The sequence below is a fragment of the Harpia harpyja genome, chromosome 13 (assembly GCF_026419915.1).
Source record: "Harpia harpyja isolate bHarHar1 chromosome 13, bHarHar1 primary haplotype, whole genome shotgun sequence".
Lineage (NCBI taxonomy): Eukaryota > Metazoa > Chordata > Aves > Accipitriformes > Accipitridae > Harpia > Harpia harpyja.
This window is the reverse complement of record NC_068952.1, coordinates 21896860-22185217: the sequence shown is the minus strand read 5'-3', so window position 1 is coordinate 22185217 and position 288358 is coordinate 21896860. Positions and strand designations below refer to the sequence as shown.

General features: G+C 40.5%; 1 protein-coding gene across 7 annotated transcripts; it reads right to left on the bottom strand.

Moving 5' to 3' along the window:
- Window positions 1–118015: 118015 nt before the first annotated feature.
- Window positions 118016–282339, bottom strand: LRFN2 (leucine rich repeat and fibronectin type III domain containing 2). Of its 7 annotated transcripts, XM_052805881.1 has the most exons (6): window positions 282189–282339; window positions 281158–281240; window positions 280454–280660; window positions 266029–266108; window positions 158372–159761; window positions 118016–121088 (listed from the first exon to the last, which is right to left on the bottom strand). In XM_052805881.1, exons 5-6 carry the CDS (start codon window positions 159739–159741, stop codon window positions 120170–120172), a joined length of 2289 nt encoding a protein of 762 aa, XP_052661841.1. In that variant the 5' UTR covers window positions 159742–159761; window positions 266029–266108; window positions 280454–280660; window positions 281158–281240; window positions 282189–282339; the 3' UTR covers window positions 118016–120169. The 7 variants fall into 7 exon arrangements, with proteins under 7 accessions (XP_052661841.1, XP_052661839.1, XP_052661842.1 ...); XM_052805879.1 differs by lacking the exon at window positions 266029–266108; XM_052805882.1 differs by lacking the exons at window positions 266029–266108; window positions 281158–281240.
- Window positions 282340–288358: the final 6019 nt, after the last annotated feature.

Sequence of the window (288358 nt, the reverse complement as noted above, 5' to 3'; positions counted from 1 at the left end):
TTTTTTGGAGTTGTATACTCTAGAGTTAGGTACCTAGGCATCTGTAACTGTAGGCAGAGAAGTTTGCACAGAAGATTTGGATTCCATTATAGTTCCCTGCCTTTTGTTCCGCTTTTCCTCTTTTTTCTGCCTTTTGTTCAGTTTTTTTTTCTTTTTCCCAGTATGCTTTTGCAGGCAACTAGCAATATTGCAAAGGCAACATGATCTTAAAAAATCAGTAACTTCTTTCAAAACTTCAAGATACAAGCCAAACAGTGTGTACATAGCTCTAAAGATAGGATTCCATTCTATAAGCACCTGCTTTACATGAGATTTTCCTTTTGCTGATAGACTAATTAGAAGTGTTATCTTTTTCATAGATCTTTGCCAGCTTGATGGTGACTTTGAGCAGGTTCCAGGTGGCAGAAAGCATCTTGCTCACTGCACATAGCCATTGCTGTACAATGCCAAGACCTTGAGGGCAAGGAATGACTACCTCAAGAAATGTTCTATTCTCCTTGTTATAGTATTTTAGAGGCTCAAGTGATCATGGAGGATAAGGTATGAACATGGAGAAATAAAATGGGTAAGGTTACAAGGTTGCAAAGGACATTAAAACCACTTTAAAAATATTTTATTCACCTAATAAGTCTCTCTGTCCCCCATCCTCATGAATGGAATGTTACATTTTGCATTTTCACTTAGTTCTAAAGAGTTTCTGGTTGTCCAGCATGGACCTGGCACTGTGAGAGATGATGCAAACTCATGATTTAGTGAGGATAAGGAATGGGATTTTTACCTGTTTTGAGCCTGATCCCTAGCCCACTGAAGCATGTGAGTGAATTCTTTGTAATGTCTAGGGATGCAGCACCTCATGCCCAGTTCACAGGAATTATTTTCAAGATAAGAGGGAGTTAATGAATAATACAAGGTAAAACATTAAACATCAGAAGTATTTTAGTAGTCTGTAGGTAAGAGCCACATAAGGTATTGATTCAGGATGTCAGAAATAGTTTCTCTAAAGAGCTTTAACGATGCCAAATGCAAGAGAAATTCCCCCTTATCAGTAAGATGACAGCTTGCACATGACACCAGCCAAATATGACTGAATCAGCAGGATAACAGACTTCTGAATGATTCCTCCTTGATGTGTTTTCCTTGAAGGTGTCCTATACAGAGACCAACTTCAGCTCTGTTTAGCTTTAAGAAGGATGTGGCTTGTGTGAAGTGACAGCACTCCAGTTTGGAGTACCGCTCATCTGCCTGTTTTCTACAGGCACATGTTTTAAAAACCTTTTAAGAGAACTGTCATTCCTTTTCACTGGAATTTATCAACAGTCTTTAACGAAACAAGTGTGTGCTAGTAGCTTCTAATGGGTCCCAGAGGAAGCTTTAAAGGAGGAACTTAAACCTAGAAAAAATTATAAAATCCAGCATAATGTTGAGTCGTTGCATGCACTGGGATTGTTTGACTATTCTGCTTAGTCCAGAGGACATACATGGGAGCCTTTTACTATGTCTCTGTGTATTATGTGTAGATGTGAGCTTTATTTTTAGGCAGATGTATATGAATTCTCTTTCTTCATCTCTGCAAAATGTGTCCTGCTAAGGGCACGAGCAAGCCAGATTAATGTGTAGAAAGGAAAAAATGAGAGCGAGAAAAGGGAGCAAAAGCAATTTACTTATTGTGCCATCCACATTTTTCACTGGAGAGGTATTTAGGACATGTGGATTTGAGCATGTGAGTTAGTCAGTATGATACCTGGGCCAGGTACCCAAGGTTCCAGCCAGTATCTGTGTAAAGCTGCAAAAAACTGGTGCCCAAATGATCTTTGTTAGACCAGTATCAGTGCAGGGAGCAGCAGCCTCAGAACTGTGTTGGATCGCAGCCCTGGACATCACAGCGTCCTGTGCCATCCACAACCTGAAAGCAGCCACCTTTGCTTGTTTAAGGAAAAGGTGTCCTTTCCCCTCACTACCTTCCTCTATCTATCATTCCTTCTCAGTCTGCTTCTTACCTTGGACTATGATCAGCTTCGCTCACCATGTCTTTCCTTTTTCTTATATTATGATTCCACCCTTCCCTCTCTCTTTGTCTCCTGCCTTCCTAGTGCCATCCTCCTTTCTTTGCACAGACTTATTCCGGACAGGTCTGGTTGCATGTGAGCCTGGAAAATGTTCTTCAGTTGGTCACAGGCTATTAGACTCCACATATGGCACTACCTGTGATGTACCAGAGGCTTGGATAACTGATCTGATATAGTAATCTTTAAAAGGAATAAGAATGAATGATTATGGAAATATTTTGTTGCATTCCATAATATTGCTTTAGTGAGAGATGGAAATTTTCATGCTTAATGATTGCATGAGTATCACTCTTCCAATACTGGTAAAGGCTGAGGTAGAGAGCAATGAATGTTTAAGAGGAAAAAAAATAGACTCTCACCCATGTTCTCCCTTTTTAAAACAAGCACCTTAGAAAAAAAAGGTGATTAATTTTCAGTTTACCTTCTCTTTAGCGTAACAAACTTCCATTTGATGTTTAATTGGACCTGTTCTAGGGTGCAACAAAAAGTTAGTGGAAGATAACAGGGGAATAGCAGGAAAAAAAAATATTCAAAGTGAATAATTTAAGATCACATCCATAATTAATGGCATTTGGAAAGCTTCCTCTAGTGCTCTAATCATATCTCAAAATGTGCTAATTAGAGCAGTTTGGTATGAAACAGAGTATGCAGGTGTTGAACAGCTTCTTCTGTTCTTTTTTAAGAAATGTCATGGTAACTGGTTCTGCTGGCATTAGTACTCACATTTAATAAATATTTCCCCATTTACCATATATTTGACAGCTGAGGAGTGTGCATATAATTATTACCTTGTTAAAATAGGTTTGATCAAGAATGCAGAACAAAATTAGGTATTTTTAGTACAGAAACTTAAGCTTGTAGTAAACAGTGGGGCATCCTATAATGTCCATTGGGGATATAACTAGTAAAGATTTGAAACTGAAAAAGAGGAAAAAAAAAGAAAAAAATCAGTGTTCCTCACATTGAAACAGCAAAGTATCTACATTCATCTACTTGAAATTAATGTTATCAAAAAGCACTTCTGGTATTTCAGCAAAGCTAATCCTTTGCTTACTGCTTGGACTGTATTTAATTGTTGATTTCCTTTGGCTGGGCAGGATTTTGCTGTTCAATTCCTCATTTATCTTGGAAATCAGTGATAACTGACATCACAGTTCCTTTTCTCTGACCCCTCTCCAAAACTGATCAGTATGATCCAGAAAGAAATGAGCTGTGCATTCAGGTCTTTGTGTGTATACATTTGTGCATGCACTACTACTCTGCCACAATGAAACAGCAAATGCTGAGAAGATGCTTAATGCACAAATGACTTGAAACCCTCCTGACAGCTCTGTATTAGTGAAACAGGAGCTGTTTCTACGGGACCACAGTGTCCAGCAAGCAGGCGTGAGAGTACTGTCAAATAGACAAATAAATAAAACTGAAGACCACAGATTGTATTTAAAATGAATGTATCATGACTCTGCAGGACTTGTTTTATATGATTTTTCTAATACAATGTTTTGTTTTTATTAAGGTTCTACAAAATTTAGCAGAATGAAACAAATAGTTCTGTAACCATGTATTAATAACTGTTATAATTTCCTTTAAGGTTAGCTAACCTGGCTGAGAGCAGAGCTTTCTATTACATGCTGCATATTCATTTTCAGATACTTTATTGGAGAACCTACAGTCTGAAATATTAATCTTTCAAAATCTTACACATGGGCTTAAACCTAAGGTACATCCAACTTGTCAAGAGATTCAGCAGCATCTAGTTCCTTTTTTCCCAAGCAGTCAGTAGACTTACTGCCATCTATGAATTAGCTCTTTTTCTATGCGATGTTCTCCTTATTCCTACCCATTAGCATTCAACTCTTTTCTCTGTCTTCTGCAGCTAGATGAATTATTCCCTGAGAACAATTCATTTGACAGTGAAATTTGCCCTTTTTGCATTTGTTATTTCTCCATGAACACATCACAATTTGCATTAATTAGTTTATTATTTGAAATTGTTTGATGAATAGTTTGTTCCAACCCATTTCACTCATGTAGCTAATATTAATCTGAGTGTTTCATCCCAGTGATTTACCATTCAAACTGTGTCCTATTGCATCACGTGGTGATTGTTTCTGCTCCTGCTCTGGATGACACAACTAGAGTCAATCAAAAAGAGAGAAATATGGTTCATGGAAAGTTTTCAAAGAAAAGTTTAGTTCTATTCTCTTACCGTTTTCCACTTTTTTTTTTTTTTCCTGAGAAAACACTCTGCATCTTCATTTTTGTATTGTGCTCTTCCTTTTTCTCAGTTTCAAAGCTTCAAAATCATGAGAAAAAAAGGATTTTAAAAAGTCTCCTTTTTTTATACTCCTTGTTCAAGGAGATAAGTAAAATTAATTGGGATTTTGTTTTATTCAATAATAAAACATTTTTTCAGTTGGGGACAGTTTTTCGTCAAAACATGTTTCTTGCAGTAAAAATATTTTTGACCAGCCCAAGTTATACATTCTATAAACAGCTTCTGCTTTCCCATGAATTATGATTCCCCAATAAAACCAATATTTTTCCAGTATTATGTAAAATTCTGATGGAATTCAAATGTTCTTCCACTACTTGCATTTGTCTGAGGAAAGAAAATGATACAGTCAGGAAAACTGGAAATATGTGCACAAGAAGGAGTAGAATAAGGTTTCAGAATTCACAAGCATGATCATGAACCCTTCTTTCTGCTCTGTGTGGAGTTCTGGTCTCTTGCTCTAAAGTTCTAGTAAACTTTGGAGTATAATCACATTATTTATTTCTGCTAAATTAGATATTATATCTCTGTACAGATCCAGTCTGAAAAACATCTTCCTGGGTTGGACAAAAAGCTATAGTGTTCCATATATACTCATATATACTATCTCAAAAGAAGCAGAACGCTATAGTCTAATATATTAGAGAAATAGTGAGATCCTTCCTATTCTAATGTTGATCAAAAGGGGTGTTGAGAACCAGCAGTTGAGTAATTCCTTTAAAAAAAGGAAAAGAATGGGTAAAGAACTCCCTTAGGCATGGATTTTTTTAAAACTAATCTTGGAAAAAATGGGAATGTTCCACTATATAATCATATGCATTATAATTTTAATTACTTAAAGAATTAAGCAAATTTGCTTAGGAAACCATAAAGTGACTGCTTATGGCAAAATCATTGAAAGGCAGTGATGGGACAGAAATGGGAAAGCAGAAAGGAATGGCAGTGTAATTAATGCCATCAGCATGCTTTTATAGCAGATAGATCCTGTCAAGCAAACAGTGTCATTTTTGAGATCTCAGATGTGTTCAGTGAAGGTATCTCTGTGATATATTATATCCAAGGCATTTTTGAGACAGGTGATATACTGACACAGTTCTCTGAGAAAAGTACCAGTAAACAAAACTGAAAGAGCCCACAGAAGCAGGGTAGTGACTGAGTGAGAGTAACTGTAAGAGTTCAAGTCATAGCCCCATGGATTGGTTTCTGGGAAGATGCTGCCACTGTTTACTCTTGACCTAGTCTAATCCAGGAAGACCACACCTGTAAATACCACATTTGTAAAATTTTTGATGACACAGAAGTAGTGAATGAGTCCTAATGATAAATTGCATATGGATTACAGAGGCTGCTCTGGATCACTTACAGAAGTAAACAAACAAGCATATACTTCAACACAAATGTTTTTGTGTGGCCGCCTTACAAGGTTATATTTCTAGGCACCCAGAAAGTGTATCAGTCTTAGGAAACTGGGACTTCATCCTTGAAATTGGTAACTGAAAAGCACCAGAGCAGTGAAACAACTGAACACGAGTGGGCAATCTGATGTAGCTAAGGCTCAATACAACTTCTGAAGAATTAATCAGGAAATATCATACATGAGCAAGGGAGTACTATTTTTGCAGTTGTCATGGCATGTAGAGGGACTTGCATGTTTCTAGCTATTTCAATTGCTTAAGTGAGAGTTATAACTGTTGTTATGAGTCATGAACCTCTGGCACTAATGATACACTTTTGTTTTGAGTTCTAATAGTTATCCTTCAAAAAAACTGATGAAGGATTGAAAAAGATTCAGAAAAGAATAATAAGAAAATACTCTTTTTCTAGGGAGGAACCAAGAAAATTTAATCTGTTTAATGCATCAAAGAGGAAATTAAGAGGTGACAGTGGGAAGAGATGGCTTATTGTAGGTGGCATTTCTGTCAGAAAGATGAATCCATGAGAATCAGGAGCTGGAAGCTAGACTAAGGAAAATTCAAAGAGTAATTAATCAGTGGAACAACTTTCCTCCAGTTATGATGGATTCGCTGTCACTGGCAGCTTCTAAATCAAGTCTCGATGTCTTTATAAAAGATATCTTAATGCTCAAAATAATATAAAACTCTCAAGAAGAAATCATTTATGTGAGATTTTTGACCTACTGTGTAAAGGAGAGGAAAAAAGACCTTCACTCTTAAGATCTATCCATGAAGTTTCCTTCATAGTTTACACATGCTATTAATACTTAGGTCTTTCAAATCATTTTGGGACATGTGTACAAAAGACACTGTATGTTTTACCAGACATTAAAAGTGAATCTGAGAGAAAAATAAATATAATTATTATCAAATTGGTAAATAAAAGCAAAACAAGTCTATTGACTCCTAGGTATGCCAATTCTGTTTCTCATGGCTGGGACGAAAACTGTATTTCTGTTTCAAGCAGATACAGATGAAATATATGGAAAGTTTTCTCAGAAAATGATAGATGTGGTCATGTCTCTAAGTGCTTTACCACCAGAGCTTGACATTAAGCAATTAAAAAGCAAGTCTTTCTGGAGCATCAAAAGTCAAAGAACCTGAGTGATGACAGCCACAATCTAAATATTTTTATCAGTATATGCAATATTGTCTGAGAGCTGTGGACCATGTAGAAGTCTCTTCTTGTCAGTGAGGCAGGCAGCATTGTCTTGCTAAATGCAGCCTGTCTTTATGGTGGATATTTCTGTGCTGAAATGCCACAGCGGTGTATTGTCTGTATCAAGAAGAAACTACAGTCACTTCTGATAAATGTAATGGCTCAACACTGCATGCTGCTTTATCATAAAGCCCTTTGGTTTATACATTTTGCTCCTGGTTTGGAGTTCAGCATTTTAGCATCTTTCTGAAACTGCACATTGCATTTTTTGGAAAGGTTGGTAGAAAGCAAGAAGTTCAGTGGCCAAGCAATGGTGTACTTAGAGGTGACTGGAAAATACCCAGGATCATTCCTCTAGATCTCTATTTTGTAACTCAGAGGAGAAATCCATCCATGTTCACAAAAGAAGAATGGGCAAGGCTAGCCGTGCCAGCAGACAGTGGGACTGCTTACTTCATCTCCATTTCTCAGACCTGCCAGAACCAGCTGTGACTATGCTTTTTAAGAAGAAAAAAAAAAAAGGCAGGGGATGCTACCAGGGCTTTCTCGGACATTGTTGTGCATGTTACTGGTGATCTCTAAGTAATGCACCCTGATGGATGGTATGAAATCTAGTTAGGAAATCATTTCAGGCTTGGCCATTAATCTGTGGCATTAGCTTACCTTTTGCTTACATAGAAATGGGCTGGAAACAAGAAGCTGAGTAAGTGAGGTAAAGTGATAGAGTGCAACTTCTTCCCATGGCAAAAAAAATTAAGAAAAACCCTCTGGCTTTACCCAATTTCTGTTGTGACTGCCATGTCTACAGCTATGATACTCTTTCCTCTTCATTGCACCTTTAATTAAAAGAAACATCCCTGCCTCTCTGGGGCACATCCCTGAGGAGAAGTTGGTTTCGGATGCAAAGCATATTCTGCTCTTTCATCCTCTTCAAAACCTATAGTTTGTTTTCCTTCTGTTTGTCAATCAGCATGAAAAAGCTTTTTTTGCTCATAATGCACCAGAAACAAATATGAAGAAAAGAGAGAAAGCTCCATGCAGTTTTAATGTGGGGGAATGCAGTGCTCAATATAAAGCTGCAGCAGATGTATGCCTTAATTAGATGTTAATGAATAGACAGGTGCATATAAGTGAGCAGGTCTAAGGGTGTGGAAGGAAGCAGAAGGATGGGGAGGTAAAAAGACTTTGATGTCACGTGGATAAAGGTATGTTTAAACATTTCTCTGTCTGCTGCTGTTTCTTGTATCTAGCCTGGATTATCCCATCACTGTGTGGCAGTAAATCACTTTGTTTCTTGCCAATGCAGCGAGGGGAACTGAACTGCATGCTCTCCTTCCCTCAGCCATGCTTTGAATTACTTCAATTCTCCAACTCCAGGGGAGAGTTTGCAAACCTGAAGTGGCAGAGATCCATGCAGCAAATTTTTTGGCAAATCTTAGGTGTCAAAATTAAGGAGAAAGTAAAGGGGGCAGCTGGATAAAATAGAAGGTGCTCTAGACTTGAAAGGAACAGTTAAAGAGTACAAGCAGAGATGTGAGGGGAACAAACAAAATGCCAACACAGGAGAAACAAGAAATTATTTCAGGCACTGAGATCACAAATCAACTTTTACCATACAGGTAAATTATTGTGCAGAATGGCTAATCAAAACCAGCATAAACACCCAAGGCAAAATGAGGAGATTGAAGTAGACGGACGCCTGTAAAGTTGAAAGCAGATGACAGATGACCCTTTATTGCTAAAACACACACATACTTATAGTCACATATTCTGCAAAGTCACTGTACACGTGCACAAGCATAAAATATGATTAGTTATATCAACACTGTACATGTACATAAACATAAGATATAATTGGTTATATTAACACTGTACATATGCATAAACATAAGATATAATTGGTTATATCAACTTAAACATGCAAAGCTTGTCTCAGTCTAATTGGTCGAGATAAACTGGGGAATTGAGGGGTTTTTGTGCCAAGTTCCCTTTATTGTGGAATGCGCACCTGTGTTCTTCTAATTGGCATCTTTCTTTTTTTTTGTCTTCTTGTTTATTCTGTTCAAGGTCTTCTAAAGGCATCTGGAATGCTCTTGTGACCGTTAGCTAAATATGTGTCCACAGCAAAACATACCTGTGAAGTAGGGTTAAGGAGGCACGTATAAAAGAAAACCAAATACTACCAGAGAAAAACACCAGAGAGACAAGTAACATGGTAATAAGAGTGATGATGGGTTTAAACACTTGCTGTGCTGCTTGTTAAGAGGAATAGCTATATTATTCAGTGTATATAAATCTCCTTGGATGTATTTTTTGGAGGGTAGTTTAATACCTAAAATCATGACATTTTCATTGTCTGTCCTCAGTGTGGCATTACAAATCTTATTTATGGATTAAAAGGAGCTCTAGGCTCTGCAGTATTCCCAGAAAAAGGCCTATTTTCTCCTGGAGTTTATGCAGCTGATGAAGATCATAGGTCTGGTGTATGGTAGATCTCCAAACCCCTGTAGAAACCATGTCACTTCCCAAGGCCAAGGCAGTGAGAGGCAAGTCTGTGAGGAGAGGTTCAGCTGAGTAGAGATGTGGGTGAGGACACAAAGCTTTTCTTCACAGAGAACTGAGGGTCAGAGGCTCTGTTTTGGGAGGTTCTGTTTTCATTTTTCTCAGATGTGCAATGGGAGGCATTGTGTGCATCCTTCACAGTCTGCAGCAATTGACTTTACTGGTGATGAAGGGATCCAGAGACTAAACTCCAGTCTCAGATGAGGATTGCAAGCAGAGATGGCTGCTGATCCTGCACTTCTAGGGATGCATGCTGATGAAGCAAGAGTATTCTTTGTTTCTTAATTTCTTTGGAAATATATTTGGATTAACTTCTGTGGAACTATATTCTAATGTGGATTCTAAGTACTTGGACTGATAGACAGACAGGCAGGCCAGACTGTCTTTCTATTTGTCTGCCTGCCTTGCCTGCCTGCCTATCTGTCTGTCTGCCTTTTGATCTAGCTATCTGCATTTTTTAGTCTCCTGGTGGTGCAGACATCCTGTCTCTTCTGCTAAATGGGGACTCCCCTTCTTAACAGCCTGTCTGAAGCCAATATAACTTCAGTGTGACAAAGGAATTTTATTCCTCATAATAAAATAACATTTTTGTACTTTATGTGAAGGTCTTGGTGCCCTTTGTGAAGCCTGTTACCTCCAACACACCTTCCTCTGCCCCTTCTGCTGAATTAGCACCTACATGTGGCACTAGTACCACCTTGCTAATGTTGGAGCAAGGACTACCTCTGCATATCCTGAGGCTGACTTTTAGCCTTTCGTGGGACAGAGGGAGTTCCTGGGTCTTGTGCTTGGAAAGGCAGGCAAATGTAGTGCAGGATATTTATACCTAGTATTGGGCTCAAAGAAGCCAGGAGGGCTAGGGAGAATCAAGAACTGGCTGATAAACCAGGGCTACACGCTCTGTTGCCTGACACTGTGGCACTGACACACACCTGGCTTCCTCACCCCTGCCTGGCAGACGGTGCAGAGGCTTGTGTCCTGAATCTCACAAGTACCAGCTTGCTGCAGGACTGGCTTGGTGTGGAAGGTGAAGGGCAGTGTCAGGTGGTGGGAGGGCTAAGGGCACATCAAAGCTACAGACTTGCAGGCATAACCTAGAGCTACAGAAGATTTTGAGGCACACTGGTTTTTTACTGAAGTAAAATATCTAGTAGGATGTATGATCTTGGACATGATAAATATGTCACAGTAAATATATTGCATACAAGAAGAATATAGCTAGTATACTTAGCTAAAATATTTACATAACACTAGTGTTATATATGTTATAATGCCTAACCTTGTTCATATAGAACATCCTAAGAATTATTGAGTCACAAAGTTTACTACAGTTTACGTTGCTGTTACTACGTTCTTCTTTGTAAACACTACTTCCTTTTTGAAAAAGTGTCATTTATTGTGCTTGCTACTTAGTATGTTTGCTACTAGTTTGCTACTTAGTATCAAACTCCGACAGTTCATAGAAGTGATCTGGCAGAAGGGCACAAATTCCAATGTATTAGCTACTGCCAAGCAGGCTGAGTCATCCACATTTATTAATCCTGTAGATTCCATTAGTATCATTCATTTTTCAGCAGAGTGAAGAAAAAAAAAAAATCTAATCTTCTGTATAGATGCACAGTAGGTAACATGTAACAAAAAGCCACTGTTTAAAATAAGACTTTCCCACCTCCTTTCATCCTCAGGTCCTTACCAAATGCGTAGGCAAGAAACCAAGAGATAAGTATCAATCTAACTGATTGCCATATCCTTTCTCCTCCTCCCTTCTCTCCAGAATTTGTACAGCTGATCCACGTCTAATGCCAAGGAGGTACTTGTGTTATTGTCTTGTGGGAGAAGCAGAGTGAGTACTGTAAAACTAATGCATTTTGTCTGTAGGGTAAATTAAATCTATAACAATTTAAAGAACCTGCCAGAGAAAAAGAACAAGCTGGGATCCTTCTAGGAATCTTATCTTCAGCCAGGAGCATTTGTGTTCTATTTAAAAATGCAGAAGGAGCATTGACATCTAGTGCTTGTTCCAGTATTTTACTAAAGAGATTTAATGGTCCACAATTCAATTTGAAGTGAAAGTATCCCCCAAATGACTCTTTATAAAGTCTTTTGGAGACCAAAGTCAATATCTATGGGCCTTTGGAGATGCAGCAATTGATTACCTGTCCAAGTCAATGAGCATTAAACCCCAAAGAGATTCAGAAGTACATTTCACTGTTACAAAACATCACCCCTGATACCACTGATGCACATTGACTGGTCCATGGTGAAGTTCAGTATATAAATAAAACATCTCTTTCTGAGAACTAATTGAAGTTTAACACCCAGAAAACTATAAGTTAACACCTTTTGCTGTAGTGCTTGTATGCCTGAATTTGAAGCTTTAGTGAACATCTCGGTGCATGATGGGCATGAAGTATATCAGATTTTGGAGCCACTTATTCCTTTGTCTGCTAATACTGTTGTCATTTGTCTCCTTGGCTTGTAGAATAATATCACCTTGTCTTCTCAAAGGTCCTTTCAACCTGAAGAGCTCTGCCAGCAGTATACAAGAATCACTTCATCCCCTCTAAAATGAAGTCAATTGAACAATTACTTTGTGACTGTCTGAAAGGCAGGAGCTGTTTAAGAAAGCCAACAGTTTATGACTGAAAAACAGAAAGAACAGTGTGTCGAACTGTAGCTGCATATGACAAATAAGCTGTGAGTGACAGAAACTGGGAGTCAGTAGGGGAAGGAGTTGATTCAATCTTTTGGAAAATAAAAGCACTTCTCTGAGGAAATTGCTAACTTTATGAATTTGGCATCTAGGTTTTACATCTTACCCGAAACACATCATTTATCAACACTAAGTTAGGGGATTGTTACACTAACTGAAATGGAAGTGGGTAATTTCTTGTAAATCCAATGTCATGACTTTAATTTCCTTTTCTGCTGAATATCATGGCTGAGTCCTGGTGATTAAGCAAGATTTCACTGAAGGGGAACTCAACAGGTCTTCTAATTCTGAACCTTAATTCAGGGTCTACTGTACCTAACCTGAATGTACCCACTAACCGTGAGAGGCATTTGACTAACTGTTGTCTATTAAAATCCCTGAGGATGTAGATTCCACAGTTCTGGATGACAATACTTTAAAATAACACTGATGCCCGAGCAACATTTCCCTATCATGATCCCTTCTGGAATTTCATGTATGCAATGTGTATGAACCATATGATGCATGCCAAGGCATGTCATGCCTGCAGAATGTCCCGGCCATAAAGCATGTGAGCTGCACTGTTGCTCAAAGCACACTTTAAAAGTCCAGTGTTTCAGAGAAGTATCAGACTTTCTGCATGCTACTGGCCCATATTCAACTGCTTCTTGTTTCTACTTAACTCTTAGCAATAATAAGCATATAACCAGAAACCACTCTTGTTTTTTGAGAGATCTAGCTAAGTTTTGGTTGTTTCTTTAAGAAGAGTAAGTATATGAGGAAATAAGTTTTGTAATGGCCAGCTTCAATATAAGGACATCAAGTATTTTGTGGTTTTTTTTTGGGGGGGGGGGGGGGGGAGGTAACTTGTAGTGCACCTGCGTGTGAGTTTGGAAATCTTACGAAGTGTGTAGCTGAGATCCTGCCCATCTTTTAAGAAATGTAACAAGGACACTCTGGGCTATGGGCTAGTCAGCCTCCCTTCAGCCTCCTAAAGGTTGTAGACTGTGTCCTGATGGAAGCTGTTTCCAGGCACACAAGGTACTAGAAGGTAATTTGAAGAAGCCAGCATGGATTTGCTAGGGGCAAATTGTGCCTTCTACAATGGAATGACTGATGTTGTGGATGAAGGGAGAGAAGTTTATGTTGTTTGCAAGCATGTGTCATTTAACACAGCTTTCTACACACTGTTCCATGGCATTCTGCTAGCCAAATTGAAGAGAGATTGACTAAGGGGTGGACTACAAGGCAGGTGATGGGATACAATTTGGAAATGCACATGAAAGTATCAAATAAATGTGACATGCAGTCTTTCTCAGAAGTGGTTGCTAACATCTGTGCTTTGCTTCCTGTCTACCATGGCAGAGAAATGTTGTGAATTTAAAGACAGCTAAGGGCTTTGCTTTATTAGAAGAATCACTTGGTTATTAGTATGAAAGACAGTTAGAATATATGTTGATTTTATTCTTCAAATGCATGATATTCCTATGGGGGTTTTTATATTTCTTGCGTTTGTAGAGAACTGTTTATTGCTTTTCTTTTTAGTTACTTTGTGATGAGGTAATCAACAAATGTGTCAGAAGTGGACTTACACTGTGTGTTGGGATATTAAATAGCAGCAGCCATCCAGCTTCAGAAATCCCCTTTTTATGAAGATAAAATCATAGACAAAAAAGGGGTTTTTTAAAATTTAATTAATTAAATACATGAATTTTAAAAATACTGAAAAACAAGGGTAATGAAAAGAAAATGCAGTGTTTCAGAAATATATTTGGAGTATTTTTTTTTTTTCTTCTAGGATTATTGTTCCTTATCTTTCCCAGAATGTCCCAGAAGTGCATGAAGTCTGTTGTATTCCAGAGTGAGTTCTACTTGGAGGCTGCAAGAGCTGAGCCAGCTTTACCCTGCTGATTTCTCCTTTTTTTCCAACCAAGAAAACCTCAACAGTCTTGATCCATTTTCACATAGGTTCTGATTCGGTGAGTAGTTAACTGGTTCAGTTAAATACACATTGAACATTAAACGCAGTCACAATCTCACTGATGCATCTGGATTATTCATATGCCTAAAAGCAATATAAATAAGATTAAATATATTGCTAAATCAGGTGTATACTCTGCCACAAAATTTTAAGCTACTGTTTCAGTTATGAAAACTTTGGGAATTTCAGCATCCCAGAAATACTTAGAATTACTGTAGACATGTAGATCTGTGTCGACCTGCTGCATTTTACTGATTTGACGCTAGTTGCAGACTTCCACTAGTCAAAGGAAGGAGGCCAAACATCTTGAAACTCTTTGGTTGTTCATAACTACTTCTTACAGATCACTAAAAAGCATACTTTTTACTTCAGTTTTGACTGTTAATCTAGCACAGAGAAAATTAGTGATTTTTTTTTTTAATTAGAAATAGTTGCAAAAAATTTTTACTTACTTAGTATTTTGATGTGGAACAGGGAAAGCTCATTATCAAATCAGGCCCTCAGCCTCATGGTCTGATGACATTTTATCTTCTCTAGACACAGTCAGAATTTTAATATGTAACTGTTTGTGCACCATGGGGAAATAACAGGTGGCAGTGAAAATGAAATAAGGTTTACATTGGGAAATGTTTCAAGCCCAGATTCTCCCATCTGAACTGAAGTCTCAAATGGTTTGAGGAACATCTACTGAGAAATAAAAACTTTTATTCATTATCTGACCACCAAGGGAAAGGTGTTTTGTTCTGTTTTGTTTGTCTAGGAAAAGGAATGTTAACTACATGTCATGACATTTATGGCCTATCAGCCAAAATTTTGTCTTTGGGAAGAACCTAGAGAAAGGAAGATTAACTGATTTCCAAGGGCAAAAGAAAAGTATAGATATGAGGTATGACATAGCATTAAAGCTTCCTGGGGATGAGGGTAGCTGATCAGAGAATTTCACAGAATACTCTCTTTCCTGAAACTAAATCAAGAAAGTCAATGAAACTAAAGTTAGTAAATAATTTTTGACCTCTGGAGATGGAAAGGACTCAAGAAATAGTTGTCTTTTCCAGATAGACATTATTGGTCCTCAACCCAGGAAATAAAAAGATTAACTAAATAAGAGGAATGATAGAGCCAAAAGTGGCAACATTCATTGCCAATTTAAACAAGTGAATTATGGGGGCAGAGTTCCACCTGCTTTTTTTTAATCCCAAACTCTAGGAAGTACAATGAAAATGTTTCTCCACAATTACATCCACTGATAGTGAGAGATACTTTTACAGAGTGATCCAGTTCACTCTAAGTCTTGGGCAGAGAATTTATCTGCTTGGTAGAGGACTTGCTCTTTACTGCAAACCCTGTTTGCTACTGTCATAAAGGTGTGACACACAAGATCAGGGTGACAATGAGCTGAATTTCCTCTCCTGGATCTCCTGATAAAAAAAAATATAGATTGGAGGGTTAGTAATCCATATTTGTTAGGGGTACACTTTACTTCTGGGAGAAGAAAGTAAAAAAAAAAAAAAAAAAAAAAAGAAAAAGAGGCAATAAGTGCAAGTCTGGGACAATGATTGGAAAAGCTCTGTGTATCTCCCAGCTGAACTGCGGAGTGACTAGTGGGGAGCTGAGATAAGGTTTGTTTATGCAGTAGCCCAGTCCTCTGAGCATTGGGCTCTTGCTCAAAGCAGCATGCAAACATCCCGCTCCTCATTAAAAGCAAGTGTCCAGGAAGGGAAGGTGACACTTTGTAGCAAAATGCCAAAGCTGGAAAAAAGATAGGGAAAGTCCAGTTAATGCAAACCAAAAACCAAACTCTAACAGTTGTGTGCCACAGGGACACAGCTTCCAATTCAAATCACTGTGGATCATTTTACTTCAACACTGATATGTTAATGTTTAAGTAGGGCAAACTCCCTTCAGTAGAAGATGAAATATCAGATTACATCTTGATATGAAGATTATTGCAGCATTATCAGGACCATTTCTGGTCATGTTTCTACATTGACACATGCTGCATGTGTCAGCATGAAACCAGCATGTTTCTACATTGACACATGCTGCTGGCCAGTGTTTGCACAATAGTCCAAGACTTCTCCCTCACCAGCTTAACAGCTTTAAACCTCTCTCATTCTTAGCCGTCCTCACAATTCCTACTTAAATATATAATGTGTAATTCTGGGAAGCATTTTGAAATAAAAAATTAAACCTAAGTTATGCAAATCAATTAAAAATAAAGACCCCTTTCATTTTGCAAAGCTAACCATTAAGGCTTTTTTTTTGTGTGTGTTTGATTTCCCCACCGTGCCCTGCCCCCCCCCCCCCCCCCCCGTTGAAACTCCATGCAGAAGTTTCAATTAGTGGGAATTCAAGGGCTTTCACGCAAATGGAAATTCTTAGGAAGGAGAACTTAATGGAGTTTTCTTCTCCATCCTCCTGTTGCATCCCAGAAGAGACTGACCCTTTCATGACTGCAGCAGCGTGGGTCTCCACCTGTGCATTCATCAGCTCTGGAATGAAACAAGTGGTGGTGGTGGTGGTGGTGGTGAATGGTCCTGTGTCTACTGCTCTAGAGCCATAGGAGAGGAAGGGTACTGTTCTCTCTGCAGAATGTGGCTACCTTTTACTGACCTGAGTGAGAGAATGAGACCCAGGGAGTTTTATAAAAACCAAAAGTATTTTGCTATGATGACAACTTCTGAAAGAAGAAAAAGTTAAATGTCCTCACAAGTATGTCAGAAACAGGTTGCATGTCTCCAAGCAGTGTTAAGGACTGACTTTTATTGAATTTTCCCTATTCTGCGTATGCTTGTTCTCTCGTGCTCTTTCTCTTTCTGGGGGGATCACTTTTAACAAGGTGAACTTTGAGACAGAAATCACAAAATGGTTTTCTACAGTACTTCAGAAAGGGAAAAGAAATATACTCTAACATGTATGGAGAAATGGCAAGCTGCAGTTGTCTAAAGCCTTAGGGGTTTGATGGTTCAGTCTAGTTTGCATATGAAAATTTTTTACATACATATGTTTAGAGAACCACATATTATTTAAGATGTCAAGAATGTCAGCACACAGTTATCCACATGCCAAGTAAATACTTGGATGCATATCCAGTTTGGGACAAAAGTCAAGCTGTAAATCTTTCTTAACAAAGTTACTGATTCAGAATGGGACCTGACTTACAGGTCTAGTGCCTTTATTCCACCTCTGTTCCCACAATTTGTTGCTTATTTGAAAATCTGGCTATATTCATATGATGTCCTTTTCATGGTGAAGCCTGAGTGTTTCATAGTAGCGTATCAGGCTCTATCAGTCTCAGTTAGTTCATCCTTCTTAATCTCCACTCACATCTGTTGAATTTGCCCTTGGTTATCTTCTTTCTTCTATTCTTTCACAGTCCAGCTAAATACTTTTTTCTCCCTCTGCTTGTCTGCTCCTCTGTTTGGCATTGTTCTGATTTTATTGTGCCTCAGTCCCTGATCCTTTACAGCCATGCACAGAGGGTTTTTTTCATAAAATTTGATTAGTCTTTCTGCCCCCTCCTTCTTCATGAGGCCAGATCTGGGTGTTGACTCATTCACTGTAAATTAGGTCTATTAAAGCTGGGTATTGGTGCTCTGGCAGTTCACCAGCTGCTGCCCAGAAAGGAACTTCTCCTGGACTCCTGATTTTGAAGGCTTTGGGAGGGCCATGGCTTCCTGCAATACATTATATTCTAATACACCTTTTTTTTCCTAGTTCTCTTTTTCTGCCTCTGGTCACTAGATATTTATTTACAAGGAAATGAAATCAGATTCTGGCTCTTCTCTGCTGTCTGCCTCACAAAAACATCTCTGTCAAATTCATTTGGCAATCCAATCTGTCCCCTATGTGGTAATTGTCAGAACTACTCAAACTTGCTTTTAAGCCTGCAAAATGAAAATGTCAGATGTATTTATTACCTCACCTATTTCACATACGTAGAAAACATGTTCTTCTGCTGAAAACTTGTGTACTTAGTGCACTGTGGAATTCCAGTTACATAAGTATACGAGATTTAATTGGAAAATATCAATTACTTGATCAATCTGCAAAATACCCTACTAATATCCAAGTGACCTGGGTTCAACTTTTAGGCTTGGCAATAGATTTTCTTTTGTGTCCTTGGGTGACTTCCTTACTTTACTCTGTCAACATCTACCTCTCTGCAAGAGGCAGTTTTATTGCCAAAGTTTCACTACCTTCCCTGGACATTGTAAGTAAAACACACCACTGAAAATGAGTCTTTGAGATATTTCTGTGAGGAGGAACTATCTAATTAGGCAGATAGATGGAGTTAATAATAATTTGCAGACACAAGCAATGGCATACTGACACTTCTAGCAATCTCATTGCCTGTAAACTACTGTAGCTCACAAAAAAAATTTAAGTCCCACAGTGAGCAACGGAGAGTCTGTGCTGCTTTATCCTGCTAATTTCAGAGGGTCATCCTCCTCATCACTGGTTGATTTAAAAGAAAAATTGACACATATGATGGTTGGTTTGGATAAAGGTATGCTAATCACTGACTGTTTTCAGTTTATAAAGGCTGCTGCATTGTTAGAAATTTCATCCCTAGTATGTCACTTTGGAAGCCAAGATGATTTAACTGCAGGTGGGACACAGAAATGCTAATGAAAGAAAAACACAGCCTTAGGGAGCAAGGAACAAATTATGGAGGATTTTTAATTTTTTTCCAGTGGAAGATGAGGTCATTGTTAACAGCAAGATGGCTCTCAGAGATAGCTGCCTGCAGGAATAGACTGGGGGCTTATCAGGCTGCCAAGCTGCAATGTTGGGGATTTTTGAAGTGAGAAAAATGTGTGAGATGCTTGTCCAAATGCTGAATGAGGAAGCAAGCCCTTGATGAATAAAGCCAGTGCAATTTTTAGTGAAATAAATCTAGCTCTGGTTAGAAGCTGGAACGTCAGTTTTTGCCTCTGAAAACTGTTCTCCTGTCCTGCTCTTTTGATGAGGCCAAGGGCAAGAGCGTCTAAAATAACGGAGCAAGATGAGGGAAAAGGCAGTATGGAACTTCTAGTACATCTTGCTTTTCTGTCTTCTTTAGAACAGGGATGCTTTCTTACACTGTATTAAGCACATTGTCAATACAAATCAAATGCTACTATTTTTATGATTAATGCTATAAAGATCCATTAAGAAACAGGTTAGAGTGACAAATCTTTCTCAGTCTCACATATAAAAATTATTGCATGCAGGTGCTACCATGTGTGTATGTGTACATATAAAAATTATTATCATTCTTGGGCTGATTTGCAGTGTCTATTGCATGGAAAAGCTAACACACAAGTATTATGTATCTCTCCACAGAGATGAGAAAGTTCTTCTCGTCTTGTCCTTGACTGAGGACTGAATCAGCATCACTGGTTTTATGCTGAAATTCCACAGGCCAGTTGGATTCTCAGTAGACAGCAGCCTGACCGGTTCCATCACATCCCCAAAGAGCTGTCCAACTGACAGCTGTTACTGAGTTTCTTAAAAATACAAAAGGTCCTCCTGGAGATTATTGTAAATTATGCTGGCTGCACTTTCTAATCCCTGTCTAATCCCAGATGAGATGTTGCTCTTTCCAGGGCACATCCCTTACCTCACATTGCATCTGGGAGCTGTTCTGCAGTTGATGGTAGGGATGCTCAACTAACACCTCTAAATCCCCACTTTAAAAAGACAGCATCACCCAGTGATTGTACCCTGAGTTCTCTTCCCAGTTTCTCATGCCTGCTGTGGCCTTCTCCATTTAACCTCCATACGCCCTTCTGTTTAGCTGCTTTTCAATGGGTATAAAGATACTGGCTGTATTTATAAAACACATCTAATGCTACAGATGAAAAATGTTGTGATCTAAGTAGTTATTTTGCAATTTTTTGCTTTGTGTTTCATTTTTGGTCTCTAGTAGATGAATATGATTTCTGATTTTATCTTTATATCTTCCTTTTTATTGTGGACGAGCAGTCTTACTTTAATAAATCATTTCCCACCCTTTAAGAAATGGGAACGAATGAGGGTGTTTCTGCACCTAAGACTATGAGTACACATTTGGGTGTGCATGTGTCTGAAAAAAGCTGTGAATGCTTATTGCACCAGCAGACCTGAAACAGCAAGCTTTAAACCTGCTCCATGAGCTAAACCAACTTCAGGGAAAAGAGAGAGGAAAAGATATCTTATTTTAAGATGACAAAGCTTAACATTCTGCATGGGTGCACCTGTGAATACATCTGCACATGGAACTGCTCAGAAGCCAACTTTGTAACTGTACAAGCTGTGCTTACATTGCACTCAGGAAGAGAGGAAATCTTTATTGCTCTTCCAACACTTGAACCTTAATTTATGCTACGATCATCCGTTTGAGTTGGTATCAGTACTGAGGCCTTAATTTTAAAGTAATTTAGAACATTTTTCTAAAATGTGGTGGCTTATGGTTACGTTTACATAACGTTCACAATATCTACATTGCAGGAAAAAAAGACAAATTTTTTCCAAAAAGACAAGCTACTAAATCAGTCACTTCAACAGCTAGGAAATGATAAAGTTTAAATTTCCTCTATGATCTTAATAGCTATCCCTTGAATTGTCTCTGTCCAATGGACTTTAGGCTGTCGTATCTCTGATACTGTATATATTCTACATCAAGCTTCTGGGCTGAAACTCACCTTCTTGCTACTTTTCCCAGGCTTTTTCATCACATGAATGTGAGCTACAACTCTCTGCTGAACCTTCTGTTCCCAGCACTGTGTCCTGCCCTTTTCTCATGGTACTCAGGTCTCTTCTTTCTTGCCAGGCAGTTCTGCGCTTTGCAACACAGCAAAGCTTGCAGGTGCCCCTGAGAGCATGTTACCATGTTCTAGTGAGTCTCTACTGACCTATCTCACACTAGGCTTTCCAAAGGCATATAGTGTATCCAGTGCCAGATGGGTTTCTTGTGGGGTGACAAAAAGCCCATTCTGCAGTACTCTGAATCTGTAGATTCAAAGTATTATTCCAAATCAAAGGGTAGGAATGGAACTTGTTTGAAAGCTCATGAGAAATTCGCAACATATTTCAGCCTGTGTTTTGGAATCATTCTTGGCTGAAATAATTAACCTGTAGACTGTGCTCAAGATAGAAAAGTTCAGACCACAGTCAAAGCAAAAAATTATTGTCCAAAACCTGGAAATTTCTTTCTTGGGAAATTATTAAATTTTGACATTCTTTCTTCTCTCCAACTGCAATTAAGTGCTTCCACTCTAAAGTTCAGATTAAAAGCAAATTCTAAAACATTTTGTTTCAGAAATCTTCAGATGACCTTATTGAGGGCTTCATTTTGATAACATTCAAGTTGTTCATTTCCACTTTATCATTGAGTCTTTTGAGTATTTCTGTGTCTCTTGACACTAGTCCATCTCCCCAAAGGGAAGATATGTTAGCTTTCTTATGCTTACAGCAGTAGCTGATACCTCTTTAGAAGCCCTTATTGTTGCCCTTCATGTCCCTCACCAGATTAAATTCTAGGTGGGTTTTGGTTTTACTGATCTCATCCATCCCTGCATGCTCAGACAGACTCTCTATATTCCTGTCAGGGCATCTGACTCTGCTTCCTTTTCCTGTACCTTTCCCTTTTATATTTCAGTTTAGTCAGGAGCTGCTTGCCCATCCAGGCAGGCCTCCTGCCACCTTTGCTTCATTTCCTGCTCATCAGGATGGATCATTCTTGAGCTTGGAGGAGCTGATCCTTGAAGATCAACCATCTCGCCTGCACATCTCTTCTCTACACAACAGTTACCCATGGTACTCCTCCAAGCAGGACCCTGAATAGGCCAAAGTCTGCATTCCTGAGGAGAACAAGCATATAGTTGGATTTTTGCTATTAACACTGTTCTTGCTTGCAGAATCTTGTCTGGAGTTCATTTTTTTTAATACTTAATTAGAAAATATATGTCCTTATTTAAAAAAAACTTGATTTTTCAATATATTGGGGAAATATTTTGGTTTTGCATATCATTATAATTATAAAGGTAAGTTTGGCAAGCTAAAATTGCATGTGTTAGATTATATGGTTTAGGTAAAAAAAAAGCAGTAGTTTTCCATCAAATATTGATTCAGAAATATTTCTGTTTATCTAGAAGCCCTTTTCAACTTATAAAATATTTCAATTAAATTTTATTGCCTGGATCTGTTAGCTACATCTTTTTCTTGACATAAATACATGTCTTTGGCTTCAGAGAATGGAAGTCCAATGCAACTGTCAGATTGGAGGATTCTTTAACAACCGCCTGAGTTATGGTGGTGCATTCCCCCTCTCCTGGGCCACTCTACAATCTCCGGAATTCCTGTTAGGCCTTAGCATTTGTGTGATGAGTTGGACAGTTAAGTGTCCCTTGACTTTACCAGGAACTCTTGCATGGCTAAGGCAAAGTGGCACTGACCGTACCAAGGATTCCTCTTGCCTGGTGGAGACAGGGAACAGGAGCAGGAATAATTAGTCATCCCCTGACAGCCTTGGAGCATCCCTTATCTGGTTTTAGTTATCCCCTGACAGCTTTGGAGCCTTCCTTATCTGAATCTTAAGTCATTCCCTGACAGCCTTGGAACGTCCCTTACCTGAGTCTAGCTTGTGTGAAATGGTACCAGTGCTACTGGAATTCCAGTAATTTGCTGATGACTAGAGCAAATCATCCTGTGAACCTATAAACAATGGTCCTGAGTGAGGCCCTTTGAGCATTCCTGGACTACAGCAGGCTGTGACCAGCATCTCCCTCTGAGGGGGATGCCTCTCAGAGCTTGCAAACTCCCCAGTTTGTGAAAATTAGAGGACCGTCACCAAAAGCTGACAACGGGACCTGGGCTGATACCCTTCACTCTTTGAGGCTCAACCCTTCACCTGTTGAGAAAATGCTGAAACATTTGACGTGAATATTTCACTGAACTTGAGGGGAACTTTTAACCGGTATACCTTTATATCTATCTATCTATCTTAATGTCTGTGTGCATGCGTGTGTGAATTGACCCAAGTGTCCTATAGCAAGTATAGTATAAATATTGCCCTTTTGAATCTATAACTAAGTCACTGTTCTGATTGTAGTAAATTCTATTGAATCACTTTGTAAATGTTAAAATGATCAAATTCTACTAAATTTTGTGATTCACCTCAAACTGTGAATGAACTTCAGAGTCCTGCTACACACATAATCCCTTTAGACATAAACTCTTGCCCAAGTTTGGGACTCAGATTGGATCCAGCTGCACCTAAGCTCCATCAGGAGTTTAGAAAGCAAGGGGGTCTTTTCTGAACCTCGTGACTGAACAGGAGGGTCTCCCCTGCCTTTTAACATCTCCAATCTCTGTGCAAATCATGAAAAATCAATTCTAACTCAATTTTCCTTTGTATGTTTCTCTCTTACCCTTTTGCATCTTCGGTCTCTGTATAAATAATTCTAGTTTGATTCTACCTTGATTTTTCTTTATACGTTTCATCCATGTATTAAGTAACAGAGTGAACCTTGCCATCGAACTTTGTGAAGTCGCGGTTTTATAAATTTCTATTAAATCAATTTGTTAATACCTTTGACAGTGATTCTTTAAGCAGTCCAAAACACTAATTCGCAACATAAGCCAATTGCTTTTCTTTTTTTTTTTTTGAGTCTTGCCAAACTTGGAACCATGGGGAACAAGTTCAGTGGGGTTTTGGATTAAAAAAAAATTATCATCATGATATGGCTGCCATCTTTCCCTGTGTCACTTGTTTTTTGCAGAGAGATTTTGCCTGACATGGAATTTCCTGCAGAAATCAAACAAAGAGTCAGGCTGCAATGTAAGTGAGAAAAGGTAAGAAAGTTCTAACAAACAAAAGGAAGTAGAGACAGGCATGAAGCCAGTCAAGGAGGAGTATGGAAATACCATGAAACCTGTGTATTCAGGTGGCCAAAGATAGCTAAATAAACTAATTGGAATATACTATCAAAAGGCTATTTTTTTGCTAGAAATGCTGCAGTTATTTTACTTTTTTTCCCCTTTAGGCTGCTGAAGCAATAATTAAATTTCTGATTTTGATGCTGGAGATTCTGAAGGGAAGAAATATGTCAGAAATGAGGACAGGAAGAAAGAAAAGAGAGAGAGATAAATACTCATTATGAAGGGAAAGCTTTGAAAAAAGCAGAGTCAGTAATTCTAGAGACATTAAAAATATGTATATTTGAGGCACTTCTGCTAATACAGTTTTTGTTACATTGCTGTTGTGTCCTCCCCCCTCTTTTTTTAACATAGTGTATTTAACATGATAAAATACAATTTGGGCATGTTTATAAAAACTCTTCTGTCATGGGGTTTTATTCCTCCTTGAAAAATTATAGGAGATCTTGGGCCCAGAAGAAGGGATAATGTTCAGTAGTGGAATTATCTAAATTGTCCTTATTGGGGACTCAGGAAAAACACTGACATACTGCTACTTCACTGGGCCGCCACACAGGATGAATTACTGGGTTTATGGCGTATAACTGCAGTCTTAGCCAGGGATGCTGATGCCTATAGAGACCTCTGTGCACCAGACAGAACTTGGCAGCAATGAACCTTTCACAAAGGTGACAATAAGGAAGAAATTTGGTTTCAGGCTGGGTACTATTCACCTGGATACAAAGAAATGCTGCATTTCAGTCTTCAGCTGTCATCCCATGCCCTAGTCCATTGCTGTTCCCCAGATGCTCCCTCTCTCCCTGCTTCAAACGGTCCAAAATGATCAGTCTGTAAGTTAAGCTGCAAAAGCCTGAGCATTCACTCATGTTTGTCTGAACAAAGAATGTATTCACATGTATGGTATTCATCTGTAGGTCACAGAAATCTTCCCAGTGCCTAAATTTCCCCCTTCAGCCCTTATAGCAATCAAAGAATAATGTGCCTGCTTTATGTGAGACCTTATCTTTACTCAGCTGGGTCTACGGTCATAGATCTAATACTGACATCCCAAACCAGTGCAATCTTTCACCATCACCTCTTTCCTGATAATCTCTGGATGATAATGCAATTGTTTTTGTTTCCAATATCTGTGCTGTTTTATTTACTCCTTTCCATTTTGTGATGTATACCTGGTGTATTGGGTCTGGCTGAAATGGAGTTAATACTCCCCATAGCAGCCCTCATAGCACTGTGCTCTGCATCAGTAGCTAGAAAGGTGTTGATAACACACCAGTGTTTTGGCTATTGCTGAGCAGTGCTGGCACAGCATCAAGGCTGTCTCTCCAACATTTTTGCCCCCCCCCTCAACGGCAGGCTGGGGCAGGGCGAGATCTCGGGAGGGGACATAACCAGGACAGCTGACCTAAACTAACCAAACAGATATTCCATACCATATGACGTCAGCTCAGATATAAAAGCTAAGTAAAGGGAGACGGAGGGGGGGGGCATTTTTGTCTTCTGGAGCAACAACTATGCATTCTGAAGCCCTGCTTCCCAGGAAGTTGCTAGACATCGCCTGCTGATGGGAAGTAGAGAATAATATCATTTGTTTTTCTTTGCTTTCGTGCGCGACCTTGGCTTTCACTTTATTAAACTGTCCTTATCTTGACCCACGAGCCTTTTGTTATATTTTCTCTCCCCTGTCCAGCTGAGAAGGGGGAGTGATAGAGTGGCTTTGGTGGGCACCTGGCATCCAGCCAGGGTCAACCCACTACACCTGGCTAAAGTCAATATCTCTAATCGGGTGATGACTGGGTATTTGTCATTTGTTTGTCTGCAGAATTGTCTCTCCCCTGCTCAATATATTCAGCAGCACATTTCTTATATGACACTATTTCCTACACAGATAGAAAGGTTTATGCATGTGTCTGGGAATTGTCTTTCCCTTTGATTTATTAACTAAACACAAAGGTTTTGTCCTCTTATTGCTATCTTCACACAAGTCTTGGCATGTTTCAGCAATTCAAGCTACAGCTCGTTTAGGTCTGTTTTCTTTTGAGCCTTTTTTGTTTCACCTAATTACTTTTGCAATAACTATTTTTAGGTTTTTGACATTCATTTTTACTGAGGTAGTTTATTCTTCATGTGTTTTTATATCCTGGTTGGTCTCCTAAGTGTAGTTTCTCAGCTGCGTGCATTTAGTTTGTTCTTAAGTAATTACAGGAGACCTTCATGAAAGGAATGAAAATGTAAATATGAGTGGCGTGTGAGTGGCATCTGGATGATGCAAGTGATTAGAATATACCTGTAAGAGTGGTGGGCAACCCAGATGAACATCTGTACGTGGATACCCACTTTCAGATCTTACTTGGTGCTATGAACTCTTGGTCCTGCATCATAACAAGAGATTGGACTACAAGAGATTGGACTAGAGGCTTCCTTGAAACTCATTGTAAGCCTGCTTTTTCTTATTGTTAATGATCTGCCAAAAATGTAAGAGAAACACATTGTTCTAGTCTCAAAAAGATGGTTTCACAGCTTGCTTTCCTAATGAGCATATAAAATGAATTCTTCTATTGGCTCTTAGATCCATCACTGTTACTTTTCAGTTCCCCAAACTTCCCACTTTGTCTCTTGCAAAGAGAATAAAACAACTAAAGTACCAATTAATAATATTCACAGCCAGCCAAAGCCCAGAATTGTTTTCCCACAGCTCCCTTGAAATGCCAGTAATGACACTACACTTAGAGATTGTGTAGGTTTTGTTTGTTAATGTCAATAAAGCACTCCAAGAATCCTGTGCAATGAATGACAGATATGATATCTGAAGGCAGATATAAAGCATTTTGTGCCTTAGCAACATCACTGAGATCTGGATTCTGAGCCCAGCTTACTCCAATAAAATTCAGGGTGTTCATGGCCAGGCATTGATTCAGGCTTGTCTTTCTCATCAAGAGGATACCAGGGAAATAACATTTACTGTGTGCGGGCCTTGCTTCTCCTGTGAGCCCACAGGCACTGCAAACTTTGGTGGCTGAGGAAGGTTAGAGAATCAAAACGGTAATGAACTCTTAGACAATGCTTTTGTGTGCATATATATAAAATTATTATTTTTTGTATATGTATTTTGTATGTACTCAGAGAGAGCAGCAAAATACTGGCTTGAGAACATGAAATTCCAGATAGCCAAGCACACAATGCTTATCAGATCAACTGTTGGTTTGAACCTGCATCCCACTAAACACTATTCATACATTAATCTTACTTTTTTAGCGGAATATTTCTTGTGTATTTGTCTGTAGCTTCTGCTATCTGTTAGACATTTTTCAAATATGAAACCTGTTCCCCCAAAGAACATCCAGTATAAAGGATGAAATTGTCTCTAAGTAGAGCTTGGTGGCTGCTAATAGCCTTAAGTCTTTGAGAGGCAGAATGACTCGGGTGTTGCATTAGAGTGATGCAGAGAGCACCAAACCTGCTGTATGTAAAGAGCACCATTTCAATGTCTGCTTATCAGCTTCCTGGTAAATAGAAATAAAGTGTGTTGCTTTTCTCACCTGAATGTACGTATGAAGTTGGTAACATTTCCAATTAATAAAAAATATTTTCCACAATATTCTAGTGGTAGGCCAGACTGTTAATTGTGCCTAGAGGCCTCTTACACAATGTACCAGGCAAAGAGAACACTGGAATGATCAGAGAAAGAAGCCGCTAGAAAAGGATTTCTACAGGTGATTAACCTAATGAGCACCAGGATTTTCATATAGACTGTCAGCTTCTTCTGGTGTTAGTACTTCAAGCTCATAAGTCTGATTCTTGAAGTTCTGCTCCTGCCTTTCATACATGTGGTTTGGGTTTTTTTTAACGTTAGCACTTTTACTTCTTCTTTTGGCTTGGCTTACTTCTTTTCAAAATGACAGTAGAATTTACTTACCTTAGAGAGTTACTGTGAATCTGAATTAAGCATCCTCTGAGCAGCTTGGAGAGGGTTGGACAAAAGCTGCTGTCGAGGTAACAGCAATTTTCTGGAACTGAACAGTGTCGAGCAGTGTGGGGTATTTCATATCTTACCTCTTACCTGCTGCTGTACAGATGAGATATTAGCCTGGTAGATTAAGACATAGCTAGTAAAACTAGACACATTTTCAAACTTTTTTTTTTTTTGTTAAATAGGAACTTGGCAAAATTCATTTGGAGGCGTTGAAACTACACATGCATTTGGATCTAGCTGCATGATTCAAGCATCAGTAAAAAAAAAAAAAAAAAGAGAAAGAGTCCATTCAAAAAATAGCAAGAACATTTCTCTTAGTCCTTTTCATGATTGACCTATTTTCCCTTGTAAATGCCAACCTGTTTTATTTCAACAATTGAAAAAGGATGCTTTGACTTTTCAGTTTGAAACAATATTTTTCACTTTAACGTTAACATTGTATGCCATGAACATGTGTCAAAACTATCAGTTGTATGTCTGTAAGAACTGTAAATGAATGTCATACCTTTGTGAATTCAGAGCATGACAGCGTCTTCACCCTAAGATCTATATATCCTTTCCAGCAGGTGGAAATAGAGATAACCTCAAAAAGGGCTGTTTGTTAGTACCCTAGATGAACCCAAGATAATCAGCAGTTAGAAGGAAGCTAAAGCAGTGGTTACATGACCATGTTAATCTCCTGCAGCTCCAAAAGCAGCAGGCTCAGCCTCATCCCCGTCCTCATCCCCATCTCCATCACCAGTATTGGATGTTGTTGTCACCTTTTCTCTTCTGCCTCAGTCAGCATTGTGCAGCCCCATGGTGATCAGAGTGGGGAACAGCTCCACTGACCTCTGTTCTTCATTTACAGGTCTGGCTTTTACCTGTATCCATTACTCAGTGTTGTCTTCCATCTGGCTGGCTGAAGATAGGAGGTTGGATCAGGTAGGCAGCAGTCACGTCCTCCTTTTCAGCGAAAGTCTGGACCAGTGGTGGTCTAAAGGGTCAATATAACCATTGTATAAAATACCTCATGATTAAGTTTCACATCAAAGATATTCAGGGACAAAGGAGGGAGTTTCATATGAGTGGAAGCCCACAGTGGATTTGGGATATAAATTGAAACATGTATCTATAAATTTAATCTGTATTTTTTTTTTCTTTTTGCCCAAATGTGACTTGTATTAAGGGTATCTTCAAGGTGACTTATGAAGAGCAAGGTGTCCTCCCCTTTGGGTGTGGTAATTCATAAATAATATGCTATCCCCCTACAAGCTCTGCAAGATAACTCAGGATTTGGTAAGATGGGGTTTCTGCATAGAGGATGCTCTTCCCTAATGCTTAGCACTGACCACAGGTCCTGGTAGCATGTAACACAACAGTGCAAAAGTACACGAATGCTGAGGATCTCCAACAAATGCATAACAGCTATATTAAAAACAGGATCATTAAATTATTATTGATTAATGCATATTTATAATAATTTACTTGTACATAATATCTTTCTAACATTCTGCATTTTTCTTTTAATTAATTAATTTTCTTTTAAAAACAAATAAAGAAATGGATTTTCAAGTGGGCTGGAGAATACAAAAATGGCACATTTTAGCTGAGTGTAGTGTTTCAGTTTTAAACCAAAATGAAATATTTCAGAAATAAGCAGTGCCATGTCAGGCCTTCCAGCTCCATTGCCAAAGTATATGATGTTGAGGATAACAACCAAAATGATAAGGATCCTGAGTAGTCATCCGAAGTTTTTTTGCCTAAGTTATACTCTGCTCAGGACAGACTCTTTTCAGAGTCTTGCAAAGTCACATTAATACTGGAGAAAATAATAAAGAACCTGTGATGGTCTGACAAATTATAGTCAATGTCTCAAACTTTCGTTAAAGAACTTTGCTGGAGAAAACGGCCTCTGTAAAAATGCTGGAGTTTTGTGAACAGGACAATGTGGCTGGAAGAGAGGGCCCCACGGAGGGTGGGACTGCACTTCTCCAAAGCCGCAATTCCTTATCTTAAGTGACCAGGAGAAGGAGCACAGCATATGCGCCCAGAGGAGGAGGCCCCATGGAAGATGGGACCGTGCTTCTATCTTAAGCGGTCATGCCAGCAGAAAAAGAGAGGCAACTCCGCAATGAACCCCCCCCCCCCGCCCCGCAAAGCTCACCGACCGATTCCAGAGAACCCTGGGAATGGGAAATGCGCTTGTCAAGACCATCGACTAACACACTATAAAAGAAGGGAGAATGAGTTCTCAGTGCGCGCCCTCCAGAACTGGATCTCTACGCTGGCTGGACCAACGCTGGACCCAAGACTGGTGAAACCCTTTTCTTCTCTCTTTCTTTCCTTCTCTTTCTCTTTCTCTCTCTCCCTCTTTTCCTTCTCTCTTTTCCACAGTCCCTACACCTCATCCTTTTAAACATAAACCGTTGACCAAGTCTGAGACTAGGAGTGGATCTAGCTGTCCCTAGGCTCCTCTTTGAGAAGGAGTCCAGAAAGCAAGGGGGTCTGCTCTGAACCTCGTGACTCAACGGGAGGGCTCTCCTTCTGATACATTTCATTCTTTTTCATTTTTCCATTTCTTTTTTCCATTTCTTTTTCTACACCTCCCTTCTCTTTTCAAACAGTGGCTTAATGACATGTTGCAAGGTTCATATTGATAAGTTCACTTGTACTTGGGCAAGGTTAGCTAGGTTGAATAAATGTTGATTGTTGTTTGAACTCCCCTGGTGTCGTTTCACCTTAATTCTGACAAAGGAAATCCACAAACCTGAGTCGCTCCAACTTTGGGACATGACAGAACCCCACTTTTTTTCTTGGAAAATTGTAACTGGGAGGATTTAGTGTTATTTAGGATCAGTTGCAAAGCAAAGGAACAAAGTGATTGAATGCTTTGCTTGAAAACAGAGATTTAAATTCATATGTCCTTTATGTTGAGCCTTGCAAAGCTTATTGAGTCACTGAGATTCACTTTTTTTTTTTTTTTTGTTAGCTGCAGGCCTTTTGATCCTGCTGTGACAGAAAAGTTTGTCCTAGAGTGAGAGGCGGAAGTAGAAAGAGGAAAGACAAAATGGAAGCAATATGTCATTCCATAAAATTTAATGGAGATGTCAGGATTAAACAAAAGAAGACAGAAAATATGGAGAAAATTACAGTCACTGTCAAATAGTTAGATAATGAAAAATTGCAAAGCATCTCTTACTAAAGTAAAACACCTTCACTTTTCTGAAAAAGGGAAATTGGGTTCCAAATGCTGAGATCACCAAACACTCCTTTAACTAATTTAGAGGCCAACAAGGAGGAAGAATAACTGTATTGTGAAAAGTCAGTTGAAGCTGTGAAAACTGAATGATTTGAAATGTTTGTAGCTTAAAATCAGAGCTTAACTAAGCCTTCAGTTCACACTGCTTTTAATAAGAGAATGGCATTTTGAAGGAGGCACACATCAGATGTCTTTAGTGGCTATGGGCTATGAGGTGCTCTTTGCATGCGGTCTGCCCTCCATGGTAAGGGGTTGTACACAGAATCACTTCCCATAGGGATGCTGGGAGGCATTGTGTCTTAGAGATGTAATTATGTCTTGTACAGCAAATTATTCTTATTGGGGTTCCTGGTTGCACTGGGGGTGAAACAGGCCACATTTAGCATCATTTGGAGGATGCAGAATATTTTCTTCTCTCCCTCCATATAGGCAGGTGCCCTTTATGTGGAGTAAACCAAACTCTTCTTCTATCTGCTTATCACCCCCAACCCTCCACCACCTACCTGGCTCCTGAGTTGGTATGTTTGCCACACCATCCCACAACTTTCCCAAACACCAGGCAGCAATTCAGATCACCTTTATGTAGCTGCAGCGTGTGAGAGGCAAAAAAAGTGGGAGAGTGTACAATATGATGTCTGAATGCCCTCCTCATCCTTTCTTATTGCCTAAGCAACAATGTGAGAGTAAAGCACAGTGCAGCACCAGTAACTTGGGTAATTCTTTTTATAAGGCTTGAGCACATGAATAAGATTACATTCCTCATGTAATAATACTGAAGTCAGTGAGGCTATCACAGAAAACAAGTTTATTGAGATGCATCTGTTTTGCAAGACTAGCTCCAGAAAGCAAAAATATGGATAGACATGGTGTTGTGGTTTAACCCCAGCCGGCAACTAAGCACTACGCAGCCACTCGCACACTCCCCACCCCCCAGTGTGATGGGGGAGAGAATCGGGGAAAGAAAAAGTAAAACTCCTGGGCTGAGATAAAGACAGTTTAATAGGACAGAAAAGGAAGGGAAAATAATAATAATAATAGAATATACAAAACCAGTGATGCACAATACAATTGTTCACCACCTGCTGACCGATGCCCAGCCAAACCCCGAGCCACGGTGCCCCCCAGCCAACTCCCCCCCAGTTTATATACTGGGCATGATGTCCTATGGTATGGAATACCCCTTTGGCTCATTTGGGTCAGCTGTCCTGGCTGTGTCCTCTCCCAGTTTCTTGTGCACTCCCAGTCTCTGCTGGCAGGGCAACATGAAAAGCCGAAAAGTCTTTGACTTAATATAAACACTGTTTAGCAACAACTGAAACAGCAGGGTGTTATCAATATTATTCTCATCCTAAATCCAAAACACAGCAGTATACCAACTACTAAGAAGAAAATTAACTTTATTCCAGCTGAAACCAGGACACATGGATATTCTCAACCAGAAGGGACCAGAAACTCTGGAGTAATATGAATTAAAATAACTTCTGCCCTAGCAATCAGCTAGCCAGGTTTCACTACTAACACAGAATGGAGAACTCTCATAAAGAAATAATATCTAAGAGAGAAAGAAACTCCAAAACAAAGCTGCTGCATGGTCTTTGCAAAGAAAGATTTTCTGGCAGCTGCATGCTCTCTGGCTTCATTAGGGAGTGTATAATTGATATAATAAGAATAATCTATTTGTTTGCATCTTAGAGAGGTTTAATGAACGGCACTGTGTTGTTAAAGACAAGAAAAGCAAGCTACCAAACCCAAAGCTTCTGCAGGGGATTTCTCCTGCACATCTCCTGGTGGAGCCGCAGCCTGCCAGGAGCAGCAGGACACCTTGGGAAGAGGATTTGATTAGTGAGTATGAAGCCAGGTTTCACATGGCAATATTGCTCTCTTTTCATCCAATTATAGCCAGTAAAATCGTCAGGGCTATGGATGTTTGAAGACAGAGCTGGTATTTCAACTTGTTCAGGGATAAAATTATTCTCAAATTACACTTCCATTCACATCAGGTTGTCTGAGTTATTCTGCACTGGCAGTGATGTAAGGGGGATGGGACTCAGAGCCTCTGAGTGACGTTTCTGGAATATTCCTCCTGTATCAACTTCTGAACAGCCTCATGCTTGTGAGCAGCCTTACTCAAGCTTGCTCCAGCAGTACAGGAAACAAGTATAAATTGACCTCTTTGCCAGTGTAGTACTTTTTGTTTGAGGTTCTTGGAGAGCTTTGCAAAGCTTAGGAAGTTTCACAACTTTAAATATTACCCTTCTTAAGGCCTGAGAAAGCTAGGAGGAAAAAAATGTAAGCAACATACTCAGAAGTATCTACTGGTTTTGATTATAGTATTTTTTTTGTATACCAAATAGACAGAGCTGAGGCTTGGTTACTCTTCCCTGATGCAGGATCACCAGGAGACCTCAGCACATGCCCACTTCTGAATGCTGCGGTCCTTGCGTGCCCAGCCCGTGATGCATACAAGCTGATTCTTCTGAGGTGCTGAGTCCTGAATCATCTCAATGGGATTTAAGAGTGCTCAGGCTGCTACACAAACAGATGAACAAGTCATCTGTAGCCACTTCAAGGTGTAGTTCCTTGCTCTTGCTTTTGTGGTTGTGATTTCTTGAAGGGAAAGGCTGAGAGCTTATTGAGACAACAGAACAAGCTGAAAACACAGAGGTTTAACCTGACTACTGGTAACACATGAAGTAATACAGATCCCTCTAAGTTTTGTTCTGATCAAGCTGCTGGAAAACTGCCAGTGAGACAAAAGCCAATCTCAAGCCCAGGGCATGGGGCCTGCTCAGGGTGGTTTGGTGTGAGTCACTACAATGTCCTGTTAAATGGAAAATGTTTCCAGGGCTGCGGCAACATCTGTGCTTGGTTCAGCAGAGCTATTCATTTCTCCAGTCTACTTGGGCTCTGCCCTGGCTCACCATTCCTAGCCCTGCCTGAAATATTACTTATTCACCAGCTACTCTTGTGAACAGCAGTTTATTTTAGTGATGTAATTTCATTTTCATACTCCCATGACTAAGTTTTGAATCTGTTTTATGAGTAACTAGAATTATCCTCTACCCTCCATATACTGGAAGATCCTAATATTCTGGTAGTTTTTATTGATCCATCAACTTTGGGCACTGTAATCATAATTTTACAGTCCTGGTCACCATACAAGGTTTAAAAAAAAAAAAAATCCTTGGTATAGTTCTTGGTTTGTTTTATTCAAGGACATGTTCTCATTGCAGGACTAATTTGAACAGACTAAGATAAGAATTACACTTTGTTTAAGGAGTCAAGGAAAAATTATTATCTGCAGCTCATGCTTTTCTGATATTTGGATCTCATTGTGCCTATGGATATCATGCACTCCGATACCCACAGATCCTGCTAAGATGTAGAGTCTGAGTATGTGTGCCCAAGTCACTGTATAGATGAGGTTTCATATCGGAATGGATTTAGTTTGGCTGGTGTTTCTCCCCCCCCCCCTTATTTATTTATTTATTTGCTCCTTTGCCTTATCCATAAATGGTCACCATCTTCTGTTATTATTGGTTAATATCAAATGTGAAAACATATTTGAATTTCTTGATGGGAGAAATACAATTGCTATATGTGATTTTGCTTTCACTAAATGGTGCCAAACCGCTGGTATTAGGAAGAGGTTTAGTGAAAGTCAAACTAACTGCTGCAGAACAACATTGCTTTAGGGCAATATTGTTACAGCTAGAATAAATTGGCATCTTCATATGGTCATGATACCCACTGAGACTGAGACTGTTTGCAAGGAGCTAACTGAAAATTTCTTGTTCTGCCTTCAGACTGTGCTGGTATTGCCAGTACTGTTTGCATTCACCTGCCATCTAACTGAATTTATCAAGTTCAGGTAAAAAGACATGCAGTCATTTTTGCTGTGTTATGGCTGCACAATATTTGACTTGTCTAAGACTCTGCTGTCTAAGGCAGGGCACTGAAAGTGAATCAACTGGGTATTTTGTAGATAGAGGATTCATAGGATTTGATGCTAATTGGGTTCTCTCTTTCTTTGCCCATTTGATACATACTGGATTACTTGCTGGGGTATGTGTCTTATCTCAGGTGGTAGCTAGCAGCAATTAGCCTTTTCCTGGCTGAGATCACTGACCTGAGAAACAGAGCAGTAGAATTCAATGAGCAGGTGAAAAATGAGTTTGCTGACAGCCATTTTTGGTTGTGATAACCACAGGCCAGACGGAGATGCCCCGGTCCAATTGCAATGTAATTTGCTTCAGGCCTTATAGCTTGCTAAGTTTTTCAAATGTCAAAGTGAAGAATAAAGCTGTGTTAGACTCCAAAAACATGAAGTTATTGGGTTTGTTAGCATTGCTACTGCCGTATGCTGTTAGTGAGGTAAATACAGATGCACATTTGTGACTTATGCATGTACGTTCATCACAATCAATCTGCATCTCTTACATCATTCCACTCTTAGGAATTTCTGCATGACTGTGGAAGATTAAACCATCTCTTCCTTGATAAATGGTGCTCTGAAGACATGTGCCAGGGAACACTGCTGGTGCAATGCCAAGAGTAAGTGCTTCTCCATGATCAATGCTTCATGAAACAGACCTGTGGTTCTCCTTGCCAAAGGATGTTGCAGGTACAAGGAATTTACATGGGCTTAGTGGAAGATTGGAGATGAACTTGGTGGAGATGTTCATTGGTTGTTGCTAAATAAACAAACCACAAAATGCACACGAAATCCATGGACACGTATTAGAGTAGAAAGCATCATACTTGTTTGTCCTGGTCTCACTTTCCTAGGTTTCCACTAGTGAGCACTGTTGAAGACTGAAGACTGGGCTAAATGTGCTCTGGAGCCAGGATATAGTCTTATGCTCCTTTTAGCTCCCACCATGCCCTGCCCTGCTCAATACCCCAATCTTGCTCCATACAGTCTACATTTTAGGATTCTGCATCTTTTCCAGCATAGGAATTTCCTAAGTCAGCCACTGTATTTGGCTTTTCTGGTAACCTGTAATATTTAATTCCAGCTGTTCCAGACACTATACAAGGAGAGCCTTGAATGTCCATCAGGACAATCCATATTGATATTATATTACATTTTGTTCAGCAGAGGGACCTTTCTTTTCCTTTCTGCTTTTGTTGCAACCATTCTTATCAACATGCTGTCCCGATCCAATGTTGGGGAAGGTTTCAATATGATCCCAAGAGCGAGATTAAGACACAAACGAGGTCAAATGCCGTATACACAAAGAGCTTTTATTATCAAAAGTAGAAAATAGTAGCGATAGGTTAGAATGGAAGAAAAGGCAGAAATCGAGCGAGCAGTCAGGATAGAGTTGCAAGGATAGTCACCACCATGGATCCAGCGGCGTCCTGTTGGTCCTCAGTCTTCAATTCTTCAGTGGTGGGTGCACACCACAGCTTGTCTCCACTGTTTTTTATAGGGCATAGTTCAATGATGCATGCACATACGTACCGTTCATGCACTGTTCACGCGCTGCAGGTTTCATCTATCACATGACCTTCGCGTGATGAACACCAGAAACCAGTATCTTATCTCAAAGACTACAGTTTCCATGAGAATGGTAGCCTCCACATTCCTGCATGCTTCATCAGCTCCAGCCCATTTCCTCCCCTGGATGCCTTATGGACAGAGGAGTGTCCTGCTTAAACAGATTGTCCCAGAGACAAATGGCTCGAGATAAATAGTTCACAGTTCAGTCTCTCACATCAAACAATCCTTGAGATGAATGGCTTGAGATAACAGTTCAGTCTCTCACACATGCCACTCTTCTGGGCTTTATCCATCCATGTAGTGTCTTGTCTTCAGCCATTTTTTCTTGCCTTCTGTTTTGGGAGTTGTCTAAGAACTTGCTGTTGCTACTTCGCAAATTGAACACCAAACACCATTATTTTCCCTATAGTTATGACTTTTGAATTTTATTTTGAATCTGTCGATAACTCATATATTATTTTAAATGCTTTTGAGAAAAAAAATATTTATAGTAAATTATTCTGTCATCAAAATACATTTGATCAGTTTTGGCACTTGTAAATCACTGATCTTCACTCACATTGCAAACACGCTGCTAGAGTTGCAATGGCTAGAAATTAACATTCTAGACAGACTTTGTACAGAAGTGTAGGATTACATATGTTATATGTTAAGATTGAGGCACACCAGCAAGTTACAAGGAACTTAAGGTTGGTATAATCAATGGTCTTAAGAATCTGGTACTGGGTAAACCCACAGAAGTGACTGGGCTGGCTCGATGCTATAGGGATATAGAGTTCTGACAGTTTTATTTATCAGGACAAACATTTTTATTGAATGTGACTATTTTACATCAAAGCAATTCTCAGCATACGTGAGAAGGCAGAATGATGTCTCTGTCCTGGCCTGGAATGTGCAGCCATAACATTGGTGAATATTTGGATCATGCAAGTAATCACATTGATGTCAGTAGCTCTTCAAAATGAATAAGGTTGTACAAATCAGTTCTTAGACTCATAACAGCCTCCTAGTGTACTGCTCACATCCTTTGTACTTAAAACATCACCTTTGCATGCGGCCTGCTGGGTCCATCAAAGTAGTGAGTTGAAGCAACACAGCTGAAGCCAAAGGGCTAGAAGAGAGAAGACTGAGAAGAAAAGCATTGGAAGCCATGGGAGGAGGTTAGTTCTACCTCCTGAAGAGTTCATGCTAAATTCATGAGTCCCACTTCTTTTAAAGGGTTCAAGGTCTAAAGTCCCCTTTGCAGCACACTGTTGTGCATGTTCTGAGAAATCAGTCTGTAGCTGTACAGTACCTCTCCTGTCATCTCCAGATTGGGCCTTCACCCCATCTTATACACATATTCATATCTGCCATCTTTGATTTTTACATGTGCACAACAGTTTTGCTTCCTACACAGTCCTTTATTTATAAAGGCTTGTTGCTGAGCTATGTGTTTGGGTGCAGAGGCTCCTTAAAAATAGCCTGGGTGAAGTGCATGTTCTTGCACCTGGGGGCAGTCTAAGTAAAAGGGAAGTGTGCAGCTGGGATGTTGGGAAAGAAGGATTTGTGGTAGCTTAAGTTGTTAAACTATAAATGTGTATATACCATTTTTATTTCTTATGTATATAATTTATACATAAAGTAATACATTCAGTTTTCCACTTACACAGAAAAAAAGGAAAGGAAAAAAAGAACTATACATGAGATGGCATAAGAAAGAGGGAAAGAAAAAAAATTAAAATAACAAACTACAAATGTGGTTGGGCTTTGTAAAACACTCTGTATTTAGGTTGCTGTTGGAAGGCAGAAATCATCGCCCAGAAGTAATAAATAGCAGGTAGCAAGGATCACATCTGCTTTACATTCTAATTAAAATTTCAAACAAGCAGCTGAGATGCATGTTCTCTGTAACCAACTGGCTATGGTGTTTTGAGACCTCTCTGGTGAGATGAAAATTGTAAGGATCTGAGGGACTTCATCTGAGTTATGCCATCACCAGCCTGTCCTATCAGTAAGTCATTGGTATTACCAATTATTTGTGTGGAGGTACCACATTAAAGCCCTAATTTTAATAGGAGCCCAGTAGGTGTTACTGATTACGAGACAACTTTTGTTCCAAAGAGTTTACAGTTTGAATGGACAGTCAGAAAAAAGATGAGAGAGGAAATGAGCACAAAGAGTTAAAATGAGCTGAGGCAATGATATTTTCCATGCTAGTCAGAAAGATATGAATGGAGTCCAGAATTTTAAATTCATAGTCCCATGCCTTGGGTATAAGCGAATACAACACATGTTGGTGCACAGTGCTTGCTCATGATACTATTAGTCTTATGAAAGTGTTTTCAGAAGCAGTGATTAATTGAAAGACAACAGAGAAAACCCCAAGAATGCTCCCTGGCTGCCCCTGAGAAGTTCCAGATTTGCATCCATCGTGTACATGCATAAACTGTTTTTCTCAGTGATGATTTTTGTTCTTGCCTAGGAAGGTCTAGATTAAAGCAGGAAGATTTACCTGGCTTATGCAATAATGGAGAGAGACAATAAGGCTCATCCTCCACAAGAAAGGCCAGTATTACACAACATGTGTTGAAAAGAAACATTTTAAAATCAAGAGGTTAAGATAATTTCTGCAAGAGTAGTAAGCAAGCTATGGAGTTTTGTAAACAGCTTATGTTAATATCTCATATCTCTTGGAAAAAAAAAATCTAAATTGCTGGAGGGCTGCCATTTATAGAATCTATATGTGTTAAAAAAGAAAAAGGAGATAGACCAGTGAACAGTAGAGCACTTAGGCTGATTCAGTGATGGATAAGTTAATGGAAAAAATTAATTTGGGACTTTATTAATGAAGCATTAGGAAGTAAAAATATAAATAATATCAGGCAACTTAGTTCTGTTGAAATTAGGCCTTGTCAAATAAACCTTTAATTTTTTTTGCAAGATTACAAATCAGTTTAATGAAAACAACTTTGTTGATACAATGGTTTTATTGGATTTCTCCAGGCAATTTGATTTAGTACCACATGGTAGCTTGAGAGAAAAAAATAAATATATGGAATGAACAGGGCACACTTCAAGTGGATTAAAACTCTCTCATTAGCAGAGCTGAAAATGCAATAGTTAATAGAGATTATCAGCCAGCAAAATCTTTACTAGTAAGATAATTTATAGGTGCAACTCTACTCATTTTGGTATATCTTCCTAGTAAAATTCACCAGAGGTATAGAGCTTTCAGAATGACAAAATTCTGAGGATGCTTTTAAATTTCATAACTTCTCTGAATTACTCTGACATGACATAGGAGGTGAGATTCAATTCATTAAAAAAAAAAAAATTAAAAATCAGGTACCATTTTAAGTATCCTAAGGAACTGGATTCAGCTGCCTGGGATGGGTATATATGACACAGGAGAATCCCAAACCTTTTAAAATAGGAGCTGGAGCCTTGTGGGAAGTCTCCTAGCAATCTGAACAGGACTACACACCCATGTTTAGGCAAGCAAATCCTACCACAACTAGTGTCTGTCAAGTGGAGGTTTCTCTCCCCAACCACAGTTCCTACTTACAGCTTCCAATACGGCACTTCCAATCTAACAGGAGGAGGTCACTAGCACCTAGGGATGCCTGAGCTGGACTCTTGAAATTTTCACTGCACCCTGTGTTAAGTTTACTGCTTGCTAGGAAGACAATACCCAGTGTTTGCCAGCCCCTTTGAAATCACTTTTAACTACACAACCGTTACATTTAAAGAAAGCCCCCCAAAATAGGACTGGAAAAACTCTTCCCATGTGAATTTCAAGAAGATTAATCTACTCAGTTTACCAAAGAAAAGATTGAAGGATTACCTGATTATTTTGTTGAGGTCCTTAGACATGGAAAGCTATGATAATGAGAAGATTTGCAGTCTTGGAGACAGAGATATAAGAAATCCAATTTGCTGGAAGTCAGACAAATTCAAGCTTGAAATAAAACACATTTTTGAACACTAAGGTTAATTAAGCATTGGAAGAATTTCCATAGAGGAGGCAATAGATTTGCCATTGTCTACAGTCTTTCAGGCAAAACTTTAGTTTTGGACACCCTTTAGTCCAGTCTCCAGGAAAAAATGACATGGCTTCTGTGTGGAAATTTTCAAACTAGATCATCATAGTGGTCCTTTCTGACTACAAAGCACACAAATTTATAAACAGGAGGAAGAGGGCCCTAATCTTCCAGGAGAGTCTATGCTATTGAAAAATTTGTCCCATCTGAGAAGTGAGAAATATTGGAACTGCTACAATAAAATCCTTCCTTAGAGGAATGTATGACTGTTCTATCAGCACACAGTTATTGAGGTTGTCTCTGTAGACGTTGACATGGCATACTGCTCTTCCTCTTGATACACATAAACTTGGAGAGAAGTAGAGATAATGGCATTTGAAGAACAATCTCAGGCAATGGAGTAAACACCTATGCCCCTGTATTTGATTGCATATGCAAGCATCAGCTTTTACTGACTCCTGATTTCTTCCCTTGTACTTTCTTACCACTGTCAACATCTCTGTTCAGCAAATGCATTTTCCTTTCTTGGACAATTAATCTCCCATAATTATATTCATTCCCAGGTATTCCTGCTGTTTCCAGAAATACAAAAAAATTAACCAAACATTTTGGTGGTCCTTCATTCTCGAACAGCAAAGTCAGACTAAATGTGTTTCGCCCCAGCAATCATGCTGTGAAGAATATCTATGCTGTAAGGGTATGGGTCTGAGGGAGAGACATCAGTTGTAAAGAGCAGGGCTTAGGAGGAAATCCTGAATGGATGCCCCTGAGAAGCATTAGTTACAACTTACAATGAAAAGTGCAGTAGGAGATAATGATAGACATACTAAAGACATGAAGATACAAAAAGAGGAAAGAAGAATTTCTGTGTTGGACCACAATTCTTGTTTATCCTTTTATCCTTATATCAGTTGACTCTTTCTTACTAATTGGCCAGTAAGAAGACAAGAGAGATGCAAGCTACACACCTGTATCTAGATATGAATTTCAGATCCAGGTTTGTATTTCAAGTTCTTTCCAGTGGTATGGACATTCAGCTGTGATGGTACAGTTCACTGTGTTGTATCATGGAGACAATTTATGACAGAAAGCTAGATTTAAATTTGGATGTCATATTACTGCTGCAGAAAATATGAACCATTTCTCATTTTGCATTTTAAATATCTTCCCTCTCATCACATGCATTTAATTGAAAACTTGGTTTTATGAGTATGTGTATATAATTTCTTTAAGTGTGTTGAAGGAAATTGATAGTGGAGGGCTGGAGAACCTGCTAGGTAGAAAATGGACAGTACAACAGATATTGATAAGGAGTAGTTCTGGTAATTACATTGTTTAGTTTTGATCTAAGAACAGTTTGATTCAATTTAAGGGAAATGATTCTTTATTATGTTCGCAGAAGTGTGTTTTTGGAGCAGCATCAAGATTTTACTTCCTGCTTTTAGTTTTAGATACTGCATTTGTGAGTGCTGGCTGCACTGTTTTCCTTTTTGATCCTTCATCAGGATTTGTTAGCTCTATAATGGTCTGGTGATCCTCATGCTCTAAAAGATTGCTTCACTAAAAGAGGCTTCTTTTCCACAACATTTCTGTGTTTGATGTTAGCCAGGTGCCCATCACCAGTACTTTTCTTTGCAACAGTGATTGCCCTTGAATCCTAGCTAGCTGTCTTTAAGCAAAGATTTGTACGCTACTTAGCTGTGTGTCCTATGTCTTAGTTTCCATCCTTTTTCCCATCAACAACTCTTTGCTAGCCCTGTGGCACCTCACTTAGAAAACTAATATTAGGAAAGCTTTCAACATCACTAAGGCTGCCCAATGGAAACAGAGAAGAGAGATCAGCCTGATAATGATTCTCACACTGCACAGTATCAGGGTTTGTATTACTTAGCTCATGCAATCTTAGACCATAGACCTCAGTCAAACTGCCCCAACACTCACAGCTTTCTGTGGTAGTGAATATGAGAGGAAATACTGTCAAAACTTTTAGCATTGGAAGGTACTTTGATTTCTTATGATGGATGACTCCTTATGTGAGTAAATGGGTGAACACAGACAGTAGTTGTGTATGGTATGGATGGATGCATAGATAGCTAACAGGATGATATGAATGGATGGATGGATAGATGGATGTATAATGCTGCATGTACTGAGGAAAAGTGATGACTACAAAACTGTCTTAGGAAAAACTGGGAAGTTTCTCATACAGTGATCTGAAGTTCCGCCCTTTGTGTCAGCTTAACAAAAAAACAAAATACAAAAAGAAGATATCTCAATTAACGGCCACAGCACCTTTAAAGGAAATGTGCTGATTTCAGTAAAAGCAGCTGAAATATGTCCTCATGTGGAGGAGGGTTTTGGCATGAATCCTGCAAGCTGTGGGTAGAGACTAATTGCCAGCAAACTTTGCCCCTCCACAGAAAGATAAAATAGAATGTAGTTTAAGCATTTAAAAAATACATTATTCTTCTTATGTTTTACACTTAAAGAGGGTGCTGACAGGTATGGAGCATTACAGAGAAAAGTCTTACCAGTACAATCAGTGCTAAGTGGTTGTGCTTTTTATTTGTATTTCCTTCATTCTGTTCTTTCTTTTCCTTGTAAAAAACTAAATTGATTACCAACTTTGTTTCGATGAGTTCCATCTTTCCCTAGAAAATCAAGATAGTAGTTCATGCCATGATTTTAAAATAAATTTTTGCTGCAAGTGTGGAGTTATCACTCTTCTTTGGCAAGGTTTTCAATTTTTACTTTAATGACATATGTCTCATTATTTCAGAGGTTAAGAAAAATCAGTCCTAATTGTAGCAGGACTCCTTCATGCCTAACGGTCACTTGGGAAGACAAATGCCATCACTCCAAACATCCCCCACACCTCCTTCTTCTTCCTCCAGGTTTATATGCTGAGCATGACATCATATGGTCTGGAATATCCCTTTGGTCAGTTGGGGTCAGCTGTCCCAGCTGTGTCCCCTCCCACCTCCTTGTGCCCCCCCAGCCTACTTGCTGGTGGGATGGGGTGAGAAGCAGAAAAGACCTTGACTCTGTGTAAGCACTGCTCAGCAGTAATGAAAACATCCTTGTGTTATCAACACTGTTTTCAGCACAAATTCAAAACATAGCCCCATACTAGCTACTACGAAGAAAATTACCTCTACCCCAGCTAAAACCTGCACAGTTATTTACTTAAAAAAAAATTAAATTTGTTTGTCTTCAATAAGCATCATTATTTCTACTACAAGTCTAGAAACCTAAATTCTTTTGAACATAAAAAGATAACTTACTTATAATGTTTTCATCAGGTAATTCAATCCTGGTAAAGGTTTCACAAAAATCACAGAATGTTTGAGGTTGGAAGGGACCTCTGGAGGTAATCTTGTCCAACCCCCCTGCTTAAGCAAGGCCACCTAGAGCGGGTTGCCCAGAACCATGTCCAGTCGGCTTTTGAATATCTCCAAGGATGGAGATCCACCACTTCCCTAGACAACCCTCACAGTGAAAGTGTGTTTCCTAATGTTCAGAGGGAACCTCCTGAGTTTCAATTTGTGCCCATTGCCTGGACACCACTGAGGCTCTATCCTCTTTGCACCTTCCCTACAGATATTTATATACATTGATAAAATCCCCCCATTAGCCTTCTCTTCTCCAGCTGAGCAGCCTCAGCTCTCTTAGCCTCTCCTCATAGGAGAGATGTTCCAGTCCCTTAATCATCTCTGTGACCCTTCACTGGACAGCAGGTTGGACCCCTCAACACTAGACTTGGCTCTTTCTACTGCACATAGTTTTTCAGCATTACCTCAGCAGGCCTTGTACCCCCCCATTTCCCATGCTCCCTCTTATGCCATGTCCCATGTCACATATGATTGACATCATTGTGTAAAAACCCACATTTGGTGCACCATGATGTTTCAGGCACTTTGGATTGATAAATCACATGTGCAAATAATAATTACCCCAAGGGTGCCTATAGAGAACCCAGGAATATATGGGGCTCAGAGTAGGTGATAAAAATATGTTTAGGTTTCTCCAGAAGCTGGCAGCGCTGTGTGGTCTGGATATAAGCTACTCTATGGTACTATGCCTGCCTGCTCAGCATAGCTCCCTGAGACAGATGCCTTTAGTGATGTGGGCATAGCTTGAATGGAAAAAGTAGTCCTCAGGGATGTTAAATCAGAGCACAACCTTTCAGCAGATGGCACATTTTTTATAGCTGAGCTCTCGATCACATAGGAGTAGAAAAACTCAGGTGTTCCTTGTGCTGAGAACTGCTAAAGCTCCATCATCGGGGAGCCCTCCGTGGCAGCATATGTGAAAGTCAGATTTCCGTATTGCGTCAGTTCTGAGACAAGGTCATAGTTATCATAGTTGCATACCTATGCCATTGAATTTTCCATGGCACAGCAGCAATATTTGGAGGTCCTACATAAACACAGTCAATAGAAAGTTGAAAAAAACTTGCAGAAGCTGAAGTGTTGTCTGGTTTTGGCTAGGATAGAGGTAATTTTCTTTGTAGTAGCTAGTATGGGGCTATGTTTTGAATTTGTGCTGAAAACAGTGTTGATAACACAAGGATGTTTTCATTACTGCTGAGCAGTGCTTACACAGAGTCAAGGTCTTTTCTGCTTCTCACCCCATCCCACCAGTGAGTAGGCACAAGGAGGTGGGAGGGGACACAGCTGGGACAGCTGACCCCAACTGACCAAAGGGATATTCCAGACCATATGATGTCATGCTCAGCATATAAACCTGGGGGAAGAAGAAGGAGGTGTGGGGGATGTTTGGAGTGATGGCATTTGTCTTCCCAAGTGACCGTTAGGCATGATGGAGCCCTGCTTTCCTGGAGATGGCTGAACACCTGCCTGCCGATGGGAAGTAGTGAATGAATTCCTTGTTTTGCTTTGCTTGTGTATGCGGCTTTTGTTTTACTTGTTAAACTGTCTTTATCTCAGCCCATGAGTTTGTCTCACTTTTACCCTTCTGATTCTCTCCCCCATCCCACTGTGAGGGAGGTGAGTGAGCAGCTGTGTGGTGCTTAGTTGCCAGCTGGGGTTAAACCACGACAAGTGTATATTAAAATGTAAATAGCAAGAGAGACCAGTTTGTGTAAGATTAGGGTGAAAAATATATATGATGATTATAAAACCTGATGTAATGAAACATGACAGGGTGGGGCCCTAGGGCTGAAATAAACTAGATTCCTCTCTTTAAACTACATTATGCAAGAGTGAAGATATAGAAAATGGGAAAAGTAATGCAGTAATAAAAATGTTTTGGGAAGTGAGACAGGGTGAACTAACAATGTCTTTTACCCAGCATGAATCTCCTGCCAATATCTTTGAATATGAGTTTTATCTTGGCCTTGTTTATTTCAAGCTTATTTAAATTTTGAAAGGATTTGTGGTTTCTTTTTTTTCTTTTAACTGAGTGGAATATGTAAATAACCCCAACAAAGAAGAAATTATCATTAGGTAAAGCACATATGGAGTATTAGTATTACAATGTGATTTGAGTGCTTGTGTTTCCCTCAAGCTCCTTTGCAATCCACCCATGGATAGGCATGCAGCCTCATGCACAGTCATGCAGACAGGATTCTGTTTAGCTGTTTCAGGGATAGACACAGCAGCAATCTGATAGGAAGCAAAGAAATACAGCGGTCTGCCCTCACACAGGACAAGGAGATGTGCCCTACTGACCAGGGCTTACCAACAACAACAACAAGGGTCCATTTCCTCCACCTCACGACTCCTTCTGCTTTGCTCTATAAACTTATGCTTTTGTGATCGCAGATGTGTTGCATTTATGACAGATCTGCTTATAAACATGGCTGTGTTTATTATACAGCCAAGATTTACTGCCATGGAAAGGACTTAAAAGCTGGTCTGGCCTACAGCGCAATAATGAGCTGCATCAATCAGTTTCAATAACACTCTGGAATCAAATACACGGATCTCAGCATGCTGGGCCAGCGTTAGTGTGTTTATATGCCCATGAAAGACGTACAGGCCTTTCCATCTTATTTACTGGGAAACTGAGTCAAAAGACATCAGCAGCCTGGGTCTGTTGCCATGGAAGTCAATAGCAAAAATCACTTTTGCAGGCACAGAAGATGAAAGGTTGAGTGAGAATTGATACATCTCAGTAGAAATGCCAAATCTGTTGGCTCCCAAGCTTTTACGATTAAACCCATCTTTTGTTTCATTCCCTGTTAGGCACCAATGGACTATCATGATCACTACTTTGTTGCACATCTGTGATACTTCAGAAGAAAGTGACTCTTTTATCTGTAATGAGCTGATATAGATTTGAAATCCTGTATACTGGAGGAAAGGAGATAGAAGTGGTCTTCTTTTGTGAACAGAGTTTACCCTGGAGGAAGAATTTGGGTTACCTTAGTATATGCAGACATTATTTGACATGTATTACTGGTGGTAGAAGTATTAAGCTTCTAAAACCCTGTATGGTGTATTGGATATATGTTCAGTTACTAATATTTAGCACAAGAGGTCAGACAGCTCTCTGTGCAAAAAGATGTGCCTTCCCTGGATTAGCAGTACTGTACTTTAATGTCTTGAAATCACACATTATTCATAAATTATAGGTAAAATTAAGGGAGGGAGAAGTCATCAGTCTGCAGTACCTCTCTTCATCAACAAGTTGCCTTCTGAACATAAAAGGATGCTGCTGTGTGTATTGGTTTTGTGTGGCAAGGTTTTGGTAGCGGGGGGGGTTACAGGGGTAGGTTCTGTAAGAAGCTGCTGGAAGCTTCCCCTGTGTTCGAGAGAGCCCATACCAGCCGGCTCTAAGACGGACCCGCCGCCGGCCAAGGCAGAGCCAATCAGCGATAGTGGTAACGCCTCTGTGATAACATTTTTAAGAAGGAAAAAAAAGTTGGGACGGAGGTAATTGGCAGCCGGAGAGAGGAGTGAGAACATGTAGGAGAAACAACCCTGCGGACACCAAGGTCAGTGAAGAAGGAGGGGGAGGAGATGCTCCAGGCGCCAGAGCAGAGATTCCCCTGCAGCCCGTGGTGAAGACCATGGTGAGGCAGGCTGTCCCCCTGCAGTCCATGGAGGTCCATGGTGGAGCAGATATCCACCTGCAGCCCGTGGAGGACCCCATGCCGGAGCAGGTGGGTTCCCGAAGGAGGCTGTGACCCCGTGGGAACCCTGCGCTGGAGCAGGCTCCTGGCAGGACCTGTAGATCTGTGGAGAGAGGAGCCCACGGAGCAGGTTTTCTGGCAGGACTTGTGACCCCGTGGGGGACCCACGCTGGAGCAGTGTGCTCCTGAAGGACTGCAGACCGTGGAAAGGACCCATGCTGGAGCAGTTCGTGAAGAACTGCAGCCCGTGGGAAGGACCCACGTTAGAGAAGTTTGTGGAGGACTGTCTCCCGTGGGTGGGACCCCACGCTGGAGCAGGGGAAGAGTGTGATGAGTCCTCCCCCTGAGGAAGATGAAGTGGCAGAAAATAACATGTGATGAACTGACCATAAACTCCATCCCCGTCCCCCTGTGCCGCTGGGGGGTTGGTAGAGAATCCGGGAGTGAAGTTGTGCCCGGGAAGAAGGGAGGGGTGGAGGGAAGGTGTTCTGAGATTTGGTTTTATTTCTCATTACCCTACTCCAGTTGATTTGTAATAAATTGAGTTAATTTTTCCCCAAACTGAGTCTGTTTTGCCCTTGACGGTAATTGGTGAGTGATCTCTCCTGTCCTTATCTCGACCCACAAGCTCTTTGTTATAGTTTCTCTCCCCTGTCCAGCTGAGAAGGAGGGGGAGTGATAGAACAGCTCTGGTGGGCACCTGGCGTCCAGCCAGGGTTAACCCATCACACTGTGTCAGAGTAGATTAAATGCTTTGCTTTTTCCTCTTTCTTCTGAGTACAGCCTTGGTACCATGCATCCAGCTGTTTGAACAGAGATGATCAACCTTCTCCTGGGGCTAGCTATACAGCCCAGCTGTCTGCTGTCATTGCAGAGCTGCCAAGGAGACCAGCCAGGGACACATGTGGCAGGGACCTGCTGTAATGAGTGTCCATGTTTCAGATGAAGGCTCCTGACAGTTCCCAAGATGTGGATTCGGGTAGCTCAAAGCACCTTCTGTTCTTCTCTCATGGTGATTTCTGGCTGCTGAGGCTCATGCTTGGTTACTCTGCACTGACAGCCTGTATGAGTGAGCCACAGATCCAGATGTGGCAAGGTCAGGTTGTCTTTCACTGGGCTATGTGCATCAGCCTCGTTATGGGTCAAGAGATGTGCACATGAACACTGCTAACTGGGGCTCTACCAAAATCCTGGGCATTGCTGGGGCCCTGGATCTTCAATCTCTGTTCCTAACTTTGGGATCTTGCAGACTGGTGCTTTAATGGGCCCCAAACACCAGCGGTCTGAGCACCAGCTTGTACCTGATGATTATCCCCACCACACTTCCTGTGTCAGTGGTAGAAACGTGTCAATGATAAAGAAAGAGCAATTACAGTCACTGCTGTAATCTCTGTATGTCTGATCAAATTTCACTTGCTCTTCCTGTTTGTGCAAGGCATTAAAATACAGTTATACAGAAAATCAGAAAAAATATTTACTAGACGGCCACTGGTAAAATTGCAAACAAGAAATTTTTAGCAGTTTGTGGAACCATCCCCACCTGACAAATACATGGACAGGAGGTGGACATTTCTGGAGGTTTGCTGCCTGGGGGGAACCTCCCCAACCCATAAAGAGTGTTTGGTTGAAAAACCATGGAGAGGCAGTGAACAATGTTTTCCTTTCTCCCCATCCCTTCAGCTGAGCACACCAGGACCAAGAGTCATAAGTTTTCACAAAAATCAAAGTAGTTTTCATTCTGTTGGCTGCAGATGGACATTTTTAAATCAAACATTTATTATTTGATTTTTCTTTTGAGTGCTGAGGGATGGCGGACAGTGGGGAGAAGGGCAAGGGAAATGGTGCACTGAAAAATGTCTATTTAATTGTGGAAGAAGTCCTTGAAAATTAAAAGGCAGTCTTGAATGTGGTTGATTTTAGGAAAATGACCTTGTTACCTTGGAAATATTTCCTAGCTAAATTTCATATTGTATCAGGATATGATGAAGCATGACTACAATATAAGTTCACAAATAATACCTTGAACTGCAGCCACAGATGTAACAGTGAATGCTAACACATTTTGAAAAGGACTTTAAGCTTTAAGCCTATTTGTAACCATTAGAGAGCAAGCTGAAACATAATAGAAGATTGCTTCCAAATCTGCTTGCAGTGAGCTGCTTCTGTAGCTTCCACAGACTCCTCTGTTAGGTGGAAGATTTGGGTCTCATTTAGTTCTCACCTTCTTAATTATGGCAATGATTGGAAAAATATCTTTAAATAAGAATTTAGAAGTGATCTACATGTTTACATTTGAAGCACAAAGGAGTGTTTTTCCATGTGCACAAGCCTTGCTGACCCAGACCTCATTTTTTTCAGTGCTTTCCCTGTGCATGGTAGTAACAGGTTATTCATGTTTGTTTCTGGCATGTTGGAAAACTGGAAAACTCTGGTTCATGGTGATATAAACGTAATGCAGCTGTCAACTGGGTTTTTGCAGTCATTTCCCTTAACACTGTGAGAAAGAATATGAAATGCCCCACTGAGAATATGGGGATTGTATGTATCAGTGCCCATAAACTATGATTATTTTCCCACTGAAGAAGGGAAGTGCTATTAAAAAAAAAGATTCTTTATACAGAAACTGCATCAGAGGATTTAAAAAGGATCCTGCCTCAGTTTCCTGCAATCATAAATTAAGAATATGGGCACCACGAAATGTTAAATCAATCTATTGACCAAAGGTTGTTGATATGTAGCGCGGGGGTGACTGTTATTTCTTCAGAGCTGAAAGCTGTTATATGTCTAGTGATGAGAGCAGGGTTGTGTAAAAAGAAAAGGCAAAGAGGATAAAAAAAGAAATGAAGGCAAATGAAGACGCAACCAATCTTTTGAAACTGATGGGAATATTGCCTTTCCAATACTTGAATTATGCATTATGAATACTTCATCTGATGCATTTAGCCCACACTCCCATTTTTAATTTGTGAATCATTGGTGAAATAGTTTCAGATTTCACATTATTCACAGATAACTTAAAAACACAGTATTAAAGTTGTGCTACAAGCTCCTAAACTTTTGGATCTTTTCACTGCTGGTCACTCCACTACTGGCATATGCATCCAGAATGAAGAGGAGGATTTTTTTCTTAATGTGCCAGGCATCCAAGCAATTAAATTCACTAAGGGTTATCTCACATGCAACCACTGGCCTGTGGAACATGATTGAGGAAGCACTTTCACAAAAAGCACTTGCCTACAGTTCTGTTAGACTGCGTATGAACTGTGATAGTTAGACAACCACCCGACTTTCTATGGCCTATTTCCTCAACTGTTTCATTACCTATATAAAATTGTGATAACAGAGAAATACTCCCAGCTGTTACAAAAGTGTACTCTGTGGCTTGAAAATGGAATTTGTTGTATGAAAAGCAGGTACATCCTTCTGCCAAGTTCTGGTACAGAAGAAGTAACAAATCATGCCAGTGACACAGATGGGGCTGGACAAATTTAGAACGTGAATGGATGGTGTTTTGTAACTTAGTATGGTTTAATGCCAGTATCATATGAATAGGCACACCGATCAGAATAGATTTATCACATCCCACATTTGTGATGTCTGACTCCACACTTTCATATATCTAGTATAAAATAATGCTGAGTGAAATTTTTATGTGAAGTTCCCAATTACTTGCCTAGAATATGATTGTCATGTTATTGTTTCACTTTCCTCTTCTTAAGGTGCTTTGCTGTACACTGGATGAGTACCAGATACATAACACTTATCTGAAAATGTCACATTTAAAAACAAAAATGGACTAAATGTTCAACATGACCAGATTCTTCCTGTGCAATTTCTGAGTGAACCAAGTATCATGGTAGAATGCTTCTTATAGCAGTTGTGCTGCTTCTGGGCTACAGTAGAAACCAGAAGCTCTCACAGGTGTGTGTGGGGAATAGGACGTTTCCATTCCTCATTGTCACTGAGCATCCTGACAGTGCTGACTTAGTCTATCAGGACATGAGTAGGCAAAGTACCCAGACATACCTGTTAAGTTCCAAAGAAGGCGACAGAATATAAATGTATGCCTTGAGTTTTGTGTGGATTTATGTGCTCTGCTGAGCTGTACATTTGCTGTACAAATGGACTTCCTAACCCTCTTGTGCTTGTGTTGTACTCAGTAGGATTCCAGACAAGTGTCTGTTGGTTATGTTTTAAAATCACCATGATATTATGAAGAGAAAATAATAAGATAGAGTAATAATCATAATTAAAAACCTGATTTTTCCTTGAGGTAGCTCAATTTAAATTCAGTAGAGCTACACAGAGCTCAGTTGGGCCTATTATTTCCTGCTAGATTTTCTGGCAGAGCTAGGATGTCATACAAACACTTAAAAACTGAAAAGAACACAATTACTACATTCCAGTTTCGTGTTCTAGAGACAATTGGGCCAATCTGATTTGAGTCTAACTAAGCACAGTGAAAGCAAAAGAACTGCAATGAAGACCTAGCCATTAATTTACTATGTAGAAGTTAAAAACAGCCAAGCTCATAAGCCTTCCTCAGTGACATGTACTATACTGGAATGAACTGAAAGTGCAAGAATGCTACCGGGTCGATACTACAAAGACTTGCAGAGGGCATGTGTGTTGAACAGATATTTGAGGGTAGACACCAGCAGAAATCCTCTGTATACACACATTTTTTTTATATCATGCATGTGTTTGTTTACAATGAATGAACATATATGTACCTATATACATATATGCAAGTGTTTATATAGGTGCATATTTTGACTTCTTTGTCTTCAAGTATTTTATACCTTACTGATCTACTCCAATGAATTCACAAGCTCTGAGAGCAGAAGCGGGGCAGGAAGAAGCATATTTAATACAATGCCCTCTGATTTCTGTGCAGTTTCTTCTGCCTGTGAATACAGTCAACAGAACAAAAGTCTGCCTGAATTCATGACACACGTTGCTGCTGACTGCAGCAAAAACCAGCCCTTGAGTGACTGCCAGCAAGACTAAGCACAGGATGAGCTTCCTGCCCATACCTACAGGTGACTGGAGAGATGTTAAAAGGTTTTTGTATCAAATGTCTTTATTTAATTAAAACAAGGGGGGAGAGGAAAAGTTCTAACTGATAAAGTATCTGCATTCCCTGTGGTTCCAGCAAGCCCAGCTGCTTGCACAGACAAGCATAAATTCCAAACCAATTTTTCATTAACGAAATTTTCCATTCCAGCTCCACTGATGTAGAGGTTTCCACTTTCAGGCCCCTTGCTGTGTTGCAGAGCTTATTATTAGTTATTATTCATCTGTCCTCAATTCAGTGATCGGATCTGTCTGTTGCTGCTTTAAGAGGCAGAAATTCTAGCCAAGCTTATTGAGGGAAAAATATAAAACAGGCAAACATAACCATTGCATGAAGTGCTTTTCCTGTGGGCTGCCAACCTCACCCTGACAACATGCAGATCAGGAATAATTTTCACTCAACAAAGACAGGGCCATTGCAGATGAAGCCTGAGGCAGACAGAACACAAAGTCACGCTGTCCTCATCCTCAGCTGAGCTGATCCTGAACAGTTCTTAAAGATACAGGTGACTGCAAAGTACCACCTCATCAGAATTCCCACTAACATCCTTCATAATTTTTCCTTTCAGAGTGCAAGCAGCTAAGAAGGTGCGAACAGGAATATTAAGCTCTCAGCAAGGCAGAGGGGAACAGTCCAGCAGCCGCTGCTTCCTGGCATGGAAAAGCTAGCTACTGCTGGTTACACTGAGAAAGAAGAAAAAAAGAGAGAGACATGGATCAGTCTGGCTTCTTCATACGTACTGCTTCCAGCCAAGTGTGGTGCACAGTGAATGAGAAAGCTCATTCCGCATGCAGGTAATCTCTGTACAGCTTTGTAGGGCTTGAACAAGCCTAGGTCCATGTGTCTGCTGCTTCTGCTTCAAGGATTGCCCTTTGTGGTAATAAAAAGGACAATTTGAAAAAGGAGCCATATATAGGACATAAGGTCCTCTTGTAAAGCCTGGCTGATCTGGCAGTGCCCGTGCAGTGTGGAAATGTGCTTCTGCTTGAACTGCCTCTATCTGTACAGTTTGTGATGCAGAAGTGCCGAGATCTGGCATTAATAACAGCAGAATCATACCCTTAGTTTACATCTGGGTAAAAACAGAGGAGATACATAGATGAGTATACTCATGTCACTAGACAAGATGATTAGGTTAATGAAATGCAAAAACAAGTTTTGTGCTTTTGAATACCAAAAAAATGCTTAGTTAAATGTTTGTAAACACTGTGCCCTTTCCAGGTACTTGCCAAGAGCAGAGATTTGGACTAAAGATCAAAGGTAAAATTAATCAGGGGTAACCTGCAGGCCTGAGAGACCAAGTAATGGACATAATTAGTCTGAATTTTTTTGGCTTGCCAAGAGCCACCCAAACCAGACAAGGACATCCATTTGAGGACATTAATAAGTTTTGGCATGTCAGCCACAGATCAGCGATCATAGCCATGCTGTTCTATGTTGGCTCACACATCACCATTAATCTACTTTACTATTTATCTATTGGATTATAAAATAACTTAGAAGCTTAAATCCCTTGTATTCCCACAGCTTGAAAAACTGTTCACTTCTGGTCTTCTCGGACAGAAATGGTATTTAGCAAAGCCAGGAAATGTTCAAGGAAGGACAACAGGAATGACTGAAGGGATGGTATAGCTCTGCTAATGGAAAATACTAGTATTTGAGCCTGGAAATAGTGAGCACAAGCCTCCAGAACAACCCCTTATCATATTTGACAACATGTACCCATGTCTTAGTTCCACTGAAAGCCTTAGCACTTGGCTCAGAATCCTTCATTTTAAATGTATAAAGAAACTTCCAACGAAGTTCAAATGCACGGCCTGAAATGCCTTGTCATGACGAACTGAGCAGAAAAATCCAGGCAAAAGCTCCTGTACGTGGGAGGTAGATATGAAAGTAATTCTCTGCTGTTTTCAGCCAAGGGAGAGCTGGGTACCTGCCACTTTGCAAACCCACAGATTTCTGAGATTATCCTCTGAATGAGGAGACATTTTCTTTAAATAGCATGCTGCAAATTGACAGTTCTCAGAAAACTTCTCTGACAAAGTCCCTGATAAAGTTTCTTTTTAACCCTTAAGCTGCTGACTTAGAGCAATTAATGGAGTGATAGAAAAGGGAGATCCTGATACAATGATTTCCCCTGTGGTTAATAACCTCATGTGGCAATGCAGGAGTTGGAGATCGTGTGCTTGCGATGGGGGAGACAGTAGATAAATTTTGAGCTCAGAGGTATCTGGTTATAGCTATTTTCTCTGCTCCAAGGCAATTTTCAAGATGTTCTACATTTTTTGCTGTCCTGAATTATGATAAATACAGCATATGTCTGTGAAATAAAAATCAGGACAAACTTGGTTTTTTCTCCGTCCTCACAATGAATTTATTTAAATGTTAAAACAAAAAGGAATATTCAGTTATGTAATTTGCAAAATCTCACACAATTTGACAAGTTTGTTCTCATTACCTGTTTTAAAATTTTAAATTCTCCAGAATGGACCTTTTCTGGCAAACAAGAATTAGTATTTCCCTGTGAAAATTGTTTTATTGAAAACTGTCTGACTGATATGCTACAATGGAGGAGAGGCTAAAACTGCATTTTTTGAATGGAAGCATTTCATATTCTTGCAAACCAAAGCACAGTAGTCACTTCCACAATAAGAGGCAAGACCTCTACAGGTAAATCAGTGTAATTCCATATCTTTCAATGACGCAGTGTGAATAATGTTGGCAGCACATCTTGTCCCTGGTGCCTAAAGCAGAATTTCCTGTCAAATAGGTTGGAGCCTGGCTCTGTTAACATATCTTCTGTGCCTCCTTACACTTTTTCTGCATCAGCCATTGCTATACATCTTTGTCCTGAACTGTAATCATGGATTTCATCACAACATAGGTGCTGCTGATTCTTCTCAATGTGTTGCATGATAATATTTACCACTTTCTTTAATCAAAATGCCATTTAGCCTTTAAAAAAATATTCCATGGGCACTTATCCTGTCTGGGGAAGATCTGTGCACCATCCTTTGTAGTGTTGCCACAATGTTTTTCATTTACAAATAAATACAAACTAGGCTAAGCTTTGACCTTTTACTCCTTTTACTTCCTCCCATTTTATCTGTTTGCTCACTTGCATGACTGTGGGCAACAGCGCCATTGTTTTTTAATTTTTCCTCTGCAATCATCTCACGGACCACTTTCCAATGTCCATGTCTCACAGACTGCCACTACTCTATAACCTACAAGGCAAGTCAGTGATGTGTAACACTGCAGTTCTGTTATTCTTAGCCCCTGTGGACTGTATTTTCTGTATTCTCTCTTTCATCAGGTTCTTCTTCATAAAGTAAATTACCTAAGTCCAAAGTCTTTTGCCAGTCTGTTCCACTGAGTTTTGGAGGATTTTACTGGCATAAATAGCAGAACACTGCCCCTAACTGAAAGAGATATGCAAGTCTATCTGTTCTCATAGAAAGGCAAATAGATGAAGAGCTTCCATCAAGTAATGTGTACTGTCCAAAGTCTGAGCTGTGTCAATAAAATCTGTTCTTCCAAAGTGGTTTCCTTGATTATTCTCTCCCATGTTTAAACACATACATTATCAGTAGAAAAATAATGTAAGAATAGCATTTAGTATAAGAAGAAAATACTTTGATGAAGGAATACCTTCTCATAGCACAGTCATAGCACATTGGTAAGAATAGAAGGACCAGACTTTCTAAACGGGCTCTGCAGATGTCTTCAGCAGCTGGATCGTCAGAAGCTCTGAGGGCCTGTTGGGTCTGTGGGCTTCAAGATGTCCCTGGGGAATGTGCAGGTGGTGTAACTACCTCAGGGCTGCAGTCTGTAGAGTTGGAAGAGGGCAGAAGTGAGAGCAGAAGTGAGAACAGTCATTTGCCCAGCTACATTTCAGTCCAGGTACCAAAGGCTATACAAACTATGCTACCCTGCTCCTTGGAAAATCTGTTCCTCAACATAAAAATAGAAACTAAGAACTTCTGAGAGCCTTGGGAATCTGGCTTTTGTTTCAGTACTTACAAGGATGCTGGCTGAATCCAGAGCCGTGGTTTCTCTAAGTGATGAATATGGATCTGGCTCCATTCCTCACAATACTATTGCATCTCAGCTCAGCTCCTGGGCTATTTTGTGCTAGCTTTTGTGTTCTTTAATATATTCTGCTGCAACAATCACTATCTGTTGACATATTTCCACCACATTCCCCGACAGGAAGCTTTCTTCAGGTTATTTCCTGTGCCTTTTAAAAGTAGGAGCCTGGATGGGGAAATTCATTTTGCAATAGGTGTACACTGGGGAGATCTGGGACAGTCATAGCTAGCATCTGAAATAAAAAGAATCTCTGATGGAGAAAAACAGGCAAAAAATGGAAAACAAAAATTCTATACTCACTCTATTTAACATCAGTTGTACTGCAGCTGCAACTATCCTCAAGAGTACATTAAAAAGCTTGGGACATTGAATTACAAATACATAATTCAGGTCATTCTTGTAAGTGGGCCTCACTGTAATATTATGCATATTAATACTCCCAAGTCTCATCACAGCTCCAGTTTATTGAAAATATCTTCTCTCTAGAAGCAGAACTAGATGATATATCTATGTAAATATTTATTCCAAAATGTATGTCTTTTATAGAGAAACAATCAAAGACAGCATTTACTGAATTCACTAATGAAACTAGTAGAAGCAAAGGGTTTGTCTTTTCAACTGAAATCAGAGTCCTGGGAGCAGGACCTTTACTTGGTCTACCTGTCCAATGTCACGGTTGTTAACAGCAAAGTGCACGTTGCTGCCTCCCTCTTCATACTCTAAAAGAATCATTCATTCAACAAAATATACGGAAAATACAAAATATATGGAAAATACACTGCAGATAAATGGTGTTGAAGTACAACTTTTTCAAAAGCTTTTTAAAATATACAACATCAGGTCTTCAAAGACCCAGTACACTGAACTTTGCTACAGTAACTAAAGAAAAACATGGACCCTTGTTTCCAACTCTAGGGAAGAAAGAACATGGGAATGCAAGGTAATGGTGTTCTTGAAGGCAATGACAAGGTGGTGGTCAATTTGGTTTTCAGACCAGGCTTCAGCTGCCCCTTTACACCGTTAAGGCCAGAGCCAATAAGACTCAATCAGTTCCAGCTGTATCCTCCATCAGACTTCTTGTACATTATCTTTCGAAGTAACATAGAGAAAAATTATCATCTATTGTAACACACCTTTGTTTGAATGAAGAGGACTGCAGAAAATTATTTTACCAGGGTACTGAAGATAGAACAGAGAAACTTCAGGTAGTACTAAGTTTTATTTCAATTAATAGCACGAACTCAACTTGGTAATACAAGACACCACCTGAGCTCCTTTCTTTGCTAGTTGACCTTCATCGAGCTCCCAAATGAGCCAGGTTTATAAGAACAGACACCATCTAAGTATTTTTTGCTATAAAGTTATTGTTTTATTTATTGCTTTAATAACTCTGCAAAGTCACACTGTAAAAATTTAGAAGACCTTAGAAGATTTTATTGTGAAGATCTTTTTCTTTGGATGACAGATGAGTGCAAAACTGGTTTACTTTCCTGTCATGTGTGTAATCTCCCATTTTTCTCTTAGGCTTTTACCTATCCAACACAATAGAGCCTGCTTTTGAAGGCTGAATTTTTTATTACAAAAGACTGTACAATAAATTATCTAAAGCACTGTGCATGCAATTGCAAAGCACCATTGCCAGCTATTCTGCAGTAAGCGAAGAAGGTCAAAGATGTTAAAGATTTGTCTCAAGCTCACTTGAAATCTGTATCCTTTGCCTGCAGTAGTTTCAGCTCTTTAGCTCTAATTATGCAGCTTTTTACTTTTAAAATACTTCATTATTTTCTTTGTGTATACCACTTTGTGTTGTATTAAACAGAAAAAAGCTGAGTTATACAGTAAAACTACAGTGATTAGTTTCAGTCTTGAGATACTTACATATTCAATGAGAATAAATTAATAATTTTCATCCTACCTGTAAAGCTCTAGTTGTCTACCTCTCTGTCAATGTATCTGCTTGTCCATCTATCTCAGCTTGGACAAATTTTTAATTCATTTCAAAATGGAATATAGCATTTGTTTAGAAAATTGCAATGTAAGAATTTGGGAAAGTTATCTGTATCTGCATGATTCACTGAAGTCAGGGTGAATGGGCAGATCATTTAGATACATCATAAGCTTCAGTATTTATAAATTAGCATATATATAGCAAGAACACACCTAGTCTAAAAAACAAACAAACAAAATGCACTCAGCTGTAATAACAGGAAAAAACCCCTTTGTATTTAATTCTTTCACTTCCATGGGCAGCCCCCTTGGTAACCTGAAATTCATGCACCCTGTTGCCCCATTACTCCAGTGTAAGATGATATTACAGTCATTTTGACATATCTTTTTCTCAAGTTGGCCACAGAAAACCAATAAAGCAAATGTATCCTTTACATGCTAAGACCACTCCAGCTGAACCAAACACAGAGCAGGCTCCATTCATGAACTGCATCTCTGTGCTTCATTAATTTTAAGTTAACAAATGTGCATCTCGGGGGGGGGGGTGGGGGTGGGGCGGGGAGAGAGACGGAAAGAGAGAGTCAAGCAAAGGGAAAGAGAGAAAAATGTTGCCATAGAATCTTAACACATCAAAGCCTGCAGGAAAAAGTCACCTTGCTTTAGACGCTCTAGGTTTTTTTTCCTTTTCTTGCTCTGAAATTAGACACATCCATTTCAAAGGTGCCATCTGGGCAATCCTAAGGAAAGCAAGAGAGACCAGACCTGACATTCTCTGAAGTTCAGTCAACCTGGGAAAAAAAAAAAGTAATTTATCTTCTTTTTCCTTCTCTTTCTGATTTGAGGAATTAAATAAAGCAAAACGAGACAAGAGAAACTCCTATTGTGAAGCATATTAGAGAATGTCATTGCAGTTTTTCCTTAGATGATTCAAGGAGCTTGTTCTACCAGCATGTATCTGCATTTGTTTTATGACAGAGAGGCAGACAATAGGTTAAATGTTTAATATAAGGCTGTGATTCAGCAGGCTACCTCCATTCAGAAAAAATACTGAAGCTTAAACTCTGCTATGCTATTGGTTTCTCTGTTAGGTGTATATGCTCTCCTGAGCGGGAATCCTAGAGCCCAATAATGACTTTATTTTACAGATCTCCCACACAAGTACAGGAATGACTTAACCATAGCTATCTTAAGGAAAAAGGAACAGTGAGGCAAATTCTCCCAGGTATTTCTGATGTGGACAGATTTTAGTGTATTTTTGTACCGGGGGAATTTTTGTCCTCTTAGAGCAAAAAGCCATGATAATTTTTTCGTATTCACTCTTGCTTCTCCTATTTATGTTAACGAATAATGTTTTGTGATGAGTGCCATTAACTTCAGTGAGTAACTTGTGCAATAAAATAACACTCCAACTGAGTCAAAGAAGGAGAACCAAACCCTCTAGAAAGAGGTAACTAAAGAGTTGAATGGAGGATGACAGGCAGCTAGTGTGGAAAGCAATGTATAGGCTTGATATCAAAGACCATTCATAGCTGAGAGACCTGCTAGACTTCCATAGGCACAGACAGGGCAAGCAGGGAAGTTTTTTGCTAGGATTTTTTATAGCCAATTGGTCAAACTTCTCAAGAACAGAGTTTATGATGCTTGAGGGAGGGAATAAAATCAGAATGCACAGAAAGTACCCCAATCCCTTTTTGCCCACCGAATACTGATGCTCATCAAATGGTAAATTGGTTGGTTTAGCTGGCACTGTGAAATGTAGGATTTGATTACCTTTACTACCTAACTACAAAGGTAGCTAGCTATTTGTTAACAACTTGTCTGGTCCTTATTTAAAACAAATCACATTAACTGCCTTAACTTCAGTGGCATTTCCACAGTTCTTCCCTGCACAGCAAGCTCTGTGCTTGCTTATGTTCATATTTTTCTCCATTTCTCTTTCTTTTGGCGTCTCAGCTGTTCATATTAAGAAGAAAGTATTTTTCATTGAATCCTTCAAAATTTCAAATATTCCCTTTAAGTTTCCCTACAAATATTTCAAGCAGCTCCCTTCCTGCAAAAATAATCTTCATTACCTATGAATCTAGCCAGGTGCCTAATCCCCTCCCTTTACTTTAAGTATCATTCTTGTTCTACATTTCTTGAAGGTGAACAAACAGTTTTGTTGAAATGCTTGACAGACCTGTGTATTATACTGTACAAAACATGTAAAACAAAATGTTCTTGGTTATTCTCTCTCCCTGATTTAAGACACCAAACACCCTGTTTGCACTCAAGCTTACAGGAGACATCTGCCTCATGCTGTGTCTAACCTAAGTAATTTTAACTGTGCTCATCATCTAGCTTCTGAACTGCTTGTGCTGGCTCCTCCATTTCTTTCTCCACTAGGGTAGCTGGCTGCTAGGCTTAGAGACTGTCAGTGACTTTGATTTGTTTATTGTGTCAATGTACAATATTTCCTGCTTATCCAAGATTAATTTAATCTGCCATCATGCTGTCCAGATCTCCAATGACTTTAAGTACAGCTGGGGAATTTCACAATCCTCTGCAGGCTATTATTAGCTGAAATAACTTAACCTTCTATCAGTTTTCAATATCTTGCTGTCTACTTCTTTTGCTGAATTAGTAACACATTAAAAATCACTAGTCCCAATATTGACCTTTAGGACACATCTGTATTGACCATCTTTCAAGCTCAGAAACTTTCATTTTATGGGTTCTTAGAATTTAACATACTACTTAATTTTAACCTTATCTAGCCCTCTTAGTCTATTGATATTATCTTTATTTTAATTCTATACCAGTATTTCTTTTACAGATGATCACCCTAATTGTCTGAAATGTCCTGAGCCAGTTCTATCCATATGTAATTTTTAACCAGTTAATGAAAAAGCAAAATAATAAAACTCATGTTAATGCAAAAATATTATCAGTATTAGAAGGATTACCTTTTTTTGCTATGTTTAGCACTTTGAATTGTAAGATCACAAAATATTTTAAGAAGGAAATAAAATACCAGCCATTCCAATTCCCTGATGTGGAAACTGGTACATGTTGTACCTAAAAACTGCAGTTAGTGGCAGAACTCAGGGCTTCCAAATTCTAGTTGTCTCCCCACTGAGGTGTGCTCAGTCTCCCTGTTACAGAACATTGGCTGATGTGAGGTATAATTACTCATGAATGCATAGAATCACTTTGTGGTAGTGAGTACTGAAAGGCAGTGCAAAGACATGGTGTGATGCACACAAATAAAAGGTAACTGATGTGTTGGCTTAGAAGGCACTCAGCTCCTGTTTATGGTGAGGCTGAGCAAGAGAGAGACACCAGAAATAATAGGAGCTGAAAGAAGTGGATTGGGGGGGGGGGGGGTGTCATTAAAACAAACAAAAAATCACAATGAAGTAATTTTATTTAACTCTGGGTAATAGTTTGATTTGGTATGAGTGTGAAAGAAAGGGAAATTAGCTGGATGGTTAGAATGGATTTGTAAATGAATGAATGACCTTTGGAAGAAAAATTGCAATTCACACAAAAGGAACATTTCCACTTTCTTTTGTTTCAAAATGTTTCTCATGATGATAGAATGTTTTGCAGAGAACAATTACATTCAAGCAAAACTGCATGTCTTCAAGAAAAAAAAGGTGTGTAGAAAATGGGTGAGAGAGAAAAAAAGAAGAGTTTATAGGAATGAAACACATTTAGCTGTAAACAGAGCAACATACATAAGATCCTATTCCAATTTCTAGACCCATCAGATACTCACCAGGGCAACTTAGCATCCCATACACATACTTTTATTACCATGGCTGGAGAAGAAGTGATTGGTACTAACTATAGGCAATGCGGCATACATTTAGGCAGTTCTGGTTCCAGGAGAGCGAAATGGTTTCTGTTTAAAGTGATCAATGGTTTTTCTTAATGATGTATGAGCAGATCCTTCATTTGCTTCTCAGGTTCCCAACTCCTGGTTAATTCTGTAGGATGTTTTTGTTTTGTTTAGTTGTTCCCGCCCCCTTCTGCCAGCTGGGATTGCTGGTTTGGAACTGTGATAGTTTCCCAGGGAGGAGGGTGATGCTTATCATTTTGGGAAGTGGCCAGGATCCATGGTGGCTAAGAGATCGATAGAACGACTCTAATGGCTTTTAAAGCCTAATTGTGGAAATAGGAATCGCAAGATTTCCTGTTTATCTTGCTTTTTATATTTCCATGCAAAATGAGTCACTGCCACCTATACCAGCTAAAACAGAGTGCTAGATGCCCTCTGAAATTCTTGAAGAAAAAGATACTTGTTTTCCCCTGCAAACAATATGGGGGATATATCCGACCAGCAAAAAAATGTTAGTATAAACTTGCTACCATATATGCACTGCTGTGGTCTAGCAAATATGGGTAATAATGTCAGTAAAGATATAGCAATATGGACTTCAATGTGTGTCAACAGGCAGCATATGAACGCTTTGGGGTCTTCTGGTTAAAGTCTGTGTTATAACTTGTATTTGTGACTATTGTTACTAAGGACAGCGAAAGCAATTTTAGACAAGTGTGTTATTATGAGCTATTATAAATCTACCCTCACTGGACTCTGGAGCAAATGCAGTGTGCTGGATTTCTCTATATTTAGACATCTGAAGGATAGATGTCCACCTGTGAGTTAGTTACTCTGAATACGTGGTTAATCTCACCCAATTTAGACAAATAGTTCAGGATGGAGTTCATGACAAGTGTACCAGGCTTCTTCTTGCAAGAAGAGTATACCAGGCTAGCTCATGCATAAACATCTGTGTAGGAAACATCTGCATTTACTCCAATGATTCCCACCCAAGCTGTCTCTTTAAAGAGATTACTTTGTATAACAATGAACAAACTTGGGGTAAGGGTACTGGGGTGGGTAAAGGCCTGGACAAATCTTAACCTGAATTTGAGCACCTGAATTTGAGCACCTGAATTTGAGCACCTGAATTTGAGCAGGTTTTGGCTCAAACCAGATTCCTATCTGTTGCTGGGTTTTTTGATGTTTGTTTTGGGGTTTTTTTAATCCCGATTTCTTAGTCTATCTGAATTTTCAACAAAGTCAACAGAGGCAGATGAAGACAAAAGTACCAGGGAAAACTCAGTCTAGAAGCAGTGCTCTCAGCACTTATCTTCTGTAGCACTAATTGACAATAGAGCTGTCACCCCCATACATGTTAAACCTAATCTAGGTTGAATCTCTATATTGTCTACTGAGGCTTTGAAAATAGGATATAATGAAATTTTGAAAAGGAATTTCCCTTTTATCTGTTCCTGCAGTAACTACAAGCTTTTCCTTCTCCTCTACCCCTTTTCTTTTGCAAAAAACACACAAAAATCTGTTAATAAGTTATTGTTCCTAGAACAGAATATTTTATTTAGGTGTGACTGTGCTGAATGTTGAATTGTAAATATTTACTGGTAGTCATATGTTTGTGAACACTACTCCAGACACATTTCATTACTGCAGATCTGTGCTTGGTACTTATTGGGTTTCCCCGCAGCCACTTGCAATTAAAGGTCAGATACGAAAAGTCCAGATTTCACAGGCAGGGGAACACTGCCTTGACTCTGCAAGGCTCTCCACAACAATAAACTTGATACAGAGATGAACGTGGCTAAGGTGGGGAGAGCGCTGTAAATGGGCTGCTGAAATGAATAAATTAAGGCCTCATGGTGGTAGTAGGACACCATCTGTAGCTGCGTTAAACACAGTGTGTACTAGTACAATCCAGTAGGTATGCAGTTCTGATGGTGTAGCCCAAGAATTTGTGGGCACAGAACATCATACCTTCTGAAATGCTGAGAGGGTAAAATTGCTTGTATATAAGCTACCCCAAACACTGTCTTCTTGCTGCTCCTGTATTCTTTTACTCTTGGCTTTTAAAATGAACAAAGGGCCTTTGCAATATATTTCTTGCCTGCTCAACAGATCTGTGTGGCAAATCACATAAGTATGTGCTCTTGGTCTGACTTCGAACCACTGCACAGCTTCCTATATTTTCATTTTTCACCCTAGCTGAAAGAAAAGGAGTAAGGGGAGGAAGGCAACTGAAGATTGCTAAAATGTAATTGCATAAAACCCCATTATCAGTCTGGGATTCCTTTCTAGGCAAAGGTACTACTCAATTTTATGCCTAACCTTTCCAGCAGATACTTTCTCTTGTACCTGCAAACCACCTGAGAGAGTTTCTTGCTCTCAATCTAAATAATGTGCATGCACCAAGAGAACAGTGGTTGGAGAAAGACATTCCAGTACTGCCCACATTATTAAGAAAAATGTCACCACAAACCACCTAACACATTCCTTGAATTACAAAAGCTAAGTGTACACACCATCTATAATGAATGAACCATTTCCTGTGTAAATACTAGGAAATCCAAGAGAGATTAGCCTGAGTAATGGAGTTAAAATCAAGCTAATTTGTTTGTGAGATTATTGGCAAGTAAAAAATCTCCTTCACAGCTTTGCTAGGCAGAGAGGTGGAGAAAGTCTGTGTGTTAGGCTCAGAGGCAATCAATGTAAATTATTTTTAATCAATATACTTGGCTCTGCTGAGCAAAATGAGCTATATTCCCAGCTGTGTGGCTGAACATGGACAGAGTCCAATGCGACCAAAGGTCTGCAACAAAAAGGTTTGGAGCTGTAGAAGTATAAAATGAGAGAGGGAAAGGACAGCTGTGAACAGCTCTGGAGCTGGATGGAGATACACTTAATAGTGCTGCTTTACTTTGTCTGATGTGTGCTTGAAAACATAGGAAATGGTAATCAGAACTGTCAGAAAATACTGATCCTCATTTTGGATTTTTTAACCATATGCAAAATATTAATGTCTCTACAGCTCCTTTTCTTTTGCTACCCATTCTATGGCCTTTCTTACATCTACTTTCCTTTCATTCTCCCCTCTGTCACAAATGCCCCTTCTTCTTTTGAGCCACACTTTACAACATCTATTTCTTCATGCTCTCTCCACCCACTGCATGCTTCCCATGACCAGTCCCACCTGTCCCCATCTCTACCCTCTGCTATCCTAGCTGTCTTGTTCCCTCCCCTTTCCTTCATGGTGGCTTTGAGTAGAAATCAAAATGGCTGAATTCTTTATCCTACAGAACTGCCTTGTAGCTTTTCTATTGACTTCAGTAGTTGTAAGTGGAAGCAATTTGATGAGATGCTAGACACAGGATTCAGAGAACCTATGATTTTTTCATCCTTCTTACCTACTAAAATGTCCCTTAGTATATGTTCAGCTTCATACATAGGTAATAGGATTTTTCATTTAAAATTTTGAATTGGCTTGGAAAAGAAGTTTATTCTTCAAATGAAAATTCTGAAACAACATGCAGCTTTCCTTTTATTTCAACTGAAAATATCATATTAGTTAAGGTTTTCAGTGTTAAAAAGCTGAAAAGCAGTGGTATGTAATAAAGAATTAGACAACTGAGAGAGGACTTATCTGACCAGTAGTAGGTGTCTCTGCTAGATCTTTGAGATAGCCACTGTAGTCTCATACCATAGTCAGTGGAGAGAGACAGTCATTTTAAGATCATTATTCATCTTAAAGTAGATATTTAAAATAGGTCAGATGAATCACACCTTAAATGTACCTATTTCTCTCCATTGACTATAAAGGAAACCTGGGATGACTAGCTCTGAGGTTGACGCCTACACTATGGATGTCTAAAGTTAGGTAAAATGAATCCCACCCTAGCTGTCACCTTAAACACTCATCGTAACATGTAATTTCTTTTCCTTTTTTTCAAACTGAAATTCCAAAGCAGAACAACATTTTAAGATAAAACAAAAAATATTTCAGCTTGACACTTCCCATAAAAAGATCAATTTTTGTGTTGAATTTTATATTTCCCTTTAAAAAAAGTTTCAGTCTTGACAGAACTACTTTTTTATGAAGAAAGCTTTTTAAATGAAAAATGTAACCTGACTCTCCCTGGCACATAAAAAGCAGAGGTAGTGTTCCACCCCACTCGTCCTTGGGTGCTGGTGCTAATACAGCTTCATTGGGACCAGTTTGTGTCAGAAGTGGTGGTAAATTCATGACCAAGTCATTAGGAGCTGGGCTAAGAACTACCAATCAATTTCAGTTCTATCATCAGGTGGCAATAACTTCTGGTCACTATTGAACTGGACGGGATTTACACCAGTGGCCTAGAAGAGAAAAAAGAAACTTATTACCAGTTCTTTAATCCAGTTCAGCAAAATAGCCTTGTATCAAAATGTATCATTTATTTCCTTACACCTGCCTGGCAGGACTGTAACTGTAACAAACCACCTCAAACAGCAGTAGGATGTAGTAATATAGAGCAATTTAAGCATAATGGAGCTCAGAGCTTTCTAGTACTGTGAGATGACAGATTTTGGAGGGCAAGATATAAGGTGAGGAACAATTGCTTGTCTTATCCCAGCCAGCAGTCACTGTCTATAAACATCCTACCTATTCATGTTTGCTGGATCAGAGAGGATTTTCAGAGCACTTTGAAACCTGCATTAAAACTGTCTTAGACTTTGAAAAGGCCTAAGGTAATTTTCTTCTGCCTGCTGTGACTTTCTTTCCCAAGTCCGAAAACTGCATGACTGATATGTGGGTAATTTCTGAATTTCAACTTACATCTTTCATCTTGGTGAGTAATAAACCTGAAAAGTGTATCCTGGTGTGGGGAGCAATTGTAGCTGTATGCATTAGTTTACATGTTCCTTTTACATTTGTCCATTCAACACCTTTGCCATTTGTCTTCCCCAAGTCAGACCAAATGAGTTGAGAGAAATCAATGTCTCTTTGTAGCCTCGGAATATTTTTTCCCAGTAGAGTACTTCCTTAAAAAGTGGTTAAGTTGAACAGCAGGGAAGTCAAGATTTGTTGTCAGTAAGTCAATAGCAAATTCTCCATTGGATCAGTCATCCACTTTCTGCCACTTCACTGAGTACCAGCCCAGGTGGTTTTGGAAGAAGTTTTTTCATTCATTTATTTCTTATGTTTTTTCTCAACATTTGGTCTCTGATTTAAATTTTGCTTGCTGTCCTTTAAGATTAAATGGTAATCCCAAATGAAGCCTAGTTTTGGTAAATCCTGTATTTTGGTTTAGAAGGGTTCAATCTCTTTAGTGAGCAACAGAAACAAGAAACTTAAACTCTCTTCCTGCCCAGAGACATCAAAAATGCACTCAGGTCCTGTGGGACACCTAAATGTGTGAAATGTGGCAAACAGTGCAACACACTTACCAGGCTGTTTACTCCTGGGGAAGCCAATTCAGCCTTAAGTTTTGGAGAAGGTACTTATGGATACCTAACAAGCATAATTTAACTTCAGAGACTTCTGAGTCACTTTATTTCTATATATTTCAGTTATTCCAGAAGAGCTGACACCAACACAGCATGATTTTCTTTTATGGCTACATTTTGTGTGGACAGTAACATCCAGATACACTCTGGATGTTTCTTCATGCCTTTTGGATGCCCTATTGCAGTTGACTCAGTCAAGTTGTCTGATGCCCTAAATTCAGGGATGTTCTCCAAAACTGAAGGCATATACTTGAGGAGTGAAATGTTGGGTTTAATGTTTCTTGTTTTGGACATTTGAGATGCAGTTCAAAGTAGCCAGAAGACTGCAGTGCGAAAGGCTTCAGAGGGTAACTTTTTCTGTGAGGAGGCAGCCAAGAGTCCCACTCACTGACACTCAGGAGATTAGCAATGTATAGAAGTGTGGACTGCTTTCAGTCCCTTTGAAAAACAGGTTCACTACCCCATGCCATTGTCTCACATCTGGAAGAAGGTTCACAAAGAACCAAAGTGCTTTTTAAGTCCATCTCACAAAAGCATAGTACCCAGATAAGAGCAGCTCAGCTATCTGTTAATCTTTATGAGAAATAGCTTGTTCTTAGATGCTGGATGACCAGGGATGGCTATAGCAACTCATTTCAGGAGGCTCTGCATAGTATCAGTGTTTTCAACAGCACTTTGTTCCCTATCATGTAGAAAGCTCATGAGCCCATCCTCCAAAATTAGCAGGAGTTGCTAGCCCATACCTTGATGCCCTTTGCTGAAAAGCATCACATTTCAGTTACTCATAGTCACAGACATTTTAATTGCTCCTTCCCTTGCTAATTTCCTGTTGTCAACATTTTTCAACCCTTGAGTTCTACCAGGTGGGATGAGCTTCAGAGATTAAGATGATATTGCAGAAATACAGCTGGTCTTGCTGATAGCCACATTGGATTTTCCCCTCTTTCTTCTATGAAAGGTTAGTTGTTCTACTTAGTTCCTTATTTTATTTATTTCCTTAGTTTATTTATTTACTTCTAGCTCTGAGCTGTTCTTGAAATTAGACTCATTGTAACCACATAATGTGCAGAGTGTCTGCTGACTGTGTCAGATCAAGCTTTATAATATTTTATGTGTATTGAAAGACCATACATGCTGCTAGTAATAAGTATTCACTGCCCTTGGGCCCAGCTCCTGCTATGTATTACAAGTCTCAGAAATGTGGTCATTACTTTGTCTTAGCTGTGAAATTACTTTTATTGAATTGCAGTTAAGGTATCCTGTTATTTGCAGTTGGTTTTTTTAAAGAGTTTTTCCACGTTCCTTCCCCTCCCTTTTCTCCTCCATTTGTGGAAACATAATAATGCCATTTGATCCCTGCAATGCTCTGTAGCTGAATTTTCAATCCAGGTTCGCAATCTGTTTGACTCCATACAACCTGTGAAAATGAAGACTAGTACTTGCCCAACTATGTTTTATGATTTTTGGCAGTGTCCGTGTTAATATATCATTCATAAACTAATGTACATTTTTTTCTATCATGTTTGTAATGTGCACCTTTTCATAATTTAATGTGAATGAACCTTTTGTAGCCCACAGGTGGTTTGCAGTGCATGTTATGAACATTTTTTGAATCACATGTTATATTATTGACCACATAGCATATTGTAGTATTGTTTACACTCCATTATTGGCTGTTCCTTTGGGTTTAAATTGAAACTTCCCAGTTCAAAGCTGATTAGTCTCCCAATAAGAAATACTAACTCAAGTCTTTTACAACTTGTGTCTCATATTCATGACAAAAATGTCAAGAGCATGTGGGATCTGAATACTGCTATTTCATGTGGTCATGACTAGTATAAGCAGATGTGATATAAGGGGGAAAACAAAACAAAACAAAAAAACCCTCAATAAACCCTTAGGCAAGAGTTTATGGGAATGTTTTCAAAACTCTTCCCCACACCCAAGTTTTGTCCATGGAGCAGATAGTTGTTTACAGTATAGGAGAAATATAGTATTGAAAGTAGATCTGTAAAGATCCTCTTGTCTATGTATGTCTGGTGAAACTCCCTTTTACACAGAAGATAAGCCCAAACCTGTTTCTCATGCACTGAGATTTAAGTGATGGAAAAGTCTGTACATATAGTTTAAGTATGAATTTCATCTATTGCGCTCGTTTTGGCTGGGATAGAGTTAAGTTAACTTCATAGTAGCTAGTATGGGGCTATGTTTTGGATTTGTGCCGAAACCAGTGTTGATAACACAAGGATGTTTTCATTACTGCTGAGCAGTGCTTACACAGAGTCAAGGCCTTTTCTGCTTCTCACCCCACCTCACCAGCGAGTAGGCTGGGAGGGCACAAGGAGGTGGGAGGGGACACAGCTGGGACAGCTGACCCCAACTGACCAAAGGGATATTCCAGACCATATGATGTCATGCTCAGCATATAAACCTGGGGGAAGAAGAAGGAGGTGTGGGGGATGTTTGGAGTGATGGCATTTGTCTTCCCAAGTGACCGTTAGGCATGATGGAGCCCTGCTTTCCTGGAGATAGCTGAACACCTGCTGTCAATGGGAAGTAGTGAATGAATTCCTTGTTTTGTTTTGCTTGTATGTGCGGCTTTTGTTTTACTTATTAAACTGTCTTTTTCTCAGCCCACGAGTTTTCTCACTCTTACTCTTCCAATTCTCTTCCCCATCCCACCAGGGAGGACTGCGCGAGCAGCTGTGTGGTGCTTAGTTGCTGGCTGGGGTTAAACTATGCCATGTACCCACTTTGGTGATTCATAAGCTCTATGACTAGAAGGCTTTTTTTTAATGTCTTACCTGAATCTCCCTTATTGCAATTGAAACCCCTTTACTTCTTGTCTTAACCTCATGGACAAGGAAGGGAGATAATAGCCTTTGTCTTTAGAGCATCCTCCTGCATATTTGCAAGCTGTTTCCATACTTTCTGTCATTATTGCTTTACTTAGACAAAATTTCTTCTCAACTTTCCTTATAGGTTATTATTTCTAGACCTCTGATGATGCTTGTTGCTTTCTCTGTCTCTCTCCAATATGGTTACATCACTCTTAAAGGGTATCCTCTAACTGTAATCCATTTTGGTTTTAACTTATTTTATGAACTTTTGAAATTGACATTAATGTGTGTGTTAATTACTGGAGCACAAGGGAGCTGCTACTAATAATATATCAAAGATCAAAATTTTTCAGATTACTATAGTAATAAATAATTATTTTCTATGTCTATGGCACTATTGAATTCATGGGTCTTCAGAGAGTTTTCTGGATTATAAACTTGTTGCCTGAAACAAAAGCCAAATAAATCAGAAGAGAGATTTTCACTGATTTAATGAACAGGACTTTGATTATGATATAATTTATGTCAGGTTTAGACTAGCATGACATTAATAACACCATGGAAGTTTTTCAGCAGTATGAAATGATCCTGAACCTCTGTTAATTTTAGCAACATCGCACCTGCTGCGCCACAGCACCCAGCAGTAAAAGATCCTTATGTCAGTCAGCATAACAGGGAGAGCCTATGTGTAATTTAGCCACTGAGTGGGCTGGTGTTGGATTAGCAGCAGAAATTTGTCTTTTTTATGAAGGGAAAAAAGAAATCAAGAAAATTTTTTATACAGGAAAACATACAAGTTCTTTCTATTGTCTGCTGCATTTGAAATCTTCATCTCTAGTTCTCTGCTGGTGGATCTTGGTTTTTTTTTTTTTCTTCTTTCTTATCACCTTGACAGTGGCTTTTGAACAGTCCAGGGTCATAGCCTTGAAATGAAAAGAAGAATAGCTCTACTTTAGGCCCTTTTGCCATTATAAACTGTACATAGTCCTTTTAATGAGGCATAAACAGTATCTGTAGATTATAATGGAGGGCTGCTGTGCTGCTGTACTTCAACCTCTTTTTTTAATTTATACCCATGTGACTATGAATTTCAATTTGTTTGCAATTCTTTTCCCCTTCCCCAGTGTTTATGGGCCCTTGCTTGCTATTAAAAGCAAGAAGGGAGCATAAGAGTCAGCCAGTTAAAAGCCTAGTGCTTTAGTTAAACACTATTTGTATTGTACTCAATAGAATAGATTCCTTGGAGTGAGCCATACTATGGACACTTGACGTAGGTCCTACTTGCCCAGGTTACAATGTAAAGCTCATGGCGTCTTCAGCTGTGGGAGAAATAGAGAGAGACTTCCTGGGAGCATTGTTAATAACACATGTGGAGATCTAGTGAATAAATAGCGTACTGAACACAGTTTATATGGCAAGCCCCATTGTGTCCTACTGCTTACTGGCAACAGACTGCTCTTGGCTAGCTCTGTTCTTTGCTGCATTGTGTTTCCCACAGGCTGCTCCCATCCCAGGTTTCCTCTTGTAAACAAATCAAAATGGTATTAACTGAATCTATTTTGTTCATGTTTCAGGTTGCTGAAAGGGGCTTATTTCTAAAGCATGTGGTGAGTCAAAAAATGGTATCATGCTTTGTCATAACCTTTTCAGTTTAGGCACCATACCTTCATTAGAAATGCACAAGAGGTATTTCTCCACTCTAACGTTTGACTGCTTTTGAAGGCAGGTTGCGTGGACCTAGGTGTGTTATCTTGGGCTATCTGTGATGTTCAATAAGATAAGATACAGTCAGGCCTGCCATCTGTGCCTTGCCTTCAGCTCTGAAGTATTATGGCAAAGTATTATTGCTTCAATTCTGCAGAATTATGACAAATTCTAACATGAAATTGAATGCATTTCTCCAGGAAATAAGAACTGTTGTATGGCTCCCCATGAGGGTAATTCAGTCCTCCAGTTGTGGCGTAAGTGGGGATGTAGTGATCCAAGCGGAGGTGACACAAGCCCCTGCAACAGGAGTTACTCAACAAATGCAGTTTTCTTTTCCTTTCTGATCCACTAACTGCCTGTGGGTAGACCTGGTCATAAAAAGACTATTTTGGATATGTTCTCATTTGCTGAATTTCAAAGAAGCTTTTACCAGCTTCCCCCAATGAGTGCCAACACTGCTTCGGGTAGAGTGGTTGTCATTATGTGGGACCCTGGAGCACACTGGAGGTCAGGGACAGAGCCAGGGGTTTACTCCAAACCTCTTTACTTGTCTAGGTGATAATCACTGCACTGGGGTGTCTCTCAGAGCTATAAAATGCCATGTGCACAATCTCTCACACTCACACCCACTCGCTCTTCCTCCTCCTCCTCCTCCTCCTCCTCCTTCTCCTGTTTTCATACATTTGCCTGGATAATGGATAATGCCCTTCCTGTCACCCCACATTGCCTCTCAATTGGAGACAGTATTGCTTAATTGTAAAAAAAAAAAAAAAAAAAAAAAAATCCCCTTCTACAGTATTTGTTTGGAAGGGAAGGTTTCTCTCGTTTCCAAGGCTTCTTTATCATATGCAGTGGAGTTAAAATGTTCATACTTTTAAAAAGCTTTCTCATTAGGAATTATTTTACTCTCTTGCCAGAGGGACTGCAAATGCCTTTCTTCTGTTAGGCTCATGCTTAATCTGCTGTTTGTTACCCACATTAGAGCTGACCCAGGGCTCCTGTCTTAAAATGACTTGGGTATGATTTGCGCATAGATCAGCTTCAGGTGCCTTTCATGTTCTTTTTTGGTTTTGTTGTGGGTTTTGTTTTTTGTTGTGGTTTTTTTTTTTTAACTACCTTTATTTAGTGCGATCTATATATTTTGCATAGATATTATGGATGGGATTTTCTAGGATCCTAATATGGCTTTGTATCCTTACCTGTGTCATAAGAAAGGGAGATAATGGAGTAGAAAAGAGATGAGGCAGGCAAGGCATGAGTGGGTGGGTGGGAATAGAAGGATTACAGAATGGAAAAATGATCTCTGCTTCCAAGAATTAGAGCTACATTTTTACACTTTAGAGTTGCTCCGTCTCCAAGACTCTGTGAGTCAAAAAGTGATTCCTCCATCTGCATTTGAAGGAAATAGAAAAACAAGCAGCATGGTTTCACATCCAGATGAAAAAAAGCTTAGTGCTTTGCTAATTCATTGGCACCTAGATAGTCTTATGATTATGATGAACTGCATAGTGAACATCATATAGTTGATGGTTTAACTTAGATTCTCAAAAGTCCTAACCCACGTGTCCTGTTCTTCTTCTCAGTAGTAAATGGGAAAATTCATACAAAGCTGGACTGTTAATCACTGTACAGCACCTTTACATTTCTTCCCTCAGTAAAAGGCTCTTGAAATGGGCATAAACATAATTCAAGACAATTTTATTGTCATATGCTCCCAAAGAGGTATTAAGGGGTATTAGTATTCATTAATCATTACATTCAGACCTACTGACATGAATGAGAGTAGGTCTGAGACTCCTTTCTAAAGAAATGTATTTTTCCTAGATTTTCTTACTTTTCTGTAAAGTTTGTGAAAAGGATTTTCTCCCCAGGAGCATTAATACTCTTTGCTTCCAGCTAGACCAAGTTTGTTGTTATTTTTCAGTTCTTCTGCCTCTTTGTGCTGCTAAAAGACAAGGGTCAGAATACTGCAATAAATAATAGAAGAGCGACCACCCTTTGGGCAAGGAAGACCTACCTCAAATGAAAAAGCTTCTGAGAAATACAATTCTGAACCAGCTAGGAAGCTGACTGCATTATCTAATAGCTCTTTGCCCTCTTCACTAGTTTGCATGAAGAGAAAGAGACCAACAAATCTTTGGTGTGTTTTTCGTTCTTTTAACCTTAAAAGGCAGTTTATCTGGAATGTTAAACCCAGTTTCATTTGTGGTTCTTTTATCTTCTCCAGATGGATTCATCTAACACATACTGACAGCCTGTAATTCTATGCAGCCAGCGATGGCTAATAAGCTTTAGGTGTTTCTTGCATGAAACAGGATATTTATTAGAACTAAATGGTCCTGGCTGCAGACAAAACCCATGTGAATGACAGAACAGTCATCTTTGAAACAATGTGTTGACTAAAATAAAGCAGAGCTTCAATGGGAGTGAAAACAACCACCATAATTTCTCTGATTTGTCACAAATTTAGTGTTCTATGCATACTCCAGGTGAGCAGTACAGAATGTAGCCTTGAGAACAGTGTTCAGTGGACCTCTGATATCTTTGGAACACCATTCCACCTTCTGTTGCCTCAAGAGTCTTCCCAAGTAGCACTTCCTTGGATATGCAAGAAAGCAGGAGTCACCACGAAAGGGAAATGATAGGAAGCTGAGCTAAAAGGCAGCATTTATGATTGGCCAGAAGCTGCAAACAAACTAAAATTTTTGAATTCTAGATTTAACCCATGCTTTACCATGATGACAAGCAGGACATAGCTAGCACAAGTGCAAGAAATTCAGTTCCTTGGAAATATGATTTATTGCCTGTAAGTTATCTTGGCTTTCAACCAAGGTGTCAGGGTGTCAGAGTAATTTGTTACATGTATTTACTTATTCTTCCCTCCCCCCTTCCTTCTTCCCTCCCCCCTTCCTTCTTTCTTCCCCTTCTTTCCTTCCCCCCGCTCCCCCCCCGCCGCTTTTCCCCTGCTAGCATGTGGGTGGCAGGAACACTTCATTCAATACTTCCCTTTTCAGTATTGTGCCACTGGGGGCTTTTCATCTGGCAATACTTTATCTGTTGTTTGCACCCATCCTTCACAAAAGCTGTTCACTACATCACAGCCCATGCACTGAGATGTATCCCCTTGATAAAGCTGGGGAAGATCTATAAATAATTTCATTAACACCTTGTCATTCTTGAGGAGAATCACAGCAGACCATCCATAGGCCAAGCTAGGAACAGGAAAGCTGCCAGGTGACTTTGGAGTACTTACCATAGCGCCAATCCTTCCTCCGGTGGAGTCAAGAAGGTGATGGTATAGCTCTACACAATGAGAGTAAGATAAACCCTTGAAGAGATTCTTCCATTCCTCTTATGCTGAAAAGTTTATAATGTCAGTCTACGTCAGCTGGAATCATATCAGCAACTCAGTGGATAGCTGTATTTTTATGGATTTCAGTGGTTTGGGATAAGAAGTAGTGTGGACAAATAAGATCATAACAGGTTGACATGTAAGTTTTCCACTCCAGACAGCTTTATTGCTGACAACTCATCATTTGTCACTGACACTGGGGGTGTATCATTAGGCATTGGCATCATCTGACAGTGAGACTAATCCTAACAATTAATTGTTATAAACTGCCGTTTCATGCAGGTACCTGTTCAGTGGATTTGCCCAAATGACACCTTTTCTTTAGACCTTGGAAAAATAAAGAGGTGTGGCAAGAAGAAAGCACAAAGGATCATGTTGATGGTAAAAAGCACCAGTAGTGTTATGATTATTGAAACTTGTAGGTGGGCAAGGAGAGAGAACAGAGGGAGAGAGAGAGGTAGTTTGGAGGAGGCTGAGTTAGTTTGTTCCCTGGTCCCTGTTGCATCCCAAATTTGGAGCGACTCAGGTTTGTGGATTTCCTTTGTCAGAATTAAGGTGAAACGACACCAGGGGAGTTCAAACAACAATCAACATTTATTCAACCTAGCTAACCTTGCCCAAGTACAAGTGAACTTATCAATATGAACCTTGCAACATGTCATTAAGCCACTGTTTGAAAAGAGAAGGGAGGTGTAGAAAAAGAAATGGAAAAATGAAAAAGAATGAAATGTATCAGAAGGAGAGCCCTCCCGTTGAGTCACGAGGTTCAGAGCAGACCCCCTTGCTTTCTGGACTCCTTCTCAAAGAGGAGCCTAGGGACAGCTAGATCCACTCCTAGTCTCAGACTTGGTCAACGGTTTATGTTTAAAAGGATGAGGTGTAGGGACTGTGGAAAAGAGAGAAGGAAAAGAGGGAGAGAGAGAAAGAGAAAGAGAAGGAAAGAAAGAGAGAAGAAAAGGGTTTCACCAGTCTTGGGTCCAGCGTTGGTCCAGCCAGCGTAGAGATCCAGTTCTGGAGGGCGCGCACTGAGAACTCATTCTCCCTTCTTTTATAGTGTGTTAGTCGATGGTCTTGACAAGCGCATTTCCCATTCCCGGGGTTCTCTGGAATCGGTCGGTGAGCTTTGCGGGGTGGGGGGGGGGGGGGTTCATTGCGGAGTTGCCTCTCTTTTTCTGCTGGCATGACCACTTAAGATAGAAGCACAGTCCCGTCCTCCATGGGGCCTCCTCCTCCAGGCGCATATGCTGTGCTCCTTCTCCTGGTCACTTAAGATAAAGAATTGCAGCTTTGGAGAAGTGCGGTCCCACCCTCCGTGGGGCCCTCTCTTCCAGCCACATTGTCCTGTTCACAAAACTCCAGCATTTTTACAGAGGCCGTTTTCTCCAGCAAAGTTCTTTAGCGAATGTTTGAGACATTGACTATAATTTGTCAGACCGTCACATTCCCAAAATAGATTTTAGTTCCTAAGATGCACTACCATTCACTAGCTAACAAAGGAAATCTTGGCTGATAATATTTCCTATGCCATGTTGTAGGTACATATGCCACTTCTCTCTCGGACAGCATCAGACACCCGCTCTTGTGCTGCTTGCTCTACAGTAATTGTAGACAGCGATAAGTATACACACATAGGCAAAAACACACTCATATATGTATAGACTATGTATACATCTTTCTAAGAAATTGATAAAATATCTGAAGCCACAAGGTGTGGGGACTGTATTTGTCTACCAACATTTTTTTCTCCTGTGGTGGTCCTGTATTAACTATGGCAAAACATAAGGATGCATATTTTAAGCTGATAATTGCCCTGCTAAATGGAAGCCCAGATGCTTAAAGAAGTTGGGGAGGACTGTAAAAATTACTGAGTGTACTATCTTGCGGTTCTGACCATATTAATTCAAATTGCTTTCATGGCCCTCATCCAAACTCAAATCCCAATTCAGTGACTGATTAGAAGAAAAATTCTATCACATACTTCTTGCCATGGTTGAACATAGATGCTTTTTTAAAAAGCAAGCAAGATGGATGTTCATTTGAGAGAATCATCAGCTACATGTCTGAATATTTTAAAAGGGGCATTAGGTTTCAGATGCCTAAAGTTTTGGATGTCCAGCTTGAAAAGTAATAAAGGGACTCATTTTCCATACAGTTCTGAGCCTGCCTTTTGAAAACCAACCTTCTGAAAGTGCCTCACCTGGTTCTTGTAAAGGAAACAACCACAAGTCTACAGATGGTTTTAAAAATGCTGGGCACCCCAAGCCTGTAATTAGAGAAACAATGAGTTATTTCAGAAGATCAAGTCACAGGCTCAAAATTAAAATGAAAGCTGATGACAGATATCACAGATGTAGACACTGAGATCCACATCACAATCTCTCTACTGGGAACTGCCACAGCTAGACTTATATAAATACGTTTGCAAGCCCGATCACAACGTGTCTTTTGTTGTATGGTTTCATGTGTTGGATAGATTTACTGTGTTAGTGGTAGAAGTGGCAGTGCTACCTAATAGGGCCAATGGTTTAAAAAATCCACCAGCTGACAAACTCTTAAGCTGCTATCTTGTACCAGGCTTCTTCCCCTTCCCTGAAGACACATCTGTGATAAAGCAGGTAAAGCTTGCCTCACAAGCTGTAGATTAAGGTTTTTGGAAGGACTAAGAGAACAAAACAGTAACAAATTGCTTGAGTACAGAAGTACTTGTGAAACACTGGCACCTAAGTATTGCGCTGTGACATGATAGGAGCCTCTGCTTGCCATTTGTAATAAAAGAGAAATGGACAGTGGAGTGTCAGAATGCCTTGCAGATAAGTTTTCTTCTGCTAAAATAAGACCAAAGCTAGTAAGAAGATTTACTCAGAGTTATACTGTCTTGGATTACATAGAGCTGGTTTGGCTACCTCCCTCCTTTCTGCTAGATGAGCTGTGGAGATAATGATTTACAAATTAAAATATGCTTTCATTAATAGATTTTCAACAAATGAGCATAGAGGGCCAGTGGAGCCACACAGGATGTTATTTGTTCCATGAGGAGCAATACACTTTGTAATTAGTCTCATTTACATGTGTTCAGTGGCCACTGCACAAGTAATTTTTTATCCCTATCTCCAGAAATCATTCTCAAATAACTATCTGTATATATGCAACACTGATGAAAATGAAATAATATGTTGCCAGTGCTGGAGAACCTAATAAATTATTTCATCCCCTGGAAGTCATCAACACAGATAAGGAAATTGCAAAGGCTGACAGGTCTTTGCAATTATTTTCTTCTTTGCAACTAAATGTCCAGCCTACTCAGAGATTCAAGGAAATAAAGGGGTTTAGAAGACAGGGTTTTAATTCTTGACAGCTAAAGCTATTTCCTAAACCATTCCCATGCTGTCAGTGGAAAGGAACGTGTTAATGAAACCAGAGGCTTTTGTGCCCCATGCCGTGCTTGGAATTCTGCAGAGCTCCCACTGGTTTGATCAGGTTACCATGCGCAGATACAGGAAACAAAAATGAGATTAAAAAAAGCCTGTAGAGAAATGAAACCCACTACTACATTACATTAAAGCTACAGGAAGTTTATCTTCTTCTCTCACACACATGCATATACCCGACTTTCCTCTGTTCTACAGCCACCCTCCTTCAGAAAGCCCCTCCATGAAAAAGTGCTTGCCCAGTCCACATGTCCTTGGCTACATTTGTCATTTGGACCCCAGAATGTATGGAGGAATTTTCAAATCCTGCTGAAGTCACTGGAGATACCTTACCATGGCACAGGATTAGCCTTTTGAGAACTGACATTGTCATTCATTGTATGCTTTACAGTCTGAAACACAAAACAACCCACTTCTCAGCTGGCATTTAAGCATTACTGGAGTAAAAGAGAACAATAACTATAAAATGTTTTAATAAACAAGAACCAAGTACTTTTATTTATTTTCTTGCCATGGCAGTGAATCAAAACTTCCATTATTTGTATATCACAAGAAGATCTCTCTTTTACATCAGTGTCATATTTGCATGGCAAAAGTTTTTCATATATCAATTCTAATCCAGCAGAGGGTTCAATGTTGAGATTGGATAAACACACAGAAGCAGGGTGTTTCCATTCATTTCTCAGATCTCTCTGGAAATATTCCTAAAGTTGTCTTTCTCTGAGATTTCCAGACCTTTGTGAGTCAGCTCAAGCTATAAATACACAGAGATCTTCTTCTTGTGGTTGGACACTTCATCTTTGTGGAAGCCAGAGCACCACATTTAACAATAACTGTGAAGAGAAAGAAACAAAAGATTTCAATACTGTAAAATGTAATGTTTTGATGCCATGTTGAGTTTTCAGATAGAGGTTCATGCAGATCTCATTCTGGTTACTGATTTTCTCTCTACAGGCACAGTGGACATGACGATAAATTTCTCTTTCAGTTGCTTCCAATTGCTATACTTTATTTACCTTAAGAAGCAAGGGAAAAAGGCTGCTTCATGAAAACACAAGGCCCACAGCTCTGTTATTGCCAGCTGCTGGATGTATAGAAAGAGACTTGAGGAGACAATCAAATGTCTGTGGCAGGGTGATCCACTGGGAACCAGTGTCTTTTAAAGGTCAGGAAACAGCCTGATTTATTTCCCTTTTCTTGAGTGATAAGGCAGAGTGTAAAAACTGAATAGAAAACCATTGCTCTAATTGCTGTACAGGGACACAATTGTTCATTGGGCCACACTTGGGGCATATTTTTTTCTTCCGATGGACCTGTTTTCCCCCTTCTGGTTCATTCTTCAGCAATAGTAGCAAATTATAATTATGCCATTCAAGTCACCTGCTTGCAAGTCACCATGAATTCTCAGAAATTTCTATTGTCCTTTCTCTTTTCTTTGTTTCAACAGGAATTTTGATTGGTTTGCTAGTGCTTAGTTACGTATGGGGATATAATCCCAGATATCTCTTATATCTTTCAGCCTAAAAACTCCAAGAACCCAAGGAATCATTTTCCCTATTCTCAAATTCAGTAATCTCTGGAATGTCATGTACTATCCAGGCATGCTTGGTGCAGTCTTCCAACACCTATGGGCAGGAATGGAAGGACAGTATCCATCCTACCTTCTACCTAAGATCTATCTAGAATTGCTTTTTTTTCTGTTCTTAAATCCCAAAAGGTTGGGGGTGGGTGGTGGTGGGGGGTGTGGTTCCCCACACACACACTTGAATCTGTTTTTCATGCTACTTTTTGTCCTTTTCAGATTATTTCAAGGTGTTTCTTTCAAAACATCAGGCATACTTACCATTGGCCTTTGTTCTGAGCAGTCTAAACTGGTTTTCTTGTAATCACTAGAGCACTACAAGAAGTCAGACTCAAGCTTTACATATCCTTTTAATCAGGGGTACACTGAACAAGAGCTGTTTGGATCCAGATTAGGCTTAGGTTGGAGTGTGGGTATGTGGTTGGATCATGTCAGGGTTCCAAGTCTAACAGAAATTGTATGATGTTGATTCATCCCTTTGAATGTTTCTTCTCAGGAAAAGAATGGTAAATTTTTGTAAAGAGATTTCTACCATCTCCTTCCCCAGACTATTTTGAAATCGGTTTGTCCCACTGGATTTTTATTGCATGGCTGAGGAACAAAAAAATGTATCCTCTTCACTTGTTCAGCCTAGTTACCCTGAATAGGGGATGGAAAGTTTGAAGCCACAGATGTCAAAACTAGTTTTGATACTAGGACGTTGTGTAAGTAGTGACTTGGTAGAACCCTACACCATTTCTGGTCTTATGACTTTCTCTGGAGAGAGCCTGGTGAATTCTGTCAAGTTCACTACAGTCCATAGCCTTGCAATAGAAATAAAATACACAAATTAGGATTTACGATGCAATATAAAATGCTTTTACACTGCAGAATTGCTCCTAACCTTTTCTTGCAGGAAATCAACTAGACTGGAGTGAAATGAAAATTGCATTCATCATTTGATTAAAACCTTTCACAGCCCATGTAATCCAAATGGCTTTATGAATTGCCATTGAGACTGAAGTTTGGGGGAGGGAATACCAGAAGTTAAAAAAAGTGAGAGTAAAAGAAAGAGAGAGAATCAATTGCGGGAGCATAATAATGGACTCAATGACAGATCAATATGATCACAGTTGAAGACCCTTTACTAGAGTATCAGACATCATTTTATACGTTGGTTACATCTGTACATGTGCTTAGTTATTTTACTATTGGTTACACACATTATTCACACGCTGTCCATGCACCTAGTTACACTTAATGATTGGTTATTGCCAACAAGTCACTCAGTCCCGTATATGGAATATGTTGACATTCCTGTGGTTGATAGTCGGAACTTAGTTCCTGTTTTTGTGCATGCTCAAGCGTTTCAGCTCCTGCTTCTTTGTTTCACTGTGTCCTTTTCTTGACCTTGAGCTGAGGCCTATCTGAGCAGAACCAGACTTACGTCAAGCTGTTAGTTTGGATAGGCCATATATCCTTGTTCTGCCAAGTACATGGCCACAATCAATGGTAAATATAATGCTTATACAGAAAACAATTCAAGTTATCATTGCACTTAGTGACAGTTGTGTTTTGAAAAAAATTTCTGCTCTGTGATTCAAAATCCCACCCTTCTACCTCCTCCAGACTTTGGTCTGGCACCTTTACCTGTTTTGCCTTTGCCTACATTGCTTTACTGGGATATCAAGTCTTCAGAGAAGGGACTGGCTGTTTCACCAACGTGTATTTCTTAACTATCACCAGGATACCTAGTTAGGAATTTAAGAAAGGAAGATATAGAAAAGTATGCAAGGTCACAGAAAATATATTTAGTGAGATCAGGAACAGGGCTCTGAGCTCACAGAGCTCAGTCCTGTCCTGCAAGTGTGATAATATTTCCTGCTATTCTCCCCAGTGTTAAAAATTGTACCAAAGGAAAAAATTATAACAAAACCAGACATTTGTGAAAAAATACAGAAGCTTAATGCCATAATCCCCAAGCCATATACATTGGCCTTGATTCATACACATTGATGTCTTATCTCTTCTGATGCAGAGCATTTATTTTGCAGAGCAGGTACATTTATGTCCTTTTCATGCTCACAAAATGTATATATAATATCATTCACATTACAGAGATTTCTTTTTTCTTCCCAAAGTCTTTCACCTCTCATGAAATGCTATTTTGCCTCCACACCAAAGAGGCACTTTCACCCATTGGCACATTTATAACTCAAGCACCACAGTCATCAGATATTGAGAACCCTACCTGATTGGTAGCCAACCTTAATATAATTTTGGCTATGAGTATATGGTACCTAGCAAGCCTTATTTTTTATGTGAAATCTAAGTCATGTCTTGAACTTCACTAGTATCCAGTCACTCATGTCTTTTCATCCAGTGCTACACAGACTCTTGGATACCAATTTAAAAGCAAGTAGGAATTAGGTTGCTTCTTTATATTTAGTATAGTGTCTTAAGTCTTCAGGTTAAGTGAATTTACACTGTCATTGATAATGGGAACAGACTCACTTCAGGAATCACTTCAGGACTGTATCTTAATCAGAAAAAAATAAGACTGTGAAGCAGATGGTCTAGGTCATAGTGATGCCACTAACTTGTTGGTGAAAAGACATAAAACTTTCTCAATGCTTCAGTTTTCTTTTTGCAACATACCAGGTCTTCTGGCAAGCATATTTAGAGATTCACCGTTAATGAAAAGATGGTTATTAAGGATTGTTTTATTATTTACAATGTCTTTTATTTTTAATAATCATCCTCAGCTAGGAGAGTCTCTCCAGATGCCATGAAAATAATTAAAGATCACAACACAATAAAGATAAAATTTCTTTAATTTTTTTTTTAATAGGGCTTTGGTTGGATTACAGAATGTCACTGAAATAATAATAACATGAAATAAAAGATTTGTTTCTCTCTTTGATTTTCCAAAGCCAATGATCTGTAACTGCCTGTTAGCTGTTACACAATCATGTCTCTAGGTATGCATTTAATACTTTAAATATGCCCTTGATTATATGAAAGTTTGATTATTCTGACATCTTTCAAGTTCTGCATAATAATCAAGGCTGAGCTAGAAGGACCTGATCTAATGCCAGCTGATGTCAAAGCAAAACCCAGCACTAAATACTGCAGGCAATATTATGGGTCTTCTAAGCCAGTGTTTCCTGAAGGGAAGCTGTGCAGCTCCAAATTGGACAACAGTCTCACGGTTTTTCTTTGATGTTTTCTATTACATTGTAAAGAAGAATTTCTTCAGCTTTTATGGTTACAAAGAGCTATTTGGAAAATTTAAAGCTGGTGTAACTGGCCTCATGACAGAAACGATCTGTTGAAACTTGCCCGTAGCTCATTCCCACTGTTTAACCTCTCAGTAATGGCCTTGTCTCCTCATGGTTCATCTACACTATGGTCTCCAGGACAGAATCATGGGATTTAGCACAGGTACTCAGACACCAAGGTGACCAATAACCTGAGAGATTCCTTAAAAATCCTCTGCATAGGGAAGTATATAAATAGGCAAATATTAGAGAACTACGTAAATAAGTAAATAGGCAGTGGATGAATAGGTAAATAGGCAAACAGTAGTAAAGATTTATTATGTCATCCTTATTTCCCTGCCAATGCTGAAGAGATTTTTTTTAAGATTCTTGCTAATATTTCTGCCATTCTTAATTTAAATTGCAAAGCAGTAGGACGTGGATGACAATTGTCATCAAGCACTATGTATTACCATCAGAGGTTACAAAACTTCTCCCTCTCACTTCCTACCCTGTAGACAAAGGCTGAATGATCATGGTTTCTTTCCTCTTGTATTTCCCCAGCACTGGATTTAGTTGTATTATTATTGGATGTAATTAAAAATGGCCTGAACAGACACATGGAGAACTTGGGAGGAGGGTAGGGTGTTGGTATCATAATCCAAATACAGACCAGAGCATCTTGCCTAGGGTTTAATTTTCACTGTCCAGTGCCTGAGGCATTCCTCTCATCCCATGGACATCTGCAGCATAAATGTCTGAGATAACAGCTGAACTAATCCCACTAGGTTCCTTTTGTGGACAATGAGAGAAATAGGAGATTCAATAACATCAGTCCTCTGACCTGAGTTAGACATCTTCTTTAGTGCAAGTTGAATCACACCATAGGAGTGCCTATTTTTCCCCACTGGATATAAAGCTAGGGTAATCAGTGAAATAGTCACACTGTAGACATATGCAGCCAGATGAGATAAATCCCAATCATACCAAACTGCAACTTTTGGTAGGGCTTCTAGGAAAACTCAAAGTTTTACTAAACCTCGATGGAAAAAAAGGACCATGGTACCTGACCCAACAATGGTAAACACTAAGATGTCTTATTGCTGGAATTATTTGTTTTTCAAATCCAATTCTGTAGTCAAGATCACAGGATTTTATATCGCCCTCCTCCACAATAAATGCTTTCAGTTAGTCATTAGTGTTCTAGGTGATTTTAGAAAAGTCATCTATTCCATTGTCTTTCTTTAAAATGGGGATAATACCTTCCTCTTATTGTAATGTCGTGAGGATGAAGTCCTTCCATCAGTGTGAGGCACCAAACAGTGCATGGCAAGAGATGGTATTAGCTCAGTTCCACATCTTGTGCTTTGGCATGTTCTTAGAGACAATTTCTAACCACATCTGCAACAAATTGATTTAAGCTGTAACCATTTTGGAGTATTTTATACTGTAAATGGAAATCCTCATATAGTTCCAAGCTCTAAAAGTTAGTTGCATCAAAAATTCTGTTTGAAGTGGGGATTTTTCCTCAAATAATGCCAATCTGACATTGCTTCTGATTATCTCTCATCAAAAGGCCCATCTTTATCTGAGGCCTCTGCTCCAGTTCCTTATTTTCTCCCTTTCTTCCTCTGTCTCTGCATACATTTTAAAGTCTAATTTAGGTTCCCAATACCATACTAAATGTTATCTGTTCCTTTAGATCCTTATGTAACAGTTCTTGTCTTAATTTCATCTCTTGGAATTGTAACTCATTATTCAGGTTATTTCTCACAATATTGATTTGAGTATTAAGGGATCATTTACTTTTCCATTATAACAGCCACTTCAGGTTATAAATTCTGACTGTAAGGAGAAAATGTGTGTATAAGTTTTGTCAGCATTTGTGTGAAACACAACTGGGCTTGTGCTGCAGAGACTTTCATGACTGATACAATTTCTGTTTTTGTATTTTCTGTGGATAATCCTGCTGTTGCATATCCTGCATGGTGAAGTGCAGAGGAAAACACTTGATTTTTATTGCCATTTTCTGATGTGAATTGGGTGTATGTCTGAAGTGAGAGGATCTTTCAATCTCATGCCTGTGTTAAGAGCTGCTACTTGGGGGAGCAGATGGTTCAGGTGATTGCTAGCTATGGCTTATGTTGCTACTGTTGGGAACAATTATGGCTTTGTTTTCTGTGTGTTGCACCTTTAAACTTCTAAGTGTTTGCTGGAGGCTGCTGCCATTTTGTGTTCATTTCAGATAGTGAATGTTGCAGAAGATCCTCTGCTCTCCACCATGGGGGCTTTTGTTCTTCCTTTTTGTTTGGTTTTCCCCTCATCCAAATTAAATTGCTGACAGAATGGAGCATGAACAGATCTTTGTGTATGTAATGGGAATGTCTACGAAGACTTCCAAGCTGGGTTTTTGGTTGGAATCTAGCTAAATTTACAGCAATCAATAGCAAACGCTGAAGCTCCTTTCCAATCTGGGGATGTGGACTCAGAAAATTATGGCCTAAACTGCTTCCTCGTCCATGATATGTCTTACTGGTTATTTTAGGGAACTCTTCAAGCAACTTGTTAAATGTTGTTTGTCTGATGCTCAAGCTTCCAGGTCAGGCATTCTAAGCACTAGCAGAAGGGGTTTGCAGGCGTTTCATTTGATATTAGCGTTGGATTTTAGGGGAGAGTCCCCAAATACATGAATGGAGCCAACTTTGACTCCATGATTATTAACATTGTAGCCGTTATTTGACTGGCCCCTCTCAGCTGAACTGAGGATAGTTTCATTAATATTTATTACCAAGGAAACACAGGCTTTGGCCTAGCTACTACCAGGTGTCATGGACTTGCAGCAGTTTTGCAGCAGCGCTGAGATGTTTACCTATCAGCTGTGGCTAGAATATTTGTTTTTAAAGTCAGGGCCTCCCTCATTGTAAAAGTCCTCCACAGTTTCCAGAGTAGTCTCCTCTATCTGGCAGGCCCCTGGGGGCACTGCCAGCCCAGCCCGCCCTTACCCAGTTCTCCAGGCCTCCCAGCTCCCGCCCACAGCCCAGGACCCCATGACAGCCCCCTGGGGCAGTCAGTCCCTGCCCAGTGACACGGAGCAGGGCCAGGCTCCAGCTCCCCACAGCCCTGCTCTGCCCAGGCATCGGCCACCCCACACCAGGTCTACCCACAAGCCCATGTCCTGGCCTGGTCTTGGCCTGCCCATCCCCAGGAAGGTGCCCGATGTCCAGGGCTGGGGCTGCCCCTGTGCCCCTCAGGCTGACCTGCTCCCTCCCTGCCAGCCCAGGGATCCCCAGCAGCTCCCAGCACCCCCAGTCCTGGGGAGCTGCTGGCCCGCACGGCACCATGGCACTATCCACTTTGGCCTTAATTGAAAAGCTGCTCACTTCTTGCATGGTCCTCACTCACATCCCACAACAGTTAGGTTTTAGTGCTGGCTTTGTATGAGTGATTGCTGGGGAACAGCTGGCACTCATAAAATGAAACACAGAAGATCTTGTTAATGACTTGTCACCATTTTTCTCCCTTGCTTTATGGGATGGGGGAAAGCAAACAGCTACTCAGGTCTGCACAGAAGGGCCCAGCAGCCTTCCCCAGCTTCCAGATGCCGAAATGATGTTGATTAACCACAGTGCCTTATACTGAAACCGTGCAGAGTGCGTTTACACTGCAGATGCATATGGAAATCGACTAAGGTAAGAAATCTGGAGGGGAATGGCAAAGTGGCAGAAAAGAGTTTGCCAGCAAATGTCTCTCCTGTCAATTATTTACCAGGCCTAACCCTGCTCAGAGCAAGTCTCGTCTATGCAGTCTTCAAAATACCAGCAGCAGCATAGTGGCTTGAAAGGCTCCCCGTACTGCAAACACTGCAAGGCTTGGACTGGTGTTAGCGCTGTGGGGAAAATACTTCAAGGTGTCCCCAAAGCAGACAAGGCCTAAAAATGGGGGTTTCTGAAGCTACAGGTTTTCTTGTAAAGTGTCCTGATTAGCTTGTTTGCTACTCGTCTGCTGTTCTCTCAGAGAAAGTTCCCATCTATACTAAGCCCCCCTGATGTTGTACTAGAAATGTCAGCTGCTTTAAAACACAAACTAAGCATGATTCTCAGCTTACAAGTCCTTTACTCCTGTGTCATGTAAAAGGAAGAGAAGGAAGTACCCACAGGCAGCTGGGGATAAAAAGGCTGAGTCGGTGTAGGAGTGCATCAGGTTTAACAGGCAAGATTTGGTAGCTTTTGATCAATTTGTGTCAAAACCTAAACATTCCCTCATTTCAATCTTAATATTAAGAGATTGTAAAATTGCTGGATTGGCATCTCTAGGGAACAGAAATCTTCTATTTTTCCAGCAAGCAGGAAAAAGGAGACTGTAGAGTTTGCTTGCTTGGCTCACCAGCAGCAGACTTGAGGACTGCAACACACACCACTGCCTCTAGTCAAATGAGCTTAGCTAGTCCCTAATTTGAGAGGAACATGAGCATTCAGAGCATCTCTTCAAATCAGTTATTCAAGTCGGTAGAGTTAAAAAGGGATGTGTGTTATGCCATCTCTTCTCTCTGCCATCAGAAGACTGTCTTTAGAGATGTATCTGTCTTTGATCATTGGAAAATCTTCCCAAATTAGTGATGTAGGAGAAAACCTCTGGCCTGAACTCAGAAGTGCAGTTTATGTCCTAATTTGCCTATTCAAAATCTAATGGGAGACAAATGCCTAGAGGCATTAGGTACCTAAATATCTTTGTGCATCTGAGCTTTTCTTCTTTTTATTAGTACACAGACTCTTTATAGTTGTCTAGTTTATTAAGAAAATGGGCTTTACATGGAATTTTATAAAACTAATATATTGATTAAATACTAGATTGGAACAGCACCTGAGGAGCCATGCTGTTCTCTTAGGTGCAAAGAGGGATTCAGGCAGCTTCTTAAAACCATATCGTGTGCTCAGCAGAGCTGTTCCAAGCTATCAGCTGCATCTGCATTCATATGTACAGCATATGGTATTTAACTATTACATTTGAACTGTTGCAGCTATGTTATTGAGATGAGTTCCTGAGATTACTTCTACCCTGTGGCATATGAGGGATATGCAGGTTTCTGAGCATAACTCCATCCCAGATTCAGAGATGTCTTCTGTTCAGCCAGCCTCTCTTACTCAGCAATTATCCTTTACAATCCCATTTGTACAGAGCCATAAGCTAACAAATACATGATCCTTGTTTGGTGCAACTAATGCACTGATGATCCAGGAAAATAAAGTATCTTTTAAACTAAGAATGGTCAAGTAAACTGACCCATCAAATCTGTGGATGTTAAGCCTTGTCACAAAGCCAAATGGCCCCATTCAATGCCCTGTCAGCTGAGATGGGCATTTAAGACCAATACCTAATTCCCATCACCATGAGTGGGATTTAGCTACCTAAATAGGGATGTCTATTACTGTTTTAGACACGCAGCTGTATCCAAATCAACTGCAGCATGGGAGGCTAAATAGGCTTACTTTGCCTTTCAGTTGCCAATCCAGAAAAGCATGACATCCCATAGGTCTCACATCCTGTCTGCCAGCCCCATACAAATACTGCATATGCAGCTGGGCATTCAAAACAGAGTTAGACATCTCTGTTGTCTGAACCCCAAACTTTGGGAAATAGGATTGCTGTACAAGAAAGAAAAAAACATTTCTAAGATACAAAGTCTAAAAAGCTCCCTGAATTACCTGTTTTTCTTTCTGGCCCCAGTGAATAAATGTCAAACCTTTAATGGTGGCAGAGCAGGGAACGGGATGTGATGTGCATGATACTTGCCATTTCAGAATAAATGACTAAAAGTGGAGAGTTACTTTCCAAAAACATTGTGTCACCCGCTGAAGTTTAGGAGAAGACTGGAATGTATATCTTTTCTCAGAGCTTGTCAGTCGTTGGTTACAGAGAGATTCTTAATCCCTGAGTCACCTGATTCTCTCCATCTACCACATAGACAGCATCATTGCCACATTTGGGAGAAAGCCAGATATCTGCTTCAGCATTAGCTCTACAACATCTGACTTCTAGGTTTTTAACTGATTCCAAGTTTCATGTTTGTTGAAATATTATTGAGTTATATAGTGAATATACATATACAGTATGTACCTATAGTGTATATATTGTGGTTTTATATATACAGTGTGTATCTTTAAATAACGTGCTTATATATTGTGTACATAAGGAGAAAAAGAGAAAGAGTATATAGCAATGATTGCATATATACTAATGATGATGTAATGGGTCGCAGCCCACTTTTTGATTTGTATTTGTTGACATATTCCTTTCTTAGCATGTGACATAAAGCAACTTTAATTTCCTTAGACTCCACAAACAACATTCACAAGTCAGAAAACAAGGGGTTGGAAGTCAAAACATCATCTTAAGTGCATCTGTCTCTAAAACTTAGACCAGATTTCTATATCCTGGAGAGTGTACCATCCCTGAGAGAAGGGATTCTTTTTAGTATTGACATGTTTGGAATTGTTCTTTTCACTTTCCGTTTCCAGACGGGAATGGGAACGATGTCAAAAGTTCAAGGACTTTGACAAGACAGGCTCTTCTCAGATGATCTGCAAGTTCTTAATCTAATCTCAGAGTTTCACATTAGGTTCTCTGAGGTGGCTGGAGTGCTTTCCCAAATGGTACATAATTTTCTGAAGTTCATATGTTTTGGTCTGTCTGTGAAATTCTATTGCAGTTATCACTGCAATAGTTGAGTTTTGAGAAACTAAAGCCATTTGAGGTAATAGCCAGGGCAATAAATTGTCATAGTATGACTTCATTATTGATTTTAATGAAAATGTGTGATACCGACTATGTAAACCAAAGAATACTGGCCCACACAGGACTCAAAAGTTATTCTTTTCCTGCATGTAAAGCATTAGTCAGTATCTTATTGAAATGCCTGATCCGTAGGACTATCCTTGAATTAAAAGTGATAGGATGAAAAACAAATAAACAATGGAAATGTCCAATAGGAAATCTGTGTTAGTAAAATGTATGATGATTTACTAGTGTTATTACTGTTTCCAGTAAAATCTCATTTTTTGCTTTTATAACTTCAAAAAATGTAATCCTATGTTCAAAAACTGAGACGTGTTGGTCATATAAAGACCTCTTATTTTCAGTCCCTCAGGTATTTACTTTGCAATAGCCCTAAGGGCATCAACACAATTGAAGTCTACAGTGATACAACCATGGACAACCATTGGTTCCACTCTTTGGAAATACCTGTGGACAGTAGCCTCTAGGTGTGACTAAGGGGCCTGTGATGTGGACCAAGATAAGTGCAAAGAAGCCTACAAAGCTTCTATCAAACTTGTTGTTTGGAGGAATGTATTGGGTCTGGCTGAGATGAAGTTAATTCTCCCCATAGCAGCCCTTGTAGTGCTGTATTCTGCATTGGTAGCTAGAAAGGTGTTGATAACACACCAGTGTTTTGGCTACTGCTGAGCAGTTCTGGCACAGCATCAAGACTGTCTCTCCAACATTTTTGCCTCCCTCAACAGCAGGCTGGGGCTGGGCAAGATCTTGGGAGGGGACAAAACCGGGACAGCTGACCTAAACTAACCAAACAGATATTCCATACTTGTCTTGGGTTCAGCTGGGATAGAGTTAATCTTTACAGGAACCTGGGAGGTGGGGGGGGGGCATAGCCAGGGCAGCTGACCTGAACTAGCCAAGGAGCTATTCCATACCATGTGACATCGCTCAGTATATAAATGGGGAGCGGGCTGGGGGGAGGTCTCTCAACTTACGGTGGGGAAAGTGGCAGAGTGTCTGGTTCTGGGTGGTGAGCAGTTGCACTGTGCATCACTCCTTCTGTATATTCTTTTATTAGTACCGTTGTTGTTGTTGTAATTTCTCTTTTTTCTGTGTTGTCCCAGTAAACTGCCTTTATCTCAACCCTCGAGGTTCCGTTTTTTTTTTCCTTTTCTCTCCTCCGATTCTCCTCCCTATCCCACTGGAGGGGGACGGGAGGAATGAGCGAGCGGCTGCGTGGTCCTTTGTTACCAGCTGGGCTGAAACCATGACACATACCATATGATGCCAGCTCAGATATAAAAGCTAAGTAAAAGGAGACGGAAGGGGTGCATTTTTGTCTTCCGGAGCAACCACTACGCGTACTGAAGCCCTGCTTCCCAGAAAATGGCTAGACATAGCCTGCTAATGGGAAGTAGAGAATAACATCATTTGTTTTTCTTTGCTTTCACATGCAACCTTTGCTTTCACTTTATTAAACTGTCCTTATCTTGACCCACGAGCCTTTTGTTATATTTTCTCCCCCCTGTCCAGCTGAGGAGGGGGGATTGATAGAGTGGCTTTGGTGGGCACCTGGCATCCAGCCAGGGTCAACCCACCACAAGGAAATATTTCTATCATGGCTTTTCAATGCACAGAATATAACATTTCTACCAGCTTAGTCCAAAAGGCATTAGTGTGCTAAATCAGGTGGTGAGGCTGGGGTTCCATCTGGTTAACCAGATTTGTTTCTCTAACAGCAAGGCTAGATGTAGGAACCACGGAATTGAAACCTATGACAGGTTTGAGTGTTTGTGTATATGTATTTGTATGTCTTTTTTTTTTTTTTTTTTTTGCTTTGTTTTGGTTTGTGGTGTTGTCGGGTTTTTTTAAGCAGACCAGAGTAGATAAAATCTGATGTTTCCTTTTGTCCTTAAAAAGTCTCTACTTCTTCCTTCCTGTATTTTTGGAAGATATCTGTAATATTTGCCTTTCTTCCAGTAATTGCACACCTCCCTCAACTGCCACAACTCTTCAAAGATGATAGAGAGTGACCTTGTACTGCCAGCTCCTTCAGCACCCTGATGATGTTCATTAGTTACAGATCAATGAGAAGAATCCCTGTCAGAGTAACAGAGTATGTGATTGGATGCTCCAATTTACAGATCTCTCTTGGATGTTGCATATCTTTACTCCACCGTTCGTGGGGACCTGTGATTGACACTTCAATGCTTTCTCAGAAAGTAAAACTCAGTAAATGGATGTTAAAATAAACCAGATATTAATATTTGAATGAAACAAATTAAGGCATTGTGTGGCTTGCAAATCTCACAGAAGTGATGTCAATGCACTTGAAATGGTGCATTGCCCACAGCAAACCCTGGCCTGGTTTTAAGAGGTACTGAGAAGTTCATTTGTTGTGGTTTATTCCCAGCCAGTAACAAAGCACCACGCAGCCGCTCACTCACTCCCCCCACCTAGTGGGGTGGGCGAAAGAATTGGAAAAAAAGTAACTAACTCGTGGGTTGAGATAAGAACAGTTTAATAGGACAGAAAGGAAGAAACTAATAATGATAGTAATAACAATAATAAAGTAACAATAATAATAAAAGGATTGGAAAATACAAAACAAGCGATACACAATGCAATTGCTCACCATCCGCCGACCAATGCCCAGTTAGTTCTGGAGCAGCTATCCCTCCCCACCCAACTCGCCCCAGTTTGTATATTGGGCATGATGTCACATGGTGTGGAATACCCCTTTGGCCAGTTTGGGTCAGCTGTCCTGGCTGTGTCCCCTCCCAACTTCTTGTGCCCCTCCAGCCTTCTAGCTGGCTGGGCATGAGAAGCTGAAAAATCCTTGACTTTAGCCTAAACACTACTTGGCAACAACTGAAAACGTCAGTGTGTTATCAACATTCTTCTCATACTGAACCCAAAACACAACACCATCCCAGCTACTAGGAAGAAAATTAACTCTATCCCAGCCAAAAACCAGGACAGCATTGAAGAGGACTACTAAGGGAAAGATTACTTGAGTCTTCAGACCAGGACCTGTGACCAGGGTTAGTTAAAATTAAGGAGGTAGATTTTAACTATCTGGGACAGAGCTATCCAGTGTGACTATATTAAAATACACTGATGTGACCACATGTGTTCTCCACGTGCTAAAAATATTAGCCACTGGTCTAGACAAGAGTGTGGTTAAAAGCAAGAAATTGGCTGGTATTCAGAGCATTCCATTTCATGCATATCATGAGTGAGATAAATCTCATCTTAGGATGTATCTCCTCATCCCTCCCACCCCCCACCCCACCCTGCCCCGGTTAAGAGTTTTCACTTAGCTTTCTTAGATAAATCTGAAAATTAACTGGGACAAGTCCAGGCTTGTGTCACTATGGGAAATTATCGGGGCTGTGTTCTCTTCTCATCTGTGTTGCTGTGTGTCTCTGGGTGCTCGGTTTTCCCATCTGTGAAATTAAAATAATACTTGCACGGCTTCTGAGGTGTTAGATGCTATGCAGGTGAAAAGTGCTGTGCTGTCAAATGTTGTGACTGTGATACAAGATGCTTTACATCTTGTGTTGCGAGAAGAACAGAATGGCTTTGTTATGCTGACTAGTGGTGGATAAGAAAACCTGTATGTTGCAAAATGTATAAGATACCAGAGGAAATTGCTTTTGGTTGACCTTGCAATTCCCTGGGAAGATGAGAGCCTTAGGCCCTTTTAGATATTTAGCTTAAAAGTGTCAATGTGGCTTGTGTTAAAAGAATGAAAATCAAGAAAAGACAGATATTAGAGTTACTAATGTACATTCTTTAGGATAAATTGTATCAAAACTTGTAAAGTGTCCCACTGTGCAGAATCACTGGAAGAGGGTGAACTAGCAGACAAGTGAGTAAGACTATCAAAGACCACCAGAGGACCCCTGAAGACCACCAAAGATCTCGAGTGTGCCTGTGCCAAGGATATTTACATATATTAATGAATTCCTGAAATTCAGATGAATATGTTAATTACTTCCAGGAAAAATCATGAATATGTATATCCATTTTGTATATAATCACAACTGTTGAAAGAATTGGTATGCACAATAGGCAGAATGATCCCCCATGCATCCAGCACTGCAATAAAGAATGCCTGCTTTCTAAAACTCCAAAATTGAGTCTTAGAGAGTTTCTGAAGTGCCGACTTATGGTAACAACTGTACAGTACCATTTATGCTTGTGAAAAAATGACTACATAAAAATTTAGAGCCTTACCATCACCATGCAAGATAATATGTATGAAGCACAATGAATATAAACCACTTGTTTGGCTGCCTGATAGAAACCTTGCTAATGTAACAGTTTAGATAATCTAAATATTCCCTTTGGGCAGATACTAAGGATATTTTGTCTATTGCTTTTCTGCAGAAATGAACACTTGATGATTAAAATAATTGATTTTTCAATGAAATCTGATTGAATTTACGTTGGCTTGTTTGGTTTTTTTTTTCTACAAAAAATGAAGGAGTAGCTGTGTATTCTACTGTTTTCTAGTATTGTCTTCTTATGCTCATAGTTTAAAGCCATCATCAGAAAGATTGATTATTCAGGAGGCTGACAAAAGGAAAGAACCAAAAGATTACCTTGTATATAAATTATGGACTGAGAAGGTTTCATTCTTAGCAGTATTCAGGGAATCAGTTATACCTGTTTCCTCTACCTGAAGAATAAGGCTAACCAGTATTTAACTATCTCACAAGTATATTGGGAAAATTAAGCATTTATTAATCTTTCAAAAGATTTCTGGAATGTCTCAATTAGAACACTTCAAATTGCAAAGCTTTGTAATCATTATTTATGGTGAAAGTATTCTTCAATTTTAGATGTCCTGTTCCTGTGTGTCTTTTCTAGTTTTAGTTGCCTCTAAACTTCCTGAACATAGATGGGCAGGTCTGTATGTGTTTTATGAATACCCATAGTTCCTCAACTGTTGTGATGTAAATAAATCCCAGGTATTGTGATGTCCATACATGTGACCAATTTTCTGTGATTTGCACCTTTGCATTTCTAGGAGCTTGCTATCTCTTGGAGGAGATGACATTTTATGTTCATTTAAGATGTAGCATGTTACAGAGGAGAGGCATGTGTTGTACCTTTTCATAAGAGATTTGTTTTCTTGTCTCCTCTTTTTTTTGTTGCTGTTTTTTTTTGGTTTTGCCTTACTCCATAAGGGTCATTCAGGATATGAAAAGAAAAAGACAATTCTTTGTTTATGGCAAACACAGCATTAATGTGTATCCTTCTCTTTTGCATTTTTCTTCTGATCTCCAGCAGAGCAATTTGCCTGCTAATTCATTTAAAGCTGCTTTTGTCAGGCTGTCTGAACACCCAGTGGAATAGGAAAATTTGCAAGCATAAAAATGTATAAGCATTTCCTGCACCAGCCATTTAGAATGATGAAGTAGGCATCTCCACCAGAAGGGTTACATGCATGTGTAGCACTGTGACAGTGGCTGAGCGAGGGACTCATGGGATCTTCTTACTGCTCAGAGGTGAAACTGAGGACAAGACCACACCTGCCCTTTTGGCTGGACCAGATCACCTGGAGACATCCTTCCTCCACATTATAACCTTTCCTTCTTCCCTTTAACTCTTGCAGCTGTCTGATGGGTTACTGGGTGCTAATTTCTAACCTCTTCTAGCCAAAGTGACTTTCTATGGCTGGCCTTTGCTGATCTTCATGGTTTTGCCTTACAAGAGTATGTGAGCCAACATATCTGGTGACAATCCCTGGGGTGAAGAATCTGTTAATCTAGGATAACTGTGAGGAGAACGACTGAGTAAGCTGCTGCCATGGGGCAGAGATGCATCATATAAACTGGTACTGAGCCCTCAGTACAGGCATGACTCAAATCGTGGTATCTGACCCTGCAACAAGCAAAGCATCCACTAGGAGGCACCGGTTTGCACTGTATTTTCAGGGATGTAATACACCTACATACTATCAGCCGGAGACAGTAACCTTACAGATGAACCAGGCTTCTCTGTTGCCATACTGTAGGTGTAGAGACAAATTCTGCTTAATTTGGTACCACTGTCCTCATACACTTGCAGGCACTTCTCATTCACCTGCTCTCCTGCTGCTTTCTCTGCAGGTTTATTTTCCATCTTGCTCCAGGCAGTGATGATTGATTCATAAAGCACAGAGCTGTGCTTTGCAAGGTCAGCATCAGCAATATTATTACTGTGTGCATAGTTTATAATCCCAACAAACGTATTTTATACATTGAGCAGATAGGGATACAGAGTCTGTTAATTGGAAATCTCCAAGTCTCTTTTTTTTTTTTTTTAATGTATGACTAAAAAGCAAGCATTCTTTCTTGTATAAACTGAGAGGCAGGTTTTATTTGCATTGTGCCTTCACAATGGATTATGGTGAGTTAAGCTGAGTCATGACTGATAATGACTAAGTGTTTTTTGTAGGAGTAGAAACACAGTTAAAGTCGTCTCCTGTCATGGTTAAACCCCAGCCAGCAACTAAGCACCACACAGCCACTCACTCACTCCCCCGCCACCCAGTGGGATGGGGGAGAAAATCAGGAAAAGAAGTAAAACTCGTGGGTTGAGATAAGAACGGTTTAATAGAACAGAAAAGAAGAAACTGATAATGATAATGGTAACACTAATAAAACGACAACAGTAATAATAAAAGGGTTGGAACGTACAATTGATGCGCAGTGCAATTGCTCACCACCCACCAATCGACACCCAGTTAGTCCCTGAGTGGCGATTCCACCCGCCCCCACTCCCCCCCAGTTTATATACTATTTGTGACATCACATGGTATGAAATACCCCTTGGCCACTTTGGGTCAGCTGCCCTGGCTGTGTCCTGTGCCAACTTCTTGTGCCCCTCCAGCTTTCTCACTGGCTGAGCTTGAGAAGCTGAAAAATCCTTGACTTTAGACTAAACACTACTTAGCAACAACTGAAAACATCAGTGTTATCAACATTCTTCGCATACTGAACTCAAAACATAGCAGTGTACCAGCTACTAGGAAGACAATTAACTCTATCCCAGCTGAATCCAGGACATCTCCTCACACTCAGAGCCCAGCAAAAGAATTTGGGAAAACACAGGTGAAGAGCCAGAACATTTGTAAATTAACATGGAAGAAAAGCTGTTCTGGAAATGTGTGATCTTTGGTCTCAGTCATGGGTTGTTTTTCAACTCTCTGTGAACAGAGTTTAACTGGCAAAGAGTACATGTCATGCAATCTACTCAAACATCAGGGGACTCACCTGTGCCATCAAATTTGTGCTTCCTCACGGGACAAAGTGGAATTTCTCATTCTGTGAAGTGTCCAAGAACTTAATCATTCATTCAAGGTCAGACTAATTTGATTCAGTTATGATTTCCTGACCTACTAACCAATGGCCACCTCTCTCTGTCTAGGGATATTCTAGGGAGAAAAGCTGAAATATTCAGGGGAAGAATAACACACCTTTGCCACTTAGCTTCTGAAGGAAGACAGTAGGTCCGCTGACCTTAACTCTGTCCTGGGGGAGAAGGAGGAATTTTATTCCTGTGAGCCAAAGGATTGCATTGAGCAGCATATTACTCAAAGGGAGTAGACAACCTGCTCAGATTTCTCATAGCAATTAGAAAGTCCTGATAGATCCCTATCTCCATGGCATATGTAGGAATCCTTTTCTGAATTATGTATTCCAAGTGTTTTGCCTTGGACATGTTGAAAAAGAGAAGAAGAGGGTGAGAACGCAACAAAGAAGGGGAAGAGAACTTGGTAAGAAGGTAGGGAATGAAGGAAAGAGGACATTATCAGAGGAAAAAGAATAACATAGTAAAAACCAGGATGTGTGTATGTGAAGGTGCAAGTTTGTATCTGAAGGTCTAATGCAGGTGGTTAAAGGGAAGCATGAAATGAAAAATGTGCAAGTGGGAAAGACAAAAGTTTATGCAGAATAAGCTTCAAAGAGATGTTTCAATATTTCCATGTTATAACAACCCTCTCTACAGAAAATGTTGTTTCATTAAAGCTGATTTCAGCTCAATGATTTGATTTTTAAGTGCGGAAATGAAAATGACAAATGTTTTTTCCAGGTTTCATTTTACTTTAAACAAATAGAAAGTGTTGTAAAAATACACTTAAAATTTAATTTTGAAGGAAAGAAAAATATGACACTTTTGTTAATTTAATTTAATTGAAAATATAAACATTTGTTGTTTGGAAGCCAGATTGCAACATTTTTCAGAACTGTAGTACACAGTCTGTTTGGTACAGTGGGGTTTTTTTCCTCCAACTTTAAGGAAAAGTAATTCTGGAATATAGAGATCTCCAGCCAAAAGACATTCTGTTCTTGCACAGTGCCTTAGGTGCTGCAGTCACTGTGAAGCTGAGCACTTTCCATTTGCTGCTCTGCAATCTGCCTTTGCTCAAAGCTCACTGTAACTGTTCACCTGGGCTCTTGTGGCAGGGCTTTCCTGAGCTGCCAGGGCAGTATTTTTTCCCTTGTTTTTTTAATTCTGTTAGTCTCACATGTTTTCCCTCATGGCCTTGTACCCACAAGCCCACATACCGATAGTATAAATGGTTCTTACGGGATGCAATTGCCATCGGCATAGAGAATTGCCCTCCCTGCCCCTTTCCTACAGCTCATCTTATGGCTTTTAGTTTATATAAAGGAAACACAAAACTTAGAGCATAGCAAAATAGACAGTGGTCACCTAGATACCTAGACAGGATTATCCAGTGAAACACATGCACAAAAGCTTAGCAGCCAATCCATGTGCAATGTCTGTGTCCAACTAAGCTTGCTACAGTCAGCATGAAGAGCATCATGAATGGGAACAGTCCATAGGATCTGGAGCAGGTCCTGATGGAAGGTATAAAGTGCTGGGAAACAAGGATGGTGATGGCTACCATCACTATCATAACCTGCTGTACTGGAGAGACCACAGAGGGGCATGCTCCTCCTACAATGACTCCCAGCTGGCCACAGGGAGAGCCTCCCCTTTCCCTTTCCGCTTTCCCCTTTCCCTTCCCTTTTTTTTCTCTCTTTCTTTTCCCATTGTTTTTAATACTTTGGTAACTTTGAAGTTGGTGTATATGCCTTCACTTCCAGACCCCACTAATAAAGCTTTGTGCATTAAGCCTTTCTCAATATCCTTCGTTCAACACTTTTTTGAACAACTACTATTCAGCAAAGTCTGACTGTTGGTAAATGTGATTTATTGCAAGGCCCACTTACTTTGAGTAAGACAAACACATCTCAAACTCTTCCTGACCTGACCAAAAAAAAAGACTTTTCTTCTCACAGGATATAATAGGCACCCAAGAATTTATCTGTGTCCTTATGTGGATTCTATATCATGCATTCCTGTTGTTTTCTCCGTACAGAGAGAGAATTTCAGCTTGGGAGGAGGATTGGGCAAACCTGCAGTCACAGCATCAAGTGCCAATAGGTAGATTGCCAGGAAAGATCAAAGTTGAAATGGAGAGCCAAAAAACCAAGCTGTTTCTTACTCTCCTCTCATCATTGCTTGCTTGCTCCCATACATTTCCACAGTACCTTCAGGTTTAAACATCTTTTGCATAAAGTAGTCTGTCCAGGTCCTCTGACAGTGTTAATATATTCCTTGGCTAATATGGACTAATATATAACCAGTTAAAGGCAATGGAAAGAGTATGGTAGTTGTTGACTAGAGTCAGATTTTGGGTCATGCCCAAAAGGATTTCACTTTGTTGCTGGTGGCCATCCAGAGAAAATATGGGACCTATTTATGGGAGACTACATCATCCTAATTCTGTGAAAAATACCCCTATATACTGCTAGTGGAGTGGAAAGAACTGATCAGCCTCTTGAAGTGCATCCCTCTCTCTGCACAAATGCTGCAGAGGGAGCCTAAGTTTTTGATGGCTAAAAGCAGGTAAGATGAATCCTAGCATAAGTGCTCTGCTCCTCTTTATCATCTGCTTTTCCTAACAGTGCTCCCGCTCTAGCCTTATCTAAAGAGCATGTAGCAGCACTATGTCCTGGCAAAGCACTTGCTTCTGCTCTCCCTGAAGTCAGTGGGAGTTTTTGATTGCTTTTCATAACTAACTGCAGAATTAAGCCTAATGTCCCTTCTTGCTTGGTACAAATGCAAGTATTAAATAGCAAAAACAGATCCTGCTATTCCAGCAGCAGAACACGTTAAAAGGACTCAGCTAGTGGATCTCGCTGTGCTTCTCTTGGCTGCCCAATTGCCTCCCCACCTTGGCTGTGCAGGAGATCACACAGGATAATTTCCATGTTTGTTTAGTCACACTTCTTAACCTAAGCAAGAATTGATCACTCTTACAAAGTAGTTACCACCCAGGGGATGGAAATGGAGCCGCATTTTTCTCCTGATTGGGTACACCTCATTAGGTCCACAACAGCCTTCAGCTGAACTCCCTGCCAGGGTAGTTGGTAGTGACAATGGTCACAGTCAGCATTGGCAGGAACAGACAGATCAGAGAAACACACAGGAGGAGATGAATCAAAAAGATTACAGAGATGTCACAAGATTAGCAATTAAGACAGACCTCCAGAAAGGTGTGTCTTAATTTTATTAAGACCTGTTGAAGACAATCATCTGTCTTAAGTAACACATGACTGGGCATATAATTATGAAGTACCAGTTAATAAAATTAGCAGCAGATGAAAGAAACTTCCAATATTGCCTGTAAATAGCTCAATGGAAGAGACAAACTGATCTTCCCTGTATTTTCCTCCTCTATATCAGACAGAAAGACTTGCATGTGTGGGCTTTTTTTTCCACTGTAAATAAACTTCAGTGAACTGTTTACTGGTGTGTGGTGGGTTGACCCTGGCTGGAAGCCAGGTGCCCACCAAAGCTGCTCTATCACTCCCCCTCCTCAGCTGGACAGGGGAGAGAAAATATAACAAAAGGCTCATGGGTCAAGATAAGGACAGTTTAATAAAGTGAAAGCAAAGGTCGTGCACCTGTCACAAGGATCATAAAATCTGAATATCTTACTTAAAGGATTTGTCTGCACAACTTTTTACAAGTTTAATTATATTATATACTGAGCTGTTCAAACAATGTGTCAACCAGCCAAAACATACACTAAATATATAGTTTCTATTAAGCTTTGCAGCATAAACAAACCACATAGCACAGCCCACTGTCTGCCAAAAGCTGTCATGTGGCTGATATAGTCTTAAGGGACATATAAAATTAGAACTTTTGGAAGCATGGCATTTTTTATGATGTCAAAGATGATGGGGTTGAAACAAATAAGATTGATCAGCCATATAGATGTCTCTCTTAATACTTCATAGGAAGTGGGTTTCTTGTTGTATGAAAATTTAATACTGAAAATACCCACCCCATTCCTTTCCAACTGGAATACAAATAAAAACCATTCTTTAATTTATTTTTCATTGTTGAATTGTGTTTTGTTTCATTTCATAACAGGAGAAAAAAAAACCTTTTAAAATGGAAAACTATGCCTTTTATTTCTGAAAAGGAGCTGAAATGTTCTGTTTTGACAGTTCTGCAATATTTTCCCCCCAAAATGTGTAAAAAAACTCAGGAGGAATGGCCTACTCACATAAATTATTTTTTATTTCATTAATCAGTAATTTCTGACAAGAAATGTCAAAAAAATCCTTTCAGTTCTAGTCAATATAATGTATATAAGTCTGGAATAATTCCATTGTCTAATTGCTTGTAATTTTCACTGTTGTAAAAGACCTCAGTATCAAGTCTCTCAAAATTTCCTTGAAACTGTGTAAATCATTTAACCTTCCTGATATAACAGTAACATATTGTCTCTGATAAAGGTCTATTTTTTGCCCAGAATCCAGAAAGAAAAGGCATTTTTCCTTCTTTTTATGACATTTTCTGAATCTTTAGTCTCTGCCTTTGTCTGTAGTGTTTCTGTTCTCCCTTTTAATTTTCATTTGTTACAACCTTGCTCCATTCTCTTGCATGGCACTGGGTTCACTGTTCCCTCTCCTTTGCTCCCAAACATTAGAAAGCCAAGGAGAGCTTTCTTTTTAAAAGAATTGAACTGTGGGTGCAAGTAACGTGGAAAAAACATGTTCTCCTCTGTATATTATTTGAAGAGGTAGGTACAGGGCTTGACTTCACTTGGAACTGTATTTTTTTAGTTTCTCTAAACTAAACAAGGGGACCAACATGTTTGTTAGATAAGTATTGCTTGATTGTTCCCTTATGTTTTCCAGTGTGCTTCATTCACAGGGAAAAGTGGGCACCTTTAAGGCAGAGCCAGCAGCTGTTTAGAAAAGGAACAAGCAAAGATTACGTCCACCAAAGGGGCATTAAATAGATGTAGAAGGCATAAGTAAGCACACCCACTGCCTCACAAACTTGAGTGCTGAGCAGCCATAGTGGATAATGAAAACTGGGTTCAGGACAGCCTCTCAGAGAGCAACATGTATGCAGAAATAAATCAAAATAGTGATGAACTGGACAAAAAGTACAGGCTCCTGAAACCTTCTTAACAACAGGCTTGCTCTATACAGCTTTTTTTTTTTGTTGCTCCCATGCCAAGGCAACCACCCAGGAAAGTCAAGAAGGAAACAGATATTTGTCTTCTTTAGAGATGTGATGGGAATGGTGCTTAAGGACATATTACCTCAGATTTGCCTATTCCCCTTATGTACCCTTCCTCTCCATAAAGCGATTATGAGTCCAGTGCTATTCATACTGAGTGCTTTGACTGCCTGTGTCTTTCCTTGCCTGCAGAGGGTCCTGCATGGAGCTTTTGGTACCTGCCCTGAATTTTTGTCTTTCTGCTGAGGCTATCAAAACAAAGACTGCCTGCCAAAGTGACATCTCTCATTTAGGGGGGAGTGTTTCTTTTACCTGGCTTTAGAAGCTCTTCTTGTTAACTGCCTTTCCCTAGCATGTGAGAAAGGCAGCCTTTTCCTCTAAGCCATATTTCACATGGGATAAACCTATGTCACACAAACAGCAAGAAGGGATTTGCCTATGCTGTGTCTTTAATCCAGTCTAATTCAGAGCAGATGGCTCTGAGAGCTGTGCATGGGGGCACCTGCAGTACAAGCTCATCCCTCCCCATGCCAGCGCCTGCTCACCATCAGCAGAGCGGTCCTCAGCCACCCATACAACCTCAGGGGCTGGAGGCTCCCCTGTTCTGTCCCCTGCTTGCAGGACTCCAGAGTGTCTTTTCACATGCCTGCCTCATCTTATTATTTGTAATCTTCTGGAAGAGGCTATTTAACCTTAAACATTCTTCTGTCCCTTAAAATCCCATGACCTGGAGGATGTGGAGGAGGGATGCTATCCAGTTAGTGGCTTAGGGTGCACAGAGGCTGGAGTGCTCAGCAAGGCAAGCAGCTGCAGGTGCAACATGTGATGCTCAGCTGAGAGGTGACACTGAATCAACAGTGAGAAGTGATGGGTTTTCCTCTTTCAGAATTGGATTAAATGCACCCTTGGAAAATACCTGATAATGGATTCCCCTAGCAGGCCCTCAGAAGGACTGACTGCCCTTAGTGGGTCTCTTGAAATCTCTAGTTTCAAAAGCGTCCTATAGCTGTCTGTCAACTCCAGATGCTGTAAAAGACTAAGTCAACTGTCTGCACCTAAACTGGGCTTTATTCTGAAGGAAGAAAGGATGTGGTTTCCTTCTGACCCAGTCTGGTACACAGGATGGATGGCCTCAAATTTTCAAAAATCATGAGCAAGACTCACTCCAACCGAATCACAAGATATTATGGTGCTAAAATGACAACTCTGGCATTTGAACTACCTTCTGATTTTCAAATTTAGTCAAGAGGTTTTTTGCCTCAGTTAGGGTGGGTAAAAACTTTTTTTTTTTAATGGAAGCTGACAATCTGTCAGAATAATATAAGTGTAGGAGCTTTATGAAAGACACCAAATATAGCAGCGTCATGATAAAAATCACTGACACTGGATCCATTTTTTGCCCTGAAGCATGGAGAGTGACAGCCCTTAGAATTTTTATGCCAGCAAGAGTAGCTGCAGATCCTATCATTATTTACCTAAATGAAATGTATAATCCTTTTACTGAAATATTTTCAGCTAGAAATCAACCCTAGTAATTTCGTGGATTCAGCCCAGGTACTTATTCTGTCCCCATCAATCCAGTATCTGAACAGCTTGTAAAATTAAAATATACTAAGAATTTCAAGGTCACTGCTTGTTGGCAGTAATTAAAGTAGTCCCTCTTTTCCATGAAGAACTGATTGCTCTTTTTTTTTTTTACATATGGTTCTATACTTGGTTACGCATGTGGTCTGTCAATGGTAGAAGATTTTGGGATGATCATGTTCAAAGAGATCAGATTTGAACCTGAAATCAGGCTAGTTTGTGATTTTGGTCATTAATTGTTCAGAGTAAGGTCAGCTATTCCACAAAATTTAAGTGCATTTATGATCTCTGTCTCGGAGGGAAAAAAAAAATCCCTTGCTTCAACAGAACAGGCCAAAGACTAGGGAGGCAAGACAGGTTTTTTAAGTCTCCTATTCCTACAGCATTGAGGACATGAAGAATGAGACCAGGAGACAGATACAAATGAACAATGAGATGTCTAAAGCATTAAATAAATACTTTGTGGATCACCTCCTGGATTCAGAGATTTGAAAAGCCATCAGACTCAATAATGTAGATACTTTTGTAAATCTCATTCTTTATTTGTCTTCACAATCAGGTGGCCTAGATACCTTTGTAAAGGCCCTCTCTGTCCTAATAAGAATGTGATCATAATGCAAAGTTGAAAAAAACATGAAATAAGGTTTGATTAGAGAGTCCCTCCTGTCAGGACAGTGGGCTTCTTGATTCATGCACCAGGTCCAGCTTTTCAGATAGGTCTAAATATACTGGATTCAGTACTATGGGACCACAAATATGACATGATAATATGGTCATTAACCCAAAGGACAGGGGACAGTTTCCAGGTAATCGGTGTTTTATGATACTCTGGACAAAGAAATCCTGATATGTCTGCATGAACGGCTACTGCTGCATTAAACACAAGCTGTAAATGTGTATCTCCTACCGCTAGCATGCTGCAGTGCTGGGCTTGGGCCATAAGACCGTGTTTGTTCTCTTTCCTCAGCTAAGTACTCTCATGATGTTATGGACTGAAGCAGGGAAACTAACTGCATCTTCTGTCCCCCCTACCAGGTCCCCTTCCCTATGGGTTACTCAAATATCACTGTGTTTAACTGCTGTTCTAGCAATGGCAAAAAGAGTTTGTGCCTAAGGTGTTAACAAGAAAACACATTCAACTTCCCAGAGACTCAGCAAATCCACCTTTCTGTACTCTAGGAGTCAACCCCACTGCTCCCCTGTGAGGTAATTTGCAAGTGGTTGTTGGACAAACCTACTTTGTTTCCCTTGATTTAGATGTCAAAATCAGAAGTACAATCTTTTGGTATTTAATACATAAATCCCTCCCGCTTCAGAGGCATACACTTAAAAGAATACATTGGCCATATATATGTATAAGTATATATCAATTTAAGAGATTACATTTACCATACAGCAGATGGAATGAAGAGTAGAATGTTAAAAAAAGGTGTATCTGAGAAAGGGATAAACTCAGTAATTAAATATTCACATTCTAATGCACCAGGTGGGGATGAACTTAGAGACCCAACACTGATGCAGTATGTTTATTGCTACTGAGTTTAATTTCACTCTTTTGCCCCACAGTGTGGAAGGGAAGAAAGTAATGGGAAATTTATGTAAACCAAGCCTGCCATACAAACAGACCCTTACTCGTACCTCTGTAAAACACTCTCTAAAGCTGAAAAGAATATGACCTGGTAGGTGCTTCATGGCTGCATATCAGGAGAGCTATTAGGGAGCAGCTGTCCTAAAAGTCACCCCTCATTCCAAAGTCACTCCATTTTAGTTGAGCAGAGCAGAATTCTCCATTCCCTCCCTTCATCATCTTGGATGTGTGGTGGAGGGAGCTGCAACGAGGAGCCTGCCAGAAGCGCTGCTGACTACAGGTGTGTGATGACGTGGTAACAGGGATGTATGAGATGTGAAGGCAAGGAGACCTATGCAAAGTGCCACTGCTGCACCCACAAGTTGATAAGCTCGCCTCTCCTGCCCCACCTTGCTGTATTCTCATTTTCCTGTCTCATACTGACCTGACTCATGCTGGTCTTGCAGCAAAACTAGGATCCTGATCCCTGAAGCTTTTTAGGTACCCAGTCACCACTGAAATGAAGAAGTAAAAGATACCTAAAGGGCTGTTAGGAGTAGTGTCTGAAGTTCTTGTCTCTTCTAAAAAGAGGAATGCATTTGGTGGGAATGAAACAGTGTTGAATACACTCCCTGATACTTAGTAAGGAAGGATCAACGTGATCAGCACTGGAGAGACAGCTGTTAGTGCAGTGCGTCTGCATTCAATCTCTTACCTCTGACACTGTCCCATTCTGTGACCTTGGCCATTTTACTTTTCTTTGGTGCAGAAAAATGGACATGCCATGAAAATACTTTAACAGACTGCCAGTGGAGACTGACAGAATTATTATACAGATGTTTGTGTATGTATGTATATACATACATATGAATGGACACATAGTTTTATTTATCAAGGTTGGGTTTATTCCAGAAATTTCCAAATCACCTGTATATTTTCACAGGCATAGTGAAAGAAAGCAAACAAAAACCTGCACATATGTATCATTTTTTGTTTCACACCAAACCTACATAAAGGGTGTCCTAAAAGGAAAGGAGTGGTTTGAAATCTCCCTTGGAACTAATAGAACAGTTGCACTGTCAGTATGTGGATCAATACAGACCTGTCTGGTCTCTGAGCTTTCAGTCTCAGACACAGAATATATAGCCTTATAAATATATCTACCACAGGTAAGAAGCATAATAAATTGAAACAGAAAATTGGTATGTATGTGAAAGAAAAGGGAAGAGAGATCAATGAAGAGGCGATGCCGTACTTCATTTCTGTCAGTTCTTACTGTAAGTTTAAGGAAATGCCCAAGCAAATCAGCTGGAGTCTTTCTGTTGCTACCAGTGATCTGAGGACTATTTGTAAATCCAGTCTTCAGGCAACATCAGAACTGTGCAATGGTCAGACAGGAATGGAGACAGTGCTGTTTGGTGCTCGAGATTTATACACTCTGTAGGGCACGGTTTGTTTGATGTGCTGAATGCACATCATATATGAAGACTATTGAAGAAACACATTTTCACAGAATTTAAAAATGTGTGATGATGTGCCATGTAGCTGACTGCAAAAAACCAAGCCCCCTTTTTGCCTGCTTCCTATCCCACACACATCAAGAAATTCCATGTGGTCTCCCTCCAGATTTTCCTGCCAAGCCCAGAGCTGCCAGGCCACTGGCACCCTGCTATCATGGCAGCAGGGACCCCCAGGAAACCAGGAGAACTGTAAAAAATTCAGATTATTTCCCACAAATCTGGGCGATCTCCTACTTCTGGGGCCACGGGAAGGTCCTAACAAAACTTGTGTGGTCTGAATTCACTCAAAATGCTCCCATTTGAGTCATGCTTTTCTAAGTGTCGTAGGCTGTCTGTAGTGATTTTTAAATACTGGAACTAGATGTCTCATGCAACTTAAGAGAAGTCAAAATGTTGTGAATAAGAGACTAGGTCAATATACACCTAGTGATTTGGTTTTGTCTGCTGACTCAAGCAAATGAGTTTTTCTATGTCAGCAATTTTATTCATAGGCACCCTACACCAGATTCTTCAGTTGAGATAAATTGGCAGAAGTGTCCTTGGGATTATACCCATATATACAAACAGAAGTTGCCCTGATGCCTGTAACATTTCTTCACTACGTTTTAAGAGAAATTTGCCTCCGAGGACAATACAGACAGAAAAAAATGAAAGTGAAGTAACACTTGAATACAGACTAATTTGGATGTTTTTATAAAGTCTTGCAGACTTCTCTCCACAAACCATTAAGTCCTAATTGCCACACTAATGTTATTTTATATTTTAAGTGCAGCTCCCGACTCCTGATATTACGGGACCCAGTGGAATTAAAGCAGGCACTTAGCTTTACCACCTTCTCTGCTGTAACCTTTTCAATCCATGATTATTATTCTGTCAATGCACACTTGTTCATTATTACTTAAAGGTGTCATCCCTTCCACCAGGATGACATGCTGCTGGGTAAATTAGGGCCATAACTAACCTGGTTCAGTGCTGAAGCAAGGACCTTTCTTCTGACAAGCCATGAATTAAGGGCTTCTTTCCTCACAGTGGAAGGAGCCTCTCTCCTTCGTTCCTAATAAGGGCAATGCTGAGGTGGATTTAAAAGGTTCTTTTCTGTTAAAGGGGTTTGATCTGTGATAATCTCCTATAATCTGGAGACTAGGCGCAAACTGAGCATTAGGCCTGGATTGCAAATCCAGTCAGCCTTTTTTTATTATTATTATTTTATTTCAAACTTGTTTAAATACAGTACCTTCCTTTTCCCTTCCATAAGGGGCATTAAGGAAATGCCTTTCCAATTAGGATTAAAATTTGATTAAATATTATTAGTTAATCCCAGTTCCAGTAATTACATTCCTTCTTCAGGAATTTCACAACCCTTTTAGAAATGACACAGCACTGGGCTGCAAACTGCATGCTATGACTCTATGCTAGCCTCACAGCTGATTTTCTTGCTCTGACTGTATATGGACTAGATGCTATGCAGTTCAGGCAACATCATCATTTCCATTTTAACTCACCATTAAAGCTCTTAGACTTACATTTTCCAAATAAATCATCTCATGAATTTGATTTGTTTTGTTCTTGTTGTGTTTTCATTCATGAATTTCTTCTGACCTACCATAATGTTAGCAAATCTTAGTGTCATTTGAACGTAATTTTGGAGAAAGACATTTTATTCTAGGATTTGTGATTATATTGCTAATTTCAGCTGTTACATTCCCTATATAGCTATTTGTGGTAGATCAAATGTTATTACTTCTAGTCCCTTGCCAGACAAGAATAACTTTTTCTATGGCCAAGTAATGAAGAAGACATGATGAACAGCAAATCATGAATGGAGGATACTTGTACTCATGCAGGAGCACTGTATGCTAATATAGGCAGTGGCAGAAGGACCATTCCCCATGCAGTCACATGAATGAAAAATAACTGACAAAAATATTTATGAGTTGAAGATAACATGGGATAGACAAACCACTGGAACAGTTTGAGTCTGGCTGGGTTTTCAGTAACACAGGTAGTAAAGAGAGCCTCACTCCCTCATCAGTTGCTTTGTACCAGTCAAAAATAACAGGGAACAAAACAGCCAAGGGAGACTTTTTACCAGTGCAGGAGAAGACTATCCCCCCGGCGTTTTTGGGAAGGGCTGCTAAACAAATCCTGCTGGATGTGCTGAGGATGATAGAAAAGGAGACAAAAATTTAGACCTGTAGAACTGCTATAATTTATACAGATCTCTAGCACTGGCTAGATTATACTGGGGGTTATGAGGCAGGTTAAGACCAGAAGAATGCAGATCCACCTATGTTCAGCACATTTGGGCTTGAAGTTTTATGCAGAAAGTGTATGTGAATATTTATGTCAAGAGTTATTTCATATTTAGCTCTAATTATCCTACTCCAGTTTGCGCTTGGGGTATAAATCCAGAATAAATCCATTCTTGAAAGACTGGAGATTTACTCTGGTGGATTTTGGAGGATATTTAGTTTGATGTACAGGATTTCATTCTGAACAGCAGTATGGCCCATCTATACCCACCACTAGTACAGATAATGGGAACATGTCACACTGCACACTTTATATTTATAGGGATGAAGTTATACAGATATATAAAATAAATATATACAGTAATTACCTCATTAAAGAGATAGAGCAAATTCCCAAAAATATCCAGGAGAGGATGAGGCATGTGAAGGGTATGAGATTGTCTCCTCACTAAAATGAGATCCAGGTCACCTGTCCTACAGATTAATTCTGAAGTTCTTCACCAGGTATCATCCTTATTAATGCCAGATACAATTTAAATATAGTGGCATTAACAGTAAATCTAACATACCTGACATAGTAATACCTTTTAGCTGTTTGAAAACTGGGTCACCAGTTTGATATTCCTAAGGGCTATACTTTGTCTCCTGCTGGAACAATGACAAACCAATGGGTCTGTTTAATCAGTGTATTTATGGTCAATTAATCTGTTTGTTTTGTGGTTGTTCTAAAGAAATCATCCTGAAATGGCCATCCCCAAGCTACTAATCAAGAGTGAAAATATAGCAAGATCCCCAATATTGAACTGTGTTCATGCCACCTATTGGGAGAACACTGAAGGATGACAGACACCTCTCAGGAGAATCAAGTCCTCAATTTGTGAGTGATGAAGGAGCTCAGTTCATCTGACCATTTTGTTACACTGAATAATTCAAGCAACTGTAATTGTAATCATAGGTCACTGTAGTCAACAGCAAAGTTACAGCAGGGTAACTGAGAAAGGAGTATGGCCAGGAAGCACATCAGCCATATTCAGCCTGCCCATTCTCCTGTGGTGTGCAGTTCCTTCATAGCACCAGCTGGGCTGAGGTGCATGGTAGATAAAAAATAGCCTGTTGCCTGAAATCAAACAATGAATTAGTGAAGAAAGGGAATGAAGGAGGAATGAAACTTGGGGGGGGGGGAAGCAGGGGGCAGGAAGGTGATGAGTGCCAGGCTAGAGATGTACAGTCCTTCCCTCTCAAATAAACTCAAGCTGTCACAGGCTGATCTAGATGGCAGAAGTGGGGGGCCTCCTCCTGGACTGAGGTCCTGGAGGGATCTGTAACCTACAGTCTCCAAGGAGGGACAAGTTCCTTAACCACATTCAAGATCATGCGTGGTGGTCTTTGTGGAGGAAGTCCAACCCAGGTGGCTCTGACCCTTAGACTCTGGGTGGCCAAGGCCAGCAGCAGCACAGTGATTCAGGCACCCAGTGGCATGCAGATAACTGTAGCCCAGAAGCTGCAGCCAAAACTGTATTGCTTTCATCTGTATTCATGACTTCTAACCAATGCTAACCATTAGCCAACACACAGCATATTATGGGCAGTTACATTTCAATCATTTGCATCTGTGTAGTCGTTTTGGATGTGTTTGTGTAGCAGCCCAACCACATAGCAAGCTGAGGCTCTCTGGCAGCTGTTAAAAGCATTTGTACTAATGGCCCCAGGACTGTTTGCATTTTCATGCACCTACTGAGCTTTGCACTGGCCTCACAACCTGACTTTAGAGGTCCACAATCCCACTGGGCTTTCTTCGATAAGAAGCCATCATCTTATGGCCTGTATTAAACAGGAAGACAGATAAGATAACATCTTCTACTGACCTTAAATCTAGGGACATCAGTTTCTTAGGGTAAAACTGGTGCTATACCAAGTTTTTCCTGTCTCATCTCCAAATATTAGCACGCAACTTGGTATCGTGCAATGGTCGCTTGGAAGAAGGGATCTTTTTTCTATACAAATTCTGTGTTGTATGGATATCCAGATGGGTATTTGAATGGAAGAGAGAATACCTGGTCTTTTATTTCTTAAAACCATGTGAGAAAGGCACTTTTTAAGGTGATGGTGGGTTGTTTTGTTTTGGTTTTTTTTTTTTTTTTTGCATTATGGCACAGAGTTTCATATTTGATAAAGCTGCTACTGGTTTTAATGTTCTTGCTGTTGCTGTGCACTTTGGTCTGTGTTTAGTGACAGTGAGACACACAGAGGGTACACTCTGGCCTTCTTGTGAATGAGTAATGTTCTCATCATCTCAGTAAATACTCACTGTCCATTTACAAGCTCCTCGGGCAACCCAGTCTCAGATGACAAGGACTGTCTTTTTTTTAAGTCAGTCAGGCTTGACAGGCTCAGAGACAGAAACTCCAAAACAGAAGGAGTCATTCAAAGCTCATTCTTGTCCTACTTTTAGTTCTAAGTTGTGTTTTAATTGTTGGGCTGTGAATTTTGGAAGAATTTTTTTGCTCCCTTTTGGAGAATAGAACAAGGACTCCCAGCCCACCAGGCTTTGGGACAGAGCTCTCTGAAGTTTTCCTGAAGGTACTTTCTCTGAAGTATCTAGTGTTGAACACTATCACAGGATACTAGGGTAAAAATTATTTGTGGGACTAGTCAGTTCTAACATGTTCCTACATCACCATGCTTCCTGTCCGTGCTGTGACCTGTGCAGCGATCCCCTCCTGGGGATCCCGCTTCACCAGGCCCAGCCTTTGTGCGTGACATCAGTTCTACCAATGACCAGCACACAACTCTGCTGCACCAACACTTGGATCACATCAGTTCAATGAGTGCCATATTTCTATGGTACATCAGATTTATGAACCTAATTATTCAAAGTTTCACACCTTTGCATCATGTTCAAAGGAAGGAAGATTAATACATCCACTCTTTGGATTTCTGTTTAAGCCTCATTACCACAGGGTAAAAAGTAGACGTTTCACTGCATGCAGCCCTGCCTATATTCCCTCAGATCCTACATTTCATACTCATGTAGCAATAACATTGGCAAAGAGGACCAAATTCCCTAAAACAAGAGTCTCTTTTTTCCTGTGCAGACACCTGTTTTGTGATTTGACTCATAAATGGTACAGGTGGTAATTAACTGCTCAGTAGTAAAATATTCCTACATTGTTCATTGCAGGGAAGAGAATAGGAGTATTAATACTTTTAAAATAAACTAGTCTCACAGAAGGAACTTGAAAAGTGTCACAAAAGACATCCATTCAATTTCTCATTGCATGAAAAATATTATGGGCAAACATGGCTGAGCAACTTTAACCATAAGTTGATGCCCACCTCTAACTGTACAGGTAACTAATGGAGCATTCTCCTCTCCTATTTCCAAACTAAGATTTATGGATTTAAAAGTCAGGATTTACTTTCTCCTAGCACAGGCCATTGATTTTCAATGTTTCTGTTTCTCACCAGTTTCTCTAGCCTTGTGTCCAGTCTCCTTATATGACTGAGTATAACATGTGATGCTGCCCTCTCCCAAAAAACAAATCAACTAACAAACTAAAGCACAACATTGTCAGGACAGTTAAGAGCACAAACAGGGGCTGTGAATGCAAAACAGTAGCTCGCTGCAAAACATGTGTCCTCATTGACAGGAGACTTACCTGCAGTATGTGATGGGCGAATCAAGTGAACTGATGCCCTAACATTGTAGCTGAGCCTTCACTGTGGTCATATGAAACAAATGAAAACTTTCACCTCCAGTTAAATTCATTTGAAGCACTGATCTTTCCCAGCTGTGATGAGATGCAGTTTATCAACTAATCTGCTTCCTAGAAAGAGGAGGGTTTTGTTCTGTCTCTCTTTTTCCTATTAGTATTTAATAAAAAATGTAAATGTTCCTTTGTTACCAAACTAGGAAATCTGTACATCACAAACCATACAGTTAAAGAGTACAATATGTACGTGTGTGCATGTGTTCACATGAGCATGTATGCATGAATACAAAAGTATGCACTTGCTGATATATCTATATCTGGATATATATTTATATCTCTGGCATTTACCATCTGTTGCGAGCTTAATACTGGGAATAAGCATCTGGCGCTGTTTTGTCTAGTAGGGCCTTTTGACAGCTGATGCTAGGGAATGCTGTACCTTTGGGGATTAAGGAGTAATTAGTTAGGACAAGGAAAACATACTGCGGAACATAAAATTCCTACATTGAAAGCAAGAGTTTCAAAGTACAATTTGATTTAGTTTTCATCTGGCCTACAGCCTAAAACCAAACCTAATTTAATGTTTTCGGAGGGAACCCCTCTTCATGTTTAGGGGAATTTGAAGGTGAAACATGTAAGAAGTTAATAACATCACTTGTTAATTCCACGTCCAGAATTGCCCAAGTATTGAATTACAAACACTGAACACAGAGGGAAGAGAGTCACTGAGAAAAGTCTCCAGAGAAATAGGCTGCAGGGGATCTGCATGCACCATATGGTGTGCTGTGGGTTACCCACAGGTTAATGGTTACAAAGCACTGCAAACAGACACGACATTTAAGCTACTCAAAGACTAAAATGTTTCCTTGGTTATCAGGTGGAATTATTCATGGACCTCCAGGTCAGAAAGTGCTTAAATCGTTGCTGCATTTATTGCATTCACTTAGAGACCTCCAACGGCTTTTTTTGGTCATCTGTCTTTGCAACCCCTTGCTGGGTGAAGAGTGAGAATGAAACAATCAATCAGAGACTTTTGGAATATTATTTTCTTCTGTTTCCAGAGCAGATCAATCCCATGGTGTGGGATATAAACAGGTTTACCAAAGGAAAAGCTGCCACCTTTTCAGTCTTGCATCATGCAGGGCAGAGGTACCTTTCATTGCTTTGTTGTTATGCATTGCTTTACCAGTAAGTTAATCCAAATTGTAACCAAGTACTGTGTGTAGTTTGGAGACATATAAAAGGTTATCTTCCTCTAAGGATAAGGGGAAAGCAGATCAGTTGTTGTTCTTTAGAGCTGGCAAACTCAGAAAAGACATTTGAAACCAGAAATATATTCCAATTCATGAAATCTGTAGGGAGGATATAAATTATAAGCAAATAGTATGGTCTGCTTTGCTACGCATATGTACATATGCAGACATACACACGCACACACACTTTTATTTTCATTTCATACAACCATGTGGTTCCTAGCAGACATCAAATGAAATCCACATCATCATTATTTTCAGAAATTTCCATTTTATCATCTTGTTTAATAGTGTCTAGGATGATATTTGGGGGATTTGGGTTGGTTTTTTTAGCAGGACTAACTGTGTGCAGAATTTCACAGTGGAATCATATCCTGTTCATTCAAGTAAATGGCATATATTTTTAGAAAAAAAATAAGTTTATTCCACTATTATAAAACATGTAAAAAAAATTAACTTACAGGGGTTACATATGCATATGCAGTTGTCTTTAATTATTCCCACAGGCTTCACTTTAAATTCTGGAGCACCTTTAATTTCCCAGGTTTCTCTTTCAGAAGCCTCTTGTTGATCTCTGTTCCTCTCCTTACTATCTGCTCTATCTGACACTTGCATCTAAACTGCAGTTGGTGCATCTGCACGTCACACTACCACATGTTAATTTGCTATCTGAGGCCTGTATAAATTTCTCAGTGTAGGGTTGTGAGACCAGGGGACTAGGCCATTGGAGCTAGCTCAGCTCCTCAATGATGTGTGAAAATAGTTATTACACCCAGGTAAGTGGGTGATATCTATATATCATTTCACCAGCCACTGACGTGCAGTTGTGCTCAGAAGTGAAGCAAAGAAGAATCCCTACCATGCAGCAGCACTACAGAAAGATAATCAACTCCAGGGATGTTAAGTGAGGTGCACACATGAAAATGGAGGCAAAACAAAGGCAAGGTAGAGATTGGTCAGATTGTGTGTGGAGGACCCTGGGGTCACCCTTGTGCATTAGCAACTAGGGCATGGATTCAGGATGTAACCAAAACACAGACCTGTTTTCAGCAGCTCTCAAAGTGGTAAAGGGGAAGCCACAGGATGATTTCAGAGGTCTGCTTGGCCAGCCATGTAAGTGGAGCATTGGCTGGTGGCACCTGAAGGACAATCATAAGCCAGCAGGTGCCCAGGCACTGCACCACCACACCAGGCTGGCTCCATCCCTCTCTCAGGGCTGGCCACTTGCTGACTTGCCATGGGGCTCACTGCCTCACCAATGAGTCCCTGAGTCCTCTTCCTCCCAGATGCTGTGGGCACCAAAAGTAATTGCTGGGCACTTGTTTCATTTTGCTCAGTATTTGCAAGTTTGCTGATGCGGATTGAGCCTCATTCATTAAAGCTAAATGAATTAAAATCATGATTAACAGTAATAAATGCAGCTGTTAGATTGTGGACATTATTACCTGGGTTGTTTGGCAACTATCCATTATTTTCAAACAGCATCTGTTGGTTTACTTTCTCTAATCTTGTATGAAAAAGTGAAAGAGATGTTTTCCTTTTTAATAAAGAAAGTAGTATAGGATATTGCTTTTGAAAATTCATGGCTCCATATACTACTAATATTGACGATGAATTCAACAGCTAAATTAAAAACAACCCAGATGTCATGTTCAAAGTGAAGCAGCAACATAATAAAAAAGTCCAGCTGCACCACAGTGTAGCAAGAAAAAGAAAATAATTACATGAACACATTTAAGAGTCTTCAGTACAACATAAATGTAAATGTCATTAATCATAGAATCATAGAATGGTTTGGGTTGGAAGGGACCTTAAAGATCACCTAGTTCCAACCGCCCTGCCATAGGCAGGGACACCTTCCACTAGACCAGGTTGCTCAAAGCCCCATCCAACCTGGCCTTTAACACTTCCAGGGATGGGGCATCCACAACTTCTCTGGGCAACCTGTTCCAGTGCCTCACCACCCCTCACAGTGAAGAACTTCTTCCTTATATCTAATCTAAATCTACCCTCTTTCAGTTTAAAGCCATTACCACTTGTCCTATGACTACATGCCCTTGGAAAATGTCCTTCTCTGGCTTTCTAGTAGGCCCCTTTACGTACTGGAAGGCTGCTACAAGGTCTCTCCGGAGCCTTCTCTTCTCCAGGCTGAACAACCCCAAATGGTTAATATGAAGGTGCCATCTGGACAGTTGGATGATGTAGATTCTGGCACTATAGGTGTCATTCTTCTTGGAAAGCATGAGAAAACCAGAGACTTTGAAAGATGTTGCAAACAAAGTTTAACTGGATCTCTTTTGTGAACAATAATTTGAGCAAAAACCTACAAAGTCAGGCTTCCTCTTATTTCTGCAGATTTTAGATCAGGTTTTAAAATACATTAGTGATATAGATCTGTATAAATGTTACCACAGAAAGAGGTGAAATGCCTTTTTACAAGATCTTTTCTCATGTGTTCCAAAAAAATATGTATTTCTTGATTCCTACTTTATAACTAAAATCCTGAAGTCAAAGATAGTTTGAGGGAAAGAGAAACCAAACATCTAATTTTCAAGATAATTTAAAAAATAATTACTGCTGCTTTCTTAGGTTTCAAAGCAGACCACAGAACAGCAAATAAATGAAAAGCAAGTACTTTTCCTCGAGAATGTTTTTTACTGTACATTTTGTAGCAAAAAAAAGAAAATAAAGGAAAAAATATTCTGATCACAGGGATGTCATTTTCTAAAACTCCAGGTAGGAAACATGACGAATACAACATCAAGTACACAGCCATGTCACAATATATCTCTGCACCTTTAAAAAAAATATACATAGAGTTTTTTCATGTGTTATTTTCTCTGTGCCTTGCACCCTTTCTCCACATGTCTTTTACAAAATCATAGTAACAATGTGCAATTTCAGAATGGTTCCCAGCAGCTGATCATTAGGAACCAACAAATAAATAAAGGCATGAAAGTACAGTTGCAGTAGCCACCAGAATGCTGGAAATCACAGTAAAGTCATTAAGGACAATGAAGTCAGGTGGGTGGGCCTTGTGCATTTCCACAACCACATCAGTGCTCCCCAAAAATGAATTTGAGAATCAGTTTACAAGCCCTAAAGAGCTCCCATTCTTAGTTAGCAAGCACCTTAGTGAGGGTGAGAGACAGGGGGGCAGGAGTACACTGGGGAAGGGCTGTCTGTAATACAGGGGACACATGAGAGACCGCCTGCTCTGAGACACCCAAATTTAACTTGGTTTCCATGGCTAATTGAGAACATACCCAGTCCCCTGAAATACACAAAACTTTACATTTTCTGTGATGCTACTGATACAGTCAAGCTATGTCATAGTGACTGTACAAAGAGCTTTTGTCACAATAGGGTGAAGTCTGTGTTTTCTGTCAGTTGAAGGGAGTGACAGTGTGACCTTTGCCAAAAGCCATAGGTATTCATAATGTGGAGAGTTCATGGGAGCTACTTTTGTTTCCCCTTTCTTTATCCTTCAATAGGAAATCTTGATTACTATTTTTCCCATCTTTGATAGCAACACCCCTACAGATATCAATAGCTGCTGCAATCCGCCTTGAGCATTGACAAGCAGAGACTATGAAAAAGATGGAAGAAAGAGGATGATTTTTTTTAATTTATTAGCCCCTAACTTTATTTTTTCCTAGGACATAAAGGGGTGGTATTGGAGGTGGGTTATACAGTACATCAGAAATTTGACCTTTGTACATCTCCTTCTTTTCACCTGGGGGATTTGTTGAAACAGAAAAAAAAAACCCCAAAAATACATGGAAATATACTTTATGCTGTGGGGAAAAAACAACTCAAAAGCAGTAACAAGGCAAAACAGAAAGAAATCATTAAATTCCAACCAAAAGCACACTCAACAGCAAGTATTGTTTTCCCAGAAGTCACGGTTAACACCATGAGATTATGCTGAACAATTTGCTCTGATCTGTCCCTGTGGATGCCCTGCCTGCACTTTCTCAAAAGTCACTTGCAATGACAACCAGATATATCAACCAGTCTTATATCCACAGAAGTGTATTTCTGTGGTTAACAGAAAAGAAAGAGGTGCCCTTTAAAAAAAAAAAAAAAAAAGAAGAAACCCTGTAAAATTAAACTTGTGCTGTTAAACCCCTTTTCATCCTCCTTGTTTAATCTTGTGTGATGGTTCACCAAGAGTCTGAGTAACTTTTGGAAAGCAATGCTAAATACAACTAGCAAATTCCTTGAAACATTCACACATGGTTTAGTTGGGGCCAGACAAAAATGGTGCCATACGTGCCTATTCACATTTCACGATCTTCTTTCTCTTTTAGTATCCCTGTTACTTATTTATTTACCTATCTTTTTAGCCAGTACAACTGAAAACATTTCCTCCTCTCTCTTTGCAAATGCATGGCCCTGCAGCAAACCATGCTTTATAACACATGAGGGGAGAAGAGGAGGGGGGAGACACTGATATTTACACTGTGCTTTCCATCACCCACTCTGAGCTCCCGAAAGTTCCTTTCGCCCCTGTTAGGTCATTGTCGTTATACTGCAAAAGCATGCCATTCACTGAGAGGCTCCTCTTTGTCCAAATGTTTGTTATCTTTTTTGGGTAGGTGCAACACTGAGATGTGGCGAAGTCCCCCATATCAAAAGAATGGCTACGTTTAGTTTTGCCCTCCAGAGGCAACATGAGGAGGCTGTGAAATTTGGACTCTGGCTGGCCCAGCAGTGGCTCTTTGTCCGAGTGGCGGGCCACTGTGGAAGTTCTAGAGTTTGTCACCTCCTCCTTTTTCTGACATTTCAGTTCCAGGGAGGCAAAAGCTCCCATTAGCCGGTCAATATTGTGTTTTGACCTGGAAGGAGGCCTCCACTTACTGGACAATGTGCCCTGTTCACTTTGGAGGCTATAGTCATCACAGTCATGGCTATTTGCAGAGCTGGAGGAAGAGGAGATGCTGCTCCGTGCAGACTGACAGTTAAACTCCATAAGTTCGTTTCTCACCACCACTTTGGGGTTGACCTGGGGCAAGACTCCATTCTGAACTGGTTGTGCTCCATTTGTCTGTGAATAGACGTTGCTGACATTAGACATCTTCCCCTGGGAATTGTTGCAGACCTTATAGCGGACCATGAGTATTACAATGAATACCAGCAGAGTTGCCACAATGATGCCCCCAATGATCAGAATCATGGTCCCACCAAGGAACTGACTGTGCATTGACTGGCACTGAGGGTAGTCTTCTTTGGTGAAGAACTGGGCGCATCCCACAATATTGGTGGCAGTAAGGGTAGTGGCCGTGTCATCCCACATTGCCAGGACACAGAGGTCATAGCCTGTTCCAGAAACAAGGTTGTTTACAACAAAGGCTTTGTTTGTAGCTGGAATCATCCTTTAAAAAAAAAGAAAAAAAAAAAGAGAAAAAAAATTGGTTACTCTTGACACTAAGGGAAAAGAGAGAACAGACGTAAGAACAGTGTGGTGTTTATTGTTCTTGGTACTGCCAGAGAGGAGTCAGAGCCATAAAATTTAAACAAGCATTCAAGCTTCCCAGCTCCTGTGGGTCCAAAATCCCAGCATTCAGTAACATACAAGTTTTGAGGGCCATCTCTCAAATGTGCAATAAAGGAAATAAGAAAAAGCAGACCAAACTAGTCTGTTTTTTTTTTCTCCTCACTTGAGTCTGTCCTAATCTTAAATATATTCAAACCTGAACAAATAACTCAGAATAAAAATATGTGCCTACAGTAAGCAGTTCTTTCTGAGTGTGTAAATGACCCTTGCACTTGCTGAGTCTGAACTTGGCAGTTGTCACATCGCTTCACAGGTGCCTGAACATTTGCTGTCTAGCATCAGCAGGTTGCTTACCTTGTGAAGACAAGGGGCTACATTTAGTTTTCTCATTCCCTGAGAACTGAAGGCAGGCAACCACTTCTCTCTCTTTCTCTACTCTCCCACCTACTTTCCCCATCCTTCTACTTCTCACCATGGAAAATATCTCCTAGAAATGCAGCTAACATCTTCCTTGCCAGAAATTTCTCCCTGCAACCACCTTCCTCTGTGTGAGTGAAAAAGAAATACTGGCCTTGGCAGTATGGGCTGTGGAAGTGTGAGGAGAGGTAGGAAGACACAGGGATGGAAACAAGAGGGTTTCTTTAAAATAAAAAATTCTACTCAAATACAAATCCATTTTCAAAAACCAAATAGCTAGGCCCAAGCTGTGCTCCAAGTTTGGTCATTTATGGATATTACTCTTTGCTGCCACAAAACTTAAGCAGCCATCTGAACTCATGCAATATTCAGAGCATCACTAGCATTCAAAATTAGCAGATGGGAATGAACATGGTCTACCCCTACTTCAAACTTAGTGGAATACAGTGGAGAATCCCAGATTCGGTGCCTGGTGGGTAGCAAGAATAAACCCAAAGAGATACTCCATGCATGTTTCTCTTTACTTCTACATAACAGGCTTGAGTGAGAGAAAAAAGCTGAAATTAAAGCCAGCCCATTCTGACTCAGAGCTGCAGATCTTTAGTACCAGCAATGAGCGAGCCCTACAGGTTGGTGTGGCTGAAATTGGGACGGTAATGCCTGGTCAGAAGAGAAAGGCATACTCCCTGTGGGAGCGCCAGGCTTTCTTAGCCTCAAATCGTCATCACAGCCAGCATAAATTGCAGCTCTGCAGAGGCCCTTCTGTGTAGTGGGAGGGAACAGGCCTGCACAGAGAAGCAGCAACATCAAGGCACTGCAAAGATGAGCTGCTGATCATCTTTGCGTTTATGCATTCACACCACTTACACAACCCTTCAGCGTGGCCACAGGCGAGGATGTGGCTCCTTTTTAAAAAGCAAACAAACACACACAAAAATTCTGTAAGGAAAAGAAATATCAGTGAGAGACACCTGGAATATAAACATCACCTGGCAGGTTTACTCAATGTTATATTTGAGATTCTTGGCACATTTATCATCTTAATGGAGATGTTCTGCACAGACATAGATGAGCTGTTCAGAATGAGCCAAGAGGTCGTAAAGCAGCCCTCCTGGAAAAGTCCAGATACAGTTGCTAAAATGGTTTCTAATAGTCAAAATGTTTGGTTTCAACTTATTTCTAATTGTTTTCCTCTTTCTGTGGCTCTGAGAACAACACACCACTAGCCACAGCAGCTGGGACAATGCCTGTACTCTGTTGAATTGTTCAAGGAATTTCACATGTACACACCAAGAATGATATATGGAATAACAGAATACTATTGACCTTCAGACATATGATCTTCAAACTTTTGAACAGTTTCACTGATTGCTTCATATCTCTTTCTGTATCACCTAGTACTATACTCCACTTTCCGCCATCACTCCTAGCCACGTGCTTAAAAAATTCTGCAGTGTGTAAGTAATTAAAAAATTATTTCACTGTGAAATCTCATTACAAACAAGTAGCACTGTTAGCAGAAAGAATAGTCAGCCATATAAACTGGGTCTTGGAGTTGGGTCATAACTCTTGAAAACCAGAGCTATAGCACCATCTGTTAGAGCAGTTCCTTTTGCTTTGCACTGATGAAACACAGAGACCTCTATATTCTCTCCAAGTGAACAGCAAACAACTGGGTTTACATAGTATATCGCTTTACACATACCTTACGCATATAGAAATACAGTCTTTCCGCCTAACACACTATGCTAATTTATATAGAGTGAACACTGATAACTTCAATCATTTACAACTTGTTTTCTTCAAATACAATTACACACAAGCTTCCAAGGAAATGTAACTGCCTGGAAAATTTCAAGGACTGGCAGGTAGTGATAATGACACGAAATGTAAAGCCGGTCCATTTTTAGAAGTACAGCAGTGAGGCCATAACGAGTCCTAAAGCTTGGCCAGGTTAACTGTATTGAAACTTGCCATAAAAGCTCATCTTAGCCTTTAAAAGGAACTGAGTCATTTCTAAACTCAGTCAGTCCTGGAAGCTACAGCTGTGATAATACTGGGACTAATAATAGCTTTGTAAAAGATCACAGTTGCAATCCCAATTATGGAAAAAGCAATCAACTCTCCATATACATCTAAAATGAAGAATTTTGGATGTTTCTGTAAATAAACTTCAAATGTTCTTGTAAAATATTCAAATTAATGTTATTGTTAAAGAACTGCTGAGCATAGGAATAAGCACCAAGTTCAAGAGTACTAGGAGTTAAGTAATTAATCTCAGACTCAGTTTTCGAGCTTGCAGGGAAGACGATCTTGTTTTCATGAAGTTGCCAAATTGTAAGAGTATTTTGGCATTCCTCCATGCTTTAGCCCACCCTCCCCAAGCATACTGCTGGTCAGCTTTGATGACATCTCTTAACATTCCCCACACCTAAAATCAATGCAGACACATTTCATTCTGGGATATTGATGACTCTTTGATTGGCCCCAACATGGGTACCTGCAAGATGCCACTTCAATCTTTGCTTTGCTGCCTAACAGAGGGAGTCTCTTCATGGCTGCTCTGTATGTCTAGCACCATTAATCATGGACCACCATCCCCTGCCATTGGGACTCCATAGCTAGGAGCTGCCACAAAACTAAACGGGGACATTAAAACTGTGTCTAGCAGAGATCCTGCAAGGCTTTGTTCAGTCAACTCATCAGCTAAACATGGAAAGTTGGTTTCAGGTAGCAAGCATCTATAGCCTGGTTCATTAGAGGTCAAAACCAGCTTTTGAAAGTTGTTAGCTTTTGAAACTCAGAAGATCCTAGTGCTCACTTGTTAGCCTTCAGATAGCAAACATACTTAATTGCAGCAGTATCTTGAGTCAAGGACCCTGATATTGTCCACCTGCTCTTCAGGGCAGTGTGACCTTGAAGAGATGCTTCTTATCACGGAAGAGTAATAGAGAACTAAATTTGATACTAGCCTTTCTTTGGGGAAAAAAAGAGTAACAGTTGACTAACTGCAAGAGGAGATCAACTAGCAAAACATTTGCTTATTTTTAAACTGATAGGTTATGTTCAGTTTTAATTTGTACAGTTTAAGGAGCCTGGGAACAGTGAGGACTGGGAAAGCAAACAAATACTCAAATATGTTAACATAACAGTGTAAGTGTAAATGTAGATCTAGCTAGGACAACAATAAATTTGAAAATCTCCTTACGGAAATTTCATTGTCCAGACATATAAGACACAGTAATTTCTGTCATTCTTCTCTGGTTTATTTTCCTTGGGGTAGGAGAAGCGGGCAAATCTCCTCCACATTGGTGCCAGGATTTTGTTACCTAATTCTTAAGCTAGTTTCTGAATCCTGTCTGAAGGTCAAAATATGCCAAGGAAAACTATTCATATAAGAACATGGTTCTGACCTTTCTGAAAATCTTGCCTCTAAGGAATGAAATGAGCATAGGGGTCTTACATCTGATCTTAATTTACAAAAAAGCCCTCTTCTCTCACCTTTTGGCACAATAGTGTCACTTATTGGAAGAGGAGGAGACCTATGGCTGGGATTGGGGCATGGCATAAGCATCTGAAATATTACAGCAATAGACAGATGCTCCTATGAGAGTTTATGTGTGATGAAGAGCTATGAAGCTGAGATGAAAGTTTGCAGGGCTTTTGCAAACAATACATTCCCTTCAATCCATGGAGATTTACATTTCATTTTATGAAAGCACTAAAATGAGACCATGAGACCCTTTTTAAAAAAAGGATAGTGCTAGTACCCTCCTTTGAAGTCAACCTTATTTTCTACAACCACCGCTAAAAAGTCCTTGTTACGTCCTTGTATACACAACATACAGAAAGCAAGCAATCCTGTAATTAAGTACTTCAGTGTGTGGTGATATTAAGAAAATTAGAAAATAAATTACTTATAAATGCAGGAGAAAAAGGTTTGCTGCAGACTTCACTCGTAATCCCAGATGCAAGTGAGCACTGAAGCTTGCAGGGAGTGAGCTGTGCTGAGAATTTAGGAGACCTGAGTTTTATTCTCTATTTTATCAGTTACACTGATATCAGGCTCTACTTTATGAGTAACTCTCAGTTCCTGAGAAATCATTTTTCTATACTGTAAGTCTCCTCATTTATAAAATGGGGATAATGCCAGTAATCTCCTTTCAAAAGAGGCCTGTAGTGTATGGAACGAAATTAGTAGATATTATGATTACACTGTAATATACAAATGGGTTCTTTTCTTCTTTGTAGCACTGAGGATTAGCAGGAGTGAACTGCTGGCTAATACTGTGGTTATGCAAAACAGACAAATTAAAGACAAAACAAATTAGGCTAATTGGCTAGGTAATTCTGTTCCTTTTCTCCATCAAGAAGGGTATGATAGCATCTAGTTTTAGCCTGAAACTGCTTTAATCACAGAACTTTCAGGGACCTGTCAAGGCAAATCCTTTGGGAAGGCACTTGCAATTCCCAAGACTCAGTTTTATACTGACCTGCTAGACTATGTTGCTTTTCTCATGGTCCTTTTTTTGTATTATCCAGGGCTGTATACTATCTACATTGCAATATGATTTCTCCTTTTGAAGTTAATGCTAGGAGTTTAAAACAGAAAATCATGCTAGTTTATTAAATGCTTGTATCTGTGGGGGAAAAAAAAAGCGCCCAATTGCTTGGGTGTGAATTTTCTGTGCCTAAACTGCTCAACCCAAACTCTTCCTGTAAGATTCTATGTCTACATGCTGTGTCTCAGGGCAGACACCTCACAAGAAATGGTCCATGTCTCTGCTGGTAAATTCTCTTTTCTTCCAGAGTGACTTCAGAAGCTGTATATCAAAAATAGCCCTTGGAATATTAACTCCTGAACCATGCTGGAAAAAGCATGCAAGGAACTGTACCAAGACATTAGCAGTATAGATGATGGGGTTCTGGGACATGGGAATGGTTCTGGGCCCTCATTAGTTTACCAGCACAGCTGTAGCCTATACACTAATTATGAAGCAACTGCTAAACATTGTCACTATGCACTATCATTTGTAATAAACAGAGGAAAAGGAAGAGGAAGGGGGGTGCCAGGGTGAAATAGCTAGTGTTCTGTAAAATCATATTCCAGTTAGTTAGCACAGTAACTTTCCTGTATAGTAATGCCTTAGTGTGAAAAAATCAATCTCACTGTACATTATTATTCTTAAACTTCCTCTTACAAAGCTGAATTCACATAAGTGAAAAATATTACCCTGATTGCTCTCAGGATTAGAAATTGATCCAGAAAAGGTTAACACTAGAATCTGACCAATTTTCATTTTTCAGTGAAAATCTCAAGCCAAAAATGTTCATTTATTTAATCAATAAAGTTTGTCCCCTATTTTAAAATCTTTGGGTTTTTAACTGTGTTGGTTTCACAGGTAATTCTGAAAAAAAAAAAAAAAAAAAAAAAAGATTATTCCAGCTATTTTTCCTTTAAAGTATTGTAGAAGGGTCTGATAGAGTCCTACTTTTCAGGTGGAGTGTCCACCTTCAGTCCCAGTGGGATTATAGTAGGATGGCAGAGAAAAGGGAGAGGGAAAGTATCAATGGTGACATACTGGAGAAAGACTGGCTAATGAGAATGTAAAAAGAGTGGGTAATGAGAGGACGGAGTGCATTGCCTGAAGAAGGACCACATAAAGTATCCTTTAAAGCCTGGTGGATGTAGATCAATGGCACACAGATCTCGCTTCTTACCAGACAGAGATCATAATGAGGTGTTATTTCATTGAGGACAGGTAAGGAAAGAAGAAGAAGGAGAAGGTTAAGGAGAGAAAGAATGCAAGAAGAAAAGAAAATCATGAACATTGGTGGCTCTGGCAGTGTCAGAGCAGCAGAAAATGATAGAAAGAAAAACAGGTTCAAAGCAGCCATTGGCAGGGTGCTATCAGGCATGTGGCTACCATCAAAATGATGGAAGAAGACCACGTGGCCACCAAATGGGGACCAAGATCACAAAAGCAACTCAGTCTATGGTCGAGTACAATCAAACATAGGTGAAGATCTTTCAGCAAAACCAAAACAATTAGAAAGATAGTAAAGTGAATCAAGGCAGTGGAAAGAGTTCAGATGGTGGACAGATATTAAGAAGGCTGAAGAAAAGGGCAAAAAAAGATCAGAGGAAGACTAGAAGGATCTAAATGGAAGTGAAAATGTCACATGTGTTGTATTGCCTGGGAGAAAGAGCAAGTAATTGACAAATTTGGACTGCATACTTTGCATTCTTCTCTGCTGCCAACTTTTGTAATTTCCTTGAAAGTTTTATGGTGTATACTGGTATCATTTTTTGCTGTGTTTTTATCTCAGAAAGCCCCAGTTTCTGCAGTCATGGAATGAAAGTAGAATCTAAAATGTTATTAATAATTAAGTAAACTAACAATGGAGATTAATTTCTTGTCCTTCAAATTTCAAAAAAACCCCTTGAATATATATATCTTCAGATCATCCTAAAGCCTCAGGAATCAAAAAACAAATACAAAGTACCAAGTATATTGCTGTGTGAGATCTCACAGTCTTTTGGTGCCTGATTTAGTATATTTTAATCTAAGAATCTGAGAAAGACAGAGACCTACTGTGACTTCATCCCAAAAAAATGACAATTGTATTTCTGGTGTCCTGGGAAAAAAGAAAATTGTTAGTATTAGCAACAGGGCATAATTCCTCTGTCAGTCATGTCAACATACGGAAATGTCAGATAATACCAGGAGGTAGCCAGACTTGTTCGGTAAACACTAACTCAACCCAGCATGAATAATTTCCTCCATTTTTTTTGTATTAGTTTTGGGGGGGCTTATGACATACAAGCATAATTTTGCCTCCAGATGGAACATTTATTATTAAACACAAATACCTTCCTCCTTTTCTGAATCTTGTCTCCCCATCACTCATGCATCCAGCTGCCCTTCAGAGAATCTGTCTTGTCGAATGAAACACATGGTACGTATCTTTTCATTATTATTTCCTTATTTGTTTATGTTCTTTTCTGCTCATTTGTAAAAGTGGGGTGGGAGGTGGGGAAGAGAAGACAGAGCCAAAAGCAATTGATATGTCTGTCACAAGATGGTGAGCCAGGGAGATACTGATAATGAATATATCCCCTGTATTACAGGGGAAAGGAATAAAAAACCCCAAACATTAAACTACTAGCTCAGAGAATATAAATTTCTGGTGATATTTGATAGACTGCTGAATGGTGTCCCCTGGGGAGGCACTGAAGTCATTCAGCAGGTGACAGAACAAAGCATAGGTTTCTAGGGGACATTACTGCATAAGACTGAGAAAGGGGTAAACCATTGCTCTAAGAGGAAACGCTCCTCTCTCTATTATTCCCAGGTTCTTGCAAACAATAGGGAGCCACAGGCAGGCAGAACTGGTGAGGCACTTTTGGATGAATGAAGACCACCAGAACCATCCCGTAATGCCCTGAATCAATGAAGGTGCTCAGTTCAGCTGTCCAGGTGCAAGCTACTGCACTGGGACAACCACATTTTGGTTAATGATGGTATGACAACACAAAATTAGCCTTTAAAGCTCCCTGTTCTATGCTATCATTTCTTTCATGTGGACACGACGGCAGTAGGCATTTAGTGCCGTGATTGTTAAATTTTATCTTTAAAGGGAATGCAGACATACCCTAGGAACGTTTGACAACACAAAGATAAATCCAGTCATACCCAAGCTATTCAGGTCTACACAGAACACCTTTCACCTCAATATATCTGAGACACTAACTGCCTCAGAACAAAAATCCTCACACTACTTCAAATCCAACTAAAACATATTTAAGCTCATTAGCAGAATAATTGAAAGCCCATACAATATTTCTGTTAGTAAATGTGAAGCTGAAGTATTTATGGAAAAAATGCATAGCCACAGTAATGAATTCACTCTGTATCCTGTTAATATAGAGTTAGAAAGGTATCATAATTCACAGCAATGTTTCAAAAAGCCAGACAGTAAATTTGAGATTAATCAAAAAATATCTAAAGTTAGTAAATTAGTCTACTGATAGTCGCAACACAACTACCCTATTTCTAAAGATGGGAAGAGATAAAAGTTATCCATGAAAGGTGTGTTCAAGTCATCAAGCAGAGTGTGGGACCTGGGACACTCTTTTCCCAGGTTTTTATAGTCAAATGGCCCATACACTTGGCTGAAGTGTCGTGCTTATTCTCTCTGACTCAAGTAATTCTGAACTCCTTTATGCAGGGTTGGACAGTTACACCAGAAAAGTTCACCCTACCATACCCACAGAGGTTCCCAGAAAAGAAGCAACATCAGAAGTAATGGGCACATTTAGGACCTCAGAGGAAATAAATTTGCAAATGGGATTCTGCTATTTTCCTGGCAGAACGCAGCTGTGACATTCAGCTATATGCTGTCCTTTCTTGAGAGTAACAAATGGGGCTTTCCATTTATTTCCAGGCAGTGAAATCTGTGCAAATTATAATGACAGGATCAAAGACAACTGACTGGGATCCTATAGTGGTTAACAGCTGTCCATCCCCTTTTTCTGTAAGAGCTCATGTGAGCTGAGGTGAAGAGGAGGATCTTCAGTGACTTACTAGTAATTTCGTTCATGCTTACTATGCAGAGCACTTATGCTGGGTTGCAACTCATATGTCCTGCAGAAATCTGTGTCCTATCACACAGGCTAATTTTATCTCTGGAAGGTTGTGCTGGAATGACAAAAACTCAAGGCACTGCTTGACGTTACGTTCACCCATATTTTGTAATTGACTGCTCAAAGCAAACTCCAGCATGCTCTTTCAGGCTCTTCTGTCACAAAATCTTTGTGCACTGGTGGGAGAAGTGTGGTGCAAGCTAACAGCTGACGGGACTATTCTAACCATTCCAACCAAAAGAAAGAGTCTTATTGAGTGAGTCCAAGGTCTCACTACCTATAGAAACTGTGTATACGCTGATATATCAGTCTGTATAAAAAAGTGTTTCAACATCAGTTTAAGACACAATTTATGCATTATTAAAAAATTTAATCACATATAATGTAAGTGTTCCTCCAGCTCAGTGATTGAACTTCTTGTGGATAGTCTCAAGAGATAGGGAATGGTTATCTACCGGAATCTCGAGCATCTCTTTCATCATGAAGTTGAAAAAATGAGTTTAATTACCAGTGGAGATGAAGGGAGAACTACGTTTGCCAATTCTCCAAAAATGAGCTAAAGAAATATCAACTCACCAAAGATGCAGCCAGAGTATACCTATATTCAGAGGAGAACATAGCCATGATTTAGAAAAAAGAAAAGGTGTTTATCTGAAGAGATTTTTACCATCACAGGCAGGTTGAAAAGAAAGCAGCAAAACTGTAAGGTTGAGGACCCAACCCTCTAACCTCTCAGCAAATATTGGAAATAACTTTTACTATCTAAAGTGGATACAGTAGAATTGCTTGCTTGTAAATTAAGAAAACTTAATGAAAAACAATAAGGGGAAGTTTGAATAATAAACTTTTAGTATCAACCATCAAGCTTTTAGTTCTGAGTTAGAAGAGGGAGAAAAATATTTTGCAACAAAAATCTCTGTGAAACGTGCACAACAATGCACAAAGTGAAGAGAACCAGGATGATTTGGGGTGACTTTTGCAATAACATTGGGGAAAAAAATGGTTTTTGCAATTGCAGAATGAGAACATGAGGTGAAAAAAATCACTAAGGGTCAAAAGCATTGTCTCTTACGGGGAAAAAAAAAAACGCAGGAAAAAAAAAGCAGCATAGATATGTAATAAAGGCATTTCCTAAAGCAGAGGTTTGACATTTTGCCAACTTTCTGGGTATTGCATACAAAGCAAAGGATAAGGAAGCCTATAAGGACTAGATAGGCTAGAAAGACATGGAGATGTTGAATTTCTGAATGCTCTACAAAAGGCCAGTACACAGTTACATCCTTTCAGTTTGTGATACCAAAATTAGATAAAAGCATCTCTCAGCAACCAAAGACATCCTGCTTCTTTCAAAGCTGAACCTGGATCGAAACCATACTGTGTGAAGAATGACAGATACATTACTGAAAAGGAAAGTAAAATCCATCTACTAAGACAGCAAGGTTTAATTTATAATGACCCCAGGAGGAAGAAAAGTAGAAGTCAATGATAGATTCCAATAGTAGCATGGTATTATTGCCTAGAAACATGTTTCTGTGCTAATGGATCTTAGGCAAGTGCCACAGATTTCTAGTATGTGAAGAAAATGTACTAAAAAGTAGTGTACTAGTTCCTTACACCTTACAAATGAGACCCAGAAAACTGAAGGAAGCTGACATGAGTCATCTGATAGGCTAATGGCATGACCCAAAACCTGAATGTAAGCAGTCCAGAATCCCAGGCTGTGCATCCCTATAGTGAACCCATTGCAAAGAAGAAAGCATGAGCAGTGTTTATTGGATTTTCTTCTTCCAGGTACTAGTCATATACTGTGTAAATACCTATTTGGCCATCCTCATGTTACTTCTCACTCACGGAAAGTACACAGAAGGTTTGGAAGTACTTGGAAAGAAATTAAATCCTACATTTAAGCAAGGTTACAAATATAAGACTGCTCAGATTTGGTGTCTCCCTTTTATTTCAGAGAACCACAATTGATTTATTTAGGTTTGATGGTGTAACATTAAGAAGATACCAGAATTTCTTCTCATGTTTCAACTTCTCCAATTGATTAAAGTTTTACCTGGCTCCTCAGATTTACCCACTTACTTACTTACATCTCAAGTTACACAGTTTTGCTGAATATGGTTTTAGGATCAAATAGACTCAGAAAATGAGCAGCCGATTAGCAAGTTAATAAGCTTTCACATGAAAACCAACTACAACAAATGTTAGGTATGTCATCAGTCTGTTGATATAGCTACATCCAGATCTGCTAGGTTTATTACTTCTTTACCATGATTAATTACTAGTCATCATACCTGAAGGTTTTTGCAGTCATGGATATTTCATTGTCCACCAGTAGAACAAAAGCTTCTACATGTTATAGGCAACCATATGAGGTCATTACAGATAATGGAAAACAGCTTGTGAATAATTGCATTGAAAAATTCTATAAATACTGTGGAATCACATATATAAGAGCACCCTGTACTGTTGAAAGTAAAAGGAAAGAATGGATTTTTCTTTATCTTTGCTTGAAAAACTTTCAAAGCAGTGAGTAATGAAGGAAGAGACTGGCAGATGGCTCTGCTCTGCAGTTTCAAGTGTAAAGCCTGCAAAATTCTCTCTTCTTCACTCTGTAAAACCTTCTCTGAGCTTTCCTGCTGTAACTCCAGATAGCATAAGTAAGTAGGACATGCAAAAATGACCCCCAGAGCTAAAAAAGGAAAGCATGGAATAAAATGCAAATCAAATACACAATGATATTAAATCCACAATTTTTGCCCTCTTAGAGAATATAGAATCATTTGTCACCTCTACTATCAGACAAGGGAATGCTGTCCTCATCCTGTCAAAATGAGCAGTAGTAGAAATTTGCCAAATGTTCATTGATATTTAGGAGCAAAAAAGATGAGCTGAACATTGATTCATAACATCAAGCAGCATCGAAACCTCAGTGTGACCCCTCCAAAAAGTCTAAGGAGTAAAAAGCCAGGCTCTATCATTCCTAGAAAGGAAAGTAAAATAAATACTCTAAAAAAATCATTACATAGAAATATAAGATTCCAGGCTTCTTGGAGAACACAGCCAGCACTGCATTCTAGGGTATGTTAGTTCTATGACGCTGTTTTCCCATACATATCTTTATCATTAGTATTATCAATAAGGGCATTTGACTCAACATTTCTAATAGCCAATGTTATCCTTCAGAGGAAACTTAAGTATGTTCCTCCTTAACCACTATATGGGCTGGGAGAGTTCCTTACACCTGCAGTCAAAAAAGAACAAAATCTGTTGCCCTCAGTAAAGCATTTTCTCTTCTTTTCTCAATAAGTGATCACCCCAGAAGTATTGGATTGCAGCTTAGAGTGTATGAGCAAGGGAATAAAGTAGACAAGAATTTTACTCCCTTATGAAGTCCTGCAAAGCTGTGCTCCACTGGCAGAACTGCTGATTTTAGCTTCTCTGCAGTGGGCTGGGTTGGGAGGAGTCCTAAACTTGCCTCTGCTCCACTTGATACACAGCTGCTGGGCTCCACATTCCCTTCTCTAAATGATGATTGAGTCCCCTTTCTAGGTTGTGCCAAGACAGTGCTGTCCACATGATGTGTGGAATTTGGGTAGGCACTACCATCAGTCTGTGGCAGGATTTCAGCAAGGTAGTGTCTGTCTTTCTGTCTGAGGAGAGAATGAGGGCTAGACTTGAGCATCTTGACGAATGAGATGACCTTTTCTGCTTTCTTGCTGGGCAAGTCAGCCAGCTTTGGAGAGAAGGGATTTTTTAATTATTTTTTTTAAGTTTAACTTTCTTCCCTATTGACAGAATGACAGAAGGAGGGAGAGCCATCAGCAGAAGAAATGAAGCTGCAAACCTGCTGAACAGCAACTCTGACTAAACAAGAGGGGAGGATGTCGCCTGTACCCAGGTGTTTGTAAGAGGAATCCCCACATTTGCCCCAAAAGATGTAGCAAAAGAAGCAAAATGGGAATGGTCTAACAAGAGCTGTCTTTTGTCCTTAAAGTCTGCTTAGGAGCTACCTTTGTTTCCACAGTGCCTGGATACATCTCAGGCAGAACACACCCCTGTTTTGTTCCTTATGCCTTTCCCAGCAGATTGTAAAGGTAAGAAAAATCTTGTGTCCAAGCACCTCAAGGGCTTTTTATCCACTTTAAGATTCAGGATTGCTTTCAGAAGAGACATTTAGGGTGTAGTCCTTTCCTGGCCATGTGCACACTGTCTCTGCAGGTGTGTATTTGTACCATCCCCCCACATTCAGTGCAAATCTTTTTCCTGGACTTGACTTGGGAAATATTGGCCCTACTGTAACAGTGCCACAGATCATTATTTGATGGTTGGAAAGTGCTGCATTCAGGGATTAAGTGGAGATAGCTGTGGCACTGCAGAAAACTTCTACAAGCTGCTGCCTTTTACATAACTTGGAAAAGTTACTATCTAATGTGCCTTGTAGGCAGTTTAAAATTAACTTATCTCGGTCAACAGAAACTACAGACAGAGCCAAATGATTCCCCACAATGCATGTGTTTCTCGCTTCCACATTAGCCTGACTATCAACGACAAGTCGAAGACGAGTCTGGTCCTAAATTCATGTGGCTATGCACCTAATGAAGGTATAACTCTGACTCACAGTGATTAAATTTCAATGGAATATTGAAGAATGCTTAATTGGTTTTGTCACTTCAGCAGTAGAAAAGATTTTATTTTGTCTTGACTAAACTTCATAACTATGTTTCAGAAAATTAGTTGGTTTTTAATGACCATGCTGGCAACTTTTTGCAGTGCCATAGAAAAGGTGAATGGACAGAAATTTTTTGTAACCACCAGCGCAATTTCTCGCTCCATAGTGTAAACACATAGTGGCCTGCCACAGGTTTCACCTAGGTTTTTTTTTTTCTCATGTGCACTCTGGGTTTGTCTGCAGATACTGGCCTCTTTATTCTCTGAAGTGTCCCAGAACTTTCATAGACATATTTCTGAAACCACTGCTAAGTGGATTTTAATTTTTTTTTACCTTGCTATGGAATGAATCACTCCACCCTCCCTCCAGCATGAAGACAAATGTGATTGCTGCTCCTGAACATATGGTACAGCCTAAAAAAAGGGTTATCTTGTAGGAGTGTATCTGTATGGATCACTTATCACACAGTCCCCAATGGAGGATTTTGGAGATAGCATCATTTTTTCTTTCTCAAACTGCTCATGTTCAGCATTTTTCTGCCTAGTGCTATCCAACATGCTTATGATTCCTTGAGAGAGGAAAGCCCACTCCTATTACAACTGGTCTTTTCTGTATTGCTCAGCAAACTTGGATTTGCTGTAATGCCAGGGACTAGTTGTATAGGATGCAAAAGAAAACATATAAAAGTTATCCTCCTTTCTGTGTTCCTCATTTCTGTGTGACATTATGCCACAATTTTTTGTCTCTGAAGAGAGCTACCTGTAACCATGTAAAAAGACAGATTTTCAAATTTACAAATTTCTATGCTGCTTTCAGTTTGAGAGAGAAGATGTTAGCAAAATATTTTATCCCAAAGCAATCTTCTCAGATTACAAGGTTTGTCTCCATCAAGAACTTATAAACATCTCCAGAAAGACTAATGTGATGAAAGCAAAGGGTCATTATTTCACGGGAATTCACTACAGTTTTAGGCAAATACTCTGAGGACTTCAGAATGCTTTAACCAATATCCAAAAGTATCTAACTAGAATAGTCTCTAATGGAAATCTTTTATAAAACTCAAGAGACAGCTACCCTGTGCTGAAGGAGCACCTGGCTCTATTCTTGGCTATAAGACAATCCTATACAGGTGGAGGTGGCTCCTCTGATGTTTCTGTGCATTGGCAAAAATAGATTTAAGGCTTGGTAGAGCAATGGCTACAGCAGTTGCCCACACAAAAGTTTACTAAGATATGACAAAAGTGGACCTAGCTAGGAAACCTGACTGAAACACAAATCCCTTACCTAAGTAGAAATTGCAAGTTTGATGATGGTTGGTGTCAGAAGTGCACACTTTTAACAATGGGAGGAAGAAAATTTTACTATGGATGCAGGATACTCAGATAAAGGTGAATTGGAAGTATATGGGGCAGTATGGCCATAAAAGATGGCCAGCAAAAATGCAAATGCATTGTCTGGCTTCATCTTGGTTTAAATCAGAGTAGAGTCATGGAGATGAGCACAGTGGTCCTAGGGAGCCTTTTGGTACTGAGACTGTTCACCCAGCCACAAGCACACTATGCTTTAACACTTCATTCAGTGAGTTATCAGCAGAAGTGTTTTAAGGCTGTGCCTGTGCTCACTAAACCTGGCCAAACCTGCACCACTGCACTGAGTCTGTGATTATTTCTTCAGAGAAACCTGATACTGGAATCTCTTAACTACAGCCCTGCTGGCATTGAGACCTTGACACAGGCATATCAATAACATCAGCAGAAGCAGCGAAGAGGAAGACACTGATGAATGACTCCGGTGAGCACTAACCATCCCAGACAACAGTACACCCGGAAAGACAGATGTAGATCAGCCCTATTCCACAATGACTAACAGCATAGAAGGCAGGCTAAAAGGCAGAGAGATGTGTCTGCAGAGCTCAAAATAACCTTGGACACAACCATCCAAGGGACTGGCTAGCAAAGAGCGTCCCTACAGTCAAGCAAGAAAGAAGTATACATTTTCATCATTTTCCCTCTCAGTTGTAGCCCAGTGCAAAGCATCATAATACCCTCTTCTCAGTATACTCACAGGTACAAATGTTTCTTGCAAGCTGGTTCTTGCTGAGATAAAATCCGTTGAAAAGATTCCAGAGAAACAGGATAGGAGAGATTTAATGGATCATAACTTAACAGCTTACCCAGGGAATAAACAATGATAGAGAGAGACTTTGATCCTGCCATGTGCTTTCTGCACCTGTGGACATTGCTTACGGTTTGGTAGGACCTTTCCTACCAGAGTTCTAGACCAGTAGTCTCTGAAATGATCATTACCTGTTGTTTCCATCAGCATTACTTTCAGGACTGTAAGGGGAGGGTTGGTACTTGGAGACAAGCACTGACCGAAAGCTTGACAGCCTTCTACCATGTCAGTTAAAAAGGCTCTTCTTAGTTCTCAGGGAAGACAAGACCATATAATACTTATTTTTGATACAGCCTAAGAAGATCAATTCAACATATGACTGCTGTGACATGACTGCCAGTTAAAGTAATGAGTATTCACACTCACAAAAGTTAAGGCAATTGAAATCTTAATGCATACAAATGTAGCATTAGTGTACACAGAGATGTTCAGTTTTATTGAACCTGCTGGCTTTACCAGAAGACTTTGATTGACAGTTTGACTGCTTTTATATTCTTGCCTTTGTAGGGCGCTGGTTCCCAAATGTTAAGAGCAATACTAGTAGTCATGATCATCTAGTCTGACCTTCTGGACAGCAGAGTCCAGCATAGGTTGAGGAGTTTATCCAGGGATTCTTCCACTGAGACCCAGCACAGCGGTTTACTGGACATAGGGTCTTAAGGATTTCTTAGGAGATGAGGAGTTGGTGATGCCACCTCCTCCTACTGGTTCATACCACAAGGTTAATATGCCACAGCTCATTTCCAGTTTGAATGTATAGGTCTTCATTTCAGTCTGAGAAATATAAAGAGTGGTTTACACATCTGCATATAAAGACAAACCAATAAGAAAACAACAGACTGAAGCAGGATGGAGACAAAGTCAGCCTATTTAAAGCTGTTGCAAATTATTAAAGTTGTGAATTTCGGTTTTGGAAGAGTCAGGGGATGGTATGAGCTTCTATACGTGTGGGGAGGAGGACAGGGCTTGCGGAGATTTGGAATAGAAAGAATAATGTCATGGGTGATGGATGGTGTATTATTGGCCAAGATGACTGGATAAATAGTCAACGGCTCCTCATAAAATGGTTGAGGGATAGGCTTGAGAAAGCCCAGGTGGCCACAGGCAATCTGCCCAAGCCCATAATAAACATGAAGACAAGTATCCAGAGTTTATTTATGGGAGAAGACCTAGGACAACTGGTTGAAATTGAAGGTGATGCAAAGACACCATGGAAAAAGGAAGACCATGACATTTCATGTGAAAAAGGAAAAAAAAGGTAGTCCCAGGTATTTAAAACCAGTTTTGGAGTGTCCAGAGATAGGTCATTTGTTTTGTATCCAGCCACTTCCACTTGAAATATGCCTGTGACTGTGAGGTACTTCTGTGTATTATTATCACTATTTAAAAAGACATAGAAAAAAACCCAAAACATTTAGAAGCTTTTTCTGAAGGTCACAGGACCACAAGAACACAGAAGAACGCAAACCCAGTGTCTTTTCAGCTTAGCATGTTAGCTACAGTTTCTACAGCACTACTCAATTCCAAGGTGCCTCTACTATCACTTTGATCATCAGAAAGTCTGTGGGAGAAGCCAGTATCATTCAGCCCAAGGCTTTTGTGCAGCAGATCTTTAATGCTTTCATGACAAGCCATTTTCAAAACTTTTGTTGTGTAGATGAAATAAAGATGACCTTTATCTTTTAGTTTTCTCCATTCAAGCTCAACAGCAGTTCTGTGATCTACTGACAATGGCACATGATGCTCATGAAGCATATCCCATTGCTGCCAATGATTAATAGTTGCATTTCACTCTCCTGAGGGACATAACTCACTCAAAGCTTCAACATTTGAGAATGATGGAATGTCCCTGGAACAGATAAATCCATAAATCCTTCCAAGCCAACAAAAAATTGCCAGATGTCTAGGAGTTTCTTCACAAGTCAGGCTATAGTTTTCAGATTAAAATGTGTGTATAACACAAGAGGGGGGAAACCAGATGACTGATAGGAGAAATCAGAGAAGCAATTTAAGGCTGGTTATTGTCACTTTGTTCACTTTGCAGGAAGAAAATGTCAGACAGGCAGACATCATTTATTGTCCACAGCATCTGCATCTGTGGCAGTCATTTCATTTGCAGTTGTGCTAGGAAGTGCATTCTGAAGCACACTACTTATCCCCAAAGCAGCTGTATAATAACATCACAAACCAGCCTTCGAAAGGACTGCCTGTGGCAGTAGTGTATCAGTCACGTCATTCGGAGATATATCTGCTGATTTTAGCCACGAAAATTTTTTATTTCTGATAGCTCTGTAGAACAAATTCATGTAGCAGAGAGAGCTGAACTAGCCTAGTGCATCGTCTACAAATGGCTCAGCCACTAAAAGCTCCACCTTCCTGGTTGGCTAGAGCTCAAAGTCTACCACTATGGAGAAACAGAGTCTTGCCCCCATCCTGGCAACATGGGGGGCCAGCCCTGCTGCCTAGAGCTGTGGTGAGTCCAGCTCACAGGTCCATCTGAGATGGGACACCCAGGGAAAGGGAGAGCTGCTGTCACTGTGCTCTGACTGAGCGCTGGAGCTGGCGAGAGGAGGAAGAGCAACCCTCCTTGAGCTGCCTCTGCAATCACTGTCTAAAATAGATGGTGGAGCTAGGTGGTACGGAAACGTCTCTTGGGGAGCCAGGCAGTCTGTTTGTGTAGGTTGTCAACTACACTCAACTTTTTTGTAAACAAAACAGAAGGCATGTGAAATTGTCAAAATGCTATCTGTAGGAACTCTCAGCTACACAGTGTAAAGTTCTGCTTTGAAGTTTAGCAGAGCTTTTCTGGACTCATAACAGAAAAGTCTCCCATAGCTCTCAGAAGCTGTGGTGTATTTAAAAAGAATAAAAATATTAAAATGAAGTAGGTTTATTTGTATCTTTTATTTTTAATAAGAGTGTTCACAGCTTCAAGAAAAAATAAAAATAGCCTTTTCAGCTATCCATTTTCAAAAGCAGAACTTAGGAAGCTCTTTTTTACTGTGTGCTTTTCAGTGAAAACCTTTAGAATTTTAATGGAATAGAATATTATTTCCTACATATTTTTCTTACATGTTGTATAATTTCACTTTTCATTTTGAGGGAAAAAGATCTACATTTTTCCAAGTTGTTCTACCTATAGATATTTAGTATTAGCAATGGCCTAATTAAGAAAAGCTTGAATATTTATGTGAATAGTGAGCCTCTGCAAAGTTTTGGTGCTTATCCAAATCTGACTGAACAGCAGTGAAATTTCCATAGCTTCTGAGGATGCAAAATAGGACTGGAAGCCACAGAAAAGGCTGTTCTGCTTCCATTCCTGGCCTGCTCTACAGGAAAAGAAAGCACCTCATGTTACCCCTGCGCTGGAGTAGAGAAAATACTGAATTTTTAGAGAACTGTGTGTGTTAACCCATCCTTGGAAGCAATATTGCGGTTTTTAACTCTGAGTCCTCATGGCAGGTTGCTTCCACCTGTGATTATCTCAAGTGTAGTTGCCATTATGTATGTGATAGGTACGTGTATCAGGAACATCCTACATTGACTGATGAAACTGTGTCCTAAGTATATATTCATCTACCTGTGCTCAGTAAAATAATGGTTAGCATAAAAGGTATCTCAAAATAGTGGGGTGAGAAGAGAGAGCATAAGGTTAAACAGCCAGTCAAATAGTAAAACACAGTCCCAAATAATTTATCTAGCAGAAATATTTAAATAAAGAAATCTCTGCACAGAAAAGCCAAGTCATAGCTCTCATAATTATGCTAGTTAGCAAAAAGTCTCACAAAACCTCCAGCTTGATAATTCTGAATAGAAATAAAGCTGAAGAAATCTTAGTCCAGTCATGGATTAAATCACAACTGGAAAAAGAGGATCCAGTCCTGACAAATGGTCTGTTGTGACTTAGCTCTACTCAGCCCTTGATTTGTAGAAAAATCCATAGGGGAACAAAATTAAAAGAAATGAGGATTGCATTAAGCAAAGTTACGTATAATTCATATTTGGGAATGGAACGGGGAAGAAAGATAAAGAATTTTCTTCCGCCAAATTGATCCCTCTGCTTTCATGTACCTTTTTATGTGTTCGCGTCACACTTTTCATATTGTATCTCCCATCTTTATTCCTCTGCCTTTAGCTAAATGTTGTGCAGCTCTCTGCCTTTTTGAACTGTCATTAAAACAACATGTAAGAGACAGCACTGCAGATAAACAGCAATGCGTGTCACCTGGTAAGTTGTGCTGTCACTGCAAGAAAAAAGACGGAACATCATGCACTTGAAATTGAGCAAAACATCTGAGAAGGTAAAGAGGGGCTTATTGTTTCACCTAAGTGCAAACCTTAGCTGGGAGGGTGCAGCTGGGATGGGACAAGTGTGGTATCTATTGCTGGTGTCAGAAAATGACTGAAAAATGTGATGGTTCCCAGGACACGAACTTCAGCCAGAGTTTTTCGGCTCCTGCAGCTGTGGCTGTGTAAGGCAGAGCCGTTAGGTTTCTGTCTGGCAGAGGGATTCATTACTTATGCCAAACCATCCCCTCCCTGAGGGAGCTTGTGTAAAGTGCACAAGTATTTTGCATTAGTTGGATGTCTCTCAAACCACGTGTTCAAATCTCTTACAGGCACTAACACTAGATGCGTCTGGCAAAACCTTGGTATTCTGATGGTAAAACTGGTCGGATACCTCAAATGACACACATTTTTAGTGTTAAAATAGGGGGTTCTGCTAGATCCATTTTTTTCTTCTGTCTTGTCAGGAAAATTAAAATGAAAGCTATAGCTGTGGGGAGCCACAATGCTCTTCCTCTCCCTGGCACCTGGGAGGGGCCCTCTGCTTCCAGTCCTTGCTCTGCTCCTCCGCCATATCCTCTGCTCCTCTTCCACTCCCCCACAGACAGCTGCCCCTTCTCCTTGTACACCCTGACCATCCCTTCACCAGTGCAGGGGCTGAAAGCAGGGGCAATATGAGGGGAAGGAAGACCTCTGTGGTGAGGAGAGAGAGAGAAAAGTGAATGTGGATAACTGAAGGAGCTTTGCTTCCAGGAGGAGAATAACTCTCCAAGGGGCATGATGCATGGTGGAGATGGGGCTGTCACTCCCAAAGCTGTAACATCCACAAAGAGATTGATAGCAACATTTCCACATGTCCAAATGAAATACTTTTAAAGTTTTCTTTACATAAGAAAACAAAACAACTGTTATGGAGAATTTTCAGCCTGATTCTTGACAGAAACAGATGTTGCAATATTGGAATTTCCCATGGGACAGTTATTCCAGGGTTTGTTCCATTTTAAGCAGGGCTAGAAAATAAAACTGGGTTGATATATGGTTTGCTTCTTCATAGCCATTGCAGAGGCAGGTGGTTGGAGGGTGGGCTAGACAGATGTTGCACGCTGCTGCAATGACTGTGAAACCAACTAGTGTGGATCTTTATTTTCGTTAATTAGTTTTTAAATCTGCTGCTTGTTCAATGTAAGGAGCAATCAATTACTTTGTGGTTCTGTTCACACAGATAATACAGCTGATTAAAGTTTGCTTTGGGTAAACTGAGGCACTAGCTTCAAAATTCCCCAAGATAACATCTCTTGTTTGGGAACTAGTAAATGTGACCTGATTTGAAAAGCAGCCTGCAGTTCTTTTGAGTTTAGGCCTCCCTGTCATCAACAAGCTTAACCAGGGTTAAGCAGAAGAGAGGAAAATGGCAGAAGCCAGGAAAACACTTGCAGATCATGTCCTCAGGGACTTTCTCTAAGTAGGAAGATGGACTCTGCTTCTATGGCTTTTCCTGGACTCCCTTTGCTACCCTAAAACCATGGAAAGTTTCTGGACTGTAATCACTTAAAGAGGGGTAGAAAATAGGTGTTAACCTAGTGCAGACATATACAGTTTCGCTGACTTATGGACATGAAGCTCTGCAAGCATGTTAGTCCAATCTTAACTGGGGAAGTATGGGGACCAGCAAACTGTCAGGAGGTGGGTCCCCATGACTAGCAAAGCCGGAAACTTCTCAGCACCATGCAGCTGTAAGGTCACAACTTGGCCACCTTGAGCTGGAGCACGATCCTGACTAAGTTCATTGTAAATGAAGGTTCCCAAATGTTTCGTCAAAGCCCTGGCCTTGTTACTGTGACTAGCCACATCCAAGGCATGCCAAGAGAAAATAAGGAAGAAAACTGTCTGCAGCACAATCCCACATACACACAGTGAAAGCCATGAGACAGCAAAAAGTCTTACTAAGACTTTGCCCAATACTGCCTTTGATAGTTGAACAACATCTAGTGACTTTAAATGGACAGCTATGAAATAGCAAGGAATGGAGAAGAACGTTATGTGGATTTGGACAGGAAGTTGTAGGACTTTGCCAGAGTTAGGCACCACTGGAAAAAACACGTTACAATTCAACATTGCAGCAACATAAACCTTACCACTATATGTGCTAATCAGGCCAAGGAGCAGCTCTCCTTGCCTGCTTCTCTGTGATACTCCTTGTCTTCTTTGGGTTTTTCAAGAAAGACCAGACAGCTTTGATTCCATTCACCTGTAATGTCTAGTTTAGCACCTCAGTGAGCAAGTAAATCTTTGCCTACAGTACAGCTAGCAACAGGAACAAGATTTACATACTGAGAAACTAAGCCTGCTAAGGAAAAGGGAATATTTTTTTGTTTGTTTGGAGATGCAAAGGCCAAATTCAAAAAGCCTTATACTTGCTAGATAAAATGTATCCTTTAAAGATGTTAATATGAAGGTTAAAATCACTTCTTCTGGAGTAAAGCTATATCATTATTATTATTTTCTACTCTAAAGCCAAAATATCAACTAAATTCTGCAGGAAGTTTTATGTCAGTGTGCTACTCCCAGGAGTATGCCACTTCTGCCCTCCAAAGTGCTATTCCTTCCACTCCACTTGGATAACCAGCATATTCATAAACCCCACTGAAACCAGTTATAAACACCTGTGCTACCACACAATGAAATACAAAGAAAATTCTATGAGAAAACCCAAATGGAAGCTGCTTAAGAATAAAAAATAAAAGGATTTACTCTGAAAAATAATTAGCTAATTAAACCACAGCCGATATAATTATCTACCATGAGAAAGCCTGGATGGGAAAAACAAAGAGAAAAGGTGAAATGAACAACAATATTATGTTTTAGTGGGAAAAAACCCAAACAGCTAAAACCTCGTATGCTTCCATTAGGCAGAGTTTGTATAGCACAAGGTCTTGCCACCTCTTCATCCCACTCCAATCTGGTGTTGTACAAAGGTGCAGTCCTAAGCCTTGAAATGGGACTGTTGCAGTCCCTCAGGCTTTTCACAGGTGTGAAACCTGATCCCAGTGTTTATTTCACCCTTCTTGCAAACAGTCCTTCACCTCATAAAAGACATTAGTGTCCCCAGAGAAAGAAAACAGAATTTAAACTACTAACCATATATATAGCCTTGTGTCCTCCAGGTGGCTCATCTCCCTAAGCAAATCATACAAGAGCCGAGCATCTATCACAGCTACTTCTGCACTGGTTTTCTAGCAGAGAGATTGCAATATTGTTATTGCCACTGAGGGTGCACGAGGTTTGTCTGACACTACCCAGAGAAGATGGGGCTGTCACTGCCCTCTGCTCAGCCAGCAGCCTGTGACAGCACCCACCCTGGCTGCTATGAGGCCCTGGACATGAGGATCCAGGTTCTGAACGTGACTCATTCCATGGTGGCTGTTCCTCCTTCTGCCTGCTTGGAAAGCAAGGCACCGTCACATCATGGACTGAAACAGTAACCGGAGGAGCTGCAAGGATCAAGGGGTGGAGAGAAGCAGGGGTCCTCTTGGCTCTGTAGCCTGCTTAGCTCACATGAACATCTGGCTCCCTTTTAGGGATGAAAGGGAAGAGGCACAGAGACACAGGACAGTTTCAGGCCAATTACCTCTTTTCTCCTCCCCTCTCCCATTGCCCAACATTTGCAGCACTGTCAAATTCCTCCCCATGGCATTACCAGGCCATGAACCTCTGCATGCAGCAGAGAGAAGAGCAGGCACCAGGCTAGTGACCCATCCTTGCCCCAGAGTAACCAAGCTGAAATTCTGCCTCTACATACTCAAATTAGCAAGATTCAAGTTCACTTGGATGCTGCCACCCCAATTCTGCACTACAACGTGCGGGGAAGGCTTAGCGATCACTGCCGTGTATTTTCTCATTCTGCAGCAGCCTTCTGGAGAAGAGGTGCAGGCATCCCCCACCCTCCCAGCACCAGCAGAAGGACTGATTCATCAAGCCTGACTCTCTAAGGCAATCTGCCAGATGACAGAGCTGCTGGTGGGGTGCCTTGATGCTGTCAGCTGCCCATATGTCTATCGGGCAGCTACTGCTTGTGCAATCCCCACTCTGAGAAAAATTCAGACCACAGTTTGGGATATCTACATAAGAACCAATTCCACAGTCCAAGCCAATTAAACAAACAAATAGATAATAAATAAAAAAAAATAGTTTTGGGTTGAACAAACAGCTTTTTTATTTGTTTTCTTGTCAAAAGGAAGTAAATTCTGGAGTAATAAATATATTACAAAATTTAAACCTAGGTAAATTCAAAGTGATGCAAGGGGAAGGAGAGGGAGGACAGATGGGCAAATTCAGCACAAGTTCACACCTAGTGCTGGCTGTCTCAAACTGTTCATCTCTGCAAATAAACTAATCTGTAAACCAGGAGCAGCTGAACAGAAGGGAGTTATGGTATAGCCTTACCTTGCTGTCTACAGGGATTTTTCAGCCACCCTAAAGCATGGCTGTAGCCTCCAGTGGATGAGCTCTTTCCCATCCAGGCTAGGTATCTCTCTCTCTTGCTCAGTACCAGTACATCCCTCCCTATTGCTGTGTCACACAGGTGATTTTGCTTCCACTCTACAGTGCCCTCCACCAAAGGCTGAAGCCAATTCCCATTTCCTTTCTGGGCAGCGTCACTTTGTGGGATTCTTGTCAAATGCTCTGGGACCTAATATGATCACACTGTGACTCAGACATCAGCAGGGCTGTTGCAATAGGGCAGATCAGCCTGCTGGCTGGGCCACTTTTTCTCTGCTATGAAAATCAGAACATTTCTTTTATAACATAGAAATTTCTCAATGGCATTATAGTTTCAAGATTTCTTTAGATTGCAGTACTAGCCTGTTATCTTCAGCTAGGACTGGATTACCTTTGTGCCTGGCAGTATTACAGATTATTATGGATTACAGGGTACATATCTGTACTGCCCTCATATTAGACTGTAAACCAAGACATGTTTGGGGGAAAAGGGTAATATGAAAATGAAATAACCCATATCATGTTGTCAAAGACATCCATTACCTCACATTTTCTTTCTTTACCATTGAAAATTTGAGATAGATTTCTCCTGTGCCCTTTTAAGAACAAAGAAAGGATAAATGACTTCCTGGTAGTACAAGACTTCATTGAAAACCTACAAGTACAACACTCAAAAAAGTACATGGAGTATGAATCTGATTTCTGCCTCAAGTTTTAAGTTCCTCAGCTTGTCTGAAATCCTCCTCTTTCATCCTTCCCTGACCGGAGCATTAACACAAAAAATACTCACCATCAACAGCTCAATTAAAGCCTCAAAATAGGTTTAAATGAGAAACAAAAGTTGCATTCACCTTATATTGAATCACCTGAAAAGAATGATTTTTGCTCACCCTGAGTGCATACATTTCACTCAGAAAATCTGCCTATTATGGGCAAATCCAAAAATAACCAGGCTTGTAAGAGCTAAATCTAATGAAGATTTTATAACATAATTTATTTACTCCCGTGTATTCTTCTTTTTTATTTTTTCAGTGCTGTGTCTTTTTCAGTTCTATATTTTTCAAATGATGAGTCTTAAGTCGTTTCTCTAAGGAAACAAGCTGTATCATTGCTATTATATGTTAGGGTTTTAACGAGCACAATCATTGTACAAAAAAGTACAGTTTTTCTGAAAACAACTTGAACATGCAAGCAGAAAGCCTGGTATGAAAGAGAGAGGGTATAATAGGAAATTCAGAACGAGCAATTAGATAGGTGAGTCTGCAGCTATGGCAGTGAAATAAGGCACTATGTTTTGGCTCTGTTTGTAACTTTGAGTTATTCTCCCCCTGCCATCCTCCTTGTCCTGTCTCATGTATTTGATAGATAAAATAGTCCTACATAAAAAATGAAACATAGTTTCTTGCACGAACCCCAAAACAATACCCACAGTCAGAACTCAGCCAGTCAGTGCTGGAGAGACAAGGAGTATCAGGAACCTGCTGCAGGGGGAGCAGGTGTCCTCCAAATCTCTCCTACCAAAAAGCTAAAATAAAGAAAGCTTTGAAATGGGTAAAAAGGCTTCCTGTGACTTCAGAGGGGAGCTGTATGGGGTAGGGTGTCAGATGGCTGGGGAGGCAGGAGCTGTCAAGGCACCCTGTTTTACCTACCCACAGCCTGGAGCCTGCGCATGAGCAAGTCAGAGCTAAGTTAAGCAGAATGATCTCAAACTGGCAAGGCAAATTTTAGGAACTCAATACTGTTTAGGAACACAATATGCTTTTAAGCTTTTCTTTTTTATTTACAACTGTCTTGCAAAGCACCTGTGGATAAAAATAAATCATCCTCTCCTTCAAGCAGGTAGTTTTCAGCCACTACTTTTACTGTAGGGTCACCACTCTTGAAGGAGATTTCTTAGTAGTCTGGAGACTACCTGGATTGCTGGTGTCCTAGGTAAAATGAATGGTGAAATGAGGGGAGAGAGGAAGTTCTCAGATGCAGATTTAGAAAGGCTAGGAGTAGTTGTAATGCTCTGTGGTCACTGATACTTTTCACCTGTTTCCTAAAAGGACCCAGATGTCAGCAGCTGGGACCCAAAATGAGGAAAGGATTAGAGTGGATCTTTGACACCACCTGGAACTCAACGGATCAGCACTGGAGAGGCAATGAGTATTGGGAACTTGCTGCAGACAGCACCTGAAGAAATGAGAACTTGGACATCATGTGGAGCATCTTGGGTGCTTAAATGTGCATTACATATACAAACTATGGAGGAAATCAAGCCTTATTGTTTTCACTGTTCCTTTTGAGGAGATGACACACCTCTGTTGCATACGTACATGCTTACAGTGAAGACCTGATCCAAGTTTGATACTATTGAAGATGCTTTTCCCAAGTCAAGCAGATTTATAACCTATACTTAACAATAGTAACAACACCAAGAATGCTATGTTTTCTCCCCAAATCATGACATTATGAGGGGAAATTATCAGATTTGAAATGTGAGGAAGGACTTTATTAGGAACACGTTGGAATCGAAATCAGGACTACTCCCAGCTGTGATTTTGTAGGCATGTTGTTTCTTCCACTGGCTTACTGAATTACCTTGAGCAAACTATTTAACCTCCTTCTTCCTCCATTTGACTCTCTAGAAAATAATGGTAATCCCTAAAATGCAAGATTTTCAGGCTGAACCAAAGCCCATCTAAGTCAATGGTGGCTATTCATTTCTGAGGGTTTTGACTCAAGCCTTCAGTCAAGCATTTGATCAGTTAGCATTTGTAACTATCAGTGGTAAGTATTATTACTTTGCATGACTACAGATGACATGGGAGGTTATTACTGTTAAACAGTCAGCAAGTGGCAACAGTTTTTTCTGCACAGAGCAGCACATGAACTGCAATAAATCTACCCTAGATTCAAAATAGGAAAGATAGTGGTAACTGTGCAGCTGTGTGCTGGCTTCTTAATATTCAGGAATGGTATGAATCTGAATATGTTAAAACTTTTCATTTAGAGATCAAATTGTTGACTCACCTCAAGCTTAATCAAAATCTTATTTCAATAGTTCATTTTGGCATCAGATATGTAGATTGTTATTGTGATGATGGGTGGAGACAGCTCCTGGCATTTGGGTTCAGAGAAACTGAGAGAGGGGATGTGGCAGATGTTATGGGCAAGCATTAGCTCATCCTGAATTCCCTTCAAGTAAAAATGCTGAGGCTTTGATGAGCTAAATAAACAATTAGCAACAGAGATTAAATGGGAATACTGCTGTCTTACGCTGAAAACCGATTCTGATTTCCTTTCCACCCTGTGCAACAGCCCTGACTGTGGTGGGGTGACTTCCCAGCAGCACAACAGGGGCTGAGATGAGAATCAGGCTCTTTTCCTTTGTATTCAGCTCCTGAGGCTGAGCTTCGGGGTAGAGCTGTAGCATACAACCTCTCCACATACCTCACTAAACGTTATTTGACAGTTGTTAAACTTTGAAGGAAATGGGGATGCCTCCAAGCTGGTGAAAGGTGCTGCTCTGCCCTTCCCTGCTTGCCCTTCTCTGCTCTGCTGGAGCACTGCAGCATGGGCAGCAGTAACACAAGCACCCTCTCACATGCCCTCACATACATCTCATGTACTCATGTAAAGGGACATATCTCCTGTAGGGATAAGTGGCCATTTAGTATTTTGCCTTTCTGTGGTGGTTATCAAGCAAGAAAATATTGGTCTGGGTAGCGTGGCCTGCCTCTGCTCATCGTGAACTGGACTGGCTCTGACCAATGGATTTCTCATCAGTTTCTGTACAAGCATCAGGTGGATGATAGTTTGTCACAACAATCTAGGATGACTTTAGTGACAATACTAAGGTGTACATCTACTTTTCTTTAATTCTTGCTTATTTCATATTTTTATTATATTTATATTTATTTCATATTTTATATTTCTATTTTCCACTTAATTATCTGGCAACATATGTAATTTTTCCCATTTTCACTGCATTTTCTTTCTTATTCTTCAAAGATTTCTAGTATTGCAAGGGGGACGGAAGAAAAAAACAAACACAAGCAAACAAAAAACCAAACAAATAAAAAACAACCCTAAAAAAACCCTTGTCCCTGTACTTCTCCCAGCAGGAGAGACAAAATTAATAATAAAAATAAAATAATAAAAAAAGGCTAGATGAAAATTTTTTTAGCAGGCACAAATAAAACCCCCCAATCCCAGTGTACATGCTTCTGTGAAGCAGGTTCTTCATTATGTCTGCACTTGCTGAGGGTTCTCTAGAAGTCAATGCACACTACTGCTGCAAACCACTCTCAAATGACTTGAAGTACCAAATGTCCATGTCAAACTTTCCCCTGCTCTGCTTATATAAATTTTGCTTCCCTTTGGGACTGTGACTTCATGTTTTTATTTTTATAGAGTTGCTGTCTCAATCTGTCAAATACAAATGATTAATACATGATGATTAATGTCTTCATGTGATGTCCTTCCTTCCAATGGTTATTTTAATCAGTGTTTAAATATATGAATGCTTTGACCAAATCTAGGTTTGTATCCTGGATACAATGCAACCAGAATAGCATAGCTCACGTGTTGAGGCTGAGGAGGGGGTTTTGTGCCAGCTATGCACCATGGAGGAAGGTCAGTGCCTAGTGAGGTTGGAGACAGGGGTGGAACTGAAAAAGGGGTAGAAGAGTGGTAGACATTTACCTGCAAGTCTTCATTTGTATGAACCCACTGCCCAAATCACTAGTAAGGATAAATGTTCGTGCCTTTCAGAGTAAATTAACCCTCTGCCTTTCTTAAAATTACCAAAACTATATATTTCTAACTTTCCTTAGAGACAAAATAATGTAATCACGCTTTACTACAGCATCAGGCTATTGAGATTATTTGCCCTAACAGCAACAGGGCAGGGCTTCCTCTGATTTCAGTCTTTAGTTGGCAAACCTCCACACAACAGGCTTTCGCTGGAAGAAGCATTAGCAATCTAGACAGCGGCATCCTCTCTGATGCATGACCTGGTGTTCAGTGTGGCACTGATGTTTGAGAGAACATCCTTACACAGCTTAGGTATTTCTGAAGTTTGCAGCACCTTAGTCAGAAAGCATTTTCTTATTGACATGCAATTGCCTAGAAGAGTGCATGGGTATATTTATCCCACTACGATGTGCAAAATTCAAACTCAGTTAAATACTTCCTATCTATGTTAAAGTACCCGTAAGCACAAATGCTGAAGTTATTTTTTGCTCATAAAATGGAGTTGCACTATCACCTGACTTCCAAACTGCAGCTAATAGTTAACTGAGGGGCAACGGGGTAGCAGTGGTTTGTGGAGTGATCTCCGTTCAGCCAGTCTGTAAAGCACTTGGAGTAAAAGGAGCTGTGTAAATGTAAATCATTATATTGTTTAAGTAATCAAATCGGTGGCACCATTGTTTAAATAGACTGGAGATGTGGAGTCATTTATTCTTATTTTAATGCTTAGACTGCCTGCTACATAAAATATATATGGAAAAAATAAGCTTTCAGAAGTATATAAAATACCTTTTTTTCCACTGCTGAATTTATAAGCTAGGGAGACTATAGTGCTACAGTCATTCTTAATTTGTATGGTGGTTTTTATCACTCTTAGTACAAAATACCACAAAATAAAACAGACCTAAATCTCTCATAAATCTAATGACAGTGTCGCACTTCAGATGCACATTTTTAAGTGGCTGCATCATTGCTTTAATTCAAAACACAGCCAGCAGGCTCAGTATGACCTGGGAAGTTCTACAAAACACTTGCAGATTTATTAATCTTTTGAAATAGTGGTGGATTTATATATTACATCATTGCCCGATGGCCAAAACTCAGATTTGGTCCCACATCATGTAGGGTGCTCTACACATAAAAAAAGACACAATCTCTGTCCCCAGATGCCTTACTTGAATTCAAGTGTTGCAGTTATATAATGCTCCATCTTAATCATTCATGACTACCCCTGTTGCTGCAGACTGCACAATGACTTAAAAGCAACAGTCTCCCTATTCATTTATGTGGGCTCCTGGTTCCACAGTATTTTCTAATGTGTTTATCCCTATGAGGCAAGGCAGTGCTGTCACCCCAGGTTACAGATGGGAAACTGAGGCCCAGAGATACTATTTTCCAAATATTTATATTTCAGTTCAATCCCTTATTCAAAATGAATTAAGTATGCCAGTCCCCAAGTTGCACTGATCATAAGTCTGGTGCTCTTAAACGTCTAAAACACTTTTGAAAGGAGAGTCTAGACAGAAAAATGTGCTCTGAACTTTCCAAGGAGCTGGTAGGATTTCTATGATAGAGCAGGTCTCCTAGTGTTTTCTCCTTTAACCGTGAGTCTAAGGACAGACATTTCTTTACAGACCTCTGGTCTTCTTCCATCCGTCTCTGTTGGACATTGGTTACTCTTTTTGCATGTTTTTCCTTCAAATAAGAAGTGATTCTCAATTGTGCATTTTGTAACAAACTTCTGGTCTTGGCTAAAAGTGATGGGTACAATACACATTTACTGTCATTAGTGTGTGTTTAAAGGTGGTTTATATTACAGAAAAGGATGAAAGAATGGAAAAGCTGCTGCATTAGAACCCACATAACTGTCTAAGCATACCCAAATTCACTTGGCTCTGGCCTTTGCAAATTTTATTGGACTTTTCTAGAGGGACAGTTACAAATATCTTTTCTTCAGTGATTAGCTCACAGTGTCAAAAGGAAGTTGCTGAGTGGCACTCAGGATTACAGAATCAGAGAATGATTGAGGTTATAAGGAACCTCCAGAAGTCATCTTGTCCAACCCCCCTGCTCAAGCAGGGCCACCTAGACCCAGTTGCACTGGACCATGTCCAGATGGCTTTCGAATATCTCCAAGAATGGAGACTCCACTACCTCTCTGGGCCACCTGTGCCAGTGCTCAGTCACCATCACAGTAAAAAAGTGTTTCCTGATGTTCAGATGGAACCTCCTGTGCACCTTCAGATGGTGCCTCTTGTCCTGGCACTGGACACCACTGAAAAAATCCTGACTCTGTCTTTTTACATGCTCCCTTTAGATTTTTGTACACATTGATGACTTCCCCCCCGAGCTTTCTCTTCTCCAGGCTGAATAGTCACAGGTCTCTTAGCCTTTCCTCATATGTGAGATGTTCCAGTTCCTTAATCATCTTAGTGGCTCTTTGCTGGACTCTCTCCAGCATGTCCCACATTTCTCTTGTATCAAGGAGCCAGAACTGGACACGGTACTTCAGGTGTGGCCTCACCAGTGCTGAGTAGAGGGGAAGGATCATCTTCCTCAACCTTCTGATAACACTCTTCATAATGCAGCCCAGGAAACCATTAGCCTTCTATATGGTAAGGGTACATTGCTGGCTTATGTTCAATCTCGTGTCCACCAGGACCACCAGGTCCTTTTCTGCAAAGCTGCTTTCTAGCCAAGTGGCCCCAGCATATCTGGTGCATGGGGTTACTCCTCCTCAGGGGCAGGACTTGGGATATCCTTTTGTAGAATACCATGGGGTTCCTCTCAGCCCATTTCTCCAGCCTACCAAGGTCCCTCTGGATAGACAGCATGACACTGGTCTATCAGCCACTCCTCACAGTTTTGTGTCATCAGCAAAATTTCTGAGGCTACACTCTGCGACACCATACAGGTCATTAATGAAGATGATATTAAATAGGATTGGATGTTGAATAGGTTGTGGGTCGGTATTGACTCTTGACTGCTAGTTACTGGTCTCCAACTAGACTTCATGCCACTGATGACAACCCTCCTGGCTCAGCTGTTTGGCTCATTTTAAATCCACCTCACTGCTTATCCAGCCCATATTTCATCAGCTTCTCTACAAGAATCTTATGAGACAACATCAAAAGCCTTAGTGAAGTCAAGGCAATCATCTACTGCTCTCGCTTTGTCTACCAACCTAGTTATTTCATTGTAAAATGGTTTCAGGTTTGTCAAGCATGACTTTGTGAATCCATGATGATGACTCCCAATCACCTTCTTGTCCATCACATTCCTGGAAATGGTTCCCAGGATTAGTTGTTCTATCACCTTCCCAGGGATTAAGATGAGGCTGACTGGCCTGTAGTTCCCTGGGTCCTCCTTCTTGCCTGTTTTGAAGATAGGAGTGATATTTGCTTTCCTCAGGTATCTTTCCCAAGTGCCATGATTGTTCAAAGTTAATGGCCTCACACTGACATTAAGCCAGATCCCTCAGCACTCTTGTGTGCATCCCATTAGTGCCCATGTATATTCAGTCTGCTGAATTGGAGCGGCATGAACCATGGCTACATATGCCAGCCAAGGGACCTTATTATGTGACAGTAGCTTAAAAAAATCACTTGCAGTTCTCAGAGAAATTTTAATTTCCACTTTAAAAGGGCCTGCTTTCGTAACCTGTTTATATGAACAGAAGACATAGATAGCAATCCATTATCTTCTCTCTGTAGCACCTACTGCCCGTGATGTGGCTTCATAATGTTAACCAACAATTCCCATTTTCTCCATCCAGAGTAGCATGGGCAGAAAGATGAATAGGACAGTTAACGAGAGTGAAGAGGAAAGAAAAGTTAGAATGAATAAGCAACATAAATCAGTAAAGGGAAAAAATAAAGGACAAGGAAAAAAAAAAGCAAGTAAAAAAAAACAAACCCCAAACAACCAAAAAGCAAAATGAGCTTTCTCTCACTCTGCCTAGAAAGAGGAATCCTGGTTCAGTTCCAGGTGAAACAATATCAACTTGACAGCAGGATTACTAAAAACAGTGCAAGGAAAAGTCAGAGAAAGAGAAAGAGCTAATTGGGAGCGTACATAGATCAGTAAAGCAATGGTATTCACCTGTGTGTGAGATGCAACTCCAACACAGGCCCCTGTTGTAGGATCTTTTTCAAAATGAGCACAGGTCAAGGCACAAAAAGGAAGCTCTGAGATACCACTGAGAATTAAATGCATGCTCCATTAAAGAGAGAACAATCCTTTCTGCTAACAATGTGGAAAAGATAATATAGCATGTCACCTCTGAGCAGCTTCAGGTTATTGTTTTGGTGCCAGTTTTAGGGACAGTCATTGTCTTTGCAAGTTGACATTGACCAAGCTGCCTCTTTGAGACATTTGCACAAGCTATCACTCCCTTCCCTCCAGCTCTCCTTCTCACTCTGGGAAGTGGAACAGAGTGCTGATCCAGGACCATTTGATCAGTAGCAGAAATATGCATCCTAAATCCACTGAAAGAGATAAAAACCTGCTGCTAACTTCATCAATGGCCCTGAGACAGCAAATACAAGGGAAGGTCAGATGGGGGAAGTAGACAAATGGTGCTCCTCCTGTTAATCCTCATTATGATGGCACTGGTGTATCCAGAGCCAAACTTCAGATTCTGACACCATTTCAGCTTAGTAAAATCAGGAGGCCCAACAGACAATGCTTGTCACCACCTCCCACACCTTTGAATTTTCATGGGGCAATTGCACTCCACCGTGCTTCCCTTTGCACCATCTGCAGCTCCTGCAAGTGGAAGACCACAGCTGGGATGGAAGCAGAAATGGGACTGGTGTCCTGGGTAATTATCAGGAGAGATGCTAATGTCAATAGGGAGGGAAGAACTTGAACTTTCACTTTTTCACTATGAGTACAACGTTCATGAAAAATTCTTAGCAGAGAATGCAGCAAACTTTTGTCTTTTGTGCATACATTTCTTACTAGTGAGGCAGGATTCCTTCAAGCTGAGCACAGCCAGTGTGCCTCAGTCCTGGCACACCAACGTATCTTAACATATATTAAGTGCCCATCATTTTAGCAGCTAAGCAGTATCACATCCCATTTAGCACATACACAGAATTTTATAGACCAGAGCACTGTAGAAATCCTTTTCCCTTAGGTTTTTCTACATGCTCATTGCAGTGATATGCATCTGACCAATTAAAGCAAAACAGCTTTAGTTAATTAACTCTAAGGGACTGAGTGGCTCCCTGACTGAAAGTCATAAGAGTGGGTTTTGATATTATGAGTGCCACTGATTAACTCTCAGACACTGGACAATTCACTTCATCTTTCTATGCTTCATTTTTCCCTGGTGCAAAATGTAGATAAATAAAATTTGTTTTCTTTGGTGAAGTGCTTTTGAGAGCTGTGAATGAGAAGAGCTATGCATCATCAATGAATCCTCAAAAAGACCTGATGGGAGATTTATGGAAATAGCACTGTCCTCAGGGTGCTTCTGGAAAACTGAGCCACAACCAAGTAAAGCAACAAAGGGCCAAAACCTCACTGAGAGGTGACAGTGGGGACAGGATGAGAATTTAGGGTTGCCTGAACCTTAACAGCCACTTGTTCCTCCAGACTAGGCTGGCAAGATGGCATCTTTCTCTCATTTCTGCCCATGGCACCTGATTCTCACCCCACCAGCTACTAGATTGCATGTCTTCACTTCCACATTGTTTTATTTACCCTGGCCATCCTCCCCCCTCAGCAAATCAACACATCCAACCACTTCCAACACCTGATAACCTCTGCAAATTTCTCTTTCTGGCTTCGGGGATATTCCTGTTCACTGGGCTGAATTCACTATACAGTGTCATATGACTATACACATCCTTCAGAGTATTTTTTCAGACTTCCACTGGGCTCAAGATCTTAAATACTGCTGAGTTTTTGCCAAAAGCTTTGCCTCAGGAAAAACTGATACCAGCATATTTCCTTTCATTCTATTCCTAATACTCTATCATTACTCAGTTTTATCTTATCCTTTCATTCTACTTAACTCCATATAGTTGCAAGTCCCAAAACTAACACACCAGTTCCACTGTACGTCATTAGCCAGAGCAAGATAAATAATTTCCACCTGCTAACTGATTTGATTAGTTTTGTAACTGAGGAATGGAAGTGAACAGAACTGAATTTCCTCAGGTTCTGTCAGTATTCGAATAAATATCCTTTTAAAAAAAAAAAAAGTTCTTTGGACTTGCTGGTCAATATTCCTACTTTTGGCAAAGAGTGAGTAAGTTTGGAGTAGCTAAATAAATCACTTTATTTTTTCTGTTCTACAACTGATTGAGATAAAAATATTGCTTGCACAAAATTTTGTCCATGTCAACTAAACATTCAGTTCTGAAAAATTTTAAAATTAGATTTCATTGTAAGAGAAGTGTGAGTGAAAAACATCACATGAACATTTACTACCTCTCATTTTGACTTTCTCAGGGTAAAGAAAACTATATTATGGTAAAGAAGAAAATAGCAAGGTCTCTTCTGGGATCTGGAGGCTGAATACCGTGACTTGACTAATGCCTCAGGTCTCACTGCAGGCGGTAGGAGAAGGACAGAGTAGTCTGCAGGCCAGCAGATAATAGCCCCAAGCCTACTGAGGAAATCAATGGCTTTGACTATGTTTTGGCCAGAGTTTATTCTCAAATTAGAGTCAAAACCCAAATCCCATTATTCCTCTACAAGATCCAATTTTTCTCCACAGGCTTCAGGATGCTTATAAAGCTACAGGAGTTTATGTGTTTGGTTCTACTTTGCCAATAAGATTCTGACTTCTGCTGGTAGCTCACATACAGTCAAAGAGAGACCAGCTCAATGCATCTGATATTGCTGCCTTTGCAATAAAAAGGCAGGAAAGGGTGGTTTCTAGGGATTTATCACTAGCATGAGCATACTATGTCAATCATTCTTCCAAGACAGAAGGAAAAAGCAGTAACACTGTTTTCCTGTACTGTTCCTACCCATTTTTAATCCCTAAAATTTACTGGTTCTTTACTGCAAGAGTGACTCTTTCTTTACATCATTAAAAGTCGGAGGAGTTGTAGAACTGGGGGAGCATAATGAACATCCAGGGCTTGCTTTTGAAATTATCTCTATCTCTTCTTGCATTTAATATGGTATAAAACATTAAATGTTCCAAAGTTGTCAGCCATTACAGTTGTATAAAACAGATGTTAGTGAAGTAAGAAACGAGCTCTTTCATATAGGTGAAAAATCTTTTGCTAACAACCCCAAATCTTGAATTGCAGAATAATTAGAGCCTGTGTTATGGGTAGACAGCACAAACTTCCTCCCATGTTGCTTCCTGTCTCAGTAGTATGTTTCAATCGCACCTACAGAAGGCGGAAAGGGAAACTTCTGACTTCTAGCCTGTCAAGTTTCTTTCTTTGTTAAGCCTGGTAAGGAGGTTACCAGCTGCGGTACTATTTTTTCCCAAATTGGAAATTTTACTGAAAACAGCTGCTGTTACAGAATGAATATTACGGAGATCTGTAAAGTATGACTTACTTAGAAAAGCAATGAACAGACCAACAGATAAACTGACAGATACAATACAAACTTATCAGACACTGCTAATGCTACTGGTGGCAGTGCTACCTCATTTCAAAGTCCAATCAGTGACTTAAGAGTAAAAGACTTCATATCCTGCTTTCTGCCCCCTGCCATCATCAGAGGACCAAACAGAAATTGCATTTACCTGTAGATCAGGACTTCGTCATCTGAGCAATTATACTGCAGCTGATACATTTTTACCCGAGGGGCCGACTTGCTCACCGTCCACTTGACCAAAGCTGAGGTAGTGGTCACATCTGACACCAGGACAGCCCTTTCTGGTGGGCCTTTTGTTTCCCCACGATTAGACTTGCTGGAGCTGGTGATGTCCGAGAGCCTGGATTTTGGGGCTGCTCGGCCTGTGCCGTTGCTGAGATGGGGGAGCTGAACAATTGAGAGCTCAATCGTTGCAGTGGACTCTCCAGCAGCATTGGCTGCTATGCATGTGAAAGTCCCATAATCCTTGGAGGTGGTGATGAGGATATCTAAGGTGCCATTGTCATAGACAGCTGTCCTTGAAGAGTTCCCGATGAGACGGTCATCAGGGGCTACCCAGTGAATGATGGGGGTGGGATCCCCAATGGCTTTGCATTTCAGTGTGGCAGTTTGCCCTTCTAAAACCAGCAACTTGTGAGTATGTTGTGTAATAAGAGGAGGCTCACAAACAAATTCTTCCTCCCGTACATACCAGAAGTACCTTCCCTTTAGACCTGGAGGAGAAGCACAAGTTTCCATATCGTCATCTCTGTCAAGTCGCCTTAACCACAGTAGCTCACAGTTGCAATGCAGAGGGTTGCCCCCAAAGCTAAGAGACAAAGGTGGAGAAAACGGGGTAACAGCGAATGGAATTACTTGAGATCTGGCAAATATAGGGTCAGGGGGGAGCTTCTGAAGTCTGTTGGATGTTAGATCCAATCTGGCCAATTTCTGAAGATCTGCAAATGTCCCCTCTGTAATATAATCTATCAGGTTATGATCTAAACTGAGCTGGTGCAAGTTTATCATCTTCCTTATAGATTCCCAGGGAATGCTTCGGAGGTTATTGTAGGAAAGGTCTAAGTCTTCCAATGTCAGCAAAAAATCCTCAAAGGCTTCATCAGAGATGCTGCTTAGCTGGTTGTTGTTTAAAATCAAATGCTGAAGGTTAATTAAGCCTCTCAAAATATCTTCTCCAATGTCAGGCAGCCTATTGCTGTCCAGATGTAAAGACCGAAGGCTCTCCAAGTCAGTGAAAGAGTAGGGCTGTATGTAACTGATGGTGTTTCTGGACAAAGTAAGGTCAACAAGTCCTGACATATTGGCAAAATCCTGTCGGCTGATATTAATAATAAAGTTGCCCCCAAGTCGGAGTTCAACAGTCCTTCGATCTATGTCTAGCGGTACAAATAGGAGACCCTTGGAGGGACACAAAGTCCCCAGTGACTCAGACAGGTTCTGGCAGACACAATATTTGGGACAAGCGTTGACCATGACAGCCATTCCAAACACCAGGATGCTGCAGAGCAATTTTTCCATGGTAAATCATGCAACAGTACCTGCAAGAAATGAAAAGAATTATAAGGAACATCAGCAGTTTTGATGTAACTATCTTTCCTCTTATGTTTTACCTAATATCTACCTCCAAAGAGACTTCACAGTGCCTCCTCTCAGGAGTCACACCTAAAGCAGTCAGCACTCTGGGATGGGAAGTTTAAGTGTTATAGCAACATGTTTCTCCACATAGTGCATTTCTTTCTAAAAAAAAGTGATTTTTGTTCCAAATCTGAATGGGATTGGAATTGTTAACACGTATGCCTGGTAATAGGGTCTTGTGACTACCTATTTTCTAGTTACAGTTTTATAATTTTTATTGGGTAGCTGGTAGAGGACAAATCCTGCTGTCAGTGTGCATGGCTTACTTAAAACCCTGAAAGATTTCATTTGGAATAGTGCCTGCTTCTTTGAGGGTAGAAGCTGTCTTATAGTAATTACATACTGCTGCATAATAATGTGGAATTAGTCTTAGGGCTGAAAGAGCTGATTTTATGGATAAAAATAACTGCATATTTACCCTTCAGTAATGTGGTTAGTAATGACCATGTAATTATCTGGCCAGTCCTGGGCTGAGTCAGTTCACTTGCCAACCCATAACAAAATTCATGATAGGCAGCATAGAAAGCAGAAATCACTTGCATAATTGTGACCTGGATTCACCCTGCGCTCAGCCAACCTATAGGAAGGATGACATCACCTAGCTCCAAAGAGAAGAGATGTAGGGGAAACCTGTGTTACCTTAGGCTCCTAGCAAGCTTTCTGATGACCTCATGCTCTCATGCTGCAACCCTTTCTGTTGTAGTGACAGCAAAGCTCTCGCCTGCCTCCACAGCCCTCCCCTGCATCCTGCCCATTTCTCTTTGCACTATTATCTCCCTTTTTTTTTAGCTCTCACATGTTTTTCCAGCTTAAGCTAAAAGGTATGTATCTTTGAAGAATAATGAAATGTATTTACAGGCTGACTCAAAGGGCCAGTTGTGGCTGGGGGAAGTTGCAGCCCTCCTTCAGGTTTGGGAATATCTTCTTACATGGGTTTTCTGACATTCTTCCCACATGTGTGGGATATAGGTAAACTTGTTTTCTTTCTGCCTCACCCTTGCCCAGACGCTGCTATCAAGGAGGGCTGAGGAATGGGCAGATCATTCATTTCTAACCCTCATTTTCCCTCTGAGGAAAGGGGCAGGTTGACAAAGAGCTATATATTTGTAAGGGATCTCCCAGGCTTTTTTGCCAAGATGGTGTGCTCTAGTCTCCAAGACCCTCACTTGTGGCAGTAGCTATGGGCACGATTCAGGCTATAATTTCCAACATGGCCATTTTGCCTCCATCACCCTACCATATAACCTTGCATCACTGTCCTCAGTCCTTGGTATACGCTCCATATCCCTTCTCAATCACGCAGGTGCTCATACACTTAGCAGGTTTGGGGCACTTGTGTTTCAAGAGTAGTCATGGCACAACAAGAGATGAGACACCCTCACGTTTCAGCAATTGCCCCTCTAGTGCCTAAGTGGTGGATGGCAGGCAGTCACCTGCGCCTAAGCTGGTTCTCTTACTGCTGTACACATGACGGGATAATACACAGTGTCTTGTAACAACTCCAGTAATTAGTACAACAAGGCTATTCAAACTTTAGCAAACATACAATGCAAGAAACATATTTCACAAAAAAGTCACATCACAATTATTTACACTTCATCATACAGCCGAAATGACAGTTATGCAGATGTTTTATAATAATTAAAAGAAATGATAAAACTTAGTTATTAATCCCCCAGTAACACATACCAAACACAAAACAAAATTTATCACTTCAGCAATTTTTTTATTTAACTCTTTAAACAAGTCTTGCCCCATCTCCCTGTGAAAGGAACGAAAACTAGGGCCCTATGTGTGGGGCTTTGCCCAAAGGTAGCCAATTACTTTCCTGGGTAAGGTGGTTTGGTTTCTCCTCTATGGAATTTGTGACATGACTCAGAAAAAAAGAGCTGTAGAAATGCAAGATGTTATGAGTGCTGAACTATGTATAGTATGTTCTTTATGGCGAGGTCTTCTGTATGGTGTGATGTTAGTAATTATATACTGTTATTACTATTTCATAGGAGAGGAAAGGACTGAAGCATCTGTGTTTGCTGAACTCTGCAAACAAGATGAAAGCAAGATACTTTTAGAAAGGATGGCTTGAGAAGAGTAATCTTACCTTCAATAGTAAATAAAAGGCTACTGAATAAAACACTTGGAGATTAGCAAGTATGTTATTGATGCAAATCTGTGGCATACTTAGCAAAAAGCTATAAATATCTCTTACATTATTATCAATTGGTAGTTTACTAACAGGCAATTGGCTTTTTGAATCTTAATTATAATTGTGTTCTGCAGATTTAATGTATTACCCTACCAGCTGAAATGATAAACAAAAAGCAGTTTAAAAGGGGGAGAAATAGATACAGTTAATTAGTAATAAGCCCTTTCATAGCTTCTCCCTCATCTACATTCCCACCCTCTGAATATCTATTCAAAAATGTGAATGCACACTTACGAGAGCAGTGTCTCCTTTAAGTGTCCCAATTCTCTAATCACATTTTTTCCGGATGCTGTTAAATATCACAGTGCTTTGGGGAGACCGTTGACTCTAAGCATCAGAGTAAAAAGTATTTGTAAAAAAAAATGGGGGGAGGAAGAGAAGTTAATTACAGAAAATAGGGACTGCAACACTGAGAGGAGGCTGTGAAGCAGGAGGTCTAAACGGCAAAATAAGCCCTGATGGGGAAACCATCTGTGGATGACTTGAAAGCGCATCATCTGCCTGTGTGCGCTTGCATGTGTGCATGAAAAAGACACAGAGCGCGCAATATGTGCTTTTACCAGCAGGAGGGCCAGTCAGTAACAACAGTACCAGGATGGAAATATCATGGCTACTGTCATTCCAGTTATTGAATGCATTTGAAAGTATTAATGTAAATATTGTTTGTCTGCAGAATAAATTTTTAGTCTTTGTGATCTTTTGTCTGCATCAGTATTTCAAGCTTCTGAGCCTTGGGTTTCTCTATAATGTAATCCTGAAGTGACCAGTTCACAACACAGCAAATAGGGTACAAACCCAAAGGGCTAATTATAGGACATTGGAGAGAACAGAGGTGGACAGGACTCCTTAAAGACAACGTGGGGTTTCCATGGGGCAGCTGGTTTTCCTTTTTCTCTCCAGACAGACAAAGCACCTGGGCCACAGATGAGGTAAGAATTCTCGAGTCTGCACAATTATAACAGTATCTTCTAAAATCTAGACTCTCCCAGAAAGTCATAGCAATTGCTAGTTGCCAAGGGGATGGATGTATAATAAAAACTGTTATGATTTTGGTTCTGGTAACTTTCATATAAGACAGAAAATAAAGTGTCAAGTTTAGGGTCTGGTTTTGCTGACCAGTTTGCTCACCTTGTTCCCAAAATCTCTTGTGACCTGCAACAGGAAGCATTTTATGGGCTGCTAATGGTAGCCTTGTGATAAGCTCACCATTCCGATTTACATTTTAAAGGTATCTATCCGACAGATAAAATAGATTTCTCACAGCAAGTCAGTAAATCTGGCAGAGTTTCTGTCTCAGCCCAAGATGAAAAATAGCCCCTTTAGTCCTCTTATAACATGGATTGGTATGAATTAATATGTGCGAGAGTCATAAAGCTTGGTGTTTTGTATTCAAATTTTCCTCATAAAGATACAACTTCTGAGATTTGGCATCTCATTTCAGGATGTCTCTGAGGCATTTTTTAATTCTATATTCATTGAGCTTTGCATATAAATTCCAATAACCTTTGTGTACCACAGCACCAAGTACAAGGTAACTGTCAGACAAATAAGCTATAGCTGCAGCATACAGGCTGGGGAAAAAAAGAAAGACAAAAAAAAAAAAAGAGAGGTGGATGGATAAGGGCTCTGATTCTGCTGTCTCCAAGTGCCCTGGGACCCAAATTCCAGGGACTGTATGGGTGAGTTAATATACTTTTCTTCAGCTTTGTAGGTGCTGTGGAGGAACTGGATTTCCTTTTCTGGGAGCTGCTCTTTTCCTTTTTCTTAACCTTCTCTTCTCTCTGGTTTCAGTGAACCTCTGTGACTAGGAAATCTACCTCCTCCCCCCAGCTGCAAAGCTTGAAGGACTGCAGTGATGGGTGAAGTTTCATGCATATTCTCTGAAGCAGTTTAATTTAAAATGTGTAAAATGGGATGGGACTATGTCAGGACAAAAATTACTCCTTAATCCCTTGCCTTGCCAAAAACTGTGTGGGAAAGGTAGGTCTCGTTCTCCCTGATCCATGCAGGTAGTTTATGTCTAATTCACCAAGCAATGACAATGGCTATAAGGAAAGTAAATGTCTCTGCATCTGAATCTGTCCTCAGTACTACATACATTGAAACATGGGTTGGGTGTTAAGCCACTGCTAGCTTTATGAGCATCTGTGAGACTGTTCAGGTGTTTAAAATCAGTTAGGTATCTACGTGCTTACAGGCTCTAACTCAGGATAACTAACACTACTTCTGTTTAGCTTTTGTCTTTTGTGTTTGCCTAGGCTTCTGCACTCCTTGGGGGTAAAGCTGCTCGTCATCAGGTGTACATATGTATAGTGCAACTTAGATTTTGGCTAGGCTTTTTTAGGAGCTAGTTTTATTGAAAAGAATTAATAGCTCTAACATGTGAAGTGCTTGCTTTCTCCAGCCACCTTACATTTCATAAATCATAGAGGGGGAACATTTACAAGCACATATTTCTCCAGGTATTTGTGGCTGTCTCTACTAAGCTCCACCCATATTAATTTGACAGATAATGCTTCCACAGTAACAGAAAAAAAAGAACTCTGGATTAAGCATAACAAATTCATTGCCTTTTGTACAACTTTTTCTTGAATACTGCAGTCATAGCAAGGTTGCAATCAAAAATATTTTACTGCCCCTGTACCATCATGAGGTTCATTTATGCGGTTTGCTTCATTTGAGTGCTGTTCTCTTGTTTTCACCTTTCCAAGCAGTTGGGGGTCCATCCTACCTGCTCTGTGCTCCCCAGACCTGGAAGCAGTCCTAGTTTGGTAGTATTTAGGACAAGCTAGGCTAAAGAGGTGTATGCTTCCAAATGAAATTAACTCATAGGATGGTCTTAAATGTAAGAATGTTTCTGTTATGATTGCAGTGTTTAAAGAACTGGTTGTAACTGGATCCAGAACAGAGGTAAGGATAGTCCATAAAAGGTAATTTTCAAGAGGCCTCACTCTGTGAAGGCTGATTTAATCCATCCAACAGATCCCCAAGGAAATAACCCAGTATTTTCTTCAGCAGGGCTGTCTCATACAGGAAGACACTGGCCTCTTTCAGTCTTTCATTGGCAAAACTTTTGTCTATTTGTGTGCATTTTTGGGAAGCTTTTCTTTATTTTTCATAATGTTTTCCTGATCTTTCCCTGACACTAATCATGTTATTTCTTTCTTTAAGTACTAACTTTACCCAATTCCTTTACCATTCCCAAGACTGAAGCAATGCGTTTATCAAAAGCCCAAATTATCAATGTAGCTAGTCAGGTGCAGAGCCAGGTCAGATGTAATTCACTTACAACAAGGTGTAAGCCTGTTAGATCCCACCTCACTTTTATTAGCACTTTGCTGAAATAAAGACATCATTGTAAGCCCTTCGGTTTTAAGAAATGTGCAAAATTAGTCAAGCTTTTGAGATTCATTTTGTGAGAAAATAAAACTTAGCGAACACATTCTGTGTACTTCTGAGCATCTGCCTGTCTGGCACTTCCCCACAATACATTTGGGACATTTTCATCACTTCAGATAAAATCTGAAGTGCAGAAGCCTCAGAATTATTTACTACTTACACATTTCAAGAATATAGAGTAAGTTTCCTGAAAGCAGAGGAGAGAGACTTCATTAGCTTTATTAGACTTCTGTGAAGGAAATAATGCATCGTGAGTCCACCTATTGCTGGGCATCAGAAAATCCACATGGAAGAGAGACACTGTTAATATCCTGGCTGCTGAAAAAGATTTAACCTGAGTTCAGCCTTTTTAGACAAGAGGCAGTCCACTCTGCTATTAGGGTGCTCTGAGCTGTACAGGTTCTCCAGTGTCTAATAAGCAGTAATCTCACTCTGCAGTCCTAACATAATTCAGGAGTAGGTCAGTCAGGGACAGACATCCTTTGGAAGCCAGACTTTCTACTAGTTTCCACAGAAAAGTGCATCCCAGACAGCTCAGGGACATAAATGCTGATGAGGATGCAGACCTGCAAAACTCTTCAGGGAACCAGGATGCTCCATTCCAGTTCACTTCAATGGGCCTTGAAGGTCCATGTTCCCGAGATGTTTTTTAAAGAACCGGCACTAGACAGTAACACGGTTCTGTGAAAATAGCTACGCTGCTGTTATAGTGAGAGCTGCTGTTTCTGCAAACACACTGTGCAAATCTGAGTATTATTTAGTGATCCAGTTAAAAAAAATAAGAGAGTTTCCATGCAAAAGGTACAGGTGCCACCACTTCATTATAACCAATCTCTAGACCTTGTCTGATCTGGCATCATGCTGCTTGAAGATTGGACTGAAAAGCCTTCATGCACACATAGAGAACAGAGCAAAAGAAACATGCGCTTAAAATTCCACTTAGCAATTAGCCTAAATTTCTTGTGCTGCAGAAAATGGGAATTTTTACTCTAGAATGATGTTTACCTTCAATGCCAAGGTCAGTTTCATTTGTATTTGTCCTGAAGCTTATAGTTCAATTTTTAATTTCTGAATGCTGATTAATTCAGTTCTGTAGTGTGAATCCAATAGGCATGTTTGATTTACTCATTTATTAAAAATCATGCTACTTTAGGCAAATACCTACACAAAACACATAATTTCAAAATGAAAACATTACATCTCAGAAACACTAGAAACAAATATTTTGAATACTTCATTTAACACCTTTCCTAAAAGGGTCTCATGAAACCTCAACAATCTCACAAATAGGTTTTGTCAATATGGACTGATACGTATCAGTGGGTAGAACTTCTGGCCAAATAGAAAAAATTGTCTAGCTCTAGCCAGAACTTGTGAGTGGCACATTATAACCTTAATAATCATAGCCAGATTTTGTTAACTAGTGTGATTTTACCTGTGAAAATAGCTGCACTTGCATTATTCTACCTTCACTGACTGGAATGCACAGGCTTTAACTGCCTGATTTGTTGGGACAAAAAACTGCTTAGCTACCTGCATGGTTTTTGAACACGCACAAAATCTAAACATGCTGACAGTTACTTGTAAGCATACAAAAACAAACTGAAGAGAAAGAGTCCATTTAGAAAATCCAAGTGTAGACGTTTGGTAAACAGGCAGACTTACGTAACACTACGTGATACATGCGCGTGCATCTGTATTTACTTCAGCTGCATGCAATGTCACTTTTCTTCAGGTGCAAGACACTGTCCCTGAATTGCTTGAACCAACTGATGCAAAGCTGCAGGTTGGGGGTTAAAATAAGCAGCTGAGCAGTTACCCAGTGGCTGCTGGCCAGGGGAAGAAACCAGGCATGGGGGTGTGTTGCATCGACAACAGGTCTATTTGAGCTGTTTCTAGAGCTTTCCAGTGCAGCCACATCTGTGGAGGATGGTGATTTCCCAATGAGAGGGACACAGAAATGCAGAACAGCATTTTCAACCGCACTAATTAGAAATGGCTTGGGCTGGTTTGCTTTTTCGCCCCCAGACAATTTGCAGGTCCATTCATTTTTGCTTGTTCATTTAATGTCACCCAACATTTATGTTTGCCTCCTATGTTGTGTGCCAGTCTCCATCAGATTTCATCTACAAACTTATGAGTCAGCTAAGCTGAGCCCCTTTGCTATTTTTAGCCATCCAGTTCATTTATTTATCTGGTTCTTTACAGCAATCCTGCACTTGGCTTTATCAGCACAGTAGAGAAGTTACCAGTTATTCCATCTCTTACTCACTTTGAACACACAGGGAAACTGCAAAGGTACTAAGGAGCAGCTCTCTTGGAGATATTGCCTATGGTGTGAAACACAAATGTCCATCAACAGACCCTATTGCTTTCTGCAAATACAATTGAAGGCCTGTTCTCATTATCTGAATCCAAATTCCCCTTGGCTCTGAGCCATAACAGCAACTCCTCAGGTAGCTCTTTATCTCTAGCTTACTTTAATTCTTATAAAAGCCTTTATAAATTCTTATTTCCTTCCACATCAAAGGAAAAGGGGGATAATTAAAATTGGGATTCTCTTCTTTATCTGGGCTTGTTACCTTTTTTTTAATTGACCCTTCATTTAGCCGTAGAGACAAACTCTGTCCAATATTCCTTAGGAAGTATTCTTTATTTGCAATACAGACTGCAGTTTTCCCTTCTTGTACAACCTACATGCAAAGAGGCACTGGTAGGAAAAACGAGGCATACATTCAAAAAAATCTTTTTCTGATGTTTGTCATAAATTTAATTGGGCACAGAAAGTCACATGCAAAGATTTGGAGATGCTTTGAAAAATGGGCAAGGCAAATTGAAGTCCACACTAAAAAAACCCCCTCACTTTTGCTGAATGCCCCAGATTAGGATTCCTAAGCATGTTACCATAGGCATTCAGTAGCAGAGGTCCCCTTTTACACGGAATACAATCCCAATCTTTTGTCACTGTGGTTGGCTCATGGTTTGGTAAGAAATTAGCAGAGGTCTGAGAAGGAAATGTGAGACCCTTGCTATGCTGTTGCATGACAAAACACATGGCTTCACAGCCTCCAGGTCCTTTCATCAGCCTGGTAAACTTTTTAATGTATTTTCTTGGTTTTCACTTAGTTTGGATGGAACTAGATTTGTCAGTTAAATTTCTCTTTCTAGTCACTCTCACTTTCTGATTCCCATGCAGGAGGATAATTCACTGTTTCTCTGGAGGACTTAACGCTCCTATTATTTCTACCATGTGAACAGTGGGTTCTCAAAGTTGTAGATTATGTCGCATCTGGTTATACAGTTACATTTTTCCAAACTGCTGTGTCACTGGATAGGAAAGAGAAAGGAGGCAGGGACTTTTGGTAGTAATACCTGTTCTTTAATATCAGGTTCTTAATGCACTTTACAGAAGAGACTACTACTACCTTGTTTTTGCAAGTGAGTAAGAAAAGGCAAAATCTGCCTCAAATGTCTTGCCCAAGATTATTCACCAAGTCCCTCCTGGAAAACCCAGCTGTCTCAGCTCTCATACCTTCTCTTTGGACAGTGATGTTTCCACATGTAAGGCACATCACTGTACAATTTGTTAATACAAAGCTAGTGTCATGGATAGTGTTTGTGTAATTATATTGAGAGACCATGGCGCCTGCATCTCTGGGGAAGAAATCTGTTCTTAATGCTAACTCCTGGATGACTTTACCACTGTCTTGTTATGTAGCCTTGGATGAGTTTCACTTAACTTTTCTTTCTCCTGTGTAAGATGAAGATAAATACACCTATTGACTTCTACTAATCAGTTGTTTGCAAGGTACCTGGAGACTGTGCGAGTGGGTAATGCAGTTTATGGGGAAGTCTGTTGTCATTGCACAAGAAGGGAGATCGCAGATAAGAGACAACTTTTACAGCCTTTCCCCTAGCTCAGTCACTGGTTCAGTATCATCCCAAGGCTGGCAGTCAACAGAAGTCAGAGGAGGTGGATGTCTGTGCACAGCTAAACTGACTCTAGTCCCTGGTGCCCCACTGGCTGCCCCAAATACATGCAGCACAGAAGCCCCTGAAAGAAGCTTTGCCCTCTTTCCTGACATCTCACATTCTTCTACTTCAATGACTTAACCATAGCTCAGAGTCTCAGGTTTCACCAGTAGTAAGTTCATATATAGTGGAGTATGTTTATAACTCTCCTGGCTGTGGAGAAAACTTGACTAGTACAAATGAGTACACAAGGAAACAGCACCATGAAAGCAAATGAAAGGTAAGCAAAAAGCACCCCTAGTCTATTACTTTATAGCTAACAATAGTACAAGTGTATCATGACATTTCAGTCATGCTGATGAGGCTGAAGGTTTTGAATGTGAAACCGTACAAGGTACTGTTATTTTCCTGTCAAACTCTGACTGGTCTGCAGAGACCTTGTCCCAGGAAAGATGGGAAGTCTTTCAGGTAAGGCTAGAGGAAGGTGAGTGGAAGGCAAGATGAAGATAGCTGCTTTTCTGCTACGCTTGCTATGTTTATGAGGAAACAAAAGCCTTCAATCCCCAGGGCTTGCCATATAGCACCTTTCACTGGCACTAAGTCAGCAAAAAGAACAAGTCTTTTAAAATTAAAGTGAAGGGAAAACATGCAATAAAATAAAACATATAAGCCCCAAATACTTGAAATATATATTGTGCTTCACTTTGCAGTTTCTGCTCACCAACTACTCACAGAATGACAGTCTTATCAGGTAAGAGTGGCCAGCTGCTATATGCTGCATTTAAATTTATATTGCAAACAACAGGCTCCATTACCCAAGGATTTTCTCATTGCATTCCTAATATTGTCTTTCTGCATGTTTTATTGTTCCTCATTTCCTTACATGCTCTTTGCTTTCTAGTGTGTGCCAACATATCCTGGTATTTGTTTCAAACATTTCCGCTTTTTTACTTAATCTGCCTTTGACTGAGTTTCCTTTTTTATGCCTCTAAACACTCTCTGCTTCTCAAACACCATCTCTAAAGCTGCTGTCTCATACACTCTTTCCTGTTCCTTTCTCCCTTTCTGCTGCCCCCCCCCCCCCATCCCCTAATCATTTGATCACTGCAGTTCTTTGATGTGTGAGTCTTCCAGTTCAGGCCCAATTTAATTATGTTTTTCAGAAGTCTGACCTCTGTGGTCCCAATTTGTTCAAGACATTCCCTTTATTGATCCAGGGCCAGATCCCTGTACTGCCTCTTCTAAACCAGATTCCTGATATTAGAAGCAGCCATGTATTAGCTCTCAAGGTCAGTTTGCATATATCAACAGTTAATTGCACTGATTTATTTCCAGTGGATACAATACACTCTTCCCTGCCCTTAGATCTAGATGCATTAACACAAAATCAAGGGGAAACAATTAATGGTATTCTCATACTACAACAGACACTCCTGCTTCACTATTTATAAGCATCCTCAAAGAACAGATGTCATTTTTCAGTAAATTGCAACGCATCCCACAGGTCTGCCTATTTAACTTCTGTTGGGCTATTATGAAAACATCCAACGCTATCAGACTTTCCCTTCTTAAATTCTCCTCCTGCCATCCACCATTCAGGAAATAATCAGAAAGATGTTTCAAGCTTTGAGGTGGAAAGCTAAATGTACGGTTTCAAGAAAGAACAAGGGTCCTGTAGAACATTTACAAAGCAAAACACACTGTCTTGATGGCACCCTGAGTGAGTAGAAGCTAGTTCTGTTTATAAAATACCAGTCTGATATACACAAAAAGCTTTCCTATATAAGCAAGCAAACAGCTGCATTCTTCAGTAGAGCAGTACAAGCTTCCTATCTGCAGCAGAAAAAAGTTATGGAAAACTGAAATACAATTTTTTTATCCCAAGGAGGGAAAACTGCAATATTCCAGCCAAGAAAAGGGGAAAAAATGTCCATCGTGATTGCTGCTATTCATTGCTTCCATAGAGTCTGCAGTTAGTGGAGATCCAGAAGGACACAGAGCTCAGTGACAACTTCACAGTAACAGCACTGTGCCACTGAGCTGTGTGTGTTCAGTGAGCACGAGGTGTGGCAAAGGTCTCTCTGAATTAGACTGAGCTAATTAAATACAGCTCTGTGCTTGACAGGATCTACAAATGCCTCAACCCACTTTGTCCAGTTCTACCCAAGGATGATGTCAAATCTAAGTAGACCAGCACGAACACGTTATCCTTGCCTGCTGCCAAAAGCTAGCAGCCTCAATAAGATCAGCACAACCGTTACGCTTGACCCTGGCTGAAAAGTGTCAAGGAAACTGAGCCTCTGGATAAAACCAGAGCTGTCTCAGGACCACAGTGTCCATTCCCCAAAGCAGAAGACTAAAACTGGGATGGCATATCTGCTACCGTGAGAGAAGAAGTGCTCGCCTCCTGGACTTTAATGTGGGAGGTGCTGAAATCCAGAGAGATCTTGACAGTCCCTCTGTCCTCACCATGACCATTGCAAGATGTTGTTTTTCATGTTAATGGGAGATTTTTTGCTTGGGTTGAATTTTTAATTTTAAATATTGGAGAAAAGTACTCTCACCTCCCTTATGCTATCTGTATACTTATAACCACATGGTGTGAGAAATCACAGAAATTCTTCCCAGGAGATGGATGTTCATACAAAGGAAGAGATTAAAACAATCAGACAATCATAATTCAGAAATAAATAAAAAATAACTCTTGGATTATCTGTCCTACTATCTCAGAGTTTCCACTGATTTTCCCATGTATCTTTAAATGACCCAAGAAGCACATCTCTTATCTTAACAAAGCAACACATTGTAACACACCTTTCAGTCTCAGAAATATTTTATAACACCTCAGCCCAACCTGATTTCCTGATGAAACTTATCTGCCCAACATGCTCCCGACTCATTCTCCCACTTCTGAGTTCACTCACACCAAGGTCTGCAAACAGATGTGCATCCTTGTAATGACTACTCAAAATGGGAAGGGGGAAGGAAGTGTCGATCCTGCAGGGATCAGTTCCTGCTTGATATTTTCCCACTCATGCTTCCTCACACCTGTTGGCTCATGGACAATGTTCTCTCTCTGTCTGAATTCTGGAGACTGATCTGTCCCCTCCTTTTTCTGGACTAAGTTCTGAAGTCTCCATTCTCAAAACCTGTGGGAGGTTTGCCTAAGTAAAATGTGAGTAAGGATTTCAAGACACAGACCTCTGAGTCACAAACTCCTTGAAAAAGACACCAAAAATGGCAAAAAAGCCCTGTCCAATGTACACCATCACATTAACTGGGAGCTGTGTCACAAGGACACCTCAGTTCTCCCGTACAGAGGGACTCAGTGGTGCCTGCTGACAATAATAATAGAGATGGTAAATACAGCATCTGTGGCAGGCCATCTGCAGGACATCAGTGAGTGTCTGACACTTATTTGCCCAAAGAGTCATCATAAATCTCTGAGTTGGCTGGAGAGCCCTAAATGATCACAACAGTGAAACCTCCTCTGAAGGTATTTCTTGATTTCATTCAGATAATATTGTTTACTTTCTCTCTTTTCAATAGCTTGCTTTTTCTTGGATCTCTGACATGCACTGGAGTATACTCATGCTCCCTTTCCTATTCATCAATAGTAAGGATGGACTGTGGGTGTGCTAGATGCCAAGGAGTCTCTCATTTCCTTGGTAACAGCAAACAGTTACTAAACTGGAGTAAATAAAAGTGAGACATAATGCAGGCACTGAGCTAAGGGTTAGGATGCTTGATCTCCTTTGCTGATAACTCAGCCTGTAATTTCTGTTGGCCTGCTATTCCTCTCTATGCTTTATTTTCCCCAACAACTGAAGAGGCAAATTATGTTGCCCAGTATACAGTACTGAGACTCAAAAAATAACATTCAATGTAAGGGATTAATAACACTTTGGTGATGACATATTGGAACCTAGAAAAAAGACAGCACAATAGGAAGTGTTCACATGGTTAATTCAACTGCAAGCCACATTCTTGCTGGTGTGCACCACAAGCACAGTGAACAGAAGCAGGCAGTAGAAGCAGTTAGTGCACAGAGCAAGACCAGAAACTCAACTGAGGGCTCTGCAATGGTGGTTACACATGGCAGGGCACAGTCCCCAGAACCCACTGGAGCATCTCTCTCTGGTACATCAGAGGTCCCACCTCAGGCCAAGCTCCTGAGGGAGGATGCAGCTCTGTACGTCTGGGACTGCAAAGATGCCTGGGACCTCAGGGTGCAACTGGGGCTAAATGGGCTCTTTGCCCACAGGTGTACGCTGGTGAAGGGTCTGCATCACCGAGTAATGGAGCTGTGGGAGAAGGTCAGCAGACTGCATAGCATCAGAAATTATGAGAAAGAGATCAACTGGATCTTCACCCAGACTCTGCAGGTACAACAGCGTGAACCCCTTGCTATGCCAATGGAGGGCCGACCATCTGGAAAGCAGCTTTGCAGAAAAGGACCTGAGAGTCCCGGTGGACACCAAGTTGAGCATGAGTCTGAAATGTGCCTTGTGGCAAAGAACACCGACAGCCTCCTGGGCTGCATAAGGCAGAGTGTTGCCAGCAGGTTGAGGGAGGCCATCCTTCCCCTTTACTCAGCACTGGTGAGACACTTAGAATCATAGAATCATTTAGGTTGGAAAAGACCTTCAAGATCATCGAGTCCAACCATCAACCATGCCCATTAAACCATGTTATCGAGTACCTTGTCTACACACTTTTTTAATACTTCCAGGGATGGTGACTCAACCACTTCCCCGGGCAGCCTATTCCAATGTCTGAGAACCCTTTCAGTAAAAAAATTTTTCCTAATATCCAACCTCAACCTCCCTTGCTGCAACTTGAGGCCATTTCCTCTTGTCCTATCTCCAGCCACCTGACAGAAGAGACCAGTACCCACCTCACTACAACCCCCTTTGAGGTAGTTGTAGAGACCAATAAGGTCTCCCTTCTGGGAGTGCTGGGTCCAATCCTGGGCTCCTCAGGGCAAAAGACACATGGCCATACCGGAGTGAGTTCAGAGAAGGGCCATGGAGATGATTAAGGGGCTGGAGCATCTCTACTATGAAGATATAGATATAGAAATCTAACTTCTCTTAATAAAGTGTCTGTTGCTTAGGAGTCTTCAGTTTCTATGAATTTACAATCCTTAAAATCCAGTAAAAGTATGATTTACTTCCTTACCAATATGAGTCAGGAAGCATCTGGAAACTGCTTCCCATGTGATGCAATATACTGAAATAATACAAGCATCTCAAGGTTCAGATACACTCACACAGTGCAGCTGCTTATCAAAATGCAAGCAAACAATTAATCAAAGCAGAAAGAGCTGGGAGAAAATGCAAAAGGTCCCATCTCATTTCAGATGCCTAATTCACTGTTTTCCAGCATTTTCAGACCACTATGTTTCTATTGGTTCCTTGTAAGAAGTTGTCATTTCTTCAAGAGATTGCTGGCATGGGGAGAATATTCTTTAATGACAGGGCTGATTTTACCAAGCTGCCCTCCACTCTCTTTGTACAGAAATAAGCTGAATGAGAGGTTTGACAGAGCAAACATGGAGGAAAAAAAGCAAAGAACTGGGGACTCCTTGATTCTAGTTATACCTCAATTGCAGATGTGCTGTAACTGGAATCAGTTAGTCTTCAGCATTTAACTCCTTGTTTATTATTCTACATTTAAAATAAGCAATAAAAAAACCAACATGTCCTGGTTCCACCAGTATAACAAAGTTTGGTCATCGGAATTAAGGTCAGATGAGATTCTCCATCTGAGTCTCCCAGTCATATATAAAATTTTAAACAGTTTTTCCTTCCTATGGTGCAAAAAGCAGGTGAAAGTTAACTATGGGGCTTTAAGAGGGTGGTTTAAAATGGTCACAAATTAACAGAACATAGAAGAATATACAAGACTTGTTATTCTTCCTGTGAGGTTTTTCACACCCTCATAATAGTAATTGTTTAAAATTATATTACTACAAGAATTGATTTATTTCAGGAGATTCCTGATACCTGATATTAGGAATCCTAGACTGATGAAGTATGTATTTGGCCTTTCATAACATTCCTTTTATGAGGTTTTCAAGGAAATTTCAATGGCTGGAAATTGGAAGAAAGGTGGGAGACTGGGGATTGCTGCCAGTGGCACAGCTGCATGCCTGGAGCTTCACCTTGCCATCACGTCCCACCCTGGCTGGTGAAAACTGCAGTCAGAGAACATTTCACTAAGGAGACAGCACATCATTGGTACATAGTCTTTAAATGTTTTACAGGGTATAATTTCACAGATGGATCCAAGATTGTTTTAACAGAACTATTTATTTTTTTTTAGGAGGACAGATTGGAATAAAAAACAAAACAAAAATAGAATCATAGAATAATAGAATCATTTAGGTTGGAAAAGACCTTCAGGATCATCAAGTCCAACCATCAACCATGCCCACTAAACCATGTTATGGAGTACCTTGTCTACATGCTTTCTGAATACCTCCAGGGATATTGACTCAACCACTTCCCTGGGCAGCCTATTCCAATGTCTGAGAACCCTTTCAGTAAAAAAATTTTTCCTAATACTCAACCTCAACCTCCCGTGCCGCAGCTTGAGGCCATTTCCTCTCATCCTATCTCCAGCCACCTGACAGAAGAGACCAGCACCCACCTCACTACAACCCCCCTTCAGGTAGTTGTAGAGAGCGATAAGGTCTCCCCTCAGCCTCCTCTTTTCTAGACTAAACAGCCCCAGATCCCTCAGCCACTCCTTATAAGACTTGTGCTCCAGGCCCCTCACCCACTTGGTTGCCCTTCTCTGGACACGTTCCAGTAACTCAATGTCTTTCCCGTAGCGAGGGGCCCAAAATGAACACAGTACTTGAGGTGCGGCCTCACCAGTGCCGAGTACAGGGAAACAATCACCTCCCTGTTCCTGCTGGCCACACTATTTCTGATACAGGCCAGGATGCTGTTGGCCGCCTGGGCACACCGCTGGCTCATATTCAGCCGGCTGTCAACCAGCACCCCCAGGTCTTTCTCTGCCGGGCAGCTTTCCAGCCACTCTTCCCCAAGCCTGTAGCGCTGCATGGGGTTGCTGTGACCGAAGTGCAGGACCTGGCACTTGGCCTTGTTGAACTTCATACGATTGGCCTCAGCCCACTGATCCAGCCTGTCCAGATCTCTCTGTAGAGCCTCCCTACCCTCAAGCACATCAACCCTCCCTCCCAACTTGGTGTCATCTGCAAACTTGCTGAGGGTGCACTCAATCCCCTCATCCAAATCATTGATAAAGGTATTAAACAGAACAGGGCCCAACACCAAGCCCTGAGGAACACCACTTGTGACTCGCCGCCAACTGGATTTCACCCCATTCACCACAACCCTCTGGGCTCATCCAGCCAGCCAGTTTTTCACCCAGCAAAGAGTACACTTGTCCAAGCCATGAGATGCCAGTTTCTCAAGGAGTATGCCATGAGAGACCGTGTCAAAGGCCTTGCTGAAGTCAAGGTAGGAAACATCCACAGCCTTTCCCTCATCCACTAGGTGGGTCACCTGGTCATAGAAGGAGATCAGGTTGGTCAAGCAGGACCTGCCTTTCATAAACCCATGCTGACTGGGCCCGATCCTGTGCTTGTCCTGGACTTGCCATGTGAGTGCTCTCAAGACAAACCGTTCCATAATCTTCCCCGGTACCGAGGTCAGGCTGACAGGCCTGTATTTCCCCGGATCCTCCCTCCGACCCTTCTTATAAATGGGTGTCACGTTGGCAAGCCTCCAGTCCTCTGGGACCTCCCCCGTTGACCAGGATTGCCGATAGATGATGGAGAGTGGCTTGGCAAACACCTCCGCCAGTTCCCTCAGTACTCTTGGATGGATCCCATCTGGTCCCATAGACTTGTGAGTGTCCAGACAGCGTAGTAGGTCACTAACTATTTCCTCCTGGATTAAGGGGGGTATATTCTGCTCTTCACCCTTGCCTTCCAGCTCAGGGGGCAGAGTACTCTGAGGATAACTGGTCTCCTTATTAAAGACTGAGGCAAAGAAGGCATTAAGTACCTCAGCCTTTTCCTCATCTCTGGTGGCAACGTTCCCTTCTGTATCCATTAAAGGATAGATATTCTCCTTGGGTTTCTTTTTACTGTTAACGTATTTGTAAAAACATTTTTTGTTGTCCCTTACAATAGTGGCCAGATTGAGTTCTAGCTGAGCTTTTGCCTTTCTAATTTCCTCTCTGTATGACCTAACAAGATCCCTATACTCCTCCCAACTTGCCCGCCCTTTCTTCCAGAGATGATAAACTCTTCTTTTTTTCTTGAGTCCTAGCAAAAGCTCCCTGTTCAGCCAGGCCGGTCGTCTTCCTCGGCAGTTCGACTTATGGCACATGGGAATAGCCTGCTCCTGAGCCATTAACATTTCCTTCTTAAACAATGTCCATCCCTCCTGGATCCCTTTGTCCTTCAGGACTGTCTCCCAAGGGACTCTCTCAACCAGTGCCTTGAAGAGGCCAAAGTTTGCCCTCAGGAAGTCCATAGTGGTGGTTTTGCTAACCCCCTTTCTTGCCTCACCAAGAATTGAGAATTCTATCATTTTGTGGTCGCTAAGCCCAAGACGGCCTCCGACCATCACACCTCCCACCAGTCCTTCCCTGTTTGTAAACAGTAGATCTAGCAAGGCTCCTCCCCTGCTTGGGTCACCTACCAGCTGTGTCAGGAAGTTATCTTCCACACACTCCAGGAACCTCCTAGATTGTTTACTCTCTGCTGTGTTGTATTTCCAGCAGATGTCGGGAAAGTTGAAGTCCCCCACGAGAACAATGGCACACGATTCTGAGACTACTGCCAGCCGCTTGTAGAATGATTCATCCGTCTCTTCAACCTGGTCAGGTGGTCTATAACAGACTCCCAGCACAATATCTGCCTTATCGGCCTTCCCTCTCATCCTCAGCCATAAGCACTCCACCTTGTCATCACAATCATGTAACTCTGTACAGTCAAAACACTCCCTAACATAGAGAGCCACCCTATCACCTCTTCTACCTTGCCTATCCCTTCTGAAGAGCTTACAGCCATCCATTGCAGCACTCCAGTCGTGGGAGTCATCCCACCATGTTTCCGTGATGGCGACTAAGTCATATCTATCCTGCTGCACAATGGCTTCCAGCTCCTCCTGTTTATTGCCCGTGCTGCGTGCATTGGCATAGATGCATTTGAGCTGGCCTATCGAATATAAAAACACCAGGTGTGTTTTCCTGATCCTTTCAGTATATTTCCCTGCCACTGAAGGTATTGAGGAAAACACTATCTGTGCTCCCGATCCTTCCACTAATCGTCCCAGTGCCCTGAAGTCCCTTTTGATTGCCTTTGGATTTCTCTCTGCAATCTCATTACTGCCAACCTGCACAACCAGCAATGGGTAATAATCAGAGGTCCGAACCAGACCAGGGAGTTCCCTGGTAATGTCTTTTACCCAGGCCCCAGGGAGGCAGCAGACTTCCCTGTGGGATGCATCAGGTCTGCATATTGGGCCCTCTGTCCCCCTTAAGAGGGAGTCGCCTACAACAATTACCCTCCTTTTTCTTTTTTCAGAGGATGTGAGAATGTGTGGGGCTGCCTGACTGAGCCTAGGCACCTCCCTAGGTAGGGCTTCATCTACACCCTCATCTTCATTGACCTGGTCCTCAAGTTCCAGAGCCCCATACCTGTTGTGTAGGGGCAACTGGGAGGGTGAGGGAGACTAGAAGGGGATTTGACTGCCTCAGTGAGCAGGGACCTGTATCCATTCCCCTCCATCTCTTAGGTCCCCTCCTGCCTGGTAGCCAGAGGGCAGGGGAACCTCCGCTTCTTGCAGAGCCTCCATCTGCTGCCTCTGCCTCAGGGATGGTAGTGTGTGGGTCCACCAATCTATCTCCCTCTCAGACTCCCTGGTACTCCTCAACCTTTCCAATTTCTCCTTCAGCTCTACCACCAGGCTGAGCAGATCATCTACCTGGTCACACCTCACACAAGAGGTGTCACTGCTGCCCTCCTTCATCAGTGATAGACTCAGGCACTCTCTGCAGTCAGAGACCTGGACAGCTGCATGTTTCATAGAATCATAGAATGGTTTGGGTTGGAAGGGACCTTAAAGATCATCTAGTTCCAACCACCCTGCCATGGGCAGGGTCAACTTCCACTAGACCAGGTTGCTCAAAGCCCCATCCAACCTGGCCTTGAACACTTCCAGGAATGGGGCATCCACCACCTCTCTGTGCAACCTGCCCAGTGCCTCACCACCATTCTTCCTTACAAGATGTAAGAACTTCTTCCTTACATCTAATTTGAATCTACCCTCTTTCAGTTTAAAGCCATTACTCCTCGTCTTATCACTACATGCCTTTGTAAAAAGTCCCTCTCCAGCTTTCTTGTAAGTCCCCTTTAGGTACTGGAAGGGTCTCTCATTTGCTGCCCAGAAGTTCCATAGGTTTGAAGGCAAGGCTGAACACAGAGCCTTTCCTACAAAACGGCTAGTCGAGGTATTAACCTCCAGTCACCAGTCTCCTGCACCTCTAGCCACTGTCTAGGTTGGGTTTATGTTGCTGCAGACTGGGTTTATGCTGCTGGATCAGCATCATCATCTACTGACTATGAAATGAGAAACAATGAATTAGGCTGCAAGTTTATGAAAACACGACTACATTGTTCAAATGCTGGTATCTCTGTATACCAAGGCACTAAGTGGAGTAGGATCAGTGGTAAACAACCAAGACACAGCTGGACCTCAAGCTGGGTAAAAATTGATGTGCATCATCTGTAGCTATTTACTTAGGGTGCCACTGAGTGGGTGCAGTTTCCTTGAATCTTTATCCTAGATGCCTTGTAATTGCTGGGAGTCTGTTCTCCCAGTCTTTCCCTTCAATTCCTTAAAATGTACCTAAATAAAACCACAGCTAAAATCCAGTCCTGTTGTAAATACTTCCAGAAAGACTTCTAAATCCAGATCAGAACACAAAAATAAAAGTGAATGGACAGAATGTCCCATGAAAAGGAACTTCAACATTTTCACATGGGTCTGGTGGGTGTTCTCTAAACTTGGGGTTAAAGACCCTAATGATTTCAGGCTGGTACTTAACAGAAAATGAAAAGAAACAGATAACAGTTTCTTTAGATATGCGTCAGGGATCCCTCCTTTGTTAGCACAATATCACTCTCCAGACAGGAGGTTTTACATGGGAGCTCTGTCTGCGTCGCCACATTTTTCCTAGCAATGGCTTTCCCCGAGTGGCAACCATAGCTGGGTCTCCCTCTGGGCTGATGCCCACCGTTTGAGTAGCCTTCTCGAGCTGGGAAAAGGGGAGGGTACGCCCTGCCTGTGCGCCCTGCCTGCGCGCCCTGCCTGCGCGCCCTGCCGCGCCACGCCCTTTCTGACGTGCCACGCCCTGCCTGCACGCCCTGGTCGCTGGTGCTCCTCGGGGCCGTTTAAAATCTCCCGCGGTTGCCCGTGGCAACGCGCACGCCGCGTCAGCCTCTCTGGCGAGAGCCGCCGCCTCTGGACGGGCCCCTCCACTCTTCCCCGGGGCTCCTGGCCCTCGGGAGCCTGCCTGTCCCCCTCAATCTAGCGCTTAGCCGCCCACTTACCGTCGCCTCTGCTGGCCTCGCCGCTGACTGAATGAAATATATATAGCAATGACTAACTGTCTACAAATAGCTGAAATATCAGACTGTTAAAGATGAAAAAGAACTGTTTAACACATTGCAGAGGTACATAAGTCATCAGAATTTAGTGTGCATAAAACAGCTGAAGATGAAAAGGAAAGATGATCTTGTCATGCACAGGGACAGGGACTTAAATTCATTGCTTTGTCATAGACAACTGGTATTTGTCCTTTGGAAAGTCTCTTAATATTCTTCTATGCGAGTTCTCTGTCCTTATAATGAAAGCAAAAACTTTCACTTCTCATTGTTTTTCTGTCCCGTTAACACATTTGAAAGCAGTTTGGGCTGAAATTGTTTCTTTCTATGCATTCACGTAGTATGTGCAAATTATAAACCCAATTGGTTTTGGGGCCTCTCAGCACTGCCCTAATTAAATAATTATACTAGTACAAAAAGTGCCTTATAAATGTTAAATATCATATTCTACCTATTCTAATTATATTATGTACCTAGTGCTATAATGTATAATAAATTACTGTTTTCAAAGTACAATTTAATCCAAATATCAGCAGCCTCATTAAAGGCAAAGGCTACAATTTCAACGAATCTTAGTGATTTAGGTACTGCAGACATATTTCCAAAAGCAACTAAGGCACCTACAGGCTCTGAGTATCATTGAGAACCTTTGGGAAGCTCACTTTTTTGGGGACGTAAGTAATTTATGAAATTTTTATTTAGGTATGAAAGACAGTTCTGAAATTTTGATCCCGGAAGTCCTGACTATGAAATAGTCTCCCAGGAAAACAACGGGAGTTGCATTGCTAAAAAGCATATTTAAATGGTCTGGACAAAGCACTCAAATTTTGTCGCAAGGAAAATCCTAGAGTAATGAACAGAGACCCCATGCTAGAGGAAGGATAGACCACTATAAGCTAACAGGTCTTCTTTTGATCTCTCTCTTCAGTAAGTCTTTTGTAGAGCATTATTTTCTTCCTAATGGCAAAACTGGTAGAAGAAACCTTTCTTCAGTACAGCCTTACCCTCACTCTGTTAATTCACTGGAGAATAAAGTTCCTTTATTAATATACTCTACACTCTCACACGCATATCAAATAACATGTCAAAAGATAAGAAAGCAAAGAACTTGGGTGACATTTGTTGACATTTTCAACACAGAGGAAACAAACAAGTTACGCTGTTGCTGAATGTTAAAAAGGCAGTGGAGAGCGAGTTTCCCCTCATCAATATGGCTGGCCCTCGGGGCATTTTTAACGCAGGTATTGTGTTCCCTAGCAGGAGGTATTCAGGGATGGCTCCTCTCAACTCTTTGAAAACCTCAATAAAAAGGTCACCAGATCTTTTATTTTAATTTACAATTTAAAAAAATCAAGGTCACTTTTAAAAGAGAATAATCAAGATGCTCAGCCTGCATCTTAACAAAACGTCAGCTCCAGACAGAAATCAAAATCCAAATACAAGCATTTTCATTTTTATTTAAAACTTTAAGAGAGATGGAAGGTTCTTTATTTTGCTTCTTTCCTTTTCTGAGATCATGTTAAGATCCCTTTAGAGGCTGCAACCAAGAAGCATCAAAAAACCTTAATGTGGCCTGAGGGTGGTTCACTACAAAGCCATGTGCTAATAATACCTTACATTTATAGCTCTTTTCATTGAGAACTGGATCCCCAGGCAGTGCAATTACTGTGTATGCAGGAATAATAACTCTGAGCCCCCTTACTGACATGTGGCTGTTCCTGTGGGGCCTCACCACCCAGCTCCCCAGCCGCCCCATAACTTTAGAGCTGGGGGAGCACCCTGTGTTATGGAAACTGTATGGAGAATTTCAGCAGAGCAAAAAGCAGATGACCTGGAATTCACTAGAAAAATGGAAGCTGTGAGCCCTACCCTTGCAGAAGGTGTCTTGGGCTTACCAAAGAAACAGCTACACTGCTGGAGGAGGTGCCCTGGAGCCTTTTGGAGGCTCTGGCTCAGCTGGGGTGTGTATGGTGGCTCCTGCCCACCATCCTGGCAGCACCCCTCCTAGCGCAGCATCCATATGTGGAGGAGCAACTTTCTGACCAGGTCTGATCAATGATCTCAAAACCACAGCACAAGTCACATAATTCACATGGAAAATCAAACCTGCTTTTTCTTGTAACAGAGAGGAACCTCATGCTTCCATTATCTTAGCTTTACAGAGCACCAGCTCATCAGGCAGGAAAAGCTGATACAATGAAATCAAATAATAAAACACCAGGATTACTCTGAATTAATTTTTACCACCTGCTAATTTTGGAATTTATATTTACTTAATGCTTCATATTTTTAAATATGTGTTTCATTGTACACATTTTTAAAATGATGAGGGAAAAGGTGATATACTAATATATCTCACGTAAAAGATAAACACATTTTCTCTATGTGTAGGAAGCTGCCCTTATATCTATGTCCAAATACTGAACTACTCCTCAGTGATGCACATCGGCATGGCCACATTAAAAGTCAACAGAGCAGTGCTGATTTACAACTGATGTGTCTATTTCTAGAGCTTTACTACTACAGTAATAAATTAATGATTAATAACTATCACAGCTTGCATTATTTAGTAGCAGTAATCATGGAATATCTCAAAGCATTTGTAAGCTATTTGCACAGGGAATTGCACCCACAGTTATGTACACACATAGAAGAAACACATCAGTCATTTAGACTTTCTATTGTATATCTCATAGGTCCAGGATTGAATACTGTTTTAATCCCGTCAGCTCTACCACCTACACTTTCATGCTATGACTTTTCAAGTGTTTATCTATCATAATAATCCCTATATTTAAGATCATAGAAGCAATACCATTTTTCAGCCTTTCTGAAAATACTACCACCACCCCTGGTACTGTTTTTAACTTCAATTCTTCCTCATTTATCACTGTGCTGTGGCTCATGCAAATGTTTGAATTGGTCATTTTTAGGTTTAATAAACACTTTCTACAGCCCATAGCTTTATATTTTGGATATTGAAAAAAGGAGAATTTAAACTGCAAAAAAGAATTGTCAATCATACTTTCCTGTCATCTTCCTGAGTAAGCTGGAAAGCTGGCACTCATTCTATTCTATAGCTCTAGTGTCATTTACATTTATAATAAAGTAGCTTATTTACTGAAGTAAACCCTTTCCCCTCACAGTTGTTCTATGGATTATATCTAGTTGTATGAATCCTGTGTGTGTCAGATTTCATGGATGCTCATTCCTTTTCTTTCTGTTCTTTTCTGTGTACGTGCATAACCCAAAATTTCCAGTCCATTTGCCTCAACAGGTATAGATCCCTGCCCCCTGACTATGCACCGCATAATTCAGTCCAAAATTCAGCCTTACGCAAAGCCCAAGGAAACTTTCACCTAATGAAGGCAACTGACTCACAGCTGGGTGATGTGGAGGAAATAGGGCATGACTGTCACTCACCATTAATGCTATTTACCACCTCCTCTATCGCTGCACTGCAGAATACCTCACAAAGCCTCTCCCTTAGGCGGGGCCAGCTAAGTCTGTAACTCTCTGTGAGTACTTGGAGACAAAATGCACCCAAGAGACAAGCCGCTGCCAGGTTTGGTTTCTACAGTTACTTTGATCAATTCTATTTGATATGGGCTTTCATGTCCATAAGCCACCTAGCATGAAAGTACATCACCTCGGATATGACTTTATAGCTTTTAAAAGAAAGGAGGACATGGTAAATACAGAGGCGTGAGCTGTAACTGAGACCTCTTGAGCTTGCTGTCACCACGAGAGCTTTGCTGGCTTATTTCAGGGGCTGGCAGCAGTCTCTGACATGGGCAGTGCCATGTTTCTAGTGGTCATGGTGGGGGCAAGGGGACGGGAAAACACCCTGTCCTCTCTCCAGACAAACTGGATGTTGTCACCAATTATTGGTATGCTAGGACCAACATTGCTCCACGTTATCACTGAGTCTGACAAAGGGCTGACACCAGTCTCACAGCAGTGTCTCACAGTAGCTGCCATCTCTCTGTAGCTCTAATCTCCAGTACATCTGACACCTGCGCAAAACACATCGCCTCCTCAGTTTCCCACTTTTGCAAACAATCTCTTCATTCCTCCTGTGATGGACCTGCAGCTACATTTCCTTTTGTCCTCATATGCCACCAGTATTGATTCTGTCTGACTGATGTATACTGGCTTCCCAAAAATTAATATTTGTGGTTTGGTTTCAGATTAATTAACACCAGGCCTTTATTATTATTTGTTCTTTACTTTATGAGTTCTCACCAATTTGAAAGATTGGCCAGCTCTGTTTCTGCAGTTTTAAATAGCAAATAACTGTCTGAGGAGCAGAACCATGATACTTTTAATAAAAATAATGGTTTGTTTATCAGTTTTCAGTAGGTCAGTGAAAGTTCACAATGGTTTTCCATTACATTTTATTCCAAATGCAACTTCCTGTGTGTTTTTGTTTAAATGTTCCATTTCTCTTTCTCTTTTTCTCCCCACCCATCCCATTTTTCAAGTGCAGATAACAGGGAGCATTTCTAATGCAGACAGAAGACCGGAATTCATGTTCAGAACTAAAACATTCTCTCGTCTTTCCCTCCGCTCATTTACTCAAAGCAGTTGCATATCTAGAAAAAAAAACATTTTGTTTTATTCTTATCACCAGGTGAAACTTCAGTTGGCTTTAATCTATATAACTCCATCTAACTCTCGGCACTTTTTTGAGGAAGTGAGGTTGAGTGTATTGTAAGTCTAAGGTCACTCTCAATGGTCAGTGGAATGAGATGGGCTTTTCATCATAGCTCAAAACTGAATTATCATCTGGAGGTGTTTATCTCCATCCTTTGACAACAGACCTAGGCTCAAGTGACTACTATGCTCTCAGCTGCCAGAAGTTAGACAGGATTAATCCAGACCTGACTGTTTCGTCCTAGTAAAGGAACGTAAAAGGTAAACAGGCATTTCCCCAGGATATATACTTTTTATTTTATTCTTACAGCAGTAACACTACTATTGGCCTTCTAACTGCCTCACCTTCCATCTTAAAAAGTTGCAGGTCCATATGCCAGTTTTAACTGCAGAAATTGAAATTAATTTTAATTTGATGGGTTTATACTCTCACCCACAACTTTACTAGGAGTGGCTTTCTGCTTCAGGGAGCTTAGTGAACAGAAACAGCAGTTGCAGGACAGTCATCTAATATAAAAATGGGCTTTGTAGAACTTCCTTGTGTAGCTCCCTGGACATACTGCCTGACCATAGGAAAAGAAGCAGGAGGTGTGTATATTTGACTTAAGTATTAACAGATTGGTCAGTGAACCCTTCAAGAATCCACTGAAAAGCAACAGAAATTCAACATAAAAGGAAAGCTCTGACCTTTACATTTAAGTATGCTGAAGTTACTAGGGAAAAGAACTGTGGCTCCTCTATAATGTTAGTCAACAGTACTGTCCACTTCAGAGGCAAAGGGTTCCTCTATCCCCTACTGGGGGATAAAACAAGTAGAAAAATGCCAAATCCTTCATAAATGACTCTCCCCAAGAGGATAAGCAAATGTCAGCCAGCTGCCCTGAAGTACAATCTTTATCCATTAAAATAAATGTTAGTACATTATCACTTAGGTCAGTATGGGATGAGGCACAGAATTTGCTCCAGCAGTGAGGTTTTAATCTTTGGGCTAGATTCATTGGAGTAGCTCTGGTGGTCTCAAATTACCTATTCCACTAATCTGCAGGAAGCAATATGCCTATGAAGGGATTTAGTTCCAGGGACATTACTGGCAAGAAGCAGATCAAGTTTTCTGTAGTGAGTATTTTGCTAGTGAAAGCTTGACAATCTGAACAGTACTTCATAAAAACTTTGTGAATTGTTGACTGAAGACATTTTCTGGTCATTTTGCTTATTCTTCACTTCTAGTCACACTGCACAGTTTGGAGGTTGCACATACAGGAATAGAGGCTGCCTGTAACTTCTGTGACTCCTTTGGTTGAAGTCTAGACATACAAAGGATTAACTATATCCAGTCATAGTTACTCACATGACGAGAGAGGCCAGGAGAGCTGTAATGACAACACTCAACAAAGAGTGAAAGAGATTTCATTTTCATTTTTTTCCCTCCTGACACTACATTTCACAAGATGACTGTGCTCCTCTCCCAACAGCATTGTAGAAACACAGTTATATACAGCACACTGAAATAATGACATGTGCAAGGTTGATTTCCACCGTAACCGTAAGCCAAAGCTTTTTAAAACCCCCACAGAATTTTAGAGGGAACCAGAATCAGTGCTTTATGTTAGCCAGAAAACCCTCAAAAACCAGACAACCCCCCTGTTCTTTACTTTGCATTCAGATCTGTCACTCTGCTTGATAACAAACGACAGATTGTCTCCTGTACAAGCATTGCCAACCAGAGTTCAGTTTGAGCATTAAGACCCAGTAGATAGGAGCACAACACATTGCTCCTCAGTGAGTTTAAAATTTCTAGGACCTCCTTAGGGACAGTCCTAAAAATTAAGTAGGTCAGGACAACAGAACCATTATTTGCTACTTAAATTCACTGTAGGGCTATCAACATCTTCTGAAGTGATGGCTAAACAGGTGGATTTATTTCAGAGTGGCTGACAGCCAGTACTCTTTTTATGACACCTTTATATTATAACTTGGCATTAGAGCCTGCTTTAAAGTACTTAAGGAAAAAGCAAAGAGGAAAATATATATGTTTACTTTTCCACTCTTCACTTTGTTTCCTGCCATCGTAGTGGAACTGCACCTGTGGCAATCAGGTGGAAAAAGAAAGCTACTCATCAAGCTGTAAATTGATGTTATTTTTCTCCAAAACTAAGCCAAGTCCAACTGTTGTTTCTAAGCGTGAAGGAAAAGAGCAAGTGCTGCAATGTTTACATGGTAAAATTTCCCTGGTGAATTTGGTGCATTGGCATGTGATTAGCCAGTTGCCTGGTAGAAAACCAAAACAACCAATCAAAAACCTGTTTAAAACATGCCTATTGTGTTACAGCTTTTTCTAGTTGTCTCAGCCAATATGTCACTGCTTAAAGTTGCAGTACTTACTTGAGACTGAAGTACCCTCCACCTTTCTGCAAACATACTATAACTAATGTGCAGCATTACCCGTACTGTAATGCTGGCTCCTCTCCTTCACCCTCCCCTCCTGCCACTCCAGACAAAGCTGTGTTACTGCTGTAACCCACTGTATCCACCAGCATTTGGGGCTTCTGCATTTAAACAGAGCTCTGTGCATTGCATTTGGGATGTGATCTCCTACCCTGAATTCCCTCCACACACTTTTCTTTGTGCAGCATCAAAATGTAATATAATTTGGAGGCTGAGGAAATGTACTGTAGGTATTAGAAAATAAAGAAAACTCATGCTACCCTCCCCACACACCTGTATTTCACATTATTGTCTATAAGCCAAGATAAGACTTAGAATCATAGAATAGTTTGAGTTGGAAGGGACCATTAAAGGTCATCTAGTCCAACCCCCTTGCAATAAGTAGGGACATCTTCAGCTAGATCAGGTTGCTCAGAGCCCCATCCAACCTGACCTTGAATGTTTCCAGGGATGGGGCATCCACCACGTCTCTGGGTAACATGTTCCAATTTGTATTTTCTAGAGTTAGCCCATAGGCACCTTACAAGTGATCCTACTAAGTAAAACAAAACAAAAAAAAGACTTAATGTCTTTTGTAAATCCATCAATGCAAAAAAGAATATGACAGCTGCCTACATGGACTTGAAGAGTAAGGGTAAGAGAACTTGTAATAAGAGGTCCAACGAAGAAGTGAAGAGAAAAAGATCAATAAGAAATGTCATTGAAATTCTAAAATGAAATTATGAATTATGGAAATCTTCTCAGGAAAAGGAAAGAGATCTGTCATATGTAAGAAGGAAAAATAGTTTTTCACTGACTAGAGGGAAACGGTCTTGCTCTAACAAGGGGTGGAGAAGATGTCTTACTGGTAACACATTTTTCAGCTTCTGCTTCTGTGGTTCCACTGCCCAGCTACTGGAATAAATTTTGAACACGAGGGATCCCACAAAGCATATGTTATGTTCATACCTGTGCACAGCTAAGTAGATTAAGGATTAAAACCTTTCTTAACTCTTTATAAATCAGTGTCCTAAGATTTCTGCCATGATTTTTTAAAGTTATTTCTATTATTAAGACTAAGCTGATAGGAGAAACATGAGTTTTGACCTTTAACGCTAAAAGGCTTTTTCAGAAGTGCATGAACTTTGATTCTTTATTTTTCCTCTTTCATTTTATGCTCAGCCTTCCTTTGCTTTTTAGCTCATAATTCTGACCAATGGTTTCAGGACTTTTTTATTTTAAGAAATGTCCATTCTTGAAATCCCTGGGAATCCTTTAAACTTTGATTTCTCTGAATACCTAAACATTCACTCTCAGCAGGGTATAGAAGATCTAAGTTCCCTAATTCAAACAGGAGGGACCAATCTAAAACAAGGGAATGTTAGCTGCACGCTTCTGATGCACCAAAACAGCCCTTTAAATTTTAATACAAACTTCGAAGTGTGCACTTCGTATAAAGTTAAAAGTTTTTTAAAGTAAAAAATCCACCAAACTAACCAAAGACAAGAACAAGACTTTTTTTCATGGTAGGTGAAAAGAAACAGGTGAGAAAGGAATGTATTACAATATGTTAAGTGATCTCTACCAATCATCTCATTCAGTCTAGGTTTTCTAAATAAATTTTTTCTGTTCCCCAACTAAGGTGTGAGATTTACCCCCTGTGCAGCAGAAGTCTCCTTCTGTCACTTGAGCAGTAATAGCTCAGACAAAGCAAATCTTTTTTTACAGCCTACATCAACTTTAGCCAAGGAAGGTGAATATTGCTTCTATATGTCATTACAACAAATGTTAATGATTATATTGCGCACTGGGGGTAGGAATGATGTCATAGATTCATAGAACAGTTTGGGTTGGGAGGGTCCCTTAAAGATCACCTAGTCCAACCCCCTGCAATGAGCAGGGACATCTTCAGCTAGATCAGATTGCTCAGAGCCCCGTCCAGCCTGACCTTGAATGTTTCCAGGGATGGGGCATCTACCACCTCTCTGGGCAACCTGTTCCAGTGTTTCACCACCCTCACTGTAAAAAATATTCTGCTCTTCCACAGCACTTCTCCCAGTGTATTTCATCTGGGTAAAATGACACACACTCACAAGTTCTCAATGGTTTGTAGTTTCATTGTGGAAAATATGACACAACGGTGGATGCCACCAAGACACAAAATATGGCATGCTTTAATATGAGCTCATCATAACTCTCATGAGTTTTGGATCTCTTCTCTTCTTTGCTATTCATCTGCCCAGGGTGCTCATTGGTTGCTTTGCACCATTCTCTTCTCCCAGTCCTATTTTGCATTGGGTAACTAGGCTGAAAACTCTGGAGCATTGGCTCTCTTTCTGCATGCGAACCAGAACACAGGCAACAGACCTTCAGCTGCTATTGGGAGCTCTCAGTGCTGCTCATAAGTAGTACAGATTCAATTACACAGACCAGGCGCTTGTTCTAATCTCAGTTACCCACCTATGCAGATGCAAAATTACTCAAAAGAAAACCTCCGGTATGAGCCTGATAAAGTACAACAAATACTCTGTCCAACAATTACTTTGGAAAGTATCAGTTGCCTGTGCAGATGCTTCTGGGCCTAACTGTTTTCTTCCTTACGCTAGTGATTTTTTCCTTGTGAAAAAAAATCCTTCTGATAGTATTTTCTTGTTTTTCTAACAAGCTTGTTTTGAAGCATCTCAGTACCAAATCCTTATAAGCAAACTGAATACACAGAATAATCCAAGGTTTATGCAAAGGCAGCCAATGACAGTAGTAGCTAAACCTCACTCCATCAAAGGAAATATATCAAGGACATTCTCTTCTTATGTCATTACTAAAAATTACAAGACATAGCCAAGAAAACAAGCTATGCTACAGGAGTCTGACTTGCAGCAGTCTGAGGGTGAAACACTTCTCTGGCTTATCCTGCTCCTGGCTTTAAACAGCTGGTACCAACACAAACAAATTGTATCTTTTCTCCCTGCTAATTGTGAAGTATCTGACTGATTGCTTATGACTGACAAGTGTCTGATAACAGGAAATGGCAGCACGGTGGGAGTTCAATGGGTTAAGAATGAGACAGGAAAACCAATGATGTGATTCTTCATTTAAATGTGTGTGCATACTGATTGAGGAATGTCAGCCTTACAGTTGTCAGAAGGGCTTGGATACAGGAATTGCTAAGCACCAACTGTTATTACTATCAGCGTTTGCACCATCATAGCTGTTCTGAACTCTAGTCACAAACGAACTTCTCACTGGGTCAATGAAGCACAGACAAGCACCCCAGTAAGCCTGTTCCTCAGCTGCCTGAAATCACCTTTTCACCACGGTGATGCAGCTGCACAGTTATTCTCAAGGAGCCCCATACACAGCAGAGATGTTCTTTGGAAAGCCCTGTCAGCTCTGCTGGCTCTGTTTGAGCCTCCACAACTAGGGTCTAAGCAGGAGACACTCTTGAGGCAAGCTGAGGATGAGAATGCACGTGGCTGGGGTGATCCAATGGGTTGGTGTTTCTGGTATCACAGGGACAGTTTAACCCCTGAGGGGACCAAATGAGCTCTCATCAGCCTCAGAGCTAGAGATGCACAATGTGCTCCCCCCAGTCATTATGCTGCTGGAGATGGCATCAGAGACATGAACCAGGGGCCAACAGCAGGCTTTTTAGAAAGGACTCCAACAGATAAGGTCCCAAGTGAAAGGTTTGTTTGAAACAGTTGTCCCATAGCTGGGGCTTATTGGGAATTGGTTCAATTTCAAGAAGAGCAAACAAAGTCATGAAAAGAAGCTGATGAAAGTAACTGCTCTAACTTTGAAGCACCCATCATTGAACTGAAAACAAAAAAGTGAGATTGACTGAAAATCCAAAGTGAAGCAGAGCAGTCCACTTCCAGACCTAGCAGACAGAAGGGCAAAAGTAAACAAGTAGCCTGAAAGGTTGCCATTATTTTAGCAGTATTAGATGTTAAAATGTCAGTTCATTTTTCATAGTCCAAAATATTATTTATAGCATAGATACAAATTTCTAACTTCCAATAAACAGTCCTGAAATGAATATTTTGTACTGAATCCTGCTCAAATTGCTCGAGCATATCATCGTATCGAAGTCATTAGGACTGTACAAGTGAATAATGGCAGTAGGAACTGGCCTTTTATTGGCAAGAGTTTGAAATGGCTGCCTTACTCAAGTATGCCTATAAAACACTCTTGCCACACTATCATGTATTCCATTTACTTCCCATTTAAGAGAGAGGGGAAAAGGTTATTTTAGAAATACTTTAGAGAAATAAAATCTTTATTGCTACAATGTTTTTGTATCTCTTATGCCTGTGAAGTCAGTTGATTTAGTTATGTCCACAGTTCTGGGAGTGATATAAAGTCAGTACTTAAGCATTTTGTATACCTCTAAATATTACTTAAGCTAGACTGTCTACAAATCAGGGGAGGTGCAGTTTTAAGGTCATATAGCTCACAACTTGACACGAATTAAAAAAAACCACATGCTGGGTATATCACAGCCTCACAGTCCCTCCTTCCAGTGAAACACAGCAGGTGTTTCTGGCTCTGATGACTTGCAAGGCAACAAATCTAAACAACCTGGGATTGAATTGAAGCCTGTTACTGTAAATGAAAGATTTGAAAGATTGAGAAGGAAAATCTGCCAGGAGTAGGGAAGAACATAAACACACACACATATAGGTTTGGGATCTTTTGAAACCTATGTTAGGACCACAGATACTTTCTAAGCATTATTAATATATAAGTATATTATTGCATATTTGGAACAGTATCTTCTTGCATTAAATTCAAAACATGAACTATTGTCCAGTTTATCTATTTAGTGTACAATGAGACAAATAAATACCTCTACCATACCAGCTAAAAACTTGCTTTTTATTCATTAAAGCAATACTGTGCATCATTAGGGAAGAAGTACTATATTCCTTCTACTACTCCTGTCTTCGACTGCTGTTGGCACACAGATGACCAAAAAAAAAAAAAAAATCACATTGCTCAGCTAGCTGAGCCACTATTGTTATGAGAAGTGAGCAAAATCCTAGTCTACTTTGTTCATCAACAACCCTGTCAGCTAAATGGTCATTGTGGTACCTCCTCTGGTAATGGCACATGAGAAACAGAGGAATCCTGGTGCAAATTTCTAAGTCTGAGGTTGCAGTGCTGGCAGTTAGAAAAATAATTGCGTGACTTATAAACGGAACAAATTTGCTAAGGAAGTCACAAGGAGAAAAAATACGGAACCCCACACTGCTGTTTTGACAATTGCTTTCTTTTGTAACTGTACTTTAAAAGTGAAGCCAACATCATTTGGAATAGGGTATCTGCTTTCTCAGCCAACACCAGTCTGCTGAATAGCAGAATGACAAATATCTCTATGGTTATTTAATTATTTAGGGCATAATATGCTATTTTATTTGACAATCTGTTTGCTTTGTGAATAAACTGTAATGCTGAATAATTTTTCCTTATGAAGGAACAAGATTATCTGCTCACTAAATAGCCTCATTGGCCCAATAGCAACATCACACTACAAATAGAAATGATGCTATGAAAAGAATGGAGCAGAGATGCCAGAAAATACAATAGGGACAACTCAGTCACTGCAGTGAGTGAGAGGAAGGAAAACATTGGAGACTTGCAGCAGCAGTGCTGCCGGGATGGGCAGAGGAAGTCAGGCTGCCAGGGATGTACTGAGATGAAGATCAGCTTTCCCTTTTTGGCTGGTCTGGTAAGTTGGCTTACAGACCCTGGGGTGACACTGTCTGAATTATGCTAGTATCCCACAGGACTAAGATCAACAAACCTTGCTATAATTTTCTGGGACTGCCGTACCAGTTGGTGGTTTGATCCAGGACCCCAAACAGATATGGAAGCTTCATTTTCCATAATTTGTTTCCATCTGATGTGCATCTTCAGATGGAAATGCTCTTTAGTTCATGGAGTAAGTTATATAAATGAGGACAGCAGGCATTTCATGATGCTCTGATTTTGCAGGGCCTGTATTACACATGGTGATAATAATAAGCTCTAAGCTATCAAACAGTGCTTTCCATTTTAATGTGGCCAAATAGTTTCACAGAGCTCTGTCATCATCATCATCATTTTACAGATTAAAAAGCACAGAGAAGTATTTTGCTTGGGGCTGTATTAGAAACCAGTAACATATCTGACACTAATACCTAGCTTTCCAACCTTTTAGTCTAATGCTCTAACTACTATTTTACCCTAGAGATAAAAACATGTATAAAAAGCTTTGTCATAACACAAGCAGCATAGTTTACATCACCTATATAAGAAAGCAATAATGATAGGAGATGATTTTAATAATTGACTGTGCTGGGCAGCCAGAGATTTTCTCTGAACAGTGCTGTGTCAAATGGCAAACTGAATACCTCTGGAGCTAATGGACATTTGAGGGTTAGACCTTGAATCCTGGCTCAGATGAAAGGTCCAGATGAGAGCGCCGTCTCACCCATTTTCTGTCTCTGACAGTGGCCAAAACAAAATGTTTAGGGAAGAGCTGAGCAAGCATTTATCAATATTTCTCTAGAATATTCTCAGAAGCCCCCGAAATTTGCAGATGAGGGACTTTCTGAGGCAAAAGATGTAGTTTGTGTTTAATAGCCCAATGGCAAGGAGTGCCACAGCTTACCTGAAAGCTGAAGGGGGACCTCCATTAGTTTATTCTGAAAACAAAAAAACAGGTGGCAGTCGATGCTTCATAATACTTGTATAGGAAGAAAGTTGAATAATATCCCATTCACCCTCTCTGTGAAATTCCTCATTTTCTAGGCTTCTGTCACCCAAGGTTAAATGCAGAGAATAGATGCTGAAAGTAGGTTTGGTCCATTCTGGCTGCTGCTAGTGTTGGGAGAGGTCCACAGACAGTCTTGTGAAAGGAGGAACTCTGTCCCTCAGAGATTCAGTAAAATATCACAAGCCTCGTCCCCATATGCCTTGCTTGGGAATGTTACTACTTGGATTGGCTGACATAGACAGTGTTTTTAAAGCAAATAACTCTTTCGTATCTACAGTAGGATAAGAATAATTCAGTATCTCTGCCCGTTTGACTTTTTGTCTTTTCTGACTGCCAGCGTAGCTTCTTTCTGGTGTCAATGTCAGTGTGGACAGCAATTAATTAGAACCATGTGAACCCATCAATTCATTGGACATAGACTGACCGGGTACCACTGACTTTCAATGAAATAAAATTTGAAGTGGTGATCTACTGATATAGTGTTCTGTGACCTGTTGACAAGCCCCAAAGTGCAAGCATTTCTGTAGAGAACTCTTAAAAAAATGCATCTCTCTGCCCCAGTAGAAGCATACATGATCCCTTTGCCATTTTCATCAGATTTTTTTAGATCTTTAGATTTTCTTAAGGTGAAGGTGGGCTACTTAGTTTTAATAAGTGACTTTCAAAAAAGGGTGTCTGTTGGCCCTACAGGGTCTTTTGAGTCCTTCAGCTATGTCTGTCACAACTGTGACACTGCAATGCCATTCAGAAACAGCCAAGCTCAGGCTCAAGAACAAAGGTAACATAGTGTTTAGCATAAGCTAATGTACCTGGGTTTATAAGAGTATTTGGCCAAATAAAACACTGTGCTAACCCAGCAGGACTGTTCCCAGCCTGTGGTCAGAGTTAGTCTGATCACCTCTGTAGGGCGTTTCTTGGCACGGAGCGACAAGACGATCCTGAGGCCTTTCATGTGTCAATTTATGTACCACTGCCTAACTCAGCTCTCATCTAGATTAAAAGTAAAACTTGTTTTTCTGGAGCACATGGAGGTTTTCAATGCCTCAGTTTGCCTGTCTGCATTGAAGTGCCAAAATAATGCTATGTGGCATACTTTAGTATGGGAAAAATTTTTAAGTATATAATCCCGTTGGTTATAATTAGCAATATAATGCCTAATGATCATTAGTCAAAAGAGGTCTTGAACTACCTGATTTTCATCCAAAACCTGTTGATTAGTAATCCCCTGTAGCTGAGCCATAAAAGTCTACTGAAGCACTGAAGAGAAACTTGACCTGAATGTAATCATTTGATTAGCATTCATCCAAGCAAAACATTCTCTTTTGTAGAGAGCAAGCATATTTCTACCTTTTTCTAGCTTTTGACAAGAGGCAGGTGTATTAAGCATAGGAAATGTATACAGTGCAGACTGTTTTTCGACCAAACACATGGAAAAATAAATTCTGCTTTGACAACAGTGACACTTCCTAATACACCGGTAAGGTATCACTGAGCTGTCATCAGCTATGTTCTCAAATGGGAGAGAGATGATGAATGCATAGAAACACAGAAAAATAGAGGAAGAGATGAAAAACACTTAAAAAAATAATTACAGATATGTTATCTAAAATTAGTCACAGCATTATTGTTGCTGTGATGTTGCATTTTGTCAGCGATAAGCAAGCAGATGGCAAGCTTAAATTGTGTCGTTTCTTCAAGAAAACATAGATCAACATAACAGCTACCAAAATGTTGATTTTGCTCCTGTGCCTTCTCTACTAAAACCCTGGGAACCTCTTAGTGTGCATTGCAGCTACTCAGGCGTGCCTAAATTAGTCAGTAGCAGCTACTATCAGTAACTACTGATGCATGTAAACCCCTGGAAGCTGATGCACATTTCAGAAGAAGTGGGATCAACACACACATATAGAGGGCATTGGACAGTGAAATAACATATGCCAAGAATAGAGAAATTCCCTTTCAATTTAAATACACTGAAATGTTACTCTCTGCTCCAGATCACATTGACAGCTTCCCTTTGATGGGGCTTGCTGTGACTGTGTTGACCCCTGTTCTGAGTTGTACTGAAAGAGATGCACCTCATTTTTTGCTTCCTTCAACAACTCTCTTTCCTGCCCAGCCTTAGAGTACTTTGCCTTGGTCTCTTCTGTACCTACTTTTAGCCATTTGTTTATGCCATACAGCATAATATTACTATTCCCATCTCCCAGTTGATTATTGCTTTTCACTCCTGATATATTAATGAATTTTCTCTCTCTGTTGGGAATACTTGGAGAAAGTAAAGGCATAGTTGGAGGTTGGGTGAAAATTCTAACCTTCTGCCACCTACCCCAGGCTCTCAATGCTTTTAGATCTATTCTTAACATCCTTTAAGCTCTTCAAATAAACCTCTGAATCCATGAAGAAAGGCTAAAAATGTACTTGGCAGCTCAACATCCAAGGAACTACTTCCACTACAGACAGTAGCTACTTCTATCTGTATAATTTTTGTTTGTTTCTTCTGTACCTTCCTATCTGATGAGTTAGCAGGGAATTTCTTACTCTTAATCTTCTTCCTCAGTTGATGTTCATGAGGGAGCACAACCCCTGAAGCTGCCCTGCTAGGAACAGATATGCTGTGCTGTCACCAGATTACAGGACAGGAAGTTTCTTGTTTGGCAGTGCTAAGTCCCCTCCAGCTACGAAAGGAGGTGACAGCAAGAACTAGGAAGAGAAGGAAGATTAATGGTGTGTGTAACACAGTAGAAATAAGAAGTTATCATACTCTGCAAAAAGGAGCTTTCCAGAAGAAATGGCTTGAGAGCAGCAGATGTAGGAGCCCGTAACATCTGTAACTAGTCATTTATCCAGTTTATGCAACTGCATGATAAACTTCATGCAGTCTCATGATAACAGTTATCTTTGGACTCAAATGCTACACAAAGCAGGGGGATCATGACCAATGTCTGGCAGGCACAGGGTCCTTGTTACCAAGCAACACAACTTCTTTTGCAGAGCCAGATTTCTACTTTAATTCATTTCCATTTGTTTTCTACAATTTATACATTAGCAATTGAAAGGAACAGGTACATTTAGAGTAAGATGAATTATAGAATAACCTGAGTGATTTTCAGAAATTCAAAGGCGATCTTTGATGTGTAAGAAGATAAGTGACTGTGGTGACCAGAGACCTTCTGCCTACGACCACTAACTTCAGAAGAACAGGGACAAGACAAGTTGAGACAGGAAAATGTATTGGACTTTTGAAACCAGTGGAGAATAGAGTACTGAGAGTTCATGGAAGAACACCTAGAACTTCTTTCGACAAATTATCAATTGCATATTGTTTTGGAAATCGTATATATATAGAAGCATTTTTGAGTAATCTTTTGCCATTCACTGCAGTGGTGGCCCAACCCTGAGTTGTTAATAAAGCAAACCTAGAGAAACTCATGACTAAAATTCTTTAACAAACAGTACAATAAATATCAATGAAGCATCTGTTAACTCTCTAATGTTCATTAACATTCAGATCAGCGCTAACTGACACAAACAGAGAAACTAATATATAAATCACCCATAAAATTAACTCTTTCACAGATAAAACCTTTCAGAGAGAAACTTTGGGCTAATATTCAGTTCACTAGCTCTTGTGGACTATGTGGATGCTTTCCAGAGTTTTAATGTCCAAAGAGCATCCTGCCCTTTGCTCACAGAGATATACCCATAACATGGAGACAGGGACATTAGAAAGGGAGGTGTGACGGCAAACGCAATGAAGAAGCTACTATATGTAAAAAACCAATCACTACATTATACCCTTTGCTAAAGGGAAAACAACTTTATCAGTGGGATTTGCCATGATGCAATCTCCTTACAGAAGAGCTACTAATTAAGTGGACAGCTGTGTTATGAATTACTTACCTTTCCCAGTAACCCTCTGTGAAAGAGCATAAGCTTCAGAAGGACTGTGGGTGGTTGCCTGATTCTGAAGAGTTAAGTACTGTTCTGGACACCTGTGACAATGAGTTTTTAGGCAATGTTCAGCAAGTTTCCTAACAAAGATTTGCATGAGTGCTCACAGTGGTTTTAACATTTTTTGATCATTCAGCATGACATTTAGTGATTCAGCTTCTAGAACTGTTGACATCTGTCTACAACTGAAAACAACAGAACTGTGCCCTGAGACAACAAGTTTATATAAAAGTTTATATAAAACAGTAAGGTGACACACTGAAAGCAAAGTGTCCCAAAAGTTAAGATGCCTGTAACAACTTTAATTGTCATTGCCATAACTCAGGTCTTAAAGTGTAAAAGGAGAATAATGGAGAATGGCAATGTGGGTTGGATTTGGGGCAAATAGTCATGTCACCTAGGGGTATCCGGAGGGTCCAGTTCAGTCCTTTTCTATACTATTCATCTCCTACTTCTCTCTTTGGCAAAATTTAGTGATGTATCATGTAAGATGGAAGACAATAGAGTTCTAGAAGGGAAAGAAAAGCGTGGATAACTCCACCTTTACTGTGCTACATGAATAGCTGGTGAAGATATAGCCATGACATTTGAGAGATCAGGAAATATACTTGGAACACCTTTTCAGCTCTGAACACAGACCTGATGTCCAGAGTGCGAAGAGACACTCCTTAATAGCCATGAACCAAAACAGAAAGACAAGAGAAACCACAGAGTGAAGTAACCTGCCAGGAAGAACAATTTCCCCAATGTGGCCTGGAGATAATAATAAGTTTTGATTTTGTGCAGGAGACAATGTCTAAAGATTTCAATGGATGGAAATGGGTCAGTCTTTTTTCTATAGGTGTTGTCCTGGTTTTGGCTGGGATAGAGCTAATTTTCTTCCTAGTAGCTGGTATAGTGTTGTGTTTTGGATTTAGTATGAGAATAACTTTGATAACACACTGATGTTTTCAGTTGTTGCTAAGTAGTGTTTATACCAAGCCAAGGACTTTTCAGCTTCTCATGCCCAGCCAGCAAGAAGGCTGGAGGGGCACAAGAAGTTGGCACAGGACACAGCCAGGACAGCTGACCCAAACTGGCCAAAGGGATATTCCATACCATGTGATGTCATGCCTAGTATACAAACTGGGGGGAAGACTGGCCAAGAGCTGCTGCTCGGGTGAGCAATTGCATTGTGCATCACTGGGTTTGCATATTCTAATTCTTTTATTATTTCCATATTATGATTATGATTATTATTATCTTCTTTTTCTGTCCTATTAAACTGTCTTCATCTCAACCCACAAGTTTTACTTTTTTTTCGATTCTCTCCCCCATCCCACTGGGTGGGAGGAGTGAGTGAGTGGCTGCATGGTGCTAAGTTGCCAGCTGGGGTTAAACCACGACAGGTGTAAATGTCATCTTTAAGGTTTGAAATATCCAGAGCCCATGAAAATTTTACTCTTGATTTCAAAGTGCCCAGCAGTTTTCTCCTCATTCCTGACTTTGGAAAAAGGTGTTTGAAAATTTGAAAAAACCCACCTGAGAATGTGAAAATGTTTGCTAATAATGGCCAAACACAGTATATAACTTCGCATATGTACTTAGGGGAAATATTACACTTGTGTCCTTTACACTTGCTCTCAGCAAACCTTCTTGAAAATGAACTCTCAGTACAAAAGTTTTTTCTTTGAGTTAGATACTTCTTATCAACTCACCACCTCCTTCAATTATTCTTGTTTCTGATGATATCTTTGATTAAATCCCTAGGTTAATTTTTAGGAATGACACAGCAAACCTGGTAACCATAATCCCTTAGTAGTTCAATATGTTTATGAGGGTTGAAGGATGTTAAATGTGGCAGTTTAAATGCTGAGTAATCAGTTCATTAGGAATTTGCTCAATATGTTTGCTGTCTGCAGCCAAAGCACGCAAAACCGGACTCAAATAATTCACCAGACAGTTTAATGTATGAACAAGATAAACTCCTCAAACATTGGTTGACAAACCCTTGGATTCTGTTATCAGAGATAAGTGCATATTCACACCCACACCCATGGATAACTTACCCACTTCCAGCATAGAGCCACTGTAATACAACTTCATTTAGCAGCCAGGCAGGTATGCACAAATCCACCTCCAAGATCCTGACCCAGGACAGTCTCAGCCAGCAAAGCCAGGCTTCAGGAGGTTGAGAAGGAATCTGGGGAGCTCCATCACAGCCATGGAAATCTTTCTGTTGATTGCTGTGGGGACTGCACCACACCTGTGTGATGGACCTGCAACACTGAAATACTCAACCCATGGCTCTATGGCGGCCTGTCTGTCTGGAAGAACTGTATCTCCCATTGCAGCAAAAACCTGTTGCCTTCTTGAAGCTATCTCAGCCTTTTGAAATCAAACTTTATTTGATACTGTCCCATTCTTCCCTTCCACTCTAGCCTGATGAATATCCATCCTGCAGCCTGAATGTTGTTAGTTGTTTTGGGTTTTTTTTCCCCCCATACATATAATTCCTCTCTTTGACCCTTATCTCACTCTCCACAGCAAACCTTATCTCTGCTAATGTTACAAAACAACCACAACTATCAATAATTCAACAAAGCCCAGAAATAAATGACCCAAATTTCACCCAAGTCCCCATGCTAATATTTTTCTCTGACTGAGTTTATACCTTCAGACATTTCTAACCCGTGAAACACATGGAATAAAGCAATTTAGGGGGAGTTCAAATCTCCAGTTACCTATCTGATTTGATAGTCTCCAGGTGCACCATGCAGCCCCAATATGATAAATGCCCTTGCCTAGACAGCAAGAGAAATTTGCTCAGATCAGTTACAGTGTGAAGAAAATGGCCAAAAAAGGCTGAACCACCCCAGACTCCATAGTTTTCTGAGCATCTACTCCTTTCTTTCAGTAAAGGAAGATGTCTCTGTCACAGTAGAGAGTTAAAGACTTTTCCTATCCATGCCTAAGACGCTGTCCTGGTTTCAGCTGGGATAGAGTTAACTGTCTTCCTAGTAGCTGGTACAGTGCTATGTTTTGAGCTCAGTATGCGAAGAATGTTGATAACACTGATGTGTTCAGTTGTTGCTCAGTAGTGTTTAGACTAAAGTCAAGGATTTTTCAGCTTCTCATGCCCAGCCAGCGAAAAAGCTGGAGGGGCACAAGAAGTTGGCGCAGGACACAGCCAGGGCAGCTGACCCAAAGTGGCCAACGGGGTATTCAATACCATGTGATGTCCCATTTTGTATAGGAACTGAGAAGGGGGGGCGGGGGAATCGCCGCTCGGGGACTAGCTGGGTGTCAGTCGGCGGGTGGTGAGCAATTGCACTGCGCATCATTTGTACATTCCAATCCTTTCATTATTACTGTTGTCATTTTATTGGTGTTATCATTACCATTATTAGTTTCTTCTTTTCTGTTCTGTTAAACCGTTCTGATCTCAACCCATGGGTTTTGCTTCTTTTCCCGATTTTCTCCCCCATCCCACGGGGGGGGGGGGGGGGGGGGAGTGAGCGGCTGCGTGGTGTTTAGTTGCTGGCTGGGGTTAAACCACGACAGACGCCTGTGAGGATAACGCTGAAGAAGGACCTCCTCCTCCAGCACTCCATTAGCATTCACTCAGTTCCTTGCTAGTGTCCTATTAAATGCAGAGTTCGTTTAGACTTAGAAGCAATTCATGAAGCCCCGAATATTTCACTGATCAAAACCCTCTTGAGGCTCTGCTTCTGCAACAAAAATTTATGTAAGGAGAGAAAGGTGGGCAGAGGAGAAACAGAAAAGCAAATCCCTGCATCATGGCTTAGGATGATAAACAAGCATGTGAAGGAAGGGTAAGCTATGGGGAGAGGGAGGAAAGAAGTGATTATGTGGCAGAGAATGATCTTCCTCCTCAAAATGCCGCTGGGAAAGAGGAAGCAAGAAAACATGAGAATCCCACCAGTACACACAATGACCCTTCAAAACACCACAGGGAACCCACTGATGAAGAGCTTCTCTCTAATGCCTCCTGCCAACTCGATATTTGCCAAATCCCATTTGCCTCTAATCACTCACAGACAGTTGCTTGGCCTGAATCTGCTCTGTCTTTTTCTGGTGCAAAGCTGGAGTTAGGCTGCAAAAGCTCTCTTGGTGCTGGGGTATGAGAGAGTAGGCCTGTGCCTATCTTTATGGTCCCCAGAGAAATGAAAATGCTGACTGACCTGCCTTAGTGGCTGGCTTGGACAAGTCCTGGAGAAGCAGGTGGGTAGCAGGGTGGGCATGTGGACCTGCATGATATTATAAGGGTTATCCATATAGGAAGAGAGGGTACACAGCTAGGATATTCCCAGTAGGTGCTCTGGGAAGAAATAGTTAATCAGATAGACAGTTATTTTTTTGACAGCTCAGGAAAGAGAAACTGCTTACTGAAGGCTGTATTGACATTCATCTCACAACAATTTCTTCCATTACTCTGCCCCAAAACCAGTTACCCTTTCTTACTCATCCAGTGACTTTTGCAGGATACTATGCACAAGGTCTGGCTGCCTTTTGGAGGCAAGCCCGGTTTTCTGAAAGATCCTTCATGGCACAGCAAAAACAAAGAGAAAAGGGAGTCCTTATTAGGTGCTAGTCACCCAGACAAAGCACCAAGGCAAATCTAACCTGAATCTTAGTAATATGTGCCATTCTCTATAAGACCAGCAGTTCATCACGTCCACCTTTCTTCAACCCTTAAATTAGGGCAATACATAATGACAGGAAATTGCTTTCTGACTCTCCTTTGCATACCTTCAGCAACAGAAGCAATTAGCTGACATCCTGAAGCAGGGCATCTGGTTGCATTTCACATGCATAATGGTGGCTGTTATTATTGGTAACAACAGTTGTTACAGTTCAACAAATGTGTCTTAATCTTTTTCTGCTTATGTAACACACCTTATACAAGTATTAATGCAATCAAGTGCACTCTAAATACTGACTGCAGAAATACTGCCTGCAGTCTCCTTTTACTCAATAAGGACTGTTACTGAATCTAAAGGTCTGTATCGAGAAGCACTGTGCAGAAGCTGGGTAATTTGAGGGGGTTGGTCCCATGTTTAAATGTTTCATATGTAAGGTGATCCTTAATAATTATGGCTTTAGATCCTAGCTTAGGAAAAGTGAAACATAATTTCTCCTATGACTCTGATCTCTTTTGTCACTGGCCCATCAGGATTACTTGCACTGATTTCTGTCTTGTTACTCTGAATTTAGACTCTTGTATGTAAGAGCAAATGAAGCCTGTATGCAGCAATAACCTTATCTACCCTGGAGAAAAAAAGAAAAAAAAAAAAAAAGCAGCTCTGTGTGTAGATATAGAGATGCTATGTTTTTGCCTCTCGTGCTCATAAATTAATTATGCCAATACTCTCTTTAGCACCGAGGAGAACAGCTACAGACTGGCATACACCTGTTCTGCTGAATTCCCTCATCCTTCCAACAGGGTAGTTTCATCCAGGCTGCCTATTGAGAGAAGCTTGTGGCCCCTTCTAACTCCTGAGTGATTGTGTCTAGGAGAATGCATGAGCCAAATCCCCTCCGGGGACCATTCTAGCAATGTAACAGTATAAGCAATTAGATTTGGGTGCCCAGGAACCTTTTCTGGCACTTTTAAAAATCCTGAACTACAATAAGCTCAGCATTGCTGTACCAAATTTGCTTAAGCTGTAACGTTTTGGATTAGGGATTGCTAGCAAACTGAAAATAAAGGTCACTTTTAAAATATATATATGTATATAGCCATACACAGACTTCCAGTTCCCAGCTGGAATTAGATTACCTTCCAGGGAATTGTTCTTCTACAGACTCAGAAGTACCAATACAAAATACACTTTCTTTCATCAGTGAACAAGTCATTACCTCTTTCTTTAATGTGAAGGAGGGAGAAGAACAAACTCACTCAGATGGGGAGACAAACAGTTCCCAAAGTCCCCGTGAAAACTCATTTCTCACTTGGAACTATCTGGGAGAGGGGCTTAACAGTTCTTGCTACAGTGTTTTTTGTATTTACAAATTACAGGATAAACCTTGAAATGAAGATATCATTCATGCCAAAACCAAATATCACCTTGGCTTTTTGGTACAGTATGGAGCAATTAGCACAGTTCAGATAAAGTGTACAGAAGCATTCCTATTGCCTGGTTCTTCTCCTAACCAGGCTTTGGACCAGAAGTTTTGTTTTTCTCCATTCCTGGTTCTGACTCTTCTCTACATTAAACCAGGCTATTTAATTGAATAATGAAGGATTTTTCTGTGAATTCTTCGGTGACTTGGACTGAGAAAATGCCATCAAATATCTCAGGGGACACTTCAAATGGTTTGTAACCAAGGTTTTAGACTGAAAAAAACACTGATCATGTCTCCACTGCTAACGTGAGCACAATATACAACTTTTTAACCTATGAGACTATACAAGGTTAGTATGGCTGGCTCCCTGTCAGCAACAAGTGAGGCTTGCTCAGCTCCTCTAGCTCAGTTTTGAGACAATGACTGTCTTGCCACTGGTGAGCAAGTTTCTGCAGTTGCAGTTTCAAAAGTAGAAAAGAGTAAGCTGCCCTTGATTAAACACTACAGTAAACTGAGCAAATGGGAGCAGAATCAGAACTGAGACCAGCAGATACGCCTGCCTGCCTTCTTGCTCAGAGCAATGCTGAATGGCATAGACCGCCCCAGGAGTAGATGTCGGAGATCAATGTACCTACTGCCCGCATGGTCACCCCTTTTAAAATCCACTCAGTATCGTCTACTTTTGGACTAGGCACTTCTCCTGAGTTTGACTTATTGCTGAAAGTCTTTCAAATGGGGCTGGGTTGAAACAAGCCATGAGAAGTTGAGCCATGCATCCCCCCACCTCAGGTAGGTGCTGGGAGGAGAATCCAGAGATGGACATCCACTGTGCTCTTGACAAGTTGTTTTGCTTAATGACTATAATGACAATCCCCAAGATTTTCGATTATTTTTCCATGACAGAAAAATAAACAATTTCATTTCCTTGCTGCTGGGATCAAACAGCCAAACAGCCTGTGCTATTATGATATAAATACATCTGAATAAATTAAAGGAGGATAAAGGAGACATTCAATACAAGATCATCCTCTTCTCAGAGGCACTCAGCACCAGAATGACCTTTCTGTGTACAAGTATGAAATTTAGAAGAACTACATTACGTTCATGCCCTCTCAGCTTCTAAGAATATTTTGACAGCCTCTGCTGGGGGTCTCATGGCTTTCTATAAAGGCAGGTTATTGACAGATACCAGATACAATAAAATCAAAGGTATCTTGAGCTGGGGGATGTGAAGGTCCAAGAAGCAGATTATGCACAAATAGGTCTTTTTTCAGCGTCTTGTGGGAGTCAGGGTATGTGTGACTGGCTTTATTTCTGTAAGAGGAAATAAAGGCTCGGCTTTCACAAGTTTGGGAATTATGAATCTAGAGATTTCTATAGCAGAAAATGCAGTACAGAAAATAGTGATATCCACATGAATGCAGAGCAGTCCCTCAATGTTTAACAGTGCATAGCAATAACACATACCATTGTGGCAGCCAATAAAGAATACAGTACCCAGATGAAAATGCAGGGTATATTTTAGAATTTGTATGTTGAATGTATTAACAGTGCAGCCTGGACCACAGCCAGGATGCTAAGTCTCACAAAAGAGGAGTTACCGTGCAGTTGATGATTGCAAGGATGAATGGTTTTGTGCGTGGGGGATGAGATCTGGTTGGTGTCCTGACCACAACTATTCTGGATTTGCACTTGCAAAGAGGAAAGTAGTGTCTTCTGAGTTGCCAGCACCTGAATTCTCCTGTTTAATAAATTCTTAGACCTGTTTTGGTTACAAAATTTGCGAGGATACAACAGACGAGCAAAGAAGAATTACTTAAGTGACAGCTTATCTAAATGAATCTGAACCTCTTGCCTAGAGAGATGTCTGGTTTGTGAAAGGGACAATTTACCTTGCACTGTCTTCTGCTAGCAGAAGGGGAAAAAAAAGCAGATGAAAGTACAGAACTGTGGGAAGGGAGAATTAGTGGAAGTTACAGTAATTGAGTGTAACTGCTTTAACAAAGTACTGGACAAATGAGCTGGAAAAAAATCCCTTGTTCAAACACTGTAAGGAATAGTGGTCCTGCATTCACCTGCAGGAGTGGGTAGAGTGAAGGGCCAGAGTCATTTCCTCTGCAAAATCCATCATTAAGCTATGCGCTCAATTCTGTGTGTTGCTTCACTATTTCAGGTTGCTGATGCCAACCCAGCGTGTTGGACTGCATGCAGTGCTGCCGGCGAAGAATCCCTCTGAGTGATGATCCTGATTTTTCCAGTGACTGAGCCTATGACAAACCATCTGCACATCACAGGCCTCACTTTCCCCACCTGTGAAAAATTAATGAACTCTTTCATTTGTCAAATTGACAGTGTTAAAATTAGTCAGCAAGAGTCAGAGCACAAAACCTTACTGCCTGGGTGAATAGTTTTTCACCTAGCTAATCTGTCCAATTTCTCTGGAATTGGGCATTTAATTATTCTCTAAGACTGTAATATTTACACAGTATTTTGGAAGAAGATTTAATAACACCACTTTATAAGACTCAACGTTTGTTTGTTTTTTTCCTAAGAAGCATGACTTTTATGAGCCATAAGAAACTTAATAGTTTACAATGGCACTAGGGGGGCTTCTATATCCCTACCTTGTGGGCTGTATTCATAAGAGGATGTGAAGATGGAAAAGAGTTCTGTCATCTGAGCTTTTAACTGACTTGGTTTGAAAATAGAGTTTGAGTCTGATATGACAATCTGGCATGCTGGAAGTTGCTTTACAACCCAAAAATGGCAAAAAAGCCAAAATGTTAAAAGTATTTATGGAGAGAAAATTAAAGTAGTCCATAATAATTAGAAATATTGAAACATAAAATGATGACCTTTTCTATTTAAGCAAACTTGATCATCTAGAAATGTTGATATTTTGATATCTTTAAAGGTTAATCTGAAATACCTTTTTCCAAATTACCTCAAAATTGATTTTTCCACCATTTAAAAGAGACAAAACACTATCTTTTGGGATAACTTCTACAGTTCTTTTTTTGCTTGACTGCAAATGGGTTCTGTACATTGCTGAGGTAACAATTCAATTAGGGATCCCAAAAGCATTGTTTTATTACTGTAATTGCTCTTACTATGGCTTGACCTAAAAATCTCCAGGAAGATCAAGATGCCAGAGTATTAGGGTCTGTCCAAACATCTAACGCACCCCTCTAAAGAAAATTCTAATCTAAATAGGCAAAATACCAAGAGGAAAAAAGAAATATTAGACCCTCATTTTGAATGTGAAGAGCACATGACACCAAGAGGAAGCAACATGCCAATGGCTACCCAAGAACTCAGTGGCAGAGCCAGGGATCATTCTGACTCCCTGAGAGTATATTGGGTGCAAAAGCATCCTTGGCCTCTGGACAGTTATGTTATAAATAAGTTATTCTGTGTGATGAAGAAGGAAAAATGGAGGCTGTGTCTGTGTGCTACTCCAGATCCAGGATTAGTTTCTTACAGTAACGAGATGGCTAAGCAATTCTACAGGATTTCACCAAGGTAATCAAGTCCAGCCACTCAGCATCTTACAGCCTTTAGACACTGATGAACCCAAAGTTTTTGCTGTTATCAATGCATGCAGTTAAGGAGCAAGAAAGTAATTTGAAAAGTACCTTCTGCTTAGCACTGCCACAATTCTTTCCTAAAGCATGCCCTGGACAGAAGTGCGGTTCAGACAGCAGGAGTATTAAAATCCTTTCTGGTAAGAAGTTGCCAATGATGCTGGTGTGTATATGCCCTTGGAGTGCCCAGGCTGTCAGCTGCAGCAGCTGCTGCTTCATTCATTATACATGAGGAGTCACAAGCAGCATGAAGCACTGAAATTAATCCTGACAGAGTCATGAATAAAATGTAAATATATCTTGAGAAGGAAACATTTGCAAGGGAATTGGAAAAGAAAAAAAAAAAAAGAAAGAAAAAAGAGGCAAAAAAAGGGAAAGTTGATCAACTGTAGGAATGTGGGAGAAGAATGAAGCAGTACAGTCTGGAGAGTAAACACCTGAGTCTTCTTGCTTCATTTCATGCTACTGGGAAGCAGGCTCCAGGACTGCTAGCACATACCTCAGTGCTGCAGCTGCCTGGAAATACAGACACAGCAGCTCAAAAAAAAAAAACCAACCCCAAAACAATAACAAAACCCCCATGTGTGCCTAGGGAATTTTAAATCCAAATGAATTGTGGGACTAGCCTTGAGGACCACACAATAAGACTTGCTTTATGTGTGGGTTTGGCAGAAGAGGGAAAAACTGGCATCTATTTGCCTTTTAGCCATGTCTTCCCATTGACTCAGTGCCTAGTTAAAAAATACTGGCAGTTTGGGTTGGAGTTTAAGACAAGCTATCACCTGTCTGTTTCTGGTTACTACCTCTTTCAACAGGCAGTGATCATATGAGTGCTCCTAGGCTATTTGCCCAGTAAACCAGGCCAATTAAATCACCTTTTGTAAAACCAGGTAATCCAGCTGGTAGGCTGTTACCTTCCTGAGCAGCTCAGACTAGTTGCAAGCATTCATCTGACTCCATTCACACTGCCTCGTAGCCAGCAAGTTGCTTTGACTCTCCCTGCCTCAGATTACCTGGTTTTACAATCCATCAAGTGATATTCATCTGCTTCACTAGGGAATGAGGAAGAATTATATGATCCTGGATCCTTGATAAAAAGTTGTTCTCTAGATACAAAGACTAACTATAACATTGAATTTTCACAGCCTCTTTCATCCCCTGTGGTTTGAAAACTGCAGGTCCAATATTGCTCTCAGCTACGCCCAGGCAATTCCAACCAACTTCAGTTGCAGGCAGGACAAAAATCTGCATATGCAGGGCTCAATCTAACATCACTGCAAATTGTGTATGCTTGTACGTGGAGGGCATGGGGGTTGCACACAACAGCCACTCTCCGACAGCAATAGTACCTACCCAGCAGGGTGCAGGAGAGAGAAATGAAGAATCATTTTCCCAGTGGAAACTACAGGGAGAATTTTAAGCAGGCAGAATGTAATTTCCTGAAACGGAATCATACATTATACCCATCACACCATTCCATATAAAAATTTAAAGCATGATTTGCAACTGAGGAAGCTGAGGTGAATTTCTGAGTTTCATTAACTTGGTTCCTCCTCTTTAGCACAGTGCTGACAATGAAAGGCAGATTAACCTGCATGGAGAAGCAGTACCACCTTCTCCATGCCCTGATCTGGAGGGAGAAGCTGGGAGGTGTGTTGTGCCTATTTCTGAGAGGACCTCAGTTACAGATCTTCCATCATATTCTTTGTACTGCTTTCACCCAACACAGCCATATTATCTATACCTTACTGGATGCATATATGTTGCTATACCACAGTCCTTAGCTCCCTTTATAACATGGCATCTGGATGCCTCAAAATCCTTAAAGCTCTTATCCTTCCAATTAATCACTCCTGAGACACAGCTGACAATTTTAAAGGAAAGAACTGAGGCTCAGAAAAACAGGGTAGGATTAATCTCACCTAATGTTTGAAGTCTGAAATGTAGGTGTCTGCACCGAAGCTAGGAAACAGGCTTTTTCTTAAGAGTTATTAGACAAAAAGAGGTGCCTATAGGGCTGAAAAGTGTCTGGTTTAGGAGGGAACTGATCATTCCCTGGAAGCGTCTGCTTTCCTTCTTTGGCTATAAAGAAAGATTAGATAATTGCCCTGCTATTTAGACCCATGCAGTCCAAACAGAAATCCATAGTGGAATAGGGAATTGAAACCACATGTAATTCATACACAGATTTCTTAGCTAGCAAGCCATGACCCTATTCCTGAAAGAGTTATTAAAAAAAAAAAAACAAACCCAAACCTTCAAAAATATAGTCCTGCTAGGAAAATTGCCTTCAGCCCTTCCCAGATGTTGTGTCCCATGAGTGAATAGGTAATTCTGTGTCAGCTCCCACCACATTTTCAAAGAAACAATGGGCCCTGCAGTGCATTGCTGGGGTGGAGGAACATTGCCTCCAACGCTTCAGTAGACAAAGTTTACATGTAAAAAAGATAAGCCTGAATCACAGAGAATTTCCATCTGACTAAACAGGGGAATGGGACTAGATTGATGAGTGCCTACAGACTTGTAGGTCACTCTACTAGTGCTTATCATCATATGACAGATGAGAGAGGAATTTATTTTACTTGTAATGCATACCTACTTATTAAATAAACAGACACAACAATAATCAAAACCTCAATATTAGTTGACTGTTGCACTAGTGACCAAAGAAGGAAAATTGCCTACACACAACTTCAAGATGGAGAAGTAAAAGCTTAGAGGGGACCCAACCTTCCAGTACCTACAAGAAAGTAATGAAGACAACAGTGCCAGGCTCTTTCCTAAGGAGCAGAATGGGATGACAAAAAAGATGGTCATAAATTGAATCAGGAGAGGTTCAGGCCATATAGAAGAGGAAATTTTTTCACAGTGAGGGCAGTCAAGCTTTGGAGCGGTCTCCATCCTTGGAATTTCTCAAGACCTGACTGGATAAAGCTCTGATCAAGCTGGTCCGACCTCACAGCTGACCCCATTTTGAGCAGGAGGTCAGTCTAGAGGCCTCCTGACCTCCCTTCCAAACTATATTATTCTAAGATTGTATGATAAAGACATTGATTATGGACCACTTCCCATCCCCTAACAAGGCATTCAGAGAGTAAATAAACATGATTCTTATTGAAACTTTATGTGGAGTAAATAGATCTACCAGAGCAGCCAGTAACCAGCCCTGCTCAGTCCTCTGTGCGATGTGTGCAACAAAGACAGCAGAGAGTAGAAATTCAACATTATATTTTGCAGTCTCTAGCTCCTTTAGCAGACTGAAAGTTTGAGCATCCAGAGTAATGAAAACTAGCTTGAGAAATCTTTGCAGCACATGAGAGACCAAAGAGGTGGCTGGTGCGATAATAAAGGTAGTGGCTATGACTTTTGTCCCCGGTGCCTCAAGCTGCAGACAGCAGTTTGCATCAGAGGGATCTGGCCTTAACTTTCCACAGAGAAAGCTAGCAGCGGGGATATTTCTGTTCTCTGAGTCAGCTTAATTACCTTTACAAAGCACTTTCAAGAAAAGAACTTTACTTTCCCTGTATGGAACAATGCCCCACCTTGTAGTATATATAAAAAAAACCCCAAACCAAAACCCCCCAAAAACCCCAAAATCAGTAGTGAATTCCCTGAACAGCCAGAATTTTAATTCTTTTGGACCTACCTAGATATTGCACGTTCCAGAAATCACCCAAGGTTTCCTTTGGTGTTTTTAACTCACAGTAGTTCCTGAAGGGAAGGAAATAATCTGTTTTTCTTTTGTGTATCATTTTGTTTTCATGGGAAATTACAGGAACCACTTGGCTGAAAAAGTGAAACAAGCTATGTCAGCATTTGATATGGAGCTGGATTACTCAACCATGGTGTCACTAAGCCTGAGTCCCTGGTGTCTTTCACTCTTGCCAAGTCCGATTAGGCACAGACATACTTCTCTTGTACCTGCAAAACAGCTGCAAAAAGCATTGAATGCATCCTGCTCTAGAGATGGCTTTGCATTCCTACACCTTCCTGTTTCATTAAGGTTTTTTTAAAATTGAGGCTTAAATCACTTGGCTGACCAGCAGAACATCTGCAGGAAATGCAGAAGGCACATTCACACCTCATGGTTTGTTTTGTTTTGTTTTTTTACCTGTTTTAACTGGAAAAAGAGATCTACATCGTACTCTTTCTCAAGTTGTGCCTCTCAGCTTGCAAGGAGGAAAACTCCAGCAGAGAAAACTCTGCAAAGCTGAAGATGAGTCATAAAGCCATTGAAATGTAAAATTAGAAAGCAGTATAAATAGGCTCTTTGGAGGAAAATAGGTCTTCCCTGTTATAGTGAGCACGAATAAACAATAAAAGATCATGTCAATAAGGAAAACACTAAAGAAGGTCTGTATTCTTCAATTGCAAAGCTTTAATTGGGAGGCAGTGGTATACAGGCAGAGAATTAACCTTGCTAGGCTCTTTGGATGTGTTAATCTCCTATGGGATTTATCACCACCTTTTTTTTCCCCCTAAAATAATGGATATGGTATCTTGTTTAATAATGACTATTTCATCCTGGCAAATGCAGGAATAGGGAAGGTGGTTTTACTTTTTCAAGACCACATAAAAAGACTTGGAAGAGCAGGAGTTCTGTCTTGTCAACTTCTGTTAAAGATGCAGGTTGTCGACCAAGTTTGAAAACGTCAGCACTTCTATACCATGTTTCTTAGGAGCACCTTAAATTTTCAAATTATTCAACTTCAGATAAGTGATCTGCTGATCTTAGAAGAGATTTAAGGGTTCATACTCAAGCAATGCACAGCTGAACCAAATCAGCACAAAAAAAGTTTAGCCTCTGACACATTGCTTCAGATTCCCAAATGGTACAAACTAGCAGAATTACTATGGAGTTATGTTGGTTACACATAAAATGACTGCAACCTTCAGCTTTTGGGAAGAAAAATTAAATCTAAAACTTTTTTTTTCTTCATTTATTTTTGGTTATCAAAAATGAATATTTTTTCAGCAAATAAATTGGATGGGAAAGCAATCATTTCATTGTCCAAAAAAGATTGTATTTTGAACCTGCTTTTTCTGACAATAAAGAAAGAAAATTAAAACATTTTAAAAGACAGTAAGTACTTTCAATACAATTTCCACCCAATTATAAACTTGGTTTTTATTCAAATGATTATAGCCACTTCATTTTAAACTAGAATAAAGGAATATTGTGAACACATATCTCCAAAATAAAAGAAGAAACTAGGACTAAGCAAAATTTCATATAAAACCAGTCTGAGTCATCAAGAATGTGGAAACTGCCTCCTGTGAGGAGAATCTGAGAAGAAAAGAATGAAGAAAAAAGATTCAAGAAAGTCTTTGAATGATGATGAGATGAGCCAGTAATATAATGCCATATAAAATCTTAATTTTTTTTTTTTTTTAGAATTTCTTTTAAACACAGCCAAATGCGCAGCAGTATGCTCAGAATGCAGGCCATGCATACACAGGGAAAAACAAACAAACAAACATACATATCCTGGAAAACAATAGCTTATAAATAAGTGTTCAGGCTATGACTGATAAGCAACTCAGATTTGAGCTCCCAAAATGGTGCATGGTGGTGAAGACTAATGGGTAGTGCAGTTTGATCCCCTGTTATTAGAGGAAAATGATAGAATAAAGAAATCTGAAAAAATCAAATTTATTTCTCCTTGTTCAGGCTCACTTCATTGTATATTTCTGGACAGTTACGCATTCTAGATCTCCTTAGTTGGATATGGCATTATGTCATTAATTTAAGATTTTAGCTACATCAGTGAGTTTCATTCTTCAAAATGCCCCTGTTTCTAGTGAAATCTAATGCTGTACTCAGGAGTGATTGCATTTTACTTTCAAAAGGAGGTATAAATACTTTTGCTACTCTTTCCCATCAGCTTCTGCTTCCTCAGTAAAATACAGAGAGATTTAGATATAATGCTCTTGCCAAGTTTTAAGTTTAACAAGAAACAATTGTTGGTGGTGATTAGTGAAAGATTGACATTTTCTTTTTATGCTATCTGCAAACTATGCTAGAGTAGACTCCTACAGGCTTTATCTAACCATAAAGCTTATCCTCTTCCTTTTTTTTTTTTAAATGAAAGAAATAAAGAAATCTGGGGTTCATGTATCTGACAGCTCCACTTTAGCAATGATAGACACAGTTTACTCAATCTGAAATTTCATCAGCTGAGGGTGAAAAGTGTTAATTGACTACAAATGCTGGGAGAGAAACACTTTCAGGTTCTTTAGAAGCCTTGAGTGGATAAACAGCCACCACAGGTTAGCTCCCACAAAACAGGGTTCCTCCTCACCACCACCACCATCGTCTGAATTTCTTCAATTGGAAGAAAAAGCACATAGAATATAAGATATTTCTGAGGATAATAATGAAAAATACACCTTGTGAGACAGAGCATGAGGTCAAGCTAAAAGCTGTAATGAAAAGATGCAATTTTCTCTGCTCATTACATCTCTTTTCATGAATGGGCTTTATTCTCCGTTCTCATTTTTGTATTTATTTTTTCTCTCCACTTAGCATCATTCTTAGTACTGAAAATTCAAAACTCAATAATCCACAGCATTTTTTGGATCAGTGCAATGGCCTTTGACACAGATTTTTTCAGGACTGAAATAATTTGACTAGTTCCCTAGCTATTAACTTCCCTCCCCACCTGCAGAGGCTTACTGGGATCTCAGACCTCCACCCATCCCTTTCCACTCTGTCCTTAGAGAGAAAACTTTCCTCTGAGAACTTACCATGTTACTATCATGCCTCACCTGTCTTCTAGTCTTTTAAGAGATCAGCTCAGTAGTCAGCAAAAATGAAGTACAATGCAATTAAATAAGGTTGTAACCACACTACAGCTAGAAGAGATATGGCTGTTCTCATGCAATCATATGAGCTGGGTTTAATTGAGCCAGACTGATTTATAGTTACAGAAAGAACAGGAAAAAGATGTCCAATTTCCCTTTCCACCCCACAAGCACTGTCTGGAGTAGCTGGGATACTTATCTGGCTGGAAAAGAAGGACATGGGCTTTTATGCAGTTGTAGGTCTGACAAAGCTGATGGACACCTGAAAATCCTGGACCAACAATGACTGCATACTAAGGTTGATCAGCAAAGTCAGTATGAAAGATATGCTGCCCCTAAACTCTGCCAGAAGTCCCATACTTGGATAGTTTCCGTGGTATAATAGCCTCATCCTGAGACACTGAACAACTGAATTACTAATTAGTTGGACATTGCCTTCAGCCACAAAGCATAGGCCTCTCACCTGTTAACAGCCCTAGGATGCAGGCTGAGCTCACCATGAAGGTAAGAACACAACTTTTGGGTAAACTTTGGAATTTTGGCACCTTTTCTCCCATTCTAGCTAGGATCTGATGTGCAAGCTTGTTCACACTTAAGTGCTACTAACTTTGGTAACGTACACCCATTCCTAAACACAGCAGCCTGGACCATAAATGACATTGTAAAGAACTGGACAAGAACAGCAAATTAATATACCTTTCTGCTTTGCAGAAAATAGTGGGAATTCAAAGGCAAAAGAATGACCTCAGTGGTTACATGGGAGTTGTTGGGAGCGTTTTCTCTAATTCAGTGGGCTAGTTGCCCTCAGTCTCCACACAACCTGTCCCTTAGAGAAGTCAAGCAGATGAAATTGCAGTCCTCTTGCCTTTGGGAGGGCTTGGACATGGCTGCCAGGGGGAGAGCTGTGCAGTTATGGATGCTTCCCTCTCGCGCTCCAAGGCTTCAGACTGGGAGCGTTAATTAAGGGAGATTGAGACCTCACAGTCCTCCCCCTGTGCGTAGTTTGGTGGGAGCGGAAAGGTAAGGGAAGGGAGTGTGGGGATGCTGGTAAACCACGGCCAGATCCTTGGCCCAGCCTGGGCTGTTCTCAGCAGGGCAGCTATCAGCAGCTCCAGCTCTCTGGTACAAGGCAGGTTACTGGCCTGGGGACGTGCTGAGGGCTATTGCTCCTTCCCATTAGTGCATACAACCCTGTCAGGTCACCCACCCCAGGGAGCAGTTTTGCGTTTTTGTCATTGAAACATGGACTGCGTCCATGGGGAGGGGCAGCAGGGGATCCGTCCCTCAAGGCAGGAAGCCTTTGAGCTCTGCTGACCAGCTTCACATTGTTCACGTGGGAAGCATATAAAAGCAGAGTTCAAAAGTGCCTTAAGAATTTGGCTTGTTACAAGACATGGCATTTTCATTACTACAGATGCTTTGAAAACCTCCCCTCAGGGCCTGGGATTGCTCCTACCTTAAGTCCAGCAGAGGCTGACATGAAGGCATCCATAGCACTGATCCTGTGATATACCTAAACACTAGGGAAAACAGATATAAGGCAGAAAGAAATCCTGACCCATGTTGTTTCTACCTAACTGGAGGTCTTACGGAACATTTACACGTTGTTGCCTTCTCAGAGGGTAAATCCATGAACATTTATTCAGCCAACACAGAGGTTTCTGCTTTGGGTATTAATCCTTAACTAACAGCTTATCACTAAGTAGGAGTCTTCTATGCAGTAAGAACACAGATCAGATGCTGCCTCCAGTTACATTGCTGTCGCTTTCCAAATGTACATCTCTAAACTAGCTCAGGATGTAGCCCATCATCTGAATTCAAAGAAAGACACATAGAGATGTGCACGTGGGGCAGTAAACCCCCTGCCCCTCCATCCTGCCAGCAGGAAACAAAACTTCTCCAGGAAGGGAGAAGGGGAAGGAAACCCTGGAGGCCGCAGGCTGAAATTTGAACTGGCCAGTTGAGATGCATTAGGTACACTGAGGTGACCCTCCTGGCCAATAGGGATTAAATGACCACAGGTCGGATTCGACAGGACACGTGGGCAGTCCTCCTGCAGCCGGGGACTCCCCCTCAGGTCGGGGCACCGCCCGAGGTAACTCCTCGAGGGAGAGAGCCTTCAGCTTTTAGGTGAGTGATATGCACATTTTGAGCCATCACTTTAAATCTTGAGGATTCTTAAGTCAGCTGTGTAGTATTAATTCTCTTTACATCATTGAGCCTGTGGTTTTATAAAATGTTACGAGACTTCTAACTAACTTTTGCTGAAGAATAAATCTGAGTTTTAACACCTGTTGGATTTGGTTAGTCATGCATCTGTAATAGCCTGTAGAAATTAGTAAGTGATCCAGGCACTCCTTGGGGAATTTAATTTAAGTCTTACACATTGTATAACTGAGATGGGAAGCAGATGCCTAATAATAGATGTGTATTCTAATACCATCTGCTCAGACTGAATCCCCATAACAAACTGTATCTGCCCACATGTCATGCATTTCTGCAGTTTCAGCCTTTCCGAGGCTCCTTCTCCAGGTTGAAAGAATAAATCCCTGTCATGTTCACCCAAAGCAAAGCATTAGGCCATCGGCCATCTGTTGTTTATTTGTGAGGTTATCTTAGCTCTGCTGAGCCTCAGCATCCTGGCACACCATGTAACTTGACCACATACCACTTCTCCCTCTTCTCATAGCAAGACATTAAAAAGGTCCTGTTAAATCAAATCAGCCCAAATATCTAAAAGAAGGTGGTGAATCTCAAATGTGCTTTTACAGTACAGAGTCAACAAGACATTTTATTTCACTCAAGCTAGAACAATTGATTATTTTTAAAATATCCTTACCAAGGTGTAACAACTGTGAAAGGAACTATCCCCTCAGTTTTCAAAACAGCAGACAGGCTCTTTCATTTCCTGCACAAACACAGGGTACTGCAAACTGTTTAGAAGTGTATTTTCCTTTCTCCTTCTAATGAGTCTCTATTTCTGACAGAAGGCTTGATCACAGCACTTAACCCCTTGATCTGTACAGCTGCTTACCCTCTCCAAAACAGGCAAGGGTAATCGAGGTCTGTAGGTATTCATAATGTACGCTGGAGAGTAAATGCTATCGAACAGCTCTGAACAACACATTGTATCTTATACCCACAACTGGCCAGCTAAGCTCAACCATTAACACCATGCTCTCTCTAATGATGGAGGAGTTGGTGGACCCACCTTTGGAGAAGATGATGGTGGACCCTAGGTATTCAAGCTGGTCCTTCTGTTAGCTGGACAAGGTAGGATGCTCCTTGGTTTCTATGGAGTCTTTTAATGGCAAGAGTTTTGATAGCCCTAGATTAGTTTGCTAATCAACAACTAGGAAGCAATTGGGATTAACAGGAATCGGGTTTCTACACGTATCTTTTACATGATGGCTGCAGGGATTCAAAATGTTTATACTAGAAGGGATATTTTTCTGTTTTTTTTCCACTGATCAAAAAAAGCAAGTCCCTTGTTCCTTTCTACTTCACGTGCACCTAAATAAGCAGTACCACTCTAGCCACACTTTATAAAGCACTAGAAAATTTTCAGTGACAAGAATTCAAGGTGGATGCTAAGACTTCCCCCTCACACTGCTGTTTGTGGAAGGGACTCCTCCATGCTGTACACAGACCAGTTGCTCCAATCAGCCCCATAGAGTTCAGTGTAATGGGGCTGATTTATAGCACTGCCAGATTTACACCACCTCCATTTTCTTTGTCTTCACTCCTTCACTGTTCCCCATGGTAGGAAGTTTGAAGCATGGGGACATGGAGGGTGGAAGCGTGAGAAAGGCTGTGCTGGACAGCCACTGGTAGTCACCCTGCTGACAGAGCATGGATAGTGCTGCAACCACAGGGTAAGGAGCTAAATGTGAGCAACTCCTGTTTTGAGTCCTTAAGCAAAATCATCAGTACCAAAAAGAGTTTTCCCATGTGAAATAGCTTCTACTGCTATGAAACGCTAACCATCCATGAGTAAAATACTCCACCTGCTCTCCACAACCCTCAGTGCAAGGTCTAACTTGTCAGGCTTAGATCTGATCTCCACTGAGCTTGCATATCTGCATTTAGCCTTTCCGTGCCAACTCTTTGAGGGATAGATCCCTTTCTTGTGTGCACTGCAAACACCTCTGAGTCCTTTGGATAAGAAGTGCAAAGCACCACTTTCAAACACTTCTGGCTCCAGTCATTCAGCATGTGTCTGACTTTGGCTACAGTGAATTTTTTCTTGATGATCATCAGATAATTCACAGACATCTCCTCTGTGGCCCACGGCTGTTACTCCTACCTTATATGAGCCTGTTTTGCAGTGCTACCCTGGTAAACGTTCCTCACACACTCTATTGATGTTAGGAGTAGAATGGGGCTGTCCTAGCAAGATGACAGGCTGTATGATCAGCCGTGGTTGTTATGAAAAGCAAAGGCGGAGCTTGGGGACAGGAAAGGAGCTCATATCCATTCTTCACCTGAAAAGACTTCATGAGTTTTGAAGCTAGCAGCTCCCTTAACTTGTAGAAGTAGAGCAAGCAATGTGTGGCTGAAAGAAACTCTTTAGTTAACCCATGAATCGCAACACAGCAGTCATCATAAACCCTGGGGCTCGGTGCCTGCTGCTCAGCAGCTCACAGGGTTGTCCTCCCTGCAGCCATCTGTTACACAGCTATCATGCCCAGTTCACTGGGCTAAATTTGGATCATGAGATGCTGAAAGTAGGTTTGACCCTATCATCAATCCTCAATAGCTACTATCCAAAAATTAAACTCTGCATCATGAATGTTAAGCCCCAGAAAGGGGACTACTTTGGTGCTCTTAACTAAAAGTAGAAAACCCTCAGTGACACAGCTAGTTTTCCTCAAAAATGTCAAGACAATCTCACCCATTCCCCCTTGCCTTTTGCTGCCCTGTACTCTAATAGTGCTGGATAATGAGGATTGAAGGTTTTTATATCTTTTGCAGCAGGGGACAAGAGAAGTCATGAGCCATTCTGACACCCTGCCAGGAGCAGCTGTGTGGTGTGCTCCTTGCTCGGGAGCACAGCGTTCACGCGTTGTGTTGCGATGCCAGTGTCATAATGTTGTGACACTGCAAATTGCTCTGCTCTCCTCACACACGTTTTCATTATGGAGATGCTCTCACCTTTACCGCCTGGTAAAAATGGATGGGAATGTCTCAAACTGCTGAGAAAAGGAAGGAATAGGAAGGAAAAAGTGCTTCCCTGAGGCTAGAGAAAGACAAGAACAAGTAACTACAACAAACCCTGACAAAGTCAAATGGCAGTTCTCTAGAAGACAGAGCAGACAGGCTAGTATATTGACTGTATAGGGAAAGTTGATTAGAGGAGGCAACTCACAGTAAACTGAAAACAATATACCGTAAGTCAAGGTTATTTTAATTTTGTGTTCAAATGACCAAAGATTTTTGGCTTATTTGTTGTTAGATTTCATCTGAGAAATTTTAATAATAAATCCATTAACAAAAGTGTCTGGGGAGATTTGGCAAGTCAAGCAGCAATAAGTAAAAGGATTTTTTATGACCTAATGTTATTGTTTCACGTCCAAAAAAGAACAGAACAGAGAAAATATGGTTTGTGTTGAAACAACAGCAGAAGCAAAACCTGTGAAAACAGGAAATCATCTCTAAACTGAATGCTTCTCATTCCAGTTCTTTGGACTATGTGAAACACCAAGCTTTTATAATTCACAAATATGACAGCAGTTTTATTTTGTGCATTTTTGTGCATTGTTTTTTTGGTGGGGTTTTTTTTTAGGTGGTTGATTGTTGGGGTGTTTGGGGGTTTTTTTTGTTTGTTTGTTTGTTTTAAGAAAAGTGTCTGACTTCTTAAGGAGTATGATAGTGGATTCAAGTAACAACAGGAATGCACCTATTTTCTTTGCAAATTTAGCTGAGTACATTATTGTTGAAATTATGTCACTTCCTGATTTTTTTTTTTTTCAAAAAAAACCCATGTATGTAATACAAAGAAGATAATTTTGCTGCATATTGAATACACATGTCCTAATTCTGAGTGGTTTTTAGACCTCTCAACCATATTGCCTCCTTATATTGCATACCAGACTTTTAGAGCTTTTCTAGTTTTCCAGGAATGTTAGAGTACATACCAATAATTATAGCAGTACTTGCCTAAATTAGAGTCCAAAGCTTTGATGTTAAAAAGCTTGTTAACATGCTTGAAATTTTCATCTTAATTAAATCATACTGACCTGAAATGTTAGTTGGTTTTGTAGCCTTTAATTCTTTGTGAATTTCAGAAACAGGTTAGCGTAATTTATATTAAGATATCAGTCTACACCAACCTCCCAGCAGTCTGTGGAGCAATTTGAGATTTGCAGCACGTTAACTGAGGTTCTAAGATGGTTTATTGTTTAAGTTAAATATTTAAGATGAAATTAAGATTTTCTAGATGAAAAAGATGAGATAGATCATCAGGTAAGAAAATATTTTAGGATGTAAGTGGGAACTTGGGAAAAAAAAAAAGAGGACGCAAACTTCAGTCAAGATGCACAGTCTCTTGTGTAACAGATTCTCATTTACTTTCAAAACCTGCAAAGAGCTGTCAATCACCAGTACCACAGATATTTGTAAAAACATTTGTGAACACGGTTGAAACACCCTGCCATTCATCGAGGAAACACCACTGACCATAAACTGTTATTTGAGTTAATAATAATGCTAATACATCTGAACAGCTTCTTTCATTCTCAAGCCTTTTGATTTTATCAAATGCATAAACATTGTAAACTGTCTCAGCCTCCTGGGGATGAATGAAAACCCATATTCTGCTACAAATTGTACTACAGATGCAGCCCCAGGTCTTCAGCAACAAAGCCAAAAGGCTGGAGCTAAGTGAACCATTCTGCCATCATTCAGTTAAACACAATCTCTACTAATTGTTATGGCAGACAGTTACTAGAAAGGGCTAGTCTTGGTACAGATTACTGTTAAATGTAAGTTTTATCTAAACAGATGTCAAGTAGATGTACAAGACACCTGGTCCCTAAGAATGCACATCATCCTTTAGAAGGAAATCTGAGTAAATGTGCAGGAAAGGAACCCCAGTTCATTTGGAGAGATTGCCTACCTTTGATAACTGTGAAGCAGGACTGGGGAAAAGAGAAAGTTTCCCCAGTGCAGGCACAGCCACATAAGCCACAAAAGCAGCACTGTAGGTTTGGAGGGTTGATTTCCTTTCTTCTGATTGTAAGGATTTTTTTTTTTCTAAAATTCAACATACTGTCTGAAATTATGTCTTCCTCGGGCTCCTTGTTATTTAGAGATGTGTATAGATAGACAGAATGCGTCTCCAAAATGTTTATGTTGTTGAATATGCCAAGGAAAATATTTTTTCTGGACCAAAAAAATCTAACCATTATGTTGCTATGTATTAATCTTACCAATAGTCTAACCATCCATATAGCTTAATTTCCATTGGGAATAAAATAAATCAGAAAGCAGCAAACAAAAACTCCAGATCCACTATTCATTCACAGATACTGCAAGTCAGCTCTATTATTTGCAACAACTTGTTAATTGTTCACAGTTTTTTCACTCCTAATGAAAGTTTCCTCAATGTTAACAGAAATTAAGTATTTGTTAAGGCTTACCTCTCATTATACCCATTTCAAGTGATCGAGAGAGGAAATCAGGTGACCATTTGCACAATAAAGTATTACAAATACTACCTGAAGGGACCTTAGATAAAACAGAAGCTGAAAGTTGTTCCTTGGTATTTTTTCAAGGAGCACTTCTGGGAGCCAGCATCTTAAAAGACTGCCAGGATTTTATGATGAACATGACAATGATGAAGTTTAGGCTGCGAATGAGGACACAGCATTGTCTCTGCCATGTTAAAACACAAAATTCTGCAGTCCTTATGCCACCTACTTCATAGGGCTAAATGTCACCTATATTAATTTGAAAAAAGCCTAAATTTACAACAAATATGGCTCAGAATGAGTATATGAATAAAACTGTTGATGATAATATTATTTGGAGGAAGCCTTCCATATCTTAATAACAGATTATGAACGACCTCTGATAATCTAGTTTTGCACCTCTCTCTTCTGCACAGTTCTGTGTTCTAGGATTAAAATTCCAGAGCTATACCGCTCTGATGCAATCCTACACAGCAGAGTAGAATGCTGTGTTCTGTATAAGCTATTTATATTAAGAGCCAATAAATCTCCCCTTTGATTTCATACTCTGGGCTCCTGACTGGGGTGCAGCCAAACCCTAGGAAAAGGGGTTTGTACTTAGCTTATCTCAGCCTACTGTAATGTAAAGTGAGCAAATGGCACATACCCTCACAGCTGGAGACCAATCTAGACCCCTGACTTCCCAAACAAGGCTGGGGACATAATGCATTAAAAACAAGGAGATCTTACCGTGCACTGCTATGTTCTGCAAACAGCAGATAGCAATTGTGCCACAGTCATAGCAGACATCCAGAATTTTTGTGAAGCCAAAGACTGAAGAATGTGAAAGACACTACCTCAAAGCTGGGGAATGCAATTTTTTAAGAACATAATAATCTTTCTACTTTGCAAGAAAATAACATAAATTTGAGAACAAGTGCATATACTCATCCTGGATTCCAGCCATAAAACACAGACAACCTGCTTCACAACTTTTACATGTCAATGGAAAAACTCCCATTGACTTCAGCAGCTTTAGAAAAGACTAATCAGAATACCTGACTTAACAAAATACTGCTGGGACATTTGCATTTTCTGATAAGGAAACTTATAACGTCAAAATAGTGTTCAGAGGGAAAATAACATCCTCATTGACTTCCCTCTGTTAGTTTGGAACCACATCTCTTAACAGTCAGATAGATACCTTCACTAATTTCTCAGTGCCACAAAGAAGCCCCTTAAGTATAAACACAATATACATACTTATCTATCCACAGTCATGTTCAGAGGTTGTGTGACATCACTACTGAGACAAAAATGTTATGTGACTTGCTTTTAAAATCCATACCTGTCTGTTTAACAGCAAGGTATATCACAGTCCTTCAGATCTCAGAATAGAAAGTGTTTATTTAGTCAAGAGAACACAATATGAACAAGTGGGGAAGGACAGAATAAGTTAAATGAATTCATTAATAAGAAAAAAGTGACACTTGGCATAGTGAAAAGCATGCCATCCGCTAGTTGTTGCATATGTTTGTTGTGTTCTCTGCTAAAAAAATAAGAGCAATAAGGGTAAAGGGGGCTTTGGAAAGAGGCTTTTCTTCATGATGCAAAATACTAGGAATAGAGAAAAGCCTCCTCACAGATCCCTGCTTTGCATAGGTCCTCCCCCCACCCCATCTTGCCACTCTCTCTGCCTTCCTCAGCCTTTCTTTTGAGCTCTGAGCATGTTTCCCAGCCTTTTTCTGTCAATCACCGTTGTCAGAAAGCAGCTGCACAGAAGTGTCCACAGAATTATTTTGTGCTGAAAAAACACCAGCACAATGTATCTGAAATCTGCAGGAATATTACTGGCAAGGAAATATCCCATTGACTGCCTGCCTGCCTGCTATTCCACCTCCTAAGGCAGGTGGTTTGGTGGGACACTGCAGAGCTTGCTGCCTGGCTGCTGATACAGTGAGATACTGGGCAGACCCAGAAGTCTTCCCCTCAGTTGAAATGAAAGTCAGTTTGGATTGATTTTGATATTTTTGGCTCTGGGGGGCATGGCATTTGACCTGCAAGTATGTCCACCTTCTAGTTTCTTTTCTGGTTAAGGGGCTTATTGAAGAAAGAAGTCATAGTGTGACTAGGGATAAATTGAGGTAAAAGAGAGTCTTATAATGATGGGAAATCTGTCAACTGAATGTACTAGGTGATCTAAGGGTATTGCTGGAGATATGCTTTCTCCAAACACCACAGTTGGTTAGGAAAGTCCTCCCTCTGACTACACACCTGTGATCCACCTTACTGGGATGCCCACTGTGAAACTGGAGTGTCCCAAAGAAACATTAGTAGAGAAGGAAACAGGCTAGTGTGTGCCTCATTTTAGGAGCATGCTGTCTGGAGAGTTTAACTGCCATCAGAGAGACAGGGACTCCACTGAGGAGCAGGGCTGGTGAAGGGGAAGAGCTAATGACTGCATATGGCTTTAGTTTTAGGTAAAATGAAGCATAACCTTTCCTGAATTATCTCCAGCTGTAAACTCCCTCCAGCAATACTTTTCCTGCTGCTGCCCCTAGAACAACTCCTTACTTGTCTTTTATGTTTGAAAACATAAATCACAAACAATGAATTGATAAACATCTCAAACTTGGCATCTTTAGCCCAGCTATCAGAGCATTCAAAAATCATTCAACAGAAAGTCTAAACTGCCCCCCCCAGATCTCCCTTCACCTCTTACTGACTTATTATTGGGTCTGTGTGTAGGGATGGAGGTGTCCTCCCTCAGTGTTGTGTCATTAGAAAAATTTAAGTGGCCTGGGCAATTCTGAGTCTTCTACCTCAGACAGTTTCGGGGGAAACACCAAGCCTTTCAAACAGTAATGATGAGGTTGAACATAAGCCCAAAGGTGTAATTCTTGCTGACATACTGAAACAAATCAACTCAACTTAAAAATACAACACATGGTTTGAGAAACTGTGTTCCAGGCTGAAATTTGGCATGTAAAGGTCTCAGCCCAGGAGAAAAAATACATTACCCACTCTTTGAAAAACAACAAGGATTGGCATTTCCTATTCTGAATGAGTAGGAAACAAGTTAATCTAAATTTAATAAGTCTTGACTGGTTTGTGGGGTTTTGTTTTTTGGGTGGGTTTTTTGTTGGTTTTTTTAATATAATTTGATATTCATAAAAATCATTAATATATTTGGTTAAAAATATACAGCTGTATGAAACAGCATTATAAGGTGTAACTGATTTCTGAGGAAAGGCCCCCACAAAAACTACATTTAATTTAATTGTCTAGAGACTGGATGAGGGTCTCCAGTCAGTGCCAAGTCACAGGAGCAAAACCAGAGAACAATTCTCATTATATTTGGTTTCAGAGATTAAGTGGGATTTATGGACTGCCTAGACCTTGTGGCTGGACTCTCTGCAGAATTCCACTGTACAAAGGAATTAGTGGGAAATAAGACAGAGAACATAAAATATGCCTACAGGTAGATTAAAAGTTTAAAACACATCAGGAAGAGTAATTTTGTGGGGAAAAGGGATGATGCTGTGGGGTTGGTGTGAATCCAAATGTAGTTAAATCTATAAATTAACAGAAGGAAAAGTACCATAACCATGAGGAATAAGAGACAGCAGAGCAGTACCTCACAGAAAAAGATAATGGCAACCATTTTGACTTGACTCACTTGACACTGCACTGGGTACAGAGCTGGAGAAGAAGATTACTGGACTGACAGGTAGGGCCATAAGAAATTGTTATGACCATGTACCCATGCAGAAGAAAGGATGGAGTAAACCCTACCCTGGGTTTCTGCCCTCGGTCCTGTAGGTTTCTGTGGGAGAGAGAGAACATTACTCCCAGGAAAAAACTTGTCAACCATCTTTCCTAGGATGAGAGGGTGGCAACACATCAACCACAGTGGTTTTTCCAACATTCTGATTTCTCTAATGAGCTACCAAAAAAGACAAAATCATTCTGAACACTTGGTTGGGAAAAAAGAGATATGATTTAACCTCAGAAAATGACATTACACGTGTAACTACTAACCACAAGAGTGCTGATCACTGGCATTAGAATTCATGCTGCTCTTTTTCTAAATAGGCATTTACAGGCATTGTGCTAGCAGCTGAAGGGCGATCATTAGCAGCTCCTGCAACATGATTCACAGTCTTTTAAGTTTTCCCTTTTTGCACTTTTTTTTTTTTTTTTTTTTTTTTTGGCAGCCTGCTGGTAACCACGTGAGCTAGCAGACCGAAATCCGTACAAAGAGAACATAGGTCTTGGTCCACCTTCCCCACAGTCTGGCACAAAATCCTGCATGCAGTACCAGCACCCTAACACCATTTTTACTGAAGTCACACTATACAGCCCAAAGTAAAAGAATACTCCCCACTTCAGGTCCTTCACAAGTTCTTGGTACCACTCCATATCAACACAATGGATTTTCAGCTATCATCAGCAAATGCTTAAAACCCAACCTAACAGCATGAATATCTGGAGAAATTAAATTCAGTCACTTTGTCTAAATAGTGAACAAGTGCAAGCCTTTCTACTGCTTCTCCTTCCTTCCTGCCTTTTGGGAGAAGGCAGCCTAAATTCACAAAAAGGGAAAAACAAAAAACAAAAGAAAACAACAACAACAAAAAAGAGAAAAAAAAAAGAGCGAGAAGAGTTAGCCCTGTTAGATGTTCTCATTCCCATTTCCCCTCCCTCTCTGATTCTACAACCAAGCTCACAGTTCAGCAGAAGTCCATAGCAATATTAACTTCATTACAGCAGTGCCAAACAAATTCTGGAAATGAATACCTATTTCCAGTAAATTTGCATAACAGTCTTGTTTTCCTACTGGCAAAATAGATGTTCAGGTAGAAGAGATTATTATTAGACAATAAGTTTATTTCAAAGAAGTGAAGAACAGGAGGGGGCTTTACTCCCACAGGCAGGACTGAGAGTGAAGAGAAAACCTTTCACCCGCAGACCCTCTTGGAAAGTGCCTTCAGAGAGGAAGGGTCACCTTGCCAGTAGAGAAGAGTCCACTCCTGTTTCCTCTCTGATCAATTCCCAGGGGTGTGAAACTTTCCTCAGTGCTGCCTGTTACTTCAGAAATCCTGACTACAAGAGCACCATGGGGCAATGCTGAGAAATGCCTGAGATGAGAACACAGCTGCTGCTTGGATGGACCTCTTGACCTCTGCTGGCTTTCCTGATGAATTCCCTTCAAAATGCTCAAGTTCATCAATTTCCAGGTACTTCTGGATTTAACCAAAAGCCCAATAGTCAAGCGAGACACACACACACACTGGAACTGCTTATTGAAAATAAATAAACAAAGCATTTGGCAGCATTTCTACCTATTTTCTCACCCACTAATACTCTGTCTGCTTCTCCTAACTACTTGATGCAGTTGCTCTGAGTATCAGTGTCAGGGCACCTTTGATAGCTGAAATAAACTTTGCTATCATAATTTTATCTGAACTGCCTTCCCCCCTTGGACTTAAGGAGTTGGGTAATTCACACGTATATAGCATTGGAGTAGTCTTTTGACATCCCCATTTACCATCACTGTTAAAAGCTAAGAAAGACAACAGGCAGAGATTTAAAAAAAATACTGTTTTACTGAAACATTCAAGTTATACATTAATTTCAAGGTCTGCTTTTTTGGACCCTTTAGGATGGTTAAGCCAGAAACACTTCAGACTGTGAGGCAACCAAAGAACATGATGCCATCACATTACAGCCTCAGACATTTTGACACAGATAAAAACCTTTCACAAGACTTTCAGAAGCCAGCATCACTAACAATGTTATTTACGTGGTCAGTGAGATTCCTGTTACTAAAATTTTGGGATCTGACAGGACTTTCCTCCAAGTCATTTGTTGTTCAGAAACTTTCATGAACCAAAAGTGGATAGGTTTATAGGAAAGTTTAACAAGGGTCAGCTGCAGTACTACAACTGCTAAGGTACAATTAGTATCTCATTCCGAGGTTATTACTCTGAATTATTAATTACACAGTAACAGCCAAAAGAATTACTTAGCGAGACAAAACAAGGAAGTATGCAAACTGCAGTCACGGCTAGGTAGAACCATGTGGGGGAGCAGGAGTCTCCTGGTGATGGACCAGATGGTGGAACACCTTCTTGGTGTAAGACTTGTCATTTGAGGCATGTGGGCATCGACTGAGCAAAACTTGGGAAATGCAGCTTAAAGAGCTGCATTGGCTCTTGACTGGCACAAGATACCCCTAGATTACAAGGTGGGGCTGGTTAAGATAAAATCACTCAGTTTCATGGTTTTCCATCAGGCTTATCTTCATGCTATTGGACACAAATAATGAAGATCTAAGGTATTGGTTGTGTGTATCTATGAAAATAGCAGTTATTGCAGTTTCTGCAGTGATTTGAGGAATTTACGAAATTTCTGGTAAAGTCTGGGAATATTAAGTTTTTAAGTAAGTTAAGGTATAAGGGTTAGGTGTTTTTCCTCAGACCTTTACCCACTCTCCCAACAAATCGGGAAAATGTGTCACAGCTTCAAAGAATCAGAGTAGGTCCCTTATTTACACAGAAATCTGGCACCTCCTGGCACTTCTGATATAGTTTGCAGTATAGTTCTCTAGGTGACACACCTGTCAATTTGATTTCTCCAGTTAAGGGATGGGAGGAGATTCTTAGAAGCATCTGACCTTCCTGATACTCATCTAAATTGAAAAATCAAAATGCTCTGAGATTCACTAGCTGCTCATCCTAATCAATTAGTCCTCTGCCAAGTTGTTAACCACATGAAACAGCCTGTGACCCAGAAGGAGCACACCCACAGACACACCACAATGCTCTTATGATTTGAAAAATTCCTCTTCTGTGGTTTGGCCATATATAGGAGTGGAAACTGGCTGAAGCAGCTTTTTAGGACATGGAGTCAGGATTCCTGGTTTCCTTCCCTGGATTGAGACCCATGTGACCTACAACAAGTCACAGGCATCACTTTTTCCTCAGATTTTTGGCTAGGTTTAGATGCTGACCTTGACTGATACTGGAGTGTTTAAGTTCTCCAAAGATGCTGAAGTTTTTCAGCTCTCGTTGAAATCAGTGAGGGCCCAGGATACTTATAACTCAAAAATATATAACCTTTTTATCTCACCTGGACTACTCAAAAATAAAAAGTTACTGAAATTCCTTCAATTTTTTAAATATATATGTATATATACACTTATGCCTTTATGGGATCACAGCCTCATTTGCCTCCTGAGCAAAATTCAGTAAAGACTTCCTCACCACATGGTGTGGCTGAGCTGATTCATATGCCAGAATTGGTGTACAGATGGAAGACACTAGAGGCTACACAAGACTTTATCACTGCTTTGCTTGCTTTCCCAAGAGCCAAGGGTCCATGCACAGCCCTGCTGTTCTGGCACCACACAGTCCCTGCTGTCTGGATCTAGTAAGAAGCTGCTGAAAGCCTCTCTGCAAAGTGAGAAAGAAGGTTTTATGCTGACACTGGATTAGTCCGAGATGAACCGCTGAGCACAGTGCAGCAGAGGATAAAGCTCTTACGTCTGCACCTGTAGATTAGGCCTGGAAGCATAGTGCAAACCAGGGAAAGGAAAGGGACATGCAATGTAAAAGGTGCACCTAGAGCCCCGTGCCTCCTGCAGAACTCTGCCTCCCCGACAGCCAAATGCCAGGGTAGGTGACACTGCAGATGCTGCCCAGGTTAAAGGAAATGGATGGATGAAAGTGTGTCTTGCATGCAGGTACAGCAGCAAAACTAGCAACAATAAAGAATTTTAAAAAATCACAACTTGTAACTCAGGAAAAAAAAATCTAGTGGGTGATCCAATCCAAACATTATCAGTGGTATAACTTTATATGTGGTACACATGGAGAGTGCCATTGCTGCACTGGCTGGCCTTACAGGATCCTTTCCCCACTCCTGAACATGAACGCAACTATGGATTTTTATGTGGGAGATTTCATGGAAAATGGGGGACATTTCTTTGAGCCTGATTATTTAGAGTTAGCATAAGTAGGCCGCAGTTAGCATGAGTGGGCCAGAGCACGTGACAGCTGCAGTGTGAAAGGACTTTGAACCACCAGAAAAACAATGGACATGAGGAACTTGGACAGTGGAGCAATTAATAAATCAAGATAACAGAATTGCAGAGGCAAGAAGGAGCTGCAAGAGCTTTAACGCAATTAAGAAAGCTGTCATTTCGGCTTACAGTATTTAGCTGCGGGATGGGGACTTAGGAGTTGGTTTGTATCTTTGTTAAAAATCGGGGTTTCTTTTATTCTTGTGTATTTTATTAGGTATAAAGTTGCTTTTACTATGTTTAATTAATTGTGTTCATAGATCTTGTAGGTTACCTTGATCAACATGAAGGGTCAAGATTCTTTGTGCATTGCAACCGCATCACAAAGCCCATGAACCAATAGACAGGATGGATATGGTACATGCAGCGCGCCTGGCCAGCAAGCGCATGTGTCATAGGCTCCCCATGTTGCAACCGAGGCGTGTTTTGGCACCCGCTGGCCACGTGTGCTGAAATCCGTTCCTCTGCAGATGTATAAATACCGGGATTTTCCGAAGAGCATTGGGCTGGTGTATGGCAAGGCCATCGTTGCCTACGTGGGGACGCCCACATAAAGCTGGCACCTACCGATTGCTGGGCTGAGTTTGCGGCGCAAGACGGCACAAGAATGTATGGATGGTCCATCTTCCTCACAGTCCTCGGATGGATGTAGTCACGGATACTGCCGCAAGCCAAAGAAAACATCTGGATGACCCTGGCTGACATGACCGGACAAGATTGCTTATGCCTCCGTACAGCAGCACCAAGCAATCCCTTTTTCACAGGTTTAATAGGGGGTTCCACTGGCATCAACGAAGTTTAAGAACTTACTGATGGAGACAATTGATGAAAAACGAAAAAGGGGGAATTGTTGCGGACACATATTTAGCTAACGGTCACAAAAGCATTCCAGATGCCTTTAGAAGGCCTTGAACAGAATAAACAAGAAGGCAAAAAATAGAAAGATGCCAATTAGAAGAACACAGGTGCACGTTCCAAGATAAAGGGAACTTGGCACGAAGAACCTAAATTCGGCAGTTTATCTTAACCAATTAGGCTGAGACAAGTTTCGCATGTTTTAGGTAGTATAACCAATTGTGTCCTATGTTTAGGCGCGTGTACAGAGTTAATATAACCAATTGTGTCCTATGTTTATGCGCGTGGACAGAGATAGTATAACCAATTATATTTTAGCTTTTGGCGCGTGGACAGCTGATGTTTAGCTTGACAAGGTATATAAGCACGCTATTTGGGCAATAAAGGGAGAACAACTTTAACCGTATCGGTGTCCGGTTGTTACTCGGCTCACGTCTCCAGATGGTTCCCTGCAACATTTTTAGGCTGAACGGCTGCTTAGAGTGACATCTGTTGCTGAGTCCCTTTTGCCATTCTTTTTTGATCTTAGAGACTCCCACAACTCAGTTTATTTACCTGTAAGTAATGCAATCATTCCAAGCCCATGCTGGCAAATCCTTACTATCCTATCTGTAGCTTAGAGAAGGCCCTGATCTACAAGGGCAACACATAGATTTATAGGATTATGGCAATCTAGTCTGATCTGCTTTATAAATTGAGTTCCTATAAGAATAAGACATTCTGTACTTAGAGGAAGAGTCTCCGTTGACTTCATTACTCTATAGGTCTGAATTTATGTATTTCAGCACAGGGATCCTTCATACATCACAGTGTCTATGTGACACAAGCATGTGAAAGCACAGGCAGAGACCTGCTCTAATGCTGTATAGTGCTGGGATGTGAAGGACCCTTGAAAAAGAACGGAACTAGAAAGAAAATTAAATAGAAATGAAAAGGCAACACTTCCATGTTTTGATGGCACACTGATAGCTACCTTAATGTGAGACCCCATTATTCTGATAAGAATTAGGGCTCTGCAACCACGTAGCATTCTACCTCCTAATGGCATTCCTCTTCTCGCACTGGCATAACGTCAGGGTTGCAGTCATAAGCCATATCCCATGTTTACTTTCCTGTTTCTTTGACTTGTTTCAAATCTTTGATTCTTTCCCCTCCTTCCCTTTTTCTTCACCTCCTCCAATGTACCTTCAGAGATACAAAGAAACAAACAAAATAAACAACTATCTGTGGGCATACAGTTGCCGTATTTGCTCACAAGTGTGTGGAAAACTGATGCATGCATTCCAGCATATGCAGAGGTTGGAGTGAGTATTATAACAGAAGGCCAGGGGATTTTAATAGCAACTGGTAGCTTAGGGCATATTCGTGACGAATATCTAAACATACATGATGAGAAATTAAAACCTGGTCTCTCAAAAGAAGGTGGGAGCTCCCAAAACAAAGATATCCAGACTCCTGATCAGGTCCAAGATTCTTGGTCCACAGGCCAATCTAAATTTGGTCAACACTTGGCATGCCCCAGAAATTGGCATATAATACGGTGTTTGGGGTGGGTTGTTTTTTTTTTTGGGGGGGGGGGGGGGGAGTGGGGGGGTAAAGGGGTTTGTTGGGGATTTTTTTTTATGCATTTTGTTGATTGCTTCTTTTCCCCTCAACTCCCTCCCAACTACAGATGCCTTGCAAGCACTGTGAGGGTGGTTCTGTATACATTGGTCTCTCATTCCTAGACCCTCCTAAACCAAAGGGCAGGAAGAACTGGTGTCTACTTTTTCTTTTTAAGATGCCATTATCTCTGACAACATCCTTGGCTGGTTTGCCTTCTTGCACATCCAGATGTTTCTCTCTCATCTTCACTTAAGGGATATATTAGCGTTAGATAATGATTTTAAACTATTTCCCCTTCAAGGAGCTGATATAAGTACCAGCATCCCCTAGGTGGATCCTTCTATCATTACAGAGTTGTGAAAGTTTAGAGCTGTAGTTTTTCCAGGGATAGTATCAACTCTTATGGCCAATCTCATCAACCCACCTCAATGAACACAGGGAGGAACACTACCTTTCAATCCCTGTTCTCTAATAATGGAGAACCACCACTGCCTAAATACATTCATGGTGAATTTCATTCTTGTTTCCCAGCTGGAGGTCTTAGCCACTGCTAGAGGCATGATACTAGCTTTGATGGGAGTACTTTTTGTCCTGATCTAACATATTATATGCTTTTAAAAATATACGTGCCTCACCTTATTAAGTTTCTTCATTTCTCTTTCCTGTTTTTATCCTAATGGTAGTATTACAAAGAATTCCTTGCGAGAGTTTAATGCCATATATACAGCCAGTTGTCCTGTATTATTTAACTCAGTGATCTGTTTTGAAGGATAAGACCCAATTCTAAAGTACTAATCTGGATACAAATCTTTATTTGTGCCTGATTTTTTACTGAGTTTTTATTTCTTTTTTCGTGTAACTTTATAATTACAGTAGCTTCATAATTGGTACTAGTTATAATTGCTTAAAAATTCTATGTTCCTCAATTTTCTGAGGAATTTGCAGAAAATCCATCATTCATACCAATTGTAAAAGCCGCATATTTCTGTTGTCACATGGAAATAAAACCAGAGCCTCTCAGAGAAGAATCATGTCCAGAGCTTATGTACCAGTCTACCCAAAACACAGCTGCATTGTATAAACAGCAATCCATTCACACCCTTGGGAAAATCAGATCACAAATAAAACTGTCACAACAGACCAAAATCTACATCTGAATGACATACGTCCCAGTGAAACAAACAATAACAATCATCATCACTATTATTATTAATAGGCATTGCCTGACAGATTCTTTGCAAACCAAGTCGAATATTTCTCTTTTAGCTCACTCCTTCTGCAAATGGTCCTGATGAAATCCCCTTGACAATCCTAATGTGCATAAGACATTGATGGAAGATACTGAGTTATGAGCCTCTGCATGCTAAACCAGCTATCTGGAAAATGTATCCTGGGGACAGTAACAATTTGAAATGCACTGTGAGATCCTTTATCATAAACTGCCTGCCTGCAGGATCATTCCACATATCATATAAGGACATAAAAGCGAAGTACAGGGATGGGCAAGAGAATGGCCAGTAGCTGAACCAAAGAGGGAATAGCAAATCCTTTAGTCTGACTGTGGGAATCAGTGGCGAGAGAATGGCAAGCTAGCTCCTTGTGACCCAAATGCTTTTCTGATCAAGGGTAATGGAAGTGAACACTTTTACTTTGGTACAGTAGACTTCTTCTTCAAGAGAATGTGGAAAATTGTAAACTTCAGTTGGGACCACTTAGGGTAAAAACAGGGCAGACCCATCTATTACATTTGAACTGAGTACAAACCAGGAACATAGAGAAGGCAAAAGACATAGCAAACCACTATATTTGGCATAAAGCGTGGTTAGTGGCCAGGGTTTGGCCTGGGTCAGGAAGCAGGAGAAACCAAGGAAATTCCAGTTTGAAGATTAAGATGGAAATAGGGTCAAAAAAGCAAGGAGAATGGGAATCCCTGTAAAAGCGAGGGAAAGAAATTTGAAGGGCTGGAGCAAGGCCAGTGCATGGTCACAGAAGCACAAAGCTGTGCAGGGATTTGGAGATAAGGACCAGGAGTAAAGTTGAGCAGGACGGGGGAACACCATGTGCTGGCACGGCACAGGCATAAATATGACTATGCTGTGAAAATTGGGCAAAGGTGAAGCACTCAGGAGAGGGAATCAGGGCTAGAAAGTAGCAAATAAGATCCATATCACAGGCTAGGTAGCAAAAGACAACATGTGGGATCCCCCTCCCTACTGCTCAGACTTGGAGGCCAGCCCTGCTACTGGACTAGCTGAGGGCACAGCCTCCCAGAAGACTGACTGCAGTCAAACCATTCATGAACACTTGATTGCCAAGGCAGAGCTGTATGAAAATGAAGGCAATCAAATCCTGACTTTCCAAATTATTGAGCCTGGTCGTACCACGGTGACACTCCATCATGCAAATAAAAAACCAAGGTTTGGATAATCAGCCTTCAGGCCATCTGTAATTTGATGAGATTGTGACTAGGAATGTCTCCACTTCAAAAAGCATGGGTGCTCTGTTCATGCAAGCATGCAAACCTCAGATTTCTGTCCCAAAATCTTGGGAATACAAAATGCAAATAAGAATCCTACAAAACCAGAAAAGTCTTCTTAATGGTTTTAAATCTTTCCTGCTTCTACCTAGACTATGAAAGTTGCAGATGCTTTGCTTTCTCCTAATGCTGCATCAGAATCCAGACATGCAACTAAAGGGAAAGAGACTTTAAAAAAAAATAAATAAAAAAAATCACATCAAATAAACACATCAATAAAATGCCTGAGTCCAGATTTAAATTCTCTGGGAGTCAGTGAGTGCTTCAGTCTGGATCCCTAGCTTACATGCATCTCTACATTTCAGAGGAATTGCTTGGCAGTAATCTGACTCAAGGAACTCCAATTGCAATAAATTTAGTGCACAACGTGTTTTGGATGCTTTGAACATTACCTTTTAACATTTAAAATACTACTGTAAACATATTTCTACTTGTGGCCAGAGAAATACAGCCTTCTCTCTGCTATCTCTTTTTTCAGCACCTTGCAGCACAATTGTTTTTGTCATTGAACCATGTAAAACCTCAGAATCAAGGGAAGTAGAAATCTCTGTTTTTAAAACAAATGCTTCAGCAGCCTCTTGCAATGACTTCCTGAAGCTTGGTCTTTACATGTTCATCTTGGCTATCCTGGTGAAAAGCACTGTGAAGAAAGTGCATAGATATTCAGCTGTAAGAGGGGAATGGTCTCAGTCACTGCTCATGACACACTACTTAACTCCTAAGTGGTGGTTTTAATTTTTTAATTCCACACTTCTTGACAAAAGAAGGAAGTCAGGTTCATCAGTGCCTTTTCTCCTATAATTGGTTTCTTTTGAAGAGGAAAGGGAAATAGGGTCTTCAACCAAGGAAAGAGTGTGTTTGGGATATTTTTTTTTTCTTTCCCCAAAGTTTCCTTTTCTTGCAAAAATTTTTATTGAGAACAAGAACCTAATGGTTTTGAAAAAAGTTATGAATGGCAAATATCTTTCCTCTCCCACTTTTCACATGTAAGTACCTCTAAGGCTTTTCAGGCAGTAAACATCCTCCCTTATGAGCTGCATTCACCACCTGGCTCCTTTGCCCTTTGACAAGGATATCAGTGATGACCTATAACATGTCTGCAAGATGAAGGACTGGTAGTTGGAAGGTGAGTCTCACAGAGGGTGTTAGCACAGAGCAGGTTGGCAACATGAACAACTTAAGCACCTCCAAAGAGACACGGAGCAAGAATTCTGAATTTAAATGTTTGTTTCAGATAAAGCTTTTTAGCTGAAATTTTGCATGCTTACTTTTTGAGGTCAAAAGGATTTTATACTTTCCAAGAAGAGAAAACTCTGACTTTTTTCCTGACAATATCTCATATTTTTTGCTTGCTCAGGGAAAACTGAAACACAGGTAAGTGTAATGACGTGTCTACTGGCACATCCTGATTCACTGTCAGTGTAGAAAGGGAGCTTGTGAGTCTGACTGCCAGTGAAGTGCTGCAATGAAAGCCCTAGTACAGATATAGTCAGAATAAGATAAGGTGATTTATGGGGGTGTAACTTATTTCTCCTGCTGAACTGGAATAAGATATACTGACATAAGCACTTTTACATTGGTAATAACTGCATTCATGCTACAGTTGTTTGCCAGTTTAATGATATCAGCACAGTTAAAAAGCCAAATTTCCTGGTGTCAACAAGACCTAATCCACATACGTAGGGTAGCCATGTTTTCAACAGAAACTGGGAGAGGAAAAAAAAAAAATAATATTTTGCTGAAAAAAACCCAGGTAATTTATATGGATAGTCCACTCATTCTTTCTCCTCCATTTCCCCCATTGGCCTCACCCCTAGACAGTAAGTTGAAGTAAGGTTGCACCAATTTTTTACTGACAATACTGAAGTTAAATCTAACATCACATTCACCCAGGTTTTGGGTGCAGCTTTAAAGGCAGTAAATGAAATAATTAATGCCTGCTGTTGAAATATGCTTGAAATCCCATTCTATTTGTCCTTTCGTTTCTTAACATGACTGTCACTCTAAAATTGAGATAGTTTGGCACCAGTTTATACACACATGTAAAATTAATTTTGCAGGTAGTATCATGACAATGGAGTTGTACAGTGCCACAAGATGCTGGTCACCTCTACCCAAGGAGAGACAACAAGTTGGATCATCTTCAAAGCAGAGACATTGTTTCTGTTAACAACACTCCTTTACCGAGATACAATTCCCCATGTGCCAGGAGACTCATGTGAATCTTTTTTATATATATCTAATACATCACAGCTTGTTACCTCATTTGAAAATGAAGGGTGTCCAGGATGTTTTGAGGATGCATGAATACTATGTTTCCATCAAGGGCAGGAGTACATGTCACAATACAGCTTGGACTTGTACAGCAGATGGGCCTGAACAGACTGAGATCCTGTAGGTTAGCAAAACTCAAGAAGACTGCGGTGTACAATGACTGCTTTAGGTCATAACCCATCTTTGTACATTGTCCTGATTTATTCTTACCCTGATGTAAACTGATCACAAACCTTATAGTAAATCTTCACTTTGACTTAGACTGAAGGTGTTCTACGGCTTCTGGCCTGTAGGTTGTCATGTTTGATAAAACCTTCCAGGGTTGATTTTGGGGGGTTTGTTTAGTTTGGGTTTTTTGGTTTTTGGTTTGGTTTGTTTGTTTGTTCTTTTTACCTTCTTCAATAAATCTGGTAAGCTGCCCACAAGTCTAACGAGATGGAAACATTTCCTTTTCAGTATAATATGTACCATAGCTTTTGCTTGCTTTCTCTTTAACCCCGTATGTACTGATGGGCACAAAGATAGAAAGTTCCAGGCAAGCTGAATTATTTAAGAGTTATTGAAAGGGGCCCAAAGCAGAACAGACATATGTAGTCTTCTGTGCAGTCCAGGGCTCAGCAGCACAGGATCGTTCCCCACAATGTATATGTTCTCATCTTTACCAAACTTTTTATAAGACAAAGTCTTTCTCTCATTTGTATCAGGATGACATTGAACCATTAGGATCCGATGTCATGAATTACAGAGGAGATTTGCAGTGGAACTTCAGAATAGCTGGTAAAGTCTTAGTGCTGAATGACAGCCACTGTGTGGAGGTACAGTACCACTGGCAGGATTATGCTTTAGAGGCAACATTAATTCAAAATGCACAGTGTCTGCTCTTGTGGAACCTAATGGTCCCATGGCACTACTGCATAACCATGATGCCTTGGCCAACATCCCCCTTGCCAATAAAACAGCTTTTATACATCTCCAGCTATGTATGAACCACTGTAGAGTACATCAGAGCAGTTGCTTTTGCCTGCACAGTCCCTGCAGGATTCTGCTTTCCCCTACCCTGCTTCAAAGCAAAAGCAGTCTCAGGGAAGCTGATAGAGATAGAGAAAATCCTGGTGTAAGCTGCATCCTGTCCTCGCCTGGGATGTAACCTGCTGATTTGAAAAGGGCTTTGGGGAATCCTTTCTGCAAGAAGGACCTGGTGTAAAAACCTAATTTATTTCTTTCTATAATTTAGCCTATTGAATTCTTTACTTTCAAATGTCAAGGACATTCTTTGTAGAAGACATACTCCTTTGTAGCAAATTCAATATGGTAAAAAATTTTTAAGACTTAAGAAAGCCCTAAGCGTTTAGGCTCAAACAGTTTAGGTTCAAAACCTCAGGTGCTGCATGAAGGATAAAACAGCTTTTGTGGTGCTTATTAGCTCCTGTAGATGAAGAACTAGTGCTACCAGTTTCAAGCTTCTTTTTTTACCAGCATTTGTTGCCCTCAAGTAAGATTTCTCAGCTAGATTTCCAATCCAGAATTCTACACAGTGCCATATTCATTTGGCACATTTACTGCAGCACAAGAAATACGACCAGGTTGGTTAAGAGCAGCACAAACCAATTGGTTGATTTACCCGGCTTAACTGCCTTTGGACATTTGGTAACACAAGTGCAAACACTGTGGACAGCAAGGGGAAAACAAAGCATCTGTTTAAATCAGGAAGAAACTTGCAGCTGAATGCTGCAGTAAAACCAAACAATTTATATTTCTAATGGCTCCCAGAGCCCTTCTCTCCTTTTGGTGGGTTGTATTTACTGACCTCTGTTATGTAGCTTAAGTTCAAAAACATTCCACAGAGGCTTGTCTTAGCTGATAAATCTCCTTGAGAGAAGCTGAATATCTTTCACCAAGTAATTTAAAATACATTATCAGGGTTATTCACTGCTAATGCAGGACTGTGATCTTGGTTTAGGGTTATTTTGCTGCATTCTCTGCAGCAATCAGCTTTTTTGTGTAGCTTGGACATAGACATTTTCCTCCACATAATTTTCTTTAGGGAATGCCAAACAACTAGTTCATATCAGCACTCACTTTTTAAGAGAAGTCCATCACACTGCAGATGTAAGCCACCTAAATCAGAAAAATACTTGGGTACTGTTGTCAAGAACAGTGTTTTTTCAGTCTGGTTATCACATCAGAGTTGTATACCTTGGATAATGCTTGGAAAACCTTTTCCAGATGAAGTTATAAACAAACCAAACTCCTAAATTTGAGGCTTACCAACAGCCAGTCTTCCCCAAATCCCCAGAAAACATTCATTCATTGTCATTGCAGGTAGTCTACCCATCAAGTGATCTATAATAAATATCACCAGTATCATTCCTGTTTCTATCACAGTAATCAAGGTCACACTCTGCTATACATTGTGTAAAGGATGACACCAGCAGTGCCCCTATTGTCAGGAAAATGTTGATCTACTCTCACAGCTAAATCCTCCCAGGAGTCACACTGCTAGCTCAGCAGCCCGCTCATCAAGCCTGTGCACTGAAGTTTGCTGGAGGTAGAGAGCCTGGAGAAATCTAGAACCAAGCCTGTGTACTTAGGCAACCTTAGATCAGCCTGTGTCCTGCCTGCCTAAGTCAGCTCTAGCCCAACCCAAAGAATTTTTTTTTTTTTTTTAAATCCTAGGAACTACATTAATGAGCCATAATAGGGATTGAAAACCCTAAGGCAGCTGACCCTCAGTATATTTAATGTCAGCTCTCATGCTCACTCTCTCTTTGCAGTGTTGGTGTATTCAAAGTGCTTGCCACCAACATCTGAGCAGAATAGACTAGAGGAAGATTTTGCATACAGGCAAGAAAGTGTTTGTTAAGTCCACAGTAGTTTTCCTGTTACTGTCAAAGAAATTCTCAGATGATTCAATTTGGACATTTGAAGGAAAGATGTGCTTTTTTTTTTTTAAGCTAAGTAGTTTTCTCAGTAGTATGAATGCACCTGTGGTGGGACAATCCATGATAAAAGGTTTAATCACAGAGGCCAGGCATTCACAGTTAGATTTCAATTAAAATGTGTGTTATTTATACCTCTTAATTCCTTGCCTCCAGCCATATGTACTGACTACTTGTTCATTGATGTAATAAAAGAAGGTGCACATAAAAAGGGATATGGATGAGAACAAGCTAGTTATTAACTATGGGATTTTTCATTGCATAGTTTCACAATAATCTGCATTAACTCAAGTTCACTCGTCCCTCCTCATCCAGTCCATTCCCCTTCATTTCTGTAAGTAACTGACAACTTATTAACACCTCATTTGTAAACACTGACAACCATATGGTGTTAAGACTCCACTCTGCCTGAGAAACGTGTGTCTTGTGGCTGTTGCTATTGTTTGTATGAAGTTGGCACCTGGGGCTTGCAGCCAGGGATGAGGCCCTGGTTAGTGATGATGGGAATGAATATGCCTCCTCCATTCCCCCCTCCAAACACTGGGTGAGCCACCTGTGGTGGAGCTTTTTGGTCAAAGAGAGATCAGGCAAGAAGGAGAAATAGGAGATCCTGGGAACACTGGAGAAGACAAAAATAGTGTTCTGTTTTCACCTGATTTTAGGATATGCCAGCTTGGATCCTTATGCTTGTTCTGCTCCTGATCACCACTGACATATCAATGTTTGCTGGCTTCAAAAAGGATTTGAGTGGTTGCAGGATAAAGTAACATTGATCCTTAGAGGCCAGACAGGAATTACACTGTGGGTTCATATTCCCTGCTCCACTCAGATCCTGATGTCCTCATTCAGACACAGAACTGTCATCACATTTAGTTTCTGAGAAATCAAGTTAATCTCTGCTCAAAATGGTGATACAATGCTGGGGCTACAATTTTAATGAAGGGACCCCTGAATTTTTACTCAACCAAAAACCGCTACAAGCTAGTATGGAATTTTATTTCAGGAAGTCTGAAACAAGATCTTTGTAATTCAGGGGTCTGAATGTCAACTCCCCCCCCAAAAAACCAAACCCGAAAGAAAAACAATTATGAATTGAGCTAACAGAAAGACAGAAAATTCAAAGCTGATATCATGCCAAGATGCTTTATGATTTGCTTTCTGGTTTTTGAGTTGTGGGGAAAGAGATCAAATGCCTAAGCTTCCATTCACAACTATAAAAGGTTAAAAAATAATTTTTTTTAATGACAGATGAGATTCTAGCCTAGTCTATTGTCTTCTGGGGCTGGGAGAAAAGTAAATAGTTCAATATATATTTGTGACAGTGGAATACAGTCCAGAAAGAGTTCAGTCTTTCAATGGAAGCATATCAGCAAACAGGTTGACCAGGTAACACTAAAAATAAAAAGATGCAGATTGTGGTGGGGTTCAGCCCATCTGCTTTTAGATCTGGCTTTCAGGTGGAGTAAGCATTTATAAGGAATACAATATGTACGTACAAAGCAGTGTGTGTTAAAAGGATGAAACGGCAACAAGGTGACAATAATAAGCTGATAATCACAGTTTTGGAAGCAGCAACCAAGACACTGTTCTCAAGCTCATCCTTTCCTGATGTTACACAACATGAGAAGTAGTGGGGGTACGCTCAAGTCAAGAGGCTGTCCAGAGAAAGACAGCATCTTGAACAGGTTTCCTAGTAAATCCAATGATTTTTCAGCTAAACTCATGTTTATCTAACAGGGAAGATTTCCACTCACCACAGCTCAGAACCCCAAGGAAGATCTAGGCTTGCACGTGTAAGACCAATTACAAGGTAGTAAAGTCTTTAAGGCTTTCTGCATTGAACTGCAGGTAAGCATATACCTTGGCAAACCTTGTGGTCAAATTGATTTTGGAAAAAAGGTACAGAAGCAAACACTTTTCTTCACCCCAAGCAAAAAAAAAGAACTTGTACACCTTTATCCACTCTCAGAGCTGGGTATTTCTCATAACACCCCCCCCTCCAAGCTACCGCGGTTTGAAAACCAAAAGGAAAGTCTCTGTGGAAACTGAATGTTGTCCCTATCTTGAATTTTACAAGGAAAAGCACTGATCTAGTTTCATGGGGTGTTTAGCTTTCAAATGAGATTAATGTCTTATTTACATTGAGGCTCCTACTGGAAGCCAGTATATTGTGAAAAGTCTTTAGGATCAGTCTCATAGTTCCAACATTTGATATTCTGTTTGAAAGCCCTTCCCCCAGGAGTTGCAATATATGTTATGTACCACGATAATAATATGTTCTGAAACTCTTGGACAAGGTCATGGCACAACCTCCAAAGGTTTATTATTGTCTTTTGTCTGTCCCGCAAAGCATGATTGAATATTCTCGAGAAAGCACGGGTCTGAATCATATCTCTCTCTCTGGTGGCCCCTGACTAGCTATTTTACTATTGGTGAAATCACTTTCATTCACACTTCAGAGAGTGAAATGATCCTTGACCTTGAACTGGGTTTGTGCATCCCAGGAAGTAAGATAGTGATCCACAGTGTAAATACAATTTGGGATTTGTAATTCAAGTCCACTCCCACATGGGAGCAGAAGGACACATATTCCTGTCTGACAACTTTCTGAACTGACACTCTGAAGTTTCAGGTTCTGATCCTCCTTTGCTTACCACCACCAGTGCAAATTAATGCAAAAGCACTGTTGCCAAATCAACATGATAGCATTTTAAATTCTGCTTTGCAGATTGATAAATGATGAGAAGTAAAACAGTGGAGAATTAAAGCCTGATTCTGTGCAGAGAAGCAGGCAAGTGTTTATTGACTTCTAACCCAAGCATGCATATATATATATATATATTTATACATACACACACACACGAAATTACAATTTTTTTTCCCTGTGATTATGATATGCAAAGATATTTCATTGGCTTAGGAATGTTTTCCTTCTCCAGCTCACTGCAAAAAACATACAGCGAGAAACCCTCATGAACTTTTGGAGACTTCAGATAATGACAATTTAAAGAATTCATGTTTGCCTGCATTTTAATAATATTAGGGATATCTCACAGATAATTGCCTATTTCTTAACAGCCATTGCAATATAAATCTATTTTTCATTAAAAAAATAATGTCAATTTAAGCTTAGAAAATTCAGCTTTTGTTTGTCTAATAATCAAATGCTCTGTTCTTGATGCCTATCTTCAAACTCATAAAATTAGCAATTATGTTCTTTGCCCTTTAACACAATACATATTTATTTTGGCATGAATCCTTATTGAGGCATCTTTAGCTAAATCAATAGGAGGAGACCACAAAAAGGATTCAGTCATCTTTTCCATATTCTGTGCATACTTTGTCCCCAGGTAATGAAAGTGAGAATCCAAGATTTCACCTAAAGGATATCCCTAAAGTTCAGGGAGTAATAAGACCATCTTCATTCAAGGAAGAAGCCTGTGGCTTTGAATCACCTTGCAGCAAGAATCCTCAGCAGGGAAGTCCTTGCTCTATTCACTTTCCAAGGCAACTCATCACAACTCTCGTGGCAGAAGCAGTTCTACTAGGAGTCCCTTCAGTTGCCAGCTCTTGGGAAGGCAGCACTGACAATATTCATGGTGTAACTACAATAGGACTCCAGGCTAGTTTTGTTCACTACATGAACAAGTGGGTGCTGCTGTTTGCTGTTATTTTTCATGCAGCTTACCCTATAAGCAGTTGCAGTTTCAGCCCCCAGTATGCCTCTTTTCCACAATCCACCCACCACCTTCTCAGGTTAGTGTCATGGTCCTTGATGGAAAATTCTACAGAGGATTTGTAGCACTTACAGCCTGTAGGAAAAGATCATATTTTGGCTCTTGACAAGGGATGTTCCCTTTATTTAGGATCAACATATTCCTTTTGGTCTCATGATTCATCCTATGTTAGGACATCACAATAGACTACTATGAAAATGTAAGCTCAAGAACATTCTACCCAGGTTCTAGATTTCTGCCTGAGACAATGTGTCATGGACACGTTCATTCCTAATATGCCTGACAGTGCTCTGATTGAGGTTGCTGTTGACCACAGGCCTTGAAAACCCAAGTCAACAGATGCTTCTCCAAATTAAATCCACAAGCCTTTGGAGATTCTTCAAACTGAGTCTCTGCCAACAGCATATTTTAGCAAACCTGCTACCTGCACATTAATCCCATATCTGTTTCCAGAACCAAAGCCAAAACAGACAATTCAAGGAGCTTCAAACTTCTTAGATTAACTTTTACACTGGACTTGGCAACAGCAAATGTGTCATTTTGAGAAGAACAAGCAGTAGAGCAGTATTCTTGGCTGGCATATGCCTCAGTCTACATACCTGACAAATGCAACAATAAATAGGGGGAGGAGGGTGGCAAAGGTTTAGGCATAAGTCTCTGTTTATTCTTTGTTTTCTTTTTGCTTGTCTCCAAGAATCTGATTGCAAAAGGACTGGAATAAACGCTTTCCCATCAGGTAAATGGGAAAGGACAGTATAGCCCAAAGGGACTCACAGCTGCCCGTGGAGCTACTATATTGTTGCAGGTATAGAATATAATGTTATTTTCATTATGAGAAGAAAACCTAGAGCAATATCAAGCTGTTTGCAGAGCATTATGTCAGTTTACCTTTTAGTTTAGAGGGATGGCCAATGACATTCATTATTATGAATGCAATGCACAAGTTTCATGCTGATTTTTTCCACACTCTTAAGTGGCAGCAGCATGTCATTTTTGATGGACTTCGTCTTTAATAAATGTAGAATAAAACATCTCGGGGGGGGGGGGCTATCTCAAGCTTTCATAGGCTCAGGTGGTCTACTACTTGCTTATTTCAGAGAGCACATCCTTTATCAGGACACACACCATGACCAGTACGTCTGATAGTAAGGAGTCTAGAACAGTGTTTTGCATCAGCTTGGCCATACAGGTCAGCAATTTCCCTGACCTGGCTACTTCTATTTAGGACAGATCAGGCAAGTATGGTGACATGCTAAAATCACTTTGCCCAAGAGCAGTGATGGTCTAAATGGATTTCTCTCTCTGCCTCTGGTTTTCTGGAGCACACACATACAGGAAATTTTAAGTTTGACTTCTCTGTATCACACTCCTAGGGTTTTATTCTGAGGTGGCTTTCAAGAAGAAGAATACAACATGCAGAAGTGTTTCTCAAGGATACTAGGTCTCCCAATCTCTTCTCACCCAGTAAAAGCCAGCCAATCATTGCATTTCACCTCCCTATTACGCCTATTTCCAACATATTTATGGGCTATGCTTTAGCTAGAGGGAAGAAGGAACTAAAACCATTCTTACTTAAATTCTGTTTTCCTGTCATGGCATCATATTAAACTTAACTCTCTGCTCAGACTCTCTTTTTCTCCTAATGAAGTTTCTGATTTTTATATACTTAAAGCTGATGAGAGAACTAGCTGAGGTGAGGAAAAAATAACATATCTTCGCCCTGTTCTTCTTGCATGTACAAACACTGCCCCCCCCACGCCACGCAAAAAAAAAAAAAAAAAAAAAATCAATCATGCATATTTCTCCTTACTCAAATATAAGCTCATTACCAACCCTGCCAGTCTGACTAAGGAAACACTCGAGGTAAGGGGACACCACATGCACCATATGGTACACGTCTTGTTGTGGCAGTTTCCAAGCGTACAGTACAGATTGTACAATCATCTTTACAGAGCTTAGCCAGAAGAGTGCATTTCTTTTTATTTAACAGCAAATGCAATTGCCACCTAGAAGAAACTGCTTCCTTGGCTTTGAAAAATAAAAACATTCCTGAAATCATTATGAGGTGAGATGAAAACAGGATTAAAGGAAAATAAGTGGCACATACTGCCAGGAGCAATTTCCAATAAAATTTGTACCAGGTGCCCTGAGAGGGAGGAGATGGCTGGGGACGGAAATCATGTTCTCCCTTTTTAGAGTCTGCCTTACACATTGATTTAGAGACTTCTCTGAGTAGAAGCTGTGTAAAGCTAGTGGGATCTACAAAGGTAGGACAGTCAGCTAGATCTGAATGTCAGAAGGAAAAGTCCATGAATTTATGGATCTTTTGAAAAACAGCTATGAGAGAAGAGCCCTGTGCAAATACAGACTTTGTTGCTTACTGAGCAGCATTCAATTAATCATCTGAGGAGGGGAGAGAAATACAATTGTCCCAGTTTTGCTAGGACATTTGTGCATTGCACAATTAGAGCAATGTGTTTGGCTCCTCAACAACTGGAATCCTTAATTGTCAACAGATGCCAAGAGTATATGCTTCTTTTTGTAGGGTTAGTTGATCTACTAGCATGCTCCTCTATCAAAAAAATTCAGAGGTTATGTTAGACTGAAACCTCCAAGACTTTCTTTCCAGGTACCAAATTCCCTCAGCCACCAACACCTCCTATTTCTACTGACAGCAGCTCTAATTACCCCAAAACAAGTGAAATTATGCCTTATGTTTCCTCCTCCTGAAAGTAAAGTTAAAAAAAAAAGTTGATCCATCTTACAGATTGATCAAACCACCAGGTCTTTATCAAGTACTCTAACATTCATGCTAAGAGACTTCTGCTAGTAATGTACAACATATCCTCATGAAATATGCGGTGGCTCAGAGCTGAATGCTCAAACTGAGATGCAGATAGGTGCCCTCGTCCTCCCCCTCCCTGAAGTAGCCTGAGATTTGCTTTTATTCTGTTTCTGCTGCTGACTTATGTTTTGCTACTTCAAAAAACCAACCATAATCTGTAGTGGAGGGCTGGATCTTAAATCATAGACATAAAAAGACGAAAGAGACCATCTTTCTGACAAGTGAGAATAAAGTGCCCTAATAAGAGATTAGTCAGATATTCAGCCTCTCTCACTTGATGTCAGCCAAAATACCCTGGGTTAACACTTTACAAGAAAGCAAGAATTTAATATTTTTTAATTAGTCAGCACATGCACTGTTTTCACATAAAATTGAGAATGTCAGAATTTTCTGAATTCCAGTCTCAGGTATATTATTTTTCTCTCATTTTTAGTACATTCCTGCTCTGACCCTCCCCCCTCCACAGACTGATTACTTTTTGTTTATAAAGATATTTACATAGTGTTTTTAACCAGATCATAGTCATCTGAGCAAACAGCAAGTAGGAAGGTTATTAAACGATAAAGCTCTAATTTCTTTAACTTTCAATTGCTGAAACAAGAATATGTAAATGCCACAGGGAAAACACAATACAATGTTTGGAAAATACTGTGTAGAATATTTGAGCATCTCTGGGAAACCCATCAAGTTTCTCTGGATATTCCAGAGCCCTGACAAGTTTCTTTTACCTTCGCAACTTCAGTGGACACTCTGAGGCTACTTCAGAGGACACTTTCCCAGGAAACAGAAGGCAGATCTCATGGGATACTTCAGGTTTAGACTAAGGGGTACTGACAAAGTTTAAAATTAGAAACAGTGAAAATGATACATGAAGAATCAGTTAGGGAAGAAAATTTAGCTTCAAGAATTTGTGACCTGATGGAAAGCACAAAACGTGACTACCAAAACAAGGAAGTTCAAAATGTTACCGCAGTGTAGGCAAGATGTGCTTTACAAATGCTAGGAGGATAAGGAGAAGACAACACTTGGGATTGTGACTCAGAATTCAGATACATTAGGCCTGTATTCAGACATAACTATCATCAGCAGACCAAAAAAGGCACTAGAAAGATGACAGTGAAAGAGGACATGGTTACTCTCAGACCTCTTTGCACACCCAATCCACTTACCCATTCAGGTTGGGCATCTTAGTGCTTTTTCATATTCTGGAAAGCACCTTGATAGGAGAAACCAACCCAAAGAAAACGTTCTTCAATCTATACATTAAGCCTGCTAACTTCACCCACTGATGGCAACAATAGTTTATGGTGTGGGAAACTGAAACGTTCCCTCCCAGTAGGCAACTCTGGAGGGACTTTTTGAAGATGATCTGAAAAGCTACATGGAGCTTGATGAAAGCTGCTTCTCTCTTTTCCTATTGGTATGGGTCAACTGCTGTGCCTGTCAAAGTGCTTGCTCTCATATGACAAGACAAATCAACAGATCCCTTTTGATGATAGTTTCCCATCAAAGCCTCCATACACAATTTAACCCTTGCAGCTTCCCCAGCTTCTGGTCCTCAGACTACCACCGCCATCATCCCACAGGACTACTGCAGCTCCCACTCCAGAGGGCTCTTTGGAGAATTTCAGTGCCTCAGAACCACATGTTGGTCATGAAGACAAGCCCACAGACACACACAGGAACATCTCTCCAACAGCATCTTCCCACAGCAGTGGCCAGGCTATGCCAGCCCCTAACACCAGCTGCCCCATGCACGCATCAGCAGACTCTCAAGGAACTTCTCTTGCCTTGAGTAGTAAAAGCTCCTCTGGTGAAGCTAATTTGCTAAAAAAAAAAAAAAAAAAAAAAAATTCTGTTCACTACAAGAGATACCCTTGCCTCTTTGAAAGAAAATAGTCTCAGGAGCAATAGCCTGGAAACCAAGAAAGTTACTGCTAGTAAGGACAGAGAAATAACACAATAAGTGTTCTGATTAAACTCCAAGTGGCCACAGCAACATCACTGGTTTATATTTTTATTCAATGGATATACAAAAAAAAAAAAGGAGAATTAAGCATTAATGCAGCTAGCTATCATTAATATAAAAACCTGTTAAAAAGACTTTTGTGCTCACACTTCAATGTAATCACTCTTAAGAGGAGTGGCACCTGTCACTCATCACTGGGCAGGATGACTGAACAAATAGAACTCCTTGATTGAAAAAAATATGGAAAAGCCACAGCCTCAATCTGTTCTGTGGTATGGAGGGACCTTTCCCATAACAAGGGCATCAGCAACTCCCCCCCCATCCCACAAAGGAAAGACATAATGACATTAGCATGGGGGGGGGGGGGGAAGGGGGGGGGAAGGGGGGGTAGGGGGAAGAGGGAGGGAAGAGGGGGGGAAGAGGGAAAAACAAAAAAGAAGGCAGCCTTTCTGTTTATGCCAAGGTGATGAATACAGAATGCTTCCTCTTCTCTTACAGCTTCTTTTGATATTTTATAGGGTATAAAGAAATAGATGTCCTTTCTTCAGTTTGTGTTCATTGCATGTCTGGACTGACACTGTAGGAGGCTGATACTCTCTCTGCAGCCCCCAGGGTCATGACAGAATAGGCTCCCTGGAGCAGCAAGGCACTGCACTGTCAAATGTCCCATTCCTGGACCTGGAAAAAAAGTCACTTCAATGGCAAGAATTGCCAGGAAGCTTAGGTACCTGATGATAAATATTACAGCACTGCTCCATACAACAGCTGTGTGTCATATAAAGGAACAGGACTCAACATCCAAGAGGTTCCTTCCAGTCCTAGGTCCCTATGCAAGAAAATAATGTTCACATGCAGAGCATTGTATGCTTATTAGCTTCTCTGGACTGAACTTGCTGCATCTGTGGCCAGTCCTTGGCATTACTCTGCTCTGCATTTCCAGGTTTCTTTTGTGACAACCTCTTGTTCCCTAATGTTTCAGGGGCTCCCTCATGTCTCCTTATCCCATGCCAAGGTTCTTAAATGCTTCCCTTACCATTCTTTGTCATTCTTCTTTTTGCCTCCCATCATTTTCTCTGCCCTGGAAGAAATCACTCAATATCTAAGAGGGACAAGAACTGAGGTCACAGAATCACAGAATGGTTGAAGTTGGAAGGAACCTCTGGAGGTCATCTGGTCAACCCCCCCTGCTCAAGCAGAGTCACCTGCAGCAGGCTGCTCAGGACCATGTCCAGATGGCTTTTGAACATCTCCAGGGATCGAGACTTCACAACCTCTGTGGGAAACCTGTTCCAGTGCTTGGTTACCCTCACAGTGAAAAAGTGTTTCCTGATGTTCAGATGGAGCCTTGGATGTTTCAGTTTGTGCCCACTGCTTCTTGTCCTGTCCCTGGGCACCACTGAGAAGAGCCTGGAATTGCTGTAGATGAATCCAGAAGTGGATACCATCAGCTTGCTCTTTAGTTGATAAACAATTAGATGCACGATTGATGTTGAGATCATACTAAACAGACATATAGGATCTTGTTCTCTGCCCCTTTCTATTTTTATGTATTCTTAAAGTCAGATGGGTTCTCCAGATGATGCCTAGTACAGTACTTAGCAGGATGGGAGTATTCATGAGTTTTCATGTTTAATGCAAAGAAAAACTGTACAATTGTAAATAGGACCCTTATTTCTAAAGCTATGGTTTTGTTTGTGAGCTACTGACTTGAACTCACAAATGAAATCTGAGCTAGTAAATTTTTTTGCTCGAGTCCACTTACACACCCATAGGAAAAGTAACTTCAGTAATGTCTGTGGTCAGCGCTACATTAGAGGTACGTGCAGCTGCTCTATGTATGTACACAGAAACCAGCAGTAACTGTGAAAGTGAAGTATACTATCTTGCTCTTGGGACTTGATTATCTGTAATTACCTAGTTTTTCTTGCCAGCAATGGAAAAAGAAATAATCCACCAACACCAGCCACAGGAGCTTAAAAAAAAAAAAAACCCCAAAAAACGAACAAACAAATAAATTAAGGTTGGACACTGGAATTCCCATGAAACGAATACCCTAAAGAGAAAAAATTAATGTTGGACACCACAGGGTTAGCTTCAGAGACTGTCTAAGGAGAGCCATTTGATCTCTGGCTGCCATGCTGAGCTGTCTGGAGAAATGCCAGTCCACCAGGTGTGGTGAAAGACTGCACAATGTAGACAACTGCATTTGGGACTTAGCACAGCCCACTCCTTTAACAAATGGTAATGATCATGCACTGTACAGGTCATTTCAGATATGCTAATGACATTTGAAAGTGAAAGACTATTTGCCCAGAGACGTCCACATGGAGGTGTTTTGAGGAGATTCTCCACAAACACACCATGGCAGATCTACCCATCAGAGGTAGGCAGGATGCAATGTTAACATACCCTGAAATAAGAAGGAAAACCACCCACTGAAATCCAGCCCCAGCACCCAGGGCTCAGCCTGCACATGTGTGGCAGGCAGCCAGGATGGCTGGAGAGCTGCGGCCACACGTTGCCTGCATGCTAATGTGATAAAAGAGGCTGCTGAGGATCCATGCAGCTTGCTTTGGCAGCAGACAGCAAACTGACAACATGATCACGTGTCAATTACAGCTCTCTGCTGAGCACCACAGAGTTAAATGCTGAAAGCCTGCCAAACTTTTCCCGAGGTTTCCATGAGACTGGCTCTTCCTCTAATCAGTCCAGTGCTGCTCAGACACTGTGAAACAGCTGCTCTGCTCCAGGCTGGCAGGCCTCCCACACTGCCCCAAAAATCTATCTGTGCAGTGCTTTGGGTCCTGCCTGCTGTCATCACTCCCTTCACACTTCTCAGGCATGCTGCACTCCTGCAAAGGGGGATTCATAGCACCATCACCTGTGCCTATTTCTGCACTCACATTTAACACAGTGTTAAGCCCTCCTTTGTTCTCTTTGGATGGAGAAGCTCCACTGTGCATGCAATAGGTAGTGTTCATAAAATATGTGCAAAATGTATATCTTCCCCATATGTTGTGAAGCTTCTTCTGTACTGCCATTCAGAGAGGGCACAGAGAGAAGAAGGGCGAGGTAGAGCAGGGTAAAGGCACTGTCAGTCCCCAGGTGCTACAGAAACAGAAATATGGATGCTTTCAGAGGGACTCGGTGCTACACAGGGGAAAAAGAGCGCTCAGTTTTCCATGAGTGGATATGGGAAAGCAAACTATTTGCTCCCGTGCACCCATAACTCTCAGAAACTGCATAGCTATGTAAGTAGGGTAGAGGAATCCAGATGTACAGTGATGGATGAGACTACCTCAAGGCTTTTGAGGAATGCCAGGAGAATTTCACTTCCCTGAGGGTGAAAAGTTAAGCCTCTAACAGGGATACATAACTCCAGCTATGGAAAGAAATGACATAAAGATAAGGGACAGAAATAGAGATCTAGAGGGTTGAATTTGCTGTTTGCCAGGGAGAAGGATAGTGGCTGTGCTTCTGCAATAGCAACTACTGCCTCTTTTCCATAATCCCTCTCTCAGGCTCAGCTTTCAGAGCTTCTAAACACAGGCAAAACAGCACAGAGAATCACAAGCTGCTTTGTGGCCACCCAGTTGCCTGCTTTGCTGGCAAGTGCCCTCTTTGCCTGTGCCTAAAGCCAGCCCTGAGAATTTTGCTGGCTAACACGGCAAAACCCACAGCACAGAATACAGCACACAGGCATAAACAGGTGCCGTATTTCCTAGCAAAGGAACGGGTCCAGAAACCCAGGGCTGTTCTCAGTTCTTTGAAGAAAACCCCTAGCTTCTAGCTAAGCAGGTGGCAGTGACAAGTAGGAGGGACCCATTAATGACAGGAGGCTGGCACTCAACCATTGTAAGGCCTCACACTGCTTGTCCATAGGAGGATGCTACGAGCAAGGAGCTCTTGTCTTGCTAGGACACTTGACTGTAGAAACTAGTAAGTTCACAGGGCCCAGAAAGCAATGCTATGCTTCAGTTAAGCCATTAAAAAAATACACTAACTCCAGCTGTAACGTTATTGTTTGTAAGTATATTCCTACCGACAGGTAGTCGACATTGAAATGTGCCGACATATTTGCTAGCTTCGTTGTGCTCAGCCAGAAATGACATGACGCAGATAATCAAGGCAAAACAGGACCATTAAAAACAAGCACATCCATCTGTCAAATAACAATAAAAGCCCCAGTCACTGGAAGTTTGTGCAGCATTTGCTTTCGTTAAGAGCAAAACGGTTTTCCAAGACAAAAGCAGAGCAAGATGCCTATTTTTTTCAAAGTTCTTTTTTGTTTGTTGTTTTTTTTCTTCTTCTTTTCCCCATAGAGAGGCTCTAGGCAGCCAAAACTAATTAACCCCAATATGACACCTTCATTTCTGTGAACAAACATACATCTTCCAGCTAATTAGGGTAAGTTCTGTGCTTTGTAGCACTTGGGGGAAAAAAAAAAATTCTAACCCATCTCCCTATCCATTTTTCTCTGCTCATCGGGCAGGACAGGTGAGCCAAGGATTTCATAATGTCTATTAGTTGGCTAAACAAACCCAGAGAAGCCTGGAAAATGTTTTCAATATTAAAGAAACAGGACCCAAGAAGAAGGTTTCAAAATGAAACCTTACTGTTCATAGTGAACAAAAGTTTATGCCACAAAAATCCTTGTTTTTTCCAAGTAGTACTGCACCACAGCAGAAAGCCACATTGATGTGGTTATGAGTCCCAGACAAACATTTCTCTTATGTAAGGACATATCATTTCAGATCTTATCTACAGCGCTCTTCTGCAAGAGAACTTCATACTCCAGATTTGTCAAATCCGGAACTTCTGATAGCATTAGTTTCATTTTTAGTTATGGAAAGAAGAAAAGACTGACTTTTGCTATAGGGGGGTGGAAATGACCATCAAACATCTACAGTGTTATTACATAGCTACAGTTGAGTAGATAATAGGTTCCTGGTTTTGATATTTTAATTGCCCTTCTGTTAGTTTATCCCCCCCTGAAGTATTTCTGGTGTAGAATGAGATTTTTTCAAGCTGAAAGTGCTTTTGGGGTGGAGGAATTCCAACAAAAAGAAAAAAAAAAAAGAAAAAGGAGATGGAGGCAGTTGCCCTTAATATTTCATTAAATCTGATATGAAGTCTTTTTTGTCATAATTTCTGGGTTCATTTAAATCTCTTTGCAAGCATGTCATTTTTTTAAAGTGGCAGGTGCCACTTCAAACAGAAGGTACTGAAACTTTCTCCAACATCTCACATAGAACAGCTTTCAGCTGCCTATACCATCCAGATGAGCTAGATTTCCTCTCTGTAGCTGGACCTGACAAGGGACTAGCTGCAAATGCTGTTTATTTCTTTTGAGCAGGGCTAGTCATAAAACAGAGCAGCAGATCTCTACACTTATTCTGCTCAAAACCACAGAAAGGGAAGAAAACCGGAGCCCTTTGGTTACCCACTAGTTCAGACTATCATTTACCCAAGGCAGGACACCTGGTCTCTGCTCTTCCCAACTCAGACATGGTACTAGAAAAGCACCTCTTGCATCTCGGATGCCCCCATTGCTTGTCATGCTCAAGCACTTGCTCTCACCAGACTGGACCTCTGCTCGTTTTTAATGATGCACGTGCAGCAGAAGCAACGAAGAGCAAACTCCAGAGCAGCCAGGAGATTACAGCATCTAGCCAGAAGGTGGGAAACAGGAGTCCATGTTCCTGGGCTATACTGTGAGGAACAGGGGTTTGAATGTGGGCTGTTAACATTCCAACTGAGCACCCAAATCCTGTTATCCTGCCTTTCCTCGTGGAAGCGACAGGAAGATGTCTGAAAACACAAACTTGCTCTGCAGCATAAAACAGTTTCTAGCCCACTAATAGGTCTGCTGCTTTTTGCCCTGGCCCTTGACTCCAAGGGCCTCCTTGAAAGGTAATACAGTTTCTTCTTTCTGACAGAATGCAATCTTTGACCTGCAGTGAAATTACACTGTAGAGGTTTATCTAGCAGAAATGTCCTTCTCCCTGGACTCCAACTTGCTTCTGTAATCAATGTTCACAACCTCAGGGAAACACATATATCAGAAACACCTCAGAAAACACTTATCACCTCCTTGATGCCCGAACGCAAGATGAGGGGACAAGTATGCTTTAGCTCAAATTATCTGCTCTAGTGAGATTCAGGAATTGCTGTCAGCGAGTAGGACACCTGCTGGGACCCTGGGAAAGGAAATACTTATTCAACCGTTTTTGAGCCATAATTGAAGGTTTAGGTTTACTTGAATGAGGTTTAGGAGGAGAGTCAGGACATTTCATCCATCCTCTGAGCCTGTACTCCTTTGGTTTTGTTTCACAAAACAAGAAATCTGTTGCATGACTTACCAAGCTAAAAAAAAAAAAAACAACCCAATGTATCATTAGCAAATTGAGAGAATGAATTACCTTTCTCAAAGCAGAAACTAGTGTAACCACTTATATTCTAGATCTCCAGTGTTAAACACCCTGGAACAGTGCTACGTGCACGTTAAGCAAAGGTTTGCTGTACTTACAGTAACACCTTTTCAATACTGCTCCTAGTGGAAAGTGTAATGCACTGAGAATGGCCATTCTATCCTAGAGAGTGTTTCTTTTAAATGGTCATGGCTGTGAATTATGTGTCTCTTCACATTACATAGTTTTAAAAAAAATTATTACTGATTAAAGATTTTCAATATAGACATAATTCTAACCTAAACCACCTCCACTGTACTCCTTCATTTCTAAAAAAAAAATAATAAAATTATAAATGCACTTCAGTGCAAATCTCTTCCTTGTCATTTTGCCACCATTCCCCAATTCAAATGAATGTCTTTGTTTATAGGTAAGCATTGTAAAAGGATGACATATAGTACTATTGTAATAAGACTGACTTTTTTCCTGGTCCTTGTCACAAAACATGAATCCAGGTGACAAAAGCAGATGCAGAATTTAACTGTCTTTGTCGCAGTCATTTTTGGCTATAGAGTGAACCTCCAAACACTGTATGAAATCTTTTGTGGTACATCGTACAGAACTCAGTCACAAGAACAGAGCAGGCAATGTCTCTTCTGTCTGTATTGTGCTTGTGATGTAGTTGCTTATAATGGATTTACTCTTCATTTACCTTTGTATAGGCAGGGCACCATAAGACAACGTAAAAGAGGACACGTGTTACAGAAAACAAAAGCACCTGCTAGAATGCAATGCAGCAAGGAAGGCTCAGCTACCAACAAACTGAAGACTAGAAAAAGAGCATGGCACCCATTACAAGGCAGGTTGGAAGCACCTGCATATTACATTAGTGACAGCATCTCCCCAGGCTTCTCCTTCCCTGTGAGTCAGTGGTGGTTATAGCCATCTGCATTCACGTTCCTGTTGAGAAGCAGAGTAAGGGAGAAAGCCTGGCTGTGTGCCTACCTCACTTCACTTCTCTCCTGTGGTGGTGGAGACAGAGACCTCCTGCAGTGTGAGAGCTCTTATTTTGCTGACTTTGTGCTTTGTGAGAGCCCCTGCTTCCCGGGCTCTGCAGCAGGTAACTGAGATTGTGTATTTGCCTGCAACATTGTTTGAATCTTCATACTTTCCCCAGATTCAACTGTCCCACAAGGAATAAGCTTTGCTTTTCACTGTGAGCTAACTTCTAACTGCAGGTTTCTTGTTTAACAGAAAGCCAGAAATATAAGAAATGCCCATAACCTCAGGAAAAATGTGACTCTTGGTTCCTTACACTATAGTTTGCAACAATGCTACAGATGCTTACACAGATCTGCTATTCAATGTGTGGGTCTCAGCTGAGTTTCAAAGTCCTAGTGACTTTCTATGCCAAGACTCTGTAAACAAACTGAAGTTACCTATTCATCAGGCTTTGCAGTATCATAACACAGCATTGAAAACACTAGACTCAGGTCACCTTGTCCCTTTTGGGAGGGAAAAACAAACAGAGTCAAAAGGCTGAGGAAGAAAGTTTCACATTCTTTCATTCCACATAATTTTTCATTCCACATAGAAACAAAACAAAAAAAACCCCAAGAGTTCCAATACCTTTTATTTTCTGAGACTGCTTTGTATGGCTAGAGAAGAAACTCTTGCTACCCACATCTGCATCTCCCTTTTTCGTCCATCTACAAACATTTCATGGAAGTGGTGAGAAATTACTTTTTCACATTTCCAATAGGGACAGAAACAGATTTTGAACTCTCAAAATATCTTGCTGGTCAAGTATTCAATATTCCCACTGGGCTGAAGAAAACTCCATCCATTTCACTTGGTTGGCTTACAAAGAATCTTTATCCTTTCTTCCAAGTGATATGGTCATGGGTGGAATTCCTACTCTCTTACCTTGCTAACTTTGTTCAACAGAATGAGATTCACTTCTGGTAGCAGTAAATACTGGGAGATACAAAGGAAGAAAACTAGGTACATCACAGTTATTGCCACAACAAAATAAGTTGACTAAAATACCACCAGAGTACAGGGCTTCTTTCAGAAACAATAAATTGGGACTCATAAGTGAAAGAGATTCCATTTGCAGTACAGCTTAGGAGATTGCCTAGCACCATAGTTTGAGAATGTTTACTGCTAGTTTGGTTTACTGCTTGGTTATAAATCCTATTTAAACAATCCTAGAAGGATTGTTGGAAACCTCAGAAGCATAAAGAGTCCCAGAACAAGCCACCTTCGAACACAGGAAGGCTGCAAGCTTCAGTGCCAGCCACCCCCGGAAGCCTAATCCACAAGAGACATTTCAGAAGGGTTCTTTATGTGTTAACCTATTATTTTCCTAGAGGTTTATTAGGAAGGTGTAAGGTCAACCAGTGACTAAATATCAATAATTACCAAAGTTGGATTTATTGAATTTCAGGAGCTCTATAGCAGGTAAGTCCTGGCATGTATCATTACTGAAATTCATTTGAGGTCTAAGTTGAAATCCAAACCAAGAGAGTTCAATGTGTAAAATGAAAAAAAAAAAAAAAAAATCAATCTCAGTTTGATAATTTGCAACAGATGCTTTACACTGATCCTCTGCTATGGGTGGCATCCTCAGCATATGCTCTAAGAAAATAGAAGGTAGAAGAGGTAGGGAAAAAACCACACAGATTTATGTTGGCTTGTGATAAGTTAAGGAAAAATGTATTCCACTTAAACAGTAACAGAACCAGAAAGCACTGATGTGCTAGGATGTGTCTTCTTTTACCCTAGGTTCATCTGTTACAAATAAAAATCTTTTCATAAATAGAGGAAAAAACCCCAAGCAAACAGACCAAATATCTCCTTCTTCTCATTGTCTCTATAATAATAGTGATACCAAACCCACAAAATCTTACAAAAAAAGCTAAGCAAAGGATTTCCTAAATTAACATCTAGAGAGTTCAAGGAACATAATCAAATAAAGAAGGGTATCATCATACCACAGACAGTTACAGTAGGAAATAAATGATGTCTAAGAGAGTGAATCAGTCACTGCTCCATTTCTGTGTCTGTGCTATTAAAACAGTCCCAGGAACAAATTGTCTCAATGAAAAAAGCAAGCAATTTTAAAGGGAAATGGCCATCATGGAGTGTACAGCTACACAGCATCTGAGCTGTAGGTAAAGATTTCAGAAGCAGTTAACATTGAATTGCTTTTCCCAAGTGAAAAGAGTGGGGCAAAACTAAGGTAAAGATGCAAAGTTAGAATAGAGATTAAGAGCTTTTGCACACTGAATGACCACTATGTTTTCCATCCACTATGACAACCACATCCAGCAGTGGCTTTGATCTCAGTTGTGATGCCCATAATATAGACATTCACATATTAGCTAGTCTTCTGGTGGCCATTATGAATGAATCAAAAGACCTAGGCTGTTCTAGGACATTATTCATCAGGCTTACTATAGATATCTACCTTAGTAAGTGCTTCATCTACTATAGCTGAGCAGAACTGCACCATGAAAGTGTATTTTGCCCCACCAATCCTAAAGGATTGCACATAGAACACCTCTATGCAGGCATCTAAACCCCAAATGTCTGCTGTAGGTTTAGGGAAAAGCCACAATTAGTACACCTGTTGACAAGCTAAGATGTAAGGCACTCGGTACCACATGTGCCTGGTCCACCTACAGTACAGGAGCAAAGAGCTTGGACCTGTGCTGAGGCACAGGTTTGGTCCTCTGTGAGCTCAGATGAAGTATATTCCTAACCATATACCCATGGACAAACAGTAAAGATGGCAAGCAGGACCAAACATGCACATGAAATAGCATCTATTTATGCTAGGAGTATATTCACTGATTTCAATGAGAGCAGAATTTGACCCATTGGGAGAATGCCTGAAAATCCCACAACCAAGGTGCTTTTTCCAAAATAAGAAGAGGTTATTAAGAACCAGCTATCACAGACCCAAAGCATTTACATAGAAGCTGAATTTTCAAAGTTATTCTGTAGCCAGAAGTCCTATCGTAAGATCATTACAAAAAAAAAAAAAAAGCCAAAACCTGAAAACCAAAAAACAACCCACAAAAAACTGAAGCACTTAGCACCCCATCTGCATTCAGTATGCTGAGCTCATTTGAAAAATCTGACCTTAAATGATTATCTGACAGGCTCAAAATGTGTTTTTTGAAGGAAATGTGCTTGCTGTCATGTTAGTGAGAAAAGGAAGGGGGAAGAAAAGTGTAATCACAGTCATTTGAAACTGCATATCTAGTTTGCCAAAATACGCCTGAATATTCTTCCCTGTTATTCACTACTTTATCTCAGGTTGTTGGCTATGCTTGTGCCAGATACAGGCATCAAACTGTGATTTTTGCCTTGATAGAATCTCTGTATTGGAGGGAGAACAGAATTAAAAAATAATAATATATTGTTAAAATACATATGATTCATCTTCCCTCATTCAGGGCTATGAAAAACCTTAGAGCTTGATTGAAATTTGGGAGGAGGAGGGAAGAAGAAAAAAATTGATGTTTTCATTTGGAAACCTGGCTTCTCTACAGCAACCAAATTCTTCACGAGTCATCAGCAACTTATAAGAAGGTAAGTGATGAGAGTTAAAACTAAGCATTTTAATAACCACTTTCGGGAGCTTTTACCGGTTTTGAACTTTTACAAAATCCAAGAGCTGGTATTGATACTAATTCTAAAAGAGAGGCGACGTACAGGTTAGAAGGAGCATGCCTAACTTTCTATGTATTTATTTTACATCTGACTTTTGTGGTTGAGAAAGTCTGTTCAGGTAGGTCTTTTAAATTGAGAAGAGCCCAAATTAAATAAACCTCTGCCTAAAATTTTCTCTTATGTTCCTTAAAGTAATCCTTTTGCATAGGTAAGAATGAAAGTATTTTAAATTTTTTTTCTACCTATTATGTTGCTGGCTTTTACTTCATCATTCTTGTCTTGATCAGCAGGGTTAGACAAATCAGTTTCTCTCTCTACAAGAATCTGTTTCATTTCATGGTTTTCCTGAACCAACAGGTACGCTGATGTTCAAGTTTCTGGCTCTGAGAATACTTACGCAGTAATTTAGAAAGTATATTTGAAACACTATAGAGGAAAAAAAAACCAAAACCACCACAACAACCCTGTTGCTATTATATTATGTAATCTGCTTTTAAAAAAAGGTTAAAAAACACCAAACAAGAAAACCCACGAAATCCTGCATAGCATTAAGAAACTGTCTTGCTTTAGTTTGAAATGCACAAAGATAAAATAATATCAAATGGTCCTTAATACAGTTGCACAGGGAACATGGACAGTAAGGACTCAGTGTTGCTAACCTCCGCATTTGCTGCAAGATTCAAAAGAGGGGGTTGGGTTTACTTTTCCAGCTCCTGGAGTCATGTGGTCAGGGAAGACTATTTCTTCTTATTCTTCAAAAAGATGGTCCACAATAGTTCAGAAACTGGAGAAGGGAGCCTAAAAATAGACAGCTCTACAAAAGGTAGATTATGCCACATAATTTTATCTCATTTGATGTTCAGAGTGATGATTTCTTAATGCTTATGATTAGCAAGACTTAGTATTTCCTACTGTTTATTCACAACCATCTTACAGGCCCCCTGTTCTACAAAACAGGTAGATTTATCGGTTTTGTGTGGCGGGGGTTTTTTTGGTATTGGGGCAGGGGCCGCAGGGGTGGCTCCTGTGAGAAGCTGCTAGAAGCTCCCCCGGCTCCAAGTCAGACCCACCACTGGCCCAGGCTGACCCAATCAGTGGCGGTGGTAGTGCTTCTGGGAGAACAGATTTAAGAAGGGGAACCGGTAGTGAGTGGGGGGATTGGAATACGTATGCAGGTACGGAGGTCAGTGAAGAAGGAGGGGGAAAAGGGGCGCCTGAGGAGGTTGATGCCCCTGTAGCCTGTGCTGAGATGGCAGGCTGTCCCCCTGCAGCCCATGGAGGTGAGCAGTGGAGCCAAGGCCCCCGAAGATGGCTGTGACTCCATGGGAAAGCCCACGCTGGAGCAGTTTGTGACTGAAGATCGGCCTGCGGAAAGGACCCACGCCAGGGAAGTTTGTGAGGAACTGCAGCCTGTGGGAAGGACTCACATTGGAGGAGTTAGTGAAGGACTGTCTCCCGTGGGAGGGACCCCACGCTGCAGCAGGGGAACAGTGTGAGGAGTCCGTCCCCTGAGGAGGAAGGAGCAGCAGAGACAAGGTGTGGTGAGCTGACCCCAACCCCCATCCCCTGTTCCCCTGCGCCGCAGGGGGGAGGAGGTAGAGAGAACCGGGAGCAGAGTTGAGCCGGGAAGGAGGGAGGGCTGAGGGGAAGATGTTCTAAGGTTTGGGTTTACTTCCCAATATCCTTGTTTTGTTTTGATTTGTAGTAAATTAAATTGATTTTGTTTCTTCCCCAAGTTGAGCCTGTCTTTTGCCCGTGACCATCCGTGGTGAGTGATCCCTCCCAGTCCTTATCTCGACCCACGAGCTTGCCTTTATATTTTCTCCTCATCCCACCATGGCCAGGGGAGGGGGAATGAGCGAGCAGCTACGTGGTGCTTTGTTACCAGCTGGGCTGAAACCACAACACTACTGTTTCTTCACAATCATCTTACAGGCCCGCTGCTCTACAAAACAGAGGTAGATTTATTTGAAACCTTTCCCCATGTGAGACTGTGCAAGGAAGAGCAGAGAAGCCAGACATTTGTCTGTCCTCCCACAAATAAAGGAGAAGCAGGGTCCATACACCACAGAGCCATACTGATGTCCCCCACCTCAAGCATCAGCCAGGAGCTGCAGACAGTGCAGCCCTGCATGGAGGCATCCTGGACCCCACAGCAATTTGTCACCATGCCAGGATTTGTAGTATCTGCTTCCAGGAAAAGTTGCAGTCCTTTTTTTGGTCTAGTAGGAATCAAGCCTCTCTTCCACATACACCTATTTATAGATAAAATGCTTATATATATATATACACACACACACACAAAATCTTTGCTGGGAAGTAGCAGCACAAAGGTTGGTGGCTCTTCTTTCAATATCCTGGTCACGGACAGATATGGTGAGTAACAACCAAAAAAGTAGAATTGAGATGAATTAAACTATCTGGATTCAGGTGTTACAAAACGAGGATGTTAATGTCATCCCTCTGAAGGAAGCTATCATTGCAAGGAGAGGCCCTTGGCCCCAGATATCATTATCTTGACAAATGCGGTGGGATGATTTTGCTTGAAGAGAAAAGAAGGGCAGATACTTTTAAAATTACAGCACTAATTCTAGAGCTGAATGGCAGTTTAAGTCTTCATCTTCCCTTGCAGCACATAATTGAGGCAATATCGTTACCTCATTACCAGAGGATAGTGCTGTAAGCTTTGAAAATGGCCTCTAAAAAGCCACTGACACCACTTGAAGAGTTTTGAGAAAACATTGTATTTAGGGACAAATTTAATTATTCATCACACATTTTCTGACTCAAATGAAAGGGCCTTTGCATTGTAAGCCACAGGCAGCAGACAGCAAGAGCAGCCTGAATGAGAATGCGCAAAGTGAGAGGTATGACAGCACCATGGAAAAGTGGGCCTGATTATTTATAATGCAGTTGGGCAGCCCGCAGGACTGCATCCCAGACAGACCCAAGACACAGTATCATATACCTACACTGCAGCACCACTACCCAATTCCTAGCTTTGGGCCTAATTTGATAATATGGATGCATATTATCTTTTCCTCATCTCCAACATCCTTCATACCGTTTATTTGCTTTTAGTCAGCTCTTGCAATTTCCAAATATCTTTGCCTGTTTCCAGTGACAAAGCTCATACAAAATTATAGGAAAAAACCTTAACAGTCTGAAGAAAACTGCACAGCTCTTGTATTGATACTGGAAGCACAGGTATGAGTTTTATATGTTTCTACCAGTATCACCCCAGAACAATTTTTTTGCTTTATATGAATGCATTTACAGCAACTTGCAATTGCCCTTTGAAGAGACAGCCTCCACCCTTCCTCTTCTAGGTGTCTCCTGCTTCCCATGCTGTCCATCTGGAATACCTCTTCCTGGCCAGGTGCAGTCATAAAATTATGCTTCTTAGCCCACTTAATTGTCTTCAAGTGACAGATGGGATTTGACTAGAGCTGGTCAGCCACAAGCACATGAAGCAGATGAACAGTTACTTCGCAATGCTTGTGTTTCTGTGCAAATATCTATAGAAAGTAGACATAAAAAGATAGCCTTATCAAGCCAGTTAGCCTACCCTCTCTCTACTAACACATTTTTTCCTCATGTGGTACATTTTAAAGGTTTGGGTTTGGGGTTGGTTCCCCCCCACCCCCAGCTACTTTTAAAATCCCAAGTGACAAAGTTTCTATCAGCTCCCTTAGGAGACTATTCCACAGCCTAATTAATCTTGCTGTCAGGAAATCTTTTCTTTAGGTTCAGCCTAGAGCTAGTTAATGAAAAATTGAGCAGGAAAAAAAAAAAAAAAACCAAACAAGAGGAAAAAATCATATCTGATAACTTCACACAACAATTTCTAAAACCAAAACTGAGCCTTCATGTCTCCTAGGACACATTAGCACTTCTGTAAATGGTTGTATTAGAGAAAGAATAAGTGCAATTTTCTCTTGGGGGCAGGTCTTGCTTTATCCTACCACATTACACAAATCTAAAGAGATTCTGGTCATTAAAAAAAAAAAAAAGAAAAAAGAAAATGAATGTAGTGATCCCAAAAGAAATGAATGTGGTAGAAATGAAAGTGGTGATCCCAAGGAGAAAGGCAATGCAATCAGTACAGTTAGTCTTTCTTACATTCCACGTCAAAACACAATGGTCAATGTCTATGCAAGCAGATGGTCTCCCAACTTAAATTCATTTATTCAACCAGTGTTCAAAACACACAGAAGAGGCTGGAGAACTTCAGCTAAAGAATACCCTCCTGGGACCCAGCCATTTCATAAAATAAATCAGGATTTCTTTTGGTTTTCAGGGTAGCTCAACAATACCTGAAAAAAGGTGCTAAAAACCCAGCCTAAGGAAAATTACTCCATTAAATTAACAGAAATAAAGACATATTTTAGTATATTACTTCTACCACATGTAGTATGTTTCTTTTATATACATATGCCAGTCTTCTGATGTTCTTATGTGCTGAGTCTTGAGAAGTCTGTTTACAGCTCATAACTAAAGAAATTAACAAAATTACATGTCAGCCTCAAGAAAGAAGTGAGCTCCAGGTCCTGACAACAGTTGTCTCTTTGCCAGTCCTCCCCTGTCCTTTTTACTCTTGCTTTAGAGCCTTCCCTCTATTCTTTTCTGTCTGAAAATTCTCTCCCTAGAAGGATCCTCCACCAGCAAGACCAGAAACTTCCCTGGACATGCAAGGCAGGTGACAGTGAATTATTCAGCCCATATAAAACTCAGGTGAGTCAGAGACACACCAAAAATCACTATTTAAAGCAGCACAGGTCATAGAAACCATATCTGTTGATCAGCCAGATGTCTACTTGAAAAAGTTTCCCAACACTGCCATACCTTCTAACTTGTTACAGGGATTGAGCCTTATATGCAGGAGCTCAGACTCCTGCACCATCAGGAACCACAACCTTCCAGGAAGCCTCTCTTCTGTACACCCAGAAGTTATCATTACTAGGCTTTCAGATCAACAGTTTCTCAAGAGAGGAAGCAGAATGCTCACTCTTCTCTTTTCAGCTTAGAGACCTGTAATACAACTTGACCTTTTCTTCCGAAGAACTAGGTGAAGGCCTACCTGCTCCAGCTGCCAGAGCTCTACAGCAAACCTCCCAGTGCTTCCACCAACACAGCCAACTACTGCAACTGTCAAGAAGCCTAAGGTGCAGATAAAACAATTTTCACCTAACAAGGAGTGAAACACTATAAAAAGCTATCTGAATTACTCAGAATTAGCCAGAGACCATGATTATATCAGCATCATTTCCAAATCAGGGGTGCTAATAACTTAGTAAATTCAGCAGTGATGGTCTGTCTCAATATGCTAGTAGAAGATCACTGCTTCTGCCCACAGTGGTAAGCACTGTGTAATTAACACCTCTTTGCACCCTGCTGAAATACAGCTGTGGGCTCAACCAAACACTGTGTCAGGCTATGCCGTGAGGACTGTAGGAATCAAAGTATCCTGAGTCAAATCAGTCTGAACAAATCTGAATTGTCATGCCTATGGTATATCCAGCCCAGTATCTTGTCTCTGCTAGTAGTCAATAAGGGAAACCAATCAAAAAACTTAAAAGCAATGCAAGCCTACAGTGATAATTTCCAAGCATACTCTCTCTCGGCCTCTTAGCTGCTTGTAGTCTAGCTAACATTGTCTTTGAACGTAAAAAACCCCTATATCTTTCTTTTGTTTAATTCTCCAATTGGTCTATAAATCAATGCAAACATTTAGCAACCCCTGCATCCTGCAAGAAACCGTTTCACAGCTTCTCACAATCCCAAGTGAAGAACTGCTTTATTTTGTTTGTTCTAGACCTGTCATTTGCCAGCTTAATCTGTTGCCCTCTAAGGCTTGTATTAGAAAAGACAAGAAACAAAAGTATCTTTCGTAGTCTTAGTTGTCTTTATCATATTAAGCCAAAGTAAATCCCTTCCAAGCTGAGGAGTAAAAAGGCTATTCAATCATTCTTTGTGCAAAACCTGTTCCATACATACATCCAGGCTGCCCTTCTCTGCATTTTTTCCAGTTCGTTTTCCAGGACCAGAACTGTGTAACATCATTGATGAGAGCACTGAAGTCACTTAACAGCTCAAGCTGGACTTAAATGGGCTGTTGTAAGACAAACAGGGACTCGCACTGGTTGATCCCCTTTAGTGCATGCTTACCATTAAAGGCAATGACCCATTGTCGTGGTTTAACCCCAGCCAGCAACTAAACACCACGCAGTCGCTCACTCACTCCGCCCCCCCACCCCCCCGTGGGATGGGGGAGAAAATCGGGAAAAGAAGCAAAACCCATGGGTTGAGATAAGAACGGTTTAATAGAACAGAAAAGAAGAAACTAATAATGATAATGATAACACTAATAAAATGACAACAGCAATAATGAAAGGATTGGAATGTACAAATGATGCGCAGTGCAATTGCTCACCACCCACCGACTGACACCCAGTTAGTCCCCGAGCTGCAATTCCCCCGCCCCCCCTTCCCAGTTCCTATACTAAATGGGACGTCACATGGTATGGAATACCCCGTTGGCCAGTTTGGGTCAGCTGCCCTGGCTGTGTCCTGTGCCAACTTCTTGTGCCCCTCCAGCTTTCTCGCTGGCTGGGCGTGAGAAGCTGAAAAATCCTTGACTTTAGTCTAAACACTACTGAGCAACAACTGAAAATGTCAGTGTTATCAACATTCTTCGCATACTGAACTCAAAACATAGCACTGTACCAGCTACTAGGAAGACAGTTAACTCTATCCCAGCTGAAACCAGGACACCCATTTACTGTCACTGCATAATCATCTGCTGTACCCACAAAGCAGTACCACTTTGTACCAACCATAAAAGCTTACACAGCACTTTCCAGGGACATCCAGTGGTTTTACAAGGACTAGACCCCCAAGCTTTTATTTCCTGAGCTATGGAGTACAGGAGGACATCTCAGCAAATAAGGAGATGTTTGTGGCATCAGCCAAAATCTCTTCCTTCTGCCATTCTATTTCATTATACAGAAAAGTAAATAAAATCATGAATAAATCATCACGTTAAAAATCTCAGGAATTCACAAATCACAAGTTTATTCATGACACAGTGAGTAAACTACCTATATTTAATAACTACTACTGTTCTTACTTCCCTTATGGATTATGTGTGCTAATCACAGTGATTGTCTTTGAAGATTTATTGTCATTTTCCATCTCTGCTGTAGTCACATATTAGAAGCTTTTGCATCAAGAAAAACAAGTTAACCTGCTGCTGCTGGCTGCATGATGAGGGGAGTTAGAGTGGGACCTTAAAAGTAAGTTTTTCACAGGCAGTGCATCTTCATTTAACTGAATGTCATGGGAAATAAAGTGTGTCTGAGTAATTACAGGAATTATCAGTGCAACTAACAGACATGGAGGACCATCACCCTGTTTTGCATAATGGAGGTTTGGACAGCTGAGACTGGATTGTAGTCTATAGAATGAGGGACCAGTAGCAAATTAGCCAAATGACACCAAATGTGAAATGGGTGGTTGACAGCTGCAGTGCAGAACCTTCTTGGGTTTGATGGCTTTTTTTTATTTGTTTGTTTGTCAGTGCAGACTTAAAGGCAGTCCTGTAAAAGCGATAAGGAAAGATGGTGATCAATATTTTTTTTTTTTCTGGGTTTACATAAGTAATTACAAATCTTGTAGAGGATGAATTCTACTTGTCTTTCCCCACATGAACCATTTATGAGCAGTTTGCATTTTTCTCAATGAATAACTAAGCCAATGATTTTGCGTCAGCTGAGCTTTCTCATTTTGCTAGACTGACCATTTTCACTACCAGAGGCTGAGGTTACATTTATCTGCACAATAAGGACAGATAGATGAGAAGTCCTTGGGCTTTTCATCTAAAAACTAAGGGAATAAGTCAGCCATGAGCTGAGATAAATTACATCCTCCAGAACTTCAGCTGAAATAAAAAGCCCTCAAAATTAAGAGGCCACATAAATATTAGCTGTAGCATAATAAATGTACAAATGTTGTATATGTTATAGGAATAAAAGGTTTTAGTCCATCACTGAAGTAAAATAATGGTATCAGTAGAATTTCTCCTAGTATGAATTTAATCAGTAATTCAGTATGATAATTCACGATAATAAGTAGAAAATATGTGAAGAAGATTGGGTTTGCCTGGACACATACTTGGAAGATTTCTAGCATCCCAAGCAAGACAAGAAGCTAAGTATAGCTATTTCTGCATTTTTTTGATAATTCCAGATGCCAGTATATCCATATCCCTCTCAAATGACTATTAACTAAACCCAGCAAAAATAAACAGGAAGGTAATGCATGTGATGACTATTTTCTTCAACTCTGTTAAAGCATGTAAACAATTGTAGAAAAGGGTTCGGTAGCTTCTACTTTAGCTAATGCTTGCTCTTTGAGCAGTTTTCATAATAGTCTTGCTAAAATGAAAAGCCTAAATGAAGCTCTGCAGTGGGCTTACTTGTATAGGCATAGCTGACTCGGTTGCTGCACAACTCTGGGATTTGACCTGGTTTCCATTCCACCAGTTTAGCCCTACCTCACCATTGCTTAAGCCTCATCACAATGACACCTAGTTTAATGGGCAACTTGATCAACAGCTCTGCTGTAGACACTGTGTGTGATCACAGACTAGTTTAAGCCAAAATCCATGCCCCATTTTTCTCGTTTATAGAATAGTAACAGTAACCCAATTTACATGGAAAGCACCAAGGATCAATTTATTCATATTTGCTCAGAGTCCTTAGTGGCAGATGCACTAAAAGTATATGCAGTTGTTACAGCAGTGACACCGCAGACTAATACACAGTCCCCAAAAGCTCTGCACTCTAGGAAGATTCTGACTTAAATCATCACGAACTCCTCATTCCCCTTTGCCATGACTGAGAGAGATGAATCACCTATTAAGGATAATGCCTAACATATTTAAAAGTGTAGTTGCGAGTTTCATTTCTAAGCATAAGATAACACAAACCATGTATCAGCCAACAGCATTTCCAGTACAAAGAGCACTAAACTGCTGCATGTGGCTGCTCTACCACAGGAAACTTTCTCTCTCTCGCTTTTTTCAGCTGCTTTTCAACTTTCACAGAAGCACTGGTGGTGAAGTCCTTTTAATTCCTTGATGATCAGTCATGTGTGTCCCCTCTCACTCTCCGTTGCTTCCATACAGCTAAAATTTGGAGGTTAATTCTCTCCACAGATTAGGAACTGTGATGGCCTGCTTTGCCACAGCCCAAGTCTCCCACTCATTGTCATTTTACCTTCATATTACCTGTCATGGGAACCTTAAAGCAAATTCAGCATTTTTACAGTCTGTTTTATTTGGAGAAGTCATTGAACTATCTGTTCCCTTTATGCATAACCATCCACAAAGAACAGACTACTAGGGCAAGAAAACAAAAAAATGAGAAAGGAGGAAAGAAAAATTCTACAAGAAAAAGCGGTACCATCTCTGTATGGCTATCAGCAATCCTAAAAATATTAAGAAAGCCTGATTTTATCAGATATTGAGAGACAAGTTTGACATATTTATAATTTGGAGACTATGTTTTCTAGAAAATGCAAAAGCTTGTTTTCTGTAAAAATAGGACAAAATGTCACATTAAAGATTTTCACATGATAAAAAGTTCAATGTTGTTTTAAAACAAACCCCACAAACATTCCAGCTGAAAACATAAAAAAAACCAAAGGAAGATGTTGCCGAACAACAACCTCCAGCCTCCCGCCGCCCCCCTGCAACATACCCAGTGAACTAATTTTGGGCAAAACCTATTCTCTAATGAAAAAAGTTGATTGGAAATTCTTCACCAGCTCTCATTAAGTTGTGTCTCTCCTCTTGCCAACACAGAGTTACTCCCCTGAGTGTATCCTTCATCTTCATTAGTCTATATACACTTCATAAACATCAGTACACTTAGGCTTAAGACAAGTCTCTGACATATGTTAGTATTATCTCCTATTACAAAAGTGGAAGTGAAAAGCAAAGTTTATGCCTATGGCCAAGAATGGATCTAACCATATGCGCACACATACGCAGCATGTGTATATAAACATGTATGTTTAACGATTTGAAAAAATTACTTAAAAGGGATAGAAAGGAATTAAAAATGTTTTTTTGAGCTGGCTTGTTTTATTCAAACAGGAGGAAGATACTTTGTTTAAGTTGGACTCATTTAACCTTTCAAAAAATATTTATTGATTCTGAAGTGGAAACATAATTGTGAATTATCAGAGCATTTCATTTCAAATAACCATTTCCATTTTAGAAGTGACCTAACATATGATACACAAAAGGGGGAAATATTTCCAATATTAAGCCAATTGTAATCATGAAAGTTGTCGTTCCTTTTTCTTTGCAATCAAGTGTGTGCTTTTGGCAAGTTTTACTAAGTCCTGCATAGACTGTTTCTTGTAGGCCTACTTTGACTTTAAGACCAAAGCCTTAATTACAAGGTTATGCTTCCTCCCTGAGTTTTTTTCTGGTTTTGTCCTACAATAAATGAATATATATTTATACAAATATATATATCACAGGGGCTGGTACTGCCATTCCTTTCCCTTGTGAGATGCAAGGATTTACTGGATATCAATATTAAACCGCACTTAACTGCTATAGAGTCTACATTTTATTTTTATTAATTTTTAATAGTGGTTAGTATTGATTTAAAAAATATTTGTTATGATTTAATCCTTACTTTATTTTCTATTTTATCCCAATTGTTTCATATATATTTGGCAAACAAATGCCTCATATTCTAGCTATGTGTCATTTGCCAGCTACTAATATTCATGATCTGCTTAATCACTGTTTGTACTGTGTTCAGATTGTTGGTCATCCTAATCACGTGTGATATGGGTGCTGCTGCTTCTCTGAATGATTAAAACACTTGAAAGCATGGACATTTGAATATCACACTAGTCAAACAAATCTCAGAAAAATTAAAGGGAATCCAAGTGACCAATATCACTTAATGTCATCCAAAGCTTAGCATCTATCAACAGAATTACAAGGAACCATCTTCCTCCTGAGTATAAATTTCCAAATGTCTACTGGTAAGCTCATATGTGCTTTTCTTATCTGAGATCAAGATGATTTTACTACCTGATGCCCTATAAGCATTCAGCAATATCTGTTACTCTATTACAGATGATCAAAAAAAAAAAAAAGTATGTATTGGCAAGGTAAATGTTTTTTTCTTGTTCCTGGTAAGACTACAGAAATAAAAAAAATAAATAAATAAAAAAAAGAAGAACCCAACAATAAAAGGACCGCAAGATATGTTACAAAATAAATTTATACCTACAGGAGAGATTGTTTGGAAGCAAAGTGGAAGGTATTCTGAGACTGACAATCTGAGATCCCATACTAATTCTTTCCAAACAGCTCTCAGATAATGCTTTGCTTAAATGTCAGAAAGGCTCTGAAAATGCAATCAGGAATGGAAGGAATGGAAACAAAGGTCCAAAACTGTGTTCTTTTGTCCTTAAATGTTTTTGCCACCTATGACTAAAGACCCTGCAAATGTGGCATAATGAACTTGGGGCATGAACACAGCCCAGCTTCCCATCTTGAAATACTGTGACTGAAGAAAAGGGTTCCGAAAACAGACCTGATTTGCTGGGGACCAAGAATTGCAGTGCAAAGGAAGTCTTAAGCTGCAATTTGCCTTCTACTTAAGCCAGCAAGACAAGACATATTTAGGAAAAACAGCTGGCTGCAGAGTTCACTTTTTGTTCTTTATGTACTTGTCAATATAAAGAAAAAAAAACGGAATGATTGTGAGAGTGTGTGAGTGCAACTACATCACACACTAAACTTGGGAGGCTTTTTATTTAGGTTTTCTTAAAAGATGCTTGATTTCCATAATAGAAGGACTTCTGTGGAAAACTGCACTTTTGCTGTATGCATTAAGCTCATCACAGTTCCATGATAAAATAACACGTGCTATCAAAAAAAAAAGTTTAAAGCAATTCCTTAAAATTAACATGATTAGATTAACATGAAATAAGTAAAAAACCTCTGTAAGTTATAGAAAGAGATAGCACAGCCTAACAAAGACCTCATTCTCAGGTGTTTTTCCAGTGCCTGCCAAGGTGGTGGTGTAAGGGCCTGTACATCTGATGGCTTGTGTGTGTAAAGTCTACCCCAACTAAGTCTCGGTTTCAGTTAGGTCACTCACTACATGATCTGTCTGTGATTTAACACTAACTACAGCAACATGGGAGTAGCAGGATGTGTCAAATGAGAGGACAAGATCAATGAGCCATGCTGGAAAGAACTGCAGCAGCTGTTCCTTGGCCTGAGGGCATTATTTATTTTTAAATGTAAATCCTATAGTTGAGATAGGATGTAGCATAACTTTGATTTTTCCATTCTGTGGTAGGACACTGATGTAGGGTAGAAGTCACCAATGCACAGAAATTCACCATGTCCTATCTCAATCTTCTTGCAGGAGGAAGGATTTCTTCCTTTTCTTGGCACATTCTCAAATGCAGGGAAGTTTCCTGAGCCACAAACCCACAGGGTCATCACAAACCTTTGTTATGTTGTTCACAGAATTAGGCAGGTGAAAAATTTGTCAGAGGAAAACAAAACACTAAGATGGGCATGAAATGCAGTTATTTGATGTCCACCACAGAAGAGACAGATCTCAGCCCATCAATTGCACTCTCTCTGGAAGAGATACCACAGGACGATGGACCTGTCACGTTTTAGAGTGCCTCTCACATTAATTTGAAAGCTTGTTGCTAGGTTCTACTAAGAACTGGGGGGAGGGGTTATAATTAATAATGAGTGACTCATCTGATCACTGATGATAAAAACCTCTTTGTGTTCAGTGCTAAGGAAAAATAAATAAATAGCATTCTCATTCCACTCACTGATTCAGGGAGGTGAAAAAAAGATGGAGAAAACAGAAACAAATGCACAAAGGGCTTGAATAAATTTTTCCATGTTCACCAAAAGGCTAAAAGAGGTTGTGTGACAAATAAAGCACCCCACAGTGGCTCAAGGAGGGATCAGTTACGTACACTGTGACTAACACCACATATCATAAGCCCTTCTTTAGCTTAGCCTGGCATTCCAGCTCAGCAGCAAGAAGGGCTGTACAAATATCTAAAAAGACAGAGACATCTTAACAGTACCACTGCTGATTCTTCTTTCTCTCTTCCCCCTCATCCTACCAAAACTTCTCCAGTTTTTCTCCAAACATGACCCTCTTTGCCCTCAGTGCTTTTACTGTCATAAATATCCACCGGGCTGCTCTTCAACTCCTCTGCTCTGACCCTCTGCCAGTAAGGCCAGTTCTCTCCAATTCACACAAAACTGCTGTCACCCACTCCTGGATCTGAAAGAAAATGTCATTTATTGAGGCAACTGAAACTTTTCCTCCCACCAGCTGGAGGACCATCAGTTCCAGTCAGGGTGGGGTGCTGGGACACCATGGACAGGGGAAAGCTCAAGCTCTGTGAGACTGCGGACTGTGTAATTGTGAAGCCTCTCAATAACCTTCCCCCTCACATCAAGAAGATATCACTGTCAAAGTGCATCTGGGGAGGTGTGAACAGAAGATGTAGCTGTGCTGATAAGGAAAGGTCACACTGTCCTTCCAAAGTGGGTGTCAACTGAAGTGTTCATAGCTTGGTGTGCTACTTGGTCACGTGAAACGGGATTAGAAAATACATACTTCACAGTGGTATTTGTCAAGCAAATTGAGATTTTCCAGGGATAACTACAAGATATTTTGATTACAGGCAGCCTGCAAAAAACCCTTTGATCCTCTCTTCCATGAGTTTCTGGGACCTAACACATTTTTCTACTGAACATTTCCCAGAGGAGTTAAGTTATCTGATCTGACTACAGGGAGAAAACTGCAGTCAATAATTTGGAGAGCAAGGAATCAATGTTGTACCCTTATTTAAAAACCAATATACAGTAAATATCTGCCAGCAGCAGTGATAACATTCACTTACACTGGAGGTAACTCACACAAAATGACAACTAGCCATCAGTTTAGGAAACCAACAAAATGGTCTCAGTCCAGATAAGTTATTTTCTATCAATACAGTTTGGCCTTTTTCTTCTTTAGTTTAGCACACTTGTTTCACATACAAACCATACAGAGCTTTCTGAGTATCACATGTATTTACCTAGTCACAGGAATATTCACAAAGGTAAGGAGATCAATTGACTACTGAAATGATTGGGAAGGGTTTGATTTTTATCTCTGAGGAGACAGGCATTTGTTGTTGGCTGCCTTCAAGCCAGACAGGGACTGCTGAATGAGCCATGCCAGGCATTTTTTTTCTTCTCAACTTTTCCTTTTGCCATTTGACTGCTCATTGTTTTCATTCTGTACTGAAAGGGCAGATATACATTTTTTTTAAGGCTGTTAACAGAGGGATCTAATATAAATTCTGGTACAGTCAGTTTTTCCTTTCTAGCACACATACAGGTGCTGCCCTTTCACTGATATCACAACCCACCCATCTTGCCACTACAACAGAGGATGCGGTGTGTTTAAGACATCCTCTTTTCCTTTCCTGTTCTTAATTTTTATCTTTACACTCTGACAAAAGAAGGATTACTCATTCTGACCGACATGTATACTGAAGCTGAGGAGCTTAGATGTGATGAGAGAATGGCTAAGGACTCTTTGCACCTGGTGCCATTTTGATCTCCCTCGCTCCTCAGCCTGCCAAAGCAAATTGCAACTGTAAAGGCAGAAGAGGAAAAATTCCTTACTTCCTCACCAGTGTGTGTATTTCCTCGAGTGTCACATGTCTGATCCCCACAATCCTTGTGGCTTTATCATATTGAGGTCTTCCAAAGTCTGTCCTTCTCCCTAAGTCAACACAAACTCTGTAGTCTTAATTGGACAGTTGCAGCAATTTGTCTCAGTCCTGAACATAAAGACTTATGCTCAGACCTGACCTACCTCCTCTGGCTTCAGGGAAAGAGTCACACTGATAATTTTCTGTACCAGTGCCACACACATGTTTTCCAGGGATTTTCAGTGCAACATTAGCTCTATTAAAATAGACAAGGTGCTTTCAACCATCATGTACTTTCTGTTGATTTCATCCTTAATCCAGCTTTCTGTTCTGCTCAGAACTGACGTTGGTATGCACTGGGATGCACCAACCCTACCTCTCACCTTCTGACCAACCAGGGTCCAGGACTCTGGATTTACTGCTATTCCAGGGCCCTCTCCTTATCTCACCTCTTTCCATAACACCACAGCGATAGCAGATCTGTGGGAGGATTAGAGACCAGTACCTTCCTGAGGAGCGATTAGCAGAAGCCTCCTAAATGCTCTATTGTACTGCTCGTAATATGGCTGCAGCCATCCTTTCATGTCTACTCTTATTTAGCTGGCATATCCTCTCAGCACATAAGTTTTTCATAGCTGGAAGAATGATTTCAAGTGCAGATACTCAGAGGCCTTGATATCTCACACCACTTCTTGGCAAGATGCTCCTGGAATAATCCCACTTGGCCAAGTAAATTGACTTCCAGGTAGGGCTTGGCAGACAGAAGTTTGCTGGTCCCATGAATTGAAATGAAAGTGCTTACAATTTCCTTGGCCCAAACTGAGATAGAAAGTATGCAAGCCTTCTAATGAGCTAGAAGTGTTTAGTTCCAGTTCGACTGACAGATTTGCTTGTCATTTAGCAAAGTGGGATTTGAGCATGGCCCCTTTTACAATCAAGTTTCATATGAATTATTTTCAGTTTTCATACAAAATGCTCAAACTGGAAAGAAAAAATAAAATTTATCTTCCAGAAAAAAGTAAGATGGGGTGTTCTGGCAATTTTCTCCCTACAGTTTTTTTCAGTCAGGCAATTCATAAAACTGGCCATTTCCCAATTATGTTTCATTCTGATAAATCTGTGTTTTCCTGAGAAAAACAAGAACATTAATCACTGAAAAAAATCCCACTCATCTCTGTCTTCTGTGTAGGTCAATAGGGATTCTGCATAGGACCAGACCACCTCCTTTTCTCCCATGTTTTCAAATCAGCATGTTTTTTTACTGAAAAGGTGTTCTCTGGCTTTTGCTGCCACTGCTCATTTCATATGCCAAAGTTGGCATCTTGGATTTGTCATGAATATTTTCCCATGAAGATGAGGACATCAGCAGAGACCCAGATAGTGGGCAAGACAGAGCAAATGACAGGAAGAGAGAAAAATTGGAAATACCATCATGCAAATATTCTGAAGTATGGTGACAACCGCTGCTCCTAGGGAAGCCGAAATACTTCCAAATTACATGCCCTTTTCGCAGTTTTCCATGTGGCATCACTGTGGGCCTTTTAATGACAAGTTTACATCTGTTAATTTCACACCAAGGTTTGGCAGCCACCCACGCAGAAGGTAATTTGAGTTCTTAGAAGCAGAGGTACCGCTTACAAGCTTCCTTCCCTCCTGGGCATCCTGGGTGGAGGTGGGCTGGGCAAAGAGTGACAGCTGGCCCTTCACTGAAGTGCTGCATCACACTAGGTGATCTGTGGGGTTTGTTATTATTCCAGAGAACTCAGATGAAACCTTGTCTTTTGTCACAAATTTCAGTTGATGACTGGAACCTCTTCAGTGCCTGTGAACACACACGGCCTCTGGACACTGATAGAGTAAATCCCAGCACCTTGGTGAGATCCTTAGTCACAATAATTGAAGCCTACATGGTTAAAGCAAAGAGGAAACAACAGGGATAGAGCAATGGCCCATTTGCTGTTGGGCAATGGATTCCACAGTCATCAGGCCTGGCTTGAAGGAGCCACAGATGTCTTCCTTCTGCTTTTCATTAGTGTTACTGCTTTTCAGTCCAGCACCTAGAGGACAGTTACTCTCTCCACAAAAACAAACACATGACAACAGACTATGACAAACCCAAATAAAGTAAGGCTGAGCGCTCAGGCCAGAAAGAAGACTGAGTTACACACTTGGAACAAACTACCCTTTTTCTCCCACAGGTGATCTTTGCAGGTCAAGGCTGAAATACATTAGCAATGCAAAAAAGGGGTTTGGGGGTGAACAGGCACTGTCATCACCCCCTCCCTCCCCTCTGTGTGGGTGGATAGCAAATGCAGCCTCGAGGGTTATCAGTCTGCAACCCCTCGCCAGGTAGTTGGATTCACTCTAAGTCACCTGAAGTATATTCTTGCCTACTACCAGTTAAACCTTGTTAATTTTGAATCAGCTTCCTATTTTGTTTTTTTGCCCACAAGGACAAAAAAAGCAATAAAAAAGGGGATCAGCTGGGTCTAACAACATTACATTGCAAGGTATAGTCAGTGGCCAGAGTCCTCTGCAAAGAGAGGGAGCAGGAGCACTATGACAGGGACTGCCAGGGACCTGCCAGCTTAGGTCCACCTGAGCAGCAAGCAGAGCAGAGGCTGTAGGGCAAGGCTACATGTGCCATTTGTACTTCCCATTGCGAAAAATTATCAGTTATGTTCCAAATGTAAAATTTAAACAAGAAGCGCTAATGCTGTGAAGAGCAGCATGAGGCAGAGAGGGCAGCAGAAATGGTGGCTCTGAGGACGGATCACATTTCTCACCCTGCATGGTGCACCTGGGGCCGCCTGCTTGCCTTCCTGCTAGCACCTAGCACAGCCAGATACCGGAGGACACCAGGCCCAGAGTCACCCTAATGAAAACAGAGCTGTGCTGGGGAGAGCAGGACAGACACCGTCTCCGATCCGAGAGATGATACAGATCTTTGGTGGGATTCATAGGTTAAAAAGGTTTGGTTGAGCATAATGACTTTTTTCTTCCTGTCTCCTAGTATTGTTGTTTATTTTTTATTGCATCCCCTCTCTCCCTGAGAATTAGTAGCAGTTTCAGGGAAGGTCTGAAGCTCTGCTTTGCGCTGCTGTGACAAGGCAGCTATGAGCAGAGCACACACAAAAAGCACTCTGTTGTGCTCAAGCGGCAATCTGCAGGCAGTGCAAACTAACCACCAACCCAGGGCAAGCTGTAAACAATGAAACTGTAACCAGCCTGAAACACGGCAAGAGTAAAAGTAATTACCTGTCTCTCTTCCTTCTCACCACAAGCTCAAATTTGCCTTAGTATATCCTCTATACACAGCAAGGTCCAATAGAAAATTGATACCTTGCATGGCAATATTTCCTCTTTCCTGAGCAACAGAAAATGCCAGTGACAATTGTATGGTGTGTGTTGGACTTAGCCCCAGTGAGCATTGTATAATAAAGTTAAGAGGTGTCAATTTAATTAACTGTGACTTTATAAACTTAAGTGATGCTTACTGTTTGCCTTTCAAAGCCTGTCTCTTCTTGTCAGAAGAGTTATTCTGTCCTATAAATCCCAAAGATGGGGTAGGTAAAATAAACTCTACTCTTGATATCTCCATGGCACTGCCCCAAAAAGACTAGATCAGCCCTGACAAAAAATGATTCTTGCTTTAAATCAATGCTATTTGTCTCCTTTGGGTAGGAAGGAGTTACCCAGTTTAAGAATCCTTCCTTGCCTGCATTACCACAACTGACCACTTTACATTTCTAGTTTACTAATCCATCATACTGGAACTTGTTGACTTAATCACTGAATTCTGCTCTCTCCTTTAGTTTCTTTCTTGTTTTATTCAGCCATACACTTGTTTTCTGATGCAAAAGTGTGCATGTGTCCATGCAAGTCAGGGAGAGACTCAGTTTTCATTTTGTTACATCTTGTCCAGTGCTGCCATTTAGATGCTTCCCCCAACTCAAATTCTCAGTGCACTTAGTCTTGCAGAGACCATATATTTCTGATGACATCAGACAGACATGACATAGCATATACCTGCTTGTGTACCCCATCCCCCGCATGCCCACCTTGCCAATTTTGGATGTCCATCGTTAGTGGCATCACCTTACCAAGAACACCAACCTCTGACAGCAGACACTGCCCCTCCAAACCCCTTACTCCCTTCCCTTCTCTAGCTCTTCCTATGCCTTCCGTTTCTTCATATGACATTTGCCAAGGTCCCCACTCTTTTACTGTGTGGTTTTATATACAGCAGAGTTGATCTGTCCAGCAAAGTTCTTAGCTTTGCAGGATTTACTAATTCCTCCAGAAAGCTGCAGTCACTTCCACAGCTTTACAGTATTGCTCAGTTTTTCCTGGATCAGAAACCAAATTATTATCCCTTCTTTCAAACCTCTTTCCGTCACTGTTTCAAAACTGTCATGAAAAAAATCCCTATTGACACTTAAAAAAATAAATATTCTTTTTGAACTGCCTTTTCATGCTGAGAGAAGCAGAAGCCAAACTGAGATTCTTTTCTCTATGTGAACAGCCTTATCTAGGCTAGCATGAAAGGGAAGATAAAGTTACACATTTTTCCAATGCTTTTAAAATGCACAAAACCAGCGCTTTTTTTGCCATCAGAGGTAATTGTATATAAATGTTTTGTGTACATATCTTTATATAGTGTATATTGTAGCTAAATAGTTTATATATAGATATGAAAAAAATCTATCACTTACCTTTGAGAAGTAACATTTATCCCAGGTTCAGTAAAATAGTCTCAGACAGGCACTTAGACCTTCTTTCTATGCCATGCATCCTTTTTTCAAAAGAAGATATCATCAGAAAAATCCTGGTTGATCTCTAGCAAACCAAAATGCAGACTGGATTGTTTGTCAGATGCAGCCTGATTCAGTAAAGTCCAAGTGTGTGAATCCCTGAGACTCCTTTTTCAGTAATATCCAAAGCACAAAAAGGGAAAGAAACAAAAAAAAAAAAAAAAAAGAAGAAAAAAAGTGAATAACTTGTTCTTTTCTTGTTTGGTTTAAAAAACCCAGTCTTGGAGGACTAAGCAGCCTGCAGGCTTTTCAAGCATTCTGATCCTAGTGCATCCCAAGGTAACACATGCATTTTGGTACTGTAAGTAAAAGTTCATGCTAGCAAGCCCGGCTTCTGTGTATGTGTGTGTGTGTGTTGGGGAGGGGGGTCAAGTTGTATCGTGGCGGGGAGAAGAGAGACAGGGAGATACACACACACACTCACACAGAGCTGGAAAAAGGAAAAACAGCAAACTGGAGTGATCTCACAAAGTGCTCTAGATGGCAGAGCCTGCACGGCTTGTGAGACAAGCGATGTGCACACACACAGAAAAAAAAGAAAAGAGAGAGAGAGAGATTGAGAAACCAGAGCAAACTAGGAGGCAGCTTCAGGAATTTCTTCTTACCTCTTCTGACGATGCAACATACAGCAAGTGCTTTGTGCTGCATAGGAATCCGAGCAGGCACGACTCAGTCAGACCTCTCACTTCTGCAATAAACAAATATATACCATAGGAAAGGGAAGAAAATCAGAAGCCAGAGGAAAGAAGGGTACAAAAAGAAGCTATTAAACAAGTGAGAGTGTCAGGGAGGAGGCCTGAGTGGGTGGGAGGCTAATAGTTGGTACCGAAAGAGGCATCCAAACTCCTGGTCCTAATACAGATTGGCTCTGTAATTATGTGGCAAAGCACTGCCTTCTAAGCCATTGCATAATAATAGAAACCTAAGCTGCGTAGACACGGCCTGACATGCTAAATCCTCAGAAGCTACACTCACCATTTGTCAGTGGAAAGCTTGTCAATTCTCTGGGGGTGGGGGAAGCTGAGGGAAAAGGGGAGAGAAATTTTGTTGCAAAATGCATGAGCTGCAGCTGCAAAGAGCTCTCAAGTGGTGCCAATGCCTGAAATGTTATAATGGAAGTTGTATATACCTGTTTCTATACACGGAGAGATAGATAAATACAATAGCAGCTTCATTTCATGCTATTCAATACTAGAAGAATTTTCCTTTGCTATATTTTAGTAACTTAAATGACAAAGAGAAGAGCATGTACAAAGTTTTTCTGTGTTAAATATTATTATTTCTAATGCTGGTGGCAAATCTCCCTTTGTACTGAACAGTATTGGAAGGTCTAAATAAAACCTGAATTAAGATAAAAGAACTCAGGAGGATTGATCAGCCTTTCCCATTTGCTGGTGGGTTCCTCTCCTCAGCCCTCCAGACAGATACACACATTTTCTTCTGCCTCCTTTGGTTGAAGAGGCTCCTAGACAGCCAGGGAAAAGATGAGCACTGACTAAATAAGAGTAGGCAAAACCCCAACTCATTCAGACTACCACACACCAGTATCAATACACCAACAGGCAGAACAATTTATAATGCACACAGAAGGAATCAAAAGCAAAGAAAGAAATATAATTTTGCAGTGGAAATTTACCTGGAAATTGTGGCCCTGGCTCACACCTATGGTCCATCTAGTCCAATATCTTGCCTCTGGACAGTGATCAGTATTACACACCTCCGAGGAATCTGAATGAATTTGTGCAGCTAGGGCTAGACAGCCAGGGCTAACCTGTTCATGGGCAAAGCTTCTCCTTAATCTCTGTTCTTTAAAGATTAGTTAATGCACTGAAGCATGAGCAGGGGAAGAGTCTGCCTCTGCACATCCAGATTAAACCTGTAAGATCTGATTCTAAGGTCCTTTGTAGTTGGCGTAAAGTACACCTCTTTTTACACACCCTAGATCTAAAGAGTAAAATCGTCTGATGCTTTGTAAACATCCCAGTGTGAAAAAAAGGGCATGAGTTCAGGAAGAGCTGTAGTACTTCAGTCTAGAAAGTAAGAAGTATGTTTTTATATAGACTAATCTAGCTTAGTTACTCTCCTCATTTACTCCTTACTCTTGGTGGAAACAACAGCTATATTTCAAGAAGCCATCCAGTGCAGGTGGGAGAACTAGGTCATTCAGCTAATATGTAGGTATCAAATTTGGCCCCTGGAAACTCAAACCAGACTGAACTGAAAACTTTGAAGATATTTTTGAGAATAACTGCATAGAGCAACATATACTTTCTTTGGAGGGGCTCATGAAAAAGATTCTGCTGCAAACTTCAGGTCCCTTACTGTTACCAGTCTCACTCCTTTGATCTCTGCTTGCTGCGTTCCCGGGTGACTCTCTGTACCCCCAAGGTGAAGACTGCAGATGTCGCACATAAGGGAGTTACACTGTGGTAAAACAGAGGGGAAAGGACTGTGGATAGAGCAATTGCCTGTTTTGCAGCATATCCAGCTTTTCTCAGCTTTATGTGGAACAGTGCTGAAGGGCTCTCTTGGGAGGAAGACCAAGAGTTACAACAGTTGGTAACCTTATTGGGCAATGAAATGAATGGCCTGGTCAAAGAAAGAGTTGAGAAGCTGGTAACTGCCAAACTAGGCATTAAGAATCTTAAAACATTACTTCATTTACTAGATGACTAAAACATGAATTAGGGAGCTAACTTTAAACATAACTCCTGGGAATCCTGGGCCAAGCATGTTGGCTATAAAATCAAATCGAAGATCTAATCATGTCAGTGCCTTATAAAATAAGTGTCAGTGCATCACAGACAGAGAAGACATGTCTTAATGACATCAGGAATTAATAATAGACTCTGGGACTGGTGTTTCAGAGTCTGATTTGAAAGCAAAGTATTGCTTGCAATGGCAGAAATCAATGAACTCCATCAATGCACTCCAAAAACCTTCCAAAAATCTTTCACCACCTACAATTATGACAGTGTCGATTCCCAAGGAAAAATCAAAGATGATACAACCCTGGCAAAAAGTCACCCAAAAAGGTTTTAATGAGGCTATGTTTTGGTGGGTTCCTACTGCACTAGGCCAGTGTGCTTTCCAGCTTTCCTTGATGCCCTTTGGACTTAACTCAGAGTTCTCTGGGGCTCGCCCCATAGCTGCTTCTCTCCACTAACCATCCCTGGTATATATTGCTTCTCTCCCAAGTAAAGAGCTTGTCAGTGAATCAACCTCTTTCTTTCTTGGTCATTCTAGCAGGAAGAAAGCTACCAGTTCCATTCCTCTTTTTTGCTCAGTCCTCCCCTCTCTACAATCCTGCCTTAGTTCACAGTCAGCCAACATGGTTGCTTTAGCTACATCTGCTCTCATTTCCACCTCTGGGGAAATCCCATCACCACCCAAAGAGCCACAGGAGAAATCTTGCTCTGCCTAGGTAGTGATCATCTATCTCACAGGCCCACAACACATTCCCCTGGAAAGATCTGCCAAGGTTCAATGTCCTGTTCCTGACTTATATCTAGAAAATATATGAGAGACCGTGACTACAGGTGACTAACTCCATGCTCACTGAACCTTTATAACTGCTGCATTGCTGAGCAGCTGAACCTTTTAGTGGTGCAGCAGTTCCAGTGCCCCAAGAGTGCATAATTTCTATATGAAGAGATCTCATAAAGCCTTACAACCACATTCATACACATTCCCTTATACAGTGGCAACCACCCAAAAGACTTAGCTTGACACAGAAATTTTGTAATGGGGATGCTCTCCTTTGACATACAGTGCCAAGTACAATATCCAAATCCAAGAAAAGTTTAAAGCAGGATATCAGAGCAAGACAAAAAGAAATTGAGATGCTTTTACAACCTCCAGGACAACTTCACCTGCCACAAACGTTATTCTCCCTTCCAAGTCTAGCAGACAACATACTGAAGCCTACTTGACAATACAATTTAGCATGTACATGTAGACATCAGCAATTCCCATTTCGGGCCCAGCCCCTTCCAAACTGAAGTAGTCAGCACTGGTCCACATGACTGTTTAATCAATGGCTGCCAATCAATTACAATGATTGAAGGACAGTTTAAAAAACATTTGGTCTGCGGCCCTACTGATGAAAAGAGTTATCAGGAGCTGAACCTATCAGCTTTCAAACACTGAAGATTTGGGGAAAAATTGTATATTTCCTGGGTGCTGTTCAGCTCAGCTCTTTACAAACCACTGAATGGCTGTTTACTCATGTATATGCCAGTACAAAATATCCTTCTCACAACCTCCACCCACACATCCCTCTGTTTTTAAAAGCAGCTCCAGCCGACAAACTGAATATGCTTCCTTTCTGTTTCCTGCACCTTATCATGGGGAAATCCTGTTCTCAAATTTCTAGACCCAGAGATCCAACATAAAGCAGGCATTGTTTCACAGTGCAGTGGAAGAAAAAGGGTTCTTGAGGCTATTGGTGAGACAGACGCAGCACAGAAACTCCCTTTTGCAATGCAGTGTTATAAAAAGCATAGACCAAAATCGCATAGGAAATATGAACTTCTTTAAAATACTTCAACAACTCCACAAAAATCTTTCATTGTCCATCTTGTAGCTGAATGCAGAAGGGTTTCCAAACACCAGAAAACAGTTTTTTCAGGTCATAGAATCAATTACGCATTCATAATCTACTCCATTCTAAGCATTCACCTCAGCTGGAATAACCAGGATACTTATGCTAACCTTAAGAGGATCCACTGTAACTTTGTAGATGTTCTGAAAGAAGGTCAGCATAATATTTGTATCCCATGGTTATTATTCTTTCCAGGTTCTCCCTCTACAAGCAGGAAATTCCTTGTACTTTTTTGTTGCATAATCACATGTCCAGCTCAGTGAGTGAAATTTAATGCCCTTTGATTGATAGGTTAAGACCAGAAGGGATCATTATGGCCATCTTATTTGACCCTCTGCATAACCTCAGTTAAAGAGTTCCTCTCTGTGGTTCCTGCATCTATCTTCATACTATTGGCTGATACAGAAAATACCTTTTATAAAGACAGTCTCTTCATTTAAAGATTTCAAGTGATGGAACATTCGTTCCCCACTCTCTTTATAAGTCTGTCCAATCTTTAATTGCCGTCATTGTGAAAAAAAGTCTGCAACTCATTTTGTTAGTCAGAAGATTCTGGTATGTTATCAAAAGCCCAAAGTGATAATTATGAATTATAGCTGGGTATCTCCTGATCAGAAAACTCAAAATGAGGAATAGCAGAAGTTTCTCACAGATAAGTGGATTTGTTGCACTGGGAGCTAAAGAGTGCTATTTGAAACTAGTGCAATCTATTTACTCAACAAACAAACAAACAAACTTGTTGTTTAATGGCCACCTGTTTCAGCACAGCATTCATCAGAATAAAGGGACTGCCTTGGCAATGCTTTCCCAATTCTTGTAATTTGATGGAAAGTACAGCATTAGCTTCCAGAGTATACCTGGAGGCAGCAGTACTCTGCCACCTGCTCGTCAGGAAGCAGGACCTCATCCTGGTGGGTTCGCAACCTCTGGCTTTGATTCTTTCTGCGCGCAGAACACTCCCAGCCACCACTGAAATCCAGGAGGGCAGCAGATGCTCTGCATGCAGTCAGTGCAATAAAGGCATGGCTCAAGAGGAGCATGGATAAGAGTCTTCATTTTATATTTTGACCCTTGACACATAGAACAAGGGATACTAACATTTTTCGCTATTGAAAAAGGATATGTATACCTGTCATGCAGCAGTTTGTTTGAAGAGGATGCTGTTAGGCTGCAATTCCCTGTTGCAATTCCACAGACAACAGGAGCAATGTAAGGGAGGTCAGGCTTTCCACTGCCCTAGCTGGAGCTTGCTGCAGTGACTCCCCTACCAATCCCACATTTGCACCAGCTGAACCATTTGCTTTCTAATTGTCACTTAAAAAACTGTTTGGAGGGAGAGAAGGTTGTTTGAGGTGTTTTAACCTCTAAGGAGAGAGGAATCATAAGAGATTGGGGACAGGTACCCCTTAGACAGGATTTGTCAACTAGGGATAATGTGAAAACAGACTTTTGCTAATCATGTGAGAAGACAGGTACTCTAGCATACAGTGGGCAAGAGCCCACATCTAGGACAAGGTCAGCGGCTTAAGCTGTTTAGGAACCATCCTGATGCTTTCAAGTTTGTATGTCTCAGCCATGGAAAGGAATGGTTACAATTTTATATCTAAATTAATAAAAGTACACAGGGGAGGCAAGAATCTTTTGGCCAGACCCTTGTTTTGTATCAAAACTACAGCCATCACCATAAGTAAAGTCACATTTGCTAACAGTTGCCACATCATAGCATGGAGGTGGCAAACGAATGAATCCATCAATAATCTCAATAATCTGCATTGTAAATTGTGGGAAGAAAGGACCATTCTGCCCAGTCACAAAGCACTTACGAAGTTTCTGTGGTCACAATTATCTGCAAACTATTAGGCTTGCCAAGGATGGGGGCAGGCACTTAATAGGAAGAATCCCAGCCCTTTGAAAGGAGTTAAGATTGTATCACAGGGCTTGCAGTACACGGAGCAAAAGAAACAATAGAGGGTGATAATTTTCTTCATGAACCTTAAGCATGATGCAAGAAGTGGGTTTTGACTTCCTAAAACAATTTTAAATTACTTCAACAAACTCTTTTTGGTGGAAAAGAAGAAAAGCAGCAATAATCCATGTAGAAAACCCACAAACTAGTCAGCATGAACTTGGGATCTGACCTGGAACCTGAGGAATATGGGAAAGTTTGATGCAGAAAGGAATGGGAAACAGAAATGGGTGTGAAAGCCTCAGTGACAATGCCACCCCCTAGAAGGCAGTGTATGACTTTTGCCTGCTGTGCTGGGTCCCAGCTCAGGGTGAAGATGGGCTCCTTCCTGTTTCCTCTTCCTGAGCCTCATGCCAATAAAGTGGGTGCATGTAGGAAAGAGGGCTCAGCAGTTCCTTCCTGAGACCTTGGAAGCCTCTGCAGGGTGTGCAAGAGTGAGGTTCCTGCTCCCCTTCATAATGCAGGTGGGCACACGCAAAGAAAGGAGGAGGAGGAAGTTTTGAGGTGTTGCACAGAGTATCAGTGTGAGGATAACAGGTGATTTGGATTCCTCTCTCAACTTCTGTTCCTATTTGGTTCCATGAGAGGAAAAGAAGGAAAGAGAAAATTAGTCCACATCTTCTTTCTTACTCACTCCATAGCTTCTTTCTTGCTTACTCCATATTGTCTTTCATACTTACTTATTTCTTAATGTTAAGAGAAATCAAAGAGAAAATGGCAGCTGTCTTAAAAACATCAGTGAATGCAAGACTGTTAAAGTATCTAAATTAAGCTGTGATCAGAAAGAAGCACAGCAAGAACTACTTGGCTGTGAGGAGCAACAGGGGACATAGAGTAATTCTTGAAGTTTTGAGTTATCTCAAGCGTGGTACGAAGATAGGTTAGTGTTTTAAGAATGGCCCCAATACAGAATATTTTGAGATGGCTTTTACTGTCATCTGTGCTCTCAGCTTCCAAAGGGAAGTGAGACCTGTGGTTTTCCAGTGGGACCTGGGATGTCCAGGGCATCTCAGCATGTCTTAGCTCTGCTGCTATTTTGCTTAGAGACAGTGGAGCAGACAGAGCATGTAAGCAATAAGCATACATGGAGGAAAACTTTTCTCATGTATTAAAGGCTTGAGCATCTATTGCAAGGCATGTGTGATCCAGCTCAATATCACAGCACCCAACGTAAAAACTTTGGGAATTCAATTTTTACAGTAAGTTTGCTGTATAGAGGTTGGATAATCTTTGAATG

Coding starts and splice junctions, on each gene's coding strand:
- LRFN2 (XM_052805881.1), bottom strand. CDS start 159,741: ATGGAAAAATTGCTCTGCAGCATCCTGGTGTTTGGAATGGCTGTCATG. Junction 121,089..158,371: donor GACGAAGTCCTGATCTACAG/GTAAATGCAATT, acceptor TTTTTTTTAAAG/GATGATTCCAGCTACAAACA.